Source organism: Balearica regulorum, unplaced genomic scaffold, assembly GCF_011004875.1.
Source record: "Balearica regulorum gibbericeps isolate bBalReg1 unplaced genomic scaffold, bBalReg1.pri S35, whole genome shotgun sequence".
NCBI lineage: Eukaryota > Metazoa > Chordata > Aves > Gruiformes > Gruidae > Balearica > Balearica regulorum.
Window position 1 is genome coordinate 7,700 of NW_022679028.1, and position 272,124 is coordinate 279,823.

At 56.4% G+C, this 272,124-nt stretch overlaps 15 protein-coding genes, 4 long non-coding RNA genes, 1 pseudogene and 3 gene segments (V, D, J or C); 12 read left to right on the top strand and 11 right to left on the bottom strand.

Moving 5' to 3' along the window:
* The first annotated feature begins 2,160 nt into the window (after window positions 1–2,160).
* LOC142599654 (olfactory receptor 14A16-like) lies at window positions 2,161–6,683 on the top strand. Of its 2 annotated transcripts, XM_075741365.1 has the most exons (2): window positions 2,161–3,165; window positions 6,665–6,683. In XM_075741365.1, exons 1-2 carry the CDS (start codon window positions 2,255–2,257, stop codon window positions 6,681–6,683), a joined length of 930 nt encoding a protein of 309 aa, XP_075597480.1. In that variant the 5' UTR covers window positions 2,161–2,254. The 2 variants fall into 2 exon arrangements, with proteins under 2 accessions (XP_075597480.1, XP_075597479.1); XM_075741364.1 differs by lacking the exon at window positions 6,665–6,683 and having other exon boundaries at window positions 2,161–3,178.
* A 7,249-nt stretch (window positions 6,684–13,932) lies between these two features.
* LOC142599637 (olfactory receptor 14J1-like) lies at window positions 13,933–14,976 on the bottom strand (annotated as a pseudogene).
* A 7,053-nt stretch (window positions 14,977–22,029) lies between these two features.
* LOC142599646 (uncharacterized) lies at window positions 22,030–25,069 on the top strand. The gene is made up of 3 exons (XR_012833210.1): window positions 22,030–22,168; window positions 22,786–22,910; window positions 24,893–25,069. It is a non-coding gene; the product is annotated as an uncharacterized LOC142599646 (long non-coding RNA).
* A 360-nt stretch (window positions 25,070–25,429) lies between these two features.
* On the top strand, window positions 25,430–30,017 carry LOC142599640 (Fc receptor-like protein 4; the record flags this gene model as incomplete). Its single annotated transcript, XM_075741338.1, has 6 exons — window positions 25,430–25,739; window positions 25,992–26,294; window positions 26,538–26,849; window positions 27,350–27,646; window positions 27,961–28,062; window positions 29,711–30,017. Coding segments are annotated over 6 exons (1,407 nt in total), but the record flags the coding sequence as incomplete, so codon positions are not given.
* A 1,001-nt stretch (window positions 30,018–31,018) lies between these two features.
* Window positions 31,019–31,293, top strand: LOC142599656 (uncharacterized). Its single transcript, XR_012833211.1, has 3 exons — window positions 31,019–31,071; window positions 31,122–31,163; window positions 31,253–31,293. It is a non-coding gene; the product is annotated as an uncharacterized LOC142599656 (long non-coding RNA).
* An 855-nt stretch (window positions 31,294–32,148) lies between these two features.
* NDRG2 (NDRG family member 2) lies at window positions 32,149–47,800 on the bottom strand. The gene is made up of 15 exons (XM_075741339.1): window positions 47,724–47,800; window positions 47,560–47,601; window positions 42,016–42,121; window positions 41,802–41,922; window positions 40,047–40,109; window positions 39,864–39,924; window positions 38,711–38,797; window positions 37,270–37,326; window positions 35,373–35,467; window positions 34,190–34,234; window positions 33,986–34,037; window positions 33,836–33,883; window positions 33,708–33,743; window positions 32,739–32,790; window positions 32,149–32,342 (listed from the first exon to the last, which is right to left on the bottom strand). Exons 2-15 carry the CDS (start codon window positions 47,596–47,598, stop codon window positions 32,149–32,151), a joined length of 1,056 nt encoding a protein of 351 aa, XP_075597454.1. The 5' UTR covers window positions 47,599–47,601; window positions 47,724–47,800.
* A 4,248-nt stretch (window positions 47,801–52,048) lies between these two features.
* Window positions 52,049–57,881, bottom strand: PNP (purine nucleoside phosphorylase). The gene is made up of 4 exons (XM_075741340.1): window positions 57,629–57,881; window positions 56,784–56,887; window positions 54,441–54,616; window positions 52,049–52,289 (listed from the first exon to the last, which is right to left on the bottom strand). Exons 1-4 carry the CDS (start codon window positions 57,879–57,881, stop codon window positions 52,049–52,051), a joined length of 774 nt encoding a protein of 257 aa, XP_075597455.1.
* Window positions 57,882–59,277: 1,396 nt separating this feature from the next.
* PIP4P1 (phosphatidylinositol-4,5-bisphosphate 4-phosphatase 1) lies at window positions 59,278–63,882 on the top strand. The gene is made up of 7 exons (XM_075741335.1): window positions 59,278–59,389; window positions 59,676–59,860; window positions 60,837–60,943; window positions 61,825–61,930; window positions 62,831–62,883; window positions 62,981–63,071; window positions 63,736–63,882. Exons 1-7 carry the CDS (start codon window positions 59,299–59,301, stop codon window positions 63,877–63,879), a joined length of 777 nt encoding a protein of 258 aa, XP_075597450.1. The 5' UTR covers window positions 59,278–59,298; the 3' UTR covers window positions 63,880–63,882.
* Window positions 63,883–66,229: 2,347 nt separating this feature from the next.
* On the bottom strand, window positions 66,230–74,078 carry APEX1 (apurinic/apyrimidinic endodeoxyribonuclease 1). Its single transcript, XM_075741360.1, has 4 exons — window positions 73,942–74,078; window positions 71,608–71,765; window positions 70,233–70,425; window positions 66,230–66,744 (listed from the first exon to the last, which is right to left on the bottom strand). The coding sequence occupies exons 1-4, from the start codon at window positions 73,994–73,996 to the stop codon at window positions 66,230–66,232; spliced, it is 921 nt and encodes a 306-aa protein (XP_075597475.1). The 5' UTR covers window positions 73,997–74,078.
* A 951-nt stretch (window positions 74,079–75,029) lies between these two features.
* OSGEP (O-sialoglycoprotein endopeptidase) lies at window positions 75,030–84,306 on the top strand. 2 transcript variants are annotated; one of them, XM_075741361.1, is made up of 11 exons: window positions 75,036–75,263; window positions 75,773–75,892; window positions 76,956–77,131; window positions 77,212–77,307; window positions 78,104–78,153; window positions 79,202–79,280; window positions 80,051–80,116; window positions 81,498–81,588; window positions 83,427–83,502; window positions 84,000–84,098; window positions 84,191–84,306. In XM_075741361.1, the coding sequence occupies exons 1-11, from the start codon at window positions 75,149–75,151 to the stop codon at window positions 84,228–84,230; spliced, it is 1,008 nt and encodes a 335-aa protein (XP_075597476.1). In that variant the 5' UTR covers window positions 75,036–75,148; the 3' UTR covers window positions 84,231–84,306. The 2 variants fall into 2 exon arrangements, with proteins under 2 accessions (XP_075597478.1, XP_075597476.1); XM_075741363.1 differs by lacking the exon at window positions 77,212–77,307 and having other exon boundaries at window positions 75,030–75,263.
* Window positions 84,307–86,769: 2,463 nt separating this feature from the next.
* TTC5 (tetratricopeptide repeat domain 5) lies at window positions 86,770–91,647 on the top strand. Its single transcript, XM_075741341.1, has 10 exons — window positions 86,770–86,862; window positions 86,942–87,074; window positions 87,152–87,363; window positions 87,440–87,563; window positions 88,728–88,819; window positions 88,929–88,985; window positions 89,807–89,953; window positions 90,050–90,237; window positions 90,357–90,501; window positions 91,491–91,647. Exons 1-10 carry the CDS (start codon window positions 86,770–86,772, stop codon window positions 91,635–91,637), a joined length of 1,338 nt encoding a protein of 445 aa, XP_075597456.1. The 3' UTR covers window positions 91,638–91,647.
* Window positions 91,648–92,851: 1,204 nt separating this feature from the next.
* On the bottom strand, window positions 92,852–102,341 carry HNRNPC (heterogeneous nuclear ribonucleoprotein C). 3 transcript variants are annotated; one of them, XM_075741357.1, is made up of 9 exons: window positions 102,261–102,341; window positions 100,492–100,519; window positions 99,262–99,557; window positions 95,870–95,945; window positions 95,619–95,666; window positions 94,346–94,506; window positions 94,164–94,265; window positions 93,887–94,044; window positions 92,852–92,946 (listed from the first exon to the last, which is right to left on the bottom strand). In XM_075741357.1, exons 3-9 carry the CDS (start codon window positions 99,500–99,502, stop codon window positions 92,863–92,865), a joined length of 870 nt encoding a protein of 289 aa, XP_075597472.1. In that variant the 5' UTR covers window positions 99,503–99,557; window positions 100,492–100,519; window positions 102,261–102,341; the 3' UTR covers window positions 92,852–92,862. The 3 variants fall into 3 exon arrangements, with proteins under 3 accessions (XP_075597472.1, XP_075597473.1, XP_075597471.1); XM_075741358.1 differs by having other exon boundaries at window positions 93,887–94,039; window positions 95,831–95,945; window positions 102,261–102,325; XM_075741356.1 differs by lacking the exons at window positions 100,492–100,519; window positions 102,261–102,341 and having other exon boundaries at window positions 95,831–95,945; window positions 99,262–99,536.
* Window positions 102,342–105,422: 3,081 nt separating this feature from the next.
* Window positions 105,423–121,554, bottom strand: SUPT16H (SPT16 homolog, facilitates chromatin remodeling subunit). The gene is made up of 26 exons (XM_075741370.1): window positions 121,379–121,554; window positions 120,578–120,670; window positions 120,063–120,233; window positions 118,344–118,496; window positions 118,082–118,228; window positions 117,817–117,968; window positions 115,490–115,662; window positions 115,291–115,381; window positions 115,110–115,183; window positions 114,203–114,315; window positions 114,045–114,110; window positions 113,780–113,875; window positions 113,555–113,670; window positions 113,302–113,455; window positions 111,647–111,774; window positions 111,415–111,550; window positions 111,202–111,328; window positions 110,992–111,110; window positions 110,761–110,886; window positions 110,541–110,653; window positions 108,694–108,769; window positions 108,413–108,582; window positions 106,932–107,061; window positions 106,679–106,808; window positions 105,716–105,793; window positions 105,423–105,597 (listed from the first exon to the last, which is right to left on the bottom strand). The coding sequence occupies exons 1-26, from the start codon at window positions 121,442–121,444 to the stop codon at window positions 105,476–105,478; spliced, it is 3,120 nt and encodes a 1,039-aa protein (XP_075597485.1). The 5' UTR covers window positions 121,445–121,554; the 3' UTR covers window positions 105,423–105,475.
* An 8,099-nt stretch (window positions 121,555–129,653) lies between these two features.
* On the bottom strand, window positions 129,654–159,809 carry CHD8 (chromodomain helicase DNA binding protein 8). Its single transcript, XM_075741342.1, has 30 exons — window positions 159,108–159,809; window positions 156,757–157,119; window positions 155,453–155,826; window positions 153,988–154,102; window positions 153,704–153,898; window positions 153,516–153,584; window positions 153,371–153,426; window positions 152,990–153,107; window positions 152,809–152,892; window positions 152,566–152,703; window positions 152,370–152,482; window positions 152,024–152,267; window positions 151,740–151,916; window positions 150,845–150,988; window positions 150,496–150,751; window positions 149,938–150,151; window positions 149,657–149,852; window positions 149,400–149,567; window positions 146,403–147,085; window positions 145,410–145,609; window positions 145,150–145,306; window positions 142,862–142,965; window positions 142,637–142,751; window positions 141,453–141,528; window positions 141,260–141,314; window positions 139,369–139,573; window positions 133,288–133,465; window positions 130,070–130,291; window positions 129,821–129,902; window positions 129,654–129,685 (listed from the first exon to the last, which is right to left on the bottom strand). The coding sequence occupies exons 1-30, from the start codon at window positions 159,807–159,809 to the stop codon at window positions 129,654–129,656; spliced, it is 5,835 nt and encodes a 1,944-aa protein (XP_075597457.1).
* Window positions 159,810–167,269: 7,460 nt separating this feature from the next.
* TOX4 (TOX high mobility group box family member 4) lies at window positions 167,270–181,812 on the top strand. Its single transcript, XM_075741371.1, has 9 exons — window positions 167,270–167,291; window positions 167,976–168,044; window positions 170,438–170,665; window positions 172,204–172,548; window positions 174,606–174,866; window positions 176,629–176,700; window positions 178,663–179,433; window positions 181,300–181,466; window positions 181,615–181,812. Exons 1-9 carry the CDS (start codon window positions 167,286–167,288, stop codon window positions 181,676–181,678), a joined length of 1,983 nt encoding a protein of 660 aa, XP_075597486.1. The 5' UTR covers window positions 167,270–167,285; the 3' UTR covers window positions 181,679–181,812.
* Window positions 181,813–181,888: 76 nt separating this feature from the next.
* Window positions 181,889–191,203, bottom strand: METTL3 (methyltransferase 3, N6-adenosine-methyltransferase complex catalytic subunit). Its single transcript, XM_075741359.1, has 11 exons — window positions 190,995–191,203; window positions 190,122–190,342; window positions 188,883–189,278; window positions 188,278–188,453; window positions 186,671–186,896; window positions 184,804–184,991; window positions 183,851–183,889; window positions 183,624–183,732; window positions 182,395–182,460; window positions 182,185–182,297; window positions 181,889–182,073 (listed from the first exon to the last, which is right to left on the bottom strand). The coding sequence occupies exons 1-11, from the start codon at window positions 191,086–191,088 to the stop codon at window positions 181,962–181,964; spliced, it is 1,740 nt and encodes a 579-aa protein (XP_075597474.1). The 5' UTR covers window positions 191,089–191,203; the 3' UTR covers window positions 181,889–181,961.
* A 337-nt stretch (window positions 191,204–191,540) lies between these two features.
* SALL2 (spalt like transcription factor 2) lies at window positions 191,541–198,513 on the bottom strand. 6 transcript variants are annotated; one of them, XM_075741351.1, is made up of 4 exons: window positions 198,422–198,513; window positions 193,872–195,145; window positions 192,858–193,829; window positions 191,656–191,939 (listed from the first exon to the last, which is right to left on the bottom strand). In XM_075741351.1, the coding sequence occupies exons 1-4, from the start codon at window positions 198,471–198,473 to the stop codon at window positions 191,688–191,690; spliced, it is 2,550 nt and encodes an 849-aa protein (XP_075597466.1). In that variant the 5' UTR covers window positions 198,474–198,513; the 3' UTR covers window positions 191,656–191,687. The 6 variants fall into 6 exon arrangements, with proteins under 6 accessions (XP_075597463.1, XP_075597464.1, XP_075597466.1 ...); XM_075741355.1 differs by having other exon boundaries at window positions 191,657–191,939; window positions 192,858–194,197; window positions 194,300–195,145; window positions 198,422–198,512; XM_075741354.1 differs by having other exon boundaries at window positions 191,657–191,939; window positions 192,858–194,093; window positions 194,154–195,145; window positions 198,422–198,512.
* A 15,627-nt stretch (window positions 198,514–214,140) lies between these two features.
* Window positions 214,141–272,124, top strand: part of LOC104632673 (immunoglobulin gamma-1 heavy chain-like) — a 93,490-nt gene continuing 35,506 nt past the window's right edge. The window contains 3 exon segments of the C gene segment in view: window positions 214,141–214,186; window positions 214,298–214,633; window positions 237,249–237,287. Of these exon segments, the coding sequence occupies window positions 214,312–214,633; window positions 237,249–237,287 (361 nt within the window).
* On the top strand, window positions 226,791–229,722 carry LOC142599639 (uncharacterized). Its single transcript, XM_075741336.1, has 3 exons — window positions 226,791–226,880; window positions 226,985–227,593; window positions 229,595–229,722. Exons 1-3 carry the CDS (start codon window positions 226,826–226,828, stop codon window positions 229,720–229,722), a joined length of 792 nt encoding a protein of 263 aa, XP_075597451.1. The 5' UTR covers window positions 226,791–226,825.
* LOC142599636 (uncharacterized) lies at window positions 244,706–245,392 on the bottom strand. Its single transcript, XR_012833209.1, has 3 exons — window positions 245,313–245,392; window positions 245,170–245,261; window positions 244,706–244,812 (listed from the first exon to the last, which is right to left on the bottom strand). It is a non-coding gene; the product is annotated as an uncharacterized LOC142599636 (long non-coding RNA).
* LOC142599635 (uncharacterized) lies at window positions 254,313–255,858 on the top strand. Its single transcript, XR_012833208.1, has 2 exons — window positions 254,313–254,448; window positions 255,713–255,858. It is a non-coding gene; the product is annotated as an uncharacterized LOC142599635 (long non-coding RNA).
* LOC142599634 (immunoglobulin heavy constant gamma 4-like) lies at window positions 258,217–265,543 on the top strand. The segment is given in 9 exon segments: window positions 258,217–258,522; window positions 258,605–258,913; window positions 259,864–260,172; window positions 260,600–260,890; window positions 261,516–261,575; window positions 261,686–261,976; window positions 263,875–264,186; window positions 264,278–264,441; window positions 265,387–265,543. Coding segments are annotated over 9 exon segments (1,950 nt in total).
* LOC104634697 (Ig mu chain C region secreted form-like) overlaps window positions 269,964–272,124 on the bottom strand; it is a 3,533-nt gene continuing 1,372 nt past the window's right edge. Inside the window, 3 exon segments of the C gene segment in view lie at window positions 269,964–270,439; window positions 271,220–271,534; window positions 271,987–272,124. The exon segment at window positions 271,987–272,124 is cut by the window's right edge and continues 192 nt beyond it. Of these exon segments, the coding sequence occupies window positions 270,054–270,439; window positions 271,220–271,534; window positions 271,987–272,124 (839 nt within the window).

Below are 272,124 nucleotides of genomic sequence, written 5' to 3' on the forward strand. Positions count from 1 at the left end.
AGATGTTTTTTCAGATGCGAGAAATGACTCTGCTGGATAGAAGGATTTCTCCCCAGCTGAGAGAAGGAACATGAGTGGTTCCTCCAGCCTGTTTCACAGCAGGTTCCCCTGGAGCCCCAGGGACACCTGGAGGCAGCCCAGAGGGGACAGAGAAAGTGCCACCTTGGGCTGGTCCTCTGCTGCTGAGCTGGGCCGGGCTCCTGGGATGGAGGGAGCTCATGGCCCGTGGGCAGCGCTGCAGAGAGACAGCTCTGCCCAGGAGCAGGGCTGAGGGCACTGCCTGCAGGCAGCGAGAGGAGACCTGCGAGGCTGAGAGAGCTTCAAGGCAGCTGGGAGCGGGAGGATGCTGAGAGCTCCCTGGAGGAGAAATCTTCAGAGCCCTCGACACGGTAAGTCTGTGGGTGCAGGGCAAGGCAGCTTCAGTGCCTGGAGGGATCTCCTCCAGCTGGTAGAGCTGACAGGTTGTGGGCTGTGTCAGGAGGACTCTGAGAGTTTGTGCAGCACAGAGCAGGAGGACGTGCTGCAGAGCAGGGATGCCCTGCTGCCCCATCAGAGGGACAAGGCATGAGGGCTGCCTTCTGCTGTGGACGGCTGCAGGGGTATGAAGCTGGGGGTGCAGGCAGGGGTGCCCAGGGCTGTCCTTGCCAGCAGGGTCCCTGCGCCCCAGGGGCTGTGTGCCGGGGCAGGGACTCTGCTGCCTCTAAGGGGCAGGGATGTATTTTCCTGCAAGGTAAATCGTCTTTGCGTTGAATTTCCCACTCTTGTGGGCTGGACGGGTAGTGGGAGATGGGAATTTATGTCTCCACTTTGGAGAAGGCAGTGACAGCTCTGTTCCCATTAGGACTTGTCGGAGCTTCTCCCGAGCCCTGCGCACACAGAGCCTCCCCTGGGCAGTGCCCTGATGCCAGGAGGGGTCTGCAGAGCATCGCTGAGCACAGGGTGGGTGGGATGAGCTCTGTGAGCACAGAGAGGGAGGTGACCTGGGCAAAGAGAAGCAGCGCCAGGGCCAGGGCCAGGCAGCAGTGACATGTGCAGGGAGGGAGAAGGAGCTGCTCCCAGAAATGCCGTGGGGATTGGGGTACCTCCGGACATGCCATGCAGTGCAGACACTTTCCCACAGCAAGCCCCACATTTCTGCCACCCAGCACAGACTCTGCCCCTGGGTCGTGGAGTTTCAGGCTGAGTCTTCTCCTTGGCAGCCCGACCCCTCAGTGAGGAGAAAGCCCTGAGTGCCTGTCTGTCTGTCGCTGTCCTTCCAGCCTTGGCTGGAGCACTGGGGCATTTCTCTGTGTTCCAGCTCCTGTCCTTGCTGCCTTTGTCCCCACCTCACCTGGGGGCTCAGGGCACGTCCGTGTGTGGGGCTGGCAATGAGCTGACCCTCACTCCAGGACACCCCATCTGTCGGACTTGTGACTTTTTCCCTGGGGGTCCTGCTGGGCTGCAGGCTGCCTCCCACAATGGCACCGCTCTCCTATGGACTCCTGTGCCCCAGAGAGGAGCCCCATGGAGAAGACATCTCGGCGCTCAGGCCATGGCGATGCAGCTCATGGTCTGTAGGTGGGCAGCTGCACTGAGCCCCGTGTGTCCCTGGCTGGGAGCGGGGAGCTGAGATCCTCCTTGGGAAGGATGAGAGGAGAGGAGACAGCAGGGAGGGCTTTGGAGCTGTGCGCTTGCAAACTGGCTGCCTCTGCTCGCAGCAGTGTCCAGTTTCTTTGACGGGGAACATCAGGCTGTGATGGAAGAGCTGCCAGCACAGGGCAGCTGAGAGCAGGGCTGATGGAGAGAGCAGCTCTCCCCACTCTGCGCTAAGGGAAAGGTGTCACTTGGAGTGCCACAGGAATGTCAGGGATTTCTGCCTCAAAAACTGCTCTGCAGTTGTGCTGAGGTCACTAGAACAAAATGAAGGAACCCAGAGCCCCAGAGCTCTGCTCTGCAGCCGGGTGAAATGGGAGCGACAATGCTGAAAAGCTCGTTCATATCAAGAGTGGATTTAGTCTGAGATCACCCCGTGCTCCTCTTGACGTACTGCTGCAAGGCAGGACTGACCCCTCGAGAGCCCACAGCAGAGCCCCCTCCTCCCAGTGGCACCCTCAGCCAGCACCAAATGGACCTGTCGAAAGGGACCTGCCAAAAGTCTTCCTGAACAGGGAGAGGTCTTGCATGAGAACTGGAATAGGTTTTGCTCAGAGAACTCTGCCCTAACTTCTCACTGCCTTTTCCTCCTTGGACAGGTCCCCATGCCCAGAGGGAAGAAATGTCCAACAGCAGCTGCATCACCCAGTTCCTCCTCCTGGCCTTTGCAGACACACGGCAGCTGCAGCTCTTGCACTTCTGGCTCTTCCTGGGCATCTACCTGGCTGCCCTCCTGGGCAACGGCCTCATCATCACCACCATAGCCTGCGACCACCACCTCCACACCCCCATGTACTTCTTCCTCATCAACCTCTCTGTTCTGGACCTGGGCTCCATCTCCACCACTATCCCCAAATCCATGGCCAATTCCTTGTGGGACACCACAGCCATCTCCTTCTTGGGATGTGCTACACAGGTCTTTATGTTTTTCTTCTTGGTTGGAGCAGAGTTTTCCCTTCTCACTGTCATGGCCTACGACCGCTACGTTGCCATCTGCCACCCCCTGCACTACGGGACCCTCCTGGGCAGCAGAGCTTGTGTCCACATGGCAGCAGCTGCCTGGGGCAGTGGGTTTCTCAATGCTCTGCTGCACACGGCCAATACATTTTCCATACCCCTCTGCCAGGGCAATGCTGTGGGACAGTTCTTCTGTGAAATCCCCCAGATCCTCAAGCTCTCCTGCTCACACACCTACCTCAGGGAAATTGGGCTTCTTGTGGTTAGTGCCTCTTTAGTATTTGGTTGTTTTGTGTTCATTGTGGTGTCCTATGTGCAGATCTTCAGGGCCGTGCTGAGGATCCCCTCGGAGCAGGGACGGCACAAAGCCTTTTCCACGTGCCTCCCTCACCTGGCCGTGGTCTCCCTCTTCATCAGCACTGGTATGTTTTCCTACCTGAAGCCCCCCTCCATTTCGTCCCCATCCCTGGATCTGGTGGTGGCAGTTCTGTACTCGGTGGTGCCTCCAGCAGTGAACCCCCTCATCTACAGCATGAGGAACCAGCAGCTCAAGGATGCAGTGTGGAAAGTGGTGACTGGATGTTCTTAAGCAGCAATAAACTGACCATCTTCTTCTGCGTACAATTCCTCATTCAGGATCTACCTCTCTTTTCTGACCCAGAGAGTGCGTGAGGAGGAGCTGTGCTCTCTGTGGTTTAAACCAAAATACAGGTCCCAGAAGTGACCTCTTTATCTGGGATTCTTTCTCTGAGAACTTCTCTGGAGCTGCAGGGGCAGTGCCTGTGTGCAGAGGTGGAGGGGAAAAGAGTCCCACCACAGCAACGCTGCCAGGGAGCTCCACTGCTTGGTCTTTCCCGAGCTGCTCTCTTCCCACCTCTGTACTCTCCTGCTGAGCCTTTGTGTTGGTGTAAGGCCTGAGAGCAGTGGCAGGTTGATCATGGTCCTGCTGTGTGACGGCCCTTTGCCAGCAGGCAGGGACAAGCCATGGGCACTTCTGTGACAGAGCTGACGTTCATAACAGCGTTTCCATCATGAAAGGGGTTCTCCCAAGGGCAGTGCCTGAAGGCTTAGGTCTGCTTCTAACGTTTTTCTCAAGAACTTGCCCAGGAAAATGCACCAGAGAGAAAATGCCAGCAAACACCTAAAGTGAGTGAGTGTGCATGGCGGGGGCACGTGGCTGTGTCCTCGCCCAGCAGTTACACTCAGCAGTTAGCCTGACATGTTAGAAAGACTTGGGGAAATGAATCTCTATCATCATCGTTGTCGTCGTCATCATCATCATCATCTTCGTTGTCTTATTCAATTTTATTTTAGTGTTATTGTTATTGTGATCTCCTGTAATTAACCTAGTAAACTGTCTTTATCTCAAATCAGGAGCGTTTTTTCCATTCTCCTCCCCATCCCCTGGGGGGCGGAGGGGTGAGCGAGTGTCTGTGTGGTGTGTAACTGCCAGCTGGGCTTAAACCACAACATCTGGTCTGACCCTTCTAGGAGCAGGACGTTGGTCAAGGTGCCTTGCAGCCTGAACAATGTTCTCCTTCATTCCCCTTCAGGTTTTCCAAGTCAGGAAAGCTCTAAGGTTCTCTCTGACCACAGAAGTCATTCACATCAGGGGCAGGGCTGCTTCACAGGTGACACCAAACAGCCCTGACCACATCCTTTCCTTCCTTTGTCACTCCATTTTCCCTCTCCCCTCAATACCACAACTGCTTCACTTTTGCTACTGGAATACCCTCCAAAAAGAACGACCTAACCTCTTAATCCTTTCCCTGGTGGTCATGTGTTTCTGGTTTTGTACCCTCTTTTGGTCTTTCTGAGATGGTTACTGGGATATTTTCCCCCTTGGGTAGCAATTCCATTAAGTACATCATTCTCATTACCTGTAGCATCCTGAAAGTCATAGAGTCATAGAATCATAGAATGGTTTGGGTGGGAAAGGACCTCAAAGATCATCTAGTTCCAACCCCCAGTGCTGCGGGCAGGGACACCCTCCGCTAGACCACGTTGCCCAAAGCCTCATCCAACGTGGCCTTAAACACTTCCAGGGATGGGGCCTCCACAACCTCTCTGGGCAACCTGTGCCACTGCCTCACCACCCTCACAGGGAAGGATTTCTTCCTAACATCTAATCTCAATCGACCCTCTTTTAGTTTCACCCCATTCCCCCTTGTCCTGTCACTACACTCCCTGATGAACAGTCCCTCACCATCTTTCCTGTAGGCCCCTTCAGGTACTGGAAGATGCTCTAAGATCTCCCCAGAGCCGCCTTTTCTCCAGGCTGAACAATCCCAACTCAGCCTGTCCTCATAGGAGAGCTGCTCCAGCCCTCTAATCAGCTTCATGGCCTCCTCTGGACTCTCTCCAACAGCTCCATGTCTCTCCTGTACTGGGGCCCCCAGAGCTGGATGCAGTACTCCAGGTGGGGTCTCACAAGAGCGGAGTAGAGGGGCAGGATCCCCTCCCTCGACCTGCTGGTCACGCCTCTTTTGATGCAGCCCAGGACACGGTTGGCTTTCTGGGCTGCAAGCGCACGCTGCCGGCTCCTGTTGAGCTTCTCATCAATCAATACCCCCAAGTCCTTCTCCTCGGGGCTGCTTTCAATCCATTCCTTGCCCAGCCTATAGTCGTGCTTGGGATTGCGCCGACCCACGTGCAGGACCTTGCACTTGGCCTTGTGGAACTTCATGTGGTTCACATGGGCCCACCTCTCCAGCCTGTCAAGGTCCCTCTGGATGGCATCCCTTCCCTCCAGCGTGTCGACCCCACCACACAGTTTGGTGTCGTCGGCAAACTTGCTGAGGGTGCACTCGATCCCACTGTCCATGTCACCAACAAAGATGTTGAACAGTGCCATGAACAGCACCGACCCCTGAGGAACACCACTCGTCACCGTTCTCCACTTGGACATTGAGCTGTTGATCACAACAGTTTGAGGGCGACCATTCAGCCAATTCCTTATCCACTGCGTGGTCCATCCATCGAATCCATGTCTCTCCAATGTAGAGACAAGGATGTCATGCGGGACAGTGTCAAATGCCTTGCACAAGTCCAGGCAGATGATGTCAGTTGCCCTTCCCTTGTCCACCAGTGCTGTAACCCCATCATAGAAGGCCACCAAATTTGTCAGGCACGATTTGCCCTTAGTGAAGCCGTGTTGGCAGAAGGGAAGGCTGATGGGGAACTCCTGCCAGCCTGTCAGTACTGACAAGGAGGACATGGAGAATCCAGAGCCAGTCTCGTCACCATGGTGCATGGTGGGAGGACAAAGGACCATGGGAGGAAGGTGAAAGAGGAGAGCTTCAGCCAGGAAACAAGGACAATTTTTATCCCGTGAGCTCAGCCAAGTGCTGGAACAGGTCACCCAGAGAGGTTGTGCAGTCTCTGTCCTTGGGGGTTTTCCAGCTCGCACTGAATCAGCCTTGAACCACTTGGTCTGACCCTGTTTCTGACAGGTTGGACGGCAGGCTGCCTGAGGTCCCTTCCACCTCAGGTCTCTGAGGATCCGATGGGGATGCTGGGCCCTATTTCCAACTGGAGTTCTGCAGATGTTTATGGGGCATGAAGCCTCCTGTGCTCGCTCTGTGCAAAGCCTGGGGTTTCCTGGGTGGGGAAGATTTTGGGGGCACGGGGCTCTGTGCAAGACCCCAGATGATCTTGTTTTAATGCCTGTAGGCCTGTCAGATGTCAGTGAATGGCATGGAAATGAAAGGAAGAAGATCTGAAGACAAAGAGCCAAAGCAAAGAGAGGTGTCAACACACTCTTCAGCTTTTTTGTTTTTTCTGTCTTTGGAGGGGGATTGCCTTTTCCCAGAACTGGGAATGGATGTAGGATGTAAATGCCTTCAGCTGGAGGGACACAGAGACCTGGTGCCAGTGTAGATGCCCTGGGAAGCCCTGCCCAGCCTCCACCTGCAGCTTGCAAGGGGCTCTGGTCTCCCACAGGTCCTCTGTGACAGATGCCAATCCCAGGCCAGCACCTCAGGTACACGGGGGCCCCTCAAAGTGGCACTGCCTCTTCATGCTCAGACAACTGGGGTCTGCATGGGAAGGGGCACATGGGGGTTTTGGGTTGGGTTTGGTTTTTTTTTCATTGAAATCATCTACTGGGAAATGTTCATCAGGTGAATCCTTGGAGTGTTTGTAAGAACTGGCAATGTTTTCCTCCCATGACAGAATGGGAATTTCCTGGAAGTGGATAATAGTAGCAGCAGAAATATTTACCTTCCCCTGTCCTTGCATTACCACTACGCTGTCTATTCTTTCATCTCCCTCATCGCTCAGGTGTTTCCACCTCTCCTGGTTCAATGGCCATGCCTAAGGACATCATTGCAGCAGACTATCTGGACGTACGCCCTTCCCATTGCTCCCAGGTTTCCTCCTCCGCTTGCTCTTTGGCCATTCAGATGCCTCTCAACTCTCTGGTTTCTGCTTGGAGCTTCAGGGAGTTAGAAACTTGCCCCATCTTTCAGAAGTCTCATGAACTCTTTAGCCAACACCTTCACTGTGTCTGTACCTGTCCTTTGTTATCTCCATGTTTAAAACTGTTCTTGTACGGAAATCCCTTGTGAAAGGTGGACCACGTTAGATGCTGCTTGGACTCAGCATCCAGCTGAGGAGAGAGATTTCATGTTCATTAACTTGCATCGTGTTTAACTGTTGTTTGTTGTCAGTGAAGAGAAACCTTTGTGTGCCTGTGTGCAGCCCAGGTCTCCAAGGAAAGCAGGTGGGAGCTGGTGTGAAGGAGCTGTACCATCCAGCTGCAGAGCTCAGTGGAGAAGCCTGATGTGAGGAAAGGTGATGCAAGGCCCAGGTGGCCGATGAGGGAACTGGTGGCCTTGGGGAGGAGCGAGGTTGGTCCAGACAGTGCTGGATCTCAAGGGACTGCTTCTCCTGCCTCTCCAGATGTCTTTAGGAGACAGCTTGGACCAACATCCATTGTAGAATGTTGCTATCACTTCTTCTATAAACTGACAAGTGATAGAAAATAGCCTTGAAAGAAAAAAAATCCTCCTCCATGAAATCTTCTTTGAAATCTTCATCATTAAGTACTCAGCTACAACCTCTCCAATTAGTTGGACAAGGCTTGAGGACTTGAAGAAAATTACGGGAAGAGACATGGCTCGTTAGAGTTTTCTGTACTTTAATGAGCCCCATGGCGTATTTGCTGCTGAGTCCATGCACCTCAGATACCAAGAAGAGGAGAGTGAAGAAACCTCTGAAGAAGGCCAAGTCAGCAGTAAAGCCCAAAGTACCTTGAAGCATGAATGGGCCCCACTGGGGGCCATTACTGACAAAGCCTCCCCAGGGACTCGTTAGAGCAGATCATTGGAGGCCATGATGACAAAGCAAGGCAAAGTGCAGGCAGCTCTGATGCTGAGGACACCCTGGCTTTGTCTGATGAAGCAGAAATGCCAAGCGCTGACCCCCAGCCCCTGGCAAGGGACATCCTGACCCTCACCTGTGTCTCAGGGCTCTGCCTTGTCCTGTGGGGAGTGGGATGCCAAGGGAAGGACAACGGGATGACACCTCATGGCCTCCCCCGCGGTGGGTGCAAGGAGGCAACGATGCCCCATGGCCATGAGGACAACGTGTCTCCTCTGAGGCCTCTGTGGCAGGGACGTCAGCCATAGCCAAGGGGGCAAAGCCCTCGGTTCTATCGGGGCCTTTCAGCCTTGCCAGCACCCTTGGCCATCGGCACCACAGGCCATCCTACACTGCCCCACGCCTCTGCCTGTTTCCCTGCAGACTGCAGGCACCCAACGCGCTTCCCCACCTTCTTCTCACCCCATGCTATGTCCCTACCTGGACTGCTGTCTCTCCCTCCTCGCCACATGTTCCCTCAAACACAAAGCCATGGGCTCATCCAGACTCCCTCCGAGTCACTTTTTGCACCACAGCACTGCCCTCAGAAGGACAGTTCTTCAGCCTCACCTCCACTCGGCACCTCCAAAGCTGCAGTTTCTCGTGCTTTTCCTTTCTCATGCCCTTTCCCACTACCAAAATAATGGTGCCATCATCTCAGAAAGGAATTTTCCAGCTGTCCCGAGGTACCCCTATGCTTCCCTCAGCCTCCACTTCACCAGGATGAAGCAGCCCAGGTCTCTCAGCCTCTCCACACATGACCCCTAACCCTATCTTGGCAGACTTTCTCTGCCCACGTGACAGTTCCTCCCCATCCCTCCAGAACGGGGAGCCCCCCACCCTGGGACACACCACTGCAGAGGTGGCCACACACCAGTGCTGAGTCAAGCTGGAGAAGAAGTGCCCTTGCCTGGGTGGCCACGCTCCTCCCAGGGCAGCCCAATGTGCTCCTGGCCATCTTCCTGTTTAGCACCACTGGCTGCTCTGGCATCCCTCCTAATGCCCAAAGCCTCCTCCTTGAGGCCGCTCCTCCACCAGTCATGGCCGAGCCTGCCTTGATGGACGCGTGTTGTGGTGTAACCCTGGCAGACAGCTCAGTGCCACACAGTCGCTGCCTCACTCATGATGTCCTATGGTATGGAAGATCCCTTTGGTCAGTTGTGGCCAGCTGTCCCTGCCATGTCCCCTCCCAGCTTCTCGTGCACTCCCAGCCTCCCTGCTGGTGGAGCAGCCTGAGAAGCAGGAAAGGCCTTGATGCTGTGCAAGCCCTTGTTCAGCAATAACTAAACCATCGCTGTGTTATCAGCATTGTTTTCATCATAAACCAAAGCACAGAGCCATACTGGCCACTTTGATGGAAATTAATTGCACCCTAACCAAACCCAGTACAAGGGGGTGGTTCTGCCCCCTGATGCAGAACATCACAAGATCAGAAGGAGAAGATCCCTTCTCTTTGGGAAACTTCTTGAGGTTTCTCTTGATGAAATCCCAGAGCTTCTCAAGGTCTCTTTGGAGTGAAGCTCCATTGTGTCAGCGGTTAATGTGTGTGTGCAGATGGCTCACCTGACTTGTGGTGCATCTAAAAAGATGACAGCAGTAGGAATGAAAGGACACGACAGATAATAAATAAGAAGCAAAGATACTAATTCAATGAAATGCTAAAGCCTGGAGCTCTGCCTTGGGATTGGTGATGGGCCTGTGGAGAGTTTGTGGGTCAGGATTAGCCAAGCAGACCAACACAGGGGACATTTCAGTGCATGTCTTATTGTCTGCTTGATTAGGAAGAAGTAGATGAGCCCTTCTGCAGGCCACTGGAAGAAGCCTCATGTTCTCACACCCTGGTCATCAATGAGAACTCCCCAAGCATGTGCAGATGGCGTTAGGAAAGCCAAAGCCCAACTCGAGCTGAATCTGCTGAGTGACCTGAAGGACAACAAAACCCATTTCTATGACTACATAAAGAGCAAAAGGAAGACTAATCAAAACGTACATGGTATCTGGTCCAGGATATGGAAAAGCCCATGACAGTCAAGGTCTTCCTCACCACAGGCTGTACTGCTAGGACCAAATTTCAGGTATCTCAGGGAAATTGGGAGCGAGGAAGACTTCACCTTGGTGCAGGAGTCTCAGGTTAGGGAACATTTCAACAAAGCGGCCATACCTGAGCCTACGGGAACTGAGGGGATGCACCCACGAGTGCGGAGGGAGCTGGCCAATGTCACTGCGAGGCCACTCTGGACTTTCTTTCAATGGTGGTGGTTACTGGGAGAGGTTCCTGCTGACTGGACAGAAGCAAATACCAAGACTATCTCAAAGAAGGGCAAGAAGGAGGATGTGGGGAGCTTTCAGCCTGTCTCCTCTAGCATCCCCCGAGACACACTGATGAAGTAGAGGTTAGAGAAGTGGAGAGTGATGTGGATGGAGAAGTGACTGAACTACCTGGCTCAGAGGATCGTGACCGTGGCACAAAGCCCAGCAGGAGGTACCATGAGCTGCGGTGCAGGCACCAAAGCTCGGCCCTCAGTCTGGGAGTTGCCAGCAGGCAGTGCCAGTGGCTGCAGCACCCAAGAGACCCACGGCCCCGTGCGCAGCAGCGAGTCCTGTTCTGAGCATGGGGAGCTGCTCTGGCTGGAGAGGAGCTGCTGGGAGCACTGGATTGGTGCTGCCCACCTGTGGTGTACGAGGGGGTGAGTCTGATGTGTGGCTGAGGGAGGCCCTCCCGCTGAGCCACGAAAGGACCCCCTTGCTTTCTGAACTCCTTCTCAGAGAGGAGCCTAGGTGCGGCTAGGTCTGGTCTGAGTCCTAGACTTGGTCAATGGTTTATGTCTAAAGGTGTGTAGCCATATGTCACAGTCACCGTTTGCCTGTCAGAGCCCCCTCCAGGACTGTCACTGAGACAGTTTTGCAAAGGTGAATCAGACAGAAATTTTATTAAAGCGACAGCAAGGCTTTTGACACCGTCTCTCCTAACACCCTCGTTAGCAAGCTTCGGCAGTGTGGGTTGGAGGAGTGGACAGTGAGGTGGTAGAGAAGTGGCTGAATGGCAGAGCCCAGAGGGTTGTGATAAGCGGCGCAGAGCCTGGTTGGAGGCCTGTAGCTAGTGGTGTGCCCCAAGGGTCAGTGCTGGGTCCTGCCTTATTCAACATAATCATCAATGACCTGGACGAGGGGACAGAGTGTACCCTCAGCAAATTCGCTGATGAGACTAAGCTGGGAGGAGCGGCCAACACACCTGAAGGCTGCGCTGCCATTCAGCGACATCTGGACAGACAAGAGTATTGGGTGGAGAGGAACCCCATGAAATTCAACAAGGGCAAGTGTAGGGTCCTGCAGCTGGGGAACAACAACCCCAGACACCAGTACAGGGTAGGGGTTGGCCTGATGGGAAGCAGCACGGCCGAGAAGGACCCTGGAGTCCTGGTGGACAAGCAGCTGTCCATGAGGCAGCAATGTGCCCTCATGGACAGGAAGGCCAATGGTATCCTGGAGTGCATTAAGAAGAGCATGGCCAGGAGGTCAAGGGAGGTTCTCCTCCCCCTCTACTCTGCCCTGGTGAGGCCACGTCTGGAGTTCAGTGTCCAGTTCTGGGCTCCCCAGTTCAAGACAGGCAGGGGACTACTGGAGAGAGTCCAGTAGACTGGAGGGCTGCGAGGATGATGAGGGCACTGGAGCATCTCTCGTATCAGGAAAGGCGGAGAAAGCTGAGTCTTTTAATGTGGAGAAGAAAAGACTGAGTTGGGATTTCATCAATGCTTATAAATATCTGAAGGGCGAGTGTCAAGACTAAGGAGCCAGACTCTTTTCAGAGGTGCCCAGTGACAGGACAAGGGGCAGTGGGCACAAACTGGAACACAGGAAGTTCCATCTCAACATGAGGAAAAACATCTTCACTCTGAGGGTGACAGAGCACTGGGACAGGCTGCCCAGAGAGGTTGTGGAGTCTCCTTCTCTGGAGAGATTCAAAACCTGTCTGCATACAATCCTGTGCAACCTCCTCTAGGTGATCCTTGTTTGATTGGAGGGTGGACTAGATGATCTCCAGAGGTCCCTGCCAACCCCTACCACTCTGAGATTCTGTGATTATGTGACCCATGATCCTTCTCCTGGCTCTGGGCTTCTATTGATGCCACTGGCATTAAACTGGGAGGAGTGAGATGGATTGAGGTTCCCCTCCCCCGGCCACTTTAGTTTAGAGCCCTCTTCACCAGCCTGGCAAGCCTATGGCTGAAGATGCTCTTCCCCTTCTCTGACAGATGGATCCCATCAGCCCTGGGTAGACCAGGTTTCTCAAAGCCAGTCCCATGGCCTTAGTAGATGAACGCCTGGCTGTGGCACCAGTCAGCAACCAGTGGGGCAACCATTTGTTGACCAATTCAAACCGCTTCCCTTTGACCAGCAGGATGGATGAAAAACCTGTGTGTGCTCCAGAGTCCCTTCCCACCGCTCCCAGGGCTCTGTCATCCTTCTTGATACTCCTCAGGCTGCTCCTGGCTGTATCACTGGTGCCCATGTACAACAGCAGCAGCAACGGATAATGGTCAGTGGCCTGTAGGAGGCTTGGTAGTCTCCCAGTGACATCCCTGCTCCGAGTCCCCGGTAAGCAGCACACCTCTCTAGAGAGTGCCTCAGGTCAGCAGATGGGTGCCCCTGGGCCTCTCCGAAGAGAGTCGCCTACTGCTATCAGCCGTCGCCTTTTCTTAGTTGCGCTGGTTGTTATACGGGGAGCAGCTCGGGCTGCCTTCCTCAGCTCCAGCGTCTCTCCTGATGTGGCGGGTCTTTCCTCCTCAGCCTGCAGAGCGGTGAAGAGGTTCTGCTAGGGCACCTCAGGCTTCTCGTGTGGTGATCGCTTGGTGATGGGTCACCCCAAGCAGGGAGAGCCATCTGCATGCAAACATTCACAGCTGAGTACATGGAGCTTCAGTCCAGGGGGACCTGGAGAAACTCTGGGATTGGGCCACCAGAAACCTCTTCAGTTTCACAAGGAGAAGTGGCCAGTGCTGCAAGGAGGGGAAGGATAACCCCGTAGGTCAGGGCCAGCTGGAACCTGACCGACTGAGCAGTGAGCCTGAGGAGAATGGCATGGGCACTACAAGGGACAGCACAGGAGCCAGTGGTGGATGCTCACCATGAAGAAGGCCAGCTGCACAGGGGGATGGATGTCTTGCGAGGAGCATGGCCACACAGACCTCTTGACTTTTCCTCCCCCTCCAGTGAGCCATGGTGTGGCCACAGCTGGACCAGCGTGTCCCTCTGTGGGAATTCCTGCTCCAGGCCGGTGGGGAGGAACTGGAGAGGGCCAGGGGAGGTCTGCACATGCCCTGCACTTTTGGGCCCAAACTCCATCTATGCCCACCTCTTCCATCTCCACACAACCCCAGGAGCATGCTGTCCCTGGAGAACTACTGCGCTCTCCAGACAGCTCCAGATTCCCCTCCTAGAAGATGGGTGTCTTGAATGTCACCTGGGGGAAAGCCCTGGTTCGTCCCTCACTCACACTCACCATCTTCACTCTCACCAGACATTGACTCATAAATCTACTCCTCTGTCTCTAAAAGGTCACAAAAAGCCACTGAGCGTTTTAGTCCCAAACACATGGAGGAAGAGGAACTTCAGGGGTGCAGCTCCTCAGGCCTCTTTGGAGAAAGAGCCCAGCCTGAAAGCACTGCACCGGGAGGATCCCACTTGGTTACAGAGGTGCTATGAGAGAGGCTCGCTCTGAGCAGTGTTAATGCACCTTAGTAAGGGCAGCAGGTGACACAAAACAGGTACATGCCTCAGATGAAGTGACACAAATGTCAACAGTTCTCTAGGAACATAATAACCAACAATGACAATAACGACAGCAATATTGATAATAATAATGATAGTTAAAAAATAAATAAAACAAACTAAAAAAAACCCCAAACATATAAAACAGAAGCCAGTGTGGAATCAGATAATTTTGGAATCAATTGCAGAGAGATGTAGTAGATAGCTCTGGAATTAATTGTGGAAAGAGCTAGTAATTTTTTCCCTACTAAAAAATGTCCATTGAATCACTTTCTTGATGGCATCTTTGAGCTCCTGGTTCCTCATGCTGTAGATGAGGGGGTTCACTGCTGGAGGCACCACCGAGTACAGAACTGCCACCACCAGGTCCAGAGCTGGGGAGGAGATGGAGGGGGGCTTCAGGTAGGCAAACATGGCAGTGCTGACAAAGAGGGAGACCACGGCCAGGTGAGGGAGGCACGTGGAAAAGGCTTTGTGCCGTCCCTGCTCCGAGGGGATCCTCAGCACGGCCCTGAAGATCTGCACATAGGACACCACAATGAACACAAAACACCCAAAAGTTAAACAGGCACTAACCACAAGGGCTCCGACTTCCCTGAGGTAGGAGTGTGAGCAGGAGAGCTTGAGGATCTGGGGGATTTCACAGAAGAACTGTCCCACAGCATTGCCCTGGCAGAGGGGTATGGAAAATGTATTGGCCGTGTGCAGCAGAGCATTGAGAAACCCACTGCCCCAGGCAGCTGCTGCCATGTGGACACAAGCTCTGCTGCCCAGGAGGGTCCCGTAGTGCAGGGGGTGGCAGATGGCAACGTAGCGGTCGTAGGCCATGACGGTGAGAAGAGAAAACTCTGCCACCACCAAGAAGGCAAAGAAAAAGAGCTGTGCAGCACATCCCCCATAGGAGATGTCCCTGGTGTCCCAGAGGGAATTGGCCATGGATTTGGGAAGAGTGGTGGAGATGGAGCCCAGGTCAAGGAGGGAGAGGTTGATGAGGAAGAAGTACATGGGGGTGTGGAGGCGGTGGTCGCAGGCTATGGTGGTGATGATGAGGCCGTTGCCCAGGAGGGCAGCCAGGTAGATGCCCAGGAAGAGCCAGAAGTGCAAGAGCTGCAGCTGCCGTGTGTCTGCAAAGGCCAGGAGGAGGAACTGGGTGATGGAGCTGCTGTTGGACATCTGCTGCTTTTAGGCATGGGGGACTGTTCTAGGAGGAAAACACAATAAGTTAGATGAGACTTAAGTGAGCAAAACCAAAACCATTCCCTATACCACCTCTCACTGCTACACACAGAGACTTTTCTAGAAGATCTTCCTTCAGATCTCTGGCTAGAGATCTCCTTGGTGCTGGCTGAGTCTGTGGTGAGGAGCAGGACCTCTGCAAGCTGGTGACCAAGGAGTCAGCCCTGCTCTGCAGCAGTGGGTTCATGGGAATGGTGTGGGCAGGGGCCAGTCCTGGAGTTCGACTGTGACATATGAAATCACTGCTAACGCTAAAGGGCTTGTCAGCATCTGCACTCCAGAGCTAAGGAACCAGGATGGCAGAAAGCAGTGTGAGACATTTTCTGGATTTTTGACAGCTCCCCCCATCTCCCCTGGGCAGTGTTCTTGGCTGTCAGAAACCGTCAGCCTTTCTGCTGCACTCAGGGAGAGCCGAGCGAGGCAAGAGGATTGCCTGTGGCTTTGTGCAGAGCAGGGGGAGCTGCTCTGTCTCTGCGTCTGGTTCCCAGCTGCCCTGGGCTTGCCCCTTGCTGAGATGGAGGACCATCACACTCCCATGCTACCCGGAAAAGCCACCAGACACTGCTGAGAGCAGAGGGATCCACCTCAGACCACTAATGCCTCCCCCTTTCTTAAGATCTCCGCACCCCGTTTCCAGCCAAGGACACACAGGGCTGATGGTGCCCCCTGGAAGGCAGCTCCGGGCTTGGAAGGACACCCCAAGGAGATAGCCAGCTGTGCTCCTGATGGCATCTGAGGAAGGCAGAGCCAGAGAGGCAGAGGCAACAATGTCGGGCAGCGTCCCTTCGTCCCTGGGTAGTGGGCAAGGGGCGCATGGCAGGAGAGATGCCCTTCATCTCTTCTGCTGGCAGGTGGAGGAGAAGGGGACGCCCTGGGCTGAGGGCTGTGCTGGCTGGGAGAGGAGAGCAGAGGGCTGTTGCTCAGGGAAGGCATCTGCAGGGCAGGGCATGGCCGGGAGGTGCCCACATCTCCCCTGCCCCGGGCTGTGCCTGCGCACTTCCCACCCTCCCTGCCCAGCTCTGCTGCCTGGACCTCTCCCAGCTGGCAGCTCTTGCTCTGGCCCCACATCTCTTCCCTGCCAGTGCTCACAGAGCCCAGCCCAGCCCCTGTGTGCCCAGCTCTGCCCTGCAGCCTCTCCCTGTCTGCAGGGGCTCAAGAGCAGCAGCTCACACAAACCCTGATGAAACTGCACAGGGGATGCTCTGGGCACCTCCAGGGTGCTGGCGGCTGAAGGCACTTGCTCAGCTCTCTAGGACACCTCAGGGTGATGATGGTTTCGGAGTCTCAGCCCTTTTGCAATATTGGGGAGTCAGGGAAGCAGAGGCTCAAGCAGGAAAGCCTTGCCCTGAACGGACTCCTGGAAAGTCCCCTGGGAAATAACCTGGGCATGACCTGGAGCTGTGAGCAGCGCTGTCCCACGCAGCAGCCTCTCCGCAGCAGCAGCAGCAGAAGCAGCAGGACCCTGCCTTGCCCTGCCGGGGGTTGCTCCTTCCACCCACAGCTTCTCCCCAGTGCTGTGGGAAGCTCTCGGGGAAGGCTGAGTGCTGACCCTGGCAGGCGGCAGAGTCCCTGCCCCGGCACACAGCCCCTGGGGCGCAGGGACCCTGCTGGCAAGGACAGCCCTGGGCACCCCTGCCTGCACAGCCAGCTTCATACCCCTGCAGCCGTCCACAGCAGAAGGCAGCCCTCATGCCTTGTCCCTCTGATGGGGCAGCAGGGCATCCCTGCTCTGCAGCACGTCCTCCTGCTCTGTGCTGCACAAACTCTCAGAGTCCTCCTGACACAGCCCACAACCTGTCAGCTCTACCAGCTGGAGGAGATCCCTCCAGGCACTGAAGCTGCCTTGCCCTGCACCCACAGACTTACCACGTCGAGGGCTGTGAAGATTTCTCCTCCAGGGAGCTCTCAGCATCCTCCCGCTCCCAGCTGCCTTGAAGCTCTCTCAGCCTCGCAGGTCTCCTCTCGCTGCCTGCAGGCAGTGCCCTCAGCCCTGCTCCTGGGCAGAGCTGTCTCTCTGCAGCGCTGCCCACGGGCCATGAGCTCCCTCCATCCCAGGAGCCCGGCCCAGCTCAGCAGCAGAGGACCAGCCCAAGGTGGCACTTTCTCTGTCCCCTCTGGGCTGCCTCCAGGTGTCCCTGGGGCTCCAGGGGAACCTGCTCTGAAACAGCCTGAAGGAACCACTCATGTTCCTTCTCTCAGCTGGGGGAGAGACACTTCCTTCTAGCAAATGGTGGACACCTCTGCAGCGTGGCAAGGTCTGTCCCTTCCCTAGCCAGGACATGTAGGGCAGTCCATGGGGAGGAGAAACATCACACCGGGGTCTCCTGCCTACACTTGCCAAGCTCTGGTTTTTACTCACCCCCTTGATAACAAGTCAAGGAAGAGACCCAAACTGTTCCCAGTGGGCCTGTCAGCAGCACCTTGTCATTGCTGGAGATCAGCTTCACCTCTGGCAAAGGCCCCCAGGGGCAGCAGAGGCACCACTGACAAAAACCCTGTTTGCTGCCAGGGCTGCCCTTCCCAGCCCTGTTTCTCTCTGGCCTGGGGGACAGCAGGGCTTGCTCACTCTCCTGGCATCCAGTTTCAGCTTGATGTTTCCATCTGCCAACCACTCGGGCATGTCTCTGCTCGGAAGCAAAGCCTCTGCACACACACAGGGGCTTGGACCCTTGGCACCAGGTTTCCCTGAGACAAGTCAGAGCTTGGCCTGGAGGCACACCTCCCGTGCTACAGCCAAAATGTTCACCTGTGGCCTCAGGTGAGGTCAAAGACAGGGCCACCTGGAGCCTGTGCTTTTTGACATCCATGGAGTACCTGCCCTGGTGTGGTGGGACACGTCACACAGCTTGGGGTGCTGCAGTGGGTGGGTACAGGCTTTTCAGCAGAGACAGGCTGGAAGGGTTAGGAGTGGGCTTCCCTCTAAATGAAGAAGGTACTTGGATGTCTGGAGCTCCTTGGTGGGACAGGGGACAAGCTGGGAGAGCCCTTGTGGGTGAGCCTCAGAGGAGAGGCCAGCAAAGGTGGAATTGTGGTGGGAGATCACCCCACAGATGAAGAAGCGAACATAGACCTCTCTAAGCACCCCAAGGAAGACTCTCCACGTAGAAGCCTGGTTCTCACTGGGCTCTTTCATGACCATGGCATTTTCTGGAAGGGGAACACAGCAGGATGCCAACAGCCCAGGCTGTTTCTGGAGTGTCTTGGGACAATTTCTCAGCACCGCTGGCAGATGGGCCAACAAGGGTAATGGAAGCCTGGATGTGATGCTTACAAGCAAGGCAGAGCTGGCCAGGGCTGAGAAGACTGGCTGGCCTGGCCTGGCAATGGTGGGGTGCCAGTGCCCAAGGAGAGTGAGGAAGGCTTCTAGAAGACTCCAGACCCCAGAGCTGCGAGAAGCAGGCTTGTGTCTGTTTTGGGGAGATTTAGTGGGGCTCCAATGGTCAGCAGCACTGAAGGGCAGCAGAGCTCAGTAGAGCTGGTCTTCAAGAACAGCATCCTCCAAGCTCAGCAATGGTCTGCATTAGATCTCACTTGAGTCTTGGACAGGGTTTCAAGGGCATCATGATGAGTGTTTACGGCTTCAGGAGGAGTTACAGAAGCAGCAGAACCCTTACCAGTCCATGGGACCAGAGGATCTGCATCCCAGGGTGCTGAGAGAGCAAGACGATGTCACAGGGAGGCCAGTCTCCATCATGGAGGAAAAGTCCTGGAGACTGCAGGGACTCCCTGACGACTGGCACCTTTCCAAGAGGCCCCGAGGATGACCTGGGGAACTAAAGGCTGCTGAGCTTCCCTTTGGCTGAGGGACATGTACCAGAGCATATCCTCTTGGAGAGCAGTTCTGGGGGTGTGACAGAGGAGGTGGCGGGATGACCCCAGGGCTGATTCTGCCTGACCATCCTCATTGCTTCCTCTGATGAAAGGACCGCAGCTGTGGGTGAGGGGAGAGCAGTGCGGGTATTTCACCAGGACACCGGCAAGGCTTTCCACACCATCCCCCACAAGGGTCTCTTCTCACGAACAAACCTGCTGGAGGGATGGGTCAATAGGGACCTTTGTGATCTGCAGCAAGGGCAAATCCAAAGTGCTGCCCCTGGGGTGGATGAGCCCCTTGAAGTGACACAGCTTAGGGACATCCTGGCTGGGTTACAGCTCTGCAGAACAATTTCTCCTCTCCAAGTGTTGGGAGAAATGGGGTTTGGAATTGGGCTGTATAAATCTCTATTTACATAGAGGGAGAGAACGTGTCATCATCTTACTTGTCCATGTCCATGGCCTATGACAAAAGCCATGTGAACTTGGAGATCAGCCTCAAAGTTCTGAACATGAAGCATCCTTGCACAGTTCTTAGAGAGATCTTTTCTGTCTATGATTGTACTGTTGCCTCTCATCTTCATTCCAACAGTGGTGTAGTCACCCCCACAGAAGCGGTCACTGCCTCCAGGATACATGGGGGTGGCTAAAGCCCTTATGTGGGACAGGGAAATGTGACCCAGGACCTAGGGATGCCTTCCTGAAGCAGGAGCTGGTGGCCAGGCAGAGAAGGCCAAGGCATCTCGCTTGAGGGAACTCATTTCTCTCTCTTGACTAGACAAGGAAGCCTGGGCAAGTGCACCCACGGTGTCCAACACCATTCTCATCCCTGCCTTCCCCTACAATGGAGTCACATCTCATTTCCCTTGCAGGGCATGACAGAACTGGAGACATTTTTGTAACCCAGATGCGATTGGATTAGGGCAATTTTAGCTGTTGAAAAGAGAGCATTTCATTGACTTTGTCTCTTTGCTTCCCTCCATGAATCGAGGGAGCTCTTGACTTCAGGGTGTTACTTGCTGTGGTGGGTTGACCCTGGCTGGGGGCCAGGTGCCCACCAGAGCCACTCTGTCACTCCCCTCTTCATAAGGCAGGGAGGGGAGAAAGGAAGATGGAGAAAAAACCACCCCAAACTCGTGGGTCGAGATAAAGGCAGTTTAATGTAGCTAAAGCAAAAAGCCGCACGCGGAAGCAAAGCAAAAAAAGCAAAGATTATTCTCTACTTCCCATCAGCAGGCGATGTCCGGCCACTTCCTGGGAAGTAGGGCTTCAGTATCCGTGCCCCTTACTCCGGAAGACAAACATTGTAAAAAAAAAACCCCAATGAATACCCCCGCCCTGTTCCTCCCCCTATTCTCAGTTTCTTACTGCTGAGCATGACGTCATATGGTATGGAATATCCCTTTGGTCAGTTTGGGTCAGCTGTCCTAGCTGTGTCCCCTCCCAAGATCTTGCCCACCCCCAGCCTGCTGCTGGGGAAAAAGAAATGTTGTAGAGACAGCCTTGATGTGTGCTGGCACTGCTCAGGAGTAGCCAAAACCCTGGTGTGTTATCAACAGTTTGCTAGCTACCAATACACAGCACAGCACCATGAGGGCTGCTGTGGGGAGACTCAACTCCATCGCAGCCAGACCCGATCCATCTCCCTTCCCTTTTCCTTTTCCTTTCTCCTTTCCCCTCCCCTCCCCTCTCCTCTCCTCTTTCCTTTTTCCTTCCCTTTCCCCTTCCCTTTCCCATGAATTTCCTGGTTTCCTTTTTTTTTTTGCATTCCTTTCCTTTTTCCTTTCCCTTTTTCCTCGTTCTTTCCCCCTTCCCTTTCCCCTTTCTCCTCTCCTCTCTCCTTCCCTTTCCCCTTCCTTTTCCCCTTCCCTTTCCCCTTCCTTTTCCCCTTCCCTTTCCCCTTCCTTTTCCCCTTCCCCTTCCCCTCCCCGGCAATCCTCCTCGCTGCTCCTTGCCCTTGGTCTCTCTTAGCCCTTCGCTCCGTGACGCCCGCCCGGATGACATCACACCGCCTCCCGTCCCACCTCAGCCTACTGGGATCTGCCGGGCCCTGTGGTGGCCACCTCCAGGCAGAGCCACGTCCTTGCAGAAGGATCGTCACCTGGAAGCGCCCACCACAGACCTCCCACCCACCCACGACGTCACCTGGGCCACCAGAGTCATCGCGGTCATCATGGCAACAGCCCTAACTTGGGGGGGGGGGGTGAGGGACCTTCACGGAGCATCGTGGCTCCTCTTCGCAGTCACCGGCTCTTGGGTGCTCCTCCAAGTCTAGATGGACCCGAAGATCAGCCCAAACCTGGAGCATGGTGAATGGCCAGGTCTGGAAGGGACTTCTCCTCAGGAGAGACGACAGCACGAAGGGACTCAGGGCCACCAGTCCTTCTTCAGCCACCTTCCGGGCCTGCTGGAGCACGAGGACTTGTGGCGCTCTACCTTGAGCCAAGCGTCACCGTCACTCCAGACGCCCATCTTTGAGGACACCATCTGCAAGTTCACGTCTGGGACAACCTTGGGAAGGTCCCTCAGGAATCATTTCTGACCTTCAGAAGAAGATCCCGGTCATGAAACCTCCATGAAACCACTTTCCTGATGGATGACTCCAGCTCCTGGTTCCTCACGCCGTAGCTGGGGCGGGGGGGGGTGCGCTGCTGGAGGTACCACCCCAAAACAGCCCCCACCACATCCAAGGATGGAGAAGGAGAAAAAAAAGCCCCAGAAGATGAGCTGAGGAACTAAACTTCGCTTTGGTTGAGGAGCGTGTCCTTTCCACATCCTCCTTCCAACTTCTCCTCCACGTCCCTCGCCACCAGGAACCGAAGAGAGCGGCGCCAAGACAGAACCAGGGATAACTCATCTCCCCACCGATGATCCTCCAGAGCTTCCGATTTCAACCCGTTGACCAAACTTCAAGGCTTTTTCTTAAGAAAAAAATCCCCCAAAAAAAAAAAAAAGAGGACAACTCGCTAAAAAACCCCAAGTTGAGTCACCATTTCATCAAATACAGGGAAAGCAGGAAGAACCGCGCAAGGGGTTGAGTCACGAAGGGGAAGTTCTGCCCCATGGATGAGGTTCCTCAAGAATCGGGAAGTAAAACCTACATTTATTTCCTCTCAGCGCGTCCGTAAACTCAACCGTCAGCAGATGCCACCGGAGGAGAAGGGTTATTTCTGGTCCTCACCAGCGTGTCAAGCCGGGTCGCGCTTTTCTCGGCCGCTTCGATAACCAGAAAAATCTCCGAAACGAGACGGATCCACCATGGTGACCGAGCGGGTCAACGTGTCACAGGTCCGCCGAGCGCTCAGACGGGATTGGCCGGGGTTTCTCCTCAGGGATTGGTTGAGCCGTCGCTCCTCAGGTGTTTGTCGTGGTCATCTGTGCTCAAGGACAATCACGAAAAGTAGGTTTTTAACCCTGTTTAGATGTTCTAACCACCTCCACGAAGACCTGAGCCACCCGTTTTTGCCATTTTTTTCACACCCCCCCCCTCCAAAAAAAAAAAAAAGACTCAAAGGAACTCCGGCTAATGAAATCAACCAAATTTGGGGTTATCCCCTCAAAATCAAGCTTAAAAATCAGCGTCCAACCAAAACTACCCGTCCAAAGGCGGCATCTCCTGCGTCTTCCTGCAGGTCGGCCACAACCCAACAGCTTCAGTTGAGAGCTGGCCGACCGAAGCAAATCGCGACCGGCCTTTTTTTTCCCAGTTTTGGCCGGTTTTTTTTCCCCCCCCCCTCCCTCCCCAAAACCCCCTCTACCCCTTCCCCCCCAAATTTTCAAGCCGAACCCACCATGTCGCTAACGTGGAGGCCGAAAATGCCGAGACGACCCGGCGGGGGACATCGGTGACGCCACGGAGATGCTCGGGTTAACCAGGAACGAGGAGAAAATGTTCCAGTTTATGATTGATTTTTTTTTTTTTTTTGGGGGGGGGGGGGGGGATTTGTTTGGGTTTTCTCCTTTTTTTGGGGGGTTTTGGGTTTTTTTTTTTTTAGGTTGATTTCCGCTGTTCCGTAGCAACCGGCCTCATGTGACGGACGGACGACCAAGCTGGACCAAAGAGGAAGGAGATGTTGCTGTCGTCGCAGAAAGGAAAAGCACACCACCCGGAATGGGGGCCCTTCGCCTCATCCTGCTGCTCGGTGAGTCTTCCTCCCCCTCCTCCTCCTCTCCAAACACGCCCATCCCGCTCTTTTTTTTTTTCCCTATCCCATTGCTTTTCCACCCATTTCCGTGCCCCTTGGGCCAAGTCTTCCCTTCTTCCTCCGCCTTCCGACATCGATTTCTCCATCTCTTCCCCTTTTTCTGCCCTTTTTTCCCCCGTATCGTCTATTTTTCCCCCAAATATTCAATTTTTCCCCTATTTCTTCACTTTTTTTCCCCACTTCTTCGCTTTTTTCACCCACTTCTTCCCTATTTTCACCCACTTCTTCCCTATTTTCCCCCTTTCCCCCTTCTTTTCCCTCTCCTCCCACCATTCGTCCTTCCCCGTCGGTCGTCGTCGGGGCGGTGACCTCTCCGCTCCTTTGCGATTCGTGGTTTGTATCCGACGGCTTTTGGCTTTCTCCGTTTTATCTTTCTTTTTCTCACTCATTTTTTAATTCCCTTTCTCTTTTTTCTTTCTCCTTTTGCTATTTTTCCTTTGTTTCTTTTTTCTCTTATTTCTTCTTTCTCCTTTTCCTTTTCCTTTTCACCTTTCCTCTTCTTTTGTCCTTTTCTTGTTCTTTTTCTTTACTCTTTTTTCCTTCTTTCTTTCCCTTTCCCTGACTCTTTTTTATTTTTCCTTTTTCTTTCATTTCTCCTTTCCCGTACTCCTTTTGCTTTATTTTTCCTTTTTCTTCTCATTTTTCATTTGTCCTGTTTTTCATTTTTCGTCTTTTTCTTTCCAATTTTCCATTTTTCCTTTTTTGTTTCTCCTTGGCCTTTTCCTTTTTTTCCTATTCCATTTTTTTCCCTTTTAATTTTTCCTTTTTCCTTTTTCTTTTTTTCCTTTCAATTTTCCTGTTCCATTTTTCTTTGCTTCTTTTCACATCTCCTTTGCCTCTTCCATTTCTCTTTCCTCCTCTCCTTTTCCTCTTCCATTTCTCCTTCCTCCTCTCCTTTTCCTTTCCTGTTTCTCCTTCCTCCTCTCCTTTGCCTCTTCCATTTCTCCTTCCTCCTCTCCTTTTCCTTTCCTGTTTCTCCTTCCTCCTCTCCTTTGCCTCTTCCATTTCTCCTTCCTCCTCTCCTTTTCCTCTTCCATTTCTCCTTCCTCCTCTCCTTTTCCTTTCCTGTTTCTCCTTCCTCCTCTCCTTTGCCTCTTCCATTTCTCCTTCCTCCTCTCCTTTTCCTCTTCCATTTCTCCTTCCTCCTCTCCTTTTCCTCTTCCATTTCTCCTTCCTCCTCTCCTTTTCCTCTTCCATTTCTCCTTCCTCCTCTCCTTTTCCTCTTCCATTTCTCCTTCCTCCTCTCCTTTTCCTCTTCCATTTCTCCTTCCTCCTCTCCTTTTCCTCTTCCATTTCTCCTTCCTCCTCTCCTTTTCCTCTTCCATTTCTCCTTCCTCCTCTCCTTTTCCTCTTCCATTTCTCCTTCCTCCTCTCCTTTTCCTTTCCTGTTTCTCCTTCCTCCTCTCCTTTGCCTCTTCCATTTCTCCTTCCTCCTCTCCTTTTCCTCTTCCATTTCTCTTTCCTCCTCTCCTTTTCCTCTTCCATTTCTCCTTCCTCCTCTCCTTTTCCTCTTCCATTTCTCCTTCCTCCTCTCCTTTTCCTCTTCCATTTCTCCTTCCTCCTCTCCTTTTCCTCTTCCATTTCTCCTTCCTCCTCTCCTTTTCCTCTTCCATTTCTCTTTCCTCCTCTCCTTTTCCTCTTCCATTTCTCCTTCCTCCTCTCCTTTTCCTCTTCCATTTCTCCTTCCTCCTCTCCTTTACCCTTTCCCCTTCCCTCTCCCTCTCCCCTTCTTTTCATTTCTCCTCCTTTCCTCCTCCCTCCCCCCACTTCCACCCAACCTTTCCCCCCCATAAATCCCTACTTCCTCCTCCATTTCCTCTTCCTCCTTCTCTTCCCCGCCCTTTCCGCATCCCCCCCCCTCTCCGATCGCCCCATTTCCCATCATCCCCCTCTCTCACCCACCTCTTCCTCTCTTCCAGCCGCTCTCCAGACACTCCTTCCGCGGGCGTCACCTACAGGTAACAAATTTTTGGGGGGTTGAGGAGGGGGGAAAACCGACTCATTTCCACTTCCCCGTTGGGTCACGTGATGATCCGGATCCCTCTGAGCCCAAATTCACCGGCTTTTGCCCCAAAAAGCCCACGCGTCTCAGTGCTAAAGCCCCCCACCCGAGCCGACGAGGCGGACGAGCCCCCGGTTGGGTGGTGGAACCCCCGTGCTGATCCAGGGCGGGGAAATCTTCGCCAGAAATTAGCGATTTGGAGCAGAAACGGACCGTTTCTCCTCCGTTTGGTCCAAATTTGACTTCTCGACCCAATCGATGACTCCGATAGGACAAATAACCCCTAAACCCCCCCAACCTCCCCCTCCTTGAGGACCATTTTTGGGGTGGAACCCCTTTTTTTTTTTTGACCAAAAACATCTCCCCAAGCTGGGCGCCAAGGCGACGGCGGTGGCGTCCAACAGGTCCCGCCACATCTCAAAGGGCTTGGAGGCAATCTCCCAGCTCCCCTCTTTCACCTTCAGACCTTCCTCTTCCTCCCAACATCACCGTGACGCCGGAGAAGACGGAATATCTCATCGGAGACACCGTCTCCCTCCGGTGCGTGGCTCCCTGGTCGAAGGAGAGGATCCAAGGTTTTCAGTTTTCGGGGACAAGCGGATGGGCCGTGGACGTCAGGACGACGAAGAGGACCTACACCTATCGCTTCAACGTCACGGGGCCGAAGGACGGAGGAGCGCACGCTTGTACGTACACCATCGTCAACCGGTTGCGACAACCCGTTCGCTCCCAGGACAGCAAATCCATCATCCTCAGCGTCAGAGGTAGGCGAGACGTGACCTTATTTGTCTCCTCCCCACCTCCGTTTCTCCATCCCGCCGCCGTCCACCTGCAGATACTTTCCTCCGAACGTCCAAACGGGCGTTTTTCTCCTTAAATTTGACCATCGCGAAGGCAAATTCACCGTCCTCCACCTCGCTGAGGTCCACGGAGGAGGAGTCGGGGTGGAAAAAGAGCCGAAACCACCCCCCACCCCCCCCAAAACCCCACTCTTTTCCACCTTTTTTCATCTTCAGACCATCCACCTCAACCCGCGCTGACCTTCAACTCTTCAACCAGCATCGCGATCGAAGGCCAAACCCTCGTCTTCCTCTGCAAGGCCCCGGCGGGGGACGCGGAGCGAAGGTTTCGTTTCTACAAGGAGAAGGTCAAGGTCATTAACGTGAACGAGTTGACTTTGAGGGAGAACGAAGCTCAGCTCCAAGTGGCGGAGATCAACCGGAACTTCAGCGGCAACTTCACCTGCGGTTACGAGGAGAAGACGGAAGGGCGCTGGATCCCGTCCTACCCCAGCCAAGCCGTGCAGGTCCTCGTGAAAGGTACCGGCACGGTTTTGGGGGAGAAATTCAGCTTTTTCGGGGTACGGGGAAGGGCTCGGCGCAACCACAACACCCAGCTAGGTCAGCGAGATGCCTCACTTTGACCTTCGCGGCCGGCCAGAAACCAAACTTTGGCCAACTCTTCTTCCCGTCTCCCCAACGCTTGTTCTTCCTTTACCTAAAATTACCAGTTTTAAGGTGGTTTTTTTGGGGGGTTTTTTTCCCCCAAATTTGTCTCCCCAGAGCCTGCTTCCGCTCCCACCTTGGGAGTAGACCCTCCCACCAGGGTGGTGAGCGAAAACTATCCCTTACGTCTCACCTGCGAAGCCTCCAGAGATGATTTCGGGTTGAGGTTTCGCTTCTACAGGAACGGGGTGGAGATCCAACCGGGCCAAGGGGGTTCGAAAACGAAGAACGTCGGGAATTTCTCCGAAATTCTCTTCCCGCAAAGCCCCAGGAAGTTCGGTGGGACGTTCAGTTGCGGGGTGGAGGAAAACGTGGGCGGGATTTGGATGCCGTCGCCCCGAAGCGAAGGCGTGAACGTCGCCGTGAGGGGTAGGTCGCTTCTCGGGGCTCCCACAGAGGGTCGGCGGTGTTTAGGAATTCAAATCTGAAATTCAGGGCCGGTTTTGGGGCAAAAAATTCCAACGTTGGGGAAAAATAGGAGTGGAAACCAATAAAATAAATCAGGTTTTCATCTCTCTGCACCAGAGGGCAATTTAAATCGGGTAAACGAAGCCTCTGGGTCTTCTAAAATGGCCGGCAGCCGCCCTCAAAAAGCTCAGAGGTCTCGGTGGCCCCACAGGCTCCCCAAACCCGAGATGAAACGGAGCTCGGGAGGCTCCCGGCGACGAGTTTCATCTCGTGAGGAGCAATTCAATCTCCTCCCGACGACGAATTTTCGCCCCCTCGCCACGAGGAGAGCCGCCTTCTCGCGAGCTTCATCTCGCGCCACCGCGTCTCCGCCTCGCGACGAGAATGGCACGTCGCGGCGCGAGTTCCAGCTTCGTTTGATGACTTTTCTCCCCTCCCAACCCGTCTTCGTGTCCCACCAGACCTTCCATCCCGACCCGCTTTGCTCTCGGACCCCCCATCCGGAGAAGTGATGGACGGTGACCCCTTGATCCTCACCTGCATCGGCAGCGGTTCCGTCTCCCAACGTAAATTTTACTTCTACAAAGACGGCGACGAACAATTCTCGGAGACGACCACGAGGGATCGGTCGTTGTTCAACGTTTCCGTGGCCACCACCGCCCTCACCACCGGTGATTTCACCTGCCGCTACGAGGAGAAGGTCAACGATGGGTGGATCCCGTCCCCGTTCAGCCAATCCATGATGGTTGTCACGCAAGGTGAGGTTCTCCCACCCACCCACCCGAGGTCCTGAAGATCTCGGGGGGACCTTCACGTTGCTTGAAGGACCTAAGGGGAGGTTGCGAGGGACCTCGTTGGCCGGAGGGACCTTCTGATGACAAGGCGGGAGCCCAAAATTGGGGGAAAAACCGGGGGGTTTTTTTTGGAGCAATTCTACGGGGCAGACACCAGGTGGAAAAGGGGGAGAACTCGGTGGGGTGGAGGTGGTCACTCACCGTTGGGGTTTTTTTTTTTCGGTGGGATGTCTCTCTCTCTCCCTCCCTCCCTCTCTCTCTCTCTCTCTCTCAACCAGCCCGCTCTCAGCTCACCCCATTGGTGGCCGGTTGCGCCGCGGGCGCGGCTGCGCTGTTCCTGGGGTTCCTATTGGTCGTTTGCCTGTGTCGGAGGCGGAGAGGTGAGTGGTGGGGGCAGGGAACGGAGAATGGGTCGGGGAGAGGGAAGGCCGGGGCGACACCCGGGAGGAGGAGACAGCAGGTTGAAGGAGCACGCCCTCCTCCTTCTCCTTGTTCTCCTCCTCCTCCTCTTCCTCCTCCCCCACCTCCTCCTCCTCCTCCTTTTCCTCTCCTCTTCCTCCTCCTTCTCCTCCTCTTTGTCCTCATCCTCCTCCTCATCCTCCTCCTCTCCTCCTGCTCTCCTTCTCCTCATCGTCATCCTCGTCCTTTTCCTCCTCTTCCTCCTCACTGTCCTCCTCCTCCATCTCCTCCTCTTCTACCTCATCGTCCTCTTCCTGCACCTCCTCCTCCTTGTTCTTCTGCTCCTCATCCTCCTCTCCTTTTCCTCCTCCTTCTCCTCCTCCTCCTCCTTGTCCTCCTCCTCCTCCACCTCCCCATCCTCCTCCTCCTCTTCCTCCTTCTCATCTTTCTCCTCTCCCCCTCCTCCTTCTCTGCCTCCTCCTCCTCCTCCACGTCCTCCTCCTGCTTTTCCTCCTCCTCCTCCTTCTCCTCCTCTTCCTCCTTGCCCTCCACGTCCTCCTCCTCCTCATCTTCCTCCTCCTCCTCCTCTTCCTCCTTGCCCTCCACGTCCTCCTCCTCTTCCTCCTCCTCATCTTCCTCTCCTCCTCCTCATCCTCCCTGTCCTTTTGCCCTCCTCCTCCTTGTCCTCCTCCTCCTCCTCTTCCATCTCCCCATCCTCCTCCTCTTCCTCCTTCTCATCTTTCTCCTCTCCCCCTCCTCCTTCTCTGCCTCCTCCTCCTCCTCCACGTCCTCCTCCTGCTTTTCCTCCTCATCTTCCTCCTCCTCCTCCTCTTCCTCCTTGCCCTCCACGTCCTCCTCCTCTTCCTCCTCCTCATCTTCCTCTCCTCCTCCTCATCCTCCCTGTCCTTTTTGCCCTCCCCCTCCTCCTCCTCCTCGTCCTCCTTCTCCTCCTTGTCCTCCCCGTCCTCCTCCTCTTCCTCCTCCTCCTCCTCTTCCTCTCCCCCTCCTCATCCTCCCTGTCCTTTTTGCCCTCCCCCTCCTCCTCGTCGTCTTCCTCCTCCTCTTCCACCTCCCCATCCTCCTCCTCCTCTTCCTCCTTCTCATCTTTCTCCTCTCCTCCTCCTCCTCCTTCTCCTCCTCTTCCTCCTTGCCCTCCACATCCTCCTCCTCTTCCACCTCCTCATCTTCCTCTCCCCCTCCTCATCCTCCCTGTCCTTTCTGCCCTCCTCCTCCTTGTCCTCCTCCTCCTCCACCTCCCCATCCTCCTCCTCCTCTTCCTCCTTCTCATCTTTCTCCTCTCCTCCTCCTCCTCCTCCTTGTCCTCCCGTCCTCCTCCTCCTCCTCTCCCCCTCCTCATCCTCCCTGTCCTCCTGCTCCTCCTTCTCCTCGGATCGGGGACCCCCCTTTCCCCCGCCCCCCATTTAAATTGCACCCAACCCCAAACACCTTTTCCCCTACGTGGGGCGGTGGTGGCCCAAACCGATCCAGAAGAACCAACCCGGTTCTTCAACCGTGGCGCAAAGGACCAGGGTTGGCGGGAGGAGGAGGAGGAGGAGGAGGAGGAGACACGACGACTTCCCGTGAGCCTCTGCTGCCGGTTGAAGGCAAACCCCTCCTCCTCTTGGCCAGGAAGCGCTCACTGGAAGGGGCTTCACGACAAAGACGACCCGAGCGCCTACCCCATGGCCAACTTCAACCCCTGCGACGTCTGACCTCGCAGGTGACCCAAACCACCTTCGAGAACTTCCTTTCCCAGCTCCTTTTTTTCACCTCGGCGGTGGCCAACCCTTCTCCTGTTGGGACCCTTCGACCCGTCGCTGATTTTCTAGCTCCGGTCAAATAAACGTTTTCTCCTCTACCCCTTTCCCATCTCTCCTTCCCCCGTTCACCGTCCTCAGGAACAAACCAAGATGGCGGACGGTTTTGCTTTACCTCACGGCTGATGTCATACGGGCGGAAGGACGCTTACGTAGAGCCGAAACCGGGATTTTTATAGGGATGGCGCTGGCCGACGAGGGCGGAAACGGTGGGGGGGGGGGCGTGGAGGTCGCTCTGGGTCGGCCAAGCCGACCTTCCCCGCCGCCATCTTGGATAGGGAAGCTGGAGCCGGGAGATCGCCTCTTCCCTCGCTGTGATTGGTCAACCGGGGGGGGTGTGTGTGTGTGTGTGTGTGTCTTCCCTCGCTGCGATTGGTCAGCTAGGGGCCTCGTTGGCCGTGATTGGTCAACTGAGGAGGAGGTGGGGGGGGGGGAAGAGGCCTCCCTGGGTGGCGCCTCAACATGGCGCCTGGTCCCTCCCGCGTGACCACGCCACCCCCCACCCCGCCCCGCGCAGAGCGGTCCCGCGTGCGCCGACGCGCGCGGCGGTGAGGCGGAACGTCGCGCCCGCGTAGGCCGCGGCGGCGAGTCGAGGGGGGCGTTGGGGGGCGTCGAGGGGGGGGACCGGCGGGATGGCGCACGCGCAGACGGGTGGGCTCAGCGATGGCGCGTGCGTCAGCGTGTGGCGGGAGAATTTTGAGGCGGGGGGTCGTCGCCGGTAACGGAGAGACACCGGTAACGGCTCCGCTGCGGCTTTTATTGCCCCCCGGGGGTGGGGCCCAGCTCCCGGTAACGGCCCAACTGGGGGGGGGTTGGGGGAGGGTTGGGGGGCGCAGGTCAAAGGTTGCAGCTTTTGGGGTGGAGGGAGGGGGGGGGGGGGGAAGGTCTTGGGGGGGTGGGGGGTGAGGTTTGTGAGGGGAGGGAGGAGGAACCGGGGGGGTCCTGGGGGGTTCGGGGGGTCCCAAGGGGTTCTGGGGGGGTCCTGGAGGGGGTCCTGGGGGTCCTAAGGGGTCCTGGGGGGGTTCCTGGGGGTCGCAAGGGGTTCTGGGGGGGTCCTAGAGGGGGTCCTGGGGGTCCTGGGGGGTTCTGGGGGGGTCCTGGGGGTCCCAAGGGGTTCTAGGGGGGTTCTGGGGGTCCCAAGGGGTTCTGGGGGGGTCCTGGGGGTCCCAAGGGGTTCTAGGGGGGTTCTGGGGGTCCCAAGGGGTTCTGGGGGGGTCCTGGAGGGGGTCCTGGGGGTCCCAAGGGGTTCTGGGGGGGTCCTGGGGGTCCCAAGGGGTCCTGGGGGGTTCTGGGGGGGTCCTGGGGGTCCCAAGGGGTTCTGGGGGGGTCCTGGAGGGGTCCTGGGGGTCCCAAGGGGTTCTGGGGGGGTCCTGAGGGTCCCAAGGGGTTCTGGGGGGGTTCTGGGGGGGTCCTGGGGGTCCCAAGGGGTTCTGGGGGGGTCCTGAGGGTCGCAAGGGGTTCTGGGGGGGTCCTGAGGGTCGCAAGGGGTGCTGGGGGGGGTCCTAGAGGGGGTTCTGGGGGTCCCAAGGGGTTCTGGGGGGGTCCTGGAGGGGGTCCTGGGGGTCCCAAGGGGTCCTGGGGGGGTCCTGGGGGTCCCAAGGGGTTCTGGGGGGGGTCCCAGGAGGAACTTGGGGGGTCCCAAAGGGTCTGGGAGAGGAGTTAAGGGGGTGTCAGAAGGTCCTGGGGGGGGGCTCGGGGAGGGGTTAGGGGGGGTCCCAGGGGCTCTTAGGGGAGTATTGGGGGGGTGCCAGGAGGAATTGGGGGGGGGGGTGGAGTGTCCCAAGGGGGGCTTGGGGGCTATTGGGGGGCCTGGGAGTGTTTTAGGGGGACAGAGAAGGGGGGGGGGGGTGTGTGGGGGGGGTGTTTGGGGGTCCCAGGGGGGTGTTTGGGGGGTCCCAGGGGGGTGTTTGGGGGTCCTAGGTGGATTTTTGGGGGTCCCAGGGGGGTTTTTGGGGTCCTAGGTGGGTTTTTGGGGGGTCCCAGGGGGGTGTTTGGGGGTCCTAGGTGGGTTTTTGGGGTCCCAGGGGGGTTTTTGGGGTCCTAGGTGGGTTTTTGGGGGTCCCAGGGGGGTGTTTGGGGGTCCCAGGGGGGGTTTTGGGGTCCTAGGTGGGTTTTTGGGGGTCCCAGGGGGGTTTTTGGGGTCCTAGGTGGGTTTTTGGGGGTCCCAGGGGGGTGTTTGGGGGTCCCAGGGGGGGTGTTTGGGGGGTCCCAGGGGTGACGTTTCAGCGTGGGCACGTCCGCGGGCGGATCTTAGGGGGCAGGAGAGGGGGGACCCCCCCCTCCTCCTCCTCCTCCTCCTCCTCCTCCTCCTCCTCCTCCTCCTCCTCCCAAACTGCCCCGGGATAAAGTTCGGCTCCGACCCCTCTCGCCGTCGCCCCCCGAAGCCGAGCTGGAGAGGGACGCCGTGCGGGACCGCGAGAGGCGCGTCATGGCCGACGCCGCCACTGCCGGGGAGGGGAGGGGGGGGGGTTAGAGGTCAGGGCCACGCCCCTCCCCTCTTTAGGCCCCGCCCCCTTTTCCATATTTGGGGTTAAGGCGGCCAAAGCCCCGCCCGTTAGCCGCAGGCCACGCCCCCCAAACCAGCAAGCCCCGCCCTCCCCAAGACACAACCCCAGCGGGTGAGGGGATTGGAGGGTGGGGGTGTGGCTGTATGACATCACGCGTGACCTCACCTGGCCCCACGCTGCGTTTCCTGTCGGGGACATGGGGGACTGGGGGAGGGGGGAGGGGAGGAGGAAGGGGGGGAGGGGGAGGGTGTGGGCGGGGTCAGCAGCCGCGGGGAAGCCCCGCCCAGCGCTGAGGCCACGCCCCCCCCGCCCCGTTGCCGTGGCGACACTCACCGTAGCCCATCCCCTGCAGGAAGTACTTGAAGGCCTCGGTCAGCTTGGCCGGCTGGGGGCAGGGGGGCGGAGCCTCTCAGGGACACGCCCCCCTGCTGTGGCCACGCCCCCTGCAGGCCACGCCTCCCCTGCTGCAAGCCACGCCTCCCCACTGTGGCCACACCCCCACAGACCACGCCCCTGCTGTGGCCACGCCCCCTCCTGCAGGCCACGCCCCCTGCAGACCACGCCCCCTGCTGTAAACCACGCCCCCTGCAGGCCACGCCCCCTGCTCCAAGCCACGCCCCCTGTTCCAAGCCACGCCCCCTGCTCCAAGCCACTCCTCCCTGCAGGCCACGCCCCCTGCTCCAAGCCACGCCCCCTGATCCAAGCCACGCCCCCTGCTCCAAGCCACTCCTCCCTGCAGGCCACGCCCCCTGCTCCAAGCCACGCCCCCGATCCAAGCCACGCCCCCTGCTCCAAGCCACTCCTCCCTGCAGGCCACGCCCCCGCTCCAAGCCACGCCCCCTCCTGCAGGCCACGCCCCCTGCTCCAAGCCACACCTCCCCTGCTGAAGGCCACGCCCCCTACTGTAAGCCACACCCCTTACTCCAAGCCGCACCTCCCGCTGTGGCCACGCCCCCTACTCCAAGCCACGCCCCCTGCAGGCCACGCCCCCTGCTGTAAGCCACGCCCCCGCTCCAAGCCACGCCCCCTGCTGCAGGCCACGCCTCCCCATGTGGCCCCGGCCCCCTTGTGGCCCCGCCCCTTGTGGCCCTGCCTCTGCTGTGGCCCCGCCCCCTTGTGGCCCCGCCCCCCTTGTGGCCCCGCCCCCCTTGTGGCCCCGCCCCCCCTTGTGGCCCCGCCCCTGCTGTGGCCCCGCCCCTGCTGTGGCCCCGCCCCTGCTGTGGCCCCGCCCCCTTGTGGCCCCGCCCCCTTGTGGCCCCGCCCCCCTTGTGGCCCCGCCCCCTTGTGGCCCCGCCCCCTCACCTGGCTGAGCTGGGGCTGCCCCCCGCCGTCGGCCATCTGTGGGGAGAGGGGGCGTGGTCAGGGGTGGGCGGGGCCACAAGGGGGCGTGGCCACAAGGGGTGGGCGTGGCCTCGGGGGGGCGTGGTCACCTTGAGGAAGGAGGTCTGGGTGGGGTCCAGCTTGGCGTTGCACTCCACCTGGGGGGGCAGGGGTCAGGGGGCAGGGGTCAGGGGGCAGGGGGGGGTGTGACGTCATCGGGGTGGGGGGGTGATGTCACGCGGCCCCCCCCCGTCGCTCACCACGGCGTCCTCGTGCGGGGAGGAGTCGCCCACCACCAGCAGCACCGGGCACCTGGGGGGGTCAGGGGTCACGGGGGGGTCAGGGGTCAGGTCAGGGGTCACCAGGGGGGTCAGGGGTCACTGGGGGGTCAGGGGTCACTGGGGGGGTCAGGGGTCACCGGGGGGGTCAGGGGTCACCGGGGGGGGGGGGGGTCACTCACTCACCGCAGGCTGCAGGATCCGCCACGCGCCAGGCCCAGGTCCCCGCGGCTGGGGGGGAACCAGTATGAACCAGTATAAACCGGTATAAACCGGTATAAACCAGTATAAACCGGTATAAACCGGCCTAAACCGGTATAAACCAGCATAAACCAGTATAAACCAGCATAAAGGGGTATAAACCAGTATAAACCAGTATAAACCAGTATAAACCAGCATAAAGGGGTATAAACCAGTATAAACCAGTATAAAGGGGTATAAACCAGCATAAACCAGCATAAACCAGTATAAACCAGTATAAACCAGTATAAAGGGGTATAAACCAGTATAAACCAGTATAAACCAGCAGGGACCCATAACCACCCCCTGTGCCCCATAGCTCCCTCCCAATGCCTCCCAGTCCCTCCCAGTCCCTCCCAGTGCCTCCCAGTACCCTCCCAGTTCCCCCCCAGTCCCTCCCAGTCCCCTCCCAGTGCCCCCCAGTTCCCCCCCAGTCCCTCCCAGTTCCCTCCCAGTCCCTCCCAGTCCCCTCCCAGTCCCTCCCAGTCCCTCCCAGTCCCCTCCCAGTCCCTCCCAGTCCCCTCCCAGTCCCTCCCAGTCCCCCCCAGTCCCTCCCAGTTCCCTCCCAGTCCCTCCCAGTCCCTCCCAGTTCCCTCCCAGTTCCCCCCCAGTCCCTCCCAGTCCCTCCCAGTCCCTCCCAGTCCCTCCCAGTTCCCTCCCAGTCCCTCCCAGTGCCCCCCAGTCCCTCCCAGTTCCCTCCCAGTCCCTCCCAGTCCCCTCCCAGTGCCCCCCAGTCCCTCCCAGTGCCCCCCAGTTCCCTCCCAGTCCCTCCCAGTTCCCTCCCAGTGCCCCCCAGTCCCTCCCAGTTCCCTCCCAGTTCCCCCCCAGTCCCTCCCAGTCCCGTCCCAGTCCCTCCCACTGCCTCCCAGTCCCTCCCAGTCCCTCCCAGTGCCTCCCAGTCCCTCCCAGTTCCCCCCCAGTCCCTCCCAGTCCCTCCCAGTCCCTCCCAGTCCCCTCCCAGTCCCTCCCAGTTCCCCCCAGTCCCTCCCAGTCCCCTCCCAGTCCCCTCCCACTGCCTCCCAGTCCCTCCCAGTCCCTCCCAGTGCCTCCCAGTCCCTCCCAGTCCCTCCCAGTCCCTCCCAGTTCCCCCCAGTTCCCCCCAGTCCCTCCCAGTGCCTCCCAGTCCCACCTGTTGTACATACTCCACAGCAGCCCCACGTTGGGCGTCGCCCCCAGACGCTCCCGGCTCCGCTGCACCGGGGGAGGGGCGGCCGCCAGCTCCTCCTGGGGGGAGGGGAGGGGAGGGGACGGCCGCGACCCACAAGTGGCCCCGGACCCACAAGTGAGCCCAGACCCACAACTGACCCCGGACCCACAACTGAGCCCAGACCCACAACTGAACCCAGACCCACAAGTGACCCCGGACCCACAACTGAGCCCAGACCCACAAGGGACCCCGGACCCACAAGTGGCCCCAGACCCACAAGTGACCCCAGACCCACAAGTGGCCCCAGACCCACAAGTGGCCCCGGACCCACAAGTGGCCCCGGACCCACAACTGACCCCGGACCCACAACTGACCCCAGACCCACAAGTGGCCCCGGACCCACAAGTGACCCCAGACCCACAAGTGGCCCCAGACCCACAAGTGGCCCCGGACCCACAAGTGGCCCCGGACCCACAAGTGACCCCGGACCCACAACTGACCCCAGACCCACAAGTGGTCCCGGACCCACAACTGACCCCAGACCCACAAGTGACGCCGGACCCACAAGTGACCCCAGACCCAAAAGTGGCCCCGGACCCACAACTGAGCCCAGACCCACAAGTGACCCCGGACCCACAACTCAGCCCGGACCCACAAGTGACCTGGACCCACAAGTGACCCCCCCAGCCCCACATATGACCCCCCCACCCCACACGTGACCCCCCCAGCCCCCCAAGTGTCCCCAGCCCCACACATGACCCCCCAACCCACAAGTGACCTGGACCCACAAGTGACCCCCCCAGCCCCACACATGACCCCCCCACCCCACACGTGACCCCCCCCAGCCCCCCAAGTGTCCCCAGCCCCACACATGACCCCCCACCCCACACGTGACCCCCCCAGCCCCCCAAGTGTCCCCAGCCCCACACGTGACCCCCCCAGCCCCCCAAGTGTCCCCAGCCCCACACATGACCCCCTGACCCACAAGTGACCTGGACCCACAAGTGACCCCCCCAGCCCCACACATGACCCCCCCAGCCCCACACATGACCCCCCAGCCCCCCAAGTGTCCCCAGCCCCCCACGTGACCCCCCCCAGCCCCCCAAGTGTCCCCAGCCCCACACGTGACCCCCCAACCCACAAGTGACCTGGACCCACAAGTGATCCCCCAGCCCCACACATGACCCCCCCCCAGCCCCCCAAGTGTCCCCAGACCCACAAGTGACCTGGACCCACAAGTGACCCCCCCCAGCCCCACATATGACCCCCCCACCCCACACGTGACCCCCCCAGCCCCCCAAGTGTCCCCAGCCCCACACGTGACCCCCCCAGCCCCCCAAGTGACCCCAGCCCCACACATGACCCCCTGACCCACAAGTGACCTGGACCCACAAGTGATCCCCCAGCCCCACACATGACCCCCCCCCAGCCCCCCAAGTGTCCCCAGCCCCACACGTGACCCCCCCCAGCCCCCCAAGTGTCCCCAGCCCCACACGTGACCCCCCCAGCCCCCCAAGTGACCCCAGCCCCACACATGACCCCCTGACCCACAAGTGACCTGGACCCACAAGTGACCCCCCCCAGCCCCACATATGACCCCCCCCACCCCACATGTGACCCCCCCAGCCCCACAAGTGACCCCCCACACGTGACCCCCCCAGCCCCCCAAGTGTCCCCAGCCCCACACGTGACCCCCCCAGCCCCCCAAGTGTCCCCAGCCCCACACGTGACCCCCCAACCCACAAGTGACCTGGACCCACAAGTGACCCCCCCAGCCCCACACATGACCCCCTGACCCACAAGTGACCTGGACCCACAAGTGACCCCCCCCACGTGACCCCCCCCCAGCCCCCCAAGTGCCCCCCCGCCCCTCCCCCACCTGGGTGAAGAGATGCGCCAGGATCATCTCGGCGGTTGATGACGTCAGCCCCGACAGCTGCGGGGGAGGGGACCCGTGGGACCTCGGCACCCACCGGGACCCACAGCACCCACCGGGACCCATAGAGACCCACAGGGCACCCACCGGGACCCACAGCACCCACCGGGACCCATAGAGACCCACCGGGACCCATAGAGACCCACAGGGCACCCACCGGGACCCACAGCACCCACCGGGACCCATAGAGACCCAGAGGGGACCCAGAAGGAACCTATAGGAGACCCATAGGTGACCCATAGCGTCACGGCGACCCACGGCTGACCCACAGGTGACCCATAGAGACATGGGGACCCACGGCTGACCCACGGCTGACCCATAGGAGACCCATAGAGACGTGGGGACCCACGGCTGACCCACAGGTGACCCACAGGAACCTCTGGAGAACCTAGAGGTGACCTATAGGGACCCAGAGAGATGTGGGGACCCACGGCTGACCCACAGGTGACCCACAGGTGACCCATAGAGACGTGGGGACCCACGGGTGACCCATAGGTGACCCACAGGTGACCCAGAGAGACGTGGGGACCCACGGCTGACCCACGGCTGACCCACAGGAGACCCTCAGGAACCTCTGGAGAACCTAGAGGTGACCTATAGGGACCCAGAGAGACGTGGGGACCCACGGCTGACCCACAGGTGACCCATAGAGACATGGGGACCCACGGCTGACCCACAGGTGACCCATAGAGACGTGGGGACCCACGGCTGACCCACGGCTGACCCACAGGTGACCCACAGGAGACCCACAGGAACCTCTGGAGAACCTAGAGGTGACCTATAGGGACCCAGAGAGACGTGGGGACCCACGGCTGACCCACAGGTGACCCATAGAGACATGGGGACCCACGGCTGACCCACAGGTGACCCATAGAGACGTGGGGACCCACGGCTGACCCACGGCTGACCCACAGGTGACCCACAGGAGACCCACAGGAACCTCTGGAGAACCTAGAGGTGACCTATAGGGACCCAGAGAGATGTGGGGACCCACGGCTGACCCACAGGTGACCCATAGAGACGTGGGGACCCACGGCTGACCCACAGGTGACCCACAGGTGACCCATAGAGACGTGGGGACCCACGGGTGACCCATAGGTGACCCACAGGTGACCCAGAGAGACGTGGGGACCCACGGCTGACCCACGGCTGACCCACAGGAGACCCACAGGAACCTCTGGAGAACCTAGAGGTGACCTATAGGGACCCATAGAGACGTGGGGACCCACGGCTGACCCACAGGTGACCCATAGAGACGTGGGGACCCACGGCTGACCCACAGGTGACCCATAGAGACGTGGGGACCCACGGCTGACCCACGGCTGACCCACGGCTGACCCATAGGGCCACAGGAGCAGGTGACACCCCATAGGCCCCGCCCCACCTTGTGCGCGGCCCAATCCATCCAGCCCTTGGCTTGGGGGTCGATGTTGACCAGCACCAGCCCCTCCACCGCCTCGGGGTGCAGCAGCTGGGGGGGGGGGTGGGGTGGGGTGGGGTGGGGGTCACCCCACACGTCGGGGACCTTCAGACCCATAGCGACCTCCCCAGACCCATAGCGACCTCCCCAGACCCATAGCGACCCCCAAGTTCCTCCCCCAAGAACCTCCCCGGACCCAGCAGAACCCCCCCAAGATGCCTCCAGACCCACGGCGACCCCCAAGTTCCCCCCCCCAAGGACCCCTCAGACCCACTGTGACCCCCAAACCCCCCCCAGAACCCCCCCAAGATGCCTCCAGACCCACAGTGACCCCCCCAAACCCTCCAAGACCCCCCCAAACCCTCCAAGACCCCCCCCAGAACCCCCCCAAGATGCCTCCAGACCCACGGGCACCCCCAAATTCCCCCCCCAAAACCCCCAAGTCCCCCCCAGACCCACAGTGACCCCCAAGTTCCCCCCCTGAGGACCCCCCCAGACCCACCGTGACCCCCCCAGACCCACTGTGACCCCCCAAGACCCACCATGACCCCCCCAAACCCTCCAAGACCCCCCCCCCAGAACCCCCCCAAGATGCCTCCAGACCCACGGGCACCCCCAAATTCCCCCCCCAAAACCCCCAAGTCCCCCCCAGACCCACAGTGACCCCCAAGTTCCCCCCCTGAGGACCCCCCCAGACCCACCGTGACCCCCCCAGACCCACTGTGACCCCCCAAGACCCACCATGACCCCCCCAAACCCTCCAAGACCCCCCCCCCAGAACCCCCCCAAGATGCCTCCAGACCCACGGGCACCCCCAAATTCCCCCCCCCAAAACCCCCAAGTCCCCCCCAGACCCACAGTGACCCCCAAGTTCCCCCCCTGAGGACCCCCCAGACCCACCGTGACCCCCCCAGACCCACAGTGACCCCCCCAAACCCTCCAAGACCCCCCCCAGAACCCCCCCAAGATGCCTCCAGACCCACGGGCACCCCCAAATTTCCCCCCCCAAAACCCCCAAGTCCCCCCCCCAGACCCACAGTGACCCCCAAGTCCCCCCCCCCCCCAGGACACCACCCCCCCCCCCAGACCCCCCCAGGCACCCCCAAATTCCACTCACCCCAAATTTAGCCAGGACGAAGGCGCCGGCTCCCACCCCCATCCCGACGACGGTGGTGATGCTGATGGGGGGGGGGGGGAGGGGTCAAACAGGTCCCCGCCCCTCCCCCGCAACCCGCTATGGGGCAGAGGGGGGGCCCCCCCCCCCTCCCCCACCCCTGCCGTGGGGCGCCCCCCAACTGACTTGAGGTTCTGGAGGATGCAGGGGATCATCTCGGCCAGTTGCTCCAGCGAGGGGTACTGGTATCTGCGGGAGGGGTCAAGTGCAAGGTCACGGGGGTCAACGGGGGGGCTCGTAGGGGTCAACGGGGTCAAGGGGAGGTCAAGGGGGGTCAACGGGGTCAATGAAGGGGTCAACAGGGTCAAGGGGGGGTCAACGGGGGTCAACGGGGTCAGGCCGTGGTGTGATGGGGTCAATGGAGGGGTCAAGACGGGGCTTGGGGGCGTCAATGGGGGTCAATGAAGGGGTCAACGGGGGTCTATGGGGGTCAAGGAGGGGTCAACGGGGGTCAATGGGGGTCAATGGGGTCAATGAAGGGTCAACAGGGTCAATGGGGGTCAATGGAGGTCAACGGGGTCAATGGGGGTCAACGGGGGTCAACGGGGTCAGGCCGTGGTGTGATGGGGTCAATGGAGGGGTCAAGACGGGGCTTGGAGGGGTCAATGGGGGTCAATGAGGGGTCAACGGGGTCAATGAGGGGTCAACGGGGTCAATGGGGGGTCAACAGGGTCAAGGGGGGTCAACAGGGTCAAGGGGGGGTCAATGGGGGTCAATGGGGGTCAACAGGGTCAATGGGGGTCAACGGGGTCAGGCCGTGGTGTGATGGGGTCAATGGAGGGGTCAAGACAGGGCTTGGGGGGGTCAATGGGGGTCAATGAGGGGTCAACGGGGGTCTATGGGGGTCAAGGAGGGGTCAACGGGGGTCAATGGGGGTCAATGGGGTCAATGGGGGGTCAATGGGGGTCAACGGGGTCAGGCCGTGGTGTGATGGGGTCAATGGAGGGGTCAAGACGGGGCTTGGAGGGGTCAATGGGGGTCAATGAGGGGTCAACGGGGTCAATGGGGGGTCAACAGGGTCAAGGGGGGTCAACAGGGTCAAGGGGGGGTCAATGGGGGTCAATGGGGTCAACAGGGTCAATGGGGGTCAACGGGGTCAGGCCGTGGTGTGATGGGGTCAATGGAGGGGTCAAGACGGGGCTTGGGGGGGTCAATGGGGGTCAATGAGGGGTCAACGGGGTCAATGGGGGGTCAACAGGGGTCAACGGGGTCAATGAGGGGTCAATGGGGTCAATGGGGGGTCAACGGGGGTCAACAGGGTCAGGCCGTGGTGTGATGTGGTCAATGGGGGGTCAACGGGGGTCAATGGGGGTCAATGGGGGTCAATGAGGGGTCAACGGGGGTCAATGGGGTCAACGGGGTCAATGGGGGTCAACGGGGTCAGTGAGGGGTCAGTGGGGGTCAATGGGGGGTCGAGATGGGGCGGGAGGTCAATGGGGGTCAGTGGGGGGGGTCGATGGGGTCAGTGGGGGTCATGGGGAGGGCACTGGGGTCAACTGAGGGGTCAAGGGGAGCAGAGGGGCCCAGGTGGGTCAGTGGGGGGGTCAGGGAAGGTCAATGGGGGTCAACGGAGGGACAGCAGGGTCAACTGGGGGGTCAATGGGGTCAACGGGGGGTCAACGGGGTCAGCAGAGAGGCAGCAAGGTCAGCTGGGGGGTCAATGGGGTCACTTGGGGGGTCAACGGGGTCAACTAGGGGTCAGCAGGTCAACTGGGGGGTCAACGGGGTCAGTTGGGGGGTCAACAAGGTCAACAGAGAGACAACAAGGTCAACTGGGGGGTCAATAGGGTCAACTGGGGGGTCAACGGGGTCAACTGGGGGGTTCAGTGGGGCCAGGCGGGAGCACTTGGGGGTCGGGGAGGGGCGGGCGGGGTCACCAACCCTGGGGGGTACGGGGGGGCCCCCTCCTCCATGCCGGGCGGGTCCACGTGGACCAGCAGGAAGTTCTTGACGATCTCCTGCATCTCCTCGTGGGCGAAGAGCGGGGCGAAGCACGACTCGTCTTTGGGGGGAGGGGGGGGATGAGTGGGACCCCAGACACCGGGTGGGGGTGGGGGTGGGGGGTGGGGGGGGGGGAAGGTGGGCGAGGACTCACGGGTGTGGCCGACGTCGGGAAAAGTCAAGAGGGCGGGACGACCCGGACGGGGCGACCCCTCCAAGGTGACGCTGACGGCCCCGAAGGGCGTCTCCAACACCGCCCCCTGCTGGGCAGGTGAAAGTTGGGGGGGGGACGGGGGACACGACACCCACCCCACCCCGACCCGACTCACCCCCCCACACCCCAAAATTGCCAATTTCTCCCCAAATTGGGCCCTTCTGCCCCAAAATTGCCCCGTTTCGCCCCAAATTCACTTGGTTTAGCCCCCAAAATTGCCCATTTGAGACCCAAAATCCCCCGTTTCAGACCCCCAAATTGCCAATTTCTCCCCAAATTGGGCCCTTCTGCCCCAAAATTGCCCCGTTTCGCCCCAAATTCACTTGGTTTAGCCCCCAAAATCGCCCATTTGAGCCCCAAAATCCCCCGTTTCAGACCCCAAAATTGCCAATTTCTCCCCAAATTGGGCCCTTCTGCCCCAAAATTGCCCCGTTTCGCCCCAAATTCACTTGGTTTAGCCCCCAAAATCGCCCAGTTGAGACCCAAAATTACCCGGTTTACCCCCAAATTGCCCCTTTTCTCCCTCAATTCGGCCCTTCTGCCCCCAAAATTGTCCTTTTTAGCCCCCAAAACACCCACCCTACCGCAAAATTGCCCATTTGAGCCCCAAAATCCCCCGTTTCAGACCCCAAAATTGCCAATTTCTCCCCAAATTGGGCCCTTCTGCCCCAAAATTGCCCCGTTTCGCCCCAAATTCACTTGGTTTAGCCCCCAAAATCGCCCGTTTCAGACCCCAAAATTACCAATTTCTCCCCAAATTGGGCCCTTCTGCCCCAAAATTGCCCCGTTTCACCCCAAATTTACTTAGTTTAGCCCCCCGAAATTGCCCATTTGAGCCCCAAAATTGCCCGTTTCAGACGCCAAAATTGCCAATTTCTCCCCAAATTGGGCCCTTCTGCCCCAAAATTGCCCCGTTTTGCCCCAAATTCACTTGGTTTAGCCCCCAAAATCGCCCATTTGAGCCCCAAAATCCCCCGTTTCAGACCCCAAAATTGCCAATTTCTCCCCAAATTGGGCCCTTCTGCCCCAAAATTGCCCCGTTTCGCCCCAAATTCACTTGGTTTAGCCCCCAAAATCGCCCATTTGAGCCCCAAAATCCCCCGTTTCAGACCCCAAAATTGCCAATTTCTCCCCAAATTGGGCCCTTCTGCCCCAAAATTGCCCCGTTTCGCCCCAAATTCACTTGGTTTAGCCCCCAAAATCGCCCAGTTGAGACCCAAAATCCCCCGTTTCAGACCCCAAAATTGCCAATTTCTCCCCAAATTGGGCCCTTCTGCCCCAAAATTGCCCCGTTTTGCCCCAAATTCACTTGGTTTAGCCCCCAAAATCGCCCATTTGAGCCCCAAAATCGCCCGTTTCAGACCCCAAAATTGCCAATTTCTCCCCAAATTGGGCCCTTCTGCCCCAAAATTGCTCATTTTGGCCCCAAAACTGCCCGCTTTATCCCCAAATTGCTCATTTCTCCCAAAATTTGGCCCTTCTGCCCCCCAAATTACGCATTTGACTCCCCAAATTCCCCAGTTTAGCCCCAAATCCCCCCCCTTCTCCCCTAAATTCCCCATTTTAACCCCCAAAATTGCTCCTTTCAACCCAAAATGACCCATTTCTCCCCCCCCAAACGGACCGCTTGAGTCCAAAATTACCTATTTGTCCCCATTTGACCCCCAAAATCGCCTGTTCTGACCCCAATTTTCCCATTTTACCTATTTCCCCCCCCCAAAATCTGGCTCCTTTGCCCTAAATTTCCCTTTTCAACCCCAAATTGGCCCCTTCCGACCCCCAAAAATTCCCAATTTTACACTAACATTGCCCGTTCCTCTCTTAAAACCCACCGTTCTGACCCAAACCGGCCCAATTTTGCCTGAAAACTCGCCGCTCTGCTCCCAAACTGCCTGCTTTGCCCAAAATTGCCAATTTTAACCTCAAAATCCCCTGCTCTGACCCAAACTGGCCCGGTTTACTTATTTTTCTCCTCAGATTTGGCTCTTCCGCTCTAAAAATTCTCCTTTTAATCACAAATTTGTCCCTTCCGACCCCCAAAATTTCTCCGTTCCACACTAAAATTCCCGCTCCTCGCTAAAAAAAACCACCGCTCTGACCCAAAATTGCCCAATTTTGCCCGAAATTCATCCGTTCTGCTCCCAAACTGCCCATTTTACCCCCAAATTGCTCATTTTGCCCCAAATTTCCCATTTTAAACCCCCAAAATCCCCCGCCCGGCCCCAAATTTACCCGGTTTAACTCCAAATTGCCCAATTTCCCCCCAAAATTGCCTCTTTCGCCCCCAATTCACCCGCCGACCTCCCAAAATTGCCCGGTTTACCCCCAAAATTCAGATTTTTGCCCCCAAAATTGCCTTCTTGACCCCAAAACCCACCTTTCTGCCCCCAAACTGCCTCTTCCCCCCCCCTCCAAATCTGGCTCCTTTGCGCCAAAATTCCCCGTTTCGCCCCAAATTGCTCCGCTCTGACCCCAAAATCCCCCCCCCCCCCCCCCGGTTTACGCTCAACTTCCCCGCTCCTCTCTAAAAACCGCCGTTCTCACCCAAAATCGCCCAATTTTGCCCCAAAAATTCACCGGCTCCGCTCCCAAACTGCCCCGTTTACTCTTTAAACCGCCCATTTTTGCCCCAAATTTCCCATTTTACCCCCCAACTCCCCCGTTCTGCCCCAAATTTCCCTGGTTTCCCCCCAAAATCCCCCAATTTCCCCCCAAATCCTTCACTTTCCCCCCAAATCCCCCAATTTCCCCCCAAAATCCCCCACTTTCCCCCCAAATCCCCCAATTTTCCCCCAAATCTCCCCAATTTCCCCAATTTCCCCCAAATCCCCCAATTTCCCCCCAAATCTCCCAATTTCCCCCCAAATCCCCCAATTTTCCCCCAAAATCCCCCACTTTCCCCCCAAATCCCCCACTTCCCCCCAAATTTCCCCAATTTCCCCCCAAATCTCCCAATTTCCCCCCAAAATCCCCCAATTTCCCCCCAAATCTCCCAATTTCCCCCCAAAATCCCCCAATTTCCCCCAAATTTCCCCAATTTCCCCCCAAATCTCCCAATTTCCCCCCAAAATCCCCCAATTTTCCCCAAAATCCCCCAATTTCCCCCCAAATCTCCCAATTTCCCCCCCAAATCCCCCAATTTCCCCCCAAAATCTCCCAATTTCCCCCCAAATCCCCCAATTTCCCCCCAAATCTCCCAATTTTCCCCCCAAATTTCCCCAATTTCCCCCAAATCCCCCAATTTCCCCCCAAATCTCCCAATTTCCCCCCAAATCCCCCACTTTCCCCCCAAAATCTCCCAATTTCCCCCCAAAATCTCCCAATTTCCCCCAAATCCCCCAATTTCCCCCCCAAATCCCCCAATTTCCCCCCAAATCCTCCCAATTTCCCCCCCAAATCTCCCAATTTCCCCCCAAATCCCCCAATTTTCCCCCAAAATCCCCCAATTTCCCCCCCAAATCCCCCACTTCCCCCCAAATTTCCCCAATTTCCCCCCAAATCTCCCAATTTCCCCCCAAATCCCCCAATTTCCCCCCAAATCCCCCAATTTCCCCCCAAATCCTCCCAATTTCCCCCCCAAATCTCCCAATTTCCCCCCAAATCCCCCAATTTCCCCCAAAATCCCCCAATTTCCCCCCAAATCCCCCAATTTCCCCCCAAATCTCCCAATTTTCCCCGAAATCCCCCACTTTCCCCCCAAATCCCCCAATTTTCCCCAAAACCCCCCAATTTTCCCCCAAATCTCCCCAATTTCCCCCCAAATCCCCCAAATCCCCCAATTTCCCCCCAAATCTCCCAATTTCCCCCCCAAATCCCCCAATTTTCCCCCCAAATCCCCCAATTTCCCCCCAAATCCTCCCAATTTCCCCCCCAAATCTCCCAATTTCCCCCCAAATCCCCCAATTTTCCCCCCAAATCCCCCAATTTCCCCCCCAAATCCCCCACTTCCCCCCAAATTTCCCCAATTTCCCCCCAAATCTCCCAATTTCCCCCCAAAATCCCCCAATTTCCCCCCAAATCTCCCAATTTCATCCAAATCCCCCAATTTCCCCCCCAAATCTCCCAATTTCCCCCCAAATCCCCCAATTTTCCCCCAAAATCCCCCAATTTCCCCCCCAAATCCCCTACTTCCCCCCAAATTTCCCCAATTTCCCCCCAAATCTCCCAATTTCCCCCCAAAATCCCCCAATTTCCCCCCAAATCTCCCAATTTCCTCCAAATCCCCCAATTTCCCCCCCAAATCCCCCACTTTCCCCCCAAATCCCCCACTTTCCCCCCAAAATCTCCCATTTTCCCCCAAATTTCCCCAATTTCCCCCCAAAATCCCCAATTTTCCCCCCAAAATCCCCCACTTTCCCCCCAAATCTCCCAATTTTCCCCCCAAATTTCCCCAATTTCCCCCCAAATCCCCCAATTTCCCCCCAAATCTCCCAATTTCCCCCCAAATCCCCCAATTTCCCCCCAAAATCTCCCAATTTCCCCCCAAATCCCCCAATTTCCCCCCCAAATCCCCCAATTTCCCCCCCAAATCCTCCCAATTTCCCCCCAAATCTCCCAATTTCCCCCCAAATCCCCCAATTTTCCCCCCAAATCCCCCAATTTCCCCCCCAAATCCCCCACTTCCCCCCAAATTTCCCCAATTTCCCCCCCAAATCTCCCAATTTCCCCCCAAAATCCCCCAATTTCCCCCCAAATCTCCCAATTTCCTCCAAATCCCCCAATTTCCCCCCCAAATCTCCCAATTTCCCCCAAATCTCCCAATTTCCCCCCAAATCCCCCACTTTCCCCCCAAATCCCCCAATTTCCCCCCAAATCTCCCAATTTTCCCCGAAATCCCCCACTTTCCCCCCAAATCCCCCAATTTTCCCCAAAACCCCCCAATTTTCCCCCAAATCTCCCCAATTTCCCCCCCAAATCCCCCAATTTCCCCCCCAAATCTCCCAATTTCCCCCCCAAATCCCCCAATTTTCCCCCAAAATCCCCCAATTTCCCCCCCAAATCCCCCACTTTCCCCCCAAATTTCCCCAATTTCCCCCCAAATCTCCCAATTCCCCCCCAAATCCCCCAATTTCCCCCCAAAATCCCCCAATTTCCCCCTAAATTTTTCAATTTCCGCCCAAATCCTCCCAATTTCCCCCCAAATTTCCCCAATTTCCCCCCAAATCCCCCAATTTTCCCCGAAATCCCCCAATTCCCCCCAAATCCCCCCTCCCCCCCCAAAATCCCCTCCTCCTCCCCCTCCGCGCCCCCAAAATCCCCTTTTTTCCCCCCAAAACCCCCTCCCTTCCCCAATTCCCTTCCGCATTTTCCCGTCCCTCCCCTCCCCCCAAATTCCTCTTTTTTTAAGGGTTTTTTTTTGGGGTTGTTTTTGGCCCAAACTTCGCCCCTCCCCCCCCTTGCCCCTCCCCCCCCCCCTGCAGCGGGGGGTGGGGGAGGGGCGGGGGGGGTGGGGGAGGGGCGGGGGGGGTGGGGGAGGGGTCTGACCTTGGCCGGGGGGGGAGGGGCGGCCTCGTGGAGCTCCATAACCTGGAAACGGGGGGTGGGGGGGAGGGGAGGGGGTGGGGGGGGTGGGGGAGGGGTTGGGGTCAGAGGTCACGACCCCTCCCCCCACCCCAGCGACCTTTCCCCTCCCCCCCCCCGGTCCCTACCTGCCGCCTTCCCTTCGCCTCTGCCGAAAACAAACCCCGCCCCTCCCCCACCCCGCCCCTCCCCCACACCCCGCCCCTCCCCCACACCCCGCCCCTCCCCCCCACCCCTCCCCCACCCCCCTCCCAGGGCAAAACCCGCCCCACGCGGGGTGGGGGAGGGGGGAGGGGAAGGGGGAGCCCCTCCCCCCCCCCCCGTCCTGCCTGCAGTGACGTCATTAATTAACCCCATCTCACCCCTGGCGCTGATTGGCCGCTCGCTGGGGAATAATTAATGGGAGCGGGTGAGTCATCGGCTTTAATTGGGGGGGGGGAGGGGCGGGGTGGGGGGAGGGGCGGGGGGAGGGGGTGGGGGAGGGGCGGGGAGAATGCACCTGGCGGTGACACGCGCGAGCGCCACGGAAGTGACGCGGGAATGACACGGTAAAGGGCACGGGAACGCCGCGGGGAGCGGACACGGGACGGACACGGGAACGGACACGTGACCAAGACGGGAACGACATGGGAGCGACATGGATAGACACGGGAACAACATGTGACCAAGATGGGAACGACACGGGAGTGACACGGACAGACACGGGGATGACATGGGACGGACACGGGAACGGACACGGGACAGACACGGGAACGGACACGTGACCAAGATGGGAACGAACACGGAGAGACACGTGACGGACACGGGATGGACACGGGACGGACACGGGAATGACATGTGACCAAGATGGGAACGACACGGGAGTGACACGGACAGACACGGGGATGACTTGGGACGGACACAGGAACGAACACGTGACCAAGACAGGAACGACATGAGAGCGACACGGATGGACACGGGATGGACACGGGACGGACATGGGAACGACATGTGACCAAGATGGGAACGAACACGGAGAGACACGGGATGGACACGGGACTGACACGGGGATGATGTGGGGATGACACAGGAGCGACACGGGAATGACATGGGAGTGACACGGACAGACACGGGGATGACACGGGATGGACACAGGGATGACGTGGGGATGACACGGGAACGAACACGGGACGGACACGGGAGCGACACGGGGATGACACGTGACCAAGACAGGAACGACACGGGAGCGACACGGACATGACACGGGAATGACATGGGACGGACACGGGGATGATGTGGGAATGACACGTGACCGACACGGGAACAACACATGACCAAGATGGGAACGACACGGGAGCGACACGGCCAGACACGGGACCAACATGGGAATGACACGGGATGGACACGGGAGTGACATGGGAATGACACGGGATGGACACAGGGATGACGTGGGGATGACACGGGAGTGACACGTGCCTGACATGGGAGTGACACGGACAGACACGGGAATGACACGTGACCGACAGGGGAACAACACAGGAATGACACGGAACAAACACGTGACCAACACGGGGATGACACAGGACGGACACGGGAGTGAGACAGGATGGACACGTGACCGACACGGGATGGACACATTAATGACACGCCAACAACACGGGACAAGGATGGGAATGACGCGGAAACGACACGGGGTGGACACGTGACTGGCGGAGACGACACGGGATGGAGACGGGGATGAACACGGGACTGACACGGGCCGGACACGGGACAAACACGTGACCGAGACGGGAACGACACGGGCCGGACACGTGACCGATACGGGGATGACACGGGCCGGACACGTGACCAGCACCTTGATGACACGGGCCGGACACGGGGTGAGGCGCATCAATGACACACGACGGACACGGGACGAACACGTGAACGACAGACGGGACGGATCCATTAACCGCGTCTTAGGCGGACACGGGAACGACACGGGACGGACACGCGATCCCTTGGCGGGGGGGGGGGGGAACGGCCCGCGGGAACGTCACGCCAACCGCACGCGACCCTCGCGGCGCTGACCGCTCGACACGCCGACCACACGCTAACGACACGCTAACGACACGCCAACGAGGCCGACCCGGCGCGGCCGCCAGAGGCGAGACCCCCCTCCCCCCCCCCTTCCTCCCCCCTCCCCCACCCCCCGTCCTTCCCTTCGCGCGCCCCCCTTAACGTGTCGCTTTTCCTTTAGGCGTGTCCTAAGCGTGTTCCGGTTTCCGGTTGAGCCAATCGCGGCGCCAAGGCCGCCAGGAGATTCCGGAGATGTCGCGTCCCGGCTTGGGCGGCCGCCAGCACTTCCTGGTGCCCCTCCCCCGCCTGCCCCTCCCCCCGCTTTTCCTCTTCCTCTTCCTTTTCCTCCTCTTCCTCTTCCTTTTCCTTTTCCTTTTCCTCTTCCTCCTCGTCTTCCTCCCCCGGCGCCACGTTGGTGATCAGCGACAGCCCCAGCACGCGCAGCCCGCAGTGCCGCGCCGCCACCGCCTCCGCCACCGTGCTCATGCCTGCGAGAACACGGCAAAGGGGGGGGCGGGACGACACACGCTAAGCACACGCTAAGAGCAACACGCTAAGGGCAACACGCTAAGGGCAACACGCTAAGGGGAGGGCAACACGCTAAGGGTAACACGCTTTGGGTTTCTGGGGGGGTTTGGGGGGCGGGGGGGGAGGCTCGAAAGGAGGTTAGAAACACTCGGCGTGTCCTTAGCGTGTTCTTAGCGTGTCCCTTAGAGCGCGTCTCGCCCGCGTCCTCGGCGCGGCTTCCCCTCCCCGCCGTTCCCTTGGCGTGTCCTTGGCGTGTCCTACCTCTCCCAGCGTGTTCTCAGCACCTCTCGGCGTGACTTGCGCTCCCCAACACACCCCCCCCCCTCACCGTGCCCTTAGCGTGCCCTTAGCGTGTTCCGCCTTGCCTAACGTGTTCTAACCACGTCCTTAGCGGCACTCCCCCCCGACACCCCCTTAGCGTGTCCTTAGCATGTTCCGCCTTTCTCAACACGTTCTTTGTACATCCCTAGCGTCATTCTCCTCCCTATCGTCCCTCAGCGTGTCCTTAGCGTGTCCTTAGCGTGTTCTACCGTCCTTAGCGTGTTCTTACCACGTCCTTAGCGTGATTCTCCTCCTTATCACCCCTTAGCATGTCCTTAGCATGTTCTACCTAACATGTTACCACGTTCTTAGTGTGATTCCCCCTCCCTATCACCCCCTCAGCGTGTCCTTAGCGTGTCCTTAGCATGTCCTACCTTTCCCAACACGTTCTTACCATGTTCTTAGCGTGATTCCCCCTCCCTATCACCCCCTCACCGTGTCCTTACCATGTCCTTAGCATGTCCTACCTTTCCTAACCCGTTCTTACCATGTCCTCAGCGCAACTCTCCTCCTTATCACCCCCTCAGCGTGTCCTTAGCGTGTCCTTAGCATGTTCTACCTTTCCTAACCCCTTCTTACCACATTTTTAGCGTGATTCCTCCTCCCTATCACCCCCTTACCATGTCCTTAGCATGTTCTACCTTTCCCAACACGTTCTTACCACGTTCTTAGCGTGATTCCCCCTATCACCCCCTTACCGTGTCCTTACCGTGTCCTACCTTTCCTAACCCGTTCTTACCATATTCTTAGTATGATTCACCTCCTTATCACCCCCTTACCGTGTCCTTAGCATGTTCTACCTTTCCTAACCTGTTCTTATCGTGATTCCCCCTCCCTATCACCCCCTTAGTGTGTCCTTACCGTGTCCTTAGCATGTCCTACCTTTCCTAACCCGTTCTTACCATGTTCTTAGTGTGATTCGCTTCCCTATCACCCCCTTAGCGTGTCCTTAGCATGTTCTACCTTTCCCAACCCCTTCTTACCACATCCTCAGCGTGATTCCCCCTCCCTATCACCCCCTTAGCGTGTCCTTACCGTGTCCTTAGCATGTTCTACCTTTCCCAACCCCTTCTTACCACGTCCTCAGCGTGATTCCCCCTCCCTATCACCCCCTTACCGTGTCCTTAGCATGTCCTTAGCATGTTCTACCTTTCCCAACACGTTCTTACCACGTCCTTAGCGCGATTCCCCCTCCCTATCACCCCCTTAGCGTGTCCTTAGCATGTTCTACCGTTCCTAACCTGTTCTTACCACATTCTTAGCGTGATTCCCCCTCCCTATCACCCCCTTAGCGTGTCCTTACCGTGTCCTTAGCATGTTCTACCGTTCCTAACCCCTTCTTACCACGTCCTCGGCGCGATTCCCCCTCCCTATCGCCCCCTTACCGTGTCCTTAGCATGTCCTTAGCATGTACTACCTTTCCCAACCCCTTCTTACCACATCCTCAGCGTGATTCCCCCTCCCTATCACCCCCTTACTGTGTCCTTACCGTGTCCTTAGCGTGTTCTACCTTTCCCAACCCCTTCTTACCACATCCTCAGCGTGATTCCCCCTCCCTATCGCCCCCTTACCGTGTCCTTAGCGTGATCCCCCCCCAAACCCCCCCCCCCCCCCTTCCTTCCTCACCCACGGCGTCGCCGCCCACGCGGCGCAGGAAGCGGCACTCGGCCCACGTCTCGTAACTGGGTCCCCCCACCCCGCAGTAGACGCCGGGTCGGGCGCGCAGTTCGGGGGGGGCCAAGGTCAAGGCCAGGCGGCGCAGGGCCGGGTCGTACGCCGGCGTCATGGAGGGGAACCGCGGCCCGAACCTGGGGGGGGGGGGGGGAAGGGGAAGGGGCTCAGGCCTCCGTGTCGCGCCTTAACCGACCCCCCCCCCCCCCCCCGGGGCACCCGCTTTTATCTTCCCCCACCCCATAACCCCCCAACTTTGGGGTCCCCCCCCCCCCAAACTTTGGGTCCCCCCCCCCCCCCAAATTTTGGTGTCGTCCCCCCCCCCAATTTACCTCCCCCCACCCCCATAACCCCCCAACTTTGGGTCCCCCCCAACTTTGGGTCCCCCCCCCCAACTTTGGGGTCCCCCCCCAATTTACCTCCTCCAACCCCCCAACTTTGGTTCCCCCCAAACTTTGGTTTCCCCCCCCCAAACTTTGCCCCCCCCCAATTTACCTCCCCCCACCCCCCAACTTTGGGTCCCCCCAAACTTTGGTCCCTGTCCCCCCCCAATTTACCTCCCCCCCCCCAAACTTTGGTGTGTCCCCCCCCCCCAATTTCCCTCCCCCCGTCCCCCCCAACTTTGGGTCCCCCCCCCCCCCAACTTTGGGGTCCCCCCCCAATTTACCTCCCCCCACCCCCCAACTTTGGGTCCCCCCCACCTCAGGTGCCCCCCCAATTTACCTCCCCCCGCCCCCATAACCCCAAACTTTGGTTCCCCCCAACTTTGGTTCCCCCCCAAATTTTGGTGTCGTCCCCCCCCCAATTTACCTCCCCCCACCCCCCAACTTTGGTCCCCCCCCCAAACTTTGCCCCCTCCCCCCCAATTTACCTCCTCCCACCCCCCAACTTTGGTTCCCCCCAACTTTGGGTCCCCCCCCCCCCAAATTTTGGTGTGTCCCCCCCCCAATTTCCCTCCTCCCACCCCCCAACTTTGGGTCCCCCCCAACTTTGGGTCCCCCCCCCCAATTTCCCTCCTCCAACCCCCCAACTTTGCTCCGTCCCCCCCCAAATTTTGGTTCCCCCCCCAATTTACCTCCCCCCACCCCCCAACCTTGGTTCCCCCCCAACTTTGGGTTCCTCCCCCCAAACTTTGGGTTCCCCCCCCCAAACTTTGGGTTCCCCCCCCCCCAAACTTTGCCCCCTCCCCCCCAACTTTGGGTCCCCCCCAACTTTGGTGTCCCCCCCCCCCAACTTTTGGTGTGTCCCCCCCCAATTTACCTCCTCCCACCCCCCAACTTTGGGTCCCCCCCAACTTTGGGTCCCCCCCCCCCAATTTCCCTCCTCCAACCCCCCAACTTTGCTCCGTCCCCCCCCCAAATTTTGGTTCCCCCCCCCCAATTTACCTCCCCCCGCCCCCCAACCTTGGTTCCCCCCCAACTTTGGGTCCACCCCCCCCAAACTTTGGTTCCCCCCCCCCCAAACTTTGCCCCCTCCCCCCCAACTTTGGGTCCCCCCCAACTTTGGTGTCCCCCCCAACTTTGGGTCCCCCCCCCCCAATTTCCCTCCTCCAACCCCCCAACTTTGCTCTGTCCCCCCCCAAATTTTGGTTCCCCCCCCAAATTTACCTCCCCCCACCCCCCAACCTTGGTTCCCCCCCAACTTTGGGTTCCCCCCCCCAAACTTTGGTTCCCCCCCCCCCAAACTTTGCCCCCTCCCCCCCAACTTTGGGTCCCCCCCAACTTTGGTGTCCCCCCCCCAAACTTTGGTGTGTCCCCCCCCAATTTACCTCCTCCCACCCCCCAACTTTGGGTCCCCCCCAACTTTGGGTCCCCCCCCCCCAATTTCCCTCCTCCAACCCCCCAACTTTGCTCTGTCCCCCCCCAAATTTTGGTTCCCCCCCCAATTTACCTCCCCCCACCCCCCAACCTTGGTTCCCCCCCAACTTTGGGTTCCTCCCCCCAAACTTTGGGTTCCCCCCCCCAAACTTTGGGTTCCCCCCCCCCCAAACTTTGCCCCCTCCCCCCCAACTTTGGGTCCCCCCCAACTTTGGTGTCCCCCCCCCCCAACTTTTGGTGTGTCCCCCCCCCAATTTACCTCCTCCCACCCCCCAACTTTGGGTCCCCCCCCCAAACTTTGGTGTGTCCCCCCCCCCAATTTCCCTCCTCCAACCCCCCAACTTTGCTCCGTCCCCCCCCCAAATTTTGGTTCCCCCCCCAATTTACCTCCCCCCACCCCCCTAATTTGGTTCCCCCCCCAAACTTTGGGGGTTCCCCCCTCGACCCCCAAGTCCCGCCCGACAAACGAACCTCTCGTCGTTAGGTCCCACCAAGGCGTTTCGTCCCGCCAGGCCGGGCAGATCGATGTGATCGCGGATGACCAAGAGGTTCCCGGGCCCCAAGGAAGGTCGGAGGCTCCCGGCGGCGTTGGTGAGCACCAAGGTGTGGACGCCCAGGAGGGAGAGCACCCGCACCGGCATGGTCACCTTGGGGGGGGGGGTAAAGTTTGGGGGGGTCAAAGGGGGGGGGGGCACGAGGAAGGGGGGGGAACTAAAGTTGGGGGGAACTAAAGTTCAGGGTTATGGGGGGAAGGTAAAAGGGAGGGCACCGAGGCACTGGGGGGGGATAGAGGGGGACACCGGGGCATTGGGGGGGGTTAGAAGGGGGGAACTAAAGTTTGGGGGGGAACTAAAGTGGGGGGGAACCAAAGCTGGGGGGAACCAAAGCTGGGGGGAAGGTAAAAGGGAGGGCACCGAGGCACTGGGGGGGGGGGATAGAGGGGGACACCGAGGCAGCTGGGGGGGGTTAGAAGGGGGGAACTAAAGTTTGGGGGGGTCAAAGGGGGGGAAACCAAAGTTTGGGGGGAACTAAAGTGGGGGGGAACTAAAGTTGGGGGGAACTAAAGTTCAGGGTTATGGGGGGAAGGTAAAAGGGAGGGCACCGAGGCAAGGGGGGGGGATAGAGGGGGACACTGGGGCATTGGGGGGGGGGTTAGAAGGGGGGAACTAAAGTTTGGGGGGGAACCAAAGTAGGGGGGAACCAAAGTTTGGGGGGAACCAAAGTTTGGGGGAAGGTAAAAGGGAGGGCACCGAGGCACTGGGGGGGGGATAGAGGGGGACACCGAGGCAGCTGGGGGGGGTTAGAAGGGGGGAACTAAAGTTTGGGGGGGTCAAAGGGGGGGAAACCAAAGTTTGGGGGGAACTAAAGTGGGGGGGAACTAAAGTTGGGGGGAACTAAAGTTCAGGGTTATGGGGGGAAGGTACAAGGGAGGGCACCGAGGTGATGGGGGGGGATAGAGGGGGACACTGAGGCATTGGGGGGGGGTTAGAAGGGGGGAACTAAAGTTTGGGGGGAACCAAAGTGGGGGGGGACCAAAGTTTGGGGGGAATTAAAGTTTGGGGGGGTCAAAGAGGGGGGAACAAAAAGGGGGGAACTAAAGTTGGGGGGAACTAAAGTTGGGGGTTATGGGGGGAAGGTAAAAGGGAGGGCACGGAGGTGATGGGGGGGGATAGAGGGGGGGAACTAAAGTGGGGGGGAACTAAAGCTGGGGGGAAGGTAAAAGGGTGGGCACCGAGGCAAGGGGGGGATAGAGGGGGACACCGAGGCAGCTGGGGGGGGGGGAGTTAGAAGGGGGGAACTAAAATTTGGGGGGAACTAAAGTTTGGGGGGATCAAAGGGGGGGGAACCCAAGGGGGGGGAACTAAAGTTGGGGGGGGAACCAAAGTTGGGGGGAACTAAAGCTGGGGGGAACCAAAGCTGGGGGGGAAGGCACAAGGGAGGGCACCGAGGCACTGGGGGGGATAGAGGGGGACACCGAGGCATCGGGGGGGGGGCCCTGACACCCGGGGGGCGGAGCCTGGGGGGGCAGGAGGAGGCGGGGCCTAAGGAGCAGGGGCAGAGCTCTGTGATTGGGTGGGGTTGGTAACCAGGGGGGCGGGGCCTAAGGAGCAGGGGCAGAGCTCTGTGATTGGGTGGGGTTGGTAACCAGGGGGGCGGGGCCTAAGGAGCAGGGGCAGAGCTCTGTGATTGGGTGGGGGGGTGAAGAGCACCCAGGGGGGCGGGGTCTAGTGACACGGGGCGGGGCCTGTGGGGAAGGGGCGGGGCCTGCAGGGAAGGGGGCGGGGCCTGGGAACAAGGCCCAGAGCTCTGTGATGGGGCGAGCACCCAGGGGGCGTGGCCTGGAGCGGGGGCGTGGCCTGTGGGGAGGTGTCTAGGGGCAGGGGGCGTGGCATGCAGGAGGGGGCGTGGCCTGTGGGCGGGGTCTAGGGGCAGGGGGCGTGGCCTGGGGCAGGGCCCAGGGCTCTGTGATGGGGCTCAGCAGGCAGGGGGCGGAGTCTATGGGCAGGGGGCGTGGCCTGGGGGCAGGGGGCGTGGCCTGAGGGCAGGGGGCGTGGCCTGGGGGCAGGGGGCGTGGCCTGGGGGCAGGGCCCAGGGCTCTGTGATGGGGCTCAGCAGGCAGGGGGCGGAGTCTGTGGGCAGGGGGCGGGGCCTGGGGGCAGGGGGCGGGGCCTGGGGGCAGGGGGCGGGGCCTGGGGGCAGGGCCCAGGGATCTGTGATGGGGATAAGCAGGCAGGGGGCGTGGCCTATGGGCAGGGGGCGTGGCCTGGGGCAGGGGGCGTGGCCTGAGGGCAGGGGGCGGGGCCTGGGCGGTACCTGGGCGGGGCTGTAGCCCTCGTAGAGGTGGAAGCGGCCCTGCAGCACGGCACAGGGCACCGCCCCCAGCTGCCCCACCACCAGCCGCCCCGCGTGACCCGCCACTGGGGTCACGGGGGTCACGGGGGGTCACGGGGGGTCACGGGGGGGTCACGGGGGGGTCACGGGGGGGTCACGGGGGGGTCACCCCCCACAGCGGCCCAGCCCCCCCCCCGAATCCACCCTCCCAGTGCCACCCCAACCCCTCCCAGTGCCCCTCCAGTCCCCTCCCAGTGTGCCCTCAACTGCTCCCAGTGCAACCCCAACCCCTCCCAGTGCGCCCTCAACCCCTCCCAGTCCCTCCCAGTGCACCCTCAACCCCTCCCAGTGCGCCCTCAACCCCTCCCAGTCCCTCCCAGTGCGCCCTCAACCCCTCCCAGTGCCTCCCAGTGTGCCCTCAACCGCTCCCAGTGCCCCCAAACCCCTCCCAGTGCCTTCCAGTGACTCCTCAACCCCTCCCAGTGCCCCCTCAACCCCTCCCAGTGCCTCCCAGTGCCCCCCCAACCCCTCCCAGTGCCCCCCCAACCCTTCCCAGTGCCCCTCCGGTCCCCCCCAGTGCTCCCTCAACCCCTCCCAGTCCCTCCCAGTGCCCCCCCACCCCCTCCCAGTCCCTCCCAGTTGCCCCCTAACCCCTCCCAGTGCCCCCCCACCCCTTCCCAACCCCTCCCAGTGCCCCCCCACCCCCTCCCAGTCCCTCCCAGTTGCCCCCCACCCCCTCCCAGTCCCTCCCAGTTGCCCCCCCCCCCCCTCCCAGCGCCCCCCCCCCCCCCCCTCCCAGTGCTTCCCAGTGCCTCCCAGTGGCCCACCGGTGCTGCGGGGGAAGTGGGGGATGTCGGCGTAGGCGAAGGCCTGGGGGTCCCGCAGCTCCTGGGCCAACGCCCCCAACCCCGACCCGCAGATCAGGGCCACCCGCGGCGGGGTGGCCACCCGCGCCAGCACCCAGGCCGCCGCCTCCGCGCACGCCTCGTAGCTGGGGGAAGGGAGGGGGGGCACCCATGGGATCCCACGGCACCCAACGGCACCCAAGGGCGACCCCGTAAGGGGGCACCCAAGGGCCATCGGGTGACACCCACGTCCCTTAGGGGCACCCGTGGGGGGACACCCAGCAGCGGCCCAGGCCCATAGGGTGACCCATAGGGACACCCATAGAGGCACCCGTGTCCCACGGGGAGCACCTATAGGGGCACCCGGCACCCAGAGGGGCACCCAGCACCCAGAGGGGCACCCTACGGCACCCAGAGGGGCACCCTACGGCACCCACGGGCTCGCCCAGCACCCAGAGGGGCACCCATAGGGGCAGCCAGCACCCAGAGGGGCACCCTACGGCACCCAGAGGGGCACTCAGCACCCAAAGAGGCACCCTACGGCACCCATGGGCTCACCCAGCACCCAGAGGGGCACCCTACAGCACCCAGAGGGGCACCCTACAGCACCCAGAGGGGCACCCTACAGCACCCAAAGGGGCACCCTACAGCACCCAAAGGGGCACCCAGCACCCACAGACGCACCCTACGGCACCCAAAGGGGCACCCTACGGCACCCACGGGCTCGCCCAGCACCCAGAGGGGCACCCTACAGCACCCAGAGGGGCACCCTACAGCACCCAAAGGGGCACCCTACAGCACCCAAAGGGGCACCCAGCACCCATAGGGGCACCCTACGGCACCCACGGGCTCACCCAGCACCCATAGGGGCACCCAGCACCCACAGACGCCCCCATCAGCCCCCGCGGGAGGTCAGGGGTCACCCCAACCTCACCCAGCACCCATGGGTGCCCTCAGGGCAGGGACCTTGACCCCCCCCCCCCCCACCCACCTACAGTCCATGTCGCCGCCGACCGGGCCACTCCCCCCCCCCACCCCGGCGCCGCCGCTTATAAAGGCGTCTCCTTGTGACGTCACGGCGTCGGCCCCGCCCCCTCCCGCCTGAGGGTTTTCCACCAATCGGCAGCCCCGCGCCTCGTAACTAAGGTAACGGGGAAGCCAATGGGGGAGGGAGGGAGGGGCTTTGGGTTGCTGGGTAACGGGAGGGGGGGTGGTGGGGGGGTGGCGGGAAGTCACGTGAGGGGCGCCGGCCAATGGGAGGGCGAGGGAAAAGAGGAAGTGAGAGAGCAAGGCGGGTCGCCTGGCAACGGTGTGTGTGGAGGGGTGTGTCACGTGAAAGGGGAGCGGGCCAATGGGAGAGCGGGGAGAGGGAGGCGAGGCGGTTGCCGAGGCAACGGCGCTGAGGTGGGGAAGGAGGCGGGCGGAGGGGGGGGGGGAGAGCGGTCACGTGAGGCGGGCGGGCCAATGGGCGGGGAGGAAAAGGCGGTCTCCCGGCAACGGCGCTGGCGTCACGTGAGGAGCGCGGGCCAATCGGAGCGCTCGGCGCGGAAGGCAACGGGGAGCGGTGGGGGGGGGGGGGCGGGTGGGTGGGTCACGTGAGGCCGGCGGGGCCAATGGGCGGCCGAGGGGCGGGGCGTGGTCAGGGCGGTGTCATGGCGGACGGGGAGCGATCGCCGCTGCTACCGGCCGAGGCGGGGCCTGGCCCCGGGGTGGGGGGAGGCCCCGGAGGAACCGCGGCCGGGGGTGAGTGAGGCGGGGCCTAACGGGGCGGGGGGGGCGTGGCTTAAACGGGAGGGGGCGTGGCTTCCGGGGGGGAGAGGGGAAGGGGAGGCGGGGCCTGGCGAGGCGGTGGGCGGGGCCTTGGGGGGGACAAGGGGGCGTGGCCTTGAGGGGGAAAGGGGGGCGGGGCTTCGGGGAAGGGGCGTGGCCTGACGGGCTGGTGGGGGGAAGTGGGTGTGGCCGGGAGGGGCGGGGCTAAAGGGCTCTGAGGGGGCGTGGCCACGGCGCCGTTTAATCCCACCCCCTCCAGGCGCGGTGGGGGCGGGGCCACCGGCTGTACTTCCGGGAGAAGCCCCTCCCCCTTACTCCCCATTGGGTAGCCCGGAAGGTGGGGCGGGGCCGGCGGTCACGTGCCGCGTGTGCCAGCGGCCAATCAGCGTGGAGGGGAAAACCCACCAGCACGTGGTGAAGTGCGGGGGCTGCGGGGAGGCCACGGTGAGGGGGCGGGGCCTGGAGGGGGCGGGGCCTCAGGGGGCCACGGTGAGGGGCGGGGCCTAAAGGGGGCGGAGTCTAAAGGGGGCGGGGCCTGAAGGGGGTCTGTGGTGAGGGGCGGGGCCTGAAGGGGGCGGGGCCTGAAGGGGGCGGGGCCTACAGGGGGTCTGCGGTGAGGGGCGGGGCCTGAAGGGGCGGGGCCTGAAGGGGCGGGGCCTAAAGGAGGCGGGGTCTAAAGGGGGCGGGGCCTCCAGGGGGTCTGCGGTGAGGGGCGGGGCCTACAGGGGGCGGGGTCTAAAGGGGGCGGGGCCTAAAGGGGCTGCGGTGAGGGGCGGGGCCTAAAGGGGGCGGGGCCTCAGGGGGCGGGGCCTAAAGGGGGTCTGCGGTGAGGGGCGGGGCCTGGAGGGGCGGGACCTAAAGGGGGCGGGGCCTCCAGGGGGCGGGGCCTGAAGGGGGCTGCGGTGAGGGGCGGGGCCTGAAGGGGCGGGGCCTAAAGGGGGCGGGGCATCAGGGGCAGAGCCTAAAGGGGGCTACAGGGGGCGGAGCCTAAAGGGGGCGGGGCCTCGAGTGGGCTGTGGTGAGGGGCGGGGCCTAAAGTGGGCGGGGCCTGAAGGGGCAGGGCCTACAGGGGGCGGGGCTTTGAGGGGAGGGACCTAAAGGGGGCGGGGCCTCAGGGGCGGGGCCTAAAGGGGGCGGGGCCTCCAGGGGGTCTGCGGTGGGGGCGGGGCTTGAAGGGGGCGGGGCCTAAAGGGGGCGGGGCTTCGGGGCAGGGGCGGGGCCTAAAGGGGGCGGAGCGTATGGCAGGGGGTGTGTAGGGCCCCGAGGGGGGTGTGGCCTGAGGGGGGCGTGGCCTAAAACGGGGGGGCGGAGCTTCCAGAGGGGACACCCGGGGATTGGGGGGTGTGGCTTTGAAGGGGGCGTGGCTTGAAGGGGCGTGGCCTAAGGGGGCGTGGCTTGAGGTCCCGCCCCCCCCCCCCAGCCCATCCGCACGGCGCCGGGCGGGAAGAAATACGTGCGGTGCCCCTGTAACTGCCTGCTGGTCTGCAAGGCCTCCTCCCAGCGCATCGCCTGCCCCCGGCCTTACTGGTCAGACTGGGAGGGACTGGGAGGGGGCTTTGGGGGGACTGGGGGATACTGGGAGGGACTGGGAGGGGGTTTGGGGACGCTGGGGGGGGACTGGGAGGGACTGGGAGGGACTGGGAGGGGGTTTGGGGGGACTGGGGGATACTGGGAGGGACTGGGAGGGACTGGGAGGGGGTTTGGGGGGACTGGGGGATACTGGGAGGGACTGGGAGGGGGTTTGGGGGCACTGGGGGGGGACTGGGAGGGACTGGGAGGGGGTTTGGGGGGACTGGGAGGGGCTTTGGGGGGACTGGGGTATACTGGGAGGGACTGGGAGGGGGTTTGGGGGGACTGGGGTATACTGGGAGGGACTGGGAGGGGGTTTGGGGGGACTGGGAGGGGGTTTGGGGGGACTGGGGTATACTGGGAGGCACTGGGAGGGGGTTTGGGGGCACTGGGAGGGTGCTAGAGTATACTGGGAGGGATTAGGGGGAGACTGGGATATACTGGGAGGGACTGGGAGGGGGTTTGGGGGCGCTGGGAGGGGGCCGGGGGGCACTGGGAGAGACTGGGATATACTGGGAGGGATATACTGGGATGGACTGGGAGGGGATCGCGGGGCACTGGGCCGTACTGGGACGGCGCTGGGCTGTACTGGGAGCACTGGGGAGGGTGGTTGCAGAAAGGAGGAGGGGCCCCACGTCCCTTGGCGACCCCCTCCCCCCCCCCATTCCCAGCGTAACCCAGTTCCCTCCCAGTATAACCCAGTTCCCTCCCAGTATAACCCAGTTCCCTCCCAGCGTAACCCAGTTCCCTCCCAGTATAACCCAGTTCCCTCCCAGTATAACCCAGTTCCCTCCCAGTATAACCCAGTTCCTTCCCAGTATAACCCAGTTCCCTCCCAGTAAGCGCATCATCAACCTGGGCCCCGTCCAGGCGGGGGCTCCCAGCCCCGACCCCCCCCCCGGGGGCGTCCGCGTGGCCTGTGGACACTGCGGGGGCCCCTTCCTGGTAAGCCACGCCCCCCACGTGTGGGTCCCTGCCCCATAGATGTGGGTCCTGCCCCATAGATGTGGGTCCCGCCCCATAGATGTGGGTCCCACCCCCTTTACATGGGTCCCTGCCCCCTAGGTGTGGATTTCGCCCCCTAAATGTGGGTCCCGCCCACTTTACATGGCTCCCTGCCCCATAGATGTGGGTCCCGCCCCCTTTAGATGGGTCCCCACCCCCTAGGTGTGAAATTTGCCCCCTAAATGTGGGTCCCTGCCCCATAGATGTGGGTCCCGTTCCCTTTACATGGCTCCCTGCCCCATAGATGTGGGTCCTGCCCCCTTTAGATGTGTCCCTGCCCCCTTGATGTGGATTTTGCCCCCTAAATGTGGGTCCCCGCCCCATAGATGTGGGTCCCGCCCACTTTAGATGGGTCCCCGCCCCCTTGATGTGGATTTCGCCCCCTAAATGTGGGTCCCCGCCCCATAGATGTGGGTCCCACCCCCTTTTTTTGGCTCCCCGCCCCCTTTTTTTGGCTCCCCGCCCCCTTTTTTTGGCTCCCCGCCCCCTCGATGTGGGTCCCTGCCCCCTAGATGTGGGTCCTGCCCCCTTTACATGGCTCCCCGCCCCATAGATGTGGGTCCCCGCCCCCTTTAGATGGGTCCCCGCCCCCTTGATGTGGATTTCGCCCCCTAAATGTGGGTCCCCGCCCCATAGATGTGGGTCCCACCCCCTTTAGATGGCTCCCTGCCCCCCAGATGTGGCTCCCTGCCCCCCAGATGTGGGTCCCCGTCCCCTTTTTTTGGCTCCCTGCCCCCTTTTTTTGGCTCCCTGCCCCCTCGATGTGGGTCCCTGCCCCCTCGATGTGGGTCCCGCCCCCTTTACATGGCTCCCCGTAACCCCGCCCCCTTTCCCCCGCAGTGGGCGGAGCTCACCGACCGGACCCTGGCCCGCTGCCCCCACTGCCGCAAGGTGTAAGTGGCCCCTTTAAGGGGGCGTGGCCTCCGCCCCGCCCCGCCCTCTTTGGCCACGCCCTCTTCCCCTGACTCCGCCCACCCACCCCACCCCCAGGTCCGCCATTGGCCGGCGGTTTCCACGGCGACGCTGCCTCTGCTGCCTCCTGCTGGCGCTGCTGATGGCCGGGGCAGCCGCGGGGCTGGCGGTGAGGGGGCGGGGCTTCGGGGGGGTGTGGGCGGGGCTTCGGGGGGTGGGCGGGGCTTGGAGGGGGTGGGCGGGGCTTGGAGGGGGCGTGGCTTTCTGGAGAGGAGGTTGGAGGGGGCGGGGCTTGGAGGGGGAGGGGCTTGGAGGGGTGGGGGCTTAGGGGCGGGGCTTGAGAGGGGGCGTGGCTTGAGGGGAGAGCTCTAAGGCGCCGAGGGGCGGGGCTTGGAGGGGGCGGGGCTTTTTGGAGGGGGCGTGGCTTGGAGGGGTGGGCGTGGCTTTCAAGAGGAGCTTGGAGGGGGCGGGGCTTGAGGGGGGGCTGCCACCAATGGGGGCTGGGCTTGGAGGGGGCGGGGCTTGAGGGGGTGGGGGTTAGTGGGCGGGGCTTGAAGGGGCGTGGGCTTCGGGGGCGGGGCTTGGAGGGGGCGTGGCTTGAGGGGAGAGCTCTAAGGTGCCGAGGGGCGGGGCTTGGAGGGGGCGGGGCTTGGAGGGGGCGTGGCTTGAGGGGGTGGGGTTTAGTGGGCGGGGCTTGGAGGGGGCGTGGAGTTCGGGGGCGGGGCTTGGAGGGGTGCGGGCTTCGGGGGTGGGGGCTTTTTAGTGGGCGGGGCTTTTTTTGGAGGGGGCGTGGCCTGCCGTGACCCCGCCCCCTTCCCCCCCCCCCCCCCCAGGTGTGCACGTGGGGGGCGGCGCGGCGGTTCCGGTCGCTGCACGCGGGGTGGGCGGTGCTGGGGGCGGGGGCGGGGGCGTGTCTGTTGCGAGCGGCCTATTGGGGCTGCGTGCGCGTCAGTCAGCCCCTCCCCCCCCGCGCCTGAGCCACGCCCACCGGAAGCTGCGGGCTGGCGGCCATCTTGGATCAATCAGCCCATTTTTCGGCCCGGCGGCCATCTTGGATCAGCTCATTTCCGGCCTGGCGGCCATTTTGGATCAGCTCATTTCCGGCCCGGTGGCCATCTTGGATCAGCTCATTTCCAGCCCGGTGGCCATCTTGGATCAGCTCATTTCCGGCCCGGCGGCCATCTTGGATCAGCTCATTTCCGGCCCGGCGGCCATCTTGGAGCAATTACCCCATTATTTCCGGCCCGGCGGCCATCTTGGGACTGCCCCACAGAGGTGGCGGCCATCTTAGGAGTCACCCTCCTTTTAGGTGACCTCCCCTCCCCGCCTTCCCCTCTCCCAGCATGCACTTGGCCCCGTCCTCCCAGCTGCTGTACATAAGCCCCGCCCCCCCGCTCTATTTAAATCCCGGCTCCGCCCCCTCCCTACCCATAAATGGTCCAGAGGGGGCGGGGCCAAGCCCGCCATTAAAGCCCCGCCCCCAAGCCCGGGCGGTTCAACAACGAGGTTTTTTATTCGCTCTTCCCCCGGGGGGGGGGTTTAAAAAAATATATAAGGGGGGGGAGGGGGGAGAGGGGCATCCCTGAGGGTTGGGCCGGGCCCTATGGGGGCTATAGGGGGCGGGAGGATGTATGGGGGGGGTGGGGGGGCACCTATAGATCCTATAGGGGCGGGAGGGAGCTGTAAAACCGACAGGGAGGCGTAAGGGGCGGGGGGAATGTATAGGGGTCGGGGGGGGATCTATAGGAGTCAGGGGAATGTATAGGGGTTGGGAATATATAGGGGATCTATAGGGGACAGGAGGATCGCTAGGGGCCAAGGGGGATCCATAGGGGTCAAGGAGATCTATAGGGGTCAAAGGGAATGTATAGGGGGTCAGGGAGATGTATAGGGGTCAGGAAGATCTATAGGAGCCAAGGAGAGATCTATAAGTGTTAGGCAGATCTATACGGGTCAAAGACAATGTATAGGGATCAGGGAAATGTATAGGGAACAGGAAGATCTATAAGAGCCAAGGGGGAATCTATAGGTGTTAGGCAGATTTATACGGGTCAAAGACAATGTATAGGGGTCAGGGGAATCCACAAGGGTTGGGAATGTATAGGGGTCAGGGAGAGCTCTAGGGGACAGGAGGATCTATAGGGGCCGAGGGGGATCTATAGGGCTCAAGGAGGATCTATAGGGGTCGAGCGGGATGTATAGGGGTCAAGAGAGATGTATAGGGATCAGGAGGGTCTATAGGGGTTGAGGAGCACCTATAGGGGTTGAGGGGGTCTCTACGGCGCTCTATAGGTCGGGGGGGGGGATCTATAGGGGGGTCGGGGGCCGTAGGTGCCCCATAGGAAGGTTCGTGGGGCCCCTCCCAGGGGGGGCCACCTATAGATTTTCCAGGCCTATAGGAGGAGCGACCCTACGGCGGCTATAGGGCCGGGGCGGAGCTGGCGGGTGACCCCCGAGGAGGCGGGGCTAAGCGCCTATAGATGCCTGCGGGGGCCTATAGGAAGGGGGTAGGGGGCGGGGAATATAGGTCTATAGGGTCAAGCGGAGGGGGATGGGGCCAGCAGGATCACGTATAGGAGCGCGATGACGTCACCGCGACCTGACGGCGCCGCGTGTTGCCCGCGATGACATCACAAGCCCCCGACTTCGGGGCGTTTAAAGCGGATTTACGGCCAAGCGGAGGTTGCTGGGGAGCATCGCGACGCCACGCGGCCGGTGGCGACATCACAGAAACCTGACTTGGGGGCGGTTTAGAGTAGATTTACGGCCGAGGGGAGGTGGATGAGATCATGGCGACGCCACGCTGGCCCTGATGACGTCACCTAACCCTAATTTATGGGCGTTCAGAGCGGATTGAGGGGTAACCAGACATCGACGGGACCATCGCCACGTCGTACGGACCGCGACGACATCACCTAAAGCCAATTTTGGGGCACCGAGGGCAGACTTAGGGCCAAGCAGAGGTCGACGGGATCGTCGCGACGCCCCGGTGACCGTGATTTCATCACCCCAACCCCATTTACGGGTTTTTAGAGCAGATTTACGGCCAAGGCGAGGTCGACGGGATCATCGCGCCTCCCGACGCGGCTCACGATGACGTCGCGTCAATCCGCTTTCGGGGCGAAGGGGATAGATTTACGGCCGAGCGGAGGTCGCCGGGACCGTCGCGGTGTCGTATTAGACCGCGACGACGTCACCTAAAAGCAATTTTGAGGCGCTCGGGGCGTCTGCGCGAGCGGGCAGGCGCCGCGGGGCCCGCGGGCGGAAAAAGAGCGCGAGGCCGCGCCGCGGGGGCGAACTTCCGGGGGGGGGGCGCGGCGGAGGCGGCTACAGGGCGAGGTAGAGGGTGATGGGACAGTGGTCGCTGCCCAAAACGCGGGACCGGATCTTGCTGTCGCAGAGAGCTCCTTCCAAACGCCGCGAGATGACGAAATAATCCAGGCGCCAACCGACGTTCCGATCGCGGGCGCCTCCCAAATAAGTCCAGAAAGTGTAAGCGTGAGGAACGCCGGGGTAAAGATGGCGGAACGAATCGAGAAAACCGGCTTCCAGCAACGCCCCGAAACCTTCCCGTTCTTCGGCGGTAAAACCGGCCGAGCGGCGGTTGGCTCGGGGATGCCGCAGATCGATTTCGGCGTGAGCGACGTTGAGGTCGCCGCAAAGCGCCACGGGTTTTTGGGCGTCTAAACGAGCGAGGTAAGAGCGGAAAGCCGCGTCCCAACGCTGACGGTATTCCAAACGGACCAATCCCCGCCCGGCGTTGGGGACGTAGGCGGCGACGACGAAAAGGGCGGGGAATTCGGCCGTCACCACCCGGCCTTCGCGGTCGTGCTCCTCCTCGCCTGCGGGAAAAGGGGCGTTGAGGAGGGGGGGGGGGGGGGGCGGCGCGGGGAACTGGGGCAACTGGGGAGGGAACTGGGGGGGGGGGGGGGGAACTGGGAGCAACTGGGGGGGGAAGTGGGGGCAACTGGGGGCAACTGGGATCAATTGAGGGTCAACTGGGGGGAACTGGGGCAATTGAGGGTCAACGGGGGTCAACTGGAGGGGAACCGGGGTCAACTGGGGGGGAACTGGGGTCAACTGGAGTCAACTGGGGAGGAACTGGGGTCAATGGGGGGCAACTGGGGGGGAACCGGGGTCAACTGCGGGGGAACTGGAGTCAACTGGAGTCAACTGGGGAGGAACTGGGGTCAACGGGGGTCAACTGGGGGGGAATTGGAGGGCAACTGGTGCAACTGGGGAGGAACGGGGGTCAACTGGGGTCAACTGGGGGGGAATTGGAGGGCAACTGGTGCAACTGGGGAGGAACGGGGGTCAACGGGGGTCAAGCGGGATCAATTGACGGTCAACTGGGGGGGAACTGGGGGCAACTGGGGTCAACTGGGATCAATTGAGGGTCAGCTGGGGGGAACTGGGGCAATTGAGGGTCAACGGGGGTCAACTGGAGGGGAACCAGGGTCAACTGGGGGGGAACTGGGGTCAACTGGAGTCAACTGGGGAGGAACTGGGGTCAACGAGGGTCAACTGGGGGGGAACCGGGGTCAACTGGAGTCAACTGGGGAGGAACTGGGGTCAATGGGGGTCAACTGGGGGGGAATTGGAGGGCAACTGGTGCAACTGGGGAGGAACGGGGGTCAACGGGGGTCAACTGGGGGGGAATTGGAGGGCAACTGGGAAAGAACGGGGGTCAACGGGGGTCAAGCGGGATCAATTGAGGGTCAACTGGGGGGCAACTGGGGTCAACTGGGATCAATTGAGGGTCAACTGGGGGGAACTGGGGCAATTGAGGGTCAACGGGCGCCAACTGGAGACAACTGGAGGGGAACCGGCGTCAACTGCGGGGGAACTGGGGTCAACTGGAGTCAACTGGGGGGGAACTGGGGCAACTGGGGTCAACCAGGATCAATTGAGGGTCAACTAGGGGGGAACCGGGGTCAACTGAGGTCATCTGGGGGGGAACTGGGGTCAACGGGAGTCAACTCGGGCAACTGGGGGGAACTGGAGAGCAACTGGGTCAACTGGGGTCAACTGGGGAGGAACTGGGGTCAATGGGGGTCAACAACTGGGGCAACTGAGGGGGAACTGGAACTGGGTCAACTGGGGTCAACTGGAGTCAATTGAGGGGGGAACTGGAGGGCAACTGGGTCAATTGGGGTCAACTGGGGAGGAACTGGGGGCAACCGGAGCTCAACTGAGGTCAATTGGAGGTCAACTGGGGGCAACTGGGGCAATTGGGGGCCAACTGCGGGGAACTGGGGCAACTGGGGGGCAACTGGGATCAATTCAGGGTCAACTGGGGGGAACCCGGGTCAACTGGGGGGGGAACCCGGGTCAACTGGGGCCAACTGGGGGGGAACTGGGGTCGACCGGGGTCAACTGGGGGGAATTGAGATAACTGGGATCAACTGGGGTCAACAACTGGGAGGCAACTGGGGCAATTAGGAGTCAACTGGGGGGAACTGGGGTAACTGGGGTGCAACTGGGAGCAAGCAGTGACCGACTGGGCTCCCCTAACCGACACTGGACGTCAACGAGAAAAAAAACGAGGGGCCCGGGGAATATTTTGGGGTGCGCGACGGAGAATTTCAGGGAATTTAAGACCGTTTTGGGGTTCGTTCGCGAACGTTTCCAGTTTTGGGGGGGGAATTTGGGGATCACGGGGGGGGGGGGGCGGGGGGATTTGTGGGTTGTCAGATTGATTTTGGGGTGACGTCGGGGGGATTTGGGGCTCTCAGGGGGGATTTGGGGGTGACTTTGGGAAGATTTGGGGGTCCCGGGGTGGATTTAGGGGTCCTGGGGTGGATTTGGGGGTGACGCTAGGAGGATTTGGGGGTCCCGGTATAGATTTTGGGGTCACACAGGTGAAAATTTGGGGGTCCCGATAGATTCTGGGGTGTCCCAAGGAGGATTTGTGGGTTCTGGGGTGGATTTTGGGGTGTCATTGGGGGGATTTTGGGGCCTTGCGTGGATTTCGACGTGTCGCAAAGGGGATTTTGGGGTCCTGGGGTAGATTTTAGTGCGACGCTGGGGGGATCGGGAGGGTCCTGGGGTGGATTTTGGGGTGTCCCAAGGGGGATTTGGGGGTCCCGATGTGGATTTGGGGTTCTGGTGTGGATTTTGGGGTGCCAGGGTAGGTTTTGGGCTGTTATTAGATGCGTTTTGGGGTGCCAGGGTGGATTTTGGGCTGTTAGTAGACGCATTTTGGGGTGCCGGGGTGCATTTTGGGGTGCCGAGGCGGATTTTGAGCTGTGAGTGGATGGATTTTGGGGTGCCGGGGTGGATTGTGAGCTGTCATTGGGTGCATTTTGGGGTGCTGGGGTGGATTTTGGGGCCCAGGAGTGCATTTTGACCCGTCAGCGGATGCATTTTGGGGCGCCGGGGTGGATTTTGGGCTGTCATTGGGTGCATTTTGGGGCGCCGGGGTGGATTTTGGGCTGTCATTGGGTGCATTTTGGGGTGCTGGGGTGGATTTTGGGCTGTCATTGGGTGCATTTTGGGGTGCCGGGGTGAATTTTGGAGCCTGGGACTAGATTTTGCCCAGTCAGCGGATGGATTTTGGGGTGCCAGGGTGGATTTTGGGCTGTCATTGGGTACATTTCGGGGCGCCGGGGTGAATTTTGGGCTGTCATTGGGTGCGTTTTGGGGTGCTGGACTGGATTTTGGGGCCTGGGACTGGATTTTGACCTGTCAGTGGATGGATTTTGGGGTGCTGGGGTGGATTTTGGGCTGTCATTGGGTGCATTTTGGGGTGCCGGGGTGGATTTTGAGCTGTCTTTGGGGGCATTTTGGGGTGTCGGGGTGGATTTTGAGCTGTCATTGGGTGCATTTTGGGGTGCCGGGGTGGATTTTGGAGCCTGGGAGTAGATTTTGACCTGTCAGCGGATGGATTTTGGGGTGCCGGGGTGGATCTTGGGCTGTCACTGGGTGCATTTTGGGGTGCCGGGGTGTTTTAAGCTGTCTTTGAGGGCATTTTGGGGTGTCGGGGTGGATTTTGAGCTGTCATTGGGTGCATTTTGGGGTGTCAGGGTGGATTTTGGGCTGTCACTGGGTGCATTTTGGGGCGCCGGGGTGAATTTTGGAGCCCGGCACTAGATTTTACCCTGTCACCGGAGGGATTTTGGGGTACCGGGTTAAATTTCGCTCTATCCCCACCTGCCCTTTCCCCCGCGGGGGTTTATTTTTGCGCCGCAGAGATGGATTTTAAAACACGGGGGGGGGCGGATTTTGGGGCGCAGGCAGGGATATTAGGACGCGGGGGGGGGGGCGGATGGCGGGCCTCCAACCCGGGGGAGCGCTGTGAGGTGGGACACGGGGACACGTCGTCGCTCACCGATGCCGTAGGTGACGCTGAGCGGTTCGTGCCGGGCCAGTAGCCCCACCCCGCTGTAGCCCGGTCGTCCTTCGGGGCTAACCCAAAATTGATGAGGGAAATCGGGCAAATTTCGGATTTCGGGGGGTACGGCCGCCCCCGCGCATTTGGTTTCCTGAAGGCACAGAACGTCCGGGGCCTCTTCCTGCACCCACTGAGGAGAAAGGGCGGGAGGGAACGCCCAGGCCACGCCCACAGACAGGCCACGCCCACGGCCAGGCCACGCCCCCCAGAGGCCACGCCCACGGCCAGGCCACGCCCACGGCCAGGCCACGCCCACACCCAGAGGCCACGCCCCCTTCACCGCCCCACCCTGCCCGTCCTTCTGGCCCCGCCCCTTTTCCAGCCCTCCCTCCCTACCCGTGTTCTCTCACCCTCTTGGCCCCGCCCCCTCTCCCCCAGCCCCGCCCCCTCTCCCCTTGACCACACCCCCTTTCCCTCGGCCACGCCCCCTCTCCCTAGCCCCGCCCCTTTTCTTGCCTGCTCTCTCCCCACCCCCCTCCCCTTGACCACACCCCCTCTCTCTTGGCCCCGCCCCCTCCCCTTGTCCCCGCCCCCGCTCCCTCTCCCCTCAGCCCTGCCCCCTCCCTTCTCCCCACCCCCTCCCTTGACCACACCCCCTCCCCCCTGGCCCCGCCCCCTGGCCATGGCCCCTCCCCTTTCCCCACCCCCTCCCCACGGCCCCGCCCCCTCTCCTGGCCCCACCCCCTCCCCTGTGCCCGCCCCCTCCCTTGGCCCCGCCCCCTCTCCCCTTGGCCCCGCCCCCTTTCCCCTTGGCCCCGCCCCTCCCCTGGCCCCGCCCCCTCTCCCTTTGCCCCGCCCCCTTTCCCCTTGGCCCCGCCCCCTCTCCCCCATCCCCTCCCCTTGTCCCCGCCCCCTCCCCTGGCCCCGCCCCTTTCCCCGTCCCCACCCCCGGCCCCGCCCCCTCTCCCCTTGGCCCCTCCCCCTCCCCTTGGCCCCGCCCCCTCTCCCCATGTCCCCGCCCCCTCCCCTGTCCCCTCTCCCCTTGGCCCCACCCCCTCCCCTTCCCCCTCTCCCCTTGTCCCCGCCCCCTCCCCTGGCCCCGCCCCCTCTCCCCCTGTCCCCGCCCCCTCCCCTTGGCCCCACCCTCTTTCCCCTTGTCCCCGCCCCTCCCCTTGGCCCCACCCCCGTCCCCGCCCCCTCCCCTGGCCCCGCCCCCTCCCCTGGCCCCGCCCCCTCCCCTGGCCCCACCCCCGTCCCCGCCCCCTCTCCCCTTGGCCCCTCCCCTGGCCCCGCCCCTCCCCTTGTCCCCGCCCCCCGTCCCCGCCCCCTCCCCCTGGCCCCGCCCCCCGTACCTGCAGCCCCCCCCCCGTACCTGCAGCCCCCCCTTGCGCAGCCAGGCCCGCAGCCCGTCCACGTTCCAGGAGGTCACCTTGAGGGTGAAGCGCTGCCCCCCCGGCGTCACCTCCCGCGCGGGAGGGTCCTCGTACAGCGCCGGCCCCTCCCCGCGGCTCCACTTGGCCGGGCGCCCGCCTGGGCAGGGAGGGGGACGCTTACTGGGAGGCACTGGGAGGGAACTGGGAGGGAATCTGGGGAGACTGGGAGGCACTGGGAGGGACTGGGAGGGACTGGGAGGGAATCTGGGGAGACTGGGAGGGACTGGGAGGGAATCTGGGGGCACTGGGAGGGACTGGGAGGGAATCTGGGGAGACTGGGAGGCACTGGGAGGGACTGGGAGGGACTGGGAGGGAACTGGGAGGGAATCTGGGGGCACTGGGAGGGAATCTGGGGGCACTGGGAGGGACTGGGAGGGAATCTGGGGGCACTGGGAGGGAATCTGGGGAGACTGGGAGGCACTGGGAGGGACTGGGAGGGGGACTGGGGGCACTGGGAGGCACTGGGAGGGAACTGGGGGGACTGGGAGGGAATCTGGGGGCACTGAGAGGGGGGCTGGGGCACTGGGAGGGGGGCTGGGGGGACTGGGAGGGAACTGGGAGGGAATCTGGGGGCACTGGGAGGGGGGCTGGGGGCACTGGGAGGGACTGGGAGGGACTGGGAGGGAACTGGGGGGACTGGGAGGGACTGGGAGGGAATCTGGGGGCACTGGGAGGGGGGCTGGGGGCACTGGGAGGGACTGGGAGGGAACTGGGAGGGAATCTAGGGGCACTGAGAGGGAATCTGGGGGCACTGGGAGGCACTGGGAGGGAACTGGGAGGGACTGGGAGGGAATCTGGGGGCACTGAGAGGGGTGCTGGGGGGACTGGGAGGGACTGGGAGGGACTGGGAGGGAACTGGGGGCACTGGGAGGGAATCTGGGGAGACTGGGAGGGACTGGGAGGCACTGGGAGGGAACTGGGAGGGAATCTGGGGGCACTGGGAGGGAATCTGGGGGCACTGGGAGGGGGGCTGGGGGCACTGGGAGGGACTGGGAGGAAACTGGGAGGGAATCTAGGGGCACTGAGAGGGGGGCTGGGGCACTGGGAGGGACTGGGAGGCACTGGGAGGGAACTGGGGGGACTGGGAGGGGGGCTGGGGACACTGGGAGGGAATCTGGGGGCACTGGGAGAGAACTGGGAGAGACTGGGACGGAACTGGGAGGGAATCTGGGGGCACTGAGAGGGGGGCTGGAGCACTGGGAGGGAACTGGGAGGGAATCTGGGGGCACTGGGAGGGGGACTGGGGCACTGGGAGGCACTGGGAGGGAATCCAGGGGGACTGAGAGGCACTGGGAAGGAACTGGGAGGCACTGGGAGGGATTAGGAGGCAATCCAGGGGGATTGGGGGCACTGGGAGGGAATCTGGGGGGACTGGGAGGGAATCTGGGGGCACTGGGAGGGACTGGGAGGGACTGGGATGGAACTGGGAGGCACTGGGAGAGAGTGGGAGGGAACTGGGAGGCACTGGGAGGGAACTGGGAGGGAATCCGGGGGGACTGGGAGGCACTGGGAGGGAACTGGGAGGCACTGGGAGGGAATCTGGGGGGACTGGGAGGCGGGTGCACGGCACTGGGAGGGAACTGGGAGGGACTGGAAGGGTGGTTGGGGGCACTGGGAGGGAATCTGGGGGGACTGGGAGGGACTGGGAAGGAACTGCGAGGGAATCTGGGAGGGACTGGGAAGGAACTGGGAGGCACTGGGAGGGAACTGGGGGGACTGGGAGGGACTGGGAGGGAATCTGGGGGTACTGGGAGAGGGGCTGGGGGCACTGGGAGGGACCTGGGAGGCACTGGGAGGGACGGGGAAGGAACTGGGAGGGGGGTGGGTGGCACTGGGAGGGAATCTGGGGGGACTGGGAGGCACTGGAAGGGAACTGGGAGGCACTGGGAGGGAATCTGGGGGACTGGGAGGGGGGCGCAGGGCACTGGGAGGGAACTGGGAGGCACTGGGAGGCAATCCAGGGGGACTGGGAGGCACTGGGAGGGACTGGGAGGGAATCTGGGAAGGATTGGGAGGGACTGTGAAACACTGGGAGGGAACTGGTACGGACTGGGAGGCACTGGGAGGGAACTGGGAAGGGGGTTGGCGGCACTGGGAGGCACTGGGGGATACTGGGACATACTGGGGAGCAGACTGGAAAAGCATTGATAGCTCTGTACTGGGTTGTACCGCTTTAACCGCCCCTACACTGCTCTGTACTGGTTTATACTGGTTTATACTGGTCTGTACTGGTTTATACTGGTCCGTACTGGTTTATACTGGTGCAAACTCACCCGTCTCCTCCCCGCCGTCGCCCTCGGCCGCCTCCTTCTTACTGCGCTTCGGCATCGCCCACAGGCCACGCCCCCTCTGGAACCAGGCCACACCCCCTCAGGATAAGGCCACGCCCCCTCGGGACCAGGCCACACCCCCTCGGGACCAGGCCACGCCCCTCAGGATCAGGCCACGCCCCCTCGGGACCAGGCCACGCCCCCTCGGGCTCAGGCTCCGCCCCCCGAGGACCAGGCCACGCCCCCTCTGGAACCAGGCCACGCCCCTCAGGATGAGGCCACGCCCCTCAGGATGAGGCCACGCCCCTCAGGATCAGGCCACGCCCCCTCAGGATCAGGCCACGCCCCCTCGGGCTCAGGCTCCACCCCCTCGGGTCGAGGCCTCACTCCTGGGTTCTGGCTCCGCCCCCTCGGGCTCAGGCTCCGCCCCTTCCGCTGCAGGCCACGCCCTTCCGCCTCTGGCTCCGCCCCTGTAGGGGGGAGAAAGGCATCAGCGCAGGCCCCGCCCCCTCGGCGGCTCTCAGCCAATCAGAGCGCGTCCCCGATGGAAACCCGCCCCCCCCGCATTCCTCCCTCCTCCGCCAGGGTTCGGCCAATCGGGGAGCGCCTCAGCCGCCCCTCAGCCAATCAGCGACACGCTGCGTTTAAATCGACCAATCAAAGGGGCGGCCCGGCAGTTCCGCCGCCAATCGCCGCCCGCCGTAGCCACGTGGTGGCCCTAAGCGGCCCCCGCCGGTGCCCGAACCGGAGCCAATCAGCGTCAACCGGGGGCACGAACCGGAACCAATCAGCGCCCGCCGCGCTCTACCCCCCCCCCTCCCCCGCGGCAGCCAATCAGCGCCCGCCCCCCCTTCCGCGCTTCACCCTCCCCCTCCCTCCCCTCCCCCCGCAGCCAATCAGCGCCCGCCGTACTCTCAGCACCGTCCAATCGGCGCTTCCCGGTATCCGGCCGGGACCAATCAGCGGCGGCGGCGGCGGCAGCTCGCGCCCGAGTCTGGCTCCGCGTGCTGGGGCCGGGGGCGGGACCGGAAACGGAAGCGGCCGCGCGTCACGCAGTTGGGGTGGTGGGGGCGGAGCGGGCGCGGGGCGCGGTGGCGTCACTTCCGGAAGTGACGCCATCGGGCAGCGCGGGAAGCGGGCGCGTGGCGGCGGCGGCGGCGGGAAACGGCGGCGGCGGAGGAGGCGGCGGCGGTGACGTCACGGTGACGCCATGCCGACGGTGCTGGGTCTGGAGGGCTCCGCCAACAAGGTGGGGGCGGGGGTGGTGCGGGACGGCGTCATCCTCAGCAACTGCCGCGCCACTTACGTCACGCCGCCCGGCCACGGTGAGGCGCCTGACGTCACCACCCTCCCTTTCCCTTGCCCGGCGCCGCCCCCCCGCCATGTGACGTCAGCCTCCCCCAAGCCCCGTGACATCACCTTCCCCCCCAAGCCCCTCCCCCTCTCGGCCCCCCTTCCGTGACGTCACACCTCCCGTGATGTCACAGCCCTTCCCCCCCCCATGACATCACCTCCCCCGGGATGCCGCTGCTCCCCCGTGATGTCACTCCCTCCCCTTGGTGCCCCACCCCCTCGTGAGCGACATCACCCCTCCCCCCCATGACATCACTCCTGTGACGTCCCCCTCCCGTGACGTCATTCCCCGCAGGAACCGCCCCCCCACCCCACCCCACCCCACCATGACATCACTTCCCCCGTCGCGGGGCGACGTCGCTCCCCCGCGTCTCCGGGCCATCCCTTGCGACTCCCCTCCCCCCCCGCCCCCGGGCCCCGAGCGACCTCGTCGTCTCCGTGACATCACCGCGTCTCCGTGACGTCACCGCGTCGCCCTCAGGCTTCGCCCCGGGCCCGACGGGGCGCCACCACCGCCGGAAACTCTTGGGGCTGGTGGGCGCCGCCCTGCGCGACGCCGGGCTCCGCCCCCGCGACCTGGACGCCGTCGCCTTCACCAGAGGTACCCGCCCGCTCCCCGCCCCGCGTCGTTAGCATCTCATTAGCATAACGAAGGCCCATCCCCCCCCTTCGTTAGCGTGCCGTTTGCATATCGTTAGCGTATTCACCACGCCGCCCCGCGGGGCCGGCACACCGTTACCATCCCACCCACCTCCCATTACCATACCATTACTATACCATTAGCATCTCATTAGCATCTCATTAGCATAACGAAGGCCCTTCTCTGGGTCGTTAGCATGCCATTTGCATATCATTAGCATATTCACCACGCCGCCCCGCAGGGCCGGCGCACTGTTACCATCCCACCCGCCTCCCATTACCATACCACTAGCCTGTTATTAGCATATCATTAGCATACCATTAGCATAACGAAGGCCCCCTCTGGGTCATTAGCATGCCATTTGCATATCGTTAGCATATTCACCACGCCGCCCCGCGGGGCTGGCGCGCCGTTACCATCCCACCCGCCTCCCATTACCATACCACTAGCATATCATTAGCATATCATTAGCATATCATTAGCATAACGAAGGCCCACCCCCCTCATTAGCATTCCATTTGCATATCATTAGCATATTCACCACGCCGCCCCGCGGGGCTGGCGCGCCGTTACCATCCCACCCGCCTCCCATTACCATACCACTAGCCTATCATTAGCATCTCATTAGCATAACAAAGGCCCACCCCCTTCATTAGCATGCCGTTTGCATATCGTTAGCATATTCACCACGCCGCCCTGCGGGGCTGGTGCGCCGTTACCATCCCACCCACTTCCCATTACCATACCACTACCATACCATTAGCATACCATTAGCGTATCATTAGCATACCATTAGCATATAATTAGCATCTCATTAGCATATCATTAGCATGCAATTAGCATATCATTAGTGCCTAATTAGCGCCTTCTTAGCGTATATTTAGGGCGTCGATCGCAGCTGCACGGCCATGCCCCCCCCCCAAGCCCCCTCCCGGCCGCCATCTTAGCCCCGTCCCGCCTCCCCCGACCTTTGCCGCCGTCGCCGCGGCGATTCGTGACCTCACCCCCCCCCCCCCCCCCCCAGGTCCCGGCATGGGGTCGCCGTTGGCGGCGGTGGCGGCGGTGGCGCGGACGTTGGCGCAGGTTTGGGAGCTGCCCCTTTTGGGGGTGAACCATTGCGTGGGGCACATCGAGATGGGGCGGCTGCTGGGCCGCGCCCCCGACCCCCTGGTGCTTTACGTCAGCGGCGGCAACACGCAGGTAAAAAAAAACCAACGGTGAGGTGAGGTCAGAGCGCGGCAGGGGGAGGAGGAAGTGATGTCACAGCCGCCCCCCCGCAGGTCATCGCTTTCTCCCGACGCCGCTACCGGATTTTCGGGGAGACGCTGGACCTGGCGGCGGGGAACTGCCTGGATCGCTTCGCCCGCCTGCTGCAGGTGGGGGAGGGGGGGGGCCCACAAAAGGGGGCGGGGCGTGCCCATAAAAGGAGGTGGGGACACGCCCACAAAAGAGGCGGGGCATGCCCATAAAAGGGGCGAAGCCACGCCCCCTCCCTTTACTCCTATGGGCAGGCCTGGAAGGGAAGGGGGTGAAGCCCCGCCCACAAAGGGGGTGAGGCCACGCCCACAAAGGGGTGAAGCCCTGCCCACAAAGAGGCAGGCCACGCCCACAAAGAGGCAGGCCACGCCCACAAGGGGTGAGGCCACGCCCCCTCCCTTTACCCCTATGGACAGGCCTGGAAGGGAAGGGGTGAAGCCCCGCCCACAAAGGGGGGTGAAGCCCCGCCCACAAAGGGTGGGGCCACGCCCACAAGGGGTGAGGCCACGCCCACAAAGCGCCAGGCCACGCCCACAAAGGGGTAAGGCCACACCCCCTCCCCTTCCCCCTATGGACAGGCCTGGAAGGGAAGGGGTGAAGCCCCGCCCACAAAGGGTAAGGCCACGCCCCCAGAGGGGTGAGGCCACGCCCACAAATGGCCCAGACCACGCCCTCAGATGGGCGAGGCCACGCCCACAAAGGGGTGAGGCCACGCCCCCTCCCTTTACCCCTATGGACAGGCCTGTAAGGGAAGGGGTGAGGCCCCACCCGGGGGGGGGTGAGGCCACGCCCCCAGAGGGGTGAGGCCACGCCCCCAGAGGGTGAGGCCACGCCCCCAGAGGGGTGAGGCCACGCCCCCAGAGAGGGGTGAGGCCCCGCCCCCAGAAGGGTGAAGCCCCGCCCCCCCTTTGGCAGATCTCCAATGAGCCCAGCCCGGGTTACAACATCGAGGTGTTGGCCAGGAGGTGGGCGGGGCCTGGGGGTGGGTGGGAGGGGCCTGGGGAGTGGGAGGGGCCTGGGGAGTGGGCGGGGCCTGGGGAGTGGGCGGGGCCTGGGGTGGGTGGGCGGGGCCTGGGGTGTGTGGGAGGGGCCTGGGGTGGGTGGGGGGGCCTGGGGAGTGGGTGGGGCCTGGGGAGTGGGCGGGGCCTGGGGAGTGGGTGGGAGGGGCCTGGGGTGGGTGGGCGGGGCCTGGGGAGTGGGCGGGGCCTGGGGTGGGTGGGCGGGGCCTGGGGTGGGCGGGGCCTGGGGTGGGTGGGGTGTGGGGTGGGCGGGGCCGGGGGTGGGTGGGCGGGGCCTGGGGTGGGTGGGCGGGGCCTGGGGTGGGCGGGGCCTGGGGAGTGGGCGGGGCTAACCCCTTTAATAGACGCCCAGCCCTGTTACTAGAGCAGGCCTGGGGTTAAGGGGGGGGGGGGGGCTAATGGGGGGTGAAACCCTGTTAGTAGGAACCAAAGCTCCTTCATAGCACCCCAGACCCCCTTAGTATCACCCCAAACCCCCTTAACTCACCCCAAACCCCCTTAGTATCACCCCAAAACCCCCTTAACAGACCCATAACCCCCTTAATATCACCCCAAACCCCCTCAAGAGCCCCCCAAATCCCCTTAACACACCCCAAACCCCCTTACTATCACCCCAAAACCCCCCTTAACAGACCCCAAACCCCCTTTAAGAGCCCCCCAAACCCCCTTAAGATCACCCCAACCCCCTTTAAAATCCCCCCCAAACCCCCTTTAACCCCCCCCCAGACACCCCCCCCACCTTCCCAGGTCCCCCCCAAACCCCGGGGTCCCCCCCCAAACCCCCCCAGGACCCCCCTAAACCCCGGGGTCCCCCCCCAAACCCCCCTTGGACCCCCCCAAACCCCGGGGTCCCCCCCCAAACCCCCCTTGGACCCCCCCCAAACCCCCCCAGGACCCCCCCAAACCCCCCTTGGACCCCCCCAAACCCCCCCAGGACCCCCCCTAAACCCCGGGGTCCCCCCAAACCCCCCCTGGACCCCCCCAAAATCCCCAGGGGCCGGCGCCTGGTGGAGCTGCCCTACGTGGTGAAGGGGATGGACGTCTCCTTCTCGGGGCTCCTCTCGCACCTCCAGGTGAGGCACCCCGAAACTCGGGGGGGCACCCCGAAACCCAAAGGGCACCCCGAAACCCAAGGGGCACCCCAAAACCCAAAGGGCACCCCCCTTAAAGCCAGGGGAGACCCCCCCAAAACCCTGGGAGGAGCCCAAAAACCTTGGGGGGGGGGGGGGGGAGCTTAAATCTCTACTGGGGGGACCCCGAAACCTGGGGGGGGACCCCAAAAGTGGGTGGGCACCCCAAAACCTGGGAGGTAACCCCAAAACTTGGGAGGGACCCCAAAACTTGGGGGGGGAGACCCCAAAACTGGGTGGGCACCCCAAAACCTGGGGGGGACCCCAAAACTGGGTGGGCACCCCAGAACCTGGGGGGTAACCCCAAAACCTGGGGGGGACCCCAAAACTGGGTGGGTACCCCAGAACCTGGGGGGACCCCAAAAGTGGGTGGGCACCCCAAAACCTGGGAGGGACCCCAAAACTTGGGGGAACCCCAAAAGTGGGTGGGCACCCCAGAACCTGGGGGGGGAGACCCCAAACTGGGTGGGCACCCCAAAACCTGGGAGGGACCCCAAAACTTAGGGGGACCCTAAAACTGGGTGGGCACCCCAGAACCTGGGAGGGACCCCAAAACCTGGGAGGGACCCCAAAACTGGGTGGGCACCCCAAAACCTGCATGGGCACCCCCCTCCTCAAATCCTGGGTGCCCCCCCCAAAACCTGGGGGTCACCCCCCCCCCCCAGACCCAGGGGGTCCCCCAAAACCCTCTCTGTGCCCCCCCCCCCCCCCAGGCGGTCACCCCCAAACTGCTGGAGTCGGGGGAGGCCACCGCCGAGGATCTCTGCTTCTCCCTCCAGGTGGGGCCGTGGCTACCAAACGGGGGGGGGCGGCTACCAAAGAGGGGGGGGCTACCAAAGAGGGGGCGGCTACCAAATTGGGGGGGGGGGCTACTAAATGGGGGGGGCTACTAAATGGGGGGGGGGCTACCAAAGAGGGTTGGGGGGCTATCAAAGGGGGGGGGGGCTATCAGAGGCAGGTTGGGGCTACTAAAGGGAGGTGAGCGGCTACTGAAAGGGTTTGTGGCTACTGGGAGGGGGTTGGGGCTACTAAGGGGGGGGGTTGGGGCTATTAAAAGGGGGTTGGGGGCTATTAAAGGGGGGTTTGGGGGCTACTGAGGGGGTTTGGGGGCTACTAAGGGGGCTTGGGGGCTATTAAAGGGGGGTTGGGGCTACTAAAGGGGGTTGGGGGCTACTAGTGGGAGGGGGTTGGCTACTAAAAGGGGGGGTTGGGGGGGCTACAAAAGGGAGTTTGGGGCTATTAAAGGGGGTTGGGGGCTACTAAAGGGGGTTGGGGGCTAGTAAGGTGGGGGGGTTGGCTACTAACGGGGTCCAGGGGGGCTATTAAGGGGGTTTTGGGCTACTAACGGGGTCCGGGGGGCTATTAAGGGGGTTTTATGGCTATTAAGGGGGTTTGGGGCTACTGACGGGGTCCGGGGGGGCTATTAAGGGGGTTTTATGGCTATTAAGGGGGTTTTGGGCTACTAACGGGGTCCAGGGGGGCTATTAAGGGGGTTTTATGGCTATTAAGGGGGTTTTGGGCTACTAACGGGGTTTGGGGGGGCTATTAAGGGGGTTTTGGGCTACTAAGGGGGTCCGGGGGGCTATTAAGGGGGTTTTTGGCTACTAACGGGGTCCGGGGGGCTATTAAGGGGGTTTTATGGCTATTAAGGGGGTTTTGGGCTACTAACGGGGTCCGGGGGGCTATTAAGGGGGTTTTATGGCCATTAAGGGGGTTTTGGGCTACTAACGGGGTTCGGGGGGGCTATTAAGGGGGTTTTATGGCTATTAAGGGGGTTTTGGGCTACTAACGGGGTCCGGGGGGGCTATTAAGGGGGTTTTATGGCTATTAAGGGGGTTTTGGGCTACTAACGGGGTCCGGGGGGCTATTAAGGGGGTTTTATGGTTATTAAGGGGGTTTTTGGCTACTAACGGGGTCTGGGGGGCTATTAAGGGGGTTTTATGGCTATTAAGGGGGTTTTATGGCTACTAACGGGGTCCGGGGGGCTATTAAGGGGGTTTTGGGCTACTAAGGGGGTCCGGGGGGCTATTAAGGGGGTTTTATGGCTATTAAGGGGGTTTGGGGCTACTAAGGGGGTCCGGGGGGCTATTAAGGGGGTTGGGGGGGGGGGTGCGTGTCCCCGTCCCGCGCCCGTAGCGTCGCCGCTGCTGACATCACCAGGAAACGGCCTTCTCCATGCTGACGGAGGTGACGGAGCGAGCGCTGGCCCTGACCCGCGCCAGGCACCTGCTGCTCGTGGGGGGCGTGGCCTGTGCGTGAGGGGGCGTGGCCAGGGCCGGGGATAACCCACAGGGGGCGGGGCATCACCCCAAGGGGGGGATATATTGTGTGTATTGGGGGGGGACAGGGGATCAGGGAGGGGGCGGGGGATAGGGGGCGTGGCCTAGAGGGAGGGGGCGTGGCCTAGAGGCAGGGGGCGGGGCCTAGAGGGAGGGGCGGGGCCAGGGCCGGGGATAACCCACAGGGGGCGGGGCATCACCCCTGGGGGGGGGGTATATTGTGTGTATTGGGAGGGAGGTGGGGGATGGGGAGGGGGTGGGGGCTGGGGGGCGGGGCCTATGGGAGGGGGTGGGGCATAGGGGGCGGGGCCTAGAGGGAGGGGGCGGGGCCAGGGCCGGGGATAACCCACAGGGGGCGGGGCATCACCCCAAGGGGGGGATATATTGTGTGTATTGGGAGGGAGGTGGGGGATAGGGGAGGGGGCGGGGCCTGGGGGGCGGGGCCTATGGGAGGGGGCGTGGCCTAGAGGGAGGGGGAGGGGCCTAGAGGGGGATAACCCACAGGGGGCGGGGCATCACCCCAAGGGGGGGGTATTGTGTGTATTGGGAGGGGGGCGGGGGATTGGGGAGGGGGTGGGGCCTGGGGGGCGTGGCCTAGAGGGAGGGGGCGGGGCCTAGAGGGAGGGGGCGGGGCCAGGGCCGGGGATAACCCACAGGGGGCGGGGCATCACCCCAAGGGGGGGATATATTGTGTGTATTGGGAGGGGGGCGGGGGATAGGGGAGGGGGTGGGGGCTGGGGGGCGGGGCCTATGGGAGGGGTGGGGCACAGGGGGCGTGGCCTAGAGGGAGGGGGCGTGGCCTAGAGGGAGGGGATAACCCACAGGGGGCGGGGCATCACCCCAAGGGGGGGGATATATTGTGTGTATTGGGAGGGAGGTGGGGGATAGGGGAGGGTGTGGGGCCTGGGGGGCGGGGCCTATGGGAGGGGCGTGGTCTAGAGGGGGAGGGGGCGTGGCCAGGGCCGGGGATAACCCACAGGGGGCGGGGCATCACCCCAAGGGGGGGGATATATTGTGTGTATTGGGAGGGAGGTGGGGGATAGGGGAGGGGGCGGGGGATAGGGGGCGTGGCCTAGAGGGAGGGGGCGGGGCCTAGAGGGAGGGGGCGGGGCCAGGGCCGGGGATAACCCACAGGGGGCGGGGCATCACCCCTGGGGGGGGATATATTGTGTGTATTGGGAGGGGGGCGGGGGATAGGGGAGGGGGTGGGGCCTGGGGGGCGTGGCCTAGAGGGAGGGGGCGTGGCCTAGAGGGAGGGGGAGGGGCCTAGAGGGGGATAACCCACAGGGGGCGGGGCATCACCCCAAGGGGGGGATATATTGTGTGTATTGGGGGGGGACAGGGGATCAGGGAGGGGGCGGGGGATAGGGGGCGTGGCCTAGAGGGAGGGGGCGTGGCCTAGAGGGAGGGGGTGTGGCCAGGGCCGGGGATAACCCACAGGGGGCGGGGCATCACCCCAAGGGGGGGATATATTGTGTGTATTGGGAGGGGGGCGGGGGATAGGGGAGGGGGTGGGGCCTAGGGGGCGGGGCCTATGGGAGGGGCGTGGCCTAGAGGGAGGGGGCGTGGCCTAGAGGGAGGGGGCGTGGCCTAGAGGGGGATAACCCACAGGGGGCGGGGCATCACCCCAAGGGGGGGGGATATATTGTGTGTATTGGGAGGGGGACAGGGGATCGGGGAGGGGGCGGGGGATATGGGGCGTGGCCTAGAGGGAGGGGAGGGGCCTAGAGGGAGGGGCGGGGCCTAGAGGGAGGAGGCGGGACCAGGCTGCAGGCCACGCCCCCCCAGCCACGCCCCCTTCCTCCCCCAGGTAACCGCCGCCTCCAGGAAATGCTGCGGACCATGTGCCGAGCCCGGGGGGCGGAGCTCTGCCCCATTGATGAGAGGTTGGGGGGGGGGGGGCGCAACCCCCACATCTGGGGGGCAGGGGAGCCACATCTGGGGGGTGGGAGCCCACATTGGGGGGGCGGGGACCCACATCTGGGGGGTGGGAGCCCACATTGGGGGGGCGGGAGCCCACATTGGGGGGTGGGGAACCACATCTGGGGGGTGGGACCCACATCTGGGGGGTGGGACCCACATTGGGGGGTGGGACCCACATCTGGGGGGCAGGGGCCTGTATATAGGGAGTGGGAACCTCATGGGGGGGGGGCGGGGAGCTAGATATAGGGGGCGGGGAGTGCCATCTATGGGGCGGGACCCACATCTATGGGGCGGGGGATCACCTATGGGGAGCAGGGAGTCGTATAAGGGGTGGGGACCCACATAGGGGGGGTGGGACCCACATAGAAGGGGTGGGGAGCTAGATATAGGGGGCGGGGAGTGCCATCTATGGGGCGGGACCCACATCTATGGGGCTGGGATGTGTGTCCCCCCCCCCCAGGTACTGCGTGGACAACGGGGCCATGATTGCTCAGGCGGGTTGGGAGATGCTGAGGGCGGGGCAAGTGACGGAGCTCGCCCAATCGGGGATCACGCAGAGGTGAGGCGGGGCCCGTCGCTCACGTCTATGGGGCTGGGACCCACATCTATGGGGCTGGGACCCACATCTGTGTCCGTCCCCCCCCCCCCCAGGTACCGGACGGACGAGGTGGAGGTGACCTGGAGGGACTGAGCTGGCCACGCCCCCTCCCTCCCGCGTGGCACGAAGCCCCGCCCACTTTTCCATAAAAGGCTTTGGCTCCGCCCCCCCACCGGCTCGTGGCTCCGCCTCTTTCTGCGGCTGTAAAGGGGGGGGGGGAGGAGCCCCGGGCATGGGGGGCTGGGGGGGTATGGGGGGTGTGGGGCTATGGGGGCTATGGGGGGTATGGGGGCTATAGGGGGTATGGGGGGTATGGGGGCTATAGGGGCTATAGGGGGTATAGGGGCTATGGGGGGCTATAGGGGGCTATAGGGAGGTATGGGGGCTATAGGGGTTATGGGGGCTATGGGGGGCTATAGGGGGTGTAGGACTATGGGGGCTATAGGGGGCTATAGGGGCTATAGGGCTATGGGGCTATAGGGCTATGGGGCTATAGGGGCTATAGGGGGCTATAGGGCTATAGGGCTATGGGGCTATGGGGGTTACAGAGCCTATAGGGGCTATGGGGCTATAGGGGCTATAGGGGCTATAGGGTGGGCTATAGGGGCTATAAGGGCTATAGGGCTATGGGGGTTACAGAGCCTATAGGGGCTATAGGGGCTATAGGGGCTATAGGGCTATGGGGGCTATAGGGGGCTATAGGGCTATGGGGGTTACGGAGCCCATAGGGAGCTGTGTGGGCGGGTGGGCGGGGCTTACGCGGTGGGCGGGGCCGCCTGGCCTCGCGCACAACCCGGCCTCTCTCTCTCCCTCCCCCCCCTCCCCCGAGCCACGCCCTCCCCTCAGCGCCTCGGCCAATGGGAGGGCGGGGGGGGCGTGGCGAGGCGGAGGGCGGGGGGGGGGGCAGCGGCGCATCAGCGGCGGCGCCTCAGTCTGCTTCCGGGCGGCGGTGAGTGAGGAGCTGGGAAGGGGGAAAAGGGGGTTTGGGGTTTGTTTTTTTATGTAACCGGTTATACCGACCCGCGTTCCCCCCGTCGCCGTCAGCCGCGGGCGAACGGGGTTTTAGCGGCGTCGTAGAAAAAAAAAAACAAAAAAAACGGCGGCTCCATCTTCACCCGGGGGAGGTTTAACGGGTTAAAACTCCACCGGAGTTTGCGGGGTCGTACAGCAAACTGTCGTCTGCCCTAATCCCCCTGTTGTTTTTTTTATTTTTATTTATTTCTCCTTTTCCGCTTTAATAGATGTATTTTTTTTTAAAAAAAAAAAGTCAATTCGCCGGGTTTTTCAGTTAGTTTTCTTTATTTTTAAGGTTAATTCTGTGGTTTAGTGTTCATCCGGCGGCGCGTTCGCCCCCCCCCCCCCCCCGCGTGGTTCCTCGTAAAAACACTGAAATATTTTCTTAAATTTTTTTTTTTTCATCTTTAACGACTATTAATTGTTTAAAAAAAAACTTTGAATTTTCCTTTCATGTTTTTTTTTTTCTCTTTCGCTGTTTTTTTTCCCAGGTATTTTCGTCTCAGGAAAGAAGCGGGGACGGAGTCGGTTTGCGCTTCTAAATCTTTGTAATTTCTGCCTTTATAACCGTAAAAAATGTTTCATTTCTCCGCGCAGAAACGTTTAATTTCTAATTAAATGTTTTAATTCCCGCTTTAAGTTTTTAATTCTTAATGAAGGTGGGGACGGTTAATTGGTGTAGTGATTAAACTTTAAAATTATTATCGCTTTGCTGCTGCTTTTCTTACGGTAACACACCCACCCCCCAAAAAAAAAATTTAATTGTTTAGTAGTTTAATTTAAAGGTTTTAAAGGTTTAATTGCTTTTTTGGGATTGTTTTTTTTTTTGGAAGGGTTAAAGAAATTTAATAAAGGGTTTGAGCGGGAAAAATAGTCTTGAAGTAATAAAGCGATGTGGTTTAAAAAGAAACAAAAAGGTTAATTGAAAAGATAAAAAAAGGGAGAAGTGGTTAAAATAAGGGGAATAAATGTGGAAATTAATTGAAGAGGAGTTTAAAATGAAGGAATAGGGGAAAATAAGCTGAATTAAGGGGAAAAGGGTTAAAATAAAGGGATAATTGATTTTAACAGGAGGGGAATAAAGGTGAGTTGGTTTAGAAAAGGTTAAATAAAGCGAAAAATATTTTTTTTTTCGAGGGCGGGAATAGAGAAAACGGGTTGTAAAAGGGGGGGAATGAAGGGAAAAGGGGGGGGAATGAAGGGAAAATGGGATTTTAAAAGGGGGAATGAAGGGAAAATGGGTTTTTTAAAGGGAGAATGAAGGAAAAAGGGGGGGGGAAATGGAAAAAAGAGTTTTAAAAAAGGAGGGAAATGAAAGGGGAGGAATAAAGGGGCTGAGCAGAGCCAGCACCCGGCGGAGCTGTTGAGGCGGCGGCGGCCGCTGCTCGACTGAGGGGGGGAGAGAAAAGGGGCGGGGCTTAGGGAAAAGGGCGGGAAGAGCGGCGCATGCGCAATGCCCACACCCGCTCCGGCCGCCAATTCCCGAGTGCCCATTGGCTGGTTTTGCATTGCTCCTCAGTCCTCCCGCCCGCCGGGGGGCGCTGCGGCGGCGGGGATTGGGTGGGGGGGGGGAGCGTGATTAAAGCGAGGCGCCGGAAGGGGCGGGGTTTGCGCCATCATGGCGGCGCCCGAGGAGGAGGAGGCGGCGGCGGCGGCTGCGGCGGTGGATGGAAACGGGGACGGAGACGAAGCGGCGTTGAAACGGCTGGAGGTGTGTGAGGGGGGGAGGGGGGGCGCCTGAGGGATATCCCGGTTCGCTGCCGACCTCCTTTTTTTTTCCTCTGGAGCAGGAACTGGTGAAGGAACTGTACCACTTCCGGGATGATCTCCCTCAAAGTGAGGGCCGTGACCCCTCGGCTGACCCCGGGGCGGTGCTGGCGGAAGAGATGGAAAAAACGTTGCGGCTGATGGAGGAAGTGCACGGTAACGAGGCTGTGGGGGGGGCGTGGCCAACGCTGCCATTGGCTGAGGGAGGACTTAGCCCCTCCCACTTTTCCCAGTATCCCCTCAGGGTCGTGGGCGGGCCTTACTCCTTCGAGCTCAGGCATTGGCTGTTAGCCCGGAAGGCGGGATTAGGGCGGAACAAATCCTAAGCCGGGCGGTAAAACTCGAACCGGGATTGGTCACCGCCTGGACGCGATTGGGGGAAGAGCTTTGGAGGCGGGGCGAGCTCGAGCGAGCCCGTTCCTGTTTCGCCGGCGCGTTGGCCCACGTGAGTCGGGGAGGGCGGGCTCCGGGGTGGGGGCGGGGTCAAGCTGTGATTGACGGCCGCCGCCCGCCTATGGCAGGGGGAGGACGCCGAAGCTCGCCGCCTGCTCTCCATGGCGCTGCGGGCGGGCGGGGCCCTGAGGGAGGGGCTGGCCCAGGCCGAGGCCGCCGTACGCTGCGCGCCCAATGACGGCCGCTCCTGGTGTGAGTGGCGGGACGGGGGGGCGGGGCCTCAGGGGGGGCGGGGCCTGAGGGGGCCGGGGGCGGGGCCTGTGGGAGGTGGGCGGTGCTTAGGGGCGGGGTTATGGGTGGGGGCGTGGCTATGGGGTTGGGGGCGTGGCCTGTGGGAGGTGGGCGGTGCTTAGGGGCGTGGCTGTGGGTCTGGGGGCGTGGCTATGGGGTTGGGGGCGTGGCCTGTGGGAGGTGGGCGGTGCTTAGGGGTGGGGCTAATGGCCTGGGGGCGTGGCTATGGGGTGGGGGCGTGGCTATGGGGTGGGGGCGTGGCCTGTGGGAGGTGGGTGGTGCTTAGGGGTGGGGCTAATGGCCTGGGGGCGTGGCTATGGGGTGGGGGCGTGGCCTGTCGGCGGTGGGCGGGGCTTAAGGGCGTCGCTATGGATCTGGGGCGTGGCTATGGGGGTTGGGGGCGTGGCTATGGGGTGGAGGCGTGGCCTGTGGGAGGTGGGCGGGGCTTAGGGGCGTTGCTATGGGTCTGGGGGCGTGGCCAGGGGTTGGGGGCGTGGCCTGTCGGCGGTGGGCGGGGCTTAAGGGCGTCGCTATGGATCTGGGGGTGTGGCTACATGGTTGGGGGCGTGGCCTGTGAGAGGTGGGCGGGGCTTGGGGCGGGGCTAATGCCCTGGGGTGTGGCCACGGGGGTTGGGGGCGTGGCCACGGGTCCGGGGGTGTGGCTATGGGGTTGGGGGCGTGGCTTTAGGTGGGTGGGCCGTGCCAGGAGGCGTGGTTAAGGGGCTGGGGGCGTGGCCTGTGGGAGGTGGGCGGTGCTTAGGGGCGGGGCTATGGGGTTGGGGGCGTGGCCACGGGTGGGGGGCGTGGCTTAGAGGTGTGGGTACGGGTCTGGTGGCTTGGGGATGGGGGCGTGGCTATGGGTCTGGGGGCGTGGCTATGGGTTGGGGGCGTGGCCACGGGTTTGGGGCGTGGCCTGTGGGAGGTGGGCGGGGCTTAGAGGTGTGGGTACGGGTCTGGTGGCTTGGGGATGGGGGCATGGCTATGGGTCTGGGGGCGTGGCTATGGGTTGGGGGCGTGGCTATGGGTTGGAGGCGTGGCTATGGGTCTGGGGGCGTGGCCGTGGGGATGGGGCGTGTCCTTGCCGGCCACACCCCCTCCCCTCCTCTCCCCCCTCCCCCCCCCCAGACGTGCTGGGCAACGCCTACGTGTCGCTGTTCTTCGCGGGGGGGCAGGGCCCCGAGGTGGCTCGCAGGGCGCTGGCAGCCTACGCACAGGCCGTAAGGGGCGGGGCCTGGCCCGGGGGGGCGGGGCTATGCAAATAGGGGGCGGGGCTAAAGAGGGGGCGGGGCTGATCTCTATCCCCCCCCCCCCCCCCCCTTTTTCCAGGAGCGGGTGGACCCCGAAGCGACCAACAACCCCGACCTGCACCTGAACCGCGCCACTGTGAGCCAATGGGGGCACGGCAGGGGGGCGGGGCATAGCCGGCGGGGGGCGTGGCTAGTTCCAGGGGGGCGTGGCCGGCCCCTACAGCCCCTCCAATAGGGGAGGGGGGCGTGGCCTGGGAGCTGGGGGCGTGGCCTGGGGTTGGTGGGCGTGGCCTAGAGCCTGGGGGTGTGGTCTGGGAGCGGGTGGGCGTGGCCTGGAGTTGGTGGGCGTGGCCTGTGAGTCGGTGGGCGTGGCCTTTGGCTGCGTGGGCGTGGCCTGGGAGCTGATGGGTGTGGCCTAGAAGGTGGGGGTGTGGCCTAGAAGCTTGGGGGGTGTGCCTGGGATGTGGTGGGCGTGGCCTAGGGCTGCGTGGGCGTGGTCTGTAGTTGGTGGGCGTGGCCTGGGGCTTGTGGGCGTGGCCTAGAGGCTGGGGGTCTGGCCTGGGAGCGGGTGGGCGTGGCCTGTGAGTCGGTGGGCGTGGCCTATGCTGCGTGGGCGTGGCCTGCGAGCTGGTGGGCGTGGCCTGGGGATGCATGGGCGTGGCCTGGGGGTGGTGGGCGTGGCCTAGAGGCTGGGGGTGTGGTCTGGGAGCAGGTGGGCGTGGCCTGGAGTTGGTGGGCGTGGCCTGTGAGTCGGTGGGCGTGGCCTTTGGCTGTGTGGGTGTGGCATGGGGGCTGGTGGGCGTGGCCTGGGGCGGTGTGGGCGTGGCTTAGAGCTCGGGGGCGTGGCCTAGAAGCTTGGGGTGTGTCTTGGGAGCTGGTGGGCGTGTCCTAGGGCTGCGTGGGCGGGGCCTGAGGTTACTCCAGCCAATCAGGCGCATGTCCCCGCCCCCCCCCCAGCTGCTGCAGTACCAGGAGCGGTTCGGGGCGGCGCTGGAGGGGCTGGGCAGGGCGGCGGCCTTGGCCCCCGGGTGGGAGGAGCCTCGTCGGCGTCACGCCCAGCTGCTGGATTTCCTGACCCGCCTCTGCGGCCTGCTGGCCAATCGGGTGAGCCCACCGGGGGGGGGGGGGGAAAGGGGGCGGGGCTTCTTTCCCACCACCCCCCTTTTAACCCCGCCCCCTTTTTTTTTTTTGCCCTTTTAGGGAAAGCTGCGTGGGAAACGCCGGCGAGGATTGGAGGGGCCGGTTTCTCCCGCCCACCTCGGCCCATTGGCCGGTCCGGGTGGACCCCGCCCTTCCACCCTCCATTCCCTCCGCCCTGGACCCAACCCCCGCCGCGTCCTATTGGGCCGCGTCATCTTCAGCCTCACTCCGGAAGAGGGCGTGCCCTAGTCAGTGCCACGCCCCTCCCTTTCCGGAAGCTCCGCCCCCCTAGCCCAAAAGGGGGCGGGGTTTATAGGAAGCCCCGCCCCCCCTCCCTGATGGTTGGCTCCTCCCCCCTTTTTGGCAGCACGGTGGGCGTGGCCGACGGGAGCGGGGGGGTGGCGGCCGTCACCGTCTACAACGCGGCGCCCGGTTGGGGGGTGCTGGTGGGCGACGCCCTGGCCCTGCCCGACCCCCACCTCTGCCTGCACCAGCACCAGCACCAGGGCAAGGTTGGGGAGGGGGGCGGGGGGAACTGGGAGGGACTGGGAGGGACTGGGGGAGGGGTTGAGGGGGACTGGGGGGCACTGGGAGGGACTGGGAGGGGACTGGGGGGGGGTTGAGGGGGACTGGGGGGCACGGGGGGGGGAGTAGGAGGCACTGGGAGGGCACTTGGGGGGGGTGAGGGGTACTGGCGGGCACTGGGAGGGACTGGGAGGGGGCTGGTGGGCACTGGGAGGGACTGGGGGGCACTGGGAGGGATTGAGGGGGACTGGGGGGCACTGGTGGGGGGTCTGGGGGGACTGGGAGGGGACTGGGGGGCACTGGGAGGGGTTGAGGGGGACTGGGGGACACTGGAAGGGACTGGGGGCACTGGGGGGCACTGGGAGGGGGCTGGGGGGCACTGGCAGGGGTTTGGGGGGGTCTTGAGGGCACTGGGAGAGGTTTGGGGGGGGACTGGGTGAGGACTGGGGGCACTGGGAGGGGTTGAGGGGGACTGGGAGGGAGCTGGGGGGGACTGGGGGCTTGGGGCACTGGGAGGGGTTTGGGGTGGACTGGGGGGGCACTGGGAGGGGTTGAGGGGGACTGGGGGGGGCACTGGAAGGGACTGGGGGCACTGGGAGGGACTGGGGGGCACGGGGAGGGGGCCTGGGAGGCACTGGGGGGGGGTGAGGGGGACTGGGGTCACTGGGAGGTGCCGGGGGGGGGGCACTGGGAGGGGTTTAAGGGGGCACTGGGAGGGGACTGGGAAGGGACTGGGAGGGGTGTGGTGGGGGGGGGAACTGGGAGGGGATTGGGGGACACTGGGTGGGACTGGGAGGCACTGGGAGTCAGCTGGGATGCACTGGGTGGGACTGGGAGGGGGTTGAGGGGGCACTGGGCGGGGTCTGTGGGGCTGTATGCTGGTCCGTACTGGTGTGTACCGGTCCGTACTGGTGTGTACCGGTTTGTACTGGTGTGTACTGGTTTGTACTGGTGTGTACTGGTCTCTCCCCCGCAGAGTTTCTCCTTCTCGGGGCTGCGGGTCCCGTCCCCGCTGTCGCTGCTGGTCAATGGCCGCCGCCCCCCCGGCCCCGCCCTGGCCCCCGCCCGCCTGGCGCTGCGCACCGCCCCCGACAGCCAATCACAGCCCGCGCCGCCCCGCTAGGCCCGCCCACCCAGCTCCTGGCCACGCCCCTTTCCCCCTCCTCTTCCTTTTGGGGGGGCGGGGCCTTTCTGGCACCTCCCTCTGCTCCAAATATGGCAAAAGGGGGCGGGGCAATAAAGGGATTCGCTGGTTCTTGTGGCGCTTGGGGGAGGTGGGCGGAGCTACGCGGCAGGACACACCCCCCACTGGGCGGGGCCACGCCCCCTCCGATTGGGCGTCTTGGGCAGGGGGCGGGGACTCCGCCGCCATTTTGGGCGGTTGTGAGGATTCACCCGCCTCATGGCGGCCGCCATCTTGGGTGGTAGTGAGGGCCCTGTGGTGGCCGCCATCTTGGGGAGGAGCCCGCCACGGCGGCCGCCATCTTGGGTGGTAGTGAGGGCCCTGTGGTGGCCGCCATGTTGGGGAGGGAAGGAGCCCGCCACATGGCGGCCGCCATCTTGGATGGTAATGAGGGCCCTGTGGTGGCCGCCATCTTGGGGAGGGGAAGGAGCCCGCCACGGCGGTCGCCATCTTGGGTGGTAGTGAGGGCCCTGTGGCGGCCGCCATGTTGGGCGGGGGGGGTGGAGCCCGCCACGGCGGTCGCCATATTGAGTGTGGCGCCGCGCTGCATGTAGGCCGCCATCTTGGGGAGGGGAGGGAGCGGGAAGGGGGCGTGGTCAACCTTTAGCCCCGCCCCCCGGGTCTCACCCCGGGGGGGGGGAATCTATGGGGCAGGAGAGGGGCTATAGGGCCGGCTATGGGGCAGGAGAAACCGTATTGGGCTGGTTATAGGGAGCAATGCTATAGGGCACGTGTGGGGCAGAAACGGGGCTATAGGGCAGGAGAGGCTGTATAGGGCCAGCTATGGGGCACACAAGGCCCTATAGATCTGTGGGGCACTTGGGGGGCGCTCTGGGGCGCAAGGTGTGGGTCAGGTTCCCGCCCGCCCCGACAGCAGCGTTTACAAACCATCTGTCCTTTAATCGTCAAGTCGTAACGAGGTATCAAAATTAAAAGGGGGGGAGGAGGGGGAGGGGGAGCAAATTACTTGGGGGGGGGGGGGGGGAGGGGTGAAGCCGAACTATGGGGGGGGGTGGGGCGGGGGGGGGGAGGGGTCACGACACCACGAACACGGCGGGGGAGGGGCTGAGGAGAGGGGGAGGGGCGGCGGGTGTGGGGGGTTTTTTTTTTGGGGTGGGGGTGGGGGGGTAGGGGGTCCCGGCTCAGTTTCGTTGGGGGGCGGGTTTTAGGAATCGTCCTCGCCGTTGGCGCTGTCCCGGTCGTCCTCCCCCTCCTCCGCTTCCTTCTCGTCGCCCTTGATGGACTCGAGCTGTGGGGAGAGGGGAGAGAAAAAAAAACCCCACGGGGGGTGGGAAGGTGTGGGGCTGCCCCATAGATTCCGTGGGGCTGCCCCATAGATTCCGTGGGGCCGCCCCATAGATTCTGTGAGCGCCCCATACATTCTGTGAGTGCCCCAGATTCTGTGGGGCTACCCCATAGATTGAGTGCCCCATAGATTCTGTGGGGCTGCCCCATAGATTCCGTGAGTGCCCCATAGATTCCGTGGGGCCACCCCATAGATTCTGTGAGTGCCCCATAGATTCCATGGGGCCGCCCGATAGATTGAGAGTGCTCCATATATTCTGTGAGTGCCCCATAGATTCTGTGAGTGCCCCATAGATTCCGTGAGTGCCCCATAGATTCCGTGGGGCCGCCCCATAGATTGAGAGTGCTCCATATATTCTGTGAGTGCCCCATAGATTCTGTGGGTCTGCCCTATAGATTCTGTGAGTGCCCCATAGATTCCATGGGGCCGCCCCATAGATTCTGTGAGTGCTCCATAGATTCTGTGAGTGCCCCATAGATTCAGTGGGGCCGCCCCATAGATTCTGTGGGGCTGCCCCATAGATTCTGTGAGTGCCCCATAGATTCCATGGGGCCGCCCCATAGATTCCGTGAGCGCCCCATAGATTCCGTGAGTGCCCCATAGATTCTGTGCCGCTGCCCCATAGTTTGTGAGTACCCCATAGATTGTGAGTGCCCCCTAGGTTCTGTGGGGCTGCCCCATAGATTCCGTGGGGCTACCCCATAGATTGAGAATGCCCCATAGATTCTGTGGGGCCACCCCATAGATTGAGAGTGCCCCATAGATTCCGTGAGTGCCCCATAGATTCCGTGGGGCCGCCCCATAGATTCCGTGGGTCCGCCCCATAGATTCCGTGGGTCCGCCCCACAGATTCCATGGGTCCATCCCCCCGCCCCGGCCTCACCTGATCGTCCCCCCGCTCCTCGGCCTCCTCGTCATCCAGCAGGTCGCCCTCCTCCGCCGAGTCCTCTCCCCCCGCCTCCGCCTTGGCTCCGCCGCCCCCCTCCTCCTTCTTGGCCGAGCCGCCCCCCTGCTCCTCCTCCGCCTTCTCGCTCTTCTGCTCTGGTGGGGGGTGGGGGGGGGGGGAGCAGAGACAAAAAAACGCGTCAAAGAGTTCTGCCCAAAACGGGCGGAATTTGCCCCAAAAAAAACCGCCCCCCCCGTCCCCGCCGCCGCCTTACTCTGCTCCTTCTCGATCTTCTCCAGGCTCTCCAGCAGCGCGTCCACCTTCTGCTTGATCTGGCTCAGCTCCTTCTTGATGCTCTGCAGGTCGTCGCCTTTCACTGATTCCGACCAAAAAAACCCCAAAATCGCTGAGATTGGCCCCAAAAACCCGGCCCCGCCCCGTTGAGCCGCCGCCTACATTTGCCGGATTTGGAGGAGGAGCCGCGCTGGCCGCTCTTGGAGTTGAAGCCGCTCTTCCCGCGGCGCGAGGTGTTGCCGGAGACTCGTTGCCGTTTGGAAGGGACGACGGCCCGGGCGATGGGCGGGGGAGGGGGCACGCGGGCGGGGTAGCTGTACATCCTGGGGGGGGGGAAGGGGCGGGGCTAAAGGGGGCGTGGCCATGGGGGTGGGGGGGTGTATGGGGGGAGGGCTGGGGGTGGGGCTGGGGCAGGTGGGGGCGGGGCTTAGGGGAGGGGGCAGGGCTTGGGGAGGGGGCGGGGCTTTGTGTCCTGGGGTGTTGCTTAGGGGAGGTGGGGGCGTGGCTTAGGGAGGCAGGGGCGTGGCCTAGGGAGGAGGGGGCGTGGCCTAGGGAGGAGGGGGCGTGGCCTAGGGAGGAGGGGGCGTGGCTTTGTATCCCTGCAGTGTTGCTTAGGGGAGGTGGGGGCGGGGCTTTGTATCCAGGGGCGTGGCCTAGGGGGGCGGGGGGCGTGGCTTAGGGAGGCAGGGGGCGTGGCCTAGGGAGGAGGGGGCGTGGCTTAGGGAGGCAGGGGCGTGGCTTTGTATCTGGGGCGGGGCTTAGGGGAGGAGGCGTGGTTTGTGTCCCGGGGCAGGGCTTAGGAAGGCGGGGGCGTGGCTTAGGAAGGCGGGGGCGTGGCTTTGTATCCCTGGGGGCGTGGCTTGGGAGGTGGGGGCGTGGCTTGGGGAGGTGGGTGGTGCCAGGGGTGGGGCTTAGCTGGTTCTTGGGGGCGTGGCCAAAGGCAGGTGGGTGGTGCCAGGGGTGGGGTGTAGCCAGGGGGGCGGGGCTTAGGAAACCCGGGGGCGTGGCCATGGCAGGTGGGGGCGGGGCTTAGTAAACCATGGGGGCGTGGCTTGGCACCCCAGGGGGCGTGGCTTATCTCTCCATGGGGGTGTGGCTTGCTGCTTGGGGGCGTGGCTTAGTGCTCCAAGGGGGCGTGGCCAAGGGCAGGCAGGGTTGTGTTGGGGGGAACAGGCAGGATGGGGGTGGGGCCAGGGGGCGTGGCTTAGCTTGGGGGCGTGGCTTAGCTTCTTGGGGGCGTGGCTTAGCTTCTTGGGGGCGTGGCTTAGCACCCGGGGGGTGTGGCCAAGGGCAGGCAGGGTTGTGTTGGGGGAACAGGCAGGATGGGGGGGTGGGGCCGTGTGGGCGTGGCTTGGGGCCGTGGGGGCGTGGCTTGGGGGCCGTGGGGGCGTGGCTTGGGGGCCGTGGGGGCGTGGCTTGGGGGCCATGTCCCTACCTGTCGTAGTAATCCCGCTGGAAGTCGTAGTCCAGGTCGAAGGAGGATCTGGAGGGGGGGGAGGGAGGGGAGAGAGGCGAGTGGGCGTGGCCTCCCCGGGCAGGGGGCGGGGCTCCTGCCGGCAGGGGGCGGAGCCTGGGGGGGGTGGGGTGGGGTGGGGGGATTTTGGGGGGGTGGGATTTGGGGGGAGGGGAAATAGCGAAGAGGCCGACCTGACGAGGGGGGATGGAGAAGGTGGGGCGGGTACTGACCCGTACATCTCGGCCGCCGAGCGCTTCACCCCCGCTTTGCCCCGGTTCACCTTCGGCTCGGCCGCCAGGTTGATGTCTGCAAGGGGGAGAAAAGGGGGGGGGGGGGGGGGTCAGAGAGGGGGCGGGGCCAGAGAGGGGGCGGGGCCAGAGAGGGGGCGGGGCCAGAGAGGGGGCGGGGCCAGAGAGGGCATCATGGGGCCCTGCAGGGAGAGGGGCTATAGGGGGGCTATAGGGGGGCTATAGGGGGTAGAAAAGAACCTACAGGGGCTCGATAGGGGGCCTGTAGGGTGGCTATAGGGCAGAAGAGGGGCTATAGGGGGTCTACAGGGGGCCTATAGGGTGCCTATAGGGTAGAAGAGGGTCTATAGGGGGTCTACAGGGTGCCTATAGGGTGCCTATAGGGTAGAAGAGGGGCTATAGGGGGTCTATAGGGGGTCTATAGGGTGCCTATAGGGTAGAAGAGGGTCTATAGGGGGTCTACAGGGTGCCTATAGGGTAGAAGAGGGGCTATAGGGGGTCTATAGGGTACCTATAGGGTGCCTATAGGGTAGATGACCTATGGGGGTCTATACAGTGCCTATAGGGTGTCTACAGGGTAGAAGAGGGGCTATAGGGTGTCTGTAGGGTGCCTATAGGGTAGAAGGTAACCTATGGGGGTCTATACGGTGCCTACAGGGTGTCTACAGGGTAGAAGAAGGTCTATAGGGTGGCTATAGGGTGGCTATAGGGTGGCTATAGGGTAGAAGACGACCTATGGGGGTCTATAGGGGGTCTATATGGTGCCTTTAGGGTAGAAGAGGGGCTATAAGGGGTCTATACAGTGCCTATAGGGTGTCTATAGGGTAGAAGAGGATCTATACAATGTCTATAGGGTGCCTATAGGATGCCTATAGGGTAGAACATGACCTATGGGGGGCTATAGGGGGTCTATATGGTGCCTATAGGGTAGAAGAGGGGCTATAGGGTGTCTAGACAGTGCCTATAGGGTGTCTATAGGGTAGAAGAGGGCCTATAGGGGGTCTATACAGTGCCTATAGGGTGTCTACAGGGTAGAAGAGGGGCTATAGGGGGTCTATAGGGCATCTATAGGGTAGAAGAAGATCTATAGGGTGTCTATAAAGTGTCTATATGGTGCCTATGAGGTAGAAGAGGGTCTATAGAGGGTCTATAGGGTAGAAGAAGGTCTATAGGAAGGCTATAGAGTGTCTACAGGGTGTCTACACAGGAGAAGAGAGTCTATAGGGGGCCTATAGGGGGCCTACAGTTAGAAGAGGGCCTATAGGGGCTCTATAGGGTGTCTATACAGTACAAGAGGGTCTACAGTGTGTCTATAGGGAGTCTATAGGTCAAAGAGGGCCTATAGGGGATCTATAGGGAGTCTATAGGGTGTCTATACAGTAGAAGAGGGTCTATAGTGTGCCTATAGGTCAAAGAGGGTCTATAGGGGGCTGTAGGTGGTCCATAGGGTGCCTATAGGGGGCCCATAGGGTGCCTATAGGTCAAAGAGGGTCTATAGGGTGCCCATAGGGCGCCCATGGGGCAGGGAGGTGACACCCTATAGGGCCATACGTCCAGGCCAAGGTCCGCGGGACCGTCCAAAGGTCTCCAAGACCCCCCCAAAGATCTATAGGAGCCTCGGAAGGTCCATAGGGCCACCCTGAAGATCTATAGCTCTACCTGAAGGTTCATAGGGTCACCCTGAAGGTCTATAGGTCACCCTGAAGGTCCATAGGGTCACCCCGAAGATCTATAGGTCTACCTGAAGGTCCATAGGGCCACCCTGAAGGTCCATAGGGCCACCCCGAAGGTCTATACGTCTACCTGAAGGTCCATAGGGTCACCCCGAAGATCTATAGGTCACCCTGAAGGTCCATAAGGTCACCCCGAAGGTCTACAGGTCTACCTGAAGGTCCATAGGGTCACCCTGAAGATCTGTAGGACCACCCCGAAGATCTATACGTCTACCTGAAGGTCCATAAGGTCACCCTGAAGGTCCATAGGGCCACCCCAAAGGTCTATAGGTCACCCTGAAGGTCCATAGGGTCACCCCAAAGGTCCATAGGGCCACCCCAAAGGTCTATAGGTCACCCTGAAGGTCCATAGGGTCACCCTGAAGGTCCATAGGGCCACCCCGAAGATCTATAGGTCACCCTGAAGGTCCATAGGGTCACCCCAAAGGTCTCCCAGACCATCTGGAGGTCCATCAGCCCACCCTGAAGGTCCCCAGCACCACCCTGAAGGTCTCCAAGACACACAGACCCCCCCAAAAGGTCTATAGGGCCAGCCCAAAGGTCTCCAAGACCTCCTGAAGGTCCCCAGAACCTCCCTGAAGGTCTCCAAGATCACCTCGAGGGTCCACAGAACCACCGTGAAGATCTCCCAAGACCCCCTAAAGTCCATCAGAGCCGTCCGAAGGTCCGTAGGTCCGCCCAGAAGGTCCACAGAACAACCCTGGAGGTCTCCAAGACCCCCCCAGAAGGTCCAGAGGGCCACCTGAAGGTCTCCAAGACCTCCTACAAGGTCCATCAGATGACCCAGAAATGCATCCGTCCACCCAGAAGGTCTCCGAGACCCCCCGGAAGGTCCATCAGACCACTCTGAAGGTCCACAGGTCCACCCAGAAGGTCCACAGGTCCACCCAGAAGGTCCACAGGTCCACCCAGAAGGTCTCCAAGACCCCCTAGAAGGTCTACAGGTCCACCTGAAGGTCCATCAGACCACTCTGAAGCTCCATAGCTCCACCCAGAACGCCCCTAGAACCCCCCCAGAAGGTCTCCAAGACCCTTCCAGAAGCTCCACAGGGCCACCTAAAGGTCTCCAAGGTCCACCAGACCACTCTGAAGCTCCAGAAACGTACAAAGAACCCCCCAAAAGATCCACAGAACCCCCCCCCCGAAGGTCTCCAACACCCCCCTGAAGGTCCACAGGGCCACCTAAAGATCTCCGAGGTCCACCAGACCACTCTGAAGCTCCAGAGATCAACCCGAAACGGCCAGAGAACCCTCCAGAACATCCACAGAACCCCCCCCGAAGGTCTCCAAGAGCCCCCCGAAGGTCTCCAAGAGCCCCCCAAAGGTCTCCAAGAGCCCCCCAAAGGTCTCCAAGAGCCCCCCAAAGGTCTCCAAGAGCCCCCCAAAGGTCCACAGGGCCACCTAAAGATCTCGTGAGGTCCACCAGACCACTCTGAAGCTCCACAGATGGACCCCAAAGGTCCAAAGAACCTCCCGGAACGTCCACAGAACGCTCCAGGTGGTCTTCAAGATCCCCTGAAGGTCCAAGAAAACCCCCGAAAGGTCTTCAAGACCCTCCGGAAGGTCCCCAAAACCCCCCAGAAGGTCCCCAAGACCCCCCGGAAGGTCCCCAACCTCGTTTTCTCCTCGTCCCCGACTCACCCAAGACCTGCCCGGCGATCATCCTCCCGTCTTCCCCCGCCACGGCCGCCCGGGCGTTCCGTTCGTTAACGTATTGAACGAAAGCGAAACCTTTGTGGACGGAGCAGCCGACGATTTTGCCGTATTTGGAGAAAATGGCTTCCACGTCGCTTTTCTTCACCACCAACGTGTTGAGGTTCCCGATGAAAACCCGGGAATTCATGGACCGGGGGTCCGTCTTGTTCGTCACGTTGCTGGCCATGGCGGGGGGAAAAAGGGGGAAGGGGGGGGGAAGGGGGGGGGAGGGGAGGGACAACCTGGGGGGGGGGGGAGGGGGGGAGAAAAGATGGGGGAGGGGTGGGAAACACACACACCCCCCCCCCAACCCCCAACTCGCCCCCGTGCGCGGCCGAGGGGGGGCGGGGAGCTCTGCAAAAGGCTCCGCCCCTTCCCCAAGCCACGCCCCCTCCCCCCAAGCCACGCCCCCCAGCCAGCGATTGGCTCCCTCCCCTCTACCCACCCCTTTGATAACCCACCCCCCTGCTTTTGGCCACGCCCCCTTGGTTTAGCCCCGCCCCCTCGGTTGGCCACGCCCCCCTGGCCACGCCCCCTTTCTCCGCTTACCGTGGGGGGGGGGGAGAGAGAGAGGGGGGAGGGGGCGTCCGTGGGGTGGCGGCGGCGGGGGAGGGGAAAAGGGGGGGGTGGGGCTAAAGAGGGGGCGTGGCTTAAAGGGGGGGAGGGGCCCGAAAAAACCGGCGGAAAATAAAAAATTTGGAAAAAAAAAAAATTCAAAATTTTTTTTTTTGGGGGGGGGGGGGGGGGGAGGAAAAACCAACCCGACAACAACAATGAAAAATAAAAAATTAAAAAAAAAAAACCACAAAAACAAAAAAAACCCCACCCAAAACCCCCACCCCAAAACCCCACTGAAAAGAATCCAAACCCCTCAAAACCCCTGAAAACTCCAGCGGGGGAGGGAGGGGGGGGGGGGGGCGGGGGAGGGGCGGCTCAAACCACCCGATTTGGGGCATTTTGGGGGGTTTTGAGGAGTTTCTGTTCGGTCCCAGGGAGGGGGGGGGGGAGAAGGGGGAGAAAAGGGGTGAAACTCCCCCAAAATGGGGCGGGGGAGGGGGGGGGGGAGGGGAGGGGGGGGGGAACCCAAAAAAAAAAAAAAAAAACCACCAAAAAAACCCCAAAAAACCCCAAAAATAAAAAAATTAAAAAATAAAAAAAGAAGAATTTGGCACTTACGGTCGCCGCCGGCTCTAAAAAAATCCCGCTGTGAAAAGACACAAAAAAAAAAAAAAAAAAAAAAAAAAGAAAAAAAAAGGGGGGGGTGGGGGGGTTAGGGCGGGGGGAGGGGCGCCCCCCTTCCCTGCCCCTCCCCTCCCCCCCCCCACGCCAGCACCCCCTGGGCGAAAACGCGGCCCCTCCCCCCCCCTCATCCCCCTCCCCCCCCCCCCAAACTCGCCCCTCCCCCACTTCATGGTGGTGCTTTTATTTTTTTTTTGGGGGGGGGGAAGAAAAGTGATCCAAAAGTGGCGGGTTTTGACCCAAAACGGAGCCGCGCGGGGGGGGGGGGGTGGGGGGAGGGGAAGGGTGGGGGTGGGGGAGGGGAAAGGGGGGGGGAGGGGTTGCGCCTCGCTGGGCCCTGTGGAAGGAGAAGAGGTTGAGCGACCCCCCCCCCCTTTTTTTTTGCCCCCTCCCCCCCCCCCCTCAGGGCAGTTTTGGGGGGACCCCACCCCCCCCCCCCCACCCCCTTACCGTGGGGTTGGTTGAGGTTTGGGGTGAAAAAGGGGGATTTTGGGGGAGGCCCCAAATTAAAGAAAGGGGGGGGGGGGCCCGAAAATGATGGGGGTGAACCAAAATTTTGAGGTTTTGCCTCAAAATTTTGGGGGGGGGGGTGCGACCCCCCCAATTTTGGGGGGGGGGGGGATTTTGCCGTGAAAATAGGGAAATTTGGGGAGGTTGGAGGCCAAAAAAAGGATTTTTTTATTAGTTTTTTTAATTAATTTTTTTTAAATTATTATTTTGCACACACACACCCCCCCAAAAAAAATGTTTGGGGTTTTTTTTTTTTCTGAGCGGTGCGCGGATTTGGCCCGGTTTCACCCCAAAAAGCCCCTCGGGTTAGAAAAAAAGCCATTTCGCGTGTTTTCACCCCCCAAAAATTTCCTTTGGGGTTTGCCTCCAAAAAAAAATAAATTTAAAAAATCCCAAAATATATAATTTTTTTTTTTTTTTAAATAAAAAAGGGGTTTTATGACATTTTCACCCACAAACCCGCCGGAAATGGCCATTTCTGCTTCTTTCGCCCCAAACCAAGGTGAATTTCCCTCCCAAACCGGACATTTTCCCCCCTTTCGCCCCCTAAAATACCCCCAAAAGAAGGTTTTTTCCCCCATTTTGGGGATGCCCCGAATTGGGGAAGGGGTGGGGACCCCCAAATATTTTGGGGGGGGGTGTTGGTTCGGGGGGGGGGGGGGAAGGAGGAGGAGGAGGGAGGGGGAGGAAGCCGCGTTGCACCGAGCTGCGAAGCGGAAGCCACGCCCCCCTCGGCGGGAAGCCACGCCCACCCTCGGCGGGAAACCACGCCCCCTGGGTGGGAAGCCACGCCCACCCTCGGCGGGAAGCCACGCCCACCCTCGGCGGGAAGCCACGCCCCCTCCCCCGCCTCTAGCCACGCCCCCCTCCCCTCAGAGAGCTGAGGGGGCGCCCCCCCCTTCCTCCCCCCCCCCCCCCCATATTTCTCCTCATCCTCCCTCATCTTCCTCCCCCCCCCCCACTCCTCCTCATCCTCCTCATCCTCCGGCCTCGTTCCCTCACAGAAAGAGAGAAGAAGGGGGGGGGGGGGCGCTGCGCCGCCATTATGCCCCCCCCAAACTCCACAAGCGCTTCTCGCTCTCCCCCCCCCCCCTTTCCCACCCGCGGGCCATGCACGCGCCTCCCCCCACGCGTGTGCCCCCACCTCACACACACACCCCCCCCCATACACACGCTCCGTGGGTTTTATTTCTCACCGCTCCGGCCCCCGGCTCCGCTCCCGCCGCCGCCGCCGCCTTCGGGGGCTGCTCACAAAATGGCGCCCGCGCCGCCCTCTGCGCCGCTCGGAAGGGGGAGAGGGAGCGGGACCGCCCCCTGGCTGCCAAATCCAGGCGGGCGATTGGTGGAGATGGTTGTCTGTCAAGCGAGGGGCCAATAGGGAGGAGGAAAGCGCCGCAGCGCGGGAGGGGGAGGAACGGCGGCGAGTGGAGGAGTGCTGTTGTCAATCTAGCCGGGGAGGCGGGTCTTGAAGGTGATTGGTTGTGCGCTGCGGTGGGCCAATAGGGAGACGCTCTCCGCGCTGTCCCCGCCCCCAGGCGGGGCGGAGATTCTGCGTGTGTGAGAGAGATGATGGACACGCGGGGAGGGGGGGAAGCTTCGCTGCGGCGCATGCTCCCCTAGCGCCTCCCGATTGGACAACGGCGGGGCGGAGCCTGAAGCCGACTCGGGCGGCGATTGGGCGAGACGCGCGGAGGGCGAGCAGCGATTGGGCTGCTTCCCTGTCCGTCGCAGGGGCGGGGCCGGCGGGTGTCTGTGAGGAGAGGTGTCATGGCGGTGCCCAGGCGCGGGCCCGCTTTCACCTTTTTCCTTTTTTTTTAACGGGTTTTACCTTTTTTTACCCCATTTCTGAGGGGTGGAAGGCTCGGGGAAGAGTCGGGGGTGGAAAAAACGCACTTTTTAGTTAAAAAACCTTAAAAAAACCATCTTTTTTTCTTTATTGAACGACTGGAAAAAGAGCGAGAGCTACCGGCTACGGAAACCAGACGGGGGAAAGGGGGGGGGGGGACCCCGAAAAAAGAGGGGGGACCCCCCCCCCAAAAAAAAAAAAAAAAGCCAAAAAAGAGGGGGGGACCCTCCTCCCCCGCCCATAAATAGAGCGAAATAATAAAAAAAAACCCAACAAAACAACAAAATTAAGGGGGGAGGAGGGGGTTGGGGTTTGGGGTCCCCTGAGGGGTTTTGGGGGTCCCCCCCCGATGGATTTGGGGGGGCCCCTGATGACTTTTGGGGTCCCCCCCCATGGGTTTTGGGGGTCCCCGGTCAGTTTTGGGGTCCCCTGAGGGGTTTTGGGGTCCCCCCCGATGGATTTGGGGGGGGCCTGATGACTTTTGGGGTCCCCCCCATAGGTTTTGGGGGTCCCCGGTCGGTTTTGGGGTCCCCCCCATGGGTTTTGGGGGTCCCCCGAGGAGTTTTGGGGTCCCCTGATGAATTTTTGGGGGTCCCCCCTCGATCGTTCGCAGTCCCCTGGGCAGTTTTGGGGTCCCTCGGTGGATTTTTGGGGGTCCCCTGATGATTTTTGGGGTCCCCCCCGATGGGTTTTGGGGTCCCCCCCGGTCAGTTTTGGGGTCCCCCCCGATAGTTTCAGGGTCCCTGCGGGGGGGTTTTGGGGTCCCCCCCATGGATTTTGGGGTCTCTGGGAAAATTTTGGGGTCCCCCCGATGGTTTTGGGGGGTGTCGTCCCCCCCGGGCAATTTTGGGGTCCCCCCCAAGGGATTTTGCGGACCCCCAGCCCCTTTTTTGGGGTCTCCCCCAACTTTCGGGGTCCCCCTCTGCCTCCTGGGGTCCCGACATCTCCCGGGGGGACCCCAAAATTCAAGGGAATTCCTAAATTTAACCAAAATTTGACCAGAATCCCCCAAAATTGAGCAAAAAAAAACCCCAAATTTGACCAAAATGCCTCAAATTTAAAGGAGAATCCTCAAAATTTTGAGGGAGGACCCCAAAATTTAAAGGACCCCCCCCAAATTTTATGACACACCCCCGCCCCCAAATTTAGAGGGGAAAAAAAACCCCAAATTCTGAGTGGGGGACCCCAAAATTTCAAGGAAACAGCCAAATTTGCCGAAAAATCCCAAATTTAGAGAAAAACCACCCAAATTTTGAGGCAAATCCCCAAAATTTTCAGGGAGACCCCCAAATTTAGAGGAAATTTAGAGAGAATCTGAGGAAGAACCCCAAAATTTTTAGGGACACCCCAAGTTTTTTTGGAGCGGGAACCCCAACATTCCAGGAAATCCCAAATTTGACCAAAATACCCCAAATTTTGAGGAAACCCCCTCAAATTTCGAGGCAGAACCCTAAAATTTTGAGAGGGGACACCAAATTTTCAGGAGATCCACCAAAATTCCAAGGAAATCCCAAATTTGAAAAAAAAAAACAACCCAAATTTTAGAATAAAGCCCCCAAATATTGAGGAATAACCCCAAAATTTTGAGAGGAGACCCCAATTTTTTACAGGGGACCCCCCAAATTTCCAAAAGAACCCCCAAATCTGACAAAACTCCCTCAAAATTTGGGGCTTTCCCTCAAAATTTCAAAGACATCTCAATTTCAGAGACACCCCCTCCCAAAATTTTGTGGAAGAACCCCAAAATTTTTGAGGGGGACCCCGAATTTTTTACAAGGGGACACCCAAATTTTCAGGAACCCCCCCAAAAATTCAAGGGAACCCTCCCAATTTGTCAGAAAACCCCCCAAATTTAGAGAAAAAAAAAGCAAATTTTGAGGAAAGCCCATAAATTTTGGGGGAGAACACCCGAATTTTGAGAGAGAACCCCAAAATTTTGAGAGGAACCCCGTGTTTTTTACAGGGGAGCCCCCAAAATTTTGAGAAGAGCCCCCAAATTTTCCTGACATCCCCCCCAAAATTCCAGGCAAACCCCAAATTTGACAAACCCCCCCCCAAATTTAGAGGAAAAACCCCCAAATTTTGAGGAAACCCCCCAAATTTTTGATAGAAACCCCCCAAATTTGGAGAGTAGGCCGCAAATTTTTTTCACAGAGGGACCCCAAAATTTTCAAGAGACCCCCAAAACCTCAAGGGACCCCCCCCCCCCCCCCAAATTTCCCAACAAACCACCCCAAATTTTTGAAGGAAACCCAACCAAACTTTTAGCGAGAACCCCGCAATTTTGACAAAGAACCCCCCGAATTCTGAGGGAGACCCCACATTTTTTGACACGAGGACCCCAAAATTTTCAGGAGGACACCCCCCACCCCCAAAAAAAATTTCCTCAGGAACCCCCAAACTTGCCCAAACCCCCCCCCCCAAATTTTGAGGAAACCCTCAAAACGCTGAAAGAAAACCCTCCAAATTTTGAGGAACCCCCCCCCAAAATTTTGAAGAAAATCTGCCAAAATTTTGAGGAGGGACCCCCAAATTTTTTTTTTGTTTTTGGGGGGGGGGGGTCCCCTACTTCCTCTTCTTTTTGGGGGGCCCCGGGTTGCGGTGGTGGGAGCCCCGGCGGGCGGGAGCCTTCCTCTTCCGGCTGCGACCGTGTTCCTCCTCCTCCTCGTATTGACTCTCCCGGTCGGCTGGTGGGGTGGGAGAGAGGACATTTTTTTTTTGGGGGGGGTGCCAAGGAGGTCCCCCCAAAATTTTTGGGGTGTCTGTCCCCCCCCCTCCCGCCACCGTCACCCCCCCGGGACTCACCTTTTCGAGCTTCTTCTTCCAGCTCGTCCCAGTCTTTGCCGCTTTCTTCCTCGCTGCCCAGGGACTCCTTGGAGTATTCTGGAAAGAGATTGAGGGATCTCCGTAGGGTTCTGGTGGGACTCCATGGGGACGTGGTGGCATCTGAGGGGAACTGGTGGCCTCCAGTGGGAGGTGGTGGCCTCCATGGAGGTTTGGTGGCCTCCAGCGGGAGGTGGTGGCCTTCAAAGGGAGGTGGCGGCATCTCCACGGGGTTGTGGTGGGACTCCATGGGGATGTGGTGGCATCTGAGGGGATGTGGTGGCCTCCAGTGGGAGGTGGTGGCCTCCATGGAGGTTTGGTGGCCTCCAGTGGGAGGTGGTGGCCTCTGAGGGGTTGCGGTGGCCTCTGAGGGGTTGCGGTGGCCTCCAGTGGGGAGGTGGTGGCCTTCAAAGGGACGTGGCAGCATCTCCATGGGGTTGTGGTGGGACTCCATGGGGACATGGTGGCATCTGAGGGGAACTGGTGGCCTCCAGTGGGAGGTGGTGGCCTCTGAGGGGAACTGGTGGCCCTCAAGGGGAGGTGGTGGCCTCCAAGGGCTTGTGGTGGCCCCCAGTGGGAGGTGGTGGCCTCCAGTGGGAGGTGGTGGTATCTCCACAGGGTTGCGGTAGGACTGCATAGGGAGGTGGTGGCCTACAAGGGGTTGTGGTGGCCTCAGGTGACGGCTTCCGTGGAGGTTTGGTGGCCTCAAGTGGGAGGTGGCGGCCTCCAACGGAACGTGGTGGCATCTCCAAGGGGTTGTGGTGGGACTTCACGGGCTCATGTTGGCCTCTGAGGGGAGTTGGCGGCGGCTGAGGGGAGGTGGTGGCCCCCAGCGGGTGGCGGTGGCTTCCATGGAGGCGTGGTGGCCTCCAAAGGGAGGTGGTGGGATATCCACAGGGTTGTGGTGGGACTCCACGGGGACGTGGTGGCATCTGAGGGACGTACCCGACTCCTCGGCCTCGGAGGAGTAATCTTCGTCGCTGTCCTCCTCCTCCTCCTCGTAATCCTCCTCCGAGGGGTTGAAGGTCTCGTCCTCCATCTCCGACTCGGACTCGGCCACCTCGGCGTCACTGCCCTGGGGACGGGGAGGGGCGGGGCTCAGAAGGGGGACGGGGACAACCCGGAGAACCTGGAGGCGGGGACCATCAACGGGGTGGGGACAACCCGGAGATGAAGCCACCAAGGGAGGGGACGGTACCTCGCCTTCGGGCTCCAGGAAGGACCACCCTCCTTGCTCGAAGAAACCCTCGGGGTCGTCCACGATGGTCTTCATGATCTTGGTCCAGTTGAGGGACTGGACGCCCTCCGTGTACTTGAGGTCGCAAGAGCTGGGCAGAAGAAGGAGAAGAAAGAAGGAGAAGAAGAAGAAGAAAGAAGGAGAAGAAAGAAGGAGAAGAAGAAGAAAGAAGGAGAAGGAGAAGAAAGAAGGAGAAGAAAGAAGAAGGAGAAGAAAGAAGGAGAAGAAGAAGAAGAAAGAAGGAGAAGAAAGAAGAAGGAGAAGAAAGAAGAAGGAGAAGAAAGAAGAAGGAGAAGAAAGAAGGAGAAGAAAGAAGAAGGAGAAGAAAGAAGGAGAAGAAAGAAGAAGGAGAAGAAGGAGAAGAAGAAAGAAGAAGGAGGAGAAGAAAGAAGGAGAAGAAGAAGGAGAATAAAGAAGTAGAAGAAAGAAGGAGAATAAAGAAGGAGAAAGAAGTAGAAAGAAGGAGAAGAAGAAGAAGAAGAAAGAAGGAGAAGAAAGAAGGAGAAGAAAGAAGGAGAAGAAAGAAGGAGAAGAAGAAAGAAGGAGAAGAAAGAAGGAGAAAGAAGGAGAAGAAGGAGAAGAAAGAAGGAGAAGAAAGAAGGAGAAGAAAGAAGGAGAAGAAAGAAGGAGAAGAAAGAAGAAGGAGAAGAAAGAAGAAGGAGAAGAAAGAAGGAGAAGAAGAAGGAGAAGAAGAAAGAAGAAGGAGGAGAAGAAAGAAGGAGAAGAAGAAGGAGAAGAAAGAAGGAGAAGAAGAAAGAAGGAGAAGAAAGAAGGAGAAGAAAGAAGGAGAAGAAAGAAGGAGAAGAAAGAAGGAGAAGAAAGAAGGAGAAGAAAGAAGGAGAAGAAAGAAGGAGAAGAAGAAAGAAGGAGAAGAAAGAAGGAGAAGAAGAAAGAAGGAGAAGAAAGAAGGAGAAGAAAGAAGAAGAAAGAAGAAGAAGAAAGAAGAAGAAGAAGAAGGAGAAGAAAGAAGGAGAAGAAGAAGGAGAAGAAAGAAGGAGAAGAAAGAAGAAGAAGAAAGAAGGAGAAGAAAGAAGGAGAAGAAAGAAGGAGAAGAAGAAGAAGAAGAAAGAAGGAGAAGAAAGAAGGAGAAGAAAGAAGGAGAAGAAGAAGAAGAAGAAGGAGAAGAAGAAAGAAGGAGAAGAAAGAAGGAGAAAGAAGGAGAAGAAGGAGAAGAAAGAAGGAGAAGAAAGAAGGAGAAGAAAGAAGGAGAAGAAAGAAGGAGAAGAAAGAAGGAGAAGAAAGAAGGAGAAGAAAGAAGAAGGAGAAGAAAGAAGAAGGAGAAGAAAGAAGGAGGAGAAGAAAGAAGGAGAAGAAGAAGAAGAAGAAAGAAGGAGAAGAAAGGAGGAGAAGAAAGAAGAAGAAAGAAGGAGAAGAAAGAAGAAGAAGGTGGTGAGTGGGCGTGGCCAAGCAGGGCGTGGCCGGGGGGAAGGGGCGGAGCCTACTTGAGCCACTCTTTGATTGGATCGAGGGACGCGACGGGGATGGCGTTGATCATGGTGACCTTCTTGCTGTAGTCCTTGTAGACGATGACCATGTCGAAGTTCTTCAGGTGGAACTGGACCCGTTCGAAGTGGATCAGCTCCACCTCGTCCAAGGTGACCACGAAAGGCGGCTGGCGTAGGGTGGGACGATCAGTGGGGTGACCCCAACCAACACCCCCCCCTCCCCCCAAGTTTTGGTGACACCCCCCCCCCAAAAAAAACGTCACCCTGCCTCAACTTACCCACTCGGTGCAGTTGACCAAGGCGCTGCTGGTGGGTTGGAGAAGGCAGGTGCTGCGGTACGGGGCGCCGTTGAACCTGTTTGGGGACGGGGCGGGGGGACGGGGATGCCCCCCCCCCCCAAAAAAAAAACCATGAGGAGATTCTCCCCCCCCAAAAAAAGATGGAGGGACCCCAAAAAAAGTGAGGACAACCCAAAAAACCCATGAGGAGACCTCAAAAAACCACAAGGAGACCCCATAAAATGATGAGGAGACCCCAAGAAAACATGAGAACACCTCAAAAACCATGAGGACAACCCAAAAAACCATGAGGAGACCCCAAAAAACCATGAGGAGACCCCAAGAAAACATGAGAACACCTCAAAAACCATGAGGAGACACCAAAAAGGATGAAGGTACCCCAAAACCCATGAGGAGACCTCCAAAAAACCATGAGGACAACCCAAAAAACCATGAGGAGACCCCAAAAACGATGAGGAGATCCCAAGAAAACATGAGAACACCTCAAAAACCACGAGGAGACACCAAAAAGGATGAAGGTACCCCAAAACCCATGAGGAGACCTCCAAAAAACCATGAGGGCAACCCAAAAAACCATGAGGAGACCCCATAAAATGTGAGGACAACCCAAAAAAGCCATGAGGACACCTCAAAAAACCACGAGGAAACCCCAAGAAAACATGAGAACACCTCGGAAACCACAAGGAGACACCAAAAAGGATGAAGGGACCCCAAAACCCATGAGGACAACCCAAAAAACCATGAGGAGACCCCATAAAATGTGAGGACAACCCAAAAAAGCCATGAGGACACCTCAAAAAACCATGAGGAGACCCCAAAAATGATGAAGGGACCCCAAAACCCCTGAGGACAACCCAAAAAACCAAGAGGAGCCCTCCAAAAACGATGAGGAGACCCCCCCAAAAATGTGAGGACAACCCAAAAACCCATGAGGAGACCCCAAACGACCATGAGGACACCTCAAAAACCATGAAGGAAACCCAAAAAGAGAAGAAGAGACTCCCCAAAGAGATGAGGACACCCCCCAAAACGATGAGGAGACCTTAAAAAGAGCTGAGGACACCTCAAGAGAGATTCTGAAGACCCCTCAAAAAAACCAAGAGGGGACCTCAAAATGGATGCAGGAACCCCAAAAAGAGATGAAGAGACCCCCCAAAAATGTTAGAGAACCCAAAAACTGATGGAGAGACCCCAAAAAATGATGAGGACAACCCCAAAACCCATGAGGAGACCCCAGAAGAGATGAAGACACTCCAAAATACCATGAAGAACCTCCAAAAAAACCATGAAGAACCTCCGAAAAAGATGGAGAACCCTCCAAAAAAGATGGAGAACCCTCCAAAAAAGATAGAGAACCCTTCAAAAAAAGACGAGGAACCTCCAAAAAAGGATGAGGAAGCTCCAAAAAAAGATGAAGAACCTCCAAAAGAGTTGAGGAACCTCCAAAAAAGGATGAAGAACCTCCAAAAAAGACGAGGAAACTCCAAAAAAAGTTGCAGAACCTTAAAAAAAATGAGCACCTTCCAAAAAAAGATGAGAAGCCTCCAAGAAAGGTTGAAGAACCTCCAAAAAAAGTTGAAGAACCTCCAAAAAAAGTTGAAGAACCTCCAAAAAAAGTTGAAGAACCTCCAAAAAAGGACGAGGAACCTCCAAAAAAAGACGAGGAACCTCCAAAAAAAGACGAGGAACCTCCAAAAAAGGTTGAGGAACCTCCAAAAAAGGTGGTGGCACGCCAAAACCAGATGGTGGCACCCCCAAAAAAAAAGAGGGGGGGCACCCCCGAGAAGGCAGATGAGGACACCCTGGTGGGGTTGGTCTCCACTTACCCCAGCTCCCGGAAGGGCACCTCGAACTCCAGCTCCTCCTTGGTGAGCGCTTCCACCTTCTCGATGAAGTTCTTGAAGGCCGTCTTCAGCTTGTGGCGCATCTCCCGTTCCATCTTTTGGGGTGAAGGGGGGATAAAAAGGTGGTGGTGGTGGTGGTGGGGAGGTCACCTCCATCCTGGTGGCACCTCAAAAACCTTCTGGTGGATCTTCTACAACCAACCTGCTCGGCGTAGAGGTCGTCGCGGTCGTGCATGTGTTGGTGCTTGCCCAAGTCGGTGGTGATCTCGCCAACCTCCGTGTAGAACTGGACGTCCGTGTGACGTTTCTTCCCAAACATGATGGCGTTCTGGGTGGGAGAAGACACCGAGATGTCATTGAGGTGTCCCACATCCTCCCCCCCCCCCCCGCCCCCCCCAAAAAAAAAAGCCACCGGATTCCACCAGAAGAAGACCTTGAGATGGAAGTGGAGCACGATAATCATCTCCCCGTCGCACGGTTGGAAGACGGCGTGCTTGATGTTGTTGTAGAGGATGTCCACCTTGTCTCCGCGCACCGAGGTGAAGCGAAAACCTGAGGCGGGAGACGGGGGACAATTCGGGGGTGACCGAGGTCTCCTCAAAAGATCTCCAGAAGGTCCATCCGTCCCACCCCAAGTCCGTACCGTTGACGTGGGCCTCCAAAGAACCTTGCATCCTCTTCTGGGCGATGTTGGGTCTGATGTAGAGGTCCTTCAACTTGGGATTGCTGCGGTTGAGGTTGATGACCAACGAATCTTGTTTGACGATACCCTGGAGAAGACGCGGAGAAGTCGGAGGACCTCCGATTACCTCAGGAGAACCTCCCCGAGAAGCCACCTTCTCCTCTCGGTCCTCACCTCCTTCTCCTTCTCCTCAGCTTCTCGGGTCTTGTAACGTTTCTGGACCTCCTTGATGATCCGAAAAGCGTTTTGAAGGTTGAGGGCCGGCACCGTTTGTTCTCCGGGAGTCTTCATGTTGGACGCTCGGTAAGTTCTGGAGATGATGACGGACACCAGAAGTTGAGGTGAACCACGGGGACGCCCCAAAACGTCCCCGCCCCACCTCCAAGGTCCTCAGGCGGTGGCTCACATCTCCTTGACGAAGGTGGCCTCGGGGTTGGGGAAGATGTTGCCTTCGTTGCGTCCCAAAGCGCTGCCGGGGCAGTAGAAGTTGATGCGTAGGTAGGTGTAGTCACCTTCCACCGACATGCTGATGTTCTACAAGGGTGGAGAAGAAGGGTCACCCCAAAAACTAGGAAGGTGAACCCCAAAAAATGAGGGAGGAGGGGTGGTGGGGGGGGGGGGAGAAGGTGGACGATGGTCCTGGGGCAAAGGTTGAAAGGGGAAGGGACCTCGGGTGGTTGGAGGGAAGGTGGCCCCCCAAAACCACCACAACTCCAGGTTGGGGGTAGGTGGCACCCCAAAACCACCACAACCCAACATTGGGGGCAGGTGGCACCCCAAAACTCCACGTTGGGGGGCAGGTGGCACCCCAAAACCACCACAACCCAACATTGGGGGCAGGTGGCACCCCAAAACTCAAGGCTGGGGGGCAGGTTGCACCCCAAAACCACCACAACCCAACATTGGGGGCAGGTGGCACCCCAAAACCACCACAACTCAAGATTGGGGGCCAGGTGGCACCCCAAAACCACCAGAACTCCAGGTTGGGGGCCAGGTGACACCCCAAAACTCCACGTTGGGGGGCAGGTGGCACCCCAAAACCACCACAACCCAACAGTGGGGGCAGGTGGCACCCCAAAACTCCACGTTGGGGGGCAGGTGGCACCCCAAAGCCACCACAACCCTACATTGGGGCCAGGTGGCACCCCAAAACCACCACAACCCAACATTGGGGGCAGGTGGCACCCCAAAACTCAAGGCTGGGGGGCAGGTTGCACCCCAAAACCACCACAACCCAACATTGGGGGCAGGTGGCACCCCAAAACCACCACAACTCAAGATTGGGGGCCAGGTGGCACCCCAAAACCACCAGAACTCCAGGTTGGGGGCCAGGTGACACCCCAAAACTCCACGTTGGGGGGCAGGTGGCACCCCAAAACCACCACAACCCAACATTGGGGGCAGGTGGCACCCCAAAACTCCACGTTGGGGGGCAGGTAGCACCCCAAAACCACCACAACTCAAGGTTGGGGATCAGGTAGCACCCCAAAACTCCACGTTGGGGGCCAGGTGGCACCCCAAAGCCACCACAACCCAACATTGGGGTCAGGTGGCACCCCAAAACCACCACAACTCCAGGTTGGGGGCCAGGTGGCACCCCAAAACTCAAGGTTGGGGGGCAGGTTGCACCCCAAAACCACCACAACCCAACAGTGGAGCCAGGTAGCACCCCAAAACTCCACGATGGGGGCAGGTGGCACCCCAAAACCACCACAACTCCAGGTTGGGAGCCAGGTGGCACCCCAAAACCACCACAACTCCAGGTTGGGGGCCAGGTTGCACCCCAAAAACCCCCACAACCCAACACTGGGACCAGGTGACCCCCCCAAAACTCAACGCTGGACATCAGCTTGCACCCCAAAACTCAACGTCGGGGGGGGGGGGGGGGGGGGTGGTCAAGCCGCACCCCAAACCTCACCCCGGCTCCACCAGAACCTCCCCCTCATCCCACCACCAAACCCCCCCCCCCCCCCTTGAAACGTCACCCCTCGACAAAATCTCGGGGCGCCCCGGGATGGTTTTTCGGGTTGTCTTCTCCTCCCCACCGCCCAGCCAACCCACCTTGATGGTGGCGATGTGGAACGGGGTGGCGATGCCGAAGACGGGCATGATGACCGTCTCGTATTTCTTGTCGATGTAGATCTTCATCTCGCGGATGTGAGGCTCCTTCGGCATCAACGCCGGGTTCTTGTAGGAGATGTTGGACTTCCGAGCTCTACGGAGATTGGGGTGGTCACGGGGGGGTTTGGGGTGACACCCCAAAATTTCACAAATCCCTTTTTTTCTCCCCCCAAAAAAAAAAAGTTTGGGTTACTTTTGGATCTGCTGTTCGCCCTTCTGCTCCGTCAACCGACGGCGGGCCTCTTCGTTGAGTTGGGTGGCCAACTCTTTCTGGTGGGCTCGGCGTTTCTCCTCCGCCGTCAACTCGTTCTAAAGGGGTGGGGTGAGGTTGGAGGTCACCTTTGCCCCGCCCGCTGCCGCCGCCCCACCCCAAAATTTTTTCGGGGTGCCGAAAGTGGGGTGGGGTGGGACAACCCACCCGCGTCCTCTCGGTCAGTAGAGCCGCTCGGGAGCTGCGACCGAGGAGGTCTTCTGCTTCGTCTTTTTCTTCTTCTTCTTCTTCCTCGTCTTCGTTCTGGTTGGGTTTTTGGGGCAAAATCCCCCCAAATTGGGGTTTTTCAAAAATAGTCAGGCTTACAAGAAACGGGTTTTCCCAAAATCGAGGGGTTTCGCCCCGGTTTTCACCCGCCCCGTCACCGTGTCCCCCCGCCCCGCCCCGTCCCGCCTCTTCCCAGCGGCGTCACCTTGAGGAAGATACCGACGTTCTTGACCTTCTTCTTGACGGCGGTGAGGACGGTGGCGGGACCTTCCTGGAGGAAGAGGAAGAGGAAGAGGAAGAGGATGGAGGGAGAGGAAGGAAGAAAGGGCGTGGCCGCCGCGGCCCCGCCCGCGCCCCGCCCACCTCGTCCACCAAGACGGTGTCGCCGATGAACATGGCGTAGGTCTTCTCCTCCGGCTTCTTGCCTTCTTTGTTGGGGAGGTCGGAGAAGCCGACGTTGATGCTGAAGACCATGCCTGGGGCGAGGAAGAGGAAGAGGGTGGGGTTTTGGGGGGAAAAAGTGGGATTTTGGGGACGGGGAGGGGGGATAGGAGAGGCGATTTGCGGTGGAAGAGGAGGAATTTGGGGTGGAAAAGGATGATTTGGGGTTGAAGAGGACGATTTGGGGTGGATGAAGGACGATTTGGGGTGGAAGAGGAGCAATTTGGGGTGGATGAAGGACGATTTTGGGGTGGAAGAGGATGATTTTGGGTGGATGAAGGACAATTTTGGGTGGATGAAGGACAATTTTGGGTGGATGAAGGACAATTTTGGGTGGAAAACGATGATTTGGGGTTGAAGAGGACAATTTGGGGTGGATGAAGGACGATTTGGGGTGGATGAAGGACGATTTGGGGTGGAAGAGGATGATTTTGGGTGGATGAGGATGATTTGGGGTGGATGAAGGACGATTTGGGGTGGATGAAGGACGATTTAGGGTGGAAGAGGAGCAATTTTGGGTGGAAAAGGAGCAATTTTGGGTGGAAAACGATGATTTGGGGTTGAAGAGGACAATTTTGGGTGGAAAAGGACAATTTGGGGTGGATGAAGGGCGATTTGGGGTGGAAGAGGACGATTTGGGGTGGATGAGGAGCAATTTTGGGTGGATGAGGAGCAATTTGGGGTGGAAAACAATAATTTTGGGTGGATGAAGGACAACGTGGGGTGGAAGAGGACAGTTTTGGGGGGAAAAGGGGCAATTTTGGGGGGGACGAAGGACAATTTGGGGTGGACGAAGGACAATTTTGGGGTGGGGCGAAGGTCTGCTCACCCTTCTTCAGCCGATGTTGGTTCTTGCTGTTGATGACCAGGGAGCCCTCCCTGAACTCGATACCCATGGCGAAGCTGGTGAGATACGGACAGACGTCCACCAAGAGCTCCCCAACCTCCTCACGCGCTTCCGTGTGGGCGTGTCCCCTCCACCCCCCACCCCCAAAACCCCCCATTCTCACCCCAAATTCTTGGTGATTTTACTCAACAACTCCGGCTTTTGTTTCTTCACCACGTCCATCACGGCGCCGTAGACGTCGCAGAGTTTGGTTCCTGGAAGGAGATGGGAGACGTCACCACCCAGGCTGATGTCCGCGCCCGGTGCTGGAAAAGGAAGAGGTGCCTTCAGAAGACCTTGAGAACTTCAAGGTTGGTCCTCACCGTGTCGCATCTCCTTCAACATCTCCTCCTGGAGCTGGAGGAGGAAGGCGTAGTGGTCCTGCATCTCCTGAGGTGGATCCACCATCAAGGTCCTCACCAAGTTGGAGCAGTAGGACTTGTAACGGATGCCCATGGCGCAGGTGATGGCCCCGAAATGCATGTGGTTCTTGTCGCTGGAAGGGCGGGGCAACAAGTTTTGGGGTGAAAGAGCATCGAATCGGTCAAAACCCACCCCACCGTGAGGGAAACTGGGGTTTTTTTGGGGGGAGAAATAAGGAGAAATTGGTCGTTTGGGGAGAAACCGGCCAATTTGAGGAGAAATTGGCCGTTTGGGGAAAAATTGGCCACTTTGGGTTGGTTTTTTCCAGGAAAAAATGGCAGGTTTGGCGGGTTTGTGAGGAGAAATTGGCCATTTTGACGAGAAATTGGCCTCTTTGGCCTTTTTTTTTTTTTTTTTTGAGAAGAAATAGGCCATTTGGGGCAAAATTGGCCACTTGGGGCTTTTTTTTTGAGGAGAAACGTGCCCATTTTGGGAGAAATTGGCAGATTTGAGCTTCTTTATGAGGAGAAAATGGCCACTTTGGCCTTTTTTTGAGGAGCAATTGGCCATTTTGGGAGAAATTAGCCACTTTGGGCTTTTTTATGAGGAGAAATTGGCCACTTTGAGGAGAAGTTGCCTTCTTTAGCTTTTTTTTGGAGGAGAAATTGGCCTGATTTGGCATTTTTTTTGAGGAGCAATTGGCCATTTTTGGAGAAATTAGCCACTTTGGGCTTTTTTATGAGGAGAAATTGGCCACTTTGGGGAGAAGTTGCCTTCTTTAGCTTTTTTTTGGAGGAGAAATTGGCCTGATTTGGCATTTTTTTTGAGGAGCAATTGGCCATTTTCGGAGAAATTAGCCACTTTGGGCTTTTTTATGAGGAGAATTTGGCCACCTGTGGGAGAAATTGCTCCCTTGGGCCTTTTTTTCTGAGGAGAAATTGTCCATTTTGGGCAAAACTGGCCACTTTGGGCTGTTTTTGAGGAGAAATCAGCTGTTTGGGGCATTTTTTTGGAAGGGAAATTATCCATTTTGGGCAAAATTGGCCATTTGGGGCTTTTTTTTGAGGAGAAATTGTGCACTCTAGGCTTTTTTAAGAGGAGAAATTGGCTGGTTGTGGTTTCTTTTTGAGGAGAAATCAGCCGTTTGGGGCGAAATCAGCCAGTTCAGCCTTTTTTTTTTTTTTGGTTGGAGGACAAATTGGTCAATTTTTGGAGAAATTGGCATTTTTGGACTTTTTTGTGAGGAGAAATTGCCCATTTGGGAGAAATTGGCCCCTTTGGGCTTTTTTTTCTGAGGAGAAATTGGCCACCTGGGGCTTTTTTATGAGGAGAAATTGGCCACTTGGGGCTTTTTTATGAGGAGAAATTGGCCACTTGGGGCTTCTTTTTGAGAAGAAATTGCCCATTTGGGGAGTAACTGGCAAATTTGGGCTTTTTTTGAGGAGAAATTGCCCATTTTGGGAGAACTAAGCCACTTTGGGCATTTTTTTGAAGAGAAATTGGCCATTTGGGGCATTTTGATCAGGAGAATTTGGCCACTTGGGGGAGAAATTGCTCCCTTGGGCCTTTTTTTTCCAGGAGAAATTGGCCATTTAGGGCATTTTTTTGAGGAGAAATTGTCCATTTGGGGCAAAATTGGCCACTTTGGGCTTTTTCTGAGGAGAAATTGGCTGGTTTGGGCTTCTTTTTGAGGAGAAATTGGTCATTTTTTGGAGAAATTGCCCAGTTTGGGCTTTTTTTTGAGGAGGAATTGAGCATTTTGAGGAGAAACTAGCCTCTTTGGCATTTTTTTTAAGGAGAAATTGGCCATTTGGGAGAAATTGGCCCCTTTGGGGCTTTTTTTGAGGAGAAATTGTCCACTTGGGGCTTTTTTATGAGGAGAAATTGGCTGGCTTGGGCTTCTTTTTGAGGAGAAATCGGCCATTTTGAAGAGAAATTGCCTAGTTTGGGCTTTTTTTGGGGGGAGAAATTGGCCATTTGGGAGAAATTGGCCCCTCAGGGCTTTTTTTTTTTTTTTTGAGGGGAAAATGGCCATTTTTGAGGGGTGAAATTGTGCACTCTAGGCTTTTTTATGAGGAGAAATGGGCTGGTTTTGGTTTCTTTTTGAGGAGAAATCGGCCGTTTGGGGCGAAATCAGCCAGTTCAGCCTTTTTTTTTAAGATTTTTTTTCTGAGAAGAAATTAGCCATTTGGCCAATTTTGTTGAGTGACGCTTGCCTCGTTTGGGGATTTTCTTCACCCCGCCCCCTCCCCTTCGTTAACTTTCCGGCCCCGTTCCGCCCCCGGACCTGACGACGCTGAATTTGAGATTGTAGTTGCCGCCGCTCTGGATGATGGGCGGGTAACACATCTCTACCGCCGTGGGGTCGGCGCCCGCCAGGTACTTCTTCTCCTCGATGGCTTTCTCCACCGATTCGGCCAATTTGCTGTGCCGGACTTTCTGGGGGTGATGACATCGTTATGACGTCACCTGAGCTCAAGGCGGTAGGGGTTTTTTTTTTGGTTTTTAAGACCCGCCCGCTAAAAAAAAAAACCAATAATAAACTTTCTGACCTCGTCGGCGTCGACGATCTCCATGACTCGTTCTTTGAAGAACTTGGTGAAGACCTCGGAGGTGATGGCGGCCGCTTTGCGCATCAAGTTGAGCTCCCCGTCTTCCTTGGCCGCCATGGTGTAGGCCACCACGGCGCTGATGTCCACCTACGGGTAAATCAACGGCGGGGACGACGATGAGGTGACCTCATAGAGAAGGTCAAAAAAAAAAAACCAACCAACCTCCAAAAACCCCCAGAAGGGTGGTGGGACCTCCCCGGACCTTCTCGAAGCCTTCTTTGCTGAGACAATCGTTCCAGCTCTTCATGAAGTCACCGGGGAACTTGTCCTTGCTGAAGACGCCGATGCGTTTCCCGCCCTTGCTGGCCTTCAAAGCTTCGATCATCTTCTCAAAGTTGGCTTTGTTGCTCTCGTTCTGAGCCAAAAAGAGGAGAAACGGGGGGAAAAAAAAAATGCAACGCCCGGCCCCACCGAAGTCGTCTTCGCCTTCCAAGCCACCCCTGGGGTCCAACCAGGCTGCCCGTCCTCCACCCCACCTCCGTATCTCCACCCCACCATCTCCACCTCCACCTTCATCCCCACCTTCACCTTCCTCCCAACTCCGCCCCAAGGCCACAACCTCCATCCCACCACCCCCTCCATCATCTCCACCCGCACCCCAACACCTCCCCACCTTCTCCACCTCCAGCCCACAACCACCCCCACCTTCTCCTCGCCGTCTCCGTCCCACCATCCCCACCTCCTCCATCCCACCGTTTCCATCTCCGCGTCCGCCATCTCCGCCACCTTCTCCCCGCCACCATCTCCACCTCCACCACCTCCTCACCTCCACCCCATCGCTCCTTGCCCACCTCCATCCCACCTTCTCAACCTCCAGCCCACCACGTCCACCCCACGACCCTCTCCACCTCCTCCGCTGTCTCCATCCCACCATTTCCTCACCTTCTCCATGTCCACCCCACAATCGCCACCTCCACGTTCACCATCTCCACCCCACCACCTCCACCTCCACCACCCCACGATCTCCACCTTCTCTGTCCCACCACCTCCATCTCCTCCATCCCACCATCTCCACCCCACCATCTCCATCTCCTCCAGCTCCATCCCACTGTCTCCATCTCCTCTACTTCCACCTTCTCCACCGTCTCCACCTCCTCTGTCCCACCATCTCCACCTCCTCCGTCCCACCATCTCCACCTCCTCTATCCCACCATCTCCACCTCCTCTGTCCCACCATCTCCACCTCCTCCGTCCCACCATCTCCACCTCCTCCGTCCCACCATCTCCACCTCCTCTATCCCACCATCTCCACCTCCTCTGTCCCACCATCTCCACCTCCTCCGTCCCACCATCTCCACCTCCTCCGTCCCACCATCTCCACCTCCTCTGTCCCACCATCTCCACCTCCTCTGTCCCACCATCTCCACCTCCTCTGTCCCACCATCTCCACCTCCTCTGTCCCACCATCTCCACCTTCTGCATCCCACCATCTCCACCTCCTCTGTCCCACCATCTCCACCTCTTCTGTCCCACCATCTCCACCTCCTCTATCCCACCATCTCCACCTCCTCTATCCCACCATCTCCACCTCCTCTGTCCCACCATCTCCACCTCCTCTATCCCACCACCTTCTCCACCATCTCCACCTCCTCCGTCCCACCACCTCCACCTCCTCCGTCCCACCACCTCCACCTCCTCCGTCCCACCACCTCCACCTCCTCCGTCCCACCACCTCCACCTCCTCCATCCCACCATCTCCACCTCCTCTATCCCACCATCTCCACCTCTTCTGTCCCACCATCTCCACCTCCTCTATCCCACCACCTTCTCCACCATCTCCACCTTCTCCATCCCACCATCTCCACCTCCTCTGTCCCACCATCTCCACCTCCTCCGTCCCACCATCTCCACCTCCTCCGTCCCACCACCTCCACCTCCTCCATCTCCTCCACCTCCACCACCACCTTCTCCCTCTCCCCACCTTCTCCCGGACGAGAAGCGTGATGGCCGGCACTCCGTTGACGTTCTCCCCGCCTTTATTTTGAGCCACCTGCTTGAGGAACTCCACTTTCTTCTTGCTGGCCATGAAGAGGATCTTCTCCTCGCAGAACACCATGATGGTGTCCGTCAGCTCGTAACCGAACAACCATGTCTGGATGGGGGGGGGGGTCGAGTGATCACCTATGGGTGCTGGGACCCACCTAAGGGTGCTGGGATCCCTCCCGAAGGGTGGGGGGGACCCAAGAAGGGTGGGGGGACTCCATAAGGGTGGTGGGGACCCAATAAGGGTGATGGGACCCCGTAAGGGTGATGGGACCCCGTAAGGGTGGTGGGACCCCGTAAGGGTGGTGGGACTCCATAAGGGTGGTGGGACCCAATAAGGGTGGTGGGACCCCGTAAGGGTGATGGGTGACCCCCAGGGCGTAGCCCCGCCCCCCAGGGTGTTAGCCCCGCCCCCCAGGGTGTTAGCCCCGCCCCCCCAGAGGCCCCACCCACCTGGAGGGCGGTGGACTTGGCGTAGACGATCTCCTCGTCCACCCCCACCGACACCACGATGGCGTCCACCCCCCCGTACTCCTCCTCCCCCTTCTGCAAAGGTGATTGGGGGGGGGGAGGGGGGAGGGGAGGAAAGAGAAGAGAGGGGGGAGGGGCGGTGACGTCACAGCCCCCTCAGCTCCCCTCCCCCACCCGAACGGCTCCTCTCAGGCCCCTCCCCCCCCCCAAATCCCAACCCAGCCCCTCCCCCCACCCCCCAAAATCTCCCTCAGGCCCCTCCCCCCCCCAAAATCCCCTCTCAGGCCCTTCCCCCCCCCCCCAAAAATCCCCCAAGGCCCCTCCCCCCTCATATCCCCTCCCCCCAAGCCCCTCCCCCCCAAATCCCCTCCTCCCCCCGCCAAAAATCCCCTCTCAGCGCCCCTCCCCCACCCCCAAATCCCCCCTCAAGCCCCTCCCCCACCCCCAAATCCTCCCCTCAGGCCCCTCCCCCACCCCCAAATCCCCCCTCAAGCCCCTCCCCCACCCCCAAACCTCCCCTCAAGCCCCTCCCCCACCCAAATCCCCCCTCAAGCCCCTCCCCCACCCCCAAACCTCCCCTCAAGCCCCTCCCCCACCCCCAAACCTCCCCTCAGGCCCCTCCCCCACCCCCCAATCCCCCCTCAGGCCCCTCCCCCACCCCCAAACCTCCTCTCAGCGCCCCTCCCCCCCAAACCCCCACCCCCCTCCCCCCCTCCGACCCCTCCCCCAGCCCCCTCCCCCCCCTCCCCCACCCCCCTCCCCCCCCTCCGCCCCCTCCCCCACCTGCCAGCTGCCGTAGAGCCGCCTGAGGCGGCGGTAATAGGCCTCGCGGTCGAGGCTGAGAGCCATGAGGAAAAGGGGGGGGGGAAGGAGGGAGGAGGGGGGGGGGGGGAAGCCCCCGGGACCCCCAACGCACCCAGCCGCTTCCTCCTCCTCCTCCTTCTTCTTCTTCCTCTTCCTCTTCCTCCTCCTCTTCCTCCCGCGCGGGGGGGTTTTTTTGGGGGTTTTGTTGTCGGGTTTTTTTTTTTTTGTTCCCCCTCCCCTCCCGCCCCCCCCCCACCCCAATCACCACACACACACACACACACAACCAGCACCACACACACACTGCGCGCTTCCTTCCCGGAAGTGTTTGCCCGGCTCGCTACTTCCGCTTCCGGGGCGGGAAAAAAAAAAAAAAAAAAAAAAAAAAAGAGGGAGGGGGGTGGGTGAGGTGAGTGAGGAAGCGCTTTCGCGCATGCGCGGAAGCGGGAAAGGACGGCGCGTGCGCGCGGGGAGGGGGGGGCCCCCCTCCCTCTTTTCGCCGGAGTCACGTGACGGCGGCGGCGGCGGCGGGAGAAAGAGGCGGGAAAGGCGCGCGCAGGGGGAAGGGGGGGGGAGGCGCCCCCTGGCGGCGGAGGAGGGGGTGTGTGTGTGTAATTAATTAGCGGCGGTAATTAATGAGGTAATTAATGGCGTAATCGATTAGGGAAAGGGGGGTTAATGGAGGGGGGGGTGTCCTGGGGGGGGTAATTAGTGCGGGGGGGGTGTTTAATTAGGGAGGGGTTAATGAGGGAGGGGGTTAATGAGGGGGGGTTAATTAGTGAGGGGGTAATTAGTGAGGGGGTAATTAGTGAGGGGGTTAATAAGGGAGGGGGGTTAATGAGGGAGGGGGTTAATGGGGGGGTTAATTAGTGAGGGGGTAATTAGTGAGGGGGATAATTAGGGAGGGGGTTAATGGGGGGTTAATTAGTGAGGAGGTAATTAGTGAAGGGGTAGTGAGGGGGGTTAATTAGTGAGGGGGTTAATGAGGGAGGGGGGTTAATTACAGAGGGGGTTAATTACAGAGGGGGTTAATTGGGGAGGAGTTAATGAGGGAGGGGGTTAATGAGGGGGGTTAATTAGTGGGGGGTAATTAGGGGGTAGTGAAGGGGTTAATGAGGGAGGGGGATAATTAGGGAGGGGGTTAATGGGGGGGTTAATTAGTGAGGGGGTAATTAGTGAGGGGGTAATGAGGGGGGTTAATTAGTGAGGGGGTTAATGAGGGAGGGGGTTAATTACAGAGGGGGTTAATTGGGGAGGAGTTAATGAGGGAGGGGGTTAATGAGGGGGGTTAATTAGTGAGGGGGTTAATGGGGGAGGGGGATAATTAGGGTGAGGGGTTAATGAGGGAGGGGTGTGAATTAGGGAGGGGGTTAATTAGGGAGGGGGTTAATTAGTGAGGGGGTAATTAGTGAGGGGGTAATTAGGGGGGATAATTAGGGTGGGGGGTTAATGAGGGAGGGGTGTTAATTAGGGAGGGGGTTAATTAGGGAGGGGTTAATTAGGGAGGGGTTAATGAGGGGTTAATTAGTGAGGGGGTAATGAGGGTGGGGGATAATTAGGGTGGGGGTTAATGAGGGAGGGGTGTTAATTAGGGAGGGGTGTTAATTGGGGGGTTAATTAGGGAGGGGGTTAATGAGGGAGGGATTAATGAGAGAGGGGGTAATTAGAGGGTTAATGAGGGAGGTGGTTAATTAGGGAGGAGGTTAATGAGGGAGGGGTTAAGGAGGGGTGTTAATGAGGGAGGGGGTTAATTAAGGAGAGGTTAATTAGGGAGGGGGGTTAATGAGGGAGGGGGCTAATTAGGGAGGGGGTAATGAGGGGAGTAATGAGGGGGGGTTAATGAGGGGGTAATTAGTGAGGGGGTAATTAGGGGGTAATTAGAGGGTTAATGAGGGAGGGGGTTAATGAGGGGGTAATTAGTGAGGGGGTAATTAGGGGGTAATTAGAGGGTTAATGAGGGAGGGGGTTAATTAGAGGAGGGTTAATTAGGGAGAGGGTTAATGAGGGAGGGGTTAAGGAGGGGTGTTAATGAGGGAGGGGGTAATTAGGGAGGGGTTAATGAGGGAGGGGGCTAATGAGGGAGGGGCAATTACAGGGTTAATTAGGGGTAATTAGGGAGGGGGTTAATTACTGAGGGGGTTAAAGAGGGGGCAATTGGGGAAGGGGTTATTTAGTGAGGGGGTTAATTACAGGGTAATTAGGGAGGGGGTTAATTAGGGTAATTAGGGAGGGGGTTAATGACAGGGTTAGTGGGGGTTAATTAGGAGGGGTAATTAGGGAGGGGGGTTAACTAGGGAGGAGGTTAATTGATGACAGGGTTAATTAGTGAGGGGAGTTAATTAGTGAGGGGGTTAATGAGGGAGGGGCAATTAGGGAGGGGGTTAATTAGGGAGGGGGTAATTGGTGATGGTGAGGGGGTTAATGAGGGGAGCTAATTAGTGAGGGGTAATTAGTGAGGGGTTGATGACAGTTAAATAGTGGGGGGGTTAATTAGGGTAATTAGGGGTAATTAGTGAGGGGGCAATTAGGAAGGGGGTTATTAGGGAGGGGATTAATTACAGGGTTGATTAGTGAGGGAGTTAATTAGGAGGGGCAATTAGGGAGGGGGTTAATTAGGGACGGGGTTGAGTTGTAATTGGGGTAATTAGGAAGGGGGTAATTAAGGGGGGATGGGGTTAATTGGGGGTTGATTAAAGGGGTAGTTAATTAAGGGGGGTAATTGCTGGGGTAATGGGGTTAATTAATGTGAGGGATAATTAATGGGGTAATTAATGATGGGTTAATTCGTGGGGCAATTAATGGGAGTTAATGGTGATTAATGAGGGGGTTAATTAGTGGGGTAATTAATGGAGACTAATGAGCTTTGTTGATGATGGAATTAATGGGGTAATTAAGGGGGGCAAGTGGGGTTAATGAGGTGCTAATTAATGAGGGCTAATTAATGAGGGCATTAACTGATGGCGTCATTAAGACAGAGCAGTTAATTAGAGGATTAATTAATGGGGTAACTAAGGGGGGTAATTAACGGTGAATTAATGAGGGGGTTAATTGAGGGGGTAATGAAAGGGGGCTAATGAAGGGTTAATTAATGAGGTGGTTAATGAGCAGGGTAATTAGGGGAGCTGATTAACGGGGGTTAATGAGGTAACAGCCCTAATACAGGTTAATTAATGGGGTAATTGAGCTAATGGCGGTTAATGAGTGGGCTAATTATGAGGGGTTAACGAGGTTTAATTAATAGGTGTTAATTAATGACAGGGTTTATTAATGAGGGGATTAATTAATGGAGTTAATTAATGGCGGCTTTATGGAGCTAATGGGAGAAGTTAATGGCTGTAATTAACGAGGGGTTGATTAATGATGGTGTTAATTAATGAGGACTAATGGCTTAACAAGAGGTTAATTAATGGGGGTTAATTAATGGCAGCTAATTGAGGGGATTAATGGTGGTTAATGAGTTTACTAACGAGAGGGGTAATTAATGGGGGGGTCAGTGAGGGGCTTAATGAGGTAACGGATAATTAATGGGTTTCTAATGAGCTTAATGGTTAATTAATGACAGTGAGAGGCTTAATGAGGGGGTAATTAATGGCGATAATTAGTGGGTTTATTAATGAGGGGGTTAATTAATGAGGGGGTTAATGAGGGGTGATGAGGGTTAATTAATGAGGGGGATTAATAAGGGGGTTAATGAGGGGAATAAGAGGGTTAATTAATAAGGGGTTAATTAATAAGGGAGGTTAATGAGGGGCTTAATGCGAGGATTGAGGTTGAGGGGACTAAATGAGGAACTAATTAATGAGAATGCTAATTAGCGAGGGGTTAATTAATGAGGGGTAATTAACGAGGGGTTAATTAACAAGGGGGTTAATTAATAAGGGGTTTAATTACTGGGGTTAATTAATGAGTGGTTAATTAATGAGGGAGTTAATTACTGGGGTTAATGAGGGGGTTAATGGGGGTTAATTACTGGGGGTTAAAGAGCAGGTTAATTAACAAGGGGGTTAATTAACAAGGGGGTTAATTAGGGGTTAACAAGGGGTTAATTAACGAGGGGGTTAATTAACAAGGAGGGTTAATGAAGGGGTTAATTAATGAAGGGGTTAATGGGGGTTAATGAGGGGGGTTGATTACTGGGGGTTAATGAGGGGGTTAATTAACAAGGGGGTTAATTAATGAGGGGGTTAATGGATTAATTAACGAGGGGGTTAATTAACGAGGGGGCTTAATGAAGGGGTTAATGAAGGGGTTAATTAATGAAGGGGTTAATTAATGAAGGGTTTAATGGGGGTTAATGAGGGGGGTTAATTACTGGGGTTAATGAGGGGGTTAATTAACAAGGGGGTTAATTAATGAGGGGGTTAATGGATTAATTAACGAGGGGGTTAATTAAGGATGGGGATGAATGAAGGGGTTAATGAATGAAGGGGTTAATTAACAGGGGTTATTTACCGAGGGGGATTAATTAACGAGGGGGGTTAATTAACGAGGGGGGTTAATTAACGAGGGGGGTTAATTACCGGGGGCGAGGGGACGGCAGGGGGAGGGGGCGCAATTCCCCGGGGGGGGTAATTAATCCGGGGGGGGTTAATTACTCCGGGGGGGGTTAATTACTCCGGGGGGGTGTTAATTACTCCGGGGGGGTGTTAATTACTCCGGGGGGGGTGTTAATTAATCCAGGGGGCGTTAATTAACGGCCGCCCCAATTAACCCAGGCCACGCCCACTTGCCGCTTCGCCTCCTTTTATTAACAAAACCCCCCCCAACCCCCCCCCCAAAAACCCCTCCCCCACCCCCGCCCCTCCCCCCACCCCCGCCCCTCCCCCCACCCCCCTCTTTATTGGTTTTAATTAATCACTAATTAATTAATTTTTTCGAAAGGGGGGGGGGGGGAAGGGGGGGAAATTTTCCGGCGCTTTCGTCACATCTTACAATATTTATATAAATACCGGGTGGGGGGAGGGAAAAAAACCAAAAAATCATAAAAATAAAAAAGAAAAAATAAAATAAAAGAGGGGGGAGGGGCCGCCCCTCCCCCCCCCTCCCCTCCCCGCCCCCTTTTTTTTCATTCATTAATTAATTAACGAATTAATTAGTCGGAGTCGGAGGTGGGGGGCAGCATGGGGTCGGCCAGGAGGGGGAAGGGCGCCGTCGCTTCCTCTTCCTCTTCCTCCTCGTCGTCGTCGTCTTCCTCTTCCTCTTCCGGGTGGGGGAGGGGCGGGCGGAAAGGTGGGGGGAGGGGCGGGAAAGCGGCCCCGCCCCCCGCCCCTCCCCCCATCAGCGCCGCCATCTTGGAGAGGGTCAGGCCTGCGGCGGGGGGAGGGGCGGGGGGGGAGGGGAGGAAAGGCTGGGGGGGGGGGAGGGGTGGGGAGGGGGGAGGGGTCAGTGACTGCGTCCTGATGGGGGGAGGGGCAGGGAAATGGGGGGGAGGGGAACCCGGGGGGGGGGAGGGGAGCCCGGGGTGGGGGGGAGGGGCAGGGAAATGGGGGGGAGGGGCAGGGAAATTGGGGGGGAGGGGCAGGAAAGGGGGGGAGGGGCACATAAATTGGGGGGGGAGGGGGGCTTGGACACAGGGGGAAGGGGCAGGGTAATGGGGGGGGGAGGGGAACCTGGGGTGGGGGAGGGGAGCTAGTGGGGGGGGAGGGGAACCTGGGGGGGGAGGGGCGCTTGTATGGGGTGGGGGAGGGGCCCGTGAATTGGGGGGGGAGGGGCAGGGTAATGGGGGGGGAGGGGAGGGGAACCCGGGGGGGGAGGGGGAGGGAAATTGGGGGGGGGAGGGGCAGGGAAGGGGGGGAGGGGCGGTGGAATTGGGGGGGGAGGGGCACCCGGGGGGGGGAGGGGCACCCGGGGGGGGAGGGGCGGGGAAATTGGGGGGGAGGGGCAGGAAGGAGGGGTGGGGGAGGGGCACATAAATTGGGGGGGGGTGGGGGGCTCGGAGATGGGGGGAGGGGCAGGGAAATTGGGGGGAGGGGCGCTTGTATGGGGTGGGGGAGGGGCACGGTAATGGGGGGGAGGGGCACGTGAATTTGGGGGTGGGGGGAGGGGCAGGAAAATTGGGGGGGGAGGGAAATTGGGGGGGGAGGGGCAGGGAAATTGGGTGGGGGAGGGGCGGTGGGGTTTTGGGGTCCCTCCCCCCCTCCCCCCCCCCCCCCCAAATTTTTTTTTTGGTGGGGGTGGGGCGGGGGGAGGGGCTGACCGGCAAGAAGCGGGGGTCGCCGGCCAGGTCGGGGCGCGCTGACATCATCGGCGGCGTCTCCTTAGGGGGAGGGCCGCGATTTTCGGGGGGTCCCCCCCCTCCCCCGGCTTCCCGTAAGCCCTGGAGGCAGCGCAGCTCCAGCTGTGGGGGGGAGGGGAGTTAATAAAAACAAAAAACCCCCAAATTTGCCGTTTTTCACCCCAAAATCCTCCCAAATTTGGGCAAAATTTCTCACCTCCACCAATTTCTTGCTGGTTTTTTTCGGGGGGGGGGCGGCGGGGTCGCGCAGCGCCCCGTTGGGCGCCGGCCGCTGCTTCTGGAAAGTCAACTTCAACCCTTCCTCCTGCGCAACGAGGGGGGGACCCCAAAATTTAAGGGGGTTCCCCCCCAAAAAAAATAATAATTTATTAATACGGCGGCCCCAAATCGGCCGGAAATCGCCCCAAAAATTAAATTAAGAACGTACGTCTTTGATCTGGACGGTGAATTCTTTCTCCGGGTGCCGCGGGCGGGGCGGGTAAAGGGGGGGTTCGGGGTTCGGGGGGGCGGAGGAGATTTGGGGGTACCCCCCCCCTCCCCCAGCCCCGAAATCCTCGGCGAGGACGAGCCGGCAGATCAGGTCCAACCGTCGGAGAAGAGCTCGTTCCTTTTTTTTTCCCCCAAAAAAAAAGAAAATTTGGGGTGAAATTCAGCATTTTTACAAGTTTTTGGGGTTCGGGGGACACCCCCCTAGAAAATTTTGGGGGGTTTTTGGGGGGTTTTTTGGGGGGTTTTGGGGGGTTTTTTGATGCCCCCCCCCAAAAAAAAAAAATTGGGGGGTTTTGGTCCCACCTTGGGCCACTCGTGGAGGTGGGGGAGGGGCGGGGGTGGGGGAGGGGGGGCCCCCCCCTCGCCGGAAGTCGGGGGGGACCCCACTTCCTCTTCCTCTTCCTCCTCTTCCTCCTCTTCCTCTTCTTCTTCCTCTTCTTCCTCTTCTTCCTCTTCCTCCGCTCTACAGGAAGGTTCCGGGCCTGGAAGGAGAAAGAGAGGGGGGGGGCGGGGTTTAAAGGAGGCCACGCCCCCAAAAAAAAGGGGAGGGGCTTAGGATTTGGGGGGGGCACCCCAAAAAATGGGGGGGGGGGTGGGGGGTCACCCAGTTTTGGGGTGGGGGCACCCAAAGGGTGGGAACCCACCAAGGGCCGGAGCCGCTCCGTGGGTTACGGAGGTTATAGGCGGGGTCCGCCAGGAAGTTTTGGGGGCCCCCCCAGGAAGTTTTGGGGTCCCCCCCCCAAGAAATTTTGGGGTCCCACCAGGAATTTTGGGGTCTCCAACCACATTTTGGGGGTTCCCCACCAAAATTACGGAGGTTCTTCATGGATTAAGGGGGTTCCCAGATGGTTTCTGAAGGTCCTACAAGAACGGATGGGATCCCACCAGGAATTTTTGGGGTCCCCCCAGAAATTTTGGGGTCCCACCAGGTTTTTTGGGGTCCCACCAGGTTTTTTGGAGTCTCCAACCACATTTTGGGGGTTCCCCCCCAAAATTACAGAGGTTCTTCATGGATTAAGGGGGTTCCCAGATGGTTTCTGAAGGTCCTACAAGAACGGATGAGGTCCCACCAGGAATTTTTGGGGTCCCCCCACAAATTTTGGGGTCCCACCAGGTTTTTTGGAGTCTCCAACCGCATTTTGGGGGTTCCCCACCAAAATTATGGAGGTTCCTCATGGATTAAGGGGGTTCCCAGATGGTTTCTGAAGGTCCTACAAGAACGGATGAGGTCCCACCAGGAATTTTTGGGGTCCCCCCAAGAAATTTTGGGGTCCCACCAGGTTTTTTGGGGTCCCACCAGGTTTTTTGGGGTCTCCAACCGCATTTTGGGGGTTCCCCACCAAAATTACGGAGGTTCCTCATGGATTAAGGGGGTTCCCAGATGGTTTCTGAAGGTCCTACAAGAATGGATGAGGTCCCACCAGGAATTTTTGGGGTCCCACCAGGAATTTTGGGGTCCCACCAGGAATTTTGGGGTCTCCAACCGCATTTTGGGGGTTCCCCACCAAAATCACGGAGGTTCCTCATGGATTAAGGGGGTTCCCAGATGGTTTCTGAAGGTCCTACAAGAACGGATGAGGTCCCACCAGGAATTTTTGAGGTCCTACCAGTTTTTTTGGGGTCCCACCAGGTTTTTTGGGGTCCCCCTGAGATTTTTTGGGTTCCCCCTGAGATTTTTTTTTTTGACGATCCCTCACCCCTCTCCTCCTCGCTGTCCTCGTCGCAAGAAGACGATTCGGAAACGGACGCCGACAACTTCTCCAGCTCCGAATCTTCGTCCTCGACGGGAGGCGGAGGAAGGACGGCGGGACGTCCCAGAAGATTTTGGGGTGGTTGAGGCGACGGGGTCCCCCCACCCTCGGTTCGAGAACGAAGATAACGCCACCTCGCCGCGACGAAAGAAAATTCGGGATCTCCTAAAATGGTCGTTTCGGGACGAAACAAACCGTGACGAGCAGCTCCGCGGAGAAGTTCTCCATCGTGATGACCACGTTCCCACCAAGGTGGAAGATCCGGACCGGGAGGTGGACATGAGGCCAAACGAACGAGAAGAAACGGGTGACGGAGAACTTGTTCGCGGAGGAGACGCAGGAGGGAAAGACGACGAAGACCGCGAGAAGCTCGGACGGCGGAAACGGGAGAGACGGGGACGGAAGGATCCGGAGGTTCTGGAGAAGGTGGGAGAGGGTCAACGGGTGACTTTGGGGAAGGGGGGGAGGAAGGGCGCGGGGTGGTCGGGGAGAGCGGTGGGGGGTGAAGACCACCAGGGAGATGTCCTCAACCCCATGGAGATGCCCTCAACCCCCATGGAGACGCCCTCAACCCCATGAGAAGACCCTCAAACCCCATGGAGATGTCCTCAACCCCATGGAGATGCCCTCAACCCCCACGGAGATGCCCTCAACCCCCATGGAGATGCCCCCAACCCCATGGAGATGCCCTCAACCCCCATGGAGATGCCCGCAACCCCATGGAGATGTCCCCAACCCCATGGAGACGCCCTCAACCCCATGAGAAGACCCTCAAACCCCATGGAGATGCCCTCAAACCCCATGGAGATGTCCCCAACCCCATGGAGATGCCCTCAACCCCCATGGAGATGCCCCCAACCCCATGGAGATGCCCCCAACCCCATGGAGATGTCCCCAACCCCATGGAGATGCCCTCAACCCCATGGAGATGCCCTCAAACCCCATGGAGATGCCCTCAACCCCATGGAGATGTCCCCAACCCCATGGAGATGCCCTCAACCCCACGGAGATGTCCCCAACCCCCATGGAGACCCCCTCAACCCCATGGAGATGCCCTCAAACCCCATGGAGATGCCCTCAAACCCCATGGAGATGCCCCCAACCCCATGGAGATGTCCCCAACCCCATGGAGATGCCCTCAAACCCCATGGAGATGTCCCCAACCCCATGGAGATGCCCTCAAACCCATGGAGATGTCCCCAAACCCCATGGAGATGCCCTCAACCCCCATGGAGATGTCCCCAACCCCATGGAGACGCCCTCAACCCCATGAGAAGACCCTCAAACCCCATGGAGATGCCCTCAAACCCATGGAGATGTCCCCAAACCCCACGGAGATGTCCCCAACCCCATGGAGATGTCCCCAACCCCATGGAGACGCCCTCAACCCCATGAGAAGACCCTCAAACCCCATGGAGATGTCCCCAACCCCATGGAGATGTCCCCAACCCCATGGAGATGCCCTCAAACCCCATGGAGATGTCCCCAACCCCACGGAGATGCCCCCAACCCCACGGAGATGCCCCCAACCCCATGGAGATGTCCCCAACCCCATGGAGACGCCCTCAACCCCATGAGAAGACCCTCAAACCCCATGGAGATGCCCTCAAACCCATGGAGATGTCCCCAAACCCCATGGAGATGCCCTCAACCCCATGGAGATGTCCCCAACCCCATGGAGATGCCCTCAAACCCCACGGAGATGTCCCCAACCCCATGGAGATGTCCCCAACCCCATGGAGATGCCCTCAAACCCCATGGAGATGTCCCCAACCCCATGGAGATGCCCCCAACCCCACGGAGATGCCCTCAAACCCCATGGAGATGTCCCCAACCCCACGGAGATGTCCTCAAACCCATGGAGATGCCCTCAAACCCCATGGAGATGTCCCCAAACCCCACGGAGATGCCCTCAAACCCCATGGAGATGCCCCCAACCCCATGGAGATGCCCCCAACCCCATGGAGATGTCCTCAACCCCATGGAGACGCCCTCAACCCCATGAGAAGACCCTCAAACCCCATGGAGATGCCCTCAAACCCATGGAGATGTCCCCAAACCCCACGGAGATGTCCCCAACCCCATGGAGATGTCCCCAACCCCATGGAGACGCCCTCAACCCCATGAGAAGACCCTCAAACCCCATGGAGATGTCCCCAACCCCATGGAGATGTCCCCAACCCAATGGAGATGCCCTCAACCTCATGGAGGTGCCCCCAACCCCACAGAGGTGCCCCCAACCTCACAGAGGTGTCCCTCACCCCATGGAGGTGTCCCCAACCTCACGGAGGTGTCCCCAACCCCATGGAGACGCCCTCAACCCCATGAGAAGACCCTCAAACCCCATGGAGATGCCCTCAACCCCATGGAGATGTCCCCAACCCCATGGAGATGCCCTCAAACCCCACGGAGATGTCCCCAACCCCATGGAGATGTCCCCAACCCCATGGAGATGCCCTCAAACCCCATGGAGATGTCCCCAACCCCATGGAGATGCCCCCAACCCCACGGAGATGCCCTCAAACCCCACGGAGATGTCCCCAACCCCACGGAGATGTCCTCAAACCCATGGAGATGCCCTCAAACCCCATGGAGATGTCCCCAAACCCCACGGAGATGCCCTCAAACCCCATGGAGATGCCCCCAACTCCATGGAGATGTCCTCAACCCCATGGAGACGCCCTCAACCCCATGAGAAGACCCTCAAACCCCATGGAGATGCCCTCAAACCCATGGAGATGTCCCCAAACCCCACGGAGATGTCCCCAACCCCATGGAGATGTCCCCAACCCCATGGAGACGCCCTCAACCCCATGAGAAGACCCTCAAACCCCATGGAGATGTCCCCAACCCCATGGAGATGTCCCCAACCCCATGGAGATGCCCTCAAACCCCATGGAGATGTCCCCAACCCCACGGAGATGCCCCCAACCCCACGGAGATGCCCCCAACCCCACGGAGATGCCCCCAACCCCATGGAGATGTCCCCAACCCCATGGAGACGCCCTCAACCCCATGAGAAGACCCTCAAACCCCATGGAGATGCCCTCAACCCCATGGAGATGTCCCCAACCCCATGGAGATGCCCTCAAACCCCACGGAGATGTCCCCAACCCCATGGAGATGTCCCCAACCCCATGGAGATGCCCTCAAACCCCATGGAGATGTCCCCAACCCCATGGAGATGCCCCCAACCCCACGGAGATGCCCTCAAACCCCACGGAGATGCCCCCAAACCCCATGGAGATGCCCCCAAACCCCACGGAGATGCCCCCAAACCCCACGGAGATGCCCTCAACCCCCACGAGAAGACCTTCAACTCCACCGGGAGTTGTCCGTCCCCCCCCCCCACCCAACCCCGATCTCGGGGCGTCCCCCGTACCGTCTCCAGGGGCGGGCGGCAGTCGGCAAACCTGCCGGCACATGGCGACGAAACCGTGGAAGAACTTGGTGAGGTTCTCGTCCGTCTTCTTCTCCAACCTGGCCAAGGTCCGGAATCGACCCCATCGAAAACGACCACCCTCGGGATCGAATTCCACCCCAAAACTCGAGGCCACCCGGTAGAAATCGGCCTGTTCTCGACGGGTCCACCTGCACCCCAAAAAAAATAGAGAGAGGTCTTTTTCGAAGGGTGGACAACCCCCCCCCCCCAAAAAAAAAATTCCAAAGATGGAGGTCCCACCACCCCAAAACCTCATGGAGAAGGTTCCTGGAGCCCAAAAACGTCATTTATGGGGTGCCACCACCCCAAAATGTCACTTATGGGGTGCCACCACCCCAAAAACGTCAGTTATGGGGTCCCTGCACCCCAAAAACCACCAGGGATGGAGCTCCTGCAGCCCAAAGATCTCAAGATGGAGGTCCCTGCACCCCAAAAACTCATGGAGAAGGTTCCTGGAGCCCAAAAATGTCATTTATGGGGTGCCACCACCCCAAAAACGTCACTTATGGGGTCCCACCACCCCAAAAATGTCACTTATGGGGTCCCACCACCCCAAAAACCACCAGGGATGGAGCTCCTGCAGCCCAAAGATCTCAAGATGGAGGTCCCTGCACCCCAAAAACTCATGGAGAAGGTTCCTGGAGCCCAAAAATGTCATTTATGGGGTGCCACCACCCCAAAAATGTCAGTTATGGGGTCCCACCACCCCAAAAACATCAGTTATGGGGTCCCACCACCCCAAAAACGTCAGTTATGGGGTCCCACCACCCCAAAATGTCAGTTATGGGGTCCCACCACCCCAAAAACATCAGTTATGGGGTCCCTGCACCCCAAAAACCACCAGGGATGGAGCTCCTGCAGCCCAAAGATCTCAAGATGGAGGTCCCTGCACCCCAAAAACTCATGGAGAAGGTTCCTGGAGCCCAAAAATGTCACTTATGGGGTGACACGACCCCAAAAACGTCAGTTATGGCGTCCCACCACCCCAAAAATGTCAGTTATGGGGTCCCACCACCCCAAAAACCACCAGGGATGGAGCTCCTGCAGCCCAAAGATCTCAAGATGGAGGTCCCTGCACCCCAAAAACTCATGGAGAAGGTTCCTGGAGCCCAAAAATGTCAGTTATGGGGTGCCACCACCCCAAAAAAGTCAGTTATGGGGTCCAACCACCCCAAAATGTCACTTATGGGGTGCCACCACCCCAAAAACGTCACTTATGGGGTCCCACCACCCCAAAAACATCAGTTATGGGGTCCCACCACCCCAAAAACGTCAGTTATAGGGTCCCTGCACCCCAAAAATGTCACTTATGGGGTCCCACCACCCCAAAAACCACCAGGGATGGAGCTCCTGCAGCCCAAAGATCTCAAGATGGAGGTCCCTGCACCCCAAAAACTCATGGAGAAGGTTCCTGGAGCCCAAAAATGTCATTTATGGGGTGCCACCACCCCAAAAACGTCAGTTATGGGGTCCAACTACCCCAAAACGTCACTTATGGGGTCCCACCACCCCAAAAACATCAGTTATGGGGTGCCACCACCCCAAAATGTCACTTATGGGGTGCCACCACCCCAAAATGTCAGTTATGGGGTCCCACCACCCCAAAAATGTCAGTTATGGGGTCCCACCACCCCAAAAACGTCAGTTATGGGGTCCCACCACCCCAAAATGTCAGTTATGGGGTCCCACCACCCCAAAAACATCAGTTATGGGGTCCCTGCACCCCAAAAACCACCAGGGATGGAGCTCCTGCAGCCCAAAGATCTCAAGATGGAGGTCCCTGCACCCCAAAACCTCATGGAGAAGGTTCCTGGAGCCCAAAAATGTCATTTATGGGGTGCCACCACCCCAAAAACATCAGTTATGGGGTGCCACCACCCCAAAATGTCACTTATGGCGTCCCACCACCCCAAAAACGTCAGTTATGGGGTCCCTGCACCCCAAAATCCACCAGGGATGGAGCTCCTGCAGCCCAAAGATCTCAAGATGGAGGTCCCTGCACCCCAAAACCTCATGGAGAAGGTTCCTGGAGCCCAAAAATGTCACTTATGGGGTCCCACCACCCCAAAATCCACCAGGGATGGAGCTCCTGCAGCCCAAAGATCTCAAGATGGAGGTCCTGCACCCCAAAAACTCATGGAGAAGGTTCCTGGAGCCCAAAAATGTCAGTTATGGGGTCCCACCACCCCAAAAACGTCAGTTATGGGGTGCCACCACCCCAAAAACGTCAGTTATGGGGTCCCACCACCCCAAAAACATCAGTTATGGGGTCCCTGCACCCCAAAAACCACCAGGGATGGAGCTCCTGCAGCCCAAAGATCTCAAGATGGAGGTCCCTGCACCCCAAAAACTCATGGAGAAGGTTCCTGGAGCCCAAAAATGTCAGTTATGGGGTGCCACCACCCCAAAAATGTCAGTTATGGGGTCCCACCACCCCAAAAACGTCAGTTATGGGGTCCCACCACCCCAAAATGTCAGTTATGGGGTCCCACCACCCCAAAAACATCAGTTATGGGGTCCCTGCACCCCAAAAACCACCAGGGATGGAGCTCCTGCAGCCCAAAGATCTCAAGATGGAGGTCCCTGCACCCCAAAAACTCATGGAGAAGGTTCCTGGAGCCCAAAAATGTCAGTTATGGGGTGCCACCACCCCAAAAAAGTCAGTTATGGGGTCCAACCACCCCAAAATGTCACTTATGGGGTGCCACCACCCCAAAAACGTCACTTATGGGGTCCCACCACCCCAAAAACATCAGTTATGGGGTCCCACCACCCCAAAAACGTCAGTTATAGGGTCCCTGCACCCCAAAAATGTCACTTATGGGGTCCCACCACCCCAAAAACCACCAGGGATGGAGCTCCTGCAGCCCAAAGATCTCAAGATGGAGGTCCCTGCACCCCAAAAACTCATGGAGAAGGTTCCTGGAGCCCAAAAATGTCATTTATGGGGTGCCACCACCCCAAAAACGTCAGTTATGGGGTCCAACTACCCCAAAACGTCACTTATGGGGTCCCACCACCCCAAAAACATCAGTTATGGGGTGCCACCACCCCAAAATGTCACTTATGGGGTGCCACCACCCCAAAATGTCAGTTATGGGGTCCCACCACCCCAAAAATGTCACTTATGGGGTCCCACCACCCCAAAATCCACCAGGGATGGAGCTCCTGCAGCCCAAAGATCTCAAGATGGAGGTCCCTGCACCCCAAAAACTCATGGAGAAGGTTCCTGGAGCCCAAAAATGTCATTTATGGGGTCCCACCACCCCAAAAACATCACTTATGGGGTGCCACCACCCCAAAAATGTCAGTTATGGGGTGCCACCACCCCAAAAACGTCAGTTATGGGGTCCCACCACCCCAAAATGTCACTTATGGGGTCCCACCACCCCAAAAACTCATGGAGAAGGTTCCTGGAGCCCAAAAACGTCATTTATGGGGTCCCACCACCCCAAAAATGTCACTTATGGGGTCCCACCACCCCAAAAACCACCAGGGATGGAGCTCCTGCAGCCCAAAGATCTCAAGATGGAGGTCCCTGCACCCCAAAAACTCATGGAGAAGGTTCCTGGAGCCCAAAAATGTCACTTATGGGGTGCCACCACCCCAAAAATGTCACTTATGGGGTCCCACCACCCCAAAAACATCAGTTATGGGGTGCCACCACCCCAAAATGTCACTTATGGGGTGCCACCACCCCAAAATGTCAGTTATGGGGTCCCACCACCCCAAAAATGTCACTTATGGGGTCCCACCACCCCAAAATGTCACTTATGGGGTCCCACCACCCCAAAAATGTCAGTTATGGGGTGCCACCACCCCAAAAACGTCAGTTATGGGGTCCCACCACCCCAAAATGTCACTTATGGGGTCCCACCACCCCAAAAACTCATGGAGAAGGTTCCTGGAGCCCAAAAACGTCATTTATGGGGTGCCACCACCCCAAAAATGTCAGTTATGGGGTCCCACCACCCCAAAATCCACCAGGGATGGAGCTCCTGCAGCCCAAAGATCTCAAGATGGAGGTCCCTGCACCCCAAAAACTCATGGAGAAGGTTCCTGGAGCCCAAAAATGTCACTTATGGGGTGCCACCACCCCAAAAACGTCAGTTATGGGGTCCCTGCACCCCAAAACGTCACTTATGGGGTCCCACCACCCCAAAAACATCAGTTATGGGGTGCCACCACCCCAAAATGTCACTTATGGGGTGCCACCACCCCAAAATGTCAGTTATGGGGTCCCACCACCCCAAAAATGTCACTTATGGGGTCCCACCACCCCAAAATGTCACTTATGGGGTCCCACCACCCCAAAAATGTCAGTTATGGGGTGCCACCACCCCAAAAACGTCAGTTATGGGGTCCCACCACCCCAAAATGTCACTTATGGGGTCCCACCACCCCAAAAACTCATGGAGAAGGTTCCTGGAGCCCAAAAACGTCATTTATGGGGTGCCACCACCCCAAAAATGTCAGTTATGGGGTCCCACCACCCCAAAAATGTCACTTATGGGGTCCCACCACCCCAAAAACCACCAGGGATGGAGCTCCTGCAGCCCAAAGATCTCAAGATGGAGGTCCCTGCACCCCAAAAACTCATGGAGAAGGTTCCTGGAGCCCAAAAATGTCACTTATGGGGTGCCACCACCCCAAAAACGTCAGTTATGGGGTCCCTGCACCCCAAAACGTCACTTATGGGGTCCCACCACCCCAAAAACATCAGTTATGGGGTGCCACCACCCCAAAAACATCAGTTATGGGGTCCCACCACCCCAAAATGTCACTTATGGGGTCCCTGCACCCCAAAATGTCACTTATGGGGTCCCACCACCCCAAAAATGTCACTTATGGGGTCCCACCACCCCAAAACCCACCAGGGATGGAGCTCCTGCACCCCAAAAACATCACTTATGGGCTCCTGGCACCCCGAAAGCTCATGGATGGGGTCCCTGCACCCCAAAACCCCCCTCTACGACCTCCCAGCACCCCAAAACCCCCCTGTATGACCTCCCAGCACCCCAAATCCCCCGTGTAAACCCCCGTAGCACCCCAAAACCCCCCTGTACCCCTTCCCAGCACCCCAAATCCCCCCTTGTCCTCCCTCCCAGCACCCCAAATCCCTTCTGTCCTCCCCCTTAGCACCCCAAAACCCCCCTGCAAACCCCTCTAGCACCCCAAATCCCCTGTTCTCCCCCTTAGCACCCCAAAACCCCCCTGCACTCCCTCCCAGCCCCCCCAAAACCCCCCTGTCCTCCCTCCCAGCACCCCAAATCCCCCCTGTACTCCCCCTTAGCACCCCAAAACCCCCCTGTCCTCCCTCCCAGCCCCCCAAATCCCCCCTGTACTCCCCCTTAGCACCCCAAATCCCCCCTGCACTCCCTCCCAGCCCCCCCCAAAACCCCCCTGTCCTCCCTCCCAGCACCCCAAATCCCCCCTGTACCACCTCCCAGCACCCCAAATCCCTTCTGTACTCCCCCTTAGCACCCCAAATCCTCCCTGTACCACCTCCCAGCACCCCAAATCCCCCGTCCTCCCCCTTAGCACCCCAAATCCCCCCTGCACTCCTTCCCAGCCCCCCCAAAACCCCCCTGTCCTCCCTCCCAGCCCCCCAAACCCCCCCGTACCACCTCCCAGCCCCCCCAAAACCCCCCTGCACTCCCTCCCAGCACCCCAAATCCCCCCTGTACCACCTCCAAGCACCCCAGATCCCTTCTGTACTCCCCCTCTAGCACCCCAAATCCCCCCTGTACTCCCCCTTAGCACCCCAAATCCCCCCTGTACCACCTCCAAGCACCCCAAATCCCCCCTGTACTCCCCCTTAGCACCCCAAAACCCCCCTGCAAACCCCTCTAGCACCCCAAAACCCCCCTGTACTCCCCCTTAGCACCCCAAATCCCCCCTGTACTCCCCCTTAGCACCCCAAATCCCCCCTGTACTCCCCCTTAGCACCCCAAAAACCCCCCGTCCTCCCTCCCAGCCCCCCAAACCCCCCCCGTACCACCTCCCAGCCCCCCCAAAACCCCTCCCGAACCCCCCCCTTCCCCCCCCAAACCTCTGCTGTTTCTCCCTCCTGGCCATCTCCTTGAGCTTGCAGGCGGCTTCGCAGCGGCGGCGCCGTCGGTCGCCGCGTTCGGCCGCCTCCACGCGGAGCTGCTCCCGTTGGTAGGAGCGTTGGCACGCCGCGATCAGGCGCCGTAACCGCGCCGTCAGCACCGAGCCGGGAGGCCAGGGAGGGTGACCCGCTTGGGGGGGGTGGCCTGGGGACGGGGACGGGGACAAGGAAGAGGAGGTGGGGGGGGGGGGGGCGGGGGGGGAAGAGCGGATCTATAGGGGGGCCGTAGGGGTTCTATAGGTGGGTGCTGGGGGTGCTATAGGGCTCCCTGAGGTCATACGGGGTTCCCGGGGGGGGTCCTATAGTGTCCCTGGGGGTCCTTTAGGTGTCACTGAGGGGTTTATGGGGCTCCCTGAGGGTCCTACAGGTGTCTCTGGGGGTCCTATAGGTGTCCTGGGGGTCCTATGGATCTCACTGGGGGTCCTATAGGTGTCCCTGGGGGGCTTAAGGGGCTCCCTGGGGGTCCTATGGATCTTACTGGGGGTCCTATAGGTGTCCCTGAGGGTCCTTTAGGTGTCACTGAGGGGCTTATGGGGCTCCCTGAGGGTCCTATAGGTGTCTCTGGGGGTCCGTTAGGTGTCCTGGGGGCCCTATAGGTGTCCCTGGGGGTCCTATAGATGTCACTGAGGGTCCTTCAGGTGTCTCTGAGGGTCCTACAGGTGTCCCTGGGGGTCTTCTGGGGCTCCCTGAGGGTCCTATAGGTGTCCCTGCGGGGTCCTATGGGGTCCTATAGGTGTCCCTGAGAATCCTATAGGTGTCTCTGGGGGTCCTATAGGTGTCCTGGGGGTCCTATGGATCTCCCTGGGGGTCCTACAGGTGTCTCTGAGGGTCTTATGGGGCTCCCTGGGGGTCCTATAGGTGTCCCTGGGGGTCCTATGGATGTCACTCAGGGTCCTATAGGTGTCCCTGAGGGTCCTATAGGTGTCCTGGGGGTCTTATGGATCTCACTGGGGATCCTATAGGTGTCCTGGGAGCCCTATAGGTGTCCCTGGGGGTCCTATGGGCATCCCTGAGGGTCCTATGGATCTGACTGAGGGTCCTATAGGTGTCCCTGGGGGTCTTAAGGGGCTCCCTGGGGGTCCTATGGATCTTACTGGGGGTCCTATAGGTGTCTCTGGGAGTCCTACAGGTGTCTCTGAGGGTCCTATAGGTGTCTCTGAGGGTCTCATGGGGCTCCCTGAAGGTCCTATAGGTGTCCCTGAGGGTCCTATGGATCTCACTGGGGGTCCTATAGGTGTCTCTGGGGGTCCTTTAGGTGTCTCTGGGGGGCTTATGGGGCTCCCTGGGGGTCCTATGGATCTTACTGGGGGTCCTATAGGTGTCCCTGAGGATCCTATAGGTGTCTCTGGGGGTCCTATAGGTGTCCTGGGGGTCCTATGGATCTCCCTGGGGATCTTATGGGGCTCCCTGAGGGTCCTATGGATCTCACTGCAGTCCTATAGGTGTCCCTGGGGGGCCTATGAGCATCCCTGGGGGGCCTATAGGTGTCCGTGGAGATCCTATAGGTGTCCCTAGGGGTCCCACAGGTCTCCCTGGGGGTCTTACGGGGCTCCCTGGGGGTCCTATAGGTCTCACTGGGGGTCCTATAGGTATCCCTGAGGTCCTATGGATCTCCCCGGGGTCCTATAGATCCCGGGGGTCCTATAGATCACCCGGTGGTCCCCCAAGGCCGTATGGCGGAACCATCCTATAGCTCCGCGAACCCCCCCCCAGCCACCGCAGCAGCTTCCCTCCAGCCCCTATAGCCCCAAAGCACCCTATAGAACCCGGAGGGCACCCTATAGAACCCAGGGGGCACCCTATAGAATCACACCCCCCCCCCCCCCTTTACCTTCCTCCCCGTCCACCACCGAGATCTCCTCGTCCAGCAGCATCAAGGGGTCACCCTGGAAAGGGGGGGGGGGTGTTAATTAACACACCCCCCAGCCCCCCCAAAATATTTCGGGGTGCGGGGCGCACCTATAGGGCGGGGGGACGTATAGAATCTACGCGTTTCCCCCCCCCCCCCCCCCCCAATAACTCACCTCGTCGTCCGCTTCCTTGGCCGCCCCCGCCAAGGGTTTGTACTCGGGGTCCTCGCAGTCCTTCTCGAAATCCACCCTAAAACCCAAAAAACCCCCCAAAAAAGGGGGGGGGACACCCCAAAAATTATAACCTCGACACCCCCAAAATACCCCCGGGGCACCCCAAAAATCTGACACCCCAAAACCCGCCCGCCGGCACCCCAAAAATGGGGTAATTCCCCCCCCCCCCCAAAAAAAACTGGGGTGCCTCAGCCCTCGGAGGGTTGAACTCAGCCCGGCCCGCGGCCGGTCGGTATTAGCATGGCGAGGTCATCAGCGGCACCCCGAAATTTGGGGGGGGGGGACCCCGAAATTTGGGGGGGGACCCCAAAACTGGGGGGGGTGCGACCCTGAAATAGGGCTGGAGGACCCTGAAGTGGGGTCAGGACACCCCAAAAAGGAGTTGGGGCACCCCAAAATGGGGCCAGGGGGACCCCAAAATGGGGCTGGGGTACCCCAGGACACCCCAAAACAGGGTCAGGGGACCCCAAAATGGGGCTGGAGCACCCCAAAATGGGGCTGGAGCACCCCAGGACACCCCAAAATGGGGCCAGGGGACCCCAAAATGGGGCTGGAGCACCCCAAAACAGGGTCAGAACACCCCAAACCAGGTCTGGAGCACCCCAGGACACCCCAAAATGGGGCTGGGGCCCCCCAAAGTGGGGCTGGGGTACCCCAGGACACCCCAAAATGGGGCCAGGGGACCCCAAAGCAGGGGCAGGACACCCCAAAATGGGGCTGGAGCACCCCAAACCGGGTCTAGAGCGCCCCAGGACACCCCAAAATGGGGCCAGGGGACCCCAAAGCAGGGGCAGGACACCCCAAAATGGGGCTGGAGCACCCCAAACCGGGTCTAGAGTGCCCCAGGACACCCCAAAATGGGGCCAGGGGACCCCAAAATGGGGCTGAGGCCCCCCAAACTGGGGCTAGGGTACCCCAGGACACCCCAAAATGGGGCTGGAGCACCCGAAAGAGCATCTGGAGCACCCCAGGCCACCCCAAAGTGGGGCCGGGGAACCCCAAAACGGGGTCAGAACACCCCAAACCGGGTCTGGAGCACCCCAGGATACCCCAAAAAAGGGCCGTAAACCCCCCACCCACCCACCCCCCGCTTCCCAAATTTTGGGGGTTCCCCCCAAACTCACCCTTCCCCGACGTCCAAGCGCTGCTCGGCAGCGATAGCCTTCTCGTCGGGGCGGCCGGCCTTCTCCAGGAAGCAGAGCGCGGGGTCGGCGCGCATCGTGTTGTACTTCTCGTAACCTGATGGGTGGGTGTCCCGTCCCCCCCAAAAAAAAAAAGGGGGTGACACATCGTCACGGCCCCGATTCTGTCAGATTTTCCCCCCAAAATCGGGCTCTGGCAGCACGTACCGTGTTTGAAGACGCCGATGAGGAGGGATTTGTCGGCTTCGGCGTCCCACCAGGCGGTGGGAACCTCCAGCTGCTCCACCAGCGGGAACCAGATGTCGATCTCGCTGCGGGGTGGGGGGGGGGAAATGGGGTGATGGGGAGACCCCGAAGTGGGGTTGGAGCACCTCAAACCACCTCAGGGAGGGGTTGGAGCACCCCAAAGTAGGGTTGGAGCACCTCAAAATGGGGCTGGAGCACCTCAAAGTGGGGTTGGAGCACCTCAAAGTGGGGTTGGAGCACCTCAAACCACCCCAGAGAGGGGTTGGAGCACCCCAAAGTGGGGTTGGAGCACCTCAAACTGGGGTTGGAGCACCCCAAACCACCCCAGAGAGGGGTTGGAGCACCCCAAAGTAGGGTTGGAGCACCTCAAACCACCCCAGAAAGGGGTTGGAGCACCCCAAAGTAGGGTTGGAGCACCTCAAAATGGGGCTGGAGCACCTCAAAGTGGGGTTGGAGCACCTCAAAGTGGGGTTGGAGCACCTCAAACCACCCCAGAGAGGGGTTGGAGCACCCCAAAGTGGGGTTGGAGCACCTCAAAATGGGGTTGGAGCACCCCAAACCACCCCAGAGAGGGGTTGGAGCACCCCAAAGTAGGGTTGGAGCACCTCAAACCACCCCAGAAAGGGGTTGGAGCACCCCAAAGTAGGGTTGGAGCACCTCAAAGTGGGGTTGGAGCACCTCAAAATGGGGCTGGAGCACCTCAAAGTGGGGTTGGAGCACCTCAAAGTGGGGTTGGAGCACCTCAAAATGGGGCTGGAGCACCTCAAAGTAGGGTTGGAGCACCTCAAAGTAGGGTTGGAGCACCTCAAACCACCCCAGAGAGGGGTTGGAGCACCTCAAAGTAGGGTTGGAGCACCTCAAACCACCCCAGAAAGGGGTTGGAGCACCCCAAAGTAGGGTTGGAGCACCTCAAACCACCCCAGAGAGGGGTTGGAGCACCCCAAAGTAGGGTTGGAGCACCTCAAAATGGGGTTGGAGCACCCCAAAGTAGGGTTGGAGCACCTCAAAATGGGGTTGGAGCACCTCAAAGTGGGGTTGGAGCCCCTCAAAGTGGGGTTGGAGCACCTCAAACCATTCCTCAGTTGGGCTGGAGCACCCCAAAGAGGTTCTTGGAGCACCTCAACTTTGGGCTGGAGCACCTCAAACCACCCCAAAGTTGGGCTGGAGCATCTCAAATTACACCAAAGGTGAGCTGGAACACCTCAAAGAGGTTCTGGAGCACCTCAAACCACCCCACAGTTGGCCTGGAGCACCTCAAACTACCCCTAAGTTGGGCTGGAGCACCCCAAAGAGGTTCTGGAGCACCTCAACTTTGGGCTGGAGCACCACAAACCACCCTGAAGTTGGGCTGCAGCACCCCAACTTTGGGCTGGAACACCGCAGACCACCCCAAAGTTGGATTGGAGCACCTCAAAGAGGTTCTAGAGCGCCTCAAACCACCCCAAAGTTGGGCTGGAGCACCTCAAAGAGGTTCTGGAGCACCCCAAACCACCCTAAAGTTGGGCTGGAGCACCTCAAAGAGGTTCTAGACACCTCAAACCACCCTAAAGTTGGGCTGGAGCACCTCAAAGAGGTTCTGGAGCACCCCAAACCACCCTAAAATTGGGCTGGAGGCACCTCAAAGAGGTTCTAGACACCTCAAACCACCCTAAAGTTGGGCTGGAGGCACCTCAAAGAGGTTCTAGACACCTCAAACCACCCCAAACTTGGGCTGGAGCACCTCAAAGAGGTTCTGGAGCGCCTCAAACCACCCCACAATTGGGCTGGAGGCACCTCAAAGAGGTTCTGGAGCGCCTCAAACCACCCCAAACTTGGGCTGGAGCACCTCAAAGAGGTTCTGGAGCACCTCAAACCACCCTAAAGTTGGGCTGGAGGCACCTCAAAGAGGTTCTAGACACCTCAAACCACCCTAAAGTTGGGCTGGAGGCACCTCAAAGAGGTTCTGGAGCACCTCAAACCACCCCAAAGTTGGGCCGGAGCACCTCAAAAAACCTCAAAATTGGTCTGGAGCACCCCAAAGAGGTTCTGGAGCACCTCAAGGAAGGTCCCACGGACTCACCTGGCCACCGCCCCCGCCAGCACCTTCTCCGCCTGGTCCCCGATCACCTCCTGCCGCAGATAGTAGAGCATCCGTACCCTCAGGAGAACCCTGGGAAACGGCGGGATGAGACGGTCAAAAAAAATAAAATAAAATAAAACCCCGGGGAGAAGATCTCGAAGGTGGGACCTCCAAGAAGACCTCAACCCACTTGTTGCATTGATGCTTGAGGTGCTTCTTGTAGCTCTCGTCTTGGAAGAGGGTGTCGGGGTTGTATTTGCGGATCCACTCGGCTTTGTGGACATCAAAGGTACTTTGGGACTTCACCTTCTTCCCTTTCCGACCTCGAGGAACCGGGATGGAAAGACCTGGAGAAAAAAGGTGGAAGAAGGAGAAAAAAAAAACAAAAAAAACGTCAAGGTGGGACCTCGAGAGGTCCCCGGTTGTCCCTAAGCTCCTGTAGACCCTCACCCGAGTGGTTTTGGAGCTCCTTGGCCTTGCCGTTCTCGGTGGGGCTGATGAGGTCCCAGATGAAGCCTTTGATGTTCTCGTCACCTCGGTAGTGAAGGAGACAGTAGACCAAGATGGCCCGGCAGATGGTCTCCACGTCTCGCTCCGAGAGGCGTCGCTTGAACCGCCCGTGGGACAGGATCTCCCGCCATCGGCCCCAGCTGGTGGTGGAGGACAAGGTCAAGTGGTTGGGGAGGTCTCTCCACCCTCCCAGCGTTCTTCTCCACCAAGGATCTCCTCACGCTCGCCACCAGAGAAGATCTGGACCTGATCTGCTCTCTCTCCCCCCCCAAGAACCATCTCGTGGTGGCCACCACAGAAGAGCTGGAACTGGTCCGCTCTTCTCCAAGCATCTGCTCGTGGTGGCCACCACAGAAGAGCAAGAGCTGGTCCGCTCTTCTCCAAGCATCTGCTCGTGGTGGCCAACACAGAAGAGCTGGAGCTGGTCCGCTCTTCTTCAAGCATCTGCTCGTGGTGGCCACCAGAGAACACCTAGATCTGGACCTGATCTGCTCCTTCCACCAAGGATCTCCTCAACCAAGGATCTCCTCATGGTTGCCCCCACAGAAGAGCAAGAGCTGGTCTGCTCTTCTCCAAGCATCTGCTCGTGGCGGCCACCACAGAAGAGCTGGAACTGGTCCGCTCTTCTCCAAGCATCTGCTCATGGTGGCCACCACAGAAGAGCTGGAACTGGTCCGCTCTTCTTCAAGCATCTGCTCGTGGTAGCCACCAGAGAACACCTAGATCTGGACCTGATCTGCTCCTTCCACCAAGGATCTCCTCAACCAAGGATCTCCTCATGGTTGCCCCCACAGAAGAGCAAGAGCTGGTCTGCTCTTCTCCAAGCATCTGCTCACGGTTGCCACCACAGAACACCCGGAGCTTGTCCGCTCTTCTCCAAGAACCTCCTCGTGGTTGCCACCAGAGAAGACCTAGACCCAAGCCCGTCCTCACCCGTAAACCAGGAGGTGCTTCTCCACGCGGAAGCAGTCGGTGCGACCGTAGGCGTGATGCAAGGCGTGGTGATGCCGGTCGTGACGTCGAGATCGAGGTCTCTCCTCATCCTCGCTCTCCAAGTCCGAGAACTCCACCAGGTCATCGTCCCGAAGAGTGCTGAAGTGTCGCGTCTGCTTCCGCACCCGCGGCGTGTCGATCACCAGGTTGTTCTGGATCACCAAGATGGAGAAGACCCATCGGACGCTGCCCCAAACCAGCCTCACCGTTGTCCCACCACCACAACCACCACCACCAACCTTGCTGTTCAGGAGATCCAGGTCTAGGTCGGCTTTCTTGGCCCACTTCTGCCAGAAGTTGGGATCATCCAAGGCGATGTCGGTACGGTTTTCGGAAGCCACGAAGCTCGCCTGCGATTGGTTGAAGGATCGGGAGATGTTCACGCCCACCTCTGAGGTAGAAGACGTCCGCCCGCCAACGGCGGGAAGAACGCGCGGAGGTACCTTGGCGAAGGTGGAACCCTTCCCCTCGCTCTCGATGGTGATGGTGGTGGTACGGCGCAACAGGATCTGGTCGATGTCCTCCTCGCAGAACTTGGAACCTTCATCGTCCTCTTCCATGATGGCCGCGTAGGCCCCTTTGCGCAGCAGGTCCTCGATCTCCTTTTTGGAAAATTGCTGGATCTGCTGGGAGGGTGGAGAAGCGGGGGGAAAGGTGGGGCGAGGTAGACAGCCGACACGGTGGAGCTCCATGCCCCACCCCAAACCACCACCCAGCCCCGTGTCCCTCAAGAGTAGGGTCGTCACAATGCAGTTCTCCTGGTAGAACCCATCCCCACGATCTTCACGCCCCGTTTCCCTTGGTAGACGCCATCCCCATGATCTTCACGCCATGGTAGAACCCATCCCCACGATCTTCACACCCTGGTAGAACCCATCCCCACGATCTTCACACCCTGGTAGAACCCATCCCCACAACCTTCACGCCCCGTTTCCCTTGGTAGACGCCATCCCCATGATCTTCACGCCTCGTTTCCCTTGGTGGACCCCATCCCCATGATCTTCACGTTCTGGTAGAACCCATCTCCACAATCTTCACGCCCCGTTTCCCTTGGTGGAACCCATCCTCATAATCTTCACGCCCTGGCAGACCCCATCCCCACGATCTCCACGCCCCGTTTCCCTTGGTAGAACCCATCCCCATGATCTTCACGCCCTGGTAGACCCCACCCCCACGATCTTCACGCCCCGTTTCCCTTGGTAGAACCCATCCCCATGATCTTCACGCCTCGTTTCCCTTGGTAGAACCCATCCCCATGATCTTCACGTTCTGGTAGAACCCATCCCCCCAATCTTCACGCCCCATTTCCCTTGGTAGAACCCATCCTCACGATCTTCGCGCCCTGGCAGACCCCATCCCCACGATCTCCATGCCCCATTTCCCTTGGTAGAACCCATCCTCATGATCTTCACGCCCTGGCAGACCCCATCCCCACAATCTTCACGCCCCGTTTCCCCTGGTGGACCCCATCCTCATGATCTTCACGCCCTGGTAGACCCCACCCCCACGATCTTCACGCCCCGTTTCCCTTGGTAGAACCCATCCCCATGATCTTCACGCCTCGTTTCCCTTGGTAGACGCCATCCCCATGATCTTCACGTTCTGGTAGAACCCATCCCCCCAATCTTCACGCCCCATTTCCCTTGGTAGAACCCATCCCCATGATCTTCACGCCCCGTTTCCCTTGGTGGAACCCATCCTCATGATCTTCACGCCCTGGCAGACCCCATCCCCACAATCTTCACGCCCCGTTTCCCCTGGTGGACCCCATCCTCATGATCTTCACGCCCTGGCAGACCCCACCCCCACGATCTTCACGCCCCGTTTCCCTTGGTAGAACCCATCCCCATGATCTTCACGCCTCGTTTCCCTTGGTAGAACCCATCCCCATAATCTTCACGTTCTGGTAGAACCCATCCCCCCAATCTTCACGCCCCATTTCCCTTGGTAGAACCCATCCCCATGATCTTCACGCCCTGGCAGACCCCATCCCCACGATCTCCATGCCCCATTTCCCTTGGTAGAACCCATCCCCATGATCTTCACGCCCCGTTTCCCTTGGTGGAACCCATCCCCACGATCTTCACACCCTGGCAGACCCCACCGCCACGATCTTCACACCCCATTTCCCTTGGTAGAACCCATCCCCATGATCTTCACGCCCCGTTTCCCTTGGTAGAACCCATCTCCACGATCTTCACGTCCCATTTCCCTTGGTGGAACCCATCCCCACAATCTTCACGCCCCGTTTCCCCTGGTGGAACCCATCCTCATGATCTTCACGCCGTGGTAGAACCCATCCCCACGATCTTCACGCCCCGTTTCCCTTGGTAGAACCCATCCTCATGATCTTCACGCCCCGTTTCCCTTGGTGGACCCCATCCTCATGATCTTCACGCCCTGGCAGACCCCATCCCCACGATCTTCACGCCCCGTTTCCCTTGGTGGCCCCCATCCTCATGATCTTCACGCCCTGGTAGACCCCACCCCCACGATCTTCACGCCTCGTTTCCCTTGGTAGAACCCATCCCCATGATCTTCACGCCCTGGCAGACCCCATCCCCACAATCTTCACGCCCCGTTTCCCTTGGTGGACCCCATCCTCATGATCTTCACACCATGGTAGAACCCATCCCCACGATCTTCACGCCCCGTTTCCCCTGGTGGACCCCATCCCCATGATCTTCACGCCCTGGCAGAACCCATCCCCACAATCTTCACGCCCCGTTTCCCTTGGTAGAACCCATCCCCATGATCTTCATGCCCCGTTTCCCTTGGTGGACCCCATCCTCATGATCTTCACGCTGTGGTAGAACCCATCCCCACCATCTTCACGCCCTGGCAGACCCCACCCCCACCATCTTCACGCCCCGGTTTCCCTTTGTAGACCCCACCTCCGAGGTCTTCACGCCCCGTTTCTCCTAGAAGACCTCTTACCCCCGCGATGTTGCCCTCTCGGCCGCTCATGGATTGCAGCACCGCCTTGTCGAGCCCCAACTTGAGGCTGGCCTTGTCGAACATCTCCCGTTCGTAGGAGTTCCTCGTGATGAGACGATAGACCTTCACCGCTTTGCTCTGCCCGATCCGGTGACACCTCGCTTGAGCCTAGAAGTAAACGACGAACCGTCGAGTTCAAAACCGAAGAGGACCTCGCGGTCAAAACCACGACGGCGCGGTGGACGCCGACGATTTACCTGGAGATCGTTTTGGGGGTTCCAGTCGGAGTCGAAGATGATGCAGGTGTCGGCGGCGGTGAGGTTGATGCCCAAGCCACCGGCCCGCGTGCAGAGGAGAAAGACGAAACGATCCGAATCGGGTTTGCTGAAGCGATCGATGGCCGCTTGTCGTAGGTTGCCCCTCACCCGTCCGTCGATCCGTTCGTAGAGGTACCTACGACATCATCGAAAGGGCGGCCGGTGAGAGGCAGAGGTCCTCTCCGTCTTTCGGGGGCCCCACCGGTCGTTCCATCGCTCACCTCTTCTGGATGAGGTAGTCCTCTAAGATGTCGAGGCAACGCACCATCTGGGAGAAGATGAGCACCTTGTGGCCACCGGCCTTCAGCTTGGGCAGCAGCTTGTCGATGAGCACCAGTTTGCCGGCCGAGCGGACCATGGCCTGGAGGTGGAAGTCGTGGGGCACGTGGTGGTGACAAGATTCCCGAAATTCCGCCAAAATCTTCTCCTCCGCGCCTGTCGGGTGGGAACGGGACCGTCAGTCAGGCGGTCGGGATGGCGCGGGAGATCCTTCTCAGGAGACGTCCCACCCAAGCGACGCTTCGACGGGGAGGGGGGTGGCGGGGAAGAAGGGGGGGGGGGGTGGGGTTGGTCAAAGCTCAACTGGATGAGTTGGAGGATCTCGCCCACCGTGACGTTGAGCCCAACGGATGGCTCTGGAGAGGTTGGGGAAGGGAAACCCCAAATCCAAGAGGCCACCAAGTCCCCGGCAGAAGAAAGGACAAGAGCAGGAGAAGCAGGGATGGGGTCCGAGGACGACGGACGTCCCACCACGCCCTTGCCCAGCCCCGGTTCCTCACCGTTGATGAGGTAGGGGTGGTTGCAGCACTTGCGCAGTTCCATCATGGTGTTGAGCAAGTTGGGCATGTTGGTGTGACCGGCACCCTTGGAGAGGAAGGAGAAGTTCTTCTCCAGGATGGCCCGGTAGTATTTCTTCTGAATGTTGGTCAACTCCACCTCAATAATGGTCTCCTGCTTGGGCGCCAGGTTCTTCTCCACGTCCTCCTTCAACCGACGGAGCATCATGGGCTTGAGGATGGCCTGGAGCTTCTGCACCTGCAGGTGGAACCAGCGGGGAGAAGTTACCGCAGGCCGGGCAAGACCGGGGTGACCAAGGAAAGGTCCCAGGGTCTTCTCAACGTCCCTCACCTGCTCCTCCGTCTTGAGGTCTCCGAAGTCCTTGAGAAACTCTGCTTCAGAAGGGAACTGAGAAGGTTCCAGGAAGTGCAGAAGACTGAAGAGCTCTTCCACCGTGTTTTGCAGCGGGGTGCCCGTCAAGAGAACTTTGTGCTCCTGAGGACCAAAGGGTGCAGAACGTTAGAGCTCGGGATGGGACAAGCATGGGATGAACCCAAACGTCTCCAGATGCCACCAGGACCCCACAAGCACCTTCAGGACCATCCCCCGGGGGCTCGGGATGAGCCCAAACATCTCCAGATGCCACCAAGACCCCACACGCACCTTCAGGACCATCCCCCGGGGGCTCGGGATGAGCCCAAACATCTCCAGATGCCACCAAGACCCCACACGCACCTTCAGGACCATCCCCCGGGGGCTTGGGATGAGCCCAAACATCTCCAGATGCCACCAGGACCCCACACGCACCATCAGGACCATCCCCCGGGGGCTTGGGGTGAGCCCAAACGTCTCCAGATGCCACCAAGACCCCACAAGCACCTTCAGGACCATCCCCCGGGGGCTCATGATAAGCCCAAACATCTCCAGATGCCACCAGGACCCCACACGCACCTTCAGGACCATCCCCCGGGGGCTCGGGATGAGCCCAAACGTCTCCAGATGCCACCAGGACCCCACAAGCACCTTCAGGACCATCCCCCGGGGGCTCGGGATGAGCCCAAACGTCTCCAGATGCCACCAGGACCCCACAAGCACCTTCAGGACCATCCCCCGGGGGCTCGGGATGAGCCCAAACATCTCCAGATGCCACCAGGACCCCACACGCACCGTCAGGACCCCACTCTGAGGGAGGAATTGGGGTCTCCCCGTCCTCCGTCCCCTTCTCCACGCCCACCCCACCTCTCACCAGGTCCATGTGCTTGAGGCTGTCGAGCAATTTGCAGTTGCGGTTCTTCAAGCGGTGGGCCTCGTCGATGATGACACAACGCCACTCGATCTCTCGCAGCTCGGGGCAGTCGGAGAGGATCATCTCGAAGGTGGTGATGAGCGCGTCAAATTTGTAGGCTCCGGGGATGAGACGACCCTGGGGCGTGGATGAAGGTTAAGAAGATGGCTCCAACCTCATCCAAAACTCGGAGATGGGTTCTTGGGTACGTCCTGAGATCGAGAAGACCCAAAGCCACCCCTTACCCGCGAGTCCTTGCAGTACATCTCGTACTGTTGGATCATCTGCCGAGAAGCCAAACTGCCGTGGTAGACGATGCTGTTCATCTCCGTCCAGGTGTTGAACTCTCGTTCCCAGTTGGTGATGGTGGAGAGCGGGGCGATGACCAAGAAAGGACCGCGAATACCGACGTTGTAGACCTCTTGTAGGAAAGCGATGGATTGGATGGTCTTGCCCAAACCCATCTCGTCGGCCAGGATGCAGTTCTGCCTGCGGGGAGGTGGGAAGAGGCAACCGGTTGGCGGCTGGAAGCGGTGGCAACGTCCTCTGGTTGTCCCCACCCCACCCCGTCCCACCACTGGCCTGTTGTACCAGTTGAAGAGCAACCAGTTGACCCCTTCCAGTTGGTATTCGCGAAGCTGGTTGTGGTTCTTGTACTCGTGGGAGAGCTCCAGTTTCTTCCAGGAACCGGCTTGAGGACGAGCCTGGAAGGAGAAAAGCAGGGGATGGAGAAGACATCGGAGACCGCCGAAGAGGCGGAGAGGTGGGAGAAGACCCGGTCGCTCACCAAACGCTTGAGTTCCGGGTGTCGGGCTTGGATACGTTTGAATTCCCCGATTTTCCCCTCGTCTACGTCCTCCTTGAGCTCCCAAGTGCTGTCCTCGTAGGGTAAGGAGCACCACTTCACCAGGTAGTAGACCACCGGCTGCGACCAAGAAGTGAGGACACACCACCAAAAAAACCCCCGGGTGTCGACCACGAGGAACGTCGCTTTTTGGGGATGGGGGGTCCACCACCGCCCCGTCCTCACCTCCCCGTTGTCTTTGTCGACGCTGTGGGACTCGTCCAAGATGCGGTCCACCTCTACGTAGTCGGGGTTGAAAGGTTCTTCATCCTTTGGAGAAGATGGAGGTGGTGAGCGGTCTCCCCGAACCGCCTCCCCCCCCAAAGATCTTCCCCGAAATCCCTTTTTTTCCCCCCAAAACCAGCACCTCGTGGAAAAAATGTCGCATCTGAGTCATCTTCGTCTTGAAACGCTTCAGCTTTTGGTGGATCCTCTTGTCCTTCTCCAGTTGGTCGATGGTGGCCCACTCGCAGTGGAGGTAGGAGCTGGGGAGGCGGACACAACGTCACGTTCCACGCGGAAGTGTCCCCACCACCACCCCGGCGAAGCTAATTGGGGTCAGAAAAGCCGTTTTCGAGCAAAATCGGTGCAAGAAAACGCTTTTTCAAGAGCCAACGAGGCCTCAGCGAGGCGTCGGGCTCACCCCCAAGCTTTGTAGCCCTCAACCCAACGTGGTGGCCAAACGAGAAGCCCGCCGGTGGGCGGCAGAAGTCACCCCACACCCATCCCTCCTCATCCGACCACCTACTAGTTCTTGTATTTGACGAAAAACTCTTCCGACTCCGTCAACTGCCCCGACGGAAGCTGCAGGAGAACCAGGCGGGAAGTCAACGTCGGCAAAACGCCGGCAAAAAAACCACCTCCCCGCCGCCACCGCCGCGAGGGTTCCTCACCTCTTTCTTCACCACCCTCATGGAGAGGACCTTATCCACGATGGCCGCGTCCTCCTCGCTGGGGTTTTCCTGGAAGCGGGAAAGAGAAAAAAAAACCAAACGACGGTGGCAAAGGATGGAGAAAGACGATGAAGATGGTGGTGGACGCCACGAAGGGCGTCCAAGGAGATGAAATGAAGGTCACCCACCACAAAAAACTGCATGGAGGGCAACGTCTCGCCCTCCGGCTCCGGTTCCGGGACGGGGGGTTGAGGAACCGGCGGTTGCTCCGGTCGAATCGGTCCCGTTACGTCCAACTCTTCATCCTCCTCATCATCGGTGATCTTGATGTCCAAATCTTCGGTGTATTTCTTCCGTTTGACCTGCCGATTCGATCGTCGCTTCTGGAAGAGGAAAGGAGACGGGACCGTGCCACCTCGGGCCGAAACGGACCTCCAACCGGCACGGATCTCCACCGGCGCCGTCTCCGTACCTGGACGCTGGTTTCTTCTTCCTCCCGCGGCGACTGCGCCGGCATCACCTCGGCGTCGGAGTTGTCGGAGGAGGCGTTGCGCTTCCGTTTCTTGCCCACCACGGGCGTGATGGTGCTAACGGGACGAGGTGGGGCGTTAGGAGAGGACGGGTGGACGGGTTGGACACCTGCTCTGGGGGTTTGCTCCGTGGCCAAGGTTGGGGGTAACGAGGGTCAAGGTTGGAGGACAACGAGGTCAAGGGTTGGGGTGACGATGGTCAAGGTTGGAGGACAATGAGGGTGAAGGTTGGAGAACAATCAGGATGAAGGTTGGAGAACAGTGAGGGTCAAGGTTGGAGGACAACGAGGTCAAGGGTTGGGGCGATGAGGGTCAAGGTTGGTGGACAATGAGGGTGAAGGTTGGAGAACAATGAGGATGAAGGTTGGCGACAACGAGGTCAAGGTTGGAGGACAACGAGGTCAAGGGTTGGGGTGACGAGGGTCAAGGTTGGAGGACAATGGGGGTGAAGGTTGGAGGAAACGAGGGTGAAGGTTGGAAAACAGTGAGGGTCAAGGTTGGAGAACGAGGGTCAAGGTTGGAGGACAACAAGGATCAACGGTTGGGGCGATGAGGATCAAGGTTGGAGGACAACAAGGTCAAGGGTTGGGGCGATGAGGGTCAAGGTTGGTGGACAATGAGGGTGAAGGTTGGAGAACAGTGAGGGTCAAGGTTGGAGAACGAGGGTCAAGGTTGGAGGACAATGAGGGTCAAGGTTGGAGACCAACGAGGATGAAGGTTGGCAACGAGGTCAAGGTTGGAGGACAACAAAGTCAAGAGTTGGGGTGACGAGGGTCAAGGTTGGAGGACAATGAGGGTCAAGGTTGGAGGACAACGAGGTCAAGGGTTGGGGCGATGAAGGTCAAGGTTGGAGGACAATGAGGGTGAAGGTTGGAGAACAGTGAGGGTCAAGGTTGGGGACAACAAAGTCAAAGTTGAAGGACAACAAAGGTCAAGGTTGGAGAACAACAAGGGTCAAGATGGGAGAAGAATGAGATCAAGGGTTGGGGACAACGAAGGTCAAAGTTGGAGGACAATGAGGGTCAAGAATTAGGGGCGAGGGTCAAGGCTGGAGAACAATAAGGACAAGGTTGGAGGACAACGAGGGTCAAAGTTGGGGGGCAACGAGATCAAGGTTGGGGTAACGAGGGTCAAGGTTGGGGGACAACAAGAGTCAAGGTTGGAAGACAATGAGGATCAAGGCTGGGGGCAACCACGACCAAGGGCTGGGGAGCAATGAAGACCAAGACTGGACGCAACAAAGACCAAGGTCAGGTGACAACGAAGACCAAAGTCAGGTGACAACGAAGACCTAGATCACGTGCACCACCAAGACCACCCCAAGAAGGTCACGCACCCCCGGGCCAGACCCCTCCCACCTATATTTGGGTGAAAACACCTGCTTCTTCAGACCTGAGGACATCTCACCTGGGTTTGCTTCGGCCTTTGCTCTTGCCGGAACCACCTTGACCTTTGCCCTTGCGAGGTCTCTCCTCCTTGTGTCCACCGCGTTCGCCGGTCCCTTTGCGTCGGCGTTTGCGTTCGCCTTCCTCCTCTGGCCGGACGCTCGGGAGCTCGTCCTCGTTGAGGACACGGGGGATGTTCTGCTCGCCCCGAGCTCGGGCGCGGGCGATGGCCTCGGCCACGATACGGTTGGCCTTCTCCTGCTTCTTCTGGTGTTCCAGTTTACGGCTTTCTTCTGAAGCGCCGCGCGAGCCCGGGGTGGCCAGGGCGGCCACCTCGCTGGTGCTCAGCACCTTCACCACCGAGAGACCAGGAGAACCGCCCTGAGATGAACCAGCCTGAGGGAAAGGGATGGACATCGGGGTGGCACCAAGGTTGGGACAACGGGGACCAAGGTTGGGTGAAACGGGACCAAAATCGGGGTGGCACCAAGGTTGGGTGCAACGGGACCAAGGTTGGGTGGTGCTGAGGACCAAAGTTGGGTGAAACAGGACCAAAATCGGGGTGGCACCAAGGTTGGGTGCAACAGGACGAAGGTTGGGTGGTGCTGAGGACCAAGGTTGGGTGCAATGGGACCAAGGTTGGGTGAAACGGGACCAAAATCGGGGTGGCACCAAGGTTGGGTGCAACGGGACCAAGGTTGGGTGGTGCTGAGGACCAAGGTTGGGTGCAATGGGACCAAGGTTGGGTGAAACAGGACCAAAATCTGGGTGGCACCAAGGTTGGGTGCAACAGGACGAAGGTTGGGTGGTGCTGAGGACCAAGGTTGGGTGGTGCTGAGGACCAAGGTTGGGTGCAATGGGACCAAGGTTGGGTGAAACGGGACCAAAATCGGGGTGGCACCAAGGTTGGGTGCAACGGGACCAAGGTTGGGTGGTGCTGAGGATCAGGGTTGGGTGAAACAGGACCAAAATCGGGGTGGCACCAAGGTTGGGTGCAAGAGGACCAAGGTTGGGTGGTGCTGAGGACCAGGGTTGGGTGCAATGGGACCAAGGTTGGGTGAAACGGGACCAAAATCGGGGTGGCACCAAGGTTGGGTGGTGCTGAGGACCAAGGTCGGGTGCTACTGGGGACCAACGTTAGGTGCAGCACCAAGATCACGGGCTGGGCACCAAAATTGGGTGAAACGGGGGGCGTAATTTGGCGCGACGGGACCAGTCGGGCGCGACACCCAGGACCACCCCGACAAGCTCCGCCTTCCCTCAACCGCGGGACCCCAGAAGCTCCTCAACTTCTCCCCGTCACCCCAAAACCCCACCGACGCTCACCTGGGGCTGCAAGACCACCTTCAACGGCACCGTCAACCTCTGCCCCGCGCCCCCCACCACCTGCGGCACGGAAGAGACGGCAACGGGAGCCGGTTGTCCACCGGCGCCGGCGGGTTGTTGGAGAAGCTGGATCTTCTGGGGGGCACCCGGTTGACCGGCGGGAGGTTGTTGAACTTGAAGTTGGATGGTGACCACCTTGGCTGGTTGACCCGGCGTTCCTTTGGCTTGACCGAGGGCGGCCAGTTGGTTACCTTGCAAGACGATCTTGCCCGGTAAACTACCCAACACCACGTGACGTTGACCTGGAGGAGCGTTACCGCCCGGAGGTTGTTGGAGAACCAAGGTGATGCGTTTCGATTCGCCCTATAGGAGAAAAAGGGGCGGAGTCAGCGTGCGAACGGGGAGAAAGGACCGTTTGGGGGGGCCCGGGTGGTGAACTTGACCCATAGGAGCTTGGGGACCTCGTTATGGGTTGGTGACTCCAACCCCGAGGATCTCAAGGACTTTGGGGACCATGTTGTCGGGAGGTGACCCTGACCTTGGGGACCTCCCCCCATCACCCCACCCTCGGTCCCCCAAAGAAACGTGACCAACCTCAGGAGATGATCTTGCTCTTGGGGACCCCCAACATGCCACCATAAGCCCCCCAATCTCAGAGACCTCAACCCTGAAACATGACCTTGATCTTGGGGACCACCACGAGCCCCCCAACCCCAAAGACCTCACCCCCAAGAGATGATCTTCACCTCAGGGACCACCATGAGCCCCTCAACCACAAGGACCTCAACCCCAAGAGATGATCTTGACCATGAGGACCCTCAACACCCCACTGCAAGCCCCCCAACCCCAAAGACCTCAACCCCAAGAGATGATCTTGACCATGAGGACCCTCAACACCCCACCGCGAGCCCCCCAACCCCAAAGACCTCAACCCCAAGAGATGATCTTGACTTTGGGGACCACCACCATCCCACCATGAGCCCCCCAACCCAAAAGATCTCAACCCAAAGAGATGATCTCGACCTTGGGGACCACCACCATCCCACCACAAGCTCCCCAACCCCAAAGACCTCAACTCCAAGACATGACCTTGATCTCAAGGCCCATCATGAGTCCCTCAACCACAAGGACCTCAACCCCAAGAGATGATCTTGATCTTGGGGACCACCGTGAGCCCCCCAACCCCAAAGACCTCAACCCCAAGAGATGATCTTGACCATGAGGACCCTCAACACCCCACTGCAAGCCCCCCAACCCCAAAGACCTCAACCCCAAGAGATGATCTTGACCATGAGGACCCTCAACACCCCACCGCGAGCCCCCCAACCCCAAAGACCTCAACCCCAAGAGATGATCTTGACTTTGGGGACCACCACCATCCCACCATGAGCCCCCCAACCCAAAAGATCTCAACCCAAAGAGATGATCTCGACCTTGGGGACCACCACCATCCCACCACAAGCTCCCCAACCCCAAAGACCTCAACTCCAAGACATGACCTTGATCTCAAGGCCCACCATGAGTCCCTCAACCACAAGGACCTCAACCCCAAGAGATGATTTTGACCTTGGGGACCACCGTGAGCCCCCCAACCACAAAGACCTCAACCCCAAGAGATGATCTTGACCATGAGGACCCTCAACACCCCACCACGAGCCCCCCAACCCCAAAGACCTCAACCCCAAGAGATGATCTTGACCTTGGGGACCACCGTGAGCCCCCCAACCACAAAGACCTCAACCCCAAGAGATGATCTTGACCATGAGGACCCTCAACACCCCACCACGAGCCCCCCAACCCCAAAGACCTCAACCCCAAGAGATGATCTTGACCTTGGAGACCACCGTGAGCCCCCCAACCACAAAGACCTCAACCCCAAGAGATGATCTTGACCATGAGGACCCTCAACACCCCACCACGAGCCCCCCAACCCAAAAGATCTCAACCCAAAGAGATGATCTCGACCTTGGGGACCACCACCATCCCACCACAAGCTCCCCAACCCCAAAGACCTCAACCCCAAGACATGACGTTGATCTCAAGGCCCACCATGAGTCCCTCAACCACAAGGACCTCAACCCCAAGAGATGATCTTGACCTTGGGGACCACCGTGAGCCCCCCAACCACAAAGACCTCAACCCCAAGAGATGATCTTGACCATGAGGACCCTCAACACCCCACCGTGAGCCCCCCAACCCCAAAGACCTCAACCCCAAGACATGATCTTGACCTTGGAGACCACCGTGAGCCCCCCAACCTCAAAGACCTCAACCCAACGAGTTGACCTCAACCCTGAAGACCCTCTATCCCACCTCAAAGACCCCAACGACACTCCCCCCCCCCTCGTCACCTGCGCCGGTGCCGACGTGAGGGTGACGGCGGGTTTTAGGGGGGTCCCGGCTCCCCCCGCCTTGACCGGTTGCAACACCAATTGCTTGACGGGTCTTCCCGGTTGAACCAATCGGTGAACGGCGGCGGCGGTGGGGGCGGTTCCGGTAGCCCCTCCCGTTCCGGCGGGAGTCACTTTACCGCTTAAAACCGTGGCGGCGTTACCGGTAACGATGGAAACGCCGGGACGAAGTTGGGGGGTTCCGGTTAAAACCTTGGCGAAAGTCACTTTCCCCCCGTTGGGGGTCGTCCCACCTCCCGGGGGGGGAATGGCGGGCGATTGGGGGGGCCCCCCCGTCGGGGGGGCTTTGAGGATGACGATTTTGGGGGGTTGAGGGACCCCAGATGATGAAGAAGGAGTGGGGGGCAAAGCGGCGGACACCCCCATAAAAGGGTTGCCTTGACTGAGGATTTCTTGGTCGGGTGGGGGGGCGAGTTGAGATTGAGGGGGGTCAGGAGGATTTTGGGGGGGTAAAGGATCTTCTGGGGGGGGAACGGAAGATTCTGGGGGGGCTGGAGGATTTTGGGGGGGGTCTAAAGCCCCGGATAAACCTAAAGCTTCTTCGATAGGGTCGTGGGGGGGGGGGGCGAAGGTTTCGTCCGTCAGGGGGTCGAGGCTGAAAAGATTCGGGTCGTCGAAGAGGTCCATGATGGGGTCGGCCATTTTGGGGGGGGGGGGGGCACCGTGAGAAGGACGGCGGGTAGGGGGGGAACAGAGATTTAGGGGTCCCCTCCCCCCTTGGAAAGAGGGGGAGGGGTTTGGGGGGTGCGTGTAGGGATCGGGGGGAATGAGGGGCTCACGTCAGGCTTCGGGGGGGGTCCGGAGCTCTGGGCTGTGGAGGAGAAGAGAGGAGAATTAAGAAGGGGGCCCCCCCAAAAAAACCCACCAGCCCCCCTCAAAAACTATCGATCCCCCTCAAAAACTATCAACGCTCCTAAAAAACTACCAGCCCCCCCCAAAAAAACTACCACACCCCCCTCCTTGAGGCCTAGAGGCTGTTCTACATCCCCCCCCACCCCCATAGATCCTATAGATCCCCCCAAACCCTACATAACCCCTCAATCCATAGGTGGCCCTCCCCTCAGTCTGCGCCCCCCCCCCCCCAAAATCGACGTGCGCGTGTCCCCACGCTCCTCCCCCCCCCAAAAAAAATCCACAACCCCCCAAAAAAACCACTCGATACCCCCCAAAAAACACTCAATACCCCCCCAAAAAACACTCAATACCCCCCCAAAACACTCAATACCCCCCCAAAACACTCAATACCCCCCCAGAAAACACTCAATACCCCCCCAAAAAACACTCAATACCCCCCAAAACACTCGATACCCCCCTAGAAGACTGGATACCCCCCCCAGAAGACTCAATATCTCCCCAAAACACTCGATACCCCCCAAAAACACTCGATACCCCCCCAAAAACACTCAATACCCCTCTAGAAGACTGGATACCCCCCCAGAAGACTCAATATCCCCCCAAAACACTTGATACCCCCCCAGAAGACTCAATATCCCCCCCGAACACTCGATACCCCCCCAAAACACTCAATACCCCCCAAAACACTCAATACCCCCCAAAAACACTCAATACCCCCCCAGAAGACTCAATATCCCCCCAAAACACTCGATACCCCCCAAAAACACTCGATACCCCCCTAGAAGACTGGATAGCCCCCCAGAAGACTCAATATCCCCCCAAAACACTCGATACCCCCCAAAAACACTCGATACCCCCCCCGAACACTCGATATCCCCCCAAAAACACTCAATACCCCCCTAGAAGACTGGATAGCCCCCCAGAAGACTCAATATCCCCCCAAAACCACTCGATACCCCCCCAAAACACTCAATACCCCCCCAGAAGACTCAATATCCCCCCAAAACACTCGATAACCCCCCCAAAAAAGAGAAAAAAATAAATAATTTGAAAGGAGGAGGGAAAGGAATTGGGGTTCCCAGTCTGAGGGGGGGGGGAAGGGCGGGGCCAAACCATCCGTGAGGGGAATTTGGGGGGGGGGGGAAGGCCTAACCCCCCCCCTAAAAAAAAAAAAAAAAAAAAAAAAAAAAGGCCCTTACCTGCGGCGGTGGGGGGAGGGGAGGGGAAAGGGGGGGGGGGATCGTCGGTTGAGGGGTGGGGGAGGGGTGGGAAAGGGGGGGGGGAGGGGCGGCGGGGGGGGGATGTTTCGCGTCCGTCGCCCCCCCCCCGCGTCTGTGGCGGGTGGCCTCACCCCGCGCGGGCGCGAGAACAAGGCGGCGGCGGCGCGTGCACGGCGCAACGCAAACCGGCTGGCGGGTAGCCCGTCGGCCCCGCCCACTCTTCCCTTCAAAGATGAATAGCGATTGGTCGGATCCCGGCTCTTTCCCCGCCTCCTTCCCCCCCCCCCCCCAAGCCAGCATGATAGGTTGTGATAGTTTTTCCCCCCCCCCCTTTCCCTCCCCAGGCCTACCCGGAAGTTACACCCCCTTACCGAGGTTTCTATTGGTGGGAATGGGGAAAAAAAAGGGGCGGGGCTTAAAGGGGTCGGCCTATGAGGTGCCTGAGCGGACGCGCGCTCCGAGTCAGGCAGTGCGGAGGACAGCCCTGCGCCGCCGCCATCTTGTCCCGCTTGGGGGGGGGGGGAAACGGTCCTTAACCCTCAGGGCGCCGCGCTCCCACCCCCCCCCCCCTTAAAACCGCTTTTATTTGAGGTAAAAACTTCCCAAATCGCTTTATTTAAGGCCGAAAAACCGCACGCGGAGGCTGGGTTCACCCCCCCTCGGCGTTTACCCTGCTAAAAAACGCTGAATAACCACTAAAATCGCGGTGATGCTCTTCCCCCTTCCCTCCCCAACATCCGGAGTAACCTGAAAGCGTTAAAAAAAACCCCAAAATAATCATAACGGCATCGTATCCCCCCACAAAGTTCGGTTGTTTTTTTTTTTTTTGGGGGGGGGGGGGAATGGACAATTTGGCACCGCCTGAGGAAACTGGGGGGAAATTATGGCCAGACTGCCTCAAAATACCAGTTTCAAGGCCCCAAAGTATCTCAAAATTAGAGCCAAATCCCCCAAAATAAACTCTTTTTTTAGATTAATTAAAGGAAAATTCATAATGAGTCATTTTGCAGAAAATTGGGGATGAAGTTGTGGCCAAACCCCCTCAAAAGATAAGTTTTGAGGCCCCCAAATACCTCAAAACTACAGCCAAATCCCTCCAAATTAACTTTTTTTTTTTAATTAATAAAAGGAAAATTCAGAAATGATCATTTTTCAGGAAATTGGGCTTAAGATTGTGACCAAAATCCCGCAAAAGATCAGCTTGAAACAACTGAACTAGCTCAAAATTGCACTTAAATTGCCCAAAATGGGCTTCTAAAATGAAAACCGGGGGGGGGAAAATTCTTTATTAACCATTTTTGAGGAAATTGGGCTGAAAATTGTGGCTGAAGCCTCTCAAAAAATCAATTTTAACAAAAAAAAAAAGCTCAAAACTGCACCCAAATGCCCCAAAATGGTCATTTCTGTTAATGAAGGAAATCGGGGTCAAAATTGAGGCCAAAACGCTCAAAAAAAACCAGTTTTAAACGAAGAAATGACTGAAAACTGGCACAAAAATTCCCGATTTATTTTGTTTAATAAAAGGCAAGAAAAAAAAAATTAAACACTCCTCTGAGGAAATTTGGGTCAAAATTGTGGTCGAACCCACCCAAATGATCATTTTTAAACTAAACTCCAAATGATGCCCAAATTGCACAAAATTGATTTTTTTTTTCTTAATAAAAAGCAAGGAAATCCAAAATTAACCAGCCAAGGAGAAAATTTAGGTCAAAAATGTTCCCAAAACTTCTTAAAATCAATTTTCAGCCCCAAAAAGAGCTCAGAACAGCCCCCAACCCCCCAAAAGTGACTTTTTTTGTTAACGAAGGGGGGGGAATTCATAATAAACTGAAAAAAAAGGAAATTTGAGTCAAAATTGTGACCAAAGCCCCAAATAATCAGACCTAACCCCCAAAATTTCTCAAAATGAGCCGAAATTCCCCCCAAATTCACTTTTTTTAGTTAACAAATGGTGGGGAAAAAAATCATAATTAACCAATCTGGAAGAAATTAGGGTTAATTTGGACCAACCCACCCCCAAAAAATCCGGTTTCAACCCCCAAATACCTCAAAATCGCACCCAACAATTCTCCAAATTCACCTTTTTCCTGCAAAATTGACCCCAAACCAAGACCTGAAATATTTCGCCGGTCGAGGGAAGAAATTCAACCCCAAAACACACTAAAATCTCCCCAAAATTAATTAAAATTAATTCAAATCATCGAGTGGGCTTTCCTTGCTAAAATTGTATATGTTTTTTTCAAGGAAAATACGGGAAAACCCCTTTTTTTCCCATTTTTAAGAAGAAAAACGAGAGCGCGACCCTCCTGCACGTTTCCACCGTCCTCTTCCAAAAAACCTTACCAAAACCGGGGTGAAACCCCCTTTTTCCGGCAATTTTGACCTCCACAAAACCCCGCGAAGAGAAATCATCGCTAAATCACCCCAAAATCCACTCGAAAAACGCCCGGAAACCCCAATTTTAGTGATTTTTAACGAACCTAAAGATCGATAACGACGTGGAGTTTCTCCTTCAACCAGAAAAGAACCTAAACGGCGCATTTTGCCCAAAACCGCCTTTTTTTGGGGGGGAAAAAGGAATAAAAAAGTAGCAAGCCCCTTAAATTTTGGGGAAAAAGCCCCAAAAATGCGGATTTTGGGGGGGATGGGTGGGGCTTGAGGGGGGCGTGGCCACGGAAACAACACCCCACCGGTGCCGGCAACACCCAACGCCAACGTCTTGGTCAACGCCAACGTCTTGGTCAACGTCTTGGTCAACGCCAACGTCTTGGTCAACGTCTTGGTCAACGCCAACGTCTTGGTCAACGTCTTGGTCAACGCCAACGTCTTGGCCAACGTCAAGGTCTTGGCCAACAAGTTGGCCAACGTCTTGGCCAATGCCAACGTCTTGGCCAAAGTGTTGACCAACGTCAAGGTCTTGACCAAGGTCTTGACCAACAAGTTGGCCGACATCTTGGCCAACGCCGACGTCTTGGCCAAAGTGTTGACCAACATCAAGGTCTTGACCAAGGTCTTGGCCAACGCGTTGACCACCGGCTTGGCCACCTCTTAACCAACAAGTCGGCCAAGATGTTGCCCAACGCCAACGTCTTGGCCAACGCGTTGACCAACGTCAAGGTCTTGGCCAACGCGTTGACCGCCGGCTTGGCCAACCTCTCGGCCAACGTCTTGGTTGACGTCTTGGCCCCGCCCCACCGTCGCCTCTGGTTGACGATGACCTCGATGGCGCGGTGGGGGGGGGGGTGCGTCGGCCAATCGGGAGGTCTCGGTCCTGGGAGGGAGGGGCCCAAAACGGGCGGGGTTTGCCCCTATAGAGCCCTATAGAGCCCCCTGTTCCTCCTATAGAACCCTATAGCTCCCTACAGACCCCTGCATCTCCCCTATAGGCTCCCATACGTCCCCTATAGGCTCCCTATAGACTCCCGTATCTCCCCATACATCCCCTATAGGTCCCTATCTCCCCCCTATAGACCCCATACCCCCTATAGACCCCACACCCCCTATAGACCCCTATATGTCCCCTCTATAGGCCACTAATACCACCCCACATCCCCTCATAGGCCCCTATAAGCCCCTATATGTCCCTGACATCCTCCTATATACCCCATATATCCCCCATAGGCCCCCTATATGCCCCCATACGTCCCCTATATGTCTCCTATAGGCCCCTATATGTCCCCATAACCCCCCACAGGCCCCTATATGTTCCCTATAGGCCCCTATATCCCCCCTCATAGGCTGCTATAGGCCCCTATATCTCCTTTATGTCCCCTATATCCCCCTATATGCCCCATACGTCCCCTACACACTTCTATGTCACCCATATGTCCCCTATATATCCCCTATAAGTACCTCTATCCTCTATATATTTTTTATATGTTCTATATGTTCTCTGTAAGCCCCCCATAAGCCCCTATATGTGCATCTATATGTCCCCTATAGCCCCCCATATCCCTCCTATAGTCTGCTATGTCCGACGTATATCCCCTGTAGGCTCCTATATCCCCCCTATACGTCCCCTATAAGCCCCTATATCCTCTTATGTGCTCCCTATATACCCCATATGTTTCCTACAGCGTCCTATATCCTCTATACGTCTCTTATATTCCCTATATGTTTTCTATATCATTGATATGTTCCCTACAGACTGCTGTATCACCTATATATTCCCTGTAGCCCCCCACAGGCCCCTATATGTCCCATACAGGCCCCCATATCCCCCTATATCCCCTATACATCCCCTATAGGTCCCCATATCCCCACTATATCCTCTATAGGCCGCTATATCCCCCCATATCCCCTATACATCCCCTATAGGCCCCCATACCCCCCCATATCCCCTATAGGTTCCTGTATCCCCCCCTATATCCCCTGTATATTCCCTATATCCTCTATACATCTCCTCTAGGCCCCCCATACCCCCACTATATCCTCTACAGGCCACTACATCCCCTATAACCTCCTATATCCCCTATACATCCCCTATAGGCCCCCATATCCCCCCTGTATCCCCTATACGTTCCCATAGCTCCTATATTCTCTATACATCTGCTGTATCCCTTATACATCCCCTATACGTCCTCTATATGCCCCTATATCCCCCATAGGCCCCCATATCCCCCCCATATCCCCTATACATCCCCTATAGATCCCTCTATCCCCTTTATATCCCCTATACATCCGCTTTATGCCCTATACATCTCCTATAGGCCCCTATATCCCCTTTATATCCCCTATACGTCCCCTATAGGCCCTCATATCCCCTATACGTCCCCTATATCCCCTATACGTCCCCTATACGTCCCCTATAGGCCCCTCTATCCCCCCATACGTCCCCTATATCCCCTATACATCCTCTATAGGCCCTTATACGTCCCCTATACGTCCCCTATGGGCCCCCATATCCCCTATATGTCCCCTATATCCCCCATACATCCCCTATAGGCCCCTATACATCCCCTATACGTCCCCTATATGTCCCCTATGGGCCCCCATATCCCCTATACGTCCCCTATATCCCCCATACATCCCCTATACATCCCCTATACATCCCCTATAGGCCCCCATATCCCCTATACGTCCCCTATAGGCCCCTCTATCCCCCTATACATCCCCTATATCCCCTATACATTCTCTATAGGCCCCTATATGTCCCCTATAGGTCCCCTATACGTCCCCTATATCCATATATGTCCCCTATAGGCCCCTATACATCCCCTATACATCCCCTATGGGCCCCCATATCCCCTATATGTCCCCTATATCTCCCTATACATCCCCTATAGGCCCCTATACACCCCCTATACATCCCCTATAGGCCCCATACATCCCCTATATCCCCTATACGTCCCCTATACATCCCCTATAGGCCCCTATACGTCCCCTCTATCCCCTATACGTCCCCTATATCTCCCTATACGTCCCCTATATCCCCCATACATCCCCTATACATCCCCTATACGTCCCCCCCCCCCCCGCAGGCCCCAGCGCGGCCCATCCCCCGCCGCAGGGCCCCTACAGGCCCCGATATACCCTACAGGCCCCGATATACCCTACAGGCCCCGATATACCCTACAGGCCCCGATATACCCTACAGGCCCCGATATACCACACCCCCCCCCCCCAGCACGCGCCCCCCACCAACCCCCCCCCCCCACCCGCCCCCGCCCCGGGCGTCGCCGCCGATGACGTACCGGACGCGTCCCGCGCGCGGCATGACGCCGTAACCCTCCCAGGGCCGCTCTGCCCGCCGGCGGACGCCGCCTCTACTCCTCCCGCTTCCGGTTGAGGGGGGGGAGAGAGAGGGCGGGGAAAGACCACGCCCCTTCGCTTCCGGCGACGCTCCGTCCCTCCGCCTCTCTATGACCGCCCCCCCTTCTCTATGACGCTCTAGCCCGAGTCCTCCAACCCTTCCCCTCCCCTTGCCGTGCCTCCGCCGACCTCTCTATGATCACCGACCGGAAGTGCCGTCACGGGGGGGAAGAAAAGGAGGCACTTCCGCTTCCGGGCCAAGGGCGCCAGTCTCTCGTTCGGCGGCGGAGTCATGGAGGTGAAGGGGGGGGGGGGAAGGAACGGGCCCGGGGGGGGGGTCAGCGCCCACGGGGGACCCCGGGATGTGGGTGGGGGGGTGGGGGAGAGGGTTAGGGGTCGGCCGAGGGGAGAGGGGTGCCGGGGGGGGGCACCCAGGGGTGGGGGGGGGGCTCCAGGGGTGGATTTGGGCCTTGAGGGGCACCCAGGGGTGGGGGGGGGGGCTCCAGGGGTGGATTTGGGCCCTGAGGGGCACCCAGGGGTGGGGGGGGGGGCTGGGGGTGGATTTGGGCCTTGGGGGGCACCCAGGGGTGGGGGGGGGGGCTGGGGGTGGATTTGGGCCTTGAGGGGCACCCAGGGGTGGGGGGGGGGCTCCAGGGGTGGATTTGGGCCTTGAGGGGCACCCAGGGGTGGGGTAGGGGGCTGCAGGGGTGGATTTGGGCCTTGAGGGGCACCCAGGGGTGAGGGGGGGGGCTGCAGGGGTGGATTTGGGCCCTGAGGGGCACCCAGGGGTGGGTGTGGGTCACGGAGGAGCATCCAGTGAGATTTCTGGGGATTTGGGGGGGCACCCATGGGTGGATTTGGGCCTTGGGGAGCACCCGGGGCACCTCCGGGTGGATTTGGGTCTGGGGGTGCCCCCACACTGCCCTCCCCCTCACCCACCCCACTTCCCCCCAAAACTCGCCGCCCCCCCCCCCCCCCCCAGTTCCCCGGCGGAAGCGACAACTACCTGGCCATCACCGGCACGGCGCACCCCTTCCTCACCGGCGCCGAGGTACCCCCACGGGGGGGGGGGGGTGGGGGGGGCACCCCCAAAATTTGGAGGGGGAGAGAGAGGAAAAAACTGAGCGAAAACCCCGTGGAATTGGTTAAAAAGGAAAGGCGGAAACGGGAGGGGTTGGGGTGGCGGGGGGGGGGAGGATTTGGGACAAAACGGGGTGAAAACCGGCGGTTTAAGGGGCGAAGGGCGCCCGAATGGCGGCCAGTTCGTTCCGAAAAAGAAATGAGGGAAAAGGGCAAAAAAAAAATGGCGCTGGAATTTTTCTAAATACACAAAAACGGCAGGAAAATGCCCCAAAATAGCCAAAACCGGCAGTGGGATGTCTCCGAATGGGTAAAAATAGCACAAAAAGAGGAAAAAAGTGGCACCAAAATGCCTTGAAACGATGGAAGAAAATATAAAGATGTTGTAAAAATCAATTAAAGTGCTTTGAAATAGTTGAAAATGACATAAAAACACCTAAAACTAGTGGTAAAATGTTTTCAAATTGATTAAAATGTTTTAAAGTAGCTAAAACTAACGCTAAAATAATTAAAAGTAGTATCAAGGTGTTTCAAAATTAATTAAAATGTTCTAGAATAGCTGAAAATGACACAAAAATAGCCAAAAATTGCACCAAAATGCCCCCAAATTGATTAAAGTGCCCAAAAATAGCTGAAAATGACACTAAAATAGTGCCGAAATGCCCCCAAATTGATTAAAATACGCTGAAGTAGCTGAAAATGACACTAAAATAGCCAAAAATCGCACCAAAATGACCCCGAATTGATTGAAATACTCTAAAGTGACTGAAAATCACACTAAAATAGCCAAAAATGGCAGCGAAATACCCCAAAATTGATTAAAATGAAACAGAAATAGCCAAAATTAGAACCAAAATGCCCCAAAATAGCTGAAAATGGCAGAAAAATGCCGCCAAATAAATGAGGGAGGAAAAAAAGCACAAAAATGCTGCAAAATTAATGAAAATTACACAAAAAGAGCCAAAAATGGCACAAAGATGTCTTCAAAATCATGAAAATAGCACAAAAATAGCAAAAAATGGCGAAAAATGCCCCAAAAATAGGCAAAAATGACCCAAAAATGCCCCAAACCAGATAAAAATAGCACCAAAAAGCTCCAAAACAGATGAAAAAGGCACAAAAATAGTAAAAAAACGCACAAAAACGCCCCGAAATGGATGAAAACGCCCCCAAAATCCCCCGTCAAAACTGGAAACCCGCAAATTTCACCGAAAGGTCCCAAAATACCTGGAAATGGCACAAAAATAGCCAAACCCGGCACAAAATAGCTGAAAATGAAACAAAAAAAGGCACCAAAATGCCCCAAACTTCTCAAATTGTTTATTAAAAAATATATAAAAAATATTTTTTAAAAAGGGAAACTTTTGAATTTGTAAAGTTTTAATGAAGAATTGAAATTTGATGAACTCCTTAAAATTGGAATTTGATTCAAAATTTCTTAAAAAACCTTTGAAAAATTCTGATTTTAAGCCCTAAAATTGCTTCTTTATTAAGGGAAAAATTAAAATTGGAAATGTTTTTCAATATTTGAAACTTGGTATTTAAATTTCTAAGTCATAAAATTTGCAAATTCATTATTTAATGGCTGGAAATTGAAATTTGAGGTGGGACCGTGCCAAAAACCCCCTGAAAACTTCAAATTTCACCCCCAAAATGACTCAACTCCCCCCCAAATTGCGTTTTTTTAAGAAAAAAGATAAACTATGAATGTGAAAAATTGCTAAAATATTAATTTAAATTTGAGACCTTAAAATTTAACACCAGAAAATGGGAATTTGGGTCAAAATTGGTCCCAAATCCCTTGGAAAAAAATCAAATTGGCCCCTAAAATGCCGCAATCTCCCCGCAAAATTATTTTGTTTGGAGGAAAAATTGAGGGAAATTATTTAAAATGTGTTTTATAAATAAGAAATTGTAAATTAAAAGTTGCAAAGTGTTCATTAAATCTTCCAAATTTGAGTTTTAACGCTTGAAAATAAGAATTTTGAGGGAAAACTGTAAATTTTTTGGGAAAAGCCGGTTTTAAGCGCTGAAGTTTGAGGTTTTTTTCCCCGAAACGTTTTGCAAAGTTCCCTTTTTTTTACAAAACCACAGAATTTAGCGCCTCAATCGGCAAAACTTGCGTAGAAAGCGTCGCGATTTAGTCTCGAAATCGGCAAAATTTTGCTTGAAACTTCCCGATTGAATATACCACGCCTAAAAATTCCAATTTGAGGTGGGAAAAAGCCCAGAAAACCCTTGAAAATTGGGGGTTTTAACCTGAAAATGACTCAAACCCCCCCAAATTTTTGCCGAATTTTTGGGGGGGGGTGCGGCCCTGACCTGGCTCCGCCCCTCCCGGTGTCGTTCCCCCCCCCCCCGCAGACTTTCCACACCCCGAGTTTGGGGGACGAGGAGTTCGAGATCCCCCCGATCGCGTTGGACGCCGACCCCTCCCTGGGGGTCTCCGACTTTGAGGATTTGGGGGAGACGGGGGGGACCCCCGACCCCCCTTTTCCTCCTCCTCCTTACGGGGTTCAGAGCCTGGAGATGGGAATCGCCCACGGATTGATGGAGCAAAGCGGGGGGCTGCTGGCGGGGGGGCTGACCATGGTAAGAGGGGGGGGGGGGGCACCCCAAAATTTTGGGGGGGAAAAGGGGGGTTTTGAGGGGAAAAAGGATTTTGAGGGGGAAATTGGGGGTTTAAGGGGGGGGTTGGAGGGGGGAAAGGAGGTTTGGGGGGGGAATAAGGGGGGGTTAAGGGGAGGGGGGGTGATGTGGGGGGGCTGGTGATGGTAAGAGGGGGGTACCCCCAAAATTTTTGGGGAAAAAAGGGGGTTTTAGGGGAAAAAAAAGGGGGTTTTTTGGGGGAAAAGGAAGATTTTTTTGGGGGGGGAAATGGGGTTTTTGGGGGGGTTTGGAGGGGGGAAAGGGGGTTTGGGGGGAATAAGGGGAGCTTAAGGGGAGGGGGGGTGATGTGGGGGGGCTGGTGATGGTAAGAGGGGGGTACCCCCAAAATTTTGGGGGGGAAAAGGGGGTTTTAGGGGAAAAAAAGGGGGTTTGGGGGGGAAAAGGAAGATTTTTTTGGGGGGGAATGGGGTTTTTGGGGGGGTTTGGAGGGGAATAAGGGGGGGTTGAGGGGAGGGGGGGTGATGTGGGGGGGCTGGTGATGGTAAGGGGGGGTACCCCCAAAATTTTTGGGGAAAAAAGGGGGTTTTAGGGGAAAAAAAAGGGGGTTTGGGGGGGAAAAGGAAGATTTTTGGGGGGGGGAATGGGGTTTTTGGGGGGGTTTGGAGGGGGGAAAGGGGGTTTGGGGGGAATAAGGGGGGGGTTAAGGGGAGGGGGGGTGATGTGGGGGGGCTGGTGATGGTAAGAGGGGGGTACCCCCAAAATTTTGGGGGGGAAAAGGGGGGTTTTGGGGGGAAAAATGAGGATTTGGGGGGGGAAATTAGGGGGGTATGGGGGGGTTTGGAGGGGGGAAAGGAGATATTGAGGTGAAATAAAGGGGGGGTTGGGGGGGAATAAGGGGGGGTTAAGGGGAGGGGGGGTGATGTGGGGGGGCTGGTGATGGTAAGAGGGGGGTACCCCCAAAATTTTTGGGGAAAAAAGGGGGTTTTAGGGGAAAAAAAGGGGGTTTGGGGGGGAAAGGAAGATTTTGGGGGGGGGGGGGAAATGAGGTTTTGGGGGGGTTTAAGGGGGGGTTTGGAGGAGGGAAAGGGGGTTTGGGGGGAATAAGGGGGGGTTAAGGGGAGGGGGGGTGATGTGGGGGGGCTGGTGATGGTAAGGGGGGGGTACCCCCAAAATATTGGGGGGCAAAAGGGTTTTTTTTTTGGGGGGGAAAGGGGGTTTTGGGGGGTGAAAAGGGGGGTTTTTTGGGGGATAATGTCTTTTTTGGGGGGGTTAGGGGGGATTTTGGGGGGGAAGGGAGGGGGGTGATGGGGGGGGGCTGCTTATGCTAGGAGGGGTCCCCCGAAATTCTGGCGAGGGGGGGAAATAGCGCGAATTTTCGGGGTGAAAAGAGGAAATAACTTCCGCACGGTGCCACTAAATTATTTTGGCGGGTGATGATTTTTGGGGTGTCTCTGTGTCATCCCCTCTTCTTCCCCCGCCCCCCCCCCCCCCCCAAATTAATTTTTGTTTGGTTTCCCCAGGAGCTGGATCCCCCGATGGGGGGTCAGTACAACGCCCCCCCCCCCGTCACCATCGAGGTGCCGATGGCCGCTCTCAGCCCCGGGGGGCTACTGGCCCCCGGGCAACTGACCACCATCGACCAGTCCGAGCTCAGCTCCCAACTGGGGCTCAGTTTGGGGGGGTCGACGCCTGGAAACGTCCAAGGGGCTCCCCCGAATTTAACGCCCCCCCCTCCTCCTCCTCCTCCTCCTCCTCCTGCTCCTTCTTCTTCTTCTTCTTCGCCTCCCCCCGCCGAGGAACGACTCTCCCCCACCCCGTCTCCCACCGGGTCGCTGCAGGAGGACGAGGCCGAAGAGTTCCGCAGGGTGAGGAAGAGACGAACACCCCCCCCCCCCCCAAAAAAAAAAAATCCCAAAACACCCCCAAAAATCCAAAAAATCCCCTCCAAAATCCAAAACCGCCCGCAAAAATCCCGCAAAAAAAAAATAGCGGCCCCAAAAAAAATCCGCAAAAAATATCGGCCCAAAAAAAAAATATCGCAAAAAATATCACAACAAATATCGGCCCAAAAAAAAATCCGCAAAAAATATCGGCCCAAAAAAAAAAATCACAAAAAATATCGGCCCAAAAAAAGTAATCTGCAAAAAATATCACAAAAAATACCGGCCCAAAAAAAAAAAATCGCAAAAAATATCACAAAAAATATCAGCCCCAAAAAAAAAATCGCAAAAATATCACAAAAAATATCGGCCCAAAAAAAAAAATCGCAAAAAATATCACAAAAAATATCGGCCCAAAAAAAAAAATCGCAAAAAATATCACAAAAAATATCGGCCCAAAAAAAAAAATCGCAAAAAAATCACAAAAAATATCGGCCCAAAAAAAGATATCGCAAAAAATATCACAAAAAATGTCGGCCCAAAAAAAAATCCGCAAAAAATATCGGCCCAAAAAAAAAAATTGCAAAAAAATCACAAAAAATATTGGCCCAAAAAGAACCCGCAAAAAATATCACAAAAAATATCGGCCCAAAAAAAAAATCCGCAAAAAAAAAATATCGGCCCAAAAATCCAAAACCACCACCTGGAAAAGCCAAAAAGAGCAAGAAATACCCCAAAAAATCACCAAAACACCCCCAAAATACCCAAAATACCCCCTGAAATCCAAAAATGAGCCCTCAAAAATCAAAAAGTGACCCTCAAAAGGCCAAAAATCCAAAAATACTCCCCCAAAATCCAAAAACAACCCCCAAAAAGGCCAAAAAAAGCAAAACATACCCCAAAAAATCCCCAAAACACCCCCGAAAAATCAAATCCCCCCCAAAATCCAAAAATGCCCACAAATATCCCAAAATATTGCCCCAAAACTCCAAAACCAACCCCCCAGAAAAGCCAAAAAAAGCAAAAAACACCCTAAAAAATCCCCAAAACACCCCAAAAATCCCCAAAACACCCAAAAAATCCCCAAAACACCCCCCAAAAATCCAAAAAATCCCCCCAAATCCAAAAACACCTGCAAAAATCCCAAAATATTGCCCCAAAATCCAAAAACATCCCCCAGAAAAGCCAAAAAAGGCGAAAAATACCCCCCAAAATCACCAAAATGCCCCAAAAAAATCCCCAAAACACCCCCAAAAATTCCCCAAAACACCCCAAAAGATGTTGTCCCGAAATCCTAAAATAATATTCAGAAAGGCCAAAAAAACCCCATTATATTTGTTCTTATTTTTTCTGAATTTTTTTCTTGTTTTTTTTGCTAATTTAATTTTTTCCTGGTTTTTTTCCAATTTAATTTTATTTTCTAAGTTTTTCCTTTTTTAAATATTTTTTATTTTTTCAAATTTAATTTTTTGCTTTTTTCTTAAATTTTTTCTTTTTTTAATTTTTCTTTTTTAACTTTTTCTAATCTAATTTTTTCATTTTTTCATTTTTTGTGTTTTTCTTAATTTTCTTTTTTCTATTTTAATTTTTTTTCATCTTTAGTTTTTTCTAATTTAATTTTTTGCCTTTTTTCTTCATTTTTTAAATCTTTTTCTAATGTGATTTTTATCTTTTAATTTTTTTCTTAATGTAATTTTCTTTTTTAATGTAATTTTTTCCCTTTTTCATTTTCTCCTTTTTTCTTAATTTCTTTGTTAAATTTAATTTTTTCTTTTTTTCTTAATTTCCGCCTTTTCCCTGAAACCAATTTCCTCCTTTTTTTTTCCTTCCAAATCAATTTTCCCCCTTTTTCACCCCCCCACCATTTTTCCCCCCCTTTTCTTCATCCCCCCCCCCCCCCAAAATTTTCTTCCTTTTCCCCAACAAAATTCTCCAAAATTTCTCCAAAATTTCCAAATTTTTGAAAACCCCCACTGGGGAAAGGGGGGGGGCGGGGCTTCAAAACCCCGCCCCCCTTTCTCACCCTCTCGCCCTATCCGCAGGCTCCTCCTCCCAAACCTTCCCCGCCGGCTCCGCCCACCCCGGCCCCGCCCGCGGGGGAAGGACCTCGCCGGGGGAAGCCCCCCAAGAAACCCAAGAAGAAGAAGGACCCCAACGAACCCCAAAAACCCGTCTCCGCCTACGCCCTCTTCTTCCGCGACACCCAGGCGGCCATCAAGGGCCAGAACCCCAACGCCACCTTCGGGGAGGTCTCCAAAATCGTCGCTTCCATGTGGGACAGCCTCGGGGAGGAGCAGAAGCAGGTAGGGAGAGGGGGGGGGTGGGGGTTAGGAACCCCGAAATACGAGGGGAGACCCCAAAATTGGGGTGGGATTGGAAAATGTGGAGGAGGAGACCTCAAAATTGCTCGGGGAGCGCCGAAATTGGGAGGGGCTTTAGTGGGAGAAGAGGAGGAACGTTGTGGTTGGAGGATCAAGTGGAGAAGGTCATGAAGAACCCAATGTAGAGCTAAGACAAGCAAAAGATCTTGAGATATGAAGGAGAAGACCCCAAAATTGGTCAAGGAGCACCAAAATTGGGAGGGGTTTTAGTGGGAGAAGAGGAGGAACGTTGTGGTTGGAGGATCAACTGGAGAAGGTCACGAAGAACCCAATGTAGGAAGAGGAGCAGAAGATCCTGAGATATGAAGGAGAAGACCCCAAAATTGGGGTGGGATTCCAAAATGTGGAGGGGGAGACCTCAAAATTGGTCGGGGAGCGCCAAAATTGGGAGGGGCTTTAGTGGGAGAAGAGGAGGAACGTTGTGGTTGGAGGATCAAGTGGAGAAGGTCGTGAAGAACCCAATGTAGGAAGAGGAACAGAAGATCCTGAGATATGAAGGAGAAGACCCCAAAATTGGTTAAGGAGCCCCAAAATTGGGAGGGGCTTTAGTGGGAGAAGAGGAGGAACGTTGTGGTTGGAGGATCAAGTTGAGAAGGTCATGAAGAACCCAACGTAGGGCGAAGAGAAGCAAAAGATCTTGAGATATGAAGGAGAAGACCCCAAAATTGGGGTGGGATTGGAAAATGTGGAGGAGGAGACCTCAAAATTGGTCGGGGAGCGTCGAAATTGGGAGGGGTTTTAGTGGGAGAAGAGGAGGAACGTTGTGGTTGGAGTATCAAGTTGAGAAGGTCACGAAGAACCCAATGTAGAGCTAAGACAAGCAAAAGATCTTGAGATATGAAGGAGAAGACCCCAAAATTGGTCAAGGAGCCCCAAAATTGGGAGGGGTTTTAGTGGGAGAAGAGGAGGAACGTTGTGGTTGGAGGATCAAGTTGAGAAGGTCATGAAGAACCCAATGTAGGGCGAAGAGAAGCAAAAGATCTTGAGATATGAAGGAGAAGACCCCAAAATTGGGGTGGGATTGGAAAATGTGGAGGAGGAGACCCCAAAATTGGTCGGGGAGCGCCGAAATTGGGAGGGGCTTTAGTGGGAGAAGAGGAGGAACGTTGTGGTTGGAGGATCAAGTTGAGAAGGTCACGAAGAACCCAATGTAGGAAGAGGAGCAGAAGATCCTGAGGTATGAAGGAGAAGACCCCAAAATTGGGGTGGGATTCCAAAATGTGGAGGAGGAGACCTCAAAATTGGTCGGGGAGCGCCGAAATTGGGAGGGGCTTTAGTGGGAGAAGAGGAGGAACGTTGTGGTTGGAGGATCAAGTGGAGAAGGTCATGAAGAACCCAATGTAGGGAGGAGAGGAACAGAAGATCCTGAGATATGAAGGAGGAGACCCCAAAATTGAGGAGAAGCCCAAAATTAGTGGGGGGAGCCCCAAAATTAGGTGGGAGAACCCCCAAAATTTTGGAAGCGTTTGAAAGTAGAAGAACATCTTGGTTGAAGCCTCAAGTCAACTTCAGAAGAACGTGGTGACCCCGATACGCCCCGGAGTGTAGCGGGAGAGATCCCCAAATTAAAATTATGGATTTGGGGGGCCCCTTTCCGCTGTCCCCACCCCAAAAAAAAAGGGGGTGCCGCCTCTCAACCCCCCCAAACTTTGACACCCCCCCACCCACCACCACTTTTCTCCAGGTCTACAAGCGGAAGACGGAGGCGGCCAAGAAGGAGTACCTGAAGGCGCTGGCGGCTTATCGCGCCATCCAGGTAACGTCCCCCCCTTATTTTTTGGGGGGGGGGTCCCCCAAAAATGTACCACATCCCCCCCCCCCCCAAATTCTCAACACTTTTGGGGGGGTTTGGGGGATTTTTTTGGGGGGTTTTGGGGGTTTTTTGGGGGGGTTTTGGGGTTTTTTGGGGGGGTTTGGTGGATTTTTGGGGGGTTTTGTGGGGTTTTGTGGGGTTTTGTGGGGTTTTGGGGGGGTTTTTGGGGGGGTTTGGGGGGGTTTTGGGGTTTTTTTGGTGGTTTTTGGGGGGGTTTGGTGGGTTTTTGGTGGGTTTTGGGGGTTTTTTGGGGGGGTTTTGGGGGGTTTTGGGGTTTTTTTGGTGGGTTTTGGGGGGGTTTGGTGGGTTTTTGGGGGGTTTTGTGGGGTTTTGGGGTTTTTTTTGGTGGGTTTTTGGTGGGGTTTGTGGGTTTTTGGGGTTTTTTGGTGGTTTTTGGGGGGGTTGGATTTTTGGTGGGGTTTTGTGAGGTTTTGGGGGGGGTTGGTGGGTTTTGGGGTTTTTTTGGGGGGTTTTGGGGGGGTTTGGTGGATTTTTGGGGGGTTTTTGGGGGGTTTTGTGGGGTTTTGGGGTTTTTGGGTGGATTTTTGGGGGGGTTGGTGGATTTTTGGTGGGGTTTTTGGGGGGTTTGGTGGGTTTTGGGGGGGTTTTGTGGGGTTTTGGGGGTTTTTTGGGGGGGTTTTGGGGTTTTGTGGGGTTTGGGGGTTTTTTTGGGGGGTTTTGTGGGTTTGGTGGATTTTTGGTGGGGTTTTGTGAGGTTTGGGGGGGGGTTGGTGGGTTTTGGGTTTTTTTGGGGGGGTTTTGGGGGGGTTTGGTGGATTTTTGGGGGGTTTTGTGGGGTTTTGGGGTTTTTGGGTGGATTTTTGGGGGGGTTGGTGGATTTTTGGTGGGGTTTTGGGGGGTTTTGTGAGGTTTTTGGGGGGGTTTGGTGGGTTTTGGGGTTTTGGGGGGGTTGGTGGATTTTTGGGGGGGTTTTGGGGAGTTTTGGGGGTTTTTGGGGGGTTTTGGGGTTTTTTGGTGGTTTTTTGGGGGGGTTGGTGGATTTTTGGTGGGGTTTTGGGGGGGTTTGGTGGGTTTTTGGGGGGTTTTGTGGGGTATTGGGGTTTTTTTGGGGGGGTTTTGGGGGGTTTTGTGGGGTTTTGGGGTTTTTTGGTGGTTTTTTGGGGGGGGGTTGGTGGGGTTTTGGTGGGTTTTGTGAGGTTTTGGGGGGGGTTGGTGGGTTTTGGGTTTTTTTTGGGGGGGTTTTGGGGTGGTTTGGTGGATTTTTGGGGTTTTTTGGTGGGTTTTGTGGGGGTTTGGGGTTTTTTGGGGGGTTTTGGGGGGAGTTTGGTGGATTTTTGGGGGGGGTTTGGTGGGTTTTGTGAGGTTTTGGGGGTTTTGGGGGGTTTTTGGGTGGGTTTTGGGTGGGTTTTGGTGGGGTTTTGGTGGATTTTTGGTGGGGTTTTGGTGGGGTTTGTGAGGTTTTGGTGGGTTTTGGGGGGGTTTGGGGGGTTTTTGGTGGGTTTTGGGGGGTTTTTGGTGGTTTTGGGGGGGTTTGGTGGGGTTTTGGTGGTTTTGTGGGGTTTTGTGGATTTTTGGTGAGGTTTTGGAGGGTTTTGTAGGTTTTGATGGTTTTTTGATGGATTTTTGGTGGCCTTTTTGTGTTTTTGTGGGTTTTGGTAGAGTTTAGGTGGGGTTTTGTGGGGTTTTGGTAGGGTTTTGTGGGGGTTTTTGTGGGTTTTGATGGGTTTTTGGTGGGGTTTCGTGGACTTTTTGGTGGCTTTTGGTGCTTTTTTGGTGGGGGTTGGTGGGGTTTGGTGGTTTTCTGTGGGTTTTTGGTTGGTTTTGGTGGGGTTTTTGGTGGGGGTTTGTGGGTTGTTTTGGGGGGGGGGCGGGTTTTGGGAGCCTTTTTTTTTTTTTTGCTGATTTTTTCACCCCAATTTTTCCCATTTCCTCAACCCCTCCAAGACCTCAACGGACCCACCGGAACCCGAACCCAGCCCCCCCGCCGTCGCCGTCGCCCCTCCTTCCTCTTCCTCTTCCCCCGCCCCTCCTTCCTCCTCCTCTTCCTCTTCCTCCCCGCCTCCGAACCCGCCTCCCCCTCCCGCCGCCCCCCCCAGCATCACCAAAATCATCATCCCCAAACAAATGCTCCCCCCGTCTTTAACCGTCTCCTCCCAAGGCGGCGTCGTAACCGTCATCCCCGCCGCCGTCGTGACCTCGTCGCGTCCCGCTTCCGCCTCTTCCCAAACCCCCCCGCTTCACTTGACCCCCCCGGCTCAAATCGTCACCCGTTCCGTCCTCCAAGCCGCCGCTTCCCAACTCCCCCGGTTACAACCCCCCCCTTTACAACAGATGCCCCCCCCGACCCCCAACCACCCGCCTCCCCCCCAACAAATCGCCGTCCTCCAGCCGCCCCCTCCCCTCCAGGCCATGCAGCAACCCCCCCCCCAACAAAAAATCCGCCTCAACCTCCCCCAGCAGCCCCCTCCCCTCCAAATTAAAATCCTCCCTCCTCCCCCGCTCCAAATCCAACCCCTTCACCTCCCCCCGCAAGAAGAAATCCGGGGATCCCCCGACGCCGTCGCCTCCTCCACCTCTTCCTCGCCCGTCGCCCCGTCCCAGCAAACCCCCCCGCGAAATTCCGTCGCCCTCCCCCAAAACGGCGACGCCGACGCCGTCGGCCGCGACGGTTCGCCGGAGACGGTGGAGATGATCGCGGGGGACGTGGTGCCGGAGGTGAGTGGATTGCGGGGCGGGGGGGGGTTGGTACCGAAAAAAAAAAAAAAAAAGGGGCTGGTTTGGGTGGTTTGGCCCCAAAATTGGGGGGTTCGGAGGGTTTCTGACCCAAAATTGGAGAGTTTTGGAGGGTTTCTGGTCCAGAATTGGAGGGTTTCAGACCCAAAATTGGGGGGTTTGGAGGGTTTCGGCCCCAAAATTGGAGGCTTTGGAGGGTTTCGGCCCCAAAATTGGGGGGTTTGGAGGGTTTCGGACCCAAAATTGGAGGGTTTCGGACGGTTTCTGACCCAAAATTGGAGGGTTTCAGACCCAAAATTGGGGGGTTTGGAGGGTTTCGGCCCCAAAATTGGAGGGTTTGGAGGGTTTCGGCCCCAAAATTGGGGGTTTTGGAGGGTTTCTGACCCAAAATTGGAGGGTTTCGGCCCCAAAATTGGGGGGTTCGGAGGGTTTCGGCCCCAAAATTGGGGGGTTTGGAGGGTTTCGGACCCAAAATTGGAGGGTTTCGGACCCAAAATTGGGGGGTTCGGAGGGTTTCGGACCCAAAATTGGAGGGTTTCAGACCCAAAATTGGGGGGTTTGGAGGGTTTCAGACCCAAAATTGGGGGGTTTGGAGGGTTTCGGCCCCAAAATTGGAGGGTTTGGAGGGTTTCTGACCCAAAATTGGAGGGTTTGGAGGGTTTCTGACCCAAAATTGGAGGAGTTTGGAGGGTTTCGGCCCCAAAATTGGAGGGTTTCGGCCCCAAAATTGGAGGGTTTCGGCCCCAAAATTGGAGGGTTTGGAGGGTTTCGGCCCCAAAATTGTGGGTTTTGAAAGCGTTTAACCCAAAATTGTGGGGTGTGGTGTTAAAAAAAAAAAACCCAAATTGTGATTTTTGAGAAGGTTTAACCCAAAAATGGCGGTTTTGGTATCAAAAAACTCCAAAATTGTGATTTTTGTTGTTAAAAACCCCCAAATTGTGATTTTTGGGAGGCTTTAAGCCCCAAAAATGGCTGTTTTCAGTGTTTAAGACCCAAAACTGGGGGCTTTAAGCATTTAACCCCCAAAATCGTCATTTTTGGTGTGACACCCCCCCCCAAAGGCGTTTTTTGGTGTTAAAACCCCAAAATGGAGATTTTTGGGGAGAGATGTCCCCCAACAAATGTCCTTTTTTGGGGTATTTAACCCCCAAAATGGTTTTTTTGGTGTTAAAACGGCCAAAAATTGGGGAGGATTAATGTTAAAAACACCAAAAATTGGGGGTTTTTTCCTGTTAAAAATGCCCCAAAATCGAGTTGTTTGGTGTTAAAAATGCCCAAATTGGGGTTTTTTTAGTGTTAGAAATTCCAAAAAAAAGTCCTTTCTTGGCTGTTTAAGCCCCAAAATGGGGTTTTTTGGAGTGTTATCCCACCAAAAATTGGGGCCCTTTAGTTAAAAAAACGCTAAAAACGGGGATTTTGCTGTTAAAAACGTCCAAAATCGGGGTTTTTGCTGTTAAAAACGTCCAAAATTGGGTTTTTTGCTGTTAAAAACACCCAAAAATTGACTTTTTGCTGTTAAAAACGCCCCAAAATTGACTTTTTGGTGTTAAAACCGCCCAAACTCTGATTTTTTTTTTTGCCTTGCCCCCCAAATTGCCTTTTTTTGCCTCAAACAAGCGTCTTTACGATCTTTAAAAAATTTGGGGTGCCCCAATCACCCCCTAAATTTTATTATTTTGGGGGGGGGGGTGGCTCCTTTCGGTGGCCGCCGATCTCTCTCCGAACCTCCGAATTTTACCCGAAACCCCTCAAATTCAACCTAAAACGTTGGGCCAACGCCGAGACGCTTTTTTCGGGGGGGATTTTTCACATTTTGGGGGTGTTTTTGCCCCCCCCCCAAAAAAAAAGGTGGAATCCCCCACCCAAATGTCGGTGGAATTGGTGGCCGAATCGCCGGTGGCCGACGACTCCCCCCGACCTCGGTGCCTTCGGGCCGGTTGCGAAAACCCCCCCGTTGCCAGCGGCGACTGGGACGAGGAATATTGCAGCAGCGAATGCGTCGTCAAACATTGCCGGTAAGTCCGAATTAAAATTTCAAATTTCGAAATTTTCAAATTTCGAAATTTTGAAATTTCAAAATTTCGAAATTTTCAAATTTGAAATTTCAACATTTCAAATTTCAATTCCTCTAATTTCACACATTTTTTTTTCCCCCTGCCGTAGCGACGTCTTCCTCGCCTGGCTCGCCGCCCGCAACGCCGGCAACAGCGTGGTCTTCGTCAAATAAACCCACCGCCCCCGTCATGGTTTTTTTGCGGGGCGCGCCCCCGTTTTTCCCCTTTTTCCCCCCAAAAATTTGACCCCGCCCTCTTTTTTTTTTTCTCCGCCCTCCCTTCTTTCATTAAAATTACCGCTGAAAAATCGAATCGAGGCATCGGGGTTGGTTTGGTTTTTTTTTTGGGGGTGTTTCGCAGCGCCGAAACGGGTCGGGTTTGGGTTTTATTTTTTTATTACCGCGTCTTTTTTGGAAAAAAAATTCCAAAATTTCTGTAATTTCTCCTCAAAAAAAGTTACATATTTTTGGGTTTGGAGATGATGCCGTCGGGATAATGTTGCTTGAACTGAGCCACCACGTCGGGGTCGAGGAGATGAATCCCGTCCAGCTGGTTCCCCAAAGTAATCCTGGAAAATAAAAAAAATTTCCAAAAAAAAAAATTTTCAAAACTCAAAATTTGAGGAAAACACCTGAAAAAATTTAAATAATCTTTAAAATTTTGGGGGGGAAAATGTTACCAATTGGGTTGGACGTTGTGGGGGCGCCCGAAAAGTTCGATTTTGCGGGTGCCGGGCGAGAGGCGTTCGATCATCCCGTAAATCTCGTCGGGTTTGTGACTGGTGGAGCGAACCTTGGGGTGAAAAACGGCGATTTTGGGGCTTTTAAAAAAATTTTTTTGGGGGGGGGGGAAAAAAAAATCGGCGTTTTTAGGGAAGGAAAGAATTTACCTCGGCCACGATGACGTCACAATCCAAACCCCGGTTGAAGCCCTGGGGGTTCCCCTTCACCCCCACCTGCCGGGCGGGAGATTTGGGGGTGCTGGTACCCCCCCCCAAAAAAAAACAAACCCCAAATCCCCCCAAAATGACCCCAAATCCCCCCAAAATTACCCCAAAACCCCCCCCAAAAAGACCCCAACCCTCCCCAAAAAATGCCCCCAGCGCCCCAAAAATGCCCCCAGCCCCCCCAAAATCTCCCCGTTCCCCCCCAGCCCCCCCAAAAATCACCCTAAAAGCCCCTGACCCCCCCTTAAAATCACCCCAAACCCCCCCAAAATCACCCTAAAACCCCCCTGACCCCCCCAAAAATCCCCCCCAGCCCCCCAAAAATCCCTCCAGCACCCCCAAAACCCCCCCAGCCCCCCCAAAAAAATCACCCCAGCACCCCAAAACCCCCCAGCCCCTCCAAAAAAATCACCCTAAAATCCCCCCGACCCCCCCCAAAAATCACCCCAACCCCCCCAGCCCCCCTAAAAATCACCCTAAAACCCCCCAGCCCCCCCAAAAATCACCCTAAAAACCCCCTGACCCCCCAAAAATCCCCCCAGCCCCCCAAAAATCTCTCCAGCACCCCCAAAACCCCCCCAGCCCCCCCAAAAATCACCCTAAAACCCCCCCAACCCCCCCAAAATTCCCCCAGCCCCCCAAAATTCACCCCAGCCCCCCCAAACCCCCCCAGCCCCCCCAAAAATCACCCTAAAATCCCTCTGACCCCCCCAAAAATCACCCTAACCCCCCCAGCCCCCCCCCAAAAATCACCCTAAAACCCCCCCAACCCCCCCAAAATTCCCCCCCAGCCCCCCAAAATTCACCCCAGCACCCCCAAACCCCCCCAGCCCCCCCAATCCCCCTAAAATCCCCCCCTAAAATCCCCCTGCTCCCCCCCAGACCCCCCAAAATCCCCCCCCCAGCCCCCCAAAAATCACCCCAGCCCCCCCAATCCCCCCCAGCCCCCCCCAAAACCCCCCCCAGCCCCCCAAAATTCCCCCCCCCCCCCGGGGGCAACAACCCAAACACAGGGCAGAATTGGGGGGGGGTGGGGTGTTTTTTTGGGCTGAATTCAGGCGGTTTTGGGGGTTTTGCGCCGGCGGGGTCGGGGTTGGGGTGTGGGGGAGGGTTGGGTGTTTTTTTGGGGGGGGTGGGGTGTGTTTTTTGGGGGGCCCCCCCCCCCAAAATACCAGGCAGTGCTCTTTGCCGTGGTTGAGCCAGTGGCCGGTGCGGCCGGTGCGGATGATTCGCTGCAATTGGTTCGTTTTCACCCAAATTATCTCGTCCACCCGCTCGTACCTTAACGAAGCGGGGGGTAATTAAGGGGGTTTTTGGGGTACGGGGTGGGGGGGGGGGTTTGGGGTACGGGGGGGTTTTGGGGGTACGGGGGGGGGGTTTTGGGGGGGGGGTTACTCACCCCCAGAGGTTCAGGCACTCGCGGCCCAGCTCCATGGCCCTGGAGGGGGGGGAAAAGGGGGGGTCAGGGGGGGTTTGGGGGGGCTGAGGGGATTTGGGGGGCACAGGGGGGGTTTGGGGGGGCCCTGAGGGGGATTTGGGGGGCACAGGGGGGGTTTGGGGGGATTTGGGGGGGCTCAGGGGGGCCCTGAGGGGGTTTTGGGGGGGCCCTGAGGGGGATTTGGGGGGCACAGGGGGGGTTTGGGGGGGCTCAGGGGGGCCCTGAGGGGGTTTTGGGGGGGCCCTGAGGGGTTTTGGGGGGCACATGGGGGGTTTGGGGGGGGCCCTGAGGGGGTTTGGGGGCACAGGAGGGGTTTGGGGGGGGGGTTTGGGGGGATTTGGGGGGGCTCAAGAGGGGCCCTGAGGGGGTTTTGGGGGGGCCCTGAGGGGGATTTGGGGGGCACATGGGGGGTTTTGGGGGGTTTGGGGGGCCCCTGAGGGGGATTTGGGGGGCACATGGGGGGTTTTGGGGGCCCCTGAGGGGGATTTGGGGGCACAGGGGGGATTTGGGGGGGCTCAGGGGGGCCATGAGGGGGATTTGGGGGGCACGGGGGGGGGGGTTGGGGGGATTTGGGGGGCTCAGGGGAACTCTGAGGGGGATTTGGGAGGGCCCTGAGGGCTTTTGGGGGGCACATGGGGGGTTTTTGGGGGTATGGGGGGGCCCTGAGAGGTTTTGGGGGGCCCCTGAGGGGGGGTTGGGGGGGCTCTGAGGGTGATTTGGGGGCACAGAGGGAGTTGGGGGGGGGATTTGGGGGGGCCCTGAGGGGGTTTGGGGGGGCTCAGGGGGGTTTTGGGGGGGGCCCTGAGGGGGTTTGGCAGAACCAGGCAGGGCATAAAGGGGGCGTGGCTAAAAGGGGGTGGGGCTAAGTGGGGCGTGGCTTAAGGGGGGCGTGGCTTAAGGGGGCGTGGCAGGACCTGCCGGTGACCCATAGGAAGAGGAACCCGTCGTCCTGCAGCACGGGGATGTTGAGGCGTCGCATCTCGTCGTCGGTGAGCGTGCCGTAGGGCAGCTCCATGTGGATGTCCCAGGGCGGGTCGGCCATCACCACGGCGAATTTCCCCAGGATGCTGACGTCCAGGTAACGGATGTCGCAGCAGATCCACTGCGGGAGAGGGGCGGGGGGGGGGAAAAAACGCATCGGGTCACCCACCAGAGCCGCCCCCCCCAAAAAAAACCCTTTTCTATAAAAAAACCTGCCAAAAAGCTGCGCCCCCTCCCAAAAAAACGCCTTTTCTATAAAAAAAACCCGCCAAAAAGCTGCGCTCCTCCCAAAAAAACCCACTTCTCCATAAAAAAAACACGCCAAAAACCCGCGCCCCAAAAAAAACCACCTTCTCTATAAAAAAACTCGCCAAAAAGCTGCGCCCCCCCCAAAAAAAACCCCTTTTCTATAAAAGAACCTGCCAAAAAGCTGTGCCCCCTCCCAAAAAAACAACTTTTCTATAAAAAAAACCCACCAAAAAGCTGCGCCCCCTCCCAAAAAAACACCTTTTCTATAAAAAAACCCCACCAAAAAGCTGCGCCCCCTCCCAAAAAAACACCTTTTCTATAAAAAAACTCGCCAAAAAGCTGCGCCCCCTCCCAAAAAAAACCCTTTTCTATAAAAAAACCTGCCAAAAAGCTGCGCCCCCTCCCAAAAAAACACCTTTTCTATAAAAAAACCCGCCAAAAAGCTGCACCCCCTCCCAAAAAAACACCTTTTCTATAAAAAAACCCTGCCAAAAAGCTGCGCCCCCTCCCAAAAAAACACCTTTTCTATAAAAAAACCCGCCAAAAAGCTGCGCCCCCTCCCAAAAAAACAACTTTTCTATAAAAAAAACCCGCCAAAAAGCCGCGCCCCCCCAAAAAAACACCTTTTCTATAAAAAAAACCCGCCAAAAAGCCGCGCCCCCCAAAAAAAAACCCTTCTCCATAGAAAAAACCCACCAAAAAGCCGCACCCCCCCCAAAAAAAACCCCTTCTCTATAAAAAAACCTGCCAAAAAGCCGCGTCCCCTCCCAAAAAAACGCCTTTTCTATAAAAAAAACCTGCCAAAAAGCTGCGCCCCCCCCAAAAAACCCCCTTCTCCATAAAAAAACCCGCCAAAAAGCCGCGCCCCCCAAAAAAAAACCCCACGCCCCCCTCCATAAATAACCCACCTCCCTAAAAACCCCCTCGAGAAGCCACGCCCCCTCCATAAAAACCCCGCCCCCCAAAATAACCCCGCTCCCCCAAAATATAACGCTGCCCCCCCAAAAAAATAACCCCCCACCCCCCAAAAAACCCCACCCCCTCCCTAAAAACCCCTCAGAAAAGTCACACTCCCCCAAAAAAACCCCCACCCCCCCAAAAAAAACCCCACCCCCCAAAAAAAACCCCACCCCCCCAAAAAAAACCCCGCCCCTCCAAAAAGCCCCGCCCCCTCCACAAATAATCCCCCCCTCAAAAATAACCCCACCCCCTCCAAAAAACCCCACCCCCTCAAAAAACCCCAAAAAACCCGCCCCCTCCCCAAAAAAAACCCCCCCTGAGCCCATCAATAACCCACCCCCTCCATCGAAACCCCCCACGCCCTTATAAGGCAAAAGCCCTTATAAGCCACACGCCCTTATTAGGAAAACACCCATATAAGGAAAACACCCATATAAGGACAACGCCCGTATAAGGCACACGCCCTTATAAGGCACATGCCCTTATAAGGCACACGCCCTTATAAGGCACACGCCCTTACCAGGCAGCGATAACCCACACCCCCCCCACACACACACCCCCACACACCCCCTCACACAAAATGGCGGCTACCTGAGGAGGGAAGAGGCGGTCGGCGCCGGCGTCGGAGGGCGCGGCGCGTGCGAGGTCCTGGGTGGGGCTGCGGTCGCGGGGGCGGGGCTGGGGCGGGGTGCGGGGCGGGGTCTCGGGACAGGCGTCGATCTCGTAGTGGACGTATTTGCAGGTGTCCATGTGGAAGCAGGTGTTGAGGAAGGAGCAGTCGCCCAGGGATTCGTCGGTGTGCTTGTTGATGATGCGGCTGCGGGGCGGGATGGCGGGGCGGAGGAAGGAGGAGGTGGGGTGAAGATCGGGGGGTGGAGGGAGAAGGAGGAGGTGGGGTGGAGGGAGGAGAAGGTGGGATGGAGGAAGGAGGAGGTGGGATGGAGGAAGGAGGAGGTGGGATGGAGGAAGGAGGAGGTGGGGTGGAGGAAGGAGGAGGTGGGATGGAGGAAGGAGGAGGTGGGATGGAGGAAGGAGAAGGTGGGATGGAGGAAGGAGGAGGTGGGATGGAGGAAGGAGGAGGTGGGATGGAGGAAGACCATGGGATGGATGGAGAAGGTGGGATGGAGGAAGAAGAAGGTGGGATGGAGGAAGGAGAAGGTGGGATGGAGGAAGGAGAAGGTGGGACGGAGAGAGGAGAAGGTGGGATGGAGAGAAGAGAAGGTGGGATGGAGGAAGGAGGAGGTGGGATGAAGATCGGGGGGTGGAGGGAGAAGGAGGAGGTGGGGTGGAGGGAGGAGAAGGTGGGATGGAGGAAGACCATGGGATGGAGGAAGGAGGAGGTGGGATGGAGAAAGACCATGGGACGGATGGAGAGGAAGGTGGGACGGATGGAGACCGTGGGATGGAGGAAGGAAGAGGTGGGATGAAGATCGGGGGGTGGAGGGAGAAGGAGGAGGTGGGATGGAGGAAGACCATGGGATGGATGGAGAAGGTGGGATGGAGGAAGAAGAAGGTGGGATGGAGAAAGACCATGGGACGGATGGAGAGGAAGGTGGGACGGATGGAGACCGTGGGATGGAGGAAGGAGGAGGTGGGATGAAGATCAGGGGTGGAGGGAGAAGGAGGAGGTGGGGTGGAGGGAGGAGAAGGTGGGATGGAGGAAGACCATGGGATGGAGGGAGAAGAAGGTGGGATGAAGAAAGACCATGGGACGGAGGAAGGAGAAGGTGGGACAGAGGAAGACCATGGGATAAATGAAGAAGAAGGTGGGATGGACGGAGGAGAAGGTGGGACAGAGGGAGACCACGGGATGGAGGAAGGAGGGGGTGGGACGGAGGGAGGGGAAGGTGGGATGGAGGAAGACCATGGGATGGAGGCAGAAGAAGGTGGGATGGAGGGAGACCATGGGACGGATGAAGAACATGAGGAGATGGATGAAGACCGTGGGATGGATGAAGAAAGTGAGGATAAGGATGAAAGAAGACCACGGGATGGATGGATGGATGAAGACCATGGGGTGGATGGAGAAAAAGGTGAGGAGATGGATGAAGACCATGGAATGGAGGAAGGAGAAGTTGGGATGGATGAAGAAGGTGGGATGTATGGACGAAGAGTATGGGATGGGTAGAGGAAGACCATGGGATGGATGAAGAAGGCGAGGAGATAGGTGGAGGAAGACCACGGTGCGCCAGACTGACCGGAAGTGGAGCTTTCGGCACGGCCGGTCGGCGCCGGTGGCCTTCACGCACTCCTCCTTGGTGCCGTGGTCGCAGAACTCCTGGACCTGGGCCCGACCCCGCGACCGAAACTTCTCCACGATGGACTGCTCCTTGGCCGTGGTGGTGTTGAGCAGCTCCAGGATCTCCTGACTGACCTGGGGGCGAGGTGGACATCTCAGCCAGGGTGACCCCAAAACCCCCCCCGACCCTCCTGGGGACACCTGGGTCCCATGTTTGGGGTGAAACCGCCTTCTCCTCCTTGGTGGGACCTCAAAAACTCAACCCTCTGAGGGACACCCAGCTGTGTCCTCCACCATTTTTGGGGTGAAACCACCTTCTTCTCCTCGGTGGAACCTCAACCCTCTGAGGAACACCCATGGGTGTCCTCCACCATTTTCAGGGTGCACCCACCATCTTCCTTGGTTGGGCCTCCACGACCTCAACCCTTTGAGGAACACCCAAGTGTGTTCTTCACCATTTTTGGGGTGAAACCACCATCTTCTTCTCCTCGGTGGGACCTCAACCCCTTGAGGACCACCCATGGCCGCCATGTTTCCCCCCCCACCCACACCCCACACACACACCTTTTTGCTCTGCTGCTCCTTGGTGGACTGCTGACTCAGCAAACTCTCGATCTCCAGGTCCACGTCGGACGCCTGCTTCCGCGACTTCTTCGCCGTTTCCTTCCCCGCCTCGCCCCCTCCCGCCGCCGCCGCCGTCGTCGCCGCCGCCGTCGCCGCCGTCCCTCCGCCGTCCTGGTCCGCTCTCCTTTTCTTCCCCGCCCCGTTTTTGAGTTGAATCCCTCCGTTTTCCGTCACGGCGCCGATCATGGCGGAGAGTTTGGAGTGATCGGCGTAGGTCACCAGCGTCGGTTGCGACGGGTCGTCTTGGAGCAACCCCCTCCTCACCTCGATCAGCTCCTGCGCCGCGAACTTCTCCAGCAAGCTCTCCACGCCGCCGCGCGCGACGGGGGCGTCGGGCTGGTCGCGGCGAGGAGAGGAGGGCGTCGTGTGAGGTAAGAGGCGCGCGAGGTAAGAGGCGCGCAAGGTAAGAGGCGCGCGAGGTGAGAGGCGTGAGGTAAGAGGCGTGAGGTAAGAGGCGCGTGAGGTAAGAGGCGCGTGAGGTAGGAGGCGCGTGAGGTAGGAGGCGCGTGAGCTAAGGTGTGAGGTAAGAGGCGCGAGGTAAGGCGTGAGGTAAGAGGCACGCGAGGTAAGAGGCGCGCGAGGTAAGAGGCGCGCGAGCTAAGGTGTGAGGTAAGAGGCGTGAGGTAAGGCGTGAGGCAAAAGGCGTGTGAGGTAAGAGGCGTGAGGTAAGAGGCGTGAGGTAAGAGGCGCGCGAGGTAAGAGGCGTGAGGTAAGAGGTGCAAGGTGAGACGCGAGGTGAGAGGCGTGAGGTAAAAGGCGTGAGGTAAGAGACGCGTGAGGTAAGAGACGCGAGATAAGAGGTGTGTGAGGTAAAAGGCGCGAGGTAAGAGACGCGTGAGGTAAGAGACGCGAGATAAGAGGTGTGTGAGGTAAAAGGCGCGAGGTAAGAGACGCGTGAGGTAAGAGACGCGAGATAAGAGGTGTGTGAGGTAAAAGGCGCGAGGTAAGAGACGCGTGAGGTAAGAGACGCGAGATAAGAGGTGTGTGAGGTAAAAGGCGCGTGAGCTAAGGTGTGAGCTAAGGCATGAGGCAAAAGGCGCGAGGTAAGGCGTGAGGTAAAAGGCGTGTGAGCTAAGAGGCGCGCAAGGTAAGAGGCGCGCGAGCTAAGACGCGCATGAGGTAAAAGGTGTGAGGTAAGAGGCGCGCGTGAGGTAAGAGGCGCGTGGGGGCGGGGCTTACGGTGGCGATGGCGCGGCAGATGGCGAGGGCGTCGGTGGGGAGGGGCAGGGCGAGGTCGGCGAGGTGGAGGAGGAGGCGGCGCTCGAGGGCGCGGTCGCTGGCGGCCGGCGGCAGCGGCGACGACGACGAGGAGGAGAAGGAGGACGCCGAGGCGGCGGCGGCGGCGGCGGTCGATGAGGTCGCCGGCGTTCCCGCCGTCCCGGGGGTGAGGGATGACGCCCCTCCCCCGCCCGGAGGGGGCAGGGAACCCGGGGTGGGGGTGGGGGGGGTGGGGGGAGGGGCCGTGTGGGAGGGGTCTGCGGGGGAGGGGAGGGGAGGGCGGTGAACCCCTGAACTCTGACCTTCGCCTTGACCCCTGACCCCTCCGGTAACCCCCCTGAGCCCCTCGTTAACCCGTGAGCCCCTCGTTAACCCCTGAGCCCCTCGTTAACCCTTGACCTTTAAACCCCTGACCTCCTTAACCCCTGACCCCCTCGTTAACCCCTGAGCCCCTCGTTAACCCTTGACCTTTAACCCCCTGACCCCCATAACCCCTGACCCCCTCGTTAACCCCTGAGCCCCTCGTTAACCCTTGACCTTTAACCCCCTGACCCCCTTAACCCCTGACCCCTTAACCCCTGACCCCCTCGTTAACCCCTGACCCCCAGTAACCCTTGACCTTTAACCCCCTGACCCCCATAACCCCTGACCCCCTCATTAACCCCGACCCTCCCATTAACCCCTGACCCCCCCAAAACCACCCCCTGACCCCTCATTAACCCCTGACCCCTCATTAACCCCTGACCCCTCCCTCATTAACCCCTGACCCCTCATTAACCCTTGACCCCCGCCCCCCCCCCCCCCCCCGCCAAACCCCCCCTGCCGCGCCATCACCCAGCGGATCCTGCTTCCTCCGCCGCTGCAGCCGCTCCCTCAGCGAGTCCAGCTGCTTCTTATGGGCCTGGATGGAGCTCCACGTATCCGACATGATCCCACCGACACCGGGAACCGCCGATACCGGGGAACCGCCGGGATCCACCGCCGCTAGGCCCCGCCGCCTCCTTTCACCCGGAACCGGAAGTTCACCCGAAACCTCTCGAAGCCGCCCACGCCATTTTGAATGAGGGCGCCGAAAGCGTAAACGGGCGCTTCGGTAAGCCGGCGCCATCTTGAGGGCTGGCACTTCCCTTCCGCCTCGGGCGGGTGCCATGGTAACCGCCGCCATTTTGAGCGCTGGCGCCATGGCAACCGCCGCCATCTCGGCGCTATGGCAACCGCCGCCATCTTTGTTGAGGGCTCCCGCCGCCATCTTGTGCCCTGGCAGATTTTGGGGGGGAGGGGGGGGGCACCCCTTTTTTGGGGAAAATCCCCCCCAAAATCCCTTCTCCTCCCCCGCCCCACTTCGACCCCCAAATCACACACAGGACTCAGAGCGGGGAGGGGGGGGTCAGCAAACAGCTTTAATAGGCCTACGCTACCGGGAGAGGCGCAATTTTGGGGGGGTTCGGGGGGGTCTTTTGGGGTGCAGGGGGGGCTGGTTTCGGGGTGTCCCCCCCCCAATTTCCCCCTCCCCTCCAACTAATTAAACTACTTCTCCGCCTCCCCCTGTTTTTCGGGGTCTCCCTCACCGGCGGCCGCATCCCCCCCTTCTTCTTGGGTCGTTGCGGAGCGGGGGGTCGGTGTGTTTTTGGGGTCCCCCCGTTTATTTTTTGGGGGGGGCCCGGAAAATAAGGGGGGGCACCGGTTCCAGAAAGCCAAGGGACCCCCTTTACCAACCCCCCGCGGGATTTGGAGGGGTTTGATACCGGCTGAGGGGGGCGGGCTCCATTTTGGGGGGACCTGGGGGGAAAAAAAATGGGGGGGGGGTGTCAATGTCTGGGGGGTGAGGCACACCGAAAACACCCCTTTCCCCCCCAAAAAAAACCCCTTCTCCTTCCCAAACCCCCTTTTCCCCCCCTAAAAAAAAACCCCTTTTCCTCAAAAAAACTCCTTTCCCCCCCAAAAAAACCCTTTCCCCCCCAAGTCCTCCTTTTCCCCCAAACTCCCTTTCCCCCCCCAAAAAAAACCCTTTTCCCCAAAAAACACACCCTTTCCCCCCAAAAAAAGCCCCTTTCCCCCCAAACCCCCTTTTCTCAAAACCCCTTCCCCCCAAAAAAAGCCCCTTTCCCCCCAAAATACCCCCTTTTCCTCCCCCCCAAAAAACCCTTCCCCCCAAAAAAGCCCCTTTTCCCCAAAAAATTCCTTTCCCCCCAAAAAAACCCTTTTCCCCAACCCCCACCCTTTTCCTCCCCCAAAAAAGCCCCTTTTCCGCGAAAAAATCCCCATTCCCCCCCAAAATCCCCCTTTTCCCCCCAAACCCCCCTTTTTCCCCCAAAACTCCCCTTTTCCCCCCAAAAACACCTTTCCCCCCAAAATCCCCCTTTCCCCCCAAACCCCCCTTTTCCCCCAAACCCCCCTTTTCCCCAAAAAAAACTCTTTTCCCCCAAAAAACCCTTTCCCCCCAAATCCCCCTTCCGCCGCCCAAAATCCCCCTTTCCTCCCCAAAAAATCCCCCTTTTCCCCCCCAAAAACCCCCTTTTCCCCCCCAAATCCCCCTTTCCTCCCCAAAAAATCCCCCTTTTCCCCCAAAAAAACCCCTTTTCCTCCCCAAATCCCCCTTTTCCCCAAAAAAATCCCCCTTTTCCCCCAAAAAAAGCCCCTTTCCCCCCCAAAATCCCATTTCCCCCCCCCAAATCCCCCTTCCCCCCCCCTTTTTACCTGCTTCCTCGCCCCCTCGTCCGTGTCCTTGCCTTCCTCCCTTCCTCTTCCTCCTCCTCCTCCTTCCTCCTCCGTTTCGGGGTCCCCCGCCTTTTCGGGGGGCTGCCCTCCCCCCCTTCCCCCTTCCTCTTCCTCTTCCTCTTCCTCGCTCGGCGGGTCCCTCTTCGGGCTGCGCCCCCCCGCCGATCCTTCCTCCTCTTCCTCTTCCTCCTCTTCCGATATTTCCTCTTCCGGGGGGTTCCCCGTTATTTTTGGGGTCCCCCCTATTTCCTTGTTCCCCCCTAGTTGATCCCGAGTCTCATTTCGGGGGGATCCCCCCATTACCTGAGCGGGAAACCCGCCGTTCGTTAGCTGACCCCCTAAATGAAGCCGGACGTGATGTTGGAGGTTGACGGCGTTGGTGAACTTCTTCTGACAGAGAGGGCAAGAATTCGGGGGACCCCCCCGGTGACCCCCGAAATGCGCCCGCAAATTCCCGCGGGTGGTGAAGCAACGCCCGCAAACTTTACACCGAAAGGGGCGTTCCACGCCCCCCAAAAAAAAACCCCCCGAATTTACGCCGTGTTGGCCGAAATGCAACCGTAGAGCGCGCGGGCAACTCAACACCCGCCGGCAAAGCGGGCACTGATGACGCGGCGGATCCGGCGATGACGACGACGATGACGACGACGACGACGATGATGACGGAGGGTTCGGGGGGTCGATTTTTTCCACCAGTTGTTGAAGTTTCGACGTTTCCGAAGGCGGGGTCTCCAAAAAAAGCGGGGAACCCTTAAAACGACCGGTCAAGAGCGCCCAACCGGGGGGTTTGCCGGGAGGGGTGTTTTCGTCGCCGCCCTTGGACCTTCCATCGGTGGTCTTCAAGAGGAGAAGCTTGTGGAAGGCGGTGAGGTGTTGGGCGGGCGCGGCGAGGTGTTGGGTGGCCCCGGTGAGAAGGTGGGTGGCTACGTTGAGTTGGGTGGTGCCGGCGAGGTGTTGGGCGGCCGCGTTGAGCGGTTGGGCGGCCGCGGCGAGATGTTGGGCGGCCGCGTTGACCGGTTGGCCGGTCGCGTTGACTTGGTTGGCCGCGGTGAGATGTTGGGCGGCCGCGTTGACTGGTTGGCCGGTCGCGTTGGCTTGGGTGGCCCCGGTGAGGTGTTGGGTGGCCCCGGTGAGGTGTTGACCGGCGGCGTTGACAGGTTGGGCGGTTGCGTTGACTTGGTTGACCGCGGCGAGCTGTTGGGCGGCCCCGGTGACGTGTTGGGCGGCCCCGGTGACGTGTTGAGCGGTTGCGTTGACTTGGTTGACCGCGGCGAGCTGTTGGGCGGCCCCGGTGACGTGTTGGGCAGCCCCGGTGACGTGTTGGGCGGTTGCGTTGACTTGGTTGACCGCGGCGAGCTGTTGGGCGGCCCCGGTGACGTGTTGGGCGGCCCCGGTGAGTTGTTGACCGGCGGCGTTGACAGGTTGGGCGGTTGCGTTGACTTGGTTGACCGCGGCGAGATGTTGGGCGGCCCCGGCAAGCGGTTGGGCGGCGCCGGCGAGATGTTGGGCGGCGCCGGCGAGGTGTTGGCTGGCCGCCGGCGCCGGGAGGAGGTAATCGAGATGTTGGGGTACGGGATGGGGGTTCATCTGGACGTGGGGGTACTTCTCGCGGTGCCGGTGGAAATGAACCTTCAAATTACCGCGGGTGGTGAACCGGTTACCGCAGACGTTACATTTGTACGGCCGTTCGCCGGTGTGGGACCGGAGATGGATTTGCCGGGCGCTGTCGCTACCGAAAGCTTTGCCGCAAAAACCGCATTCGTGTCGGGGGGTCCCCGGATCCCCCCCGATATTTTTGGGGCGTAAAAGACCCGGAGAAGATCCGCCGGCCAAAGCCGGGAGGAAAGCGGCGACGCCGGCGGCGATGCCGACGCCGGAACGGGTTTCGGTTTTGATTCCACGCGTGGCGGCGGGGAAAGGAGGAAAAAGATGGAAAAAATGAGGTTTTGGGGGGTCGTTTTTGGGGGCGAAAGGGGGTAGCGAGGTTTTGGGGTGCTCCAGGGTCCCCAAAAGTAAAACTTGGCGGCAAATCTCTTCCGTCATCTGCATCTGGTGGAGTTGGCGTTGTTGGAGGACCCGGAGCTCCTCCAGGATCAAGGGGAGGTTGAGGGGGGCCCCCCCAGATTGAGGGGGACCCCCAAAGGGTTGGGGATCCGCTTCGGCATCCATGCCCGGCGGGGAGGAAGAGGAAGAGGAAGAAGAGGAGGAAGATGGGGCGACGGGACCTTCGCGGGGGGAAGAGGAGGCGGCGGCGGCGCCGGGGGAGCCTGAGGGAGGAAAGAAAGGGGACCCCCCCACACCCACCCCGCCGGACCCCCAAAAATCAGGCGTTGTACCCCAAAATCCTCTCCCGTAAGCCCAAGGACGTCCCACCGGGAAGCCTGCCCCCCCCCCCAAATCAACATTATCCCCCCAAAATCACCGTTATCCCCCCCAAAATCACCATTATCCCCCCAAAATCATTGTTATCCCCCCCAAAATCACCATTATCCCCCCAAAATCATTGTTATCCCCCCAAAAATCACCATTATCCCCCCCCAAATCACCGTTATCCCCCCCCAAATCACCGTTATCCACCCCCCAAAAATGCCCCAGGGCCTCCCTGCCCTGCAGCCCCCCAAAATCACCATTATCTCCCCCCAAAAATCCCCATTATCCCCCCAAAATCCCCATTATCCCCCTAAAATCCTTATCCCTCCCCAAAAATCCCCGTTATCCCCCCCAAAATCCCCGTCACCCCCCCCAAAATCGTGAACTCTCCCCAAAATCCCCATTAGCCCCCCAAAAATCCCCATTAGCCCCCCCAAATCCCTGTTACCGTCCCCCAAATCCCTGGTTTTCCCCCAAAAATCCTTTTCCCTCCCCCAAAATCCCCATTAACATCCCCAAAATCCCCGTTTTTCCCCCCAAAATCTTTTTCCCTCCTCCAAAATCCCCATTGCTCCCCAAAATTCCCATTTTTCCCCCCAAAATCCTTTTCCCTCCTCCAAAATCCCCATTAACATCCCCAAAATCCCCGTTTTTCCCCCCAAAAATCCTTTTCCCTCCCCCAAAGCCCCATTCTCCCCCCCCAAATCCCCATTCTCCCCCCAAAATCCCCATTACCCCCCCAAAATCCCCATTTTTTCCCCCAAAACCCTTTTCCCTCCCCCAAATCCCCATTCTCCCCCCCCAAATCCCCATTCTCCCCCCAAAATCCCCATTACCCCCCCAAAATCCCCATTTTTTCCCCCAAACCCCTTTTCCCTCCCCCAAACCCTCATTCTCCCCCCCAAAATCCCCATTACCCCCCCAAATCCCCGTTTTCCCCCCCAAACCCCTTTTCCCTCCCCCAAACCCTCATTCTCCCCCCTCAAAATCCCCATTAACATCCCCAAAATCCCCAGTTTTCCCCCCAAAACCCTTTTCCCTCCCAAAATCCCCACTAACATCCCCAAAATCCCCATTTTCCCCCCCAAAACCCTTTTCCCTCCCCCAAACCCTCATTCTCCCCCCTCAAAATCCCCACTAACATCCCCAAAATCCCCAGTTTTCCCCCCAAAACCCTTTTCCCTCCCAAAATCCCCACTAACATCCCCAAAATCCCCAGTTTTCCCCCCAAAACCCTTTTCCCTCCCAAAATCCCCACTCCCGTCCCCAAAATCCCCATTTTTCCCCCCAAAACCTCCCCCCCCCCCCCCCCCCGTGAAAGACGGACAGACGGGGGACGGCGGGGGGACGGGATGGATGGATGGATGGACGTATAGATGGATGTATAGATGGATGTATAGACGGACGTATAGACGCGGGAAGGAGCGGCCTAGGCCGCGGGCTCGGCCGTCCGTCACCCACCTCCCGGCTCAGCCATGGTTATGGGGGATCCCCCCCCCCCCCCCCCCCCCCCCAAAAATCAGCTCTGGGAGGAAGAGGAGGGGATGAAGGCGGATGTGGGGGAGGGGGGGGGGCCCCCCCTAAATCGTGACGTAATCAAAGGGGGGGGGGAGGGGGAGGCGCTGGGTCGTGATGTAAAAAAGGAGGGGGGGGGGGTGATGGCGGTGTCACGCTAGGAGTGATGTCATACCAGGGGGGTGGGGGGGTGAGGATTTTGGGGGACACCCCCCCCCCGCCCTCCCCCCCCACCTCCGCCCTTCGTGCAACCGCACGAAGGAAACGGGGTGAAAAAAGGGGGAATTTGGGACTGGCCGCCCCGAAATTTCCTCGCCTGGTTTTGGGGTAGCTGCCGGTATAGGGGGTTTGGGGGGGCTGGCGGGGATTTGGGGGGGGGGGGGGTCCCTGAGGGGGTTTAGGGGTCCCTGAGGGGGTTTGGGGGGACCCTGGGGAGGTTTAGGGGGATCTGGGGGGGTCCCTGAGAAAGTTTGGGGGGGCTCTGACAGGGTTTGGGGGGTCCCTGAGGGGGTTTTAGGGGGGGCTTCAGGGAGTTTGGGGGGGGCTTGAGGGGGTTTTGGGGGGTCCCTGAGGGGGTTTGGGGGGGCTCTGAGGGGATTTGGAGGGGCTCTGAGGGGATTTGGGGGGCCTGAGGGTTTTTTGGGGGGAGTTTGGGGGGGCTCTGAGGGGGTTTGGGGGGGCTGTGAGGGGGTTTGGGGGGGCTGTGAGGGGGTTTTTGGGGGGGTTTGGGGGGGCTGTGAGGGGGTTTGGGGGGCCTGAGGGGGTTTTTTTGGGGGAGTTTGGGGGGGCTCTGAGGGGGTTTGGGGGGGCTGTGAGGGGGTTTGGGGAGCCTGAGGGGGTTTTGGGGGGGGGTTGGGGAGGCTCTGAGGGGGTTTGAGGGTCCCTGAGGAGGTTTGGGGGGGCTGTAAGTGGGTTTGGGGGGGTTGTGAGGGGGTTTGGGGGGGCTGAGGGGGTTTTTGGGGGGGTTTGGGGGGGCTCTGAGGGGGTTTGGGGGGCCTGAGGGGTTTTTTTGGGGGGTTTGGGGGGGCTCTGAGGGGGTTTTTGGGGGGTTATGGGGAGGTTCTGAGGGAGTTTTGGGGGTCCCTGAGAGGCTTTGGCAGGGGCTGAGGGAGTTTGGGGGGGCTCTGAGGGGGTTTGGGGGGGCCGAGGGGGTTTTGGGGGGGCTCTGAGGGGATTTTGGGGGGGGATCGGGAGGGGCTGTGAGAAGGTTTGGGGGTCCCTGAGAAGGGTTTTGGGGGGGTTGAGGGGGTTTGGGGGGGCCCTGATGGGATTTGGGGGGGGGGGGGGGATGTCCCGAGGAACTTTCCCTCCCTCCTGACACCTTTCCGCTCCAGTTTCTTTTATATTTTATTAACCTGATAAATTTGGGGGGGGGGGGGGACACCCCCTCCTAAATTTGGGGGGACACCCCCCCCTTTAATTAGGGGCACCCCTCTTTAATTTTGGGGGGGGGGGGATCCCCATCACTTCAAGGACGGGGGGAAGTTCCCCCTCCTCCATCCTCCCCCCTCCCCAACCTCATTTTTTGGGGTGTTCCCCCCCCTCCCCACAACCCCTTCTCCCCAAATCTCGGGGGGGGGGGTGGGACACCCCCCAAAATCTCGGGGACCCCCCAAAATCTTCCACACCCCCCCCCCAAAAAAAATATATTTTAATACCTTGATCGGAGCCCAAGAGCTGCTGCGGCTGCTGCTGCTTGCGACGAGGCATTCCCCCCCCCCCCCCCCAATTTTTTATTTTTTTGGGGGGGTCCCAGTGACAAAGAAAGGGGGGGACGAGGACAAAAATAAAGTAGGGGGGGGGGACACCCCAAAACTTCCCTCTCCCCGTCCCCGAGCCCCCCAAAACGGGGCCCCACCAGGGACACGCCCCCCCCCCCCCCCCCTTTTCCTCCTCCCTCCTCTTTTAACATAAAACCTTGGTTTCTGTCCCCAAACCGCCTTTTTTTCCCCCATTTTAACCCCTTCCCCCCCTCCTTCAGCTCCTGAGGGGGGGGTGGGCTCATTTTTGGGGGGCTTTAAGGGGTTTTTTTTTGGGGGGGGGGGGGGTCGTGTTGTTGCCCCCCCCCCCCCGAGGCCTAGTTCCCCCCCCCCGAGGCCTACCTGGGCCTAGCGCCCCCCCTGAAGCCTACTGCCCCCCCAAAAACCTGTTTCCCGCCCCCCCCCCCATGCCTACGACCCCCCCCTCAACTTTGAACACCCCCCCGAGTCGGTTGCTAAGGAAAACCCCCCCGGTTGCTAAGGAAAACCCCGCGGTTGCTAAGGAAACCCCCGCGGTTGCTAAGGAAAACCCCCGCGGTTGCTAAGGGAAACGGCCAGGTTGCTAAGGGGAGGGTCGCGCTTCCGGGTTTCCCCCCCCCTCACGATCTGCGCAGGCGCGGCGTCTCCTCAGCGAAGCCGCGCCCCTCTCGACGAAAAGAAGCCAATCAGCGCGCGTTGCTAGGCAGATTAACCCACCCGCCCTATTAACCCTCATAGGGCCAACCCCCCCTCTACGTCATCTATTCATTAGCATACAGCGCCCGCCTACTCGCCTGAGGGGGCGGGGCTTTACGCGTCACTTCCTGACCACGCCCCGTCGTCCCAGCGAGGCCCCGCCCACCCCGTTCTGGGGCCAAAACCAGCGATTTCGGTTCAAAAAAAACGTCGAAAATCGCGCGGGGGGGGGGGGAGTGTCGTTAATTTGAGGGAAATTTGGGGAAAATAAAAGGGGGTTTGGTGAAAAACGAGAGGTTTGGCGACCTCCCTCCCCCCCAAAATGGGGGATTTTGGTAAAAAAAAAGGGAAAAACAAAAAAATTGGAAATTTTTGGTGGGTTTTTTTTTTGAAAAATCGGACTGAATTTTTCAGCCAGGAGGGGGCGTCCCGCTCGAGCGCCTCCGGCTTGTGCCGATTCTTTCCATTTCTCTTCAGGCCTTGCTGTGATTCCTCTTGTTTTCTTCCTTTTATTTCCTTTTATTTCCTTTTATTTCCTTTTATTTCATTTTATTATTTCATTTTATTTCATTTTATTTCATTTCATTCCATTAATTTTATTTTTTCCCCTTTATTTTATTTCCTTCCCTTTATTCATTCCTTTGATTTGCTTTTTCTTCGCTTCATTTTCTCTTTCTTTCTCCCGTTAATTTTATTTTATTCCTTTTTAAATTTTATTTCTTTTAAAATTTTATTTCATCTTATTCCTCCTTGTTTTATTTTGTTTTATTTTGTTTTGTTTTGTTTATTTTATTCTATTTTATTCTATTCAATTTCATTTTATTTTATTCCTTTATTTTATTTTATTTATTCAATTTTATTTTATTCCTTTATTTTATTTTATTCAATTTTATTTTATTCCTTTATTTTATTTTATTCAATTTTATTTTGTTTTGTTTTATTTTATTCCTTTATTTTATTTTATGTTATTCAATTTTATTTTATTTTATTTTATTTTATTCAATTTTATTTTATTTTATTCCTTTATTTTATTTTATTCAATTTTATTTTATTTTATTCAATTTTATTTTATTTTATTCCTTTATTTTATTTTATTTTATTCTGTTCTGTTCTATTCTATTTTATTTTATTCAATTTTTTAATTTATTCAATTTTATTTTATTTTAATTTCTTTTATTTTATTTTATTCAATTTTATTTTATTCAATTTTATTTTGTTATTCAATTTTATTTTATTTTATTTTATTTTATTGTATTTTATTCCTTTATTTTATTTTATTTTATTTTATTTTATTCTATTTTATTTTATTCAATTTTATTTTATTTTATTCCTTTATTTTATTTTATTTTATTCTGTTCTGTTCTATTCTATTTTATTTTATTCAATTTTTTAATTTATTCAATTTTATTTTATTTTAATTTCTTTTATTCCATTTTATTTTCTTTTATTCAATTTTATTTTATTTTATTCAATTTTCTTTTATTTTATTTTATTTTATTTTATTTTATTCATCTTTATTTTATTCATTTTTATTTTATTCATTTTCATTTTATTTCATTCTATTTTATTCATTTTTATTTTCTTGCGGTTCCATTCCGTTCTTTCCTGTGATTTGGAGGTTTTAGGGGGGTTCTGGCACCCGCCGCCCTTCCCTTTTCCTGCGAGAGGATCCTTCGCCTTCCCGCCCCTCGCCCGGCCCTTCCCCGCAGCAAATTCCACGGCGCCAAAAGGGGGAATTTGGGGCAATTTGGGCCGATTTGAGGGATTTTGGGGCAATTTGGGCCGATTTGAGGGATTTTCAGGCAACGGCGAGAAAAGACGTAAAAAAAAAAAAAAAAATCACTCAAAATGAAGCGCTTCGCGAAAAGTCACAAAAGCCCCCCCCAAAAAAATCCCTAAAATGAATGGAAAGAATAAAGGTGAAATTTGAAATTTGAAATTTAAAAAGTTAAAAATTAAAATTTAAAATTTGAAAACTGAAAACTTAAAGAACAGCCAGGGTTGTAGTAGTAGTAGTAGTAGTAATAATAATAATAATAATAATAATAATAATAATAATAATAATAATAATAATACATTAGTGTTAATAATCATAATTAATAATTAATAATAATTAATAATAATAATTTAAAAGGCAAAATCAATAATAATAAACCCAGACTAATGGAGAGAAAAATTCATACGAGGGAAATAATAATTAAAAAAAAAAAATAAAAAGAAAATCGTACCGCCACGGAGGAAGAAATAATTAGCCAGAAGAAATCATTAATTAGCCAGAAGTAATTAATTAGCCAGAAGAAATAATTAGAAAGCAGAAATAATTTGAATAATTTTTTTAAAAAAATTTGAAATTTTTGCTAAAAATAAGAGCAGGGAAAGAACAAATAGAGCTAATAAATGAATGTGAATACAAATTATTATTATTATTAATAATGCTAATAATACAATTCTGATAATAATAAAATGAAGCGGAAATAATAATAATAATAATAATAATAATAATAATCTTGATAATAAAATAATTGTGATAAATTTCTGGGGAAAACGTTAAAAAATGAAAGTCGCCATGGGAAGACTAATAAATTATTAGTAATAATAATCAAGGAGGAAATAGTCCTGATAATTAGATAAAGAATATGAAGTCAAAGTCGAAGGAATAATAATGAACTAATAAAATAATGAACTAATAAAATAATAAAACCATGAAATAATAAAATAATGAAATAACAAAATAATGAAATATTAAAACTAATCGCACGTGTTTGCCAGAATATTAAAACTAAGAATAAAATTCCAAGTTTTAATTAATAATAACAATTAATAAGAATAAATAATGCAGAAGGGTTATTATTAGTAATAATATTAGCAATTAATAATAATAATCGCACCGGTTTCTGCCAGAATATTAAAACTAAGAATAAAATTCCAAGTTTTAATTAATAAGAATAATTAATAATAATAAATAATAATGCAGAAGGATTATTATTAATTAATTAATAATAATAATCGCACCGGTTCCTGCCAGAATATTAATAATTACCATAAAAGTCCAAGTTTGAATTAATAATAATAAATAATAATGTAGGATTATTAATTAGTAATAATATTAGCAATTAATAATAATAATCACACCAGTTCCTGCCAGAATATTAATAATTACCATAAAAGTCCAAGTTTTAATTAATAACAATTAAAAATATTAATGTAGTATTAATAATAATAATAGCAGCGATTAATAATAATAACTGCACCTATTTCTGCCAGAATATTAATAATTACAATAAAATATCAAGTTTTAATTAATAATAATCAGAACAAAGCAGCCGAAGGCCTTCTAATAATAATGATAATTAAGCAAAATTTGTCCTATTAACGCTAATAAATTAATAATATTCCTGCTAAGCGGTAATAATGGGAATAAATAAGGAAGTAGGGTGGATAATAATAATTATTAGTAATTAATAAAGTAGACTTAGTTCTGCTAATAACATCATCATAATAATAATGGTGGTAATAATAATAATAATGGTAATAATAATTAATAATAATGGTAATAATGGTAATAATGGCAATATTAACAATAATAATATTGATAATAGTAATAATAATTAATAATAATTATAAAAATGGTAATAATGGCAATATTAGCAATAATAATATTATTGATAATAGTAATAATATGATTAATAATCGTAATAATATTATTAATAACGGTAATAATAACGGTAGTATTATTAATAATAGTAATAATAATATTAATATTAATAATAATAACAGTGGTGATCATGATAATCATGTATTACCCAGAAAATAATAAAGATTAACTAGAAAAGAATTTAAAAAAAAAAAATCAGAAAAAAATTTCCGATTTCGAAATGCAGAAAATGGAGAAAAATGAATAAAATTCATAAAATCAGCAAAATTCGCAAAATTTCTGAACTCGAGGCCGAAATTCATAAATTTACTGAGGTCCCGAGAGGCGAAATGGCAAAAAAAAAAAAATGGGGGGGGAAAAAAAAAAAAATGAAAAAAGAACCCGATGGAAATGAAACCGATTTCGGGAAATCGCACCTGAAATTCCGCAAATCGCTTCAAAATTTCCCCCCCCCCCACCCCCAAATTCGCCAAATTTCTCCCCAAATTCCCGACACCCCGATATTTCGGGGGGGGAGGGGGGGGGGGGACGACGGGGCCCTTTTTTCGCTGCTAAATCCGCCCGCTTCGGGGTTTTCCCGCGCAGCTGGCCTCCTCCAAAAATAACTATTTAGCCACCCGAAACCCCAAAAAGAGCTTTTTTTACCCCAAATTTAGGGCCCGTTCTCGTTTTCGGGCTTTTCTGATTCCACCTGTTGTTCTCGGCACCTGAATCGCGGCTTAAACATTCAGTCAATTAATTAGGGCTAATTAAGCGGCTTTGGGCTTCAAAATGACGTTTTTCTCCCCAGGCTGCGAAATTAGAGCTAATAATTCATTTTATTAGGGCTAATAATTCACTTTATTAGGGCTAATAATTCACTTTATTAGGCCTCGTAATTAAATTTATTCCCCCTCTCCAGACATTAGGGCTAATAATTAAGTTTATTAGGCCTCATAATTAAATTTCTCCCTCGTCCCTCCCATATTAGGGCTAATAATTAGGTCATTAGAGCTAATAATTAAGTGTATTAGGCCTCGTAATTAAATTTATCCCCCATCCCTCCTAAATTAGGGCTAATAATTACGTTTATTAGGGATGATAATAATATTTCTCCCCCCTTCATCCTAAATTAGGGCTAATAATTAGGCCATTAGGGCTAATAATTACGTTTATCAGGGATGATAATTATATTTCTCCCCCTTTATCCTAAATTAGGGCTAATAACTAGGCCATTAGGGCTAATAATTCACTTTATTAGGCCTTGTAATTAAATTTATTCCCCCCCTCCAGACATTAGGGCTAATAATTAGGTCATTAGAGCTAATAATTAAGTGTATTAGGCCTCATAATTAAATTTATCCCCCATCCCTCCTAAATTAGGGCTAATAATTAAGTCAATTAGTGTTTATATTTAAGTTTACCCTCCATCCCTCCTAAATTAGGGCTAATAATTAGGCCATTAGGGCTAATAATTAAGTCTATCAGGACTTATAATAAAATCTATCCCCCTGCTACCCTAAATTAGGGCTATTAATCTAGTCTATTAGGGCTAATAATTAAGTTTATCAGGCCTCATAATTAAATTTATTCCCCTCTCCATAAATTAGGGCTAATAATTAAGTCAATTAGGGCTTATAATTACATTTATCCCCCACTCAGCCTAAATTAGAGCTAATAATTAGGCTATTAGGGCTAATAATTAGGTCATTAGGGCTAATAAATAGGCCATTAGGGCTAATAATTAAGTGTATTAGGGTTAATAATTAAATTTATCACCCAACCCCTCTTAATTAAGGCTAATAATTAAGTGTATTAGGGCCAGGGTCAGAGTATCCAGCAGGGATCCAGGATCGGGGCGTCCGGAAGGTGCCGGGATTGGTCGAGATTTGGGGGAAAAGAGTCGAGATTTGGGCAAAAACGGTCGGGATTCGGGGCAAACGGTCAAGATTGGGGCAAAAATGGCCGCGATTTGGGGCAAAAATGTCAAGGTTTGGGTAAAGATGGCCGAGATTTGGTAAAAAATGGCCAAGATTTGGGGTAAACAGTCGAGATTTAGGGCAAAAGGTCAAGATTTGGGCAAAAATAGCCAAGATTTGGGGTAAATGGTTGAGATCTGGGGCAAATGGTCAAGATTTGGGCAAAAATGGCTGAGATTTGGTAAAAAATGGCCGAGATCTGGGGTAAACGGTCAAGATTTGGGGCAAATGTTTGAGGTTTAGAGTAAAAATGGTTGATATTTGGGGCGAAATATTTGAGATTTGGGGCCAAAAAAAATAAAAATCAAGATTTGGAGAAAGTGGTCAAGGTTTGGGGCAAATGGTCGAGGTTTGAGGTAAACAGTTGAGATTTAGGCAAAAATGGATGAAGTTTGGGGCAAATGCATGAGATTTTGGGCAAAAATGGACGAGATTTGAGGTAAACAGTCAAGATTTGGGGCAAAATGGTCGAGATCTGGGGTGAATTGTTGAGATTTCAGGCAAATGCTCGAGATTTGGGGCAAATGCTTGAGGTTTAGGGTAAAAACGGTTGATATTCAGGGCAAAACATTTGAGATTTGGGGCAAAAAAATCAAGATTTGGAAAAATGGTCAAGATTTGGGGCAAATGGTCAAGGTTTGGGGCAAATGGTTGAGGTTTGAGGTAAACAGTTGAGATATAGGCAGAAATGGTTGAAGTTTGGGGCAAAAGGTTGAGATTTGGGGCAAAATGGTTGAGGTTTGAAGGAAATGGTCGAAGTTTGAAGGAAATGGTCAAGTTTTGGGGCAAAGAGTTGAGATTTCGGGCGAAACCAGTCAAGGTTTGAGGGAAACAGTCAAAGATTGATGCAGATGTTGCCGGTTTGGGGCAAAAAGAGTCAAGATTTGGGGCGAACGCTGAAGGTTTGGGGCAAAAATGGTGAAAGATTGGGGTAAAGGGTTGGGATTTGCGGTAAACGTCGGGGTTTTGGGGCAAACGGTTGCGGTTTGTGTCAAAAATGGTCCAAGTTTGGGGCAGAGGGTCAAAGTTCAATGGATACGATTGGGAGTTCGGGCCAAAGGTTCGGTTTTTGGGTAAAAACAGTCCAGGTTTTGGGCAAAGAGTCAAAGCGTGTTGGAGATGGTTGAGTTTTGGGGGAAAAGGTGAGGTTTGGAGCAAACACGGTCAAGTATTGGAGCCAAGGGCTGAGGTTTAGGCCCCGAATGCTGGAGATTTGGGGGAAACGGTGAAGGTGAGGGGCAAAAAATGGTCAAATTTTGGGACAAATTAGTCAAGGTTTAGGGTAAAGAGTGGAGGTTTAGGGCAAAAAGAGTCGAGGTTTGGGGCAAACGGTCAAAGCTTGGTGGAAAGAGTCAAGGGTTGGGGCAAACCTGGTCAAGAACTGGAGCAATGGTTGAGGTGTTAGGCAAATACGGCTGTGATTTTGGGGCAAATGCTCAAGATTTTGGTTAACTGGTTGAGGTTTGGGGTAAGCGGTCAAAGCTTGATGCAAAGCTTGGAGGGTTGGGGTCAAGGGTTGAGGGTTGGGTCAAGGATCTGGGCTGGGTGCAGGGTCCAGGCTGGTTCAGGGGGGGTGGGAAGATTTGGGGACCCAACGCAGGGATGTGGGGACACGGGGCCGGGGTTGAGGCCACCACCATAACCAGCAGCACCAGTACCAGCTTGTTTCGCGCAGTAGTAGGTGGCCGTGTCGTCGGCCCTGAGGCTGTTCATCTGCAGCTTGAGCGTGCTCTGGGAGTTGTCCTTGGAGATGGTGAAGCGCCCTTTGACCGACGACGCGTAGAATGTGCTGCTGCCATCGCTGTAAATAGTTGCGACGAATTCGAGACCTTTCCCAGGCGCCTGTCGCACCCAAACCATGTTGTTGCTGCTGAAGGTGAAGCCGGAGGCCTTGCAGAGGAGGGTGAGGGACCCCCCGGGTGGCTGGAGGCCCCCTCCGGACTCGACCAGCTCCACAGCCGCCCGCAGCCCTGGGGAAGGAGGAAGGAGAGAATTGTTGAGTTTTGGGGCCAAAATGGTAGGATTTGTTGAAAAATTGTTCAAGGTTTAGGGTCAAGAGTTGAGTTTTGGGGCAAAAACACGGGAGGTTTGAGGTAAACAGGCCAAGCTTAGTGCAAATGGTTGAAGTCTGGGGCAAAAATGGTGGAGTTTTGGGGCAAACGACCAACATTTGGGTTAAAAATTTGAGGTTTGGGAAAGATGTCTGAGTTTTGGGGCAACAATGGTCAAGGTTTTGGGGACATGTTGAAAATTTGGGGCAAATGGTTGAGGTTTGGGTCAAGGCCCTGGGCTGGGTGCAGGGTCCAGGCTGGTTCAGGGAGTTTGGGAAGATTTGGGGACCCAGCGCAGGGATGTGGGGACACGGGGGCAGGATCGGGGCCACCACCATCACCACTACCAGTACTTTTCGCGCAGTAGTAGGTGGCCGTGTCGTCGGCCCTGAGGCTGTTCATCTGCAGCTTGAGCGTGCTCTGGGAGTTGTCCCTGGAGATGGTGAAGCGCCCTTTGACCGACGACGTGTAGCCTGTGCTGCTGCCATCGCTGTTAATAGCTGCGACCCGTTCGAGCCCCTTCCCGGGCGCCTGTCGCACCCAAACCATGGCGTTGCTGCTGAAGGTGAAGCCGGAGGCCTTGCAGAGGAGGGTCAGGGCTGAGTTTTGGGGTAAAAGCCGGAGATTTGGGCACCGCGCAAGGATTTGCTGTCGTTGCAAAGGATCAGGATGGGTGCAAGAGGTCCGGGCTGGGTGTAACGGGTGGAGGCTGAGGGCCAGGGTCTGGGGGTGGGGGGAGGGACGCGGGCTGGGTGCCGGGGATCCAGCCGGTGGCCGTTCATCTCCGGCGTGACCGCGCTGCGGGACGGTGAAGCGCCCTCGCAGCGCCGGCGCGTGGCCTGTGCTCCCAGAGCCGTTGGTGCCGGAGATAAGCCGGGATTAAACCGACGGCCCCCGCTCAACCGCTGGCCGTAGGTAACCAGGCGCGTCCCCGCGAGAAGGGAAACGCAGAAGCCCCGGAGCGACTCGCCCAGCCCCGTCCAACCGGAGAGCGATTAGAGCCGCGAGTCAGCTCTGCGAATTAGCGCGGGCAGAGCGACCCGCCGAGCAGAACCAGCGCCCTACTCACACGCTCCCACCCCCCCCGGCCCCCCGTCCCTCGACGCCCGCCGTGTAAAGGCAGGATGCCGTAGCTGGAAGCAGAGAGGGGACGGAGCGAGGAGCGAGAAAAGCGCGGGGAACCCAGCGCCGTTCTAAAAGTAGACGCGAAAGCGCCGGTGGCAGCTGCCTGGAAGGCAGAAACGCTTCACGGGGCGGGGGGCGGGGGGATCCCCGAGGGGTGCGAGCGTTGTGCGGCGAGCGGCGAGCACCCGGCTCTGCGCAGACCCGACGGAAACGAATCTCTCGGCTCGGGGTGTTCTGGGCTCTTTGCGCAGCGGGGCCAGAACCCCGTTTGGGGAGGAAAGCCTCAAGATTTGCCCCGTGCTCGAGTCCCTTCCGGGGCATCTGTCACCCCCCCCCCAAAGAACTCCCCAGGGGCTGCTGAGGGTGAAGGCGCAGCCCGTGCAGGAGGCGGCTCGGGCAGGGCTTGGGGCTGAGGGCAGGTTTTGGGGCTGGGCGCAGGGCTTTGGGCTGAGGACGGGGGATTTGGGGAGCACGCAGGGCTTTGGGGTGCCTGGGGCTGGAGCAGGCAGGGTGCAGGGACGGGCTTGGGGTGGCCGGGGCAGGAGCCGGGCAGGGGATGCGGGTAGCGTGTGCTGCCATCGCTTTGAATACCCGCGACCCACTCGAGCCCCTTCCCGGGCGCTTGTCACCCCCAAACCATGTGGGTGCTGCTGAAGGTGAAGCCGGAGGCCTTGCAGAGGAGGGTGAGGGACCCCCCGGGTGGCTGGAGGCCCCCTCCGGACTCGACCAGCTCCTCGGCCGCCCGCAGCCCTGGGGAAGGAGGAAGGAGAGAATTGTTGAGTTTTGGGGCCAAAATGGTAGGATTTGTTGAAAAATTGTTCAAGGTTTAGGGTCAAGAGTTGAGTTTCGGGGCAAAAACACGGGAGGTTTGAGGTAAACAGGCCAAGCTTGGTGCAAATGGTTGAAGTCTGGGGCAAAAATGGTGGAGTTTTGGGGCAAACGACCAACATTTGGGTTAAACATTTGAGGTTTGGGAAAGATGTTTGAGTTTTGGGGCAGCAATGGTCAAGGTTTTTGGGACATGCTCAAAGCTTGGTGCATATGGTCAAGTTTTGGGTTAAAAAGGGTCGAGATGTGGGGCAAAGAGTTCAGGTTTTAAAGCCAAAAGGGTCAAAGTTTGGAGCAAACTTTGTGATTTAGGGTTCGATGGTCGAGGTTTGGGGCAAATGGTTGAGGATTGGGTCAAGGCCCTGGGCAGGGTGCAGGGTCCAGGCTGGTTCAGGGGGGTTGGGAAGATTTGGGGGGGGATGTGGGGACACGGGGCTGCGGTCTGGGCCACAACCATAACCACAACCACCAGTACCATCAGCTTTCGCGCAGTAGTAGGTGGCCGTGTCGTCGGCCCTGAGGCTGTTCATCTGCAGCTTGAGCGTGCTCTGGGAGTTGTCCCTGGAGATGGTGAAGCGCCCTTTGACCGACGACGCGTAGCTTGGGCTGCTGCCATCACTGCTAATACTCGCGACTGGCTCGAGCCCCTTCCCGGGCGCCTGTCGCACCCAATTCATGCCTTTGCTGCTGAAGGTGAAGCCGGAGGCCTTGCAGAGGAGGGTGAGGGACCCCCCGGGTGGCTGGAGGCCCCCTCCGGACTCGACCAGCTCCACGGCCGCCCGCAGCCCTGGGGAAGGAGGAAGGAGAGAATTGAGTCGCCCGCTCCCGCCGTCGCCCTCCATCTCCGCGCCCGGGGAGGGAGGGAGGGAGGGAGGGAGGGGGTCAGCGGGGCTGGGTCCTACCTGGGAGGGCTGCCAGGAGGAGGAAGAGGCAGGTGGAGGGGGGCTGCTGGGGGATGTGTCGTGCTGGGGGGGTCCTCTGTGCCCAGGGGGGCTCCAGTGGGTCAGGGGGAGGGTTCAAGCAAAGGAGGGGGCAAGGGGACAAACATGGTCAAGGTTTTGGCATAACAGAGTTGAAGTTTGGGACAAATGGGTCAAGATTTGGGTCAAAAAGTTGCTTTTTGGGTTAAGTGGTTGAGGATTGGGGCAAAAGATTGAGAGTTGGGTCAGAAATAGTCAAGGTTTTGGGCAAAGGGTCAATGTTTGCTGCAACCAATTGCGATTTCGAGCCAAGGGTTGAGTTTTGGGGCCCAAACAGTTGGGATTTTGGGTGAACGGTCAAAGCTTGTTGGAAACGGTGAAGGTTTGGGGCAACAAGGGCCCAGGTTTTGGCCAAAGGGTCCATGTTTGGGGAAAGCAGTGGAGGTTTGCGGCTGACATGTTCAAGAAGTGGGTAAAATGTCAAGGTTTTTGGTCAAAATGGTCAAAGTATGGGAGAAACTGTCAAGATTTCAGATAAATGGCTGAGGTATGAGGAGAATGGTCGAGGCTTGATGCAAAAGGTTGAGGTTTGGGGCAAACGGTTGAGGGTTTGGTCAAGGCCCTGGGCTGGGTGCAGGGTCCAGGCTGGTTCAGGGATTTTGGGAAGATTTGGGGACCCAGCACAGGGATGTGGGGACACGGGGGCAGGATCGGGGCCACCACCATAACCACAACAACCACCATAAGCATCAGCTTCTTTCGCGCAGTAGTAGGTGGCTGTGTCGTCGGCCCTGAGGCTGTTCATCTGCAGCTTGAGCGTGCTCTGGGAGTTGTCCCTGGAGATGGTGAAGCGCCCTTTGACCGACGACGCGTAGTTTGTGCTGCTGCCACTGTAGCTAATAGCTGCGACAAGCTCGAGCCCCTTCCCGGGTGCCTGTCGCACCCATGCCATGGCTCTGCTCCTGAAGGTGAAGCCGGAGGCCTTGCAGAGGAGGGTGAGGGACCCTCCGGGTGGCTGGAGGCCCCCTCCGGACTCGACCAGCTGCCCTGGGCAGGGCGCAGAAGGGCAGACACCCCCACCCAGCTCCCCCTCTTCCTCGCTCCAGGCTTCTACCAGCTTCAGGGGGGCCCAAATCTTGGGGTGCTGGGGGGGGTCTGGGCACAGGGAGTGGTCTGGGCTGGGTGCGAGGGTCTGGGGAGGGTGCAAAACGGTCAAGATGTTGGGGTGAGACAGGTGAGATTTGGGGCAAATGAAGGAAGTTTGGGCTCAATGCTCAAGATGGGGGTTAAATGGTTGAGGTTCGGATGGCGATGGTCAAGGATCAGACCACCACCATAACTAGTACCACCACCAGCAGCTTTCGCGCAGTAGTAGGTGGCCGTGTCGTCGGCCCTGAGGCTGTTCATCTGCAGCTTGACCGTGCTCTGGGAGTTGTCCCTGGAGATGGTGAAGCGCCCTTTGACCGATGACGCGTAGTATGTGTTGCTACCACTGCTGTAAATACTCGCGACCCACTCGAGCCCCTTCCCGGGCGCCTGTCGCACCCAAACCATGTTGTTGCTGCTGAAGGTGAAGCCGGAGGCCTTGCAGAGGAGGGTGAGGGACCCCCCGGGTGGCTGGAGGCCCCCTCCGGACTCGACCAGCTCCACGGCCGCCCGCAGCCCTGGGGAAGGAGGAAGGAGAGAATTGAGTCGCCCGCTCCCGCCGTCGCCCTCCATCTCCGCGCCCGGGGAGGGAGGGAGGGAGGGAGGGAGGGGGTCAGCGGGGCTGGGTCCTACCTGGGAGGGCTGCCAGGAGGAGGAGGAGGAGGAGGAGGAGGCAGGTGGAGGGGGGCTGCTGGGGGACGTGTCGTGCTGGGGGGGTCCTCTGTGCCCAGGGGGGCTCCAGTGGGTCAAGGTTGGGGGTAAAGAGTTGAGGTTTGGGGCAAAAATAGTTGAGATTGGACGGAAGCGGTCAAAGCTTTGTGTAAATGGTTGAAGTTTAGGGCAAAAATGGTTTAGATTTGGGGCAAAATGTCAAGATTTGGGTTGAACGGTTAAGGTTTGGGGTCAAAAGGTTGAGGGCTGGGGCAAAAATGGTCAATGTTTTGGGCAAACGGTCAAAGCTCGGTGGAAACGGTCGAGTTTTCTGGCCAACGGTGGAGCTGAGGTGCAAAAATAAAGTTTTTGGATAGCAGAGTTGAGGCTTGGGGCAAATGGTTGAGGTTTGGGACAAACGGGTCAAGATTTGGGTCAAAGGGTTGATGTTTGGGTGAAATGGTTGACGATTGGGGCAAATGGTTGAGGGCTGGGTGAGAAATAGTCAAGGTTTTGGGCAAAGGGTCAATGCTTGATGCAACCAATTGAGATTTCGAGCCAACGGTTGAGTTTAGGGGCCCAAACAGTTGGGATTTTGGGCAAAGGGTGAAGGTTTGGGGCAACAAGGGCCCAGGTTTTGGCCAAAGGGTCCATGTTTGGGGAAAGCAGTCGAGGTTTGAGGCTGACATGTTCGACAAGCAGGCAAAATGTCAAGGTTTTTGGGCAAAAAGGGTCAAAGTATGGGAGAAGCTGTCAAGATTTCGGATAAATGGCAGAGGTTTGAGGAAAATGGTCAACGCTTGATGTGAACAGTTGAGTGTTGTGGCAAATATTTGATGTTTGGGACAAGGCCCTGGGCTGGGTGCTGGGTCCAGGCTGGGTTCAGGGGTTTTGGGAAGATTTGGGGACCCAGCGCAGGAATGTGGGGACACAGGGCCAGGGTCGAGACCACCACTACCACAATAACCATCAGCTTTCGCACAGTAGTAGGTGGCCGTGTCGTCGGCCCTGAGGCTGTTCATCTGCAGCTTGAGCGTGCTCTGGGAGTTGTCCCTGGAGATGGTGAAGCGCCCTTTGACCGATGACGTGTAGCTTGGGCTGCTGCCATCACTCCAAATACCCACAATGACCTCAAGCGCCTTCCCGGACGCCTGTCGCACCCAAACCATCTGGGTGCTGCTGAAGGTGAAGCCGGAGGCCTTGCAGAGGAGGGTGAGGGACCCCCCGGGTGGCTGGAGGCCCCCTCCGGACTCGACCAGCTCCACGGCCGCCCGCAGCCCTGGGGAAGGAGGAAGGAGAGAATTGAGTCGCCCGCTCCCGCCGTCGCCCTCCATCTCCGCGCCCGGGGAGGGAGGGAGGGAGGGAGGGGGTCAGCGGGGCTGGGTCCTACCTGGGAGGGCTGCCAGGAGGAGGAGGAGGAGGAGGAGGAGGAGGAGGAGGAGGAGGAGGAGGAGGAGGAGGCAGGTGGAGGGGGGCTGCTGGGGGACGTGTCGTGCTGGGGGGGTCCTCTGTGCCCAGGGGGGCTCCAGTGGGTCAGGGGGAGGGTTCAAGCAAAGGAGGGGGCAAGGGGACCGACACGGTCAAGGTTTTGGGATAACAGAGTTGAAGTTTGGGACAAACACGTCAAGATTTGGGTCAAAAAGTTGCTTTTTGGGTTAAGTGGTTGAGGATTGGGGCAAATGCTTGAGAGTTGGGTCAGAAATAGTCAAGGTTTTGGGCAAAGGGTCAATGTTTGCTGCAAACAATTGAGATTTCGAGCCAAGGGTTGAGTTTTGGGGCCCAAACAGTTGGGATTTTGGGTGAACGGTCAAAGCTTGTTGGAAACGGTGAAGGTTTGGGGCAAAAAGGGCCCAGGTTTTGGCCAAAGAGTCCATGTTTGGGGAAAGCAGTGGAGGTTTGAGGCTGACATGTTCAAGAAGTGGGTAAATGGTCAAGGTTTTTGGTCAAAATGGTCAAAGTATGGGAGAAACTGTCAAGATTTCAGATAAATGGCTGAGGTATGAGGAGAATGGTCGAGGCTTGATGCAAAAGGTTGAGGTTTGGGGCAAACGGTTGAGGGTTTGGTCAAGGCCCTGGGCAGGGGGCAGGGTCCAGGCTGGTTCAGGGATTTTGGGAAGATTTGGGGACCCAACGCAGAGATGTGGGGACACGGGGCTGCGGTCAGGGCCACCACCAGCACCAGCATCTTTCGCGCAGTAGTAGGTGGCCGTGTCGTCGGCCCTGAGGCTGTTCATCTGCAGCTTGAGCGTGCTCTGGGAGTTGTCCCTGGAGATGGTGAAGCGTCCTTTGACTGACGACGTGTAGTTTGTGCTGCTGCCACTGCTGCTAATACCTGCGACGTATTCGAGCCCCTTCCCGGGTGCCTGTCGCACCCAGTACATGGCTTTGCTGCTGAAGGTGAAGCCGGAGGCCTTGCAGAGGAGGGTGAGGGACCCCCCGGCTGGCTGGAGGCCCCAGGCTGGGTGCACGGTGCTCGGAGGAGTCTGGGGCATGGATAGTCAAACCCCCTTGCCCCCTCCTTTGCTTGAACCCTCCCCCTGACCCACTGGAGCCTCCCTGGGCACAGAGGACCCCCCCAGCACGACACGTCCCCCAGCAGCCCCCCTCCACCTGCCTCCTCCTCCTCCTCCTCCTCCTCCTGGCAGCCCTCCCAGGTAGGACCCAGCCCCGCTGACCCCCTCCCTCCCTCCCTCCCTCCCCGGGCGCGGAGATGGAGGGCGACGGCGGGAGCGGGCGACTCAATTCTCTCCTTCCTCCTTCCCCAGGGCTGCGGGCGGCCATGGAGCTGGTCGAGTCCGGAGGGGGCCTCCAGCCACCCGGGGGGTCCCTCACCCTCCTCTGCAAGGCCTCCGGCTTCGACTTCAGCAGCTTCTACATGATGTGGGTGCGACAGGCGCCCGGGAAAGGGCTCGAACCAGTCGCATATATTAACAGCGGTGGCAGCACAGACTACGGGTCGTCGGTCAAAGGGCGCTTCACCATCTCCAGGGACAACTCCCAGAGCACGCTCAAGCTGCAGATGAACAGCCTCAGGGCCGACGACACGGCCACCTACTACTGCGCGAAAAATGCTGATGGTTATTGTGGTGGTGCTGGTTATGGTGGTGGCCCCGAGCCTGCCCCCGTGTCCCCACATCCCTGCGTTGGGTCCCCAAATCTTCCCAAACTCCCTGAACCAGCCTGGACCCTGCACCCTGCCCAGGGCCTTGACCAAACCCTCAACCGTCTGCCCCAAACCTCAACCTTTTGCATCAAGCCTCGACCATTCTCCTCATACCTCAGCCATTTATCTGAAATCTTGACAGTTTCTCCCATACTTTGACCATTTTGACCAAAAACCTTGACATTTTACCCACTTCTTGAACATGTCAGCCTCAAACCTCCACTGCTTTCCCCAAACATGGACTCTTTGGCCAAAACCTGGGCCCTTTTTGCCCCAAACCTTCACCGTTTCCAACAAGCTTTGACCGTTCACCCAAAATCCCAACTGTTTGGGCCCCAAAACTCAACCCTTGGCTCGAAATCTCAATTGTTTGCAGCAAACATTGACCCTTTGCCCAAAACCTTGACTATTTCTGACCCAACTCTCAATCTTTTGCCCCAAACCCCAACCACTTCACCCAAAGCTTGACTCTTGGCCCAACAATTCGACCATTTGTGCCCCAGACCTCAACAGTTACCTGAAACCTCGACTGGTTTGGCACCAAACCTCAACTCTTGACCTCGAACCTTGATGAATTTCCCCTGAAATTTGAGCATTTGTGCCCCCAACCTCGACCATCGCCATCCGAACCTCAACCATTTAACCCCCATCTTGCGCGTTGAGCCCAAACTTCCTTCATTTGCCCCAAATCTCACCTGTCTCACCCCAACATCTTGACCGTTTTGCACCCTCCCCAGACCCTCGCACCCAGCCCAGACCCCTCCCTGTGCCCAGACCCCCCCCAGCACCCCAAGATTTGGGCCCCCCTGAAGCTGGTAGAAGCCTGGAGCGAGGAAGAGGGGGAGCTGGGTGGGGGTGTCTGCCCTTCTGCGCCCTGCCCAGGGCAGCTGGTCGAGTCCGGAGGGGGCCTCCAGCCACCCGGGGGGTCCCTCACCCTCCTCTGCAAGGCCTCCGGCTTCACCTTCAGCAGCACCCACATGATGTGGGTGCGACAGGCACCCGGGAAAGGGCTCGAGTGGATCGCGGGTATTCAAAGCGATGGCAGCACACGCTACCCGCATCCCCTGCCCGGCTCCTGCCCCGGCCACCCCGAGCCCGTCCCTGCACCCTGCCTGCTCCAGCCCCAGGCACCCCAAAGCCCTGCGTGCTCCCCAAATCCCCCGTCCTCAGCCCAAAGCCCTGCGCCCAGCCCCAAAACCTGCCCTCAGCCCCAAGCCCTGCCCAAGCCGCCTCCTGCACGGGCTGCGCCTTCACCCTCAGCGGCCCCTGGGGAGTTTTTGGGGGGGGGGGGGTGACAGACACCCCGGAAGGGGCTCGAGCACGGGGCAAATATTGAGGCTTTCCTCCCCAAACGGGGTTCTGGCCCCGCTGCGCAAAGAGCCCAGAACACCCCGAGCCGAGAGATTCGTTTCCGTCGGGTCTGCGCAGAGCCGGGTGCTCGCCGCTCGCCGCACAACACTCGCACCCCTCGGGGATCCCCCCCCCCCCCGCCCCGTGAAGCGTTTCTGCCTTCCAGGCAGCTGCCACCGGCGCTTTCGCGTCTACTTTTAGAACGGCGCTGGGTTCCCCGCGCTTTTCTCGCTCCTCGCTCCGTCCCCTCTCTGCTTCCAGCTACGGCATCCTGCCTTTACACGGCGGGCGTCGAGGGACGGGGGGCCGGGGGGGGTGGGAGCGTGTGAGTAGGGCGCTGGTTCTGCTCGGCGGGTCGCTCTGCCCGCGCTAATTCGCAGAGCTGACTCGCGGCTCTAATCGCTCTCCGGTTGGACGGGGCTGGGCGAGTCGCTCCGGGGCTTCTGCGTTTCCCTTCTCGCGGGGACGCGCCTGGTTACCTACGGCCAGCGGTTGAGCGGGGGCCGTCGGTTTAATCCCGGCTTATCTCCGGCACCAACGGCTCTGGGAGCACAGGCCACGCGCCGGCGCTGCGAGGGCGCTTCACCGTCCCGCAGCGCGGTCACGCCGGAGATGAACGGCCACCGGCTGGATCCCCGGTACCCAGCCCGCGTCCCTCCCCCCACCCCCAGACCCTGGCCCTCAGCCTCCACCCGTTACACCCAGCCCGGACCTCTTGCACCCATCCTGATCCTTTGCAACGACAGCAAATCCTTGCGCGGTGCCCAAATCTCCGGCTTTTACCCCAAAACTCAGCCCTGACCCTCCTCTGCAAGGGCTCTGGCTTCACCTTCAGCAGCAACGCCATGTTCTGGGTGCGACAGGCGCCCGGGAAGGGGCTCGAATACGTCGCAGCTATTACCAGCGATGGTAGTTACACAGACTACGCGTCATCGGTCAAAGGGCGCTTCACCATCTCCAGGGACAACTCCCAGAGCACGCTCAAGCTGCAGATGAACAGCCTCAGGGCCGACGACACGGCCACCTACTACTGCGGGAAAGCAGCTGATAGTTACGGTGGTTGTTGTGGTTATGGTGGTGGCCCCGATCCTGCCCCCGTGTCCCCACATCCCTGCGCTGGGTCCCCAAATCTTCCCTAAACCCCTGAACCCAGCCTGGACCCTGCACACTGCCCAGGTCCTTGCCCCAACCCTCAACCCTCTTTGCCCCAAACCTCAAACATTTGCCCCAAACTTCGGCCGTGTGGATCAAGCTTTGACCATTTACCTCCAACTTGCACCATTGAATCAGCATCTTGACAGTTGCCCTCAACCTTTCACCCTTTTTGCCTGAAACCTCAAACATTTGCCTCAAAATTTACCTGTTTTCCTTCTCCCGAACCTCCATCATTTGTACCCAGCTTGGAATGTTTCCCCAAATCTTGACTATTTTGGCCCCCAAACTCAACAGTTGTCCCCAAACCTCAACCGTTTCCATCGAGCATTGACACTTTGCCCAAAACCTTGACCATTTTTGGCCAAGACCTTCAACATTTTGGCTCCATTCCTCAACCGTTGCCCCCAACCTCAACAATTTAACCCCAGTCTTGACCGTTTGGCCTCACGTTGACCATTTCTGCCCCAAATTTCATCCATTTACGCCACATGCCAGTGCCTTCCCAAAACCCCTGGACCCAGCCCAGACTTCTTCTCCAAGGCCAGACCCCTGCACCTCACCCAGATCTTGGCCCCAAGCCAAGACCCGGCACCCGTCCCAGCCCTCTCCTCCAACCCCACACCCTTGCAACCAGCCTGGACGCCTCAACGATGCTCAGAGCTTCTGCTCCAAGCCCTGGAGCCTCGCACCCACCTCAGACCCCTCCCTGTGCCCAGACCCCCCCCCAGCACCCCAAGATTTGGGCCCCCCTGAAGCTGGTAGAAGCCTGGAGCGAGGAAGAGGGGGAGCTGGGTGGGAGTGTCTGCCCTTCTGCCCCCTGCCCAGGGCAGCTGGTCGAGTCCGGAGGGGGCCTCCAGCCACCCGGGGGGGTCCCTCACCCTCCTCTGCAAGGCCTCCGGCTTCACCTTCAGCAGCACCGACATGTACTGGGTGCGACAGGCACCCGGGAAAGGGCTCGAGTGGGTCGCGAGTATTGACAGTGGTGGTAGCAGCACATACTACGCGTCGTCGGTCAAAGGGCGCTTCACCATCTCCAGGGACAACTCCCAGAGCACGCTCAAGCTGCAGATGAACAGCCTCAGGGCCGACGACACGGCCACCTACTACTGCGCGAAAGATGCTGGTGGTTATTGTGGTGGTGCTGGTTATGGTGGTGGTCCTGACCCCAGCCCCGTGTCCCCACATCCCCGCGCTGGGTCCCCAAATCTTCCCAAAACCCCTGAACCCAGTCTGGACCCCGAACCCTGCCCACGTCCTTGTCCCACACATCGAATATTTGCCACGACACTCAACCGATTGCATCAAGCTTTGACCATTTCCCTCAAACATCGACAATGGAACCCAAATCTTGACTATTTGTCCCGTACTGTGACCATTTAAGCCAAAAAACTTGACCTTTTTCCCAGTTGTCAACCACATTGGCCTCAAAGCTCAACTTCTTTCCCCAAACCTGGATCGTTTGGCAAAAATCTGGACTGTTTTTGCCCCAAAATTCAACCACTTGTAACAAACTTTGGCTGTTCGCCCAAAACCTTGACTGTTTTTGCCCCAAAACTCAACCATTGGCCGAAACCTCAATCATTTGCATCAACCCCTGACAAGTTGCCCAACGCCTTGACCATTTTTGACCCAACTCTCAACGATTTGCCCCAATCCTCCACCGTATAACCCAAACCCTGACATTTTGCCCCAAAACCTCAACCATTCTTTGTTCCATACTTCAAGTGTTTCCACCAAGCTTTCAGCACTTCCCTCAGACCTGGACTGGTTTTGTCCCAAACCTCAACTCTTTACCTGACAGCTTGACCATTTTTCCCCAAATTTCACCATATTTGCCCCAAATCTCAATCGTTTTGCCCAAATCAGACTGTTTCTCCCAAACCTCAACCATTTGCCCCAAACCTCAACTCTTTTATCCCAAAACCTTGACCGTGTCGGTCCCCTTGCCCCCTCCTTTGCTTGAACCCTCCCCCTGACCCACTGGAGCCCCCCTGGGCACAGAGGACCCCCCCAGCACGACACGTCCCCCAGCAGCCCCCCTCCACCTGCCTCCTCCTCCTCCTCCTCCTCCTGGCAGCCCTCCCAGGTAGGACCCAGCTCCGCTGACCCCCTCCCTCCCTCCCTCCATCCCCGGGCGCGGAGATGGAGGGCGACGGCGGGAGCGGGCGACTCAATTCTCTCCTTCCTCCTTCCCCAGGGCTGCGGGCGGCCGAGGAGCTGGTCGAGTCCGGAGGGGGCCTCCAGCCACCCGGGGGGTCCCTCACCCTCCTCTGCAAGGGCTCTGGCTTCACCTTCAGCAGCACCTACATGAGTTGGGTGCGACAGGCACCCGGGAAGGGGCTCGAATACGTCGCGGGTATTACCAGCGATGGTAGTTACACAAGCTACGCGTCATCGGTCAAAGGGCGCTTCACCATCTCCAGGGACAACTCCCAGAGCACGCTCAAGCTGCAGATGAACAGCCTCAGGGCCGACGACACGGCCACCTACTACTGCGCGAAAGCAGCTGATGGTTATGGTGGTTGTTGTGGTTATGGTGGTGGCCCCGATCCTGCCCCCGTGTCCCCACATCCCTGCGCTGGGTCCCCAAATCTTCCCAACCCCCCTGAACCAGCCTGGACCCTGCACCCTGCCCAGGGCCTTGACCCAACCCTCAACCATTTGCCCCAAACCTCAACCATCGAACCCTAAATCACAACAGTTTGCTCCAAACTTTGACCCTTTATGGCTTTAAAACCTGAACTCTTTGCCCCACATCTCGACCCTTTTAAACCCAAAACTTGACCATATGCACCAAGCTTTGAGCATGTCCCCAAAACCTTGACCATTGCTGCCCCAAAACTCAAACATCTTTCCCAAACCTCAAATATTTAACCCAAATGTTGGTCGTTTGCCCCAAAAATCCATCATTTTTGCCCCAGACTTCAACCATTTGCACCAAGCTTGGCCTGTTTACCTCAAACCTCCCGTGTTTTTGCCCCAAAACTCAACTCTTGACCCTAAACCTTGAACAATTTTTCAACAAATCTTACCATTGTGGCCCCTAAGCTCGACAATTTTGGCCCAAACCCTCAACCATTTTGGACCAACCCTTGATCGTCTTTACTCCAAACCTCAACGTCTTTCCCCAAACCGTGACCGTTTGCAACCGGCTTTGACAGTTTGCCCAAACCCTTGACTGTTTCTGCCCCAAAACTCAACCCTTGGCCCAAAACCTCAATCGTTTGCATCGAGCTTTCACCCTTTCCCAAGACCTTGGTCAAAAAGAGTCAAGCCTCAACCATTTGACCAAAACCTCCACCATTTCACCCAAATCATGACCGTTTGCACCAAACTTCAACTCTTTTATCCCAAAACCTTGACCGTGTCGGTCCCCTTGCACCCTTTTCGACTTGAACCCTCCCCCTGACCCACTGGAGCCCCCCTGGGCACAGAAGGACCCCCCCAGCACGACACGTCCCCCAGCAGCCCCCCTCCACCTGCCTCCTCCTCCTCCTCCTCCTCCTCCTGGCAGCCCTCCCAGGTAGGACCCAGCCCCGCTGACCCCCATCTCTCTCTCCCCGGGCGCGGAGATGGAGGGCGACGGTGGGAGCGGGCGACTCAATTCTCTCCTTCCTCCTTCCCCAGGGCTGCGGGCGGCCGAGGAGCTGGTCGAGTCCGGAGGGGGCCTCCAGCCACCCGGGGGGTCCCTCACCCTCCTCTGCAAGGGCTCTGGCTTCACCTTCAGCAGCACCGGCATGAATTGGGTGCGACAGGCGCCCGGGAAGGGGTTCGAATTCGTCGCGCTTATTAACAGCGGTGGTAGTTACACAGAATATGCGTCGTCCGTCAAAGGGCGCTTCACCATCTCCAGGGACAACTCCCAGAGCACGCTCAAGCTGCAGATGAACAGCCTCAGGGCCGACGACACGGCCACCTACTACTGCGCGAAAAGTACTGCTGCTGGTGGTGGTGCTTATGGTGGTGGCCCCGAGCCTGGCCCTGTGTCCCCACATCCTTCCGCTGGGTCCCCAAATCTTCCCTAACCCCCTGAACCAGCCTGGACCCTCCACCCAACCCAGGGCCTTGACCCAACCCTCAACCCTTTACCCCAACCCCAAATTGTTTGATCGAGCTTTGACCACTTCCCTCAAACTTTGACAATTTAACCGAAATCTTCACCATTTGTCCCAAATCACAACCAGATGTTCCTAACACCTTGACCGGTACCCCAGTTCTTGACGAACTTTGCCCCAAACCTTGACCGTTTCCCCCAAGCTTGGACCGTTTGGTGGCCATTTTTGCCTAAAACCTCGACCGTTTCAGCCAAATCTTGACCATCTCCCCCAAACCTCAACCATTTTGGCCCCAAACCTCGACCGTTTGCCCCAATCCTTGACCGACTTTGTCCCAAACCTCAAATTCTCCAAAAATTCGATCGTTTGCAACAAGCTTTGACCGGTTGTCCAAAATGTCAACTGTTATTGCCCCAAATCTCAACCATTTGCCCAAAACCTCAACCGTTTGCATCGATCTTTGACACTTTCCCAAAAACCTGGACCATTTTGGCCCCAAACTCAAACACTTTTGCCCCCCAAACTCAACCGTTTTGCCCTAATCACATTGTTTGCCCCAAACCTCAACTCTGTTATCCCAAAACCTTGACCGTGTCGGTCCCCTTTGCCCCCTCCTTTGCTTGAACCCTCCCCCTGACCCACTGGAGCCTCCCTGGGCACAGAGGACCCCCCCAGCACGACACGTCCCCCAGCAGCCCCCCTCCACCTGCCTCCTCCTCCTCCTCCTCCTCCTCCTGGCAGCCCTCCCAGGTAGGACCCAGCCCCGCTGACCCCCTCCCTCCCTCCCTCTCTCCCCGGGCGCGGAGATGGAGGGCGACGGCGGGAGCGGGCGACTCAATTCTCTCCTTCCTCCTTCCCCAGGGCTGCGGGCGGCTGAGGAGCTGGTCGAGTCCGGAGGGGGCCTCCAGCCACCCGGGGGGTCCCTCACCCTCCTCTGCAAGGCCTCCGGCTTCGACTTCAGCAGCAAAGACATGGGATGGGTGCGACAGGCGCCCAGTAAGTGGCTCGAGTGGGTCACGGAGATTAGCAGCAGTGGCAGCAGCACATGGTACGCGCCGGCGGTGCAAGGGCGCTTCACCATCTCCAGGGACAACTCCCAGAGCATGGTCAAGCTGCAGATGAACAGCCTCAGGGCCGAGGACACGGCCACCTACTACTGCGCGAAACAAGATGGTACTGGTGCTGCTGGTTATGGTGGTGGCCTCAACCTCGGCCCCGTGTCCCCACATCCCTGCGCTGGGTCCCCAAATCTTCCCAACCCCCCTGAACCAGCCTGGACCCTGCACCCAGCCCAGGGCCTTGACCCAACCCTCAACCCTTGACCCCAACCCTCCAAGCTTTGCATCAAGCTTTGACCGCTTACCCCAAACCTCAACCAGTTAACCAAAATCTTGAGCATTTGCCCCAAAATCACAGCCTTATTTGCCTAACACCTCAACCATTGCTCCAGTTCTTGACCAGGTTTGCCCCAACCCTTGACTCTTTCCACCAAGCTTTGACCGTTTGCCCCAAACCTCGACTCTTTTTGCCCTAAACCTCCACTCTTTACCCTAAACCTTGACTAATTTGTCCCCAAATTTGACCATTTTTGCCCCTCACCTTCACCGTTTCCCCCAAATCTCCAGCATTCGGGGCCTAAACCTCAGCCCTTGGCTCCAATACTTGACCGTGTTTGCTCCAAACCTCACCTTTTCCCCCAAAACTCAACCATCTCCAACACGCTTTGACTCTTTGCCCAAAACCTGGACTGTTTTTACCCAAAAACCGAACCTTTGGCCCAAACTCCCAATCGTATCCATTGAACTTTGACCCTCTGCCCCAAACTTGGACCATTTTTGACACAAACCGCAACCGTTTGCCCCAAAACCCCGACGTTTACCGCAAATCCCAACCCTTTACCCCAATCTTTCACCATTTTTGCCCCAAACCTTCAGCGTTCGCCCCCAATCTTGACTCTTTTTGCCCCAAACCGGCAACATCTGCGCCAATCTTTGACTGTTTCCCTCAAACCTTGACTGGTTTCGCCTGAAATCTCAACTCTTTGCCCCCAACTTTGACCGTTGCAACCCAAACCTCAACCATTTAACCCACATCTTGCGCATTGAGCCCAAACTTCCTTCATTTGCCCCAAATCTCACCTGTCTTACCCCAACATCTTGACCGTTTGGCACCCACCTCAGACCCTCGCGCTCAACCCAGACCCCTCCCTGTGCCCAGACACGCCCCCAGCACCCCAAGATTTGGGCCCCCCTGAAGCTGGTAGATGCCCAGAGCGAGGAAGAGGGGGAGCTGGGTGGGGGTGTCTGCCCTTCTGCGCCCGGGAAAGGTCTCGAATTCGTCGCATGGATTTACAGCGATGGTAGCACCACAAACTACGCGTCGGCGGTCAAAGGGCGCTTCACCGTCTCCAGGGACAACTCCCAGAGCACGGTCCCGTTGCAGATGAACAGCCTCAGGGCCGACGACACGGCCACCTACTACTGCGGGAAAGGTGGTGGCGGTGTCGGTGGTGCTGGTGGCCCCCACCTCGTGTCCCCACATCCCGACCCCTTCGTAAAATCCCCGCCCGAAGACCCGGCTCTTGTAGCACACCTTGACCCTGCCGCTAAGCACCAAACCCTTCGTCTAGCCTAAATCCTGCGGGTTTTGACCCAAAACGCAGGCCTGTGTGTTATCCGGAACAGCTCCGGCTTCACCTCCAGGAACTCCGGCACCTTCTCGGTGTAAGAGGCTCCCCGAAATTCCCACACCTCATCATTCCCCCCCCCCCAAAATCTCCACTTTTTCCCCCAAATCCCCCACCCTGCATCCCAAAAATTTTCGCTCCGTATCCCCAAATCACCAAGTTTTCGCCTCCCCCCCATCAAAAAAAATAAATATCCCCGTCCCAGGCCAGAGATTACAGCAGAAGCGGCGGAGAGCGAGCGACCGCAATACTCATTTCCGGCCTTTCTACCCCAAAACAATACCGATGATGTCACTGATGAGGGCGCCACAGAGATTGCAATTAAAGAATTCCTCCCCGATAAGCGGCGAGCAATTAAATAATTAAGCCCGACGAAGCGACGGAAGGCACTGCAGAGCTGGCGATTAAATAATTCAGCGGGGAAAAAAAGTGATCAGGGCTCGCCAGAGCCTGCAATTAAAGCTAATTAGTGTAAATAACTCATCAGGGCTCATCAGAGACTGTAATTAGATTAATCAGGGTAAATAATTCATCGAGGCACACCAGAGACCGCAATTAAATCAACCGAGGTAAATAAATGTTAAGAGTTTTGTAGAGATTGCGATTAACTAATTCAGGGTAAATCAGCGATCGGGGCACTGCAGAGCTGGCGATTAATTAATTCAGAGTAATTAAGTGATCAGGGCACTGCAGAGCTGGCAATTAATTAATTCAGGGTAAATAAGTGATCAGGGCACTGCAGAGCTGGCAATTAATTAACTCAGAGTAATTAAGTGATCAGGGCACTGAAGGGTTTGCAATTAATTAATTCAGGGTAATTAAGTGATCAGGGCACTGAAGGGTTTGCAATTAATTAATTCAGGGTAATTAAGTGATCAGGGCACTGAAGGGTTTGCAATTAATTAATGCAGGTTAATTAAGTGATCAGGGCACTGCAGAGCTGGCAATTAATTAATTGGGGTTAATCACTGGTCAGGCAACTGCAGAGCTGGCAATTAATTAATTCAGAGTAATTAAGTGATCAGGGCACTGAAGGGTTTGCAATTAATTAATTCAGGGTAATTAAGTGATCAGGCAACTGCAGAGCTGGCAATTAATTAATTCAGAGTAAATATGTGATCAGGGCACTGAAGGGTTTGCAATTAATTAATTCAGGTTAATTAAGTGATCAGGGCACTGCAGAGCTGGCAATTAATTAATTGGGGTTAATCACTGATCAGGGCACTGCAGAGCTGGCAATTAATTAATTGGGGTTAATCACTGATCAGAGCAGTGCAGAGCTGGCAATTAATTAATTGGGGTTAATCACTGATCAGAGCACTGCAGAGCTGGCAATTAATTAATTCAGAGTAATTAAGTGATCAGGCAACTGCAGAGCTGGCAATTAAATTAATTGGGGTAAAGAAGTCATCAGGGCACTGCAGAGCTGGCAATTAATTAATTCAGAGTAATTAAGTGATTGTGGCACTGCAGAGCTGGCAATTAATTAATCCAGAGTAATTAAGTGATCAGGCAACTGCAGAGCTGGCAATTAAATTAATTGGGGCAAATAAGTGATCGTGGCACTGCAGAGTTTGCAATTAATTAATTGAGAGTAATTAAGTGATTGTGGCACTGCAAAGCTGGCAATTAATTAATTCAGAGCAATTAAGTGATCAGGGCACTGCAGAGCTGGCAATTAAATTAATTGGGGCGAATAAGTGATCAGGGCACTGCAGAGTTTGCAATTAATTAATCCAGAGCAATTAAGTGATTGTGGCACTGCAGAGTTTGCAATTAATTAATCCAGAGCAATTAAGTGATTGTGGCACCTGCAGAGCCGGCAATTAATTAATTGAGGCGAGAGAAGGTCTGAGGGTTCGCGGCAGAGATTGCAATTAAAATATTCACTGCAAAGAAGTGATCAGGGCTCGCTGCAAGGGCTCCCAATTAATTAATTCAGTGTACGTCTGCAATTAATTCCCCCCCCCCCCCCGAGACCTTGTAATTAAATAATTCACCGTACACCTGCAATTAATTCCCCCTGAGACCTTGTAATTAAATAATTTGGTGTACAGCTGCAATTAATTCCCCCTGAGACCTTGTAATTAAATAATTTCTTGTACGTCTGTGATTAATTCCCCCTGAGACTTTGTAATTAAATAATTTGGTGTACATCTGCAATTAATTCCCCCCAAGACCTTGTAATTAAATAATTTGTTGTGCGTCTGTGATTAATTCCCCCGAGACATTGTAATTAAATAATTCACCGTACACCTGCAATTAATTCCCCCTGAGACCTTGTAATTAAATAATTTGTTGTGTGTCTGTGATTAATTCCCCCCCCGAGACCTTGTAATTAAATAATTCACCGTACACCTGCAATTAATTCCCCAGAGACCTTGTAATTAAATAATTCAGTGTACACCTGCAATTAATTCCCCAGAGACCTTTAATTAAATAATTCGGGGTACATCTACGATGAATTCCCGAAAGACCTTTAATGAAATAATTCGCCGTACACCTGCAATTAATTCCCCAGAGGCTTTCTAATTAAATAATTCGCCCTACACCTGCAATTAATTCCCCAGAGGCTTTCTAATGAAATAATTCGCCCTACACCTGCAATTAATTCCCCGGAGACCTTGTAATTAAACAATTCCCCGTAAACAAGCTGCGCCTTCCAATTAAAGAACCCAAATCCCCGCCGACTAACGAGCGCCGGGCCGAGATTTGCAATTAAAACACCAACTGGGTGGAGGGGGGGGGGGGGGAATAGATTTTGGGGGGCGGACCCACCTTATGCAAATCCCGCCCGGCTCTCGACGTCTTTAAAACCCCCCGGTCCCACCATGGCAGCACATCCCCGGCGTCCTCCTTCCCCCTCACCCTTCATCCTCCCGCCATGGCCTTCGCCTCGGCTTCCACCATCCTCCTCCTCCTCCTGGCAGCCCTCCCAGGTAGGACCCAACCCCGCTGACCCCCATCTCTCCCTCCCCGGGCGCGGAGATGGAGGGCGACGGCGGGAGCGGGCGACTCAATTCTCTCCTTCCTCCTTCCTCAGGGCTGCGGGCGGCCGTGGAGCTGGTCGAGTCCGGAGGGGGCCTCCAGCCACCCGGGGGGTCCCTCACCCTCCTCTGCAAGGCCTCCGGCTTCACCTTCAGCAGCACAGGCATGGGATGGGTGCGACAGGCGCCCGGGAAAGGTCTCGAATACGTCGCGGGTATTACCAGCGATGGTAGTTCCACAAGCTACGGGTCGTCGGTCAAAGGGCGCTTCACCATCTCCAGGGACAACTCCCAGAGCACGCTCAAGCTGCAGATGAACAGCCTCAGGGCCGACGACACGGCCACCTACTACTGCGCGAAAGCTGCTCACGGTGACGCCGACGCAGCGAGCGGCTCGCCAAAAAAAGAAAAAAAAAAAACCAACAACACGGAGGAGGTGGAGGGAAGCGACGCTCGGCGGCCCGCGGTTTTCTTTGCCGCGCTCGACCGGTTGCGGGAGGAAGAGCCGGGGTTTCGCTCGCGGGGCGCTCAAGAGTCTTTCGAGGAGCTCGGAGACCTTCGCCGGGCACCGAAGAGACCTTTAGTGGTGGATGAGAACCTTCCCATGAAGCCCAGACCCTCCGAAGCACCCAAGAGACGTTATGGGGCACCCGAGAGACGTTATGGTGCACCTGAGAGATGTTATGGGGCACCCAAGAGACGTTATGGGGCACCCGAGAGCCCTTTGCATGGAATTTGGACCCTCCGCAGGGCACCCAAGCACCCTTCCATGGAGCATGAGATCCCTTGGGTGGAGCCCAGACCTTTTGCAAAGCACCCAAGAGCCTTTACAGGGCACCCAAGCGCCCTTCCATGGAGCCAGGACCCTTTGCAGGGCACCCAAGCACCCTTCCATGAAGCTCAGACCCTTCCAAAGCACCCGAGAACCATTATGGGGCACCCAAGCACCCTTTGCATGAAGGATGACACCCTTACCATGGAGCCCAGACTCTTGCCCAGCACCCAAGAGTCTTTATAGGGCACCCAATCCCCCTTGCGTGGAGCCCAGACCCTTTGCAGGCCACCCAAGCACCCTTCCATGGAGAGTGGGACTCTTTGCCTAGAGCCCAGACCCTTTGCATAGCACCCAAGAGCTGTTATGGGGCACCCAAGTACCCTTCCATGGAGTCCAGACCCTTCCAAAGCACCCAAGTGCCTTCACAGGGCACCCAAGCACCCTTCCATGGAGCATGCGACCCCTTCCATGAAGCTCAGACCCTTCCAAAGCCCCCAAGAACCGTTACGGGGCACCCAAGGACCCTTTGCGTAGCACCCTAGCACCCTTCTATGAAGCTCAGACCCTTCCAAAGCCCCCAAGAACCGTTATGGAGCACCCAAGACCCTTTACGTAGCACCCAAGCACCCATCCATGGAGCATGAGAACCCTTCCATGAAGCTCAGACCCTTCCAAAGCACCCAAGAGTGTTTACGGGGCACCCAAGCACCCTTCCATGGCACCCAAGCACCCTTCCATGGTGCCCAAGCGCCCTTCCATGGCACCCAACACCCTTCCATGACACCCAACACCCTTCCATGGCACCCAAGCACCCTTCCATCGCACCCAGCGCCCTTCCATGGCACCCAACACCCTTCCATGACACCCAACACCCTTCCATGGCACCCAAGCACCCTTCCATGACACCCAACACCCTTCCATGGCACCCAAGCGCCCTTCCATGGCACCCAAGCACCCTTCCATGACACCCAACACCCTTCCATGGCACCCAAGCACCCTTCCATGACACCCAACACCCTTCCATGGCACCCAAGCGCCCTTCCATGGCACCCAAGCACCCTTCCATGGCACCCAAGCACCCTTCCATGACACCCAAGCACCCTTCCATGACACCCAACACCCTTCCATGGCACCCAAGCGCCCTTCCATGGCACCCAACACCCTTCCATGGCATCCAACACCCTTCCATGGCACCCAAGCGCCCTTCCATGGCACCCAGACCCTTGCGACGAACGCGGACCTCCCTTTACTGTGTCCCCGTCCGCCCCCTCCAAAAAAAATATCCCTGAAAGACCTTCCCTAGCGATTATTTACCCGATTCCCACCCAAATTTTGGGGAGAATTTGCCATTTATTTGCCAAAATCCTGGGATTTTTTTTTTTTTTTTGAGCCTTTTTTGGTCATTTTCACCTCAAATCTGGGGATTTTTTTTTTTTTTTTTGCCATTTATGGAGGGGTTCGGCCCAAAATCTGGGCACGTCGCGCCTCTTCTAGCCCTAAACCTCGTCGCTCTTTACCTTTTCTGCTCATTTTTGACCCAAAACCGGGGATGCTTTGGCTCATCCGGATATTCCCGACCCAAATTTGGCCACGCTTCGACCATTTATGGCCAATTTCACCCCAAATCTGGCCACGTTTTACCTCTCAGAGCAATTTTGAAGCCGAATCTGGATACGCTTCAGCTCTTCGGGCCGATTTTATCCCAAATCTGGCGACTTTTTCCCTTTTTTTTTTTTTTTTTGGCGCCAAATCCGGGGGGATATTTTACTTTTAGAACCATTTTTGTCTGAAATTTGGGGACGTTATTGCCATTTATGGCAATTTTCATCCAACTGGCAGGATGGTTTGCCTTTTAAGGCCGTTTTTGTCCCAAATATCTCCGCGATTTCAGCTTTTACGCCCAATTTTCCAACGAACATGGGGAGATTTGATCCTTTGTGTCCAATTTTACCCGAAATTTGGGAGTATTTTGCCTTTTACGGCCATTTCCGCACAAATACGGAGTTCTTTTACACTTAACGCCTGCTTTTGCCCCAAATCTGGGATTTTATGCTCATTTTTACCCCCAAATATTGGCATTTGGGGGGATTTTAGGGCCATTTCCCCCAAGATATCGGAATATTTTTGCTGGTTATGTCCAGATTTCTCAAAACAACGTGGGATAATATTTCCTTTCTGGCAATTTTTGGGACGCTTGACCGTGTGTCTCCAGTCTTCCCCCAAACCTTTGGAAGCTCTTGCCGCTTTTGACCGACTTTTGCCACAAATATTCATTTTTTTCCCCTTTTATGGCATTTTTGGCCACAAATATGGGCATTTCTACACCTTATATGGGCATTTTTGTCCTAAATCTGGGGTTTTTTTGGCCTTATCGCCATTTCTGCCCCAAATATGTGCCGGGGGGGGGGATTTTGTGCCACCCTGTGTCACCGTGGGTGGTGGTGGTACTTGTGGTTATGGTGCTTGTGCTGATTATCACGGTGGCGCACGCAGCGACAAAAACCACATCGGAAGATTTTGGGTCATCTAGGGTGAATTTTCACTGAAATCTGGGGCTGCTTTTGCCATTTTTTTCCAGTTTTCCTCCAAATCTGGGGATGTTTTCCCATTTCAAGCCATTTTTCACCCCAAATATTGCCATGGTTGTATAATTTTGTGGCCATTTCCTCAAGAGATGGGAAGGATTTTGCTGTTTCTGCCCACTTTTGTAGAAACCGATGTGGGATAATATATCCCTTTATGGCAATTTTTGTAGCAAATTTTGGGATGCTTCGACCCTTTATCTCCAGTTTTCCCCCAAATCTTTGGAAGCTCTTCCCGCTTTTGACCGACTTTAGCCACAAATAGTCAGATTTTTTCCCCTTTTATGGCATTTTTTGGCCACAAATATGGGCATTTCTACACCTTATATGGGCATTTTTGTCCTAATTCTGGCGGTTTTTGTCCTTATCGCCATTTCTGCCCCAAATATGCGCCATGGGGGGGATTTTGTGCCCCCCTGTGTCACCGTGGGTGGTGCTGGTGGTAGTTGGGGTTATCCTTGTCACGGTGGTGCAGGCGGTGACAAAAACGCTGCTCTTCCTCTTTCTGGCCACTTCCGCAGCAACTCTGCGGGTTTTTTTTTCCCTCTTTGGGACTGTTTTGACCCAAATCTGGGCATTCTGGTGCCCTTCTTGCCCAGTTTGGACCCAAATCTGGGCTTGCTTTGCTTTTTCTGGCCAGGTTGGACTCACATCTGGGCAATTTTTGGGCTCTTTGGGTCATTCTTCATGGAAATTTGGGCTCACTTTGGTTTTTCTGGCCACTTTTGAGCCAAATCTGGCCATGCTTTCTCTTTTCTTGCGAGTTTTGACCCCAAATCTGGGCAGGCTTTGGCTCTTTGGTCCAATCTTGACCCAACTCTCCACATTCTTGTGCCCTTCTTGGCCATTTTCCACCCAAAATTAGACTTGCTCTGTTTTTTCTGGCCAGTTCTGACCCAAATCTCACCACGCTTTGGCTTTTTTGGACAGTTCTGATGGAAATCTGGGCATTTTTGGTGGGACGTTTTGCCACGTAGCGCTGGTTTTCCCCAAATATTGGCATCTTTTGGGATTTCGTGGCTGTTCTTGGGGCTTTTCACTTTCTTTTGCCCCAACTATTCAGATTTCTTCCTTTTTTATGGCTTTTTTGGACCAAACATGGTCTTTTTTTGTGATTGTATGGGCATTTTTGTCCTGAATCTGGAGCGTTTTCCTCTTGATCAGTATTTTTGTCTGAAATATGCAGTGGGGGGGGGGAGATTTTGTGCCCCCCTGTGTCACTGTGGGTGCTGGTAGTGGTTGTTGCAGTGCTTATCACGGTGATGCAGGTGGTGATAAAAACGCTGCTCTTCCTCTTTCTGGCCAGCTCTACCTCAAATCTGGGCTGTTTTGCCTCTTCGGGCCAGTTTTGACCCCAAGCTGGGCATGCTTTGGCTCTCAGCGCTGTATTGCCCAACATGGGGGGATCCTTTTGCCCTTTCTGGGAAGTTTGACCCCATTTTGGGGGACGGTTTGCCCTTGATGCCCATTTGTCCCACCAAGACGGGAGTACTTTTCCCCTTCCAACCGTTCACGCCCTACGGGTGGGAATGGCTTTGCCGGATATCGCCGGTTTGACCCCAAATCTGGGCAAGTGGGCGAGGGGGCTGCGTCGGGGGGGATTTTGTGCTGCCCTGAGTCACCGTGGGTGCTACTTGGGGTGGTTATGCTTATCCTGGTCACGGTGGTGCAGGCGGTGACAAAAACGCTGCTCTTCCTCTTTCTGGCCACGTCCGCAGGAAATCTGGGTTGTTTTCCCTCTTTGGGGAGAGTTTTGGCCCAAATCTGGGGATCTTTGGCCTCTCGGGGCCACTTTTTCCTCAGATCGGGGGATGCTTTTGCCCTTCCGCGGCTCTTTTTGCTCCACGTTTGAGTCCCTTTGGCCCCTTCTCCCCTCGCTTGCGTCTGTCGCGCTCAACAATCTTTGGGGCTGGTTTCTGTCTTTTGGCCAGTTTGGCCCCAAATCTGGGCCGGCTTTGGGCTTCGATGCCCTTTTTTCCCCCACCAGACCCGGCTGTCTTTTGTCGTCCATGTCCGCTTTGGCCTTTTCTGGCCACTTTTACCCCGATATCACCACCTTTAGTCTTTTACACCCATTTTTACCCCCAAAGATTGGCATCTTTGGGGGATTTTAGGGCCGTTTCCCCCAAGATATCGGACTATTTTTGCTGGTTATGTCCAGATTTCTCAAAACAACGTGGGATAATATTTCCTTTCTGGCGATTTTTGGGACGCTTGACCGTGTGTCTCCAGTCTTCCCCCAAATCTTTGGAAAATCTTGCCGCTTTTGACCGACTTTAGCCACAAATAGTCAGATTTTTTCCCCTTTTATGGCATTTTTTGGCCACAAATATGGGCATTTCTACAAGTTCCATGGGCATTTTTATCCTAAATCTGGGGTTTTTTGGTCCTTATCGCCATTTCTGCCCCAAATATGCGCCATGGGGGGGATTTTGTGCCCCCCTGTGTCACCGTGGGTGGTGCTGGTGGTAGTTGGGGTTATGCTGGTCACGGTGGTGCAGGCGGTGACAAAAACGCTGCTCTTCCTCTTTCTGGCCACTTCCGCAGCAACTCTGCAGGTTTTTTTTCCCTCTTTGGGACTGTTTTGACCCAAATCTGGGCATTCTGGTGCCCTTCTTGCCCATTTTGGACCCAAATCTGGGCTTGCTTTGCTTTTTCTGGCCAGGTTGGACTCAAATCTGGGCATTTTTTGGGCTCTTTGGGTCATTCTTCATGGAAATTTGGGCTCACTTTGGTTTTTCTGGCCACTTTTGAGCCAAATCTGGCCATGCTTTCTCTTTTCTTGCGAGTTTTGACCCCAAATCTGGGCAGGCTTTGGCTCTTTGGTCCAATCTTGACCCAACTCTCCACATTCTTGTACCCTTCTCGGCCATTTTCCACCCAAAATTAGACTTGCTCTGTTTTTTCTGGTTGGTTCTGACCCAAATCTCACCACGCTTTGGCTTTTTTGGACAGTTCTGATGGAAATCTGGGCATTTTTGTTGGGATGTTTTGTCACGTAGAGCTGGTTTTCCCCAAATATTGGCATCTTTTGGGATTTCGTGGCTGTTCTTGGGGCTTTTCACTTTCTTTTGCCCCAACTATTCAGATTTCTTCCTTTTTTATGGCGTTTTGGGACCAAACATGGTCTTTTTTGTGATTATATGGGCATTTTTATCCTAAATCTGGAGCGTTTTCCTCTTGATCGCCATTTTTGTCTGAAATATGTGGCGGGGGGGGATTTTGTGCTGCCCTGTGTCACCGTGGGTGGTTGGAGTGGTGCTTATGCTGGTTATATTCCTGCACGGTGATGCAGGCGGTGACAAAAACGGCGTCGGGGGCTCAGCTCGGCTCCTGTCAGCGCCTGCGCCCGGCGGGGGCGGGCCTTTCCTGGGGGACCAGCCCCTGCTTCCGCCCTCTTCCCCTTTCCGGCCACTTCTGCCCCCAAGCTGAGCACGCTTTCTCGGCGGTTGTGCTGCGGGTGCCGACGCCTTTCCTTTGGGAACCAGTTCTGCCCTCAACCTGGGCACCTCTTACCCTGGCTTGGCCATTCCTCGGCGCGCCTGGGGATGGTTTTCCCTCTTTTGTGGCCTTTTTCCCCCAAATCGGGGCATGCCTTGGCTCTTGGGGCCAGTTTTGACCCAAATCATGCCTTCCTTTCCCTCTTTCATCCTTTTTTGACCCAAATTCGTGCATTCTTTGGCTCTTCTTGACCCTTTTGACCCAAATCTGGGCATAGCGTTTCACTTCGGGGCAAGTTTCCCACAGAAATGTAGACAGATGTTGCCTTTTCTGGTCAGTTTTGACCCAAATCGGGGCACGCTTTGGCTCTTTGGGATATTCCTGACCCAAATTTGGCCAGACCTTGGCTCTTTTGCGCAATTTTGACCCAGAACTTGGCCTTCTTGGCCATTTCTTAAGGGTTTGGAGCCAAACCTGGGCGTGTGTTGGCCCTTCGGGTCATTGTCATCCAGAACCGGGATATTCCTTGGGAATTTTGGGCCACTGGTGCCCCCAGTCTGGCCTTGCCTTGGGTCTTTGGGCCATTTTGGACCCAAATCCGCACATTCTTTGGCACGGCTCGATCCTATTTCGCCAAATCTGGGCACGCTTTGGCTCTTTGGGGCAAGTTTCCGCCCAAATGTGGACCGACGTTGCCTTTTCGGGCCAGTTTTGACCCCAATCTGGGCACGCTTTGGCTCTTTGGTCTTTTCTTGACCCAAACCTGCCCATGCTTTGACTCTGTCGACCGATTTTGATGCGAAACTGGGCGTTCTTGGCTTATCGTTGACAGTTTTGACCTAAACCTGGGCATATTTTTGGCTCTTTGGACCATTCTTGACCCAAATCTGGGCACCCCTTGGCTCTTCTCCCCACTCTTGCCCCCAATCTGGGCAGGCTTTGGGCTTTGATGCCGACTTTGCCCCCAAATCTGCTGACGGTTTTCCTTTCATGGCCATTGTTAGCCCAACACCCGGATGCTTTGTCATCTGGGGTGCGTTTTCACCCACATCTGGGGACGGTTTTGCCCTTTTCGCCACTTTTCCTGCAGATCGGGGGACGTTTTGCCACGTAGAGCTGTTTTCCCCCAACTATTGGCATCTTTTGGGATTTTGTGGCCATTCTTGGGAGGTTTTGGCTGGGTTTTGCCCCAACTATTCCGATGGTTTGGCATTTTTATGGGGTTTTGGGACCAAACATGGTCTTTTGTGTGATTATATGAGCATCTTTGTTGTAAATCTGAGGTGTTTTCATCTTTATCGTGATTTTTTTGTCTGAAATATGCGCCATGGGGGCGGGGGGGATTTTGTGCTGCCCTGAGTCACCATGGGTGCTACTTGTGGTGGTGGTTGGGGTTATGCTTGTCCTTGTCACGGTGGTGCAGGCGGTGACAAAAACGCTGCTCTTCCTCTTTCTGGCCACTTCCGCAGGAACTCTGCGGGTTTTTTTTCCCTCTTTGGGACTGTTTTGACCCAAATCTGGGCATTCTGGTGCTCTTCTTGCCCATTTTGGACCCAAATCTGGGCTTGCTTGGCTTTTTCTGGCCAGGTTGGACTCAAATCTGGGCATTTTTTGGGCTCTTTGGGTCATTCTTCATGGAAATTTGGGCTCACTTTGGTTTTTCTGGCCACTCTTGGGAGGTTTTGTCCCAGTTTTGCCCCAACTATTCAGATATTTTGCGTTTTTATGGGTGTTTTTTGCGCCATACATGGTCTTTTTTTGTGATTATATGAGCATTTTTGTCCTGAATCTGGGGTTTTTTTGATCCTTATTGCCATTTCTGCCCCAAATATGCGCCGGGGGGGATTTTGTGCCCCCCTGTGTCACCGTGGGTGCTGGTAGTGGTTGGGCTGCTGATCCTTCACGGTGGTGCAGGCGGTGACAAAAACGCTGCTCTTCCTCTTTCTGGCCACTTCCGCAGCAACTCTGCGGTTTTTTTTCCCTCTTTGGGACTGTTTTGACCCAAATCTGGGCATGTTTTCTCATTTCTTGAGAGTTTGGTCCAAATTCTGGCCATGCTTTGGCTTTTTGGTCAATCTTGACCCAAACCTGACCACTCTTTGGCTCTTTGGGCCGGTTTTGACCCAAATCCGGGCATTCTTGGGCTCTTCTTGTCCATTTTTGACCCAAATCTGGGAATTCTTTGTAGGTTTTGGCCAGGTTTGACCCAATCTGGGCAAATTTTGGCTCTTTGGGCCATCCTATACACAAATCTGGCCATTTTTTTGGCTTTTCTTTTCAGTTTTGACCCAAATCTTGCCATTCTTTGGGGTTTTTGGTCAATCTTGACCCCAAACTGGCCATTCTTGGGCTCTTTGGGCCAGTTTTGACCTGAATCTGGGAATTCTTTGGTCTTTTCTGGCCAGTTTTGACCCAAATCTGGGCAAATTTTGGCTCTTTGGGCCATTCTGTACACAAATCTGGCCATTTTTGGGGCTTTTCTTTCCAGTTTTGACCCAAATCTGGGCGGTTTGGGGGGTCTTTGGGTCATTCTCGACCCAAATCTGGGCATGCTTTGCCTTTTTGGGACAGTTTTGCCGCAAATCTGGGCATTCTTAGGCTCTTCTTGGTCATTTTTGACCCAAATCTGGGCTTACTTTGGTTTTTCTGGCCTTTTTTGAGCCAAATCTGCCCAGGATTTGTCTTTTTGGGCCAGTTTACCCAAATCTGGGCGTTCGTGTACTCTTTTTGGCCATTTTTGACCCAAATCTGGGCTTGCTTTGCCTCTTCCGGCCACACGTAACCCCACTATTCAGGTGTTTTTTCCTTTTTCCAGCATTTTTTTTTCCCCCCAAATATGGGTATTTCTCGGCCATATATGGGCATTGGTATTTCAAATATCGGGTATTTTTCTTCTTATCACCATTTTCCCCCAAAATATTTTGACGCTTTGGCTTTTACACCCTTTTTTTACCCCAGATATGGGCTTTTCTGTGCCTTATATGGGCATTTTTTACCCAATACGCAATATTTTCCTCCTTATCTCCATTTTCCCCCCAAATATTCACATTCTTTTCCCTCTTTTGGCCCATTTCCCCCCAAATTTTTGTGCACTTTCCCCTTTTTATGCCATTTTTCCCCAAATGTGACCATTTCTCCGCCTTATACGGCCATTAGGATCCCAAATGCAGTTTTTCCCCTCTCCACGCCAATTTTGCCCCAAATACGGCGCGCTTTTTTTTCCATCCATGGCTTCTTTTTCCCTTTTCTCTCTGTTTTCACCCCATTTTTTTGGCTACGATACCCCGCTTCTCCGCGGCGCACCCGAGGAGGAGAAAAAAACCCCATTCGAAATCCACTGGATCCGCCCCCAAACCGACCAAAAAAAAAAAAAAAAGTCTAATTTTTTTAAATTTTTTTTTTTTGGAAAAAATTCTGAAATTGCCAAAAAAATGGAGGTTTAGCCCCAAAAATTCCCAGGGGAGAAGTTTTTGTACGCCGGAGCATCGGGGCCGCCTCACCGTGGTAATGTTGGTGGTATAGATGCGTGGGGCAGCGGAACCGTCGTGACCGTCTCCTCCGGTAAGTCTTCGCCGTCATCGTCTTGCCGTGACCAATTTCGGCCTTTTTTGCCCCAAATTTTGGCCGGGGGAGGGGGTTTGAAGGCCGGAGACCCCCCCTCGAGGGGCCGAAAACGGGTCGAAATGGCTGTCGGTGGGTCAAAATGTCGGGTTTTAGGGCGATTTTAGAGGGCAGGGAGGGGGGAATGTCCGTTTGGTGGCGATTTGGGTCAAAAAGTTGATTTTTGGGGTTTTTTTTTAAGATTTTTATTTTTAGGGCGGGGGACTTGGCCGGTGGCAATTTGATGGTCAAAAAAATGGGTCGAAAAGTCAATTTTCAGGGGGTTTTTTTCTCAGAAAAATTCACCCTCAGGCGATTTTGGTAGAAATGGGCCAAAAAAAGTCAATTTTAGGGTCTTAATATATTTTTTTTTGGCAGGGGGGAGGGAATTGTCCAAAAAAAAGGTGATTTTAAGGCCAGTTTTGGGGAAAAATTAATTCAGAGGCGATTTGATAGTCAAAAATAGGTCAAAAGGTCAATTTGGAGGGGGTTTTTTTTTTGAGGGTAAATTGATGGGGAAAAATAGGTCAAAAAGGCAAATTTTAGGGCAGAAAAATGATCCCCAGGGGATTTGATGGCAGAATTGGGCCAAAAAAAGTGGATTTTAGGGTTTTTGGGGGCAGAAAAAATCATCTATAGGTGACTCGATGGCAAAAAAAAATAGATTTTAGGGTTTTTTTGGCAGAAAAAAATTAATCCGGGGCAATTTGATGGCAAAAATGGCAAAACCCACCCCAAATTTTGGCAGGTTTAGGGTGTTTTAACGGGAAAAAAAATGTGCAATTTGGGGTGAATTTGGCAGGTTTTGGGGCTCAGTCCGTGGGGTTTTTTTAGTGGCTTTTGAGGTGTTTGGTTGTTGGATGGTCTTAAAAAAGAAAAAGATTTATAGGGCTGTTTCTATCCAAAAAAAAAGTGGAAGAATAAGTTTGATTTAGAAACGAGGAAATTAATTGGCAATTCGATCCAAAAAAAATGAGAAAAGAATTTCGAATGAGGAAAAATAGGAAACGGTTAAAAAAATCGAAAGCAGGAATTCATCGCGACTGAGAAATTCCAAATTAGGAATTACTCAAAAATTAGGAATCCATCAAAAAATTAGAAATCGAGCGCGAATTTAGAAATCGAGCGCAAATTTAGAAATCGAGCGCGAATTTAGAAATCAAGCGCAAATTCGAAATCAAGCGCAAATTAGAAATGAGAGAAGAATTAAAAATGAGACGTTAGAAATTTTATTAATTCTCTATATTTTTATATATTATCTGTTTAATCTGACGGTTTTCATCTCAAGCTTGACTTTTTTTTTTTTTTTTGGAGAGCATTTTTTGGGGCCAAAAAGGTGCAAATCCCTAAATTTATTTTTTTTTAAAATAATGAAATTAAAAATCCCCTAATTATTTTTTAGTTAAACCGCTCAAGATTGGCCAATTAGTTCAAAAATAGTAATTAATGAAATTGAGGCCGAAGGATGAGATTTTAGGGCATTTAGCGGGGGGATTTTGAGTTAAAAATCCCTGATTTTGGGTCTTTTTGAATCTTGTTGATTTTTTAGGGGGGGGTTATCGCAGATTTTCTTTAAATTGTGGCATTTTGGTGAATTTGGATGGTTTCGCCTCAGCTTAAAACCAAATAATCTTATTTTTTAATCTTCTTTTTAGGGCAGTTTTGGGTTTTTTTTAGCAAAACCAACCCCCCCCCAGCTTCTTTTTTTTTTTTAATAGAAAAAGTTTAATTTGATGAATTTTGCGGCTTTTTCTGAGGATTTTGACTTTAGACCCCCCCAAAAAAATTTGTCTTTAAATCCTATAATTCTTTATTTTTTAATTTTTTAATTCTTTCCTTAAGAGGAATTTAATTCTATTAAAAAATCCTGATTATTAGGGGTTTTTTTTCCCCCCAAAAAAATTCAACTATTTTATTATTAATGATCAATTAAGAAAATGTTAAATTTCAAGTGGGGATTTGAGGAATTTGGGGGTTTCGGACCTTTTTTTTGTCCATTATTGTGAATTTTTTATATATATAAATTTTTTTTCCTCCCTCTTTACCATAATCACATAAAATCTCCCCATTAATCTAATTTTTAATTAATTATCAATACTTGGGGTTGTGGCAGGGCTCAGTCGGCAGCAAGCAGGCTCGGAACGGGCAATTTTGGGTTAAAAATGCGAGTTTTGAGGGGGGAAAAATAGCGATTTTGGGGAAGGTTTCTGAAAGAAAAAAGAAATTGAATTCGAAATAAGTTGAAAAGCCACAATTTGGCATTTTTGAGAGCGGTTTATAGGGAAAATTCCGTTTATTCCATGTATTAATTAAGGATAAAAGATAATTAAGTGCTTTCGAGTGCTGCTGGGAGGAATTAAATTAAATTCCTGTGAAAATTCTGATTTTTTGGGGTTTTTTTCCCCCCCCTCGCCAGGCAAATTTAATTTTTTGTAAGAAAAGCGGAGATTTGGGGGGACTTTAGGGAGTTTTGGTCAAATTTGGGGTGATTTTGGGGGGGGCAGGTTTCGTGTCATCGCTTGAGAAAAATCGAAATTATAAATACGAAAAGAGATGTAATATATAAAAATATAGACAAGAGATGAAAATATCGATTAAAAATATAGATTGGAAAAATTCTACTAAAATCTCTAGAAAACGAAAATTTTGCAAAGATTATAAAGAGACGGAAAAATAGGGAGAATGTTTAAAAAGTGTTAAAGAATCCGTTAAAAAATTACGAAAAATGGCAAATGGAGAAAATAGAGAAAATAAATAGAAAATGGAGAAAAATCTCCAAAAGAAATAAAATAGGAAAAAATTGAAAATATGGAGAAAAAAATATAGACAAGAAATCAAACCGGAAAAATAGAAAATATAGAGAAAATAGGAACTATAGAAAAGAAAGAAAATAGAAAATATGGAGAAAATCAAAAATATCAAAAAGAAATAAAATAAGAAAAATTGAAAAGAGGGAGAAAAGAGAAAATATAGAAAAGAAATAAAATAAGAAAATATGGAGAAAATAAAAATATCGCAAAGAAATAAAATAGGAAAAAATGAAAATATAGAGAAAATAGAAAATATAAAAAATAAATAAAATAGGAAAAATGAAAATATAGAGAAAATAGAAAATATAAAAAATAAATAAAATAGAAAAAATGAAAATATAGAGAAAATAGAAAATATACAAAAGACATTAAAAAAGAAAAATAAATAAAATAGAAAAAATTGAAAATATAGAGAAAATAGAAAATATCAAAAAGAAATAAAATAAGAAAAATTGAAAATATAGGGAAAATAAAAACTATAGAAAATAAAGTAGAAAAAATTGAAAATATGGAGAAAATAGAAAATATAGAAAATAAATTAAAAAAGAAAAGAAATAAAATAGAAAAAATTGAAAATATCGAGAAAATAGAAAATATAGAAAAGAAATAAAATAAGAAAAATTGAAAATATAGCGAAAAGAAAAATATATAGAAAATAAATGAAGTAGAAAAAATAGAAAATATGCAGAAAATCGAAAATATCGAAAAGAAATAAAATAGAAAAATAGAGAAAATTAGAAAGATATCCCACAGCGTATCTAACGATAGATTAAAAATATATAATTTTATTGTTTTTTTTTTTTTTCAAATTTTTTTGAGGGGGGAAGTTTTGAGGATTTCAAAGACGGCCAAAAGGGGTGAAAAAAAAAATATAAATTTATAAAATGATAAAGAAATAAAATTTAAAAAAGCATTCGGGAGTTTGAACCTAAAATGGCCGCTTGTTTCCAGCCGCAGGTGCCACCTGTGTTTTTTTTCCGGTTTCCGCCCAAAATTGCCCAAAATAGCCTGGTTTTTGGTTTCGAAAACAGCAAAAAAAAGAGAAGTGAGTTGTGGGTTTGGGGTTTTTTTTTTTGCCCAATTCCTCTTTTTTTTTTTTTTAAATATTTTTTGCATAAAAAATATGATTTTTTTCTGGTTTTAACCAAATCAAGCCGCGAAGAACCGAAACCCGCCCGGTTTTGGGTCGAAAACACCCCGTTTTGGGGACGCTGCGGGGGTAAACGGTAAATTTTGGGGCTGAATTCGGGTGGTTTTGGGGAGGAAAAATTGTAAATTTTGGGTTTTTTTTTTAAATTATTATTTTTTAACCCAAACCCTCGCTTTCTTTCGCCGTACGTATCGCTGTTTTATATGTTTATCGCTGAGCTATAGGGCCCAACGTATAGATCGCAACCGAGATTTTTTTCCGTTCGATTCCAAATTTCAGTTTGAATTTTTCCTTTTTTTTTTTTGGGGGGGGGGGGGAAATCCATAGAGATTTTTTTAAATTCCCCCCCCCCCCGTATTAACGTATAGAATCTACGCTGTGGGATATCTACCCCCCCCGGTGCTCAGATGCCGTAGAGTCTATAGGTAGAGGCGTATAGCGGGATAAAAATATTAATTGTTAGATTTAATCGGGTCGATACCCTCTATTCTATAGGTTTCTATCGATTTCTATAGAATATAGTCTATATTCTATATGATAGAGAGCTTAGATAGCCTATAGTATAACTTATAGATCCTATAGTATAGCTGATAGATCCTATATTGCAGCTTATAGATCCTATAGTATATCTTTTATATCCTATATTGCATCTTTTGTACCCTATATGATATATTCTAGACCCTCGTAGATGATATATTCTATATGTTATATTCTATATGTTATATTCTAGATGGTATATTCTAGATGGTATATTCTATATGATATATTCTATATGATATATTCTACATGATATATTCCATATGACATCTTCTACCTTATATATCCTACATTATATCCCATCTTCTACCTTATATATCCTATATCACACCCGATATACCATATATTTTATCGTATATCCTATACGAGACGGCGGATATGGTATATCCCGTGCTATAGGTTGCTCTGTCGCGATACGTGGCGAGCGCCAGGCAATGTCTCGTATACGAGAGGTCATATGTCATATATCGTGGATTATATATGTCAGATGGGGTATGGTATATATCATATACCACCACATAGTATATAGTATATGGTATATATGATATATTATACATTCTACATTATATATTATATATTATATTGTATATATTATACATTATATAATGTATATATAGTGTATAGTGTATAGTATATTGTATATTGTATTATAGATCATAGATTATACATTATATATCATAGGTCGTATACCATAGACCATATACCTTAGACCCTATAGTATATCGTATATAGTACATAGTATAGATCATAGCTCGTAGATCATATAGTATAGATCATATATCATATATCGTAGACCACATATTATATATCACATATACCATATAGTATATAGTATAGATAATATACCATAGACCATATGTTATATCCCATAGACGATATATTATATACCATAGACCATATACCACGGACCATATACGATATCCCAGAGAGCGTAGACCATCTATTATAGATCATATACCATAGACCGACCACAGAGCACATCGTATATACCATATATTATATACCATAGACCACAGAGTATATCCCATAGACATATACCATATCGTATCGATCATAGACCATATAGGATATACCATAGACCATGTATTATATACCATAGACCGTATATTATATACCATAGACTATATAGGATATACCATAGACCATATAGGATATACCATAGACCATATATTATATACTGTAGACTATATAGGATATACCATAGACCATGTATTATATACCATAGACCCTATAGGATATACCATAGACTATATAGGACATACCATAGACCATATATTATATACCATAGACTATATAGGATATACCATAGACCCTATAGGATATACCACAGACTATATATTATATACCATAGACCCTATAGGATATACCATAGACCCTACAGGATATACCACAGACTCTATAGGATATACCATAGACCCTATAGGATATACCATAGACCCTACAGGATATACCACAGACCCTATAGGATATACCATAGACCCTATAGGATATCCCCCAGAGCCTAGAGCAGGTTAAGGCATTAATTAATCCCTCCGTGTCATTAAGGTAATTAATTGGGGGTTTAACGAGACTCGGGGGGGGGCGATGAGGCCTTAACGAGGGGAGGTACCGAGTAGACGGGGTTTAGCGAGGGGCTCGTTAAGACGGGCCGGGTTGTTAATTAGAGGAATTTGGGGGATTAATTAGAGGGGGGGGTTAATTGCCTTGATTAAGGGGTTTAATTGCCATAATTAAGAGGATTAATTGCCTTGATTAAGGAGGTTAATTGCCATAATTAAGAGGATTAATTGCCTTGATTAAGGGGCTTAATTGCCATAATTAAGAGGATTAATTGCCTTAATTAACCGGATTAATTGCCTTAATTAAGAGGATTAATTGCCATAATTAAGGGGATTAATTGCCATAATTAACCGGATTAATTGCCATAATTAAGAGGATTAATTGCCTTAATTAACCGCATTAATTGCCTTAATTAACCCGATTAATTGCCTTGATTAAGGAGGGTAATTGCCTTAATGGGCTTGATTGCCACAGCAGCCCCAGGGCCCGGGCTGGTGCCGTACTGGTCCGTACTGGTCTGTACTGGTCCGTACTGGTCCCGTACTGGTCCCGTACTGGTCCGTACTGGTCTGTACTGGTCTGTACTGGTCCCGTACTGGTCCGGTACTGGTCCGGTACTGGTCCGTACTGGTCTGTACTGGTCCATACTGGTCCCGTACTGGTCCCAGTTGGTCCGTACTGGTCCGTACTGGTCCATACTGGTCCATACTGGTACTGGTTCTGCAGAAGCAGCTATAGGGCGGCTGTGGGGTGCCTGTACTGGTCCATACTGGTCCATACTGGTCCCATACTGGTCCGGTACTGGTCCCAGTTGGCCCGTACTGGTCCATACTGGTACTGCTTCTGCAGAAGCAGCTATAGGGCGGCTGTGGGGTGCCGGTACTGGTCCATACTGGTCCATACTGGTCCATACTGGTCCCGTACTGGTTCGGCAGAGGTAGCTATAGGGTGGCTGTGGGGTGCCGGTACTGGTCCGTACTGGTCTATACTGGTTCTGCAGAGGTAGCTATAGGGCGGCTGTGGGGTGCCGGTACTGGTCCGTACTGGTCCCATACTGGTCCCATACTGGTCCCGTACTGGTCCATACTGGTCCATACTGGTCCCGTACTGGTCCATACTGGTCCCGTACTGGTTCTGCAGAGGTAGCTATTGGGTGGCTGTGGGGTGCTGGTACTGGTCCATACTGGTCCGTACTGGCCCATACTGGTCCCGTACTGGTTCTGCAGGAGCAGCTATAGGGCGGCTGTGGGCTGCTGGTACTGGTCCATACTGGTCCCATACTGGTACCGTACTGGTCCCAGTTGGTCCGTACTGGTCCGTACTGGTCCATACTGGTACTGGTTCTGCAGAAGCAGCTATAGGGCGGCTGTGGGGTGCCGGTACTGGTCCATACTGGTCCGTACTGGCCCATACTGGTCCTGTACTGGTTCTGCAGGAGCAGCTATAGGGCGGCTGTGGGCTGCCGGTACTGGTCCATACTGGTCTATACTGGTACTGGTTCAGCAGAGGTAGCTATAGGGCGGCTGTGGGGTGCCAGTACTGGTCCATACTGGTCCCATACTGCTCCCATACTGGTACCGTACTGGTCCATACTGGTCCCAGTTGGTCCATACTGGTCCGTACTGGTCCGTACTGGTCCATACTGGTACTGGTTCTGCAGAAGCAGCTATAGGGCGGCTGTGGGGTGCCTGTACTGGTCCATACTGGTCCATACTGGTCCCATACTGGTCCGGTACTGGTCCCAGTTGGCCCGTACTGGTCCATACTGGTCCATACTGGTCCATACTGGTACTGGTTCTGCAGAAGCAGCTATAGGGCGGCTGTGGGGTGCCGGTACTGGTCCATACTGGTCCATACTGGTCCCATACTGGTCCGGTACTGGTCCCAGTTGGTCCGTACTGGTCCGTACTGGTCCATACGGATCCGTACTGGTACTGGTTCTGCAGGAGCAGCTATAGGGTGGCTGTGGGGTGCCAGTACTGGTCCATACTGGTCCCGTACTGGTCCATACTGGTACCGTACTGGTCCCAGTTGGTCCGTACTGGTCCGTACTGGTCCATACTGGTCCATACTGGTACTGGTTCTGCAGAAGCAGCTATAGGGCAGCTGTGGGGTGCCGGTACTGGTCCATACTGGTCCCGTACTGGTCCATACTGGTCTATACTGGTTCTGCAGAAGCAGCTATAGGGTGGCTGTGGGGTGCTGGTACTGGTCCATACTGGTCCGTACTGGCCCATACTGGTCCTGTACTGGTTCTGCAGGAGCAGCTATAGGGCAGCTGTGGGGTGCCGGTACTGGTCCATACTGGTCCATATTGGTCTATACTGGTACTGGTTCAGCAGAGGTAGCTATAGGGTGGCTGTGGGGTGCCGGTACTGGTCCATACTGGTCCCATACTGGTCCCATACTGGTACTGTACTGGTCCATACTGGTCCCAGTTGGTCCGTACTGGTCCGTACTGGTCCATACTGGTCCATGCTGGTACTGGTTCTGCAGGAGCAGCTATAGGGTGGCTGTGGGGTGCCTGTACTGGTCCGTACTGGTCCCATACTGGTTCTGCAGAAGCAGCTATAGGGCGGCTGTGGGGTACCAGTACTGGTTCATACTGGTCTGTACTGGTACTGGTGCTGCAAAGGCAGCTGTGGGGTGCCAGTACTGGTCCGTACTGGTCCCATACTGGTCCCGTACTGGTTCTGCAGAGGTAGCTATAGGGCGGCTGTGGGGTGCCGGTACTGGCCCGTACTGGTCCATACTGGTCCATACTGGTCTATACTGGTTCCGGTGCTGCAGGAGCAGCCGTGGGGTGACTTTGCACATGCACTGGGGCGGGGGGGGGGGGGCGGTTGCTGCACCCAAAATTGAGGAGTTTTGCACCAAAAATTGGGGGTTTTGCACCAAAATCTCTCGGTTTCGCACACGCACGGGGGGGGGGTCAGTCCCTAATCCCGCCGGTTTTATCCCTAATCCCGCAGGTTTTACCCCTAATCCCGCCGGTTTTATCCCTAATCCCGCCGGTTCTGCCCCTAATCCCGCCGGTTTTATCCCTAATCCCGCCGGTTCTGCCCCTAATCCCGCCGGTTTTGTACATAATCCCGCAGGTTTTGCACACGCAAGGGCGATTTTGTCCCTAATCCCGCTGGTTTTATCCCTAATCCCGCCGGTTTTATCCCTAATCCCGCAGGTTTTACACACGCACGGGGGTTTTCACACCTAATCCCGCAGGTTTTACCCCTAATCCAGCAGGTTCTGCACATAATCCCGCAGCTTTTGCACACGCAAGGGGGGTTTTGTCCCTAATCCCACTGGTTTTATCCCTAATCCCGCCGGTTTTACCCTTAATCCCTCAGGTTTTACACACGCAAGGGGGGTTTTGTCCCTAATCCCGCTGGTTTTACCCCTAATCCCGCAGGTTCTGCGCATAATCCCGCCGGTTTTACCCCTAATCCGGCCGGTTTTGCACACGCACAGGGGTTTTCACACCTAATCCCGCAGGTTTTATCCCTAATCCCGCCGGTTTTACCCCTAATCCCACAGGTTTTGCACACGCAAGGGGGGTTTTGTCCCTAATCCCGCCGGTTTTACCCCTAATCCGGCCGGTTTTGCACACGCACAGGGGTTTTCACACCTAATCCCGCCGGTTTTGTCCCTAATCCCGCCGGTTTTGCCCACCCTCCCCTTTCATCCCCCCACACCTAACTCCTCTTCTCCCCCCCCTTCCCCTTCCCCCCCCCTCCCTTTTCCCAGAATCCCCCCGCGCCCCCAGCCTCTTCCCGTTGGTTTCCTGCGCCTCCCCCACCACCCAAGACTTCTACTCGGTTGGGTGCGCCGCTTTGGATTTCCTTCCCGACCGGCTCGACATTTTCTGGAGTAACTCGGCTAACCGGAACGTCACCGACGGCGTACGGATTTTTCCAACCGTTCCCGTTTCCGGCCGTTACTCGGCCGCCAGCAGCCTCAGTTTCCCCTTGACGGAAGGGAAAAGCCAACAACCGTTCTACTGCCACGCCGCCCACCAGCAAGGGGCGGCCGTCATCGCCATCAGCAACCACGGTGAGCCGCGGATCCGGGGGGGACACGGCGGGGGGGCTCCGTCCTGCATCCCTCCCTGCATCCCTCCCTGCATCCCTCCCTGCATCCCTCCCTGCATCCCTCCCTGCATCCCTCCCTGCATCCCGCTGCTCCATCCTCCTCTGAGCATCCTGTCCTGCATCCCTCCCTGCATCCCGTTGCTCCATCCTCCTCCGAGCAGCCTGTCCTGCATCCCTCCCTGCATCCCGGGGCTGCTCCATCCTCCTCCGAGCATCCTGTCCTGCATCCCTCCCTGCATCCCGCTGCTCCATCCTCCTCCGAGCATCCTGTCCTGCATCCCTCCCTGCATCCCGGGGCTGCTCCATCCTCCTCTGAGCAGCCTGTCCTGCATCCTTCCCTGCATCCCGTTGCTCCATCCTCCTCCGAGCATCCTGTCCTGCATCCTTCCCTGCATCCCACTGCTCCATCCTCTTCCGAGCAGCCTTCCCAGAGCATCCCGATCCTGCATCCCGCTGCTCCATCCTCCTCCGAGCATCCTGTCCTGCATCCCTCCCTGCATCCCGCTGCTCCATCCTCCTCCGAGCATCCTGCCCTGCATCCCTCCCTGCATCCCGCTGCTCCATCCTCTTCCGAGCATCCTGTCCTGCATCCCTCCCTGCATCCTTCCCTGCATCCCGCTGCTCCATCCTCCTCCGAGCATCCTTCCTGAGCATCCTGCCCTGCATCCTTCCCTGCATCCCGCTTCTGCATCCTCCCTGGACCATCCCTCCTCTCCATCCTCCTCCGAGCATCCTTCCTTCCCCGCATCCTTCCTTCCCCGCATCCTTCCCCCGCATCCCTCCTCTCCATCCTCCCATTTTTGGGGTTCACCTCCCAACTCACCCCCCCATTTTTTTTTTCCCCCCCTCCTCCTTTCCCAGATCCCGTCCCCCCGGTCTCCGTCGTCACCCTCCACCCTCCATCCCGGGAAGATTTCGAAGGTCCCTATCGCAATTCCAGCCTCCTCTGTCAAATTCGGGGAAGCCGACGGGTCACCCCAATCCGTTGGTTGAAAAACGGGGTTCTCCTCAAAGACGGGGTCACCACCGAAACCGCCGCCCTGGAGGGCAAAGGCGTTTACGTCACCGACAGCCGCGTCGTCGTCACCGAAAGTGAGTGGGACGCCGGGACGGTTTATACCTGTCAAGCGGAGGAGGAGTTGAGGAACACCAGCAAAGCTCTGGAGTGCGGGTGTAAGTGAAGGACCACAAAGTTCTGGAGATGGTTCTTTTTTGGGTCCAAAACCCTCAAAAAACCATCAATTTCCTTTTTTTTTTTTAATTTTTTTCTTTTTTCATTAAAAAAACCCTCAGACAACCGGCCGGATGGGGGTGAAGAAATCGCCGTGCGGGTCGTCCCTCCCGTTTTCGCCGATATCTTCCAAGACAAAGCGGCCAAGTTGACTTGTAAGGTGGCCAACTTGCCCAGCGTTGAGGGTTTGGTCATCTCCTGGTGGAAAGAGAACGGCGAGAAGCTGGAAACCAAGACGTCGGAACGAGTCCTTCAAACCAACGGCCTCTACGGCGCCGACGGCGTGGCCAGCGTTTGCGCCGACGAGTGGGACAAGGGGGAGGTCTACACCTGCAAGGTCGCCCACCCCGAGCTCCTCTTCCCAACCGAGGTCAAGTTGCAGAAGACCACGGGTGAGTTTTTTTTTTTGGGGGGGGGGGGGTGGGGCTTTTTTTTGGAGGTATTTTCGCGAAATTAGGAGAAAAGGGTGAAATTGCCCCAATTATTGTCGCAAAATTCAGAAAAATGATCCAACCGTACCAGGTATTTTCGCGAAATTAGGAGAAATGGGTGAAATTGTCCCAATTATTGGCGCAAAATCCAGGGAAAGGACGAAATTGCCCCGATTATTTTCGCAAAATTAGGAGAAAAGGGTGAAATTGTCCCAATTATTGTCGCAAAATCCAGGGAAAGGACGAAATTGCACCAATTATTTTCACAAAAATAGGAGAAAAGGGTGAAATTGTCCCAATTATTGTCGCAAAATCCAGGGAAAGGACGAAATTGCCCCGATTATTTTCGCAAAATTAGGAGAAAAGGATGAAATTGCCCCAATTATTTTCACGAAATTAGGAGAAAAGGATGAAATCACCCCAATTATTTTGCAAAATCCAGAGAAATCGATACAATCCCCCCAATTATTTTCCAAAATCCAGAGAAATCAATACAATCCCCCCAATTATTTTCCAAAATCCAGAGAAATCAATACAATCGCCCCAATTATTTCCCCAAAATCCAGAGAAATCAATGCAATCACCCCAATTATTTTCCGAAATCCAGAGAAATCAATACAATCACCCCAATTATTTCGCAAAATCCAGAGAAATCGATACAATCCCCCCAATTATTTCCCAAAATCCAGAGAAATCGATACAATCCCCCCAATTATTTTCCAAAATCCAGATAAATCAATAAAATCCCCCCAATTATTTTGCAAAATCCAGAGAAATCGATACAATCCCCCCAATTATTTCCCAAAATCCAGAGAAATCAAGAAAATCACCCCAATTATTTTGCAAAAATCCAGAGAAATCAATAAAATCACCCCAATTATTTTGCAAAATCCAGAGAAATCAAGAAAATCACCCCAATTATTTCCCAAAATCCAGAGAAATCGATACAATCCCCCCAATTATTTCCCCAAATCCAGAGAAATCAAGAAAATCCCCCCAATTATTTTGCAAAAACCCAGAGAAATCGATACAATCGCCCCGATTATTGTCCCAAAACCCAGAGAAATCGATACAATCCCCCCCCCCCTCCCCGATTATTTTCGCCTTCGCCCTCCAACTCTCCCTCCTCTTCCTCGCCGCAGGCCCCGACGCCAAAGCCCCATCCGTCTACGTCCTCCCGCCGCCACCCGACCAAATCGCCGCCGGCGAAAGCGTCACCGTCACCTGCCTGGCCAAAGGTTTCAACCCGCCGGATCTTTTTATCCGTTGGCTCCGGAACGGCGAACCTTTACCGGCTAGCGATTCCGTTACCTTCCAACCGGCGGCGGAATCGAAAAGCGTCGTCTCTTACATCATCTACAGCTCGTTGAGCGTCGCGGGAGAGGATTGGGCGGCCGGGAACGTCTTCACGTGTTTGGTGGGACACGAGCAAATCCCGTTGCAGGTGGCGCAAAAATCCGTGGATAAATCGTCGGGTAAACCAACGGCCGTCAACGTATCGCTGGTGCTCGCCGACACCGCCGCCGCTTGTTATTAACCCCTCCTTAATTAACGACGTCTTAATTGGGTTTTCTTTTTTTTTTTTTTTTTTTTTGGGGGGGGGTGGTTTTTTTCCCCAATTTTAATTTTTTAATTTTTTTTTTTTTTTTTTTTTTGCGTCGATTTGGAGATTTCGGGGCGAAAATGGTTTTTTTTTTTTTTGTCCCCCCCAACAAAAACAAACAAAAAAAAAAAGTAAAAAAAAAAAGTTGCAAATTTGGGCGAGAAAGAGCAATAAAAATTGGTTTTTAGAATTTTTAATAATTTTTTTTTTGGGGGGGGGAGCGACGTTTTGGGGAGATTTTGGGGGGTTTTGGGGGGGTTTTGGGGGGGTTCGGGGCGGAGGAAGGGCGGGGCTGCTGCAGCGGTCTCGGTAAGCTTCGGCCTCCTCGCGCCGTCTTCGTCCTCCTCCTCCTGCCGTCTTCATCGTCCTCGTGCAACCCTCCTCCTCCTCCTCCTCTCGGCACCTTCCTCCTCCTCTCCCAATCTTCATCCCCGTCTCGCCAGCTTCAGCCTCGTCTCGGCATCTTCATCCTCCTCCTGCAATCTTCCTCCGCCGGATCTTCATCTTCCTCTCGCCGTCTTCACCCTCCTCGCGCAATCTCAGCCCTCACGGTCTTCATCCTCCTCCTCAAATCTTCATCCTCCTCCTCGAACCTTCATCCTCCTCCTCGAACCTTCCTCCTCCTCCAATCTTCATCCTCCTCCTGAAACCTTCATCCTCCTCCTCGAACCTTCCTCCTCCTCCAATCTTCATCCTCCTCCTCAAACCTTCATCCTCCTCCTCGAACCTTCATCCTCCTCTTAGAACCTTCTTCCTCCTCCTCAAATCTTCATCCTCCTCCTGAAACCTTCATCCTCCTCCTCGAACCTTCATCCTCCTCCTCGAATCTTCATCCTCCTCCTCCTAGAACCTTCATCCTCCTCTTAGAACCTTCATCCTCCTCCTCTTAGAACCTTCATCCTCCTCTTAGAACCTTCTTCCTCCTCGTCAAAGCTTCATCCTCCTCCTCAAACCTTCATCCTCGTCCTCGAATCTTCATCCTCCTTCTTGAACCTTCATCCTCCTCCTCGAATCTTCATCCTCCTCCTCGAACCTTCATCCTCCTCCTGAAACCTTCATCCTCCTCCTCGAACCTTCATCTTCCTCTCGGAATCTTCAGCCTCACAGTCTCCATCCTTGTCTCAGAATCTTCATCCTCCTCTCACCATCTTCATCCCCCTCTCGCCATCTTCATCCTCCTCTGGCAATCTCTGTCCTCATGATCTTCATCCTCTTCTCACAAGCTTCGGTCTCATCTCATAATCTTCATCGTCCTCTGGGCATCTTCATCCTCCTCTCGCGATCTTCATCCTCATCTCGTGATCTTCATCCTCCTCTCCTGATCTTCATCATCATCTCCCGATCTTCATCCTCCTCTCACGATCTTCATTGTCATCTCCCGATCTTCATCCTCATCTCATGATCTTCATCCTCATCTCCTGATCTTCATCCCCCTCTCACAATCTTCCTCCTCCTCCTCTCACGATCTTCCTCCTCCTCTCGCACGCGGCATGGCCCCTCGCACGCCCCCTCCTCTTGCACCGTCGCTCGCACGCGCGCCATCCCCTCGCGCCCGGCCTGCCCTGGCCTCGTCCTTCCTCCCCGTGCGCCGCCCCCTCGCACGCGCCCTCCTCTCGCACGCGCCTTCCTCTCGCACGCGCCCTCCTCTCGCACGCGCCCTCCTCTCGCACGCGCCTTCCTCTCGCACGCGCCCTCATCTCACACGCGCCCTCCTCTCGCACACGTCCTCCTCTCGCACGCGCCTTCCTCTCGCACGCGCCCTCCTCTCGCACACGTCCTCCTCTCGCACGCGCCTTCCTCTCGCACGCGCCTTCCTCTCGCACGCGCCCTCCTCTCGCACGCGCCTTCCTCTTGCACGCGCCCTCCTCTCGCACACGTCCTCCTCTCGCACGCGCCTTCCTCTTGCACGCGCCCTCCTCTCGCACGCGCCCTCCTCTCGCACGCGCCTTCCTCTCGCACGCGCCCTCCTCTCGCACGCGCCCTCCTCTCGCACGCGCCTTCCTCTCGCACGCGCCCTCCTCTCGCACACGTCCTCCTCTCGCACGCGCCTTCCTCTCGCACGCGCCTTCCTCTCGCACGCGCCTTCCTCTCGCACGCGCCCTCCTCTCACACGCGCCCTCCTCTCGCACGCGCCTTCCTCTCGCACGCGCCTTCCTCTCGCACGCGCCCTCCTCTCGCACGCGCCTTCCTCTCGCACGCGCCCTCCTCTCGCACGCGCCTTCCTCTTGCACACGCCTTCCTCTTGCACACGTCCTCTTGCACCCTCATCTTGCACGCCCCTTCCTCTTGCACGGCCCTGCAGCTGCACACACACCCCCCCCTTCCCCCCCCCCCCCCCCCCCGAATCCTCCAAAATTTGCACAGCAAATTTTTTTTTTTTTTTAAATTTTTATTTTTTGGTAGAAAAAGGGGAAATCCGCCCCGTGCAGGCGATTTTTTTGGGTCTAAAAGTGATGATTTAGGGGCAGAAGGCGAAGAGGATGAGAAACTGGGGGGGGGGTGGGTGGGAAACGGCTGCATGCACCCCGGATTTTGGGGTAGAAATCCCCAATTTTGGGCTGCGCACCTCAGATTTTGGGGGTACAAACCCCAGATTTGTGGGGTAGAAATCCCCAATTTTGGGCTGCGCACCTCAGATTTTGGGGGTACAAACCCCAGATTTGTGGGGTAGAAATCCCCAATTTTGGGCTGCACACCCCAGATTTTTGGGGGTACAAACCCCAGATTTTTGGGGTAGAAATCCCCAATTTTGGGCTGCGCACCCCAGATTTTTGGGGGGTACGAACCCCAGATTTTTGGGGTAGAAATCCCCAATTTTGGGCTGCACACCCCAGATTTTTGGGGGTACAAACCCCAGATTTTTGGGGTAGAAATCCCCAATTTTGGGCTGCGCACCCCAGATTTTGGGGGGGTACGAACCCCAGATTTTTGGGGTAGAAATCCCCAATTTTGGGCTGCACACCCCAGATTTTTGGGGGTACAAACCCCAGATTTTTGGGGTAGAAATCCCCAATTTTGGGCTGCACACCCCAGATTTTTGGGGGGTACGAACCCCAGATTTTTGGGGTAGAAATCCCCAATTTTGGGCTGCGCACCTCAGATTTTGGGGGTACAAACCCCAGATTTGTGGGGTAGAAATCCCCAATTTTGGGCTGCGCACCCCAGATTTTTGGGGGGTACGAACCCCAGATTTTTGGGGTAGAAATCCCCAATTTTGGGCTGCGCACCCCAGATTTTTGGGGGGTACGAACCCCAGATTTTTGGGGTAGAAATCCCCAATTTTGGGCTGCGCACCCCAGATTTTTGGGGGGTACGAACCCCAGCTTTTTGGGGCGCGTCCACTCTGACCGAATGCTTACACACCCCCCCCCCCAAAAAAAAAAAAAAATCCCACACCTTTTCCCAGCTTCTTGCGCAACCAAAATCGCCCCAAATTAACCCAAACCCGCTGTGTGTCCCCCCCCCCCCCAGCTTTGCACCCCAGGGTGCTGCACCCAAGGGTGCCGCCCCCCTCTTTTCGGCCAGGTGACGGTGCTAACCCCCCCACCCCTTTTTTCTGTCCCCCCCCCCAAAAAAAAAAAATGAAGCCTTCCTCGACGGTTTCACGGAGGCGGAGGAGGAAGATCTCAACAACCTCTGGGCGACGGCCTCGACCTTCATCGTCCTCTTCATCCTCAGCCTCTTCTACAGCGCCACGGTCACCTTGATCAAGGTACGGGGCTTCCCTTCCCCAAAATCCCCCTTTTTCCCCCCAATTTTCAACAAAAATCCTTATTTTTTTCCCCGTTCTTGCAAAAAAAAAACCTCCTTGATTTCCCTCCCGTCCTTCCCCAAAATCCCTATTTTTCTCCCATCCTTCCCCAAAATCCTTATTTTTCTCCCCATCCTTCCCCAAAATCCTTATTTTTCTCCCCGGCCTTCCCCCAAAATCCCTATTTTTTAACCCATCCTTGAAAAAAAACCAACCCCCAAACTTATTTTTCCCCCATCCTCGAAAAAAAATTGCTCTTTTTTTTACAACCAACCTCGCAAAAATCCCCCTTTTCCCCCCCATCCTTCCCCAAAAATCCCTATTTTTAATCCATCCTTCCCCAAATCCCTCTTCCCTCTCCCAATTTCACTAAAATCACTATTTTTTCTCCCCCTCCTTCCCCAAAAATCCCTAATTTCTCCCCATCCTTTCAAAAAAAATCCCCATTTCCCCCCATTTTTGCTAAAATCCCTATTTTTCTCCCCTATTCTTGCAAAAAAAAAATAAATCCATATTTCCCCCCCATTTTGGCTAAAATGCCTAATTTTTCTCCCCTTCCTTCCAAAAAATCCCTATTTTTTCCCCATCCTTGGAAAAAAAATCCCTATTTCCCCTCCATTTTCGCAAAAAATTTCCCTAATTCCCCACCATTTTTGCAAAAAAAATGGCTATTTTCCCCATTTTTGCAAAAAAAATCCCTAATTCCCCTCCATTTTTGCCAAAAAAATCGCTATTTTCCCCATTTTTGCAAAAAAAAAATCCCTACTACCCCTCAATTTTTTAAAAAGTCCCTCATTTCCCCCATCCTTCCAAAAAATCCCTAATTCCCCACCATTTTTGCAAAAAAAAAGGCTATTTTCCTCATTTTTGCAAAAAAATCCATAATTCCTCTCCATTTTTGCAAAAAATTGGCTATTTTCCCCTGGTTTTGCCCAAAAAATCCCTAATTCCCCTCCATTTTTTTTAAAAAGTCCCAAATTTCCCCCATCCTTCCAAAATATCCCAAATTCCCCCCCCCATTTTTTGCAAAAAATCCCTAGTTTTCCCCGCATCTTTCCAAAAAAAATCCCTCTTTTCCCCCTTATTTTTGAAAAAAAAATCCCGACTTTTTCCCCCATCCTGCCCCAAAAATCCCAAATTTTCCCCCCATCCTCCCCCAAAATCCCCTCCCACCCCCCCTAATTACCCAATTAACTAATTAACTCCCCTTTTTCCCCCCTCCCAGGTGAAATAACTCCACTCCCGCCGCGTTTCTTCCCTTCGTCGCCGGACGCTGCCGGAATTTTTTCGGGATTCTCCGCCCCCACTTGTATTTCTTCCTCCCTGTTGTAAATATTCTCCATCCCCACAATAAAAAAATTTCCCATTTTTCTCCCGGTTTCCGTCTGATTTTCTCCGGAATTCCACAACGCGAGAGCGGGGGGAACCCCGCGACCCCAGCACCCACTTTTTTTTGGGGGGGGGATACTCCAAGGAGTTGTTGGAGGGGGGGCTGTCTACTCCTAGGAGTTATTTTTGGGGGGCTGTGTACTCCTAGGAGTAGTTTTGGGGGGCTGTGTACTCCTAGGAGTTAGTCTGGGGGGGCTGTGTACTCCTGGGAGTTATTTTTGGGGGGCTGTGTACTCCTAGGAGTAGTTTTGGGGGGCTGTGTACTCCTAGGAGTTAGTCTGGGGGGGGCTGTGTACTCCTAGGAGTTATTTTTGGGGGGCTGTGTACTCCTAGGAGTTCTTTTGGGGGGGTTGTGCACTCCTAGGAGTTATTTTGGGGGGCTGTGTACTCCTAGGAGTTAGTCTGGGGGGGCTGTGTACTCCTGGGAGTTATTTTGGGGGGGCTGTGTACTCCTGGGAGTTATTTTTGGGGGGGTTGTGCACTCCTAGGAGTTATTTTGGGGGGCTGTGTACTCCTAGGAGTTAGTCTGGGGGGGCTGTGTACTCCTGGGAGTTATTTTGGGGGGGTTGTGCACTCCTAGGAGTTATTTTGGGGGGGCTGTGTACTCCTAGGAGTAGTTTTGGGGGGCTGTGTACTCCTAGGAGTTAGTCTGGGGGGGCTGTGTACTCCTGGGAGTTATTTTTGGGGGGCTGTGTACTCCTAGGAGTAGTTTTGGGGGGCTGTGTACTCCTAGGAGTTAGTCTGGGGGGGGCTGTGTACTCCTAGGAGTTATTTTTGGGGGGCTGTGTACTCCTAGGAGTTCTTTTGGGGGGGTTGTGCACTCCTAGGAGTTATTTTGGGGGGCTGTGTACTCCTAGGAGTTAGTCTGGGGGGGCTGTGTACTCCTGGGAGTTATTTTGGGGGGGTTGTGCACTCCTAGGAGTTATTTTGGGGGGGCTGTGTACTCCTAGGAGTTAGTCTGGGGGGGCTGTGTACTCCTGGGAGTTATTTTGGGGGGGTTGTGCACTCCTAGGAGTTATTTTGGGGGGGCTGTGTACTCCTAGGAGTAGTTTTGGGGGGCTGTGTACTCCTAGGAGTTAGTCTGGGGGGGCTGTGTACTCCTGGGAGTTATTTTGGGGGGGCTGTGTACTCCTAGGAGTTCTTTTGGGGGGGGGTTGTGTACTCCTAGGAGTAGTTTTGGGGGGGTTGCGTGCTCCTAGGAGTTGTTTTGGGGGGCTACAATGGGGTGCGTACTCCTAGGAGTTATCTGGGGGCGGGGGGGACTGTGTACTCCTAGGAGTAGTTTTGGGGGGGCTACAATGGGGTACATACTCTTAGAAGTTGTTTTTGGGGGGGGCTGCATGCTCCTAGGAGTAGTTTGGGTGGGGGTACGTACTCCTAGGAGTAGATTTGGGGGGGTTGCCTGCTCGTTGGAGTTGTTTGGGGGGGGGCGCTGTGTGCTCCTCACAGTAGTTTTTGGGGGGCTGCAATGGGGTAGGTACTCCTAGGAGTTGGTCTGGGAGGGTTGTAATGGGGTGGATGCTCCTTGGAGTAATTTTAGGGGGCCGTGTCCTCCTCGGAGTAGTGTTGGGGTGGGTCGTGTCCTCCTTGGAGTAGTTTTAGGGGGCCATGTCCTCCTTGGAGTAGTGTTGGGGTGGGTCGTGTCCTCCTTGGAGTAGTTTTAGGGGGCCGTGTCCTCCTCGGAGTAGTGTTGGGGTGGGTCGTGTCCTCCTTGGAGTAGTTTTAGGGGGCCGTGTCCTCCTCGGAGTAGTGTTGGGGTGGGTCGTGTCCTCCTTGGAGTAGTTTTAGGGGGCCGTGTCCTCCTCGGAGTAGTGTTGGGGTGGGTCGTGTCCTCCTTGGAGTAGTTTTAGGGGGCCGTGTCCTGCTCGGAGTAGTGTTGGGATGGATCATGTCCTCCTCAGGGTAGTTTTGGGTGGGCCATGTCCTCCTTGGAGTAGTGTTGGGGTGGTCATGTCCTCCTTGGAGTAGTTTTGGGGAACTGTGTCCTCCTTGGAGTAGTTTTGGGATGGATCATGTCCTCCTCAGGGTAGTTTTAGGGGGCCATGTCCTCCTTGGAGTAGTTTTGGGGAACTGTGTCCTCCTTGGAGTAGTTTTGGGATGGATCATGTCCTCCTCAGGGTAGTTTTGGGGTGGCCATGTCCTCCTTGGAGTAGTTTTGGGGTGATCATGTCCTCCTCAGGGTAGTTTTGGGGTGGCCATGTCCTCCCTGGAGTAGTTTTGGGGTGGGCCATGTCCTCCTCAGGGTAGTTTTGGGGAACTGTGTCCTCCTCGGAGTAGTTTCGGGGTGGGCCATGTCCTCCTCGGAGTAGATTTTGGGGCGCTGCCCTCGCCCACCCTCCTTCCCTCGCCCAGCAGAATCCGCGAGGCCTCCCACCATCTTGCCCGTATCTTCTTGCTGCTCCTCGAGCGCCGGCAACACCTCCTTGATCTGCCTGGTGACCATGTTCTTCCCCGACGACGTCACCATCCGATGGCCCTCGGAGGTGGCCACCAACGCCACGAAATTGGGCACCGCGCAGAAAACCGACAACCACCTCTACATCACCGGCAGCCACGTCACCGGCGTCACCGGCGACCAGGGACAACTGTGGTGTGAGGCCCAACAGGGTTCCAGCGACCTCAGCTCCAAGACGTTCTTCAAGAAGGGTAGGAGAGGGTTTCGGTGGGACGTTGGACGTGGGGATGGGGTGTGACATCACGGCGGAAGCCATCCCACGTCTCGTTGCAGTGTGCGAGCCGGTGACGCAAGGGCCGCAGGTCTACCTGGTGGAACCACGGTGCGGAGATGAAGACGGTGAGGTGGAACTGCAGCTCCACTGCGTCTTCTGGGGTTCCAAGCCTGAGGAGATCAGGGCGTCCTGGTTGCTGAACGGGGTGGAGATGGGACAGCCACCCACCAAGGGGGCGGACGCTGGGAGAAGTTCGTTGAAGATCAAACGGGACAGTTGGGACAAGGGGGACATCTACACCTGCAAGGTGACCACCTTGCAGTCGGCGGGTGGAGGAACGGTGATGCGCAACACCAGCAAGTGCATGGGTAAGGGGGTGGACGGGTGGACACCAGAGGTGGTGGAAGGGTGGTTGGATGGACACCAGACATGGCTGGGTGGGGGGATGGATGGATGAGGAGATACCAGACGTGAGAGATAGATGGATGGAGAGATATCAGCCATGATGGAGGGATGGATGGATGGATGGATGGATGGATGGATGGACACCAGACGTGATGGATGGATGAGGAGATACAAGCTGTGATGGTTAGGTGTATGGAGAGACAGCAGCCATGGTGAATGGATGGATGGATGGACACCAGACACGATGGATGGATGAATGGATGGATGGATGGACACCAGATATGATGGACAGATGGACACCAGAGGTGATGGATGGATGGATGGATGGATGGATGGATGGAGAACCATCAGACATGATGGATGGATGGATGGATGGATGGATGGAGAACCATCAGACATGATGGATGGATGGATGGATGGATGGATGGAGAACCATCAGACATGATAGATGAATGGATGGATGGATGGGTGGACACCAGATATGATGGATGGATGAATGGATGGATGGATGGACACCAGATATGGTGGACAGATGGACACCAGAGGTGATGGATGGATGGATGGATGGATGGATGGATGGAGAAACATCAGACATGATGGATGGATGGATGGATGGATGGATGGATGGGTGGATGGAGAACCATCAGACATGATGGATGGATGGATGAATGGATGGATGGACACCAGATATGATGGACAGATGGACACCAGAGGTGATGGATGGATGGATGGATGGATAAGGAGATACAAGACATGATGGATAGATGGATGGAGAGACATCATGGACACCAGATGTGATGGATGAGTGGGTGGATGGATGGATGGGTGGAGAAATGCCAGATGTGAAGCATGGACACCCACCACCAGCCGTGACCCAGCCTGGACCTTCTCACCCTCTCTTCCCCCTCCCCAGCCTGCTCCAGCACCTCACTCCTACCACAGCTCTACTCCATCCAACCCTCCTACTCCGACCTTCTGGCCGGCCCCTCCGTGGCCTCCTGCCTTCTCCTGGGTCAACACCTTGAAGGTGCCACCATCTCCTGGAACAGACCACGTATGGGCGGGGCGGGAACCCTCACCCGCCACCCCAACGGCACCCAGAGTCTTCTCCTCACCTACCCCGTCGCCCTGGACCAGTGGGGGACCGGTGTCAAGTTGGGCTGTGAAGCCACCGTCCCCTGTCACCCCAGCTTCTCCCTGGAGTTCCTCCTGGGTCCCACCTGTGAGTTGGGGGCTACAGGGGGCCCTATGGGGCCGTATGGGACCACACGGGGATGGATGGATGGGGCCATAGAGGGTTGCCCAGAGCTGTATGGGGTCGGTAGGGCCCTACAGACTTGCCCAGGTCCCTATAGACCCACCAGGACCCTATAGACCCACCAGGACCCTGTAGACCCACCAGGACCCTGTAGACCCACCAAGACCCTGTAGACCCACCAAGACCCTATAGACCCACCAGGACCCTGTAGACCCACCAGGACCCTATAGACCCACCAAGACCCTATAGACCCACCAAGACCCTGTAGACCCACCAGGACCCTATGGACCCACCAAGACCCTATAGACCCACCAGGACCCTGTAGACCCACCAGGACCCTCTGGGGTCCCACCTGGGCTGGAGCTGAGGGTCTCACCCCTCCCCACCCCAGCCAGTCCCAGGAAGGCACCGACGGCGAAGGTCACCCGCGTCCCCCCCAGCCTCACCACCCCGGCTCTCCTCCTCTGTCACGTCACCGACTTCACCCCTCGTGACATCACCATCCATTGGACGGGTAACCGTGACCTCAACGCCCGTACCCAAACGAGTCCCGTCACCGGGCAGGAGGTCTTCTCCATCCTCAGCATCCTCCGGTTGGAGAAGGACGAGGAAGGGAAGGACTACACCTGCGTGGTGCAACATCCCACCCTGGCCCAACCCTTGCGCGTCAACGAAGAGGACGGTGAGGAACATCATGGTGGGGGGTGGTTTGGGGCGAAACGAGGTGGAAGAGGTGATGGGGGGGAGATGTTCACCGTGCAACCCCCTCCTGATGCATGGCTTGGCTTGTCCTCCATGGGTTGGTATCTACTACGGGTTGAGGATCTCCTTACCGAGTCCATCAACCACCTTATTTATTCTTCTGAGGAGCAAGCAACCCCCCCTTGATGTTGTTTTGGGGTCCTGCTCCTGTCCTCCATGGGTTGGTATCTACTACGGGTTGAGGATCTCCATGCCGAGTCCATCAACCACCTTATTTATTCTTCTGAGGAGCAAGCAACCCCCCCTTGATGTTTTTTGGGTCCTCCATGGCCTGGCATCTCCAATAGGTTGGGTTGCCACCTCCAACAGGGTTGGGTTCTCCTTACCAAGTCCATCAACCACCTGATTTCTCCTCGGGAGGTTCAAGCAACGCCCCCTCTTGATGCTGTTTTGGGGTGCTGCTCTTCTCCTCCATGGCCTGGCATCTCCAATAGGTTGAGGTTCTCCACGCCAAGCCCACCACCACCATCACCCGCGAGCACCAGCTGCTCTTCCCACCGCCTCATCGCACCCCCCCCCTTTTTTTCCCCCCCCCCGTCCCACAGGTCTCCCCAAGCCGTCCCCCACCGCCCCCGTGACGCAGGAGAAGTCCTCATCCCACCGCGGTGAGCTCCGCGCCTTCCTTGTCCCCTCCCCACCCCGGTTTGGGGGCGAGGAGAAGGAGGTTCACCTCGCCGTCGCCCCCGAACCCCTTTGGTGTCCCCCCCGTTTTTAGGTTGCCCCGCATCTCCGCCGGCTTCCCTTCAACCTCCGTCTTTCCACGAGCTCCTCCGACACCGAGCGGCCAACTTGACCTGCGTCACCCCGTTGGCCGACGCCACCGTGGAATGGACGGCGGACGGGCGACCCGCCGCACCCGAGGCCGTCGAGACACGTCGCGACGCGACGACGGGGACGCGGAGTCGGTTGCGGGTGGGTTGGAGGGATTGGAAGGCGACGGTCAACTTCTCCTGCCGGGTGCGGGACGGCGAGCGGGAGACGCGGCTGGAGATCAACCGGACGACGGGTGAGGAGGGGGCGGGGGGGGAAGAAGAGGGGGCGAAAAATCCTGGAAATTCGGCAAAAAAATCCTCCAAATGTGGCAGAAAATCCACAAAATGCGGCAAAAATCCCTGAAATCCGGCAAAAAATCCTCGAAAGTCGGCAAAAAATCCTCAAAATGTGGCAGAAAATCCACAAAATGTGGCAAAAATCCTTGAAATCCAGCAAAAAATGCTCAAAATGCAGCAAAAAATCCTCCAAATGTGGCAGAAAATCCTCGAAATTTGGCAAAAGTCCTCGAAAGTCGGCAGAAAATCCTGAAAATGTGGCAGAAAATCCACAAAATGCAGCAAAAGTCCTCGAAATACGGCAGAAAATCCTCAGAATGTGGCAAAAATGCTCAAAATGCAGCAAAAAATCCTCCAAATGTGGCAGAAAATCCTCAAAATTTGGCAAAAGTGCTCGAAAGTCGGCAAAAAATCCTCAAAATGTGGCAAAAATTCCTCAAAATGTGGCAGAAAATCCACAAAATGCAGCAAAAATGCTCAAATGCAGCAAAAAAATCCTCAAAATGTGGCAGAAAATCCACAAAATGCAGCAGAAGTCCTCGAAATTTGGCAGAAAATCCTCAAAATGTAGCAAAGAATCCTTGAAAAGAGGCAAAAACCTCTCAAAATGTGGCAAAAATCCTCAAAATGAGGCAAAAATCCTCGAAATGAGGCAAAAAATTCTTGAAATGCTGCGAAAATACTTGAAATGAGGCAAAGATCCTTGAAATGCTGCAAAAAATCCTCGAAATTCAGCAAAAAATCCTTGAAATACGACCAAAAAATCTTTGAAATGCAGCAAAAATACTTGAAATGCTGCAAAAATATTTGCAATGTTGCAAAAATTTCTCGCAATTTGCAGAAAATACTCGCAACGCTGCAAAAAGACTTTTAATGGTGCAAAAGTCCTTGTGACGCTGCAAAAATACTCTAAATGATCCAAAAATATTTGCAATCCTGCAAAAAGTGCCGAAATTTTTTGCAAAAGCCACTTGAATTTCTGCTAAAACTCTTTAAATTCTGCAAAAACTGCTGTAATTTCTCCAAAATTGCTGGAATTTCTGCAAAAAATGCTTGAGGTGTGGCAAAACCCACTGGAATTTCTGCAAAAAATGCTGGAATTTGAGCAAAAAAATGCTGGAATGTCTCCAAAATTGCTGAGATTTCCGCCAAAAAGCCTGAATTTCTGCAAAACCTCTTGAATTTTGGCAAATAATGCTGGAATTTCAGAAAAAAACGCTGGAATTTCTCCAAAAGGGCTGGAATTTTGGCAAAAAAGGCTGGAATTTCAGCAAAATCACTGCAATTTCTGCAAAAAAGGCTGGAATTTCTGCAAAATGGCTGGAATTTCTGCAAAATGGCTGGAATTTCTGCAAAAACGCTGGAATTTCAGCAAAACCCACTGGAATTTCTGCAAAAAAAGTCTGGAATATCTGCAAAATGGCTGGAATTTCTGTAAAAAAGCTTGATTTTCTGCAAACCCACTGGAATTTCAGCAAAACCCACTGGAATTTCTGCAAAAAAGTCTGGAATTTCTGCAAAATGGCTGGAATTTCTGCAAAATGGCTGGAATTTCTCTAAAATGGCTGGAATTTCTCTTAAATGGCTGGAATTTCTGCAAAATGGCAGGAATTTATGTAAAATGTCTGGAATTTCTGTAAAAAAGGCTTGAATTTCTGCAAAATGGCTGGAATTTCTGCCAAAAAAAATGGAATTTTGGCAAAAAAGGCTGGAATTTCTGCAAAATGGCTGGAATTTCTGTAAAAAAGCTGGAATTTTGGCAAAAAAGGCTGGAATTTCAGCCCCAAAAGCTGGAATTTCAGCCCCAAACCCTTACGACGTCATCAAAACCCCTCCGCCCTGCCGCGTCCCGCAGGTCCCCTGAAACCCCCGAGCCTCCAGGTCCTGCCGGCGTCCCTCGCCGAAGCTTGCGCCGGCCGCAACTTCACCTTCTTCTGCCTCGTGAAGGACTTCTACCCGCCGGAGATCGCGGCGTGGCGGCGGCGCGGCGTTAACGAAGCGCCGGCTGACGAGGGGCCGAGTTGCGACCACGAAAGGCGTCGGTGCTCTTTGGTCGTCGCCGTGGACGTGGAGTGGAGCGAGTGGGTTGGCGGGACGTCCTACGGTTGTTCGGTCGCCCACGTCTCCAGCGACGAGGTCTTGGAGATGAACGTCGACAGCGACGGCGGTAGGGGCGCGAAGGAACGGCCGGGGGGGGTTCGTTAACGGGCGGTTAATTAATGAGGCGGGAAGGTCTCACCGCTGTCACCTTCCTGCAGATCCCTGGGATTGCGCCGGGTCGCGTTTCGTGCCTTGCGGTTTATTGGGTGACGGCGATGACCTCGAGCCGGAGGAGGAGGGGAGCGCCTTGACCACCGTCTCCACCTTCGTGGTGCTCTTCCTCCTTCTCATCTTCTACAGCGGCTTCGTCACCTTCCTCAAGGTAGCCCCCTGGGTTGGTTGCCCAGACATGGGTTGGGTTGCCCAGCCATGAATTGGGTTGCCCAGCCATGGGTTGGGTTGCCCAGCCATGGGTTGGGTTGCCCAGCCATGGGTTGGGTTGCCCAGCCTTGGGTTGGGTTGCCCAGCCATGGGTTGGGTTGCCCAGCCATGAATTGGGTTGCCCAGCCATGGGTTGGCTTGCCCAGCCATGAATTGGGTTGCCCAGCCATGGGTTGGGTTGCCCAGCCATGAATTGGGTTGCCCAGCCATGGGTAGGTTGCCCAGCCATGGGTAGGTTGCCCAGCCTTGGGTTGCCCAGCCATGGGTTGGGTTGCCCAGCCATGGATTGGGTTGCCCAGCCTTGGGTTGGGTTGTCCAGCCTTGGGTTGGGTTGTCCAGCCTTGGGTTGGGTTGCCCAGCCATGAATTGGGTTGCCCAGCCATGGGTAGGTTGCCCAGCCATGGGTAGGTTGCCCAGCCATGGGTTGGGTTGCCCAGCCATGGGTAGGTTGCCCAGCCATGGGATGGGTTGCCCAGCCTTGGGTTGGGTTGCCCAGCCTTGGGTTGGGTTGTCCAGCCTTGGGTTGGGTTGTCCAGCCATGGGTTGGGTTGTCCAGCCTTGGGTTGGGTTGTCCAGCCATGGGTTGGGTTGTCCAGCCTTGGGTTGGGTTGTCCAGCCTTGGGTTGGGTTGTCCAGCCATGGGTTGGGTTGCCCAGCCTTGGGTTGCCCACCCATGACTTTGGTTGCCCAGCCATGGGTTGGCTTGCCTGACCTTGGCTTAGGTTGCCCACCCATGACTTTGGTTGCCCAGCCATGACTTTGGTTGCCCACCCATGGGTTGCCCAGCCATGAGTTGAGTTGCCCAGCCATAGCTTTGGTTGCCACCCAAGCTCCCACCTCCCCTCCTCCTCCTGCTCCTCACCCCCCTCCCTCATTGTCCCCCCAGGTGAAATAACGACCCCACCCCGGCACCATCATCGTCCCCCACGACCTCGGTGGAAGAAACGCAAAAACGGGGGAAAAAAAACCCAAAAAAGGCCAATTTTATTAACAATTTCCTCATCTACGCGGTGGGATATTTCCAATAAACCACCGGTTTTTTTCCCCTCGTTTCCACCTCGTTTTTCAAGGTTCCCACGGGAAAAAGAGCGTTTTGGGGTGAAAAACAGCTATTTAGGGGGCGGTTGGCTGTTTTCAGTCATTTTCGGGGTGGGGTTTTTTTTTTTGGTGGTTTTTTGGTTTGGTGTTTTTTTGTCGTGTTCCCCCCCCCCCCTTCGCCCGGCGATGACTCAGAAGGAGAAACGCGGCGTCGGTAAACAGGACACATCTGGTTCCTCCCCCACCCGGATCCAGATGTTCGCGGTCGAGCTGGTTCCCCCTTCCCCGCTTCGATTTTAACCGACGTCTGTTCCAAAAATGACTCGATTCACCCCAAAAAAACACCACCACCACCACCACCCCCCCTCAACCGAGAGAAGGGAAACGAAACGGAGGGGGTGGCATTTTCGCAGAAAACAGAATTTGGGGGTTTTGAGGGCAAAAGGTGACATTTTGGGGCCTCCGGCACGTAGACGTGGCGCTGGGCGGCGGGGGGGGATGGGGGTGAAGGGTTGGGTGAGGGTTTTTTGGAAGCTTGGTGAGAACTTTGGGGTGGTCTGCTGGTGGAAAATGGGGTTCTTTGGGGAGAAAATGGGGTTATCTAAAGGGAAAACGGGGAATTTTGGAAGCTGGGTGGAATTTGGGGTGGTCTGCTGGTGGAAAATGGGGTTCTTTCAGGAGAAAATGGGGGTTTTGGAAGCTTGGTGAGAACTTTGGGGTGGCCTGCTGGTGGAAAATGGGGTTCTTTGGGGAGAAAATGGGGTTATTTCAAGGGGAAATGGGAATTTTGGAAGCTGGGTGGAATTTGGGGTGGTCTACTGATGGCAAATGGGGTTCTTTCAGGAGAAAATGGGGGTTTTTGGAAGCTTGGTGAGAACTTTGGGGTGGCCTGCTGGTGGAAAATGGGGTTCTTTGGGGAGAAAATGGGGTTATTTCAAGGGAAAACGGGGAATTTTGGAAGTTGGATGGAATTTGGGGTGGTCTACTGATGGCAAATGGGGTTCTTTCAGGAGAAAATGGGGGTTTTTGGAAGCTTGGTGAGAACTTTGGGGTGGTCTGCTGGTGGAAAATGGGGTTCTTTGGGGAGAAAATGGGGTTATTTCAAGGGGAAATGGGAATTTTGGAAGCTGGGTGGAATTTGGGGTGGTCTACTGATGGCAAATGGGGTTCTTTCAGGAGAAAATGGGGGGTTTTGGAAGCTTGGTGAGAACTTTGGGGTGGTCTGCTGGTGGAAAATGGGGTTCTTTGGGGAGAAAATGGGGTTATTTCAAGGGAAAACGGGGAATTTTGGAAGTTGGATGGAATTTGGGGTGGTCTACTGATGGCAAATGGGGTTCTTTCAGGAGAAAATGGGGGGTTTTGGAAGCTTGGTGAGAACTTTGGGGTGGTCTGCTGGTGGAAAATGGGGTTCTTTGGGGAGAAAATGGGGTTATTTCAAGGGGAAATGGGAATTTTGGAAGCTGGGTGGAATTTGGGGTGGTCTGCTGGTGGAAAATGGGGTTCTTTCAGGAGAAAATGGGTAGTTTTTTGCAGCTCGATGGCAACTTGGGGTGACGCACCCCCACAAAATGAGCTGATTTCAAGTGAAAATCGCTTGGTTGGATTTTTTTTTTTTTCCCCCCGGTCGACCAAAACCACAAATCAAAGTTCATTTTATTCCTTTAAATCTTCCAAAATCACCCCAAAACCAACCCCCGGGCACTACCTGGCCGTAGACAACCCATGGATGAAGGTCTTCACCCTTCACAGGACCTGGGTGGGGTGGGGGAAGAGACCGAGACTTAATTAATCAGCCTTAATTACTCACCCGCGAGTCGCCGGCGCGCGTCGTTACCTTAAAGAGGGTGACGCCGGTGCCGTAGCAGAGGCTGAGGAGGAAGAGGACGACGAAGGTCACGGCCGTCCAGAGGTCGCCGACGTCTTCTTCTACCTCGGCTTGCGTCTCCTCGCCCATCGTCACCAGGATGCAATCTGGGGTGGGGGAGGAGAAGGCTTCAGCGGTGGGGGGGGGGTGGGTAGATGGAGACCCTCCTTCACGGTTCGGCCACGAGGATTTTTGGGGCGCGCGGCAAAAAAAAAAAACCCATTTTCACCCTTTTTTCACCCAAATCTTGGCCAAAAATCTCCTCCAACCCAACGGCCATGAAGATTTTTGGCGCGTGTAGAAAAAAACCCCATTTTCCCCCTTTTTTCACCCAAATCTTGGCCAAAAATCTCCTCCAACCCAACGGCCATGAAGATTTTTGGTGCATTTGGCAAAAAAACCCCATTTTCACCCTTTTTTCACCCAAATCCGGTGCTAAAATCTCCTCAAACCCAACGACCATGAAGATTTTTGGCGCGTGTAGAAAAAAACCCCATTTTCACCCTTTTTTCACCCAAATCTTGGCCGGAAATCTCCTCCAACCCAACGGCCATGAAGATTTTTGGTGCATTTGGCAAATAAAAAACCCCATTTTCACCCTTTTTTCACCCAAATCTTGGCCAAAAATCTCCTCCAACCCAACGGCCATGAAGATTTTTGGCGCGTTTAGGAAAAAAACCCCCATTTTCCCCCTTTTTTCACCCAAATCTTGGCCGGAAATCTCCAATCCCAGAAAGGGCGGGAAAATTTTTACCCCACGCCACCAAAAACCGCCATTTTCCCGCCCTCCGCAAAGACCCAAAACCTGCAGAAATCCCCCCAAAACCCCACAGAGATCCCTTTGATTTTTTTTTTGGGTCAAAACCCCCTTTTTTTGGGGCATTTTTGGGGTCTCCAAATCCACGACCTCCCCCACCCCACCCTTGACCTCGACCTCGACCTCCTGGATGATGACATCACTGCCGACGCCGCCCGCGTCACGTCGCGTCGCGATACGTTTTGGGGGGGGGGGTTTGGGGGCGGTTTGGGGGCGTTTTGGGGGGATTTGGGGGGTTTTGGGGGGGTTTTGGGGGGAGTTTGGGGAGTTTTGGGGTTTTTGGGGGGATTTTGGGGGAGTTTGGGGGGTTTTGGGGGGATTTTGGGGTTTTGGGGGGAATTTTGGGGGATTTGGGGGGTTTTGGGGGGTTTTGGGGGGGATTTTGGGGTTTTTGGGGGGTTTTGGGGGGTTTTGGGGGTTTTTGGGGTCTTCAGGGGGGTTTTGGGGGGAGTTTTGGGGGTTTTGGGGGGATTTTGGGGGGTTTTGGGGGTCTTTGGGGGAGTTTCGGGGGATTTTGGGGGTGTTTTGGGGGATTTTGGGGTTTTGGGGGGATTTTGGGGGTTTTGGGGGTTTTTGGGGGGTTTTGGGGGAGTTTTGGGCGTTTTGGGGGGGCATTTGGGGGGATTTTGGGGTTTTGGGGGGTTTGGGGGGTCTTCGGGGGGGTTGGGGGATTTTGGGGGGTTTTGGGGGGATTTGGGGGGGTTTTGGTTTTTTTGGGGGGGTTTGGGGGTTTTGGGGGAGTTTGGGGCGGTTTCGGGGGCGTTTTGGGGGGGTTGGGGTTTTTGGGGGTCTTTGGGGGTTTTGGGGGGAGTTTTTGGCGTTTTGGGGGGAGTTTTGGGGGTTTGGGCTTTTTTGGGGGGGTTTGGGTCTTTGGGGGTTTTTGGGGGGGGCGTTTTTGGCGTTTTGGGGGGTTTGGGGGGAGTTCTTGGGGTTTTGGGGGGATTTGGAGGGGTTTTGGGGTATTTGGGGGGAGAATTTGGGGGGTTGGGTTTTTTGGGTGGGGTTTTGGGGGTTTTGGGGGGCGTTTTTGGCGTTTTGGAGGGTTTTGGGGGAGTTTTTGGTGTTTCGGGGGGAGTTTTGGGGATTTTGGGGGTTTTTTAGGGGGAGGATTTGGGGGGGTTGGGGTTTTGGGGGGATTTGGGGGAGTTGGGTTTTTTTGGGGGTCTTTGGGGGGTTTTTGGAGGGCGTTTTTGGCGTTTTGGAGGGTTTGGGGGGAGTTTTTGGCGTTTTGGAGGGTTTGGGGGGGGTTGGGGGCGTTTTTGGGAGTCTTTGGGGGTTTGGGGGGCGTTTTTGGCATTTTGGGGGGAGTTTTGGGGATTTGGGGGGGTTTGGGGTTTTTTGGGGGGATTTTGGGGGTTTTGGGGTTTTTGAGGGGGGTTGGGGGAGTTTTTGGTGTTTCGGGGGGAGTTTTGGGGGGTTTGGGGGGATTTGGGGGGTTTGAGGGGTTTTGGAGGGATTTGGGGGGGTTGTGGTTTTTTTGGGGGGGATTTTGGGTTTTTTTGGGGGGGATTTTTTGGTCTTTGGGGGGGTTGGGGGGGAGGTTTTGGTGTTTCGGGGGGAGTTTTGGGGGGTTTGGGGATTTTTGGGGGGTCTTTGGGGGGGTTTTGGGGGGAGTTTTTGGCGTTTTGGGGATTTTGGGGGGTAATTTGGGGGACTTTTGGGGGGGTTTGTTGGGTTTTTGTGGGTTTTGGGGGTTTTTGGGGGTTTTTTTTTTCAAGTTTTTTTGCTCCTGGATGGGTTGTTGGTTTTTTTTTTTAATCTTTTTTCTTTTTTTCTTTTTTTTTTTTTTTTTATTATTCTGATGATGCAGAAGTTACAACCCCAAGCGCCAAACTCAATAGCAGGTGACGTCGGAGTCGGCCAGGATCACCGAGACGTTGACGGCGGTGGGTTTACCGATGGTCTTGTCCAAATTCTTCTGGATGAAGTTCATGGGGACGCCGTCGTGACCCACCACGCAAGCGAAGGAATCGCCCCGTTGCCATTCGCTCACCGGCACGTTCAACTTGCTGTAGACCGTGTAGGTATCTCCTTCTTCTTGAGGACCAAAGATGGAGAAACTACTGGGAGAAACGGGACGGTCTTCTTGGGTCCAGGTCACCAAAATGTCATGAGGCCGGAAACCCAAAATCAAACAGGTCAAAGTGGCCGTTTCTTGACGGGCCAGTTCTTCGGCCGGTGGGGGGAAGACGTAGACGGAAGGTGCCTTCACGGAGACGTCTGCGGGGTGGGCGTAAGAGAAGGTCAAGGGCGGTGGGAGGGATTGACTTCCTCCAGTTGACCCTCCCGGTGAGCTAGACCTTTCCGGTAGGCTAGACCCTTCCAGTAGACTGGCCTCATCCCGGAGTTGGATCTCCCAGTAGGCCAGACCCTTCCAGTTGGCTAGGCTCTTCCAGTAGACCCTCCCAGTTGACCTCTCCAGTGGAGAAGCCCCTTCCAGTGGACAAGTTCCTTCCAATTGGCTAGACTCTTCCAGTAGACCCTCCCACTTGACCTCTCCAATGGAGAAGACCCTTCCAGTGGACAAGTTCCTTCCAGCAGACCAGCCCAGTTGACTCCCAGTAGCCCCAGGTTCTCCAACTAGACCCTACCAGTAGACCAGACCCTTCCAGTAGACCCTCCCAGTTGACCTCTCCAATGGAGAAGACCCTTCCAGTGGACAAGTTCCTTCTAGTTGACTAGACCCTTCCAGCAGACCAGCCCAGTTGACTCTCCCAGTAGCCCCAGGTTCTCCAACTAGACCCTACCAGTAGACCAGACCCTTCCAGTAGACTAGACCCTTCCAGTAGACTCTCCCAGTAGACTCTCCCAGTAGACCAGCCCAGTAGACTCCATTTTCCCAGTCAACCGCTTCCGCTTGCCCAAAACCGCTCTTCCCTTGGCGAAACCCGGCCGCGTCCCCTTTCCACCCATCATCTTCTCGATGACCACCGTGGTGGAAAGAAGCCCTTCACCTCGGAGGATGGGATTTAGGGTGGGAGAGAAGACCCGGGCGCCTACCTATGTCTTTCTTAACGGACTTGCTGATGGGTCCATCAAGCTCGGGACCGTTGACGCTGCAGGTGAACTTCTCCCCGGAGTTCCACTCATCGGCGCAGATCTTCAAGGTGCTGGTGAGACGGTAAAGACCGTTCTCCAGCTTCTCCGGCGTCCCAGAGGTCACATCCAAGGCCTTGCCTTGATCCCGGCTCCAGGAGAACTTCACCTCCTCGTACGATTTCAGGTTGGTGGCCACGCAGGTGACGCTGGCGTTCTGGCTGAGGTAGAGGTCCTCCAAGGATGGGGGGATGATGGTGACCTCCACCCCCACGCTGACTGTTTGGGATGGGTGTAGGGGACTATTTTAGCCCCAAAAAAGTCACCTTCACCTTCCCCGCCCTTCGTTGCCACCGCGGGCGTGGAGTCGCGTCGCCTTAGCCGCCGGCGGCGCGTGGGAGTCATCACGGGAAGGTCGCGTGATGACGTGTTTGGGTCTGCACCCATCCGTCCAGCCCAACCATCCACCCATCCATCTGGTGGCTCCATCAACCCTCTCCATCTCTAGATCCTTCAACCACCATCCATCCATCCATCCACCCATCCATCTGGGGGCTCCATCAACCCTCTCCATCTCTAGATCCTTCAACCATCCATCCATCTCTACGTTCTCCACCCACCCAACCGTCCTCCCGGTCAACCAACCGTCCGACCGCCCGTGTCTACGTGTCTCCACGGACCCAACCAACCCCCTCAAACTTCCCACCACCCGTGACCTTCCTCAGCCTCACCTGAGCAGAAGGTGCTGATGTTGAGGACGAAAGGTGTCTTCAACGACGAGTGGGTCACTCTGCAGGAGAACTCGGCTCCGTTGTTCCAGCTCTGCTGGCTGACGTTGACCTTGCTCGTAAGCGTGGCCTTCTCCTTGG

What these genes read in the sequence shown, in the direction of transcription:
- LOC142599654 (XM_075741365.1), top strand. Translation starts at nt 2,255, where the DNA reads ATGTCCAACAGCAGCTGCATCACCCAGTTCCTCCTCCTGGCCTTTGCA.
- NDRG2 (XM_075741339.1), bottom strand. Translation starts at nt 47,598, where the DNA reads ATGGAGCTCCACGAGGCCGCCCCTCCCCCCCCGGCCAAG. An exon ending in TCCCGACGTCGGCCACACCC is followed by an intron (nt 41,923 to 42,015) that starts GTGAGTCCTCGC and finishes CTCCCCCCAAAG; the next exon opens with ACGAGTCGTGCTTCGCCCCG. An exon ending in CCCAGACCTCCTTCCTCAAG is followed by an intron (nt 33,744 to 33,835) that starts GTGACCACGCCC and finishes CTCTCCCCACAG; the next exon opens with ATGGCCGACGGCGGGGGGCA.
- PNP (XM_075741340.1), bottom strand. Translation starts at nt 57,881, where the DNA reads ATGGCCCTTGGGTGCCCCCTTACGGGGTCGCCCTTGGGTGCCGTTGGG. An exon ending in CCACTTCCCCCGCAGCACCG is followed by an intron (nt 56,888 to 57,628) that starts GTGGGCCACTGG and finishes CCGTGACCCCAG; the next exon opens with TGGCGGGTCACGCGGGGCGG. An exon ending in AGGGCTACAGCCCCGCCCAG is followed by an intron (nt 54,617 to 56,783) that starts GTACCGCCCAGG and finishes CCCCCCCCCAAG; the next exon opens with GTGACCATGCCGGTGCGGGT.
- PIP4P1 (XM_075741335.1), top strand. Translation starts at nt 59,299, where the DNA reads ATGGCGGACGGGGAGCGATCGCCGCTGCTACCGGCCGAGGCGGGGCCT. An exon ending in CGGAGGAACCGCGGCCGGGG is followed by an intron (nt 59,390 to 59,675) that starts GTGAGTGAGGCG and finishes CACCCCCTCCAG; the next exon opens with GCGCGGTGGGGGCGGGGCCA. An exon ending in ACTGCGGGGGCCCCTTCCTG is followed by an intron (nt 61,931 to 62,830) that starts GTAAGCCACGCC and finishes TTTCCCCCGCAG; the next exon opens with TGGGCGGAGCTCACCGACCG.
- APEX1 (XM_075741360.1), bottom strand. Translation starts at nt 73,996, where the DNA reads ATGCCGAAGCGCAGTAAGAAGGAGGCGGCCGAGGGCGACGGCGGGGAG. An exon ending in CGACGGCGGGGAGGAGACGG is followed by an intron (nt 71,766 to 73,941) that starts GTGAGTTTGCAC and finishes CTCCCTGCCCAG; the next exon opens with GCGGGCGCCCGGCCAAGTGG. An exon ending in TGCGCAAGGGGGGGCTGCAG is followed by an intron (nt 70,426 to 71,607) that starts GTACGGGGGGGG and finishes CTTTCTCCTCAG; the next exon opens with TGGGTGCAGGAAGAGGCCCC.
- OSGEP (XM_075741361.1), top strand. Translation starts at nt 75,149, where the DNA reads ATGCCGACGGTGCTGGGTCTGGAGGGCTCCGCCAACAAGGTGGGGGCG. An exon ending in GGCTCCTCTCGCACCTCCAG is followed by an intron (nt 79,281 to 80,050) that starts GTGAGGCACCCC and finishes CCCCCCCCCCAG; the next exon opens with GCGGTCACCCCCAAACTGCT. An exon ending in ATCTCTGCTTCTCCCTCCAG is followed by an intron (nt 80,117 to 81,497) that starts GTGGGGCCGTGG and finishes TGACATCACCAG; the next exon opens with GAAACGGCCTTCTCCATGCT.
- TTC5 (XM_075741341.1), top strand. Translation starts at nt 86,770, where the DNA reads ATGGCGGCGCCCGAGGAGGAGGAGGCGGCGGCGGCGGCTGCGGCGGTG. An exon ending in TCGCCGGCGCGTTGGCCCAC is followed by an intron (nt 87,364 to 87,439) that starts GTGAGTCGGGGA and finishes CGCCTATGGCAG; the next exon opens with GGGGAGGACGCCGAAGCTCG. An exon ending in GCGGCCTGCTGGCCAATCGG is followed by an intron (nt 89,954 to 90,049) that starts GTGAGCCCACCG and finishes TTGCCCTTTTAG; the next exon opens with GGAAAGCTGCGTGGGAAACG.
- HNRNPC (XM_075741356.1), bottom strand. Translation starts at nt 99,502, where the DNA reads ATGGCCAGCAACGTGACGAACAAGACGGACCCCCGGTCCATGAATTCC. An exon ending in TCTCCATCCCCCCTCGTCAG is followed by an intron (nt 95,667 to 95,830) that starts GTCGGCCTCTTC and finishes CCCCCCCTCCAG; the next exon opens with ATCCTCCTTCGACCTGGACT. An exon ending in AGGAGCGGGGGGACGATCAG is followed by an intron (nt 92,947 to 93,886) that starts GTGAGGCCGGGG and finishes CTCTCCCCACAG; the next exon opens with CTCGAGTCCATCAAGGGCGA.
- SUPT16H (XM_075741370.1), bottom strand. Translation starts at nt 121,444, where the DNA reads ATGGCTCTCAGCCTCGACCGCGAGGCCTATTACCGCCGCCTCAGGCGG. An exon ending in AGATCGTCGACGCCGACGAG is followed by an intron (nt 117,969 to 118,081) that starts GTCAGAAAGTTT and finishes CATCACCCCCAG; the next exon opens with AAAGTCCGGCACAGCAAATT. An exon ending in ACGACCTCTACGCCGAGCAG is followed by an intron (nt 110,654 to 110,760) that starts GTTGGTTGTAGA and finishes TCACCCCAAAAG; the next exon opens with ATGGAACGGGAGATGCGCCA.
- CHD8 (XM_075741342.1), bottom strand. Translation starts at nt 159,809, where the DNA reads ATGGCCGACCCCATCATGGACCTCTTCGACGACCCGAATCTTTTCAGC. An exon ending in AGGTGGTCTTGCAGCCCCAG is followed by an intron (nt 155,827 to 156,756) that starts GTGAGCGTCGGT and finishes CCTTTCCCTCAG; the next exon opens with GCTGGTTCATCTCAGGGCGG. An exon ending in GGAGCTCCAAAACCACTCGG is followed by an intron (nt 145,307 to 145,409) that starts GTGAGGGTCTAC and finishes TTTTTTCTCCAG; the next exon opens with GTCTTTCCATCCCGGTTCCT.
- TOX4 (XM_075741371.1), top strand. An exon ending in TCGGGGAGGAGCAGAAGCAG is followed by an intron (nt 174,867 to 176,628) that starts GTAGGGAGAGGG and finishes ACTTTTCTCCAG; the next exon opens with GTCTACAAGCGGAAGACGGA. An exon ending in TGCGTCGTCAAACATTGCCG is followed by an intron (nt 181,467 to 181,614) that starts GTAAGTCCGAAT and finishes CCCCTGCCGTAG; the next exon opens with CGACGTCTTCCTCGCCTGGC.
- METTL3 (XM_075741359.1), bottom strand. Translation starts at nt 191,088, where the DNA reads ATGTCGGATACGTGGAGCTCCATCCAGGCCCATAAGAAGCAGCTGGAC. An exon ending in GAGGAAGCAGGATCCGCTGG is followed by an intron (nt 190,343 to 190,994) that starts GTGATGGCGCGG and finishes CGGGCGGGGGAG; the next exon opens with GGGCGTCATCCCTCACCCCC. An exon ending in ACGGCAAAGAGCACTGCCTG is followed by an intron (nt 182,461 to 183,623) that starts GTATTTTGGGGG and finishes CCCGCCCGGCAG; the next exon opens with GTGGGGGTGAAGGGGAACCC.
- SALL2 (XM_075741348.1), bottom strand. Translation starts at nt 198,473, where the DNA reads ATGCCTCGTCGCAAGCAGCAGCAGCCGCAGCAGCTCTTGGGCTCCGAT. An exon ending in GCTCTTGGGCTCCGATCAAG is followed by an intron (nt 195,146 to 198,421) that starts GTATTAAAATAT and finishes TTCCTCCCTCAG; the next exon opens with GCTCCCCCGGCGCCGCCGCC. An exon ending in ACGAGGGGGCGAGGAAGCAG is followed by an intron (nt 191,940 to 192,857) that starts GTAAAAAGGGGG and finishes TTTTCCCCCCAG; the next exon opens with GTCCCCCCAAAATGGAGCCC.
- LOC142599639 (XM_075741336.1), top strand. Translation starts at nt 226,826, where the DNA reads ATGGCCTTCGCCTCGGCTTCCACCATCCTCCTCCTCCTCCTGGCAGCC. An exon ending in CCTCCTGGCAGCCCTCCCAG is followed by an intron (nt 226,881 to 226,984) that starts GTAGGACCCAAC and finishes CTCCTTCCTCAG; the next exon opens with GGCTGCGGGCGGCCGTGGAG. An exon ending in GGCACCCGAGAGACGTTATG is followed by an intron (nt 227,594 to 229,594) that starts GTGCACCTGAGA and finishes CCGCGATTTCAG; the next exon opens with CTTTTACGCCCAATTTTCCA.